Raw genomic sequence first — 283,473 nt, forward strand, 5'->3', positions numbered from 1 at the left:
AGAAATTTGTCCATTTCCCTTAGATTGTCCAATTTGTTGCCACATAAATGTTCATAGTATTTGTTAACGATTCTTTGTATTTCCATGGTGTCAGTTGTGATTTCTCCTCTTTCATTTCTAATTTTGTGTATTTGGGTTCTCTCTCTCTGTTTCTTGGTGGGTCTAGCTAAGGGTCCATCAATCTTGTTTATCTTTTCAAAGAACCAGCTCTTTGTTTCATTGATTTTTTAACTGTTTTTTGGGGTCTCTATATCATTTATTTCTGTTCTTATCTTTACTATTTCTTTCCTTCTACTTGCTCCGAGGTTTTCTTATTGTTTGCTTTCTAGTTCTTTAAGTTGTGAGCTTAGATAATCAATTAGAAATGTTTTTTGTTTCTCTTTTTTTATCCTCACCTGAGGACATTTTTCCATTTTTTGTTCAGATAGAGTGGGAGGGAGAGAGAGGGAGAGAGAGAGAGAGAGAGAGAGAGAGAGAGAGAGAGAGAGAGAAGCATCGGTGTGAAAGGGACACATCGAGTGGCCGCCACCCACACAACCCAACCAGGGCCGGGGAGAAACTGCAACCGAGTTACGGTGCCCTTAACAGGAACCGACCCCGGTCTCTCTGGACTGCAGGCCAACGCTCTAACCACTGAGCCAAACTGGCCAGGGCTGTTTCTTGTTTCTTGGTGTAGGCCTGTAGTGCTATGAAGGTCCCTCTCAGAACTGCTTTCACTGCATCACATAGATTTTGTGTTGTTCTGTGTTCATTTTCATTGGTTTCCACGAGGTTTTTAATTTCTTCCTTGATCTCCTTGGTAACACATTCATTGCTTAATAACATGCTATTTAGCCTTCATGTGTTCAAATGTCTTTGCATGTTTTTGTTGCAATTGATTTCTAGTTTCATGCCATTGTGATCTGAGAAGATGCTTGATATGATTTTAATCTTCTTGAACTTGTAGAGACTTAGTTTGTGTCCTAACATGTGGTCTGTCTTTGAGAATGTCCCATGTGCACTTGAGAAGAATGTGAATTCTGCAGTTTTGGGGTATACTTCTCTGTAGATATCTATTAAATTCATTTGATCTAGTGCTTCATTTAGTCTCTGTTTCCTTGCTAATTTTTTGTCTAGAGGATCTATCCAGTGATGTCAGCGGGGTGTTGAAGTCCCCTGCTATGATTGTATTGCTGTCGATTTCTCCTTTGAACTCCTACAGAAGATGTTTAATGTATTTTGGTGTGCCTATATTGGGTGCATATATGTTTACAAAGGTTACATCTTCCTGTTGGATAGATCCTTTCAGTATTATGTAGTGGCCTTCTTTGTCTCTAGTTATGGCCTTTATTTTGAAATCTATTTTATCAGATATGAGTCTTGTTACCCCAGCTTTTTTTCCCTTTCCATTTGCTTGGAAGGTTTTTTTTCATCCCTTCACTTTCAACCTATGTGAGTCTTTTGTTGTGAGATGGGTCTTTTGTTGTGAGGTGGGTCTCTTGTAAACAACATATAGCTAGGTCATGCTTTCTTATCCAGTGAGCTACTCTGTGTCTTTTGATTGGAGTGTTCAGTGAGTTTACATTTAAGGTGATAATTGATATGTACTTATTTATTGCCATTTTTGTTTAGTGTGGTTCTATTTTTCTTCCTATTTCTTCTGCTAATTACAGCAGTCCTTTAAACATTTCTTGCAGTGCTGGTTTGGTGCTAATATATTCCCTTAGCCTGTTTTTGCCTGGGAAGCTCTTTATTTGACCTTGTATTTTGAATCATAGCCTTGCTGGGTAGAGTAGTCTTGGATTCAGATCCTTGTTTTTCATTACCTTGATTACTTCATACCATTCCCTTCTGGCCTTTAGTGTTTCTGTTGAGAAGTCAACTCAGAGCCTTATAGGGGTTCCTTTGTAGGTAACCTGTTGCTTATCTCTTGCTGCCTTTAGGACACTCTTTGTTTTTAATTTTGGGCATTTTAATTATTATGTGTCTTGGTGTGGGCCTGTTTTGGTTCTTCTTATTCAGGGCTCTCTGTGCTTCTTGAACTTGAATGCCTTCTTCCTTCACCAAATTAGGGAAGTTTTCTGTCACTGTTTCTTCAAATATATTCTCTAACCCTTGCTCATTTTCTTTTTCTTCTGGAACTCCTGCGATGTGAATGTTGTTATGTTTCCAGTTGTCCCACAGTTCTCTTAAGCTGTCTTCCTGTTTTTTAATCGTTTTATCCTTTTGGTTTTCTGATTGGTTGATTTTTTTCTACCCTGTCTTCTAATTCACTGATCCAGTCCTCAGCTTCCTCTATTTTGCTAGTTATTCCTTCCAATGTGTTCTTTATTTCTGCTATGTCATTCTTCATTTCCACTTGGTTGGTTTTCAATGTTTCTATATCTTTACTCATGCTGTTGAGCTTCCTAAAGATCATGGCTCTGAACTCTACCTCTGATAACTTGCTTAACTGCATTTCATTTATCTCATCTTCAGTAGAGTTTTCTTGTTCTTTCATTTGGGATTTGTATCTTTGTTTCATCATTTGGTTATCTCAGTGGGTTTGGGAGCCTGCCAAATTTTTCCTGTGGGTGTTGGTGTTCTGCTGTTTGTGGCTCCCTCTACTGGGTTTGGATGAGTGTGGGAGGACCCACATTAAACACCACTGTCAAGTCTTACTTTTCTAGGTAGATTTGCAAGCCCAGGAAAGGTTCAGTTATTCTCTACCTTTTTGCTTGGAGGCTATTAGTCTCAGTTTCTTGATGAGCCGGGTTGTAGCCCTCAGTTGAATGAAAAACTCCCTCAGGTTTTCAGGGTAAGAGGATTTACAGAGGGATGCTGGTTGTTAATTAGCCTCAATTTGCATATCTCTGGCCCAGCTTGGTGTGGTTAAATCTTCAAGGGAGGGGCTGCCACTTCTCCCCAGGGCTCCGGGAAGGGGCTTCCAGACCAAGATGGCCCCTGTCCTGTGAGGGCACAACTCAGCAAAAACTCTTAGCTCCCTCCAAATCCCGAGTCTCCCCGCACAGTTCCAGTTCAGTGTGCCCTCCCTCTCCCAGAGCCCAAGGTGAGTGGGTGTAGCTAATTTAGTGCTCTGTCTTGGCCTCTCTGCACTGTGAAGCTGGCTTGGGATTTTAACCCTGAGGGAGCTGCTCACAGCTAAAACAGCTGCTGTTCGTGGGCTCCCAACCCACCCTCTTGCATCTCCCCAGACCTACCAGGCTCGATTCAGTCTCCTTTTTTCCTATCCCTGGTAGTACGGCTCCTCTACAGCTGCTTTTCTGTTGCGTTTTCCCAGTGATTGGTCTTTATTTTAGTTGTATTTCCCCTTTGGTCCTGGGAGATGGTCTGTGTAGCTTCCATTCACTCTGCCGCCATTTTTGAATCCTCTGTTTTTATTGCTTTTTAGAGAGAGAGCAAGGGAAGGTGAGAAAGAGAGAGAGAAACACTGATGTGAGGGAGATACATCGATTGGTTGCCTCAAGTATGCATCCTGACTGGAGACCGAATGTGAAACCGGGATATGTGCCCTGACAGGGAATCGAACTGGTGCCCTTTCATTGCATGGGAGGACTCCCAAGCAACTGAGCCATACCTGCCAGGGCTATGCTGTGACTTTTAATTAGTGAGTTTAGTTTATTTACATGCAGGGTGATTACTAATTTATTAGGAAACCCTATAGCTATTTTTTGTTTGTGTTCTGGTAGCTCTGTGTCTACATTATTTTCTTTCCCTTTTTTTCTGTTTCTTATTTTGGTTTGGTGGTAATCTATATTTTTTTTCTCTATTTCCTCTGTGTGCGTATGTGTGTATAGTTAAAGTGAGTTTATTAGTGAAGCAGTGAGACAGAGAGTGGCTAATCTACAGGAAGAACAGCTGTTTTCTTTTTCTTTATGTTATGTATGTCAGTTCTATATTTTTGTTTTGTAGTTACCATTGTGTTTATGCAAAAAAAAAAATTTATGTAGAATAGTCGTTTTTCTTCTGACTATATCCTATCTCCATTACCTGTGCAAGTTTAATCTTTTATCCCTTTCTATTAATGTTTTTGTTTCAACAAATTATTTCTTTTTATGCTGTGTATTCATTTCCAAATTGAAGTAAATGTCTTCTTTTTTATTTTTTAAAATATGTTTTTATTGATTTTTTTAGAAAGAGAGAGGAAGGGAGAGAGAGATAGAAACATCCATGTGAGAGAGAGACATGGATCGGCTGCCTCCACGCCCCCTGCTGGGGATCGAACCTGCAACCCCAACATGTCCCCTGACCTGGAATTGAACTGCGACCTCTCAGTCCATGGGATAACGCTTAATCCACTGAGCCACACTGGCCAGGCTGTTCTTTTTAAAAATGCTTTTAATTTTTTTAACCTTTATGTTACATAACCTTTAGTATTCTATTGTGAACAATAGTTGAAATTTTCTGCTTCTGAATATTAGTAATCTTACTCTTAGTTTTGTATCCTTTTGTTGTTGTTTTTTGTTTGTTTACAGTAGAGGAGCACCTTTCCATAATTCTTATATTCAGGTCTTGTGGTGGTGAATTCCCTCACCTTATGTATATGTGGAAAAGCTTTTATTTTTTTTCCTTCATATCTAAAGGATAACTTTGTTGGATGTATTATTTTTGGCTGGTGATTTCTCTCAATACCATGAATATATGATTTCACTCATTACTAGCTTGCAGGATTTCTGTTGAAAAATCCAATGATAATCTAATGGGGTTTCCTTTATAAGTTACCATCTTCGTTTTTCTAGGTACTTTGAGGAATTTCTTTGTCATTAATTCTTTTTTTTTAATCCTCACCCAAGGACATTTTTCCATTTTTTGTTGAGATGGAGTGGGAAGGAGAGAGAGAGAGAGAAACATCGATGTGAAAGGGACACATCAAGTGGCTGCCACCCGCACGACCCTATCAGGGCCGGGAACAAACTGCAACTGAGGTACATGCCCTTAGCAGGAACCGAACCCGGATCTCTCTGGACCGCAGGTCGACGCTCTAACCGCTGAGCCAAACCGGCCAGGGTTGTCATTAATTTTTTATTCTTTTAATGTAATGTGCCTCGAAAAAGGTGTTTTGGAATTTTTTTTATTAGTTGATTTTAGAGAAAGAGGAAAGGAGAGAGACAGAGACAGAGAAACATCGATTTGTTGTTCCACTTATTTTATGTATTCATTTGTTGATTCTTGTATGTGCCCTTACCTGGGATCAAACTTGCAACCTTGGAATATTGGAACAATTCTCTAACCAACCAAGCTACTTGGCCAGGACCAAGAAGTTTTTTTTGTTTTGTTTTCTTTTGTTTTGTTTTAATTGAGATAATTGGGTGTTCTGTTAGCTTCTGGATTTGAGTGTCTAGAAATGGAAAGAAATGGATTCAAGTATCCATTTCTTTCCATAAATTTGTAAAGTTTTCAGTATTTACTTGTAGAGGCTCTCTATTCCTTTCTCTTTCTTTTCTCCTTCTGGTATAACCATTTTATTATATTACTCTTTATAAAAGAATCAGATAATTCTCCTAGAGTTCTTTTTTTAAAAAAACTCTTGGTTGTCTCTTTTCTTTCACCTAAGTCATTTATAGATTTCTGTCCTTGATATCACTATTTTTTTCTCCATCTGTTCTGTTAATATTCCTAAGCTGGCTAGTTCATTCTCATCTCATTTATTGAGTTCTTACCTCCAGAATTTTGTCTGAGACATTTAAGAATATTGTTTTGTTGATTGATTGTGGAAGGAGAGAGAGAGAGAGAGAAAGTTTTATTTTTCCACTTACTTATACATCCATTGGTTGACTCTTGTATATGCCCTCTCTGGGGATCAAACCCACAACCTTGGTGTATTGGGATGACCCTCTAACCAACTGAGCTACTTGACCAGGGCTTGTTAGAGTCTTTTTTATGGTTTCAATCTTTTTGGTTAAGTATTTCTTTTCTTCATTGATTTTATTTCTGAGCTTGCTAAATGATTCTTCTGAGAGTGCTTGTATCTTATTCAGTATTATTCAGAACTGCAATTTTGAATTCTCTGTAATTATAACTCGTAGTCTTCCATGTCTTTTAAGTTTATGTGGTGCTTTGTTATTTTCTTTTTGAGCTCCTTTATTACCTTGCATATTCATTGTGTTGGATTAATTATTTCTCTGCTTTGGCACTTAAGAGAATTAAATGTTCATTTTCAAAAAGTATTTGAAAAAGACACAATGAAATGAAAAAATAATCCATGTTCATGTATTGAAAGAATAACATAGTTAAAATGGCCATATTACCAAAAGCAATATACACATTTAATATAATCCCCATCAAAATCCCAATGTCATTTTTTACAGAAGTAGAACAAAAAATTATAAGATTAGTATGGGACCACAAAAGACCCTGAATAACCAAAGCAATCCTGAGAAAAAAGAACAAAGCTGTAGGTATCACACTACCTGACTTCAAATTATACTTAATATCTACGATTATAAAAACAGCATGGTATTGGCAGAAAAACAGCCACACAGAACAATGGAATACGATTGAGAGACAGAAATAAAGCCACATATATATGGGCTAATTTTTTACAAAGGACCTAAAAATACACAATGGAGAAAAACAAGTCTCTTCAGTTAATGATGCTAGAAAAATTGGAAGGCCACATGTAAAACAATGAAAATAGATTACAGTTTGTTCTTTGCACAAAATTTATTGTAAAATTGGTCAAGAATCCCGGCCAGTGTGGCTCAGTGGATTGAGCCATCGTTCCATGGAGTGAGAGGTCCCAGTTCGACTCCTGATCACCACACATGCCCAGGTTTCAGGTTTGGTCCTCAGTAGGGGGTATGCAGGAGGCAGCTGATTGATGTTTCTCTCTCACATCGACATTTCTATCTCTTTTTCCCTTCCTCTCTCTCTAAAAAAAATCAGTAAGAACATAAAAAAAGTAAATACTCTGACATTCCAAAGGTATGTTATTGTACCTGCAAAAAGACAATGAACAGGCTCAGTTAAGGTAAAGACTGACATTTGTCAAGGAAGAAACCAGCCTGGGGCATGGCTATTTACATGCCTCACTTTTAGTTTTTAATTTTTTTAAATTTATCTTTATGAATTTGTTTTTGTTACAGATTTAAAAAATTTTTCTTTCTTTATTGATTTTAGAGAGAGAGAAAGGGAGAGGGAGAAAGATAGAAACATCCATGAGAGAGAACATCAATTTGGCTGCCTCCTGCATGTCCCCCACTGGGGATTGGGCCCACAACCTGAGCACGATTCCTGACAGGCAATTGAACCCATGACCTCCTGGTGCATGGGTCGACGCTCAACCACTGAGCCACACCAGCCGGGCTATTTTTTAATATTTTTAAATTACTTTTTTGTGATTCCTCACCTGAGGACATTTTTTCCATTTATTTTTAGAGATAGTGGAAAGGAGAGGAGAGAGAGAGAGAGAGGATACATCGATGTGAGAGAGACACATCAATTGGTTTCCTCCTGCATGTGCAGCAACCAGGCCAGGGATCAGGATTGAACCTGCAACCCAGGTACGTGCCTTTGACCTGGAATTGAACCTTTGACCCTCCAGTTTGTGAGCTGATGCTCTATATTTTGAGCCACACTGGCCAGGGTGCCACAACTCATTTTTAGTTAGAAAGTTTTATTTGTTTATTTATTTAATATATTGGGTGACCTTGGTTAATAAAATTACATAGGTTTCAGGTGTACAATTATGTAATACATCATCTGTGTATTTGATTGTGTATTCACCACCCCACCCCCAAGTTAAGTCTCCTTATGTTACTGGAAAGGTGACCTGGCCCTAAGTGGGTCTGCCTAGGGCCAGCTAGTAGTGTGTGGGTTCTTGACTTCATGCAAGAAAAATTTCACAACACGAGTCCAGGTGAATTTTAGGGGACTTTTATTTAAGTGAGGGACAATGATACCTAGGCTGGTCTGCTTTGGCTCACTAAGAGTCCAGAGAAAAGGGGGCCTTGGGGACAGGTTCAAGGGGTTTGTCTGGTACGAACTGCTCCTGCCCACTGATGCACTGGCTGCAAGCCTTGTGGGGTCCCTTAGAATTCAGGAGATAAATATGCCTGTGGGGGAAGAAGGGGGTGGGGGAGGCACAGGTGTGCTCCTGGCAAGGGAAGTGAGGGCTGGGTACTTTGTCTTTTCTTTTTTTAATTTATATTTATTGTTGAAATTATTACAGATGTCCCCCCCTTCTCCCCCATTGTCCACCTCCATCATGCTCCCCCCAGCCCCCAGGCCTTCACTGCTGAAATACAGCTGAGGCCTACATGTTATTTCTAGGGAGGTGGCCTTCTGTATCTGCTGTAAATTACTTTGCCAGTTTGTTCAGCTCTGTCTCAGTTTCCCTACTCCACTTGTCCTTGTTTACTGGCCTGTTTCAGTTACATTACCATTTATCTTCTGTATACCTTCTTCTTCCTCCCCCACCCACCTTTTTCTATGGTTATCACCATAATGTTGTCTATGTAGTTAGAAAATTTCAATTTCAGACCATCCCATGAGGTTACTTTGGTTTTGAGCTTGTAGAGCCTGCCTCCTTCCCCTGAACTTGTCAGCTTTAGTATGTGGCTCCTTTTTCGTCCACAATGGCAACCAGAATCTATGGTCAATTAAGCCCTAACTGACTCATTAGGCACTTAAGCTGTCCAGAATATTGGATGTAGGAGAGGCTGACAAGAAAAAAAACAAAACATTTATTTCTTAAATTTTTTTGTTTAAATTCTCAATCAAGGATATGTTTTTATTGATTTTTAGAGAGAGGAATGGGGTGGGGGGAGTCATCAACCAGTTGCTTCTGCAAGAGCCCTGACGACCGGGGATCAAACCTGCAACCCAGGTATGTGACCTGACTGGGAATCGAACCCTTCAGTGCATGGAATAACACTCTAACCAGCTGAGCCACACTGGCCAGGGCAACAAAATATTTCTTATCTGATGAGAATTAGACAGCTGAGCTGCTGAGGGCTGAAAACCATTCCCCACTTCAAGTCCTTGGGAATCACAGACCCGAGTGTGGACAACATGGCATGTGCCCTCAACCACTATGTGAGAAAGAGGGACAACTAGGTCCCTTCTCCACCCCCAAGAAAGTAATTATTTATACCTCCTTGCCAATATGCCCCAAATACAGGGATGTGGATCTGGTTTTTAAAATAAAATTCATAGTAATGTGCAGAGTTAATTAGTGAGTCACCTTGAGTTCTAATCTTGTGCTTTCTTTTTTTGTTGTTGTTTTAGTTTTTTTTTAGAGAGGAAGGGGGGGAGAGAGAAATAGAAACATCAGTGTGAGAGAGAAACATCAATTGGCTGCCTCCTGCATGCCCCCCACTGGGGATTGAGCCAGCAACCTGGGCATGTGCCCTGGCCAGGAATCAAACCAGAAGCTCTCAGTCCAAGGGACGAGGACGCTCACTCCACTGAACCATACTGGCCGGGCTTGTGGTGCATTCTTTATCCTTCAAATACTCTGTGGAAGTTTCTCTAATAGAAAAGGCCTCTTTCTTCCTGTTTGAGGCTTTGTTTTGTCAATCAGGCCCCCTGGTGTCCTCACTTCCTTTTAAGGACTTTTGGTTAAAAAGGCCCACAAGAGGCTATCAATTAGTGTAATTGGGATATTTAAATTACAATTTTTCTTGCCTCCTCCACGAGCCTGGCCAACCCCCTTTCCAGCATCCTTTTTATTTCCCTCAGTAAGGAAAGTTCTTGGCAGAATTGTCATAGCAACCAACCTACCAGGCCGATTCAGCCACTGAAGATCTGGACACAGACACTCAAAGCTGATTCTGGACCTTGAAAATTAAAGGCAGAGCAAGACTGCTGGAATTAAAACAAAGAGGCTCTTAGCTACAGAGAAGAGGCAGCTGAGCTCCTCAGGGCTTCAGCTAACTCTCCACCCATAACTTCCTTTTCATCCCCTTTCTTCTTTAGTGAAGGAGAAAGAGAAAGGCAGGAATGAGAGGGAACTAACCCTATTAAAAATGAAAGTCTAGATTTCGACATAAGAACTTAGGCTAACGTCTGCATGTCCCCACACCCACACTTTCTAATAGGTTACCTGGCACATAGTAGGTACTTGTAGTACTTGCAGCCCCTCAGTCGCACTAGAAAGAGCACTATAAGATAGGGCACAAGCCCTGTCTGGCTCGGCTCAGCAGTTAAAGCGTTGGTCCACCGATGCTCTGGTTTGATTCCTATTCAATGGCATGTACCTGCTTTGCAGGTTTGATTCCCCAACCCCCATGCAGGAGGCAACCAATCAATGTGCCTTTCTCACATCAATGTTTCTCTTCCTCCCTCCCTCCCACTCTATCTAAAAATCAATAGAAAAATATCATCTGGTGAGTATTAACAGCAACAAAAAAGATAGGACACAATGAGAACACCTTGAAATGTGGGCAAGTGATAACTTCCAAATCCAGTAGATCTTTCTGGAAAATGGCACTAATTAAAAGCCTGTGTCACTTGTTTAAGGCTCCCTGTTGACAGTCTGGCTTCTTTGCTTTCTGGTGATGGTGGTGGTACAGCTTGGTTGGGAAAAGGGGGTGAGGATGGCAATTAGGCTGTTAATAACCAAAGGCCCCAAGAGCATTAGGTTATTCTCACCTAGAAGAAATTCCTCCTTCATTTCAATACCCCCTCTGCATTCACAGGTTCCCCACTCATTTTCACTGAGAGAGCAGAGTTCCTGTCCGCATCACTATAGCAACCAGAAGCCAGACAGAGAAGGAGGGTAATGAAGTCATTTGACCCAAAGCTTAGTGTAATGTGTACTGGAAGGGAGTTGACTTTGGGGAGGAAAATAGATTACCCATTAGCTGGAAAGAAGTAGGCCGCTAGACTCTTCATCTTTCATCCCTATGCCTCCAGGTGAGGCAAGGTAGTCAGAGCCAGCTTGGTTCCTAGTGGGGGCAAAGGCCTGTGTTTTGGCCTTAATATGTGCCCTCTGCCCTGGCCCCTGTCAAGGGTACCAGGTACCAGACACTTCCCTACCTCGTCTTGTTACCACACAAAGACATGAGTGAACGTTTGTTCCACCTGTACATTCCCAGGACTGCATTTACTTTCCCTAAAACAGCGTCAAACATGGTAGTGATCCTTGAGGTAAATTCATACACTTCCCTAGTCCACTCACTTCATCTTAGACATTAGAATTCACATCTTCTCAAACTTCCATTTACTATTCAAACAGCCACAATCTCGGTTATAACACTGAAAATGTGGAAGGAAAGAGCTTACAAATCTTCCCACCTACCTGCCTTCTCTTGTCGCTATGGATGAACTGTCCATACTCCTATCAAAATCCAGCTCTTCAGCTGGGTACTAAATTCCACCCCTTCTTGATGAGCAAATGAATGACCCAAGCAATGCTCCCAGTGCTCTCTCCCACATCAGCAATTTACCATTTTTTACTGTGTCATTCCTATCAGTACACAAACATACTACAAAGTCCCCCATCTTAAAAACAAAACAAGGAAGAGAGAAACAAACAAAAAACCCTACCTTAACTGTACAGTCCCTTCCATCTACTGCACCTCTCTCTCTATTTGCTCTTTATGGCAAAGCACTCCAAAAATCATTGTCTATTTTTGATATCTCCACTTGCTCTATTCCCATTTCTCTTGAGCCCACCCCAATCAAGCTTTTTCTCCCACCATTCTAGCAAAATAGTTCTTCTCAAGGCTTGCTAAATCTAGTGGTTATTTCTCAGTGCTGGTATTACTTTACTAATCAGTAGCATTTGGCACTGTTGATCACTGCCTCCTCCCTGCAATACTTACTTCACTTGGTTTACAGGACATTTCTGTCTCTTGGTTCTCTTTCTGCCTCAGGGTTTGCTACTTTTCAGTGCCCTGGCTAGTTAGTTATTCCGTATCTCCTCTCTGCATTGCAGGACTCTAAGTTTAGACTCTCAATTCCTTCTCTTCCCTACTTATGTTCACTTTCTACAGAATCATACACAGTTTCATAACTTTAATCACATCTACACATAGAAGAATAACAATTCGATTAAATAACTTTGAATAAAAAATAGGCACAGAGCCCAAATAGACACTTCAAAGAAGATGCACAGATGGGCAGCAGATACATGAAAAGGTGCTCAACATCACTAGGTATAAGGGAAATGCACATTGAAATCACAGTGATATACCACTTCACATCTGTTAGAGTGGCTATTATCGCCCAGCCGGTGTGGCTCAGTGATTGAGCGTTGACCCCTGCACCAAGAGGTCAGCAGTTCAATTCCCGGTCAGGGCACATGCCCAGGTTGTGGGCCCGATTCGCAGTGGGGGGACATGCAGGAGGCAGCCAATTGATGTTCTCATCAATGTTTCTCTCTCCCCCTTCCTTCTTCTCTCTAAAATCAATAAAAAAAATTTTTTTAATTAAAAAAATGTTTTTAATTTAAAAAAAAAAAGGCTATTATCTAAGAAATAACAAGTGTTGGAGAGGATGTGGAGAAGAGGGAACTCTCATACACTATTGGCAGAAATGTAAACTAGTAAAGCCAGTACGGAAAACAGTGTAGAGGTGCCTCAAAAAAATTAAGAATAGAGCTACCTTTAATCCCTCTTCTGGGTGTCTACATGAAAAATTTGATAACATTTATCTAGAAAGATAATGTACCCTATGTTTATTGCAGCATTATTCACCATAGGTAAAATGTAGAAATAACCTAAGTGTCCTTTGACTAATGTTTACATAAAGAAGAGGTGGCACGTGTATACAATGAACACTACTCAGCCATAAAAAAGACAAAATATTGCCTGGTCAGTGTGGCTCAGTGGATTGACGGTCATCCCATGGACTGAGAGGTTCTGGTTCGACTCCCAGTCAAGGCTGCTGCCCAGATTGCTTGTGGGCTTGATCCCCAGTTGGGGGCATGCAGGAGGCAACCGATTGATGTTTCTTACACTGATGTTTCTATCTCTCCCTTCCTCTTTCTCTAAAGAAGCAATAAAAACATTTTTTTTTAAAAAGATTAAATATTGCCATTTTCATCAACATGGAAGAATCTTGAGAGCATTATACTACAGTAAGTCAGATAGAAAAGGACAAGAACTATATGATTTTACTCTTACATGGGATATAAAACAAAAAGCAACAAAAGAACAAGCAAAACAAACAATACACAAATGAATGGATACAGATAACATAATGGTAGTTACCAGAAGGGAATGGGTATGGGGGGAGGGTGAAGAAGGTAAAGTAGTCAAATACATGGTGACAGAAGGAGACTAGAATTCTGGTTGTGAGTGCACAATAGAATGAAATTATGCCATTTGAAAAAACATATGTAACTTGATCACACAATGCTAAGGTTGATAAGTCAGAACAGAGAAAGACAAATAATATATGATATCTCTTATATGTGGAATCTAAAAGCAATCACAATATTTTGTAAACATTTTATTAAACATATTGGGGTGAGATTGGTTAATAAAATTATATACAATTCAATTGTATAATTCTATATCATCTGTATATTGTATTGTGTGTTCATCACCAAAAATCAAGTCTTTTTTTTTACCATTTATACTTGCTTTACCCTCTTTCACCTCCCTCACCTCCCCCACCCCCTTTTCTTTAAAAAAAAAAAGATATTTTTATTGATTTTTAGGGAGAGAGAAAGGGAGATGGAGAGAGAGAGAAACATCTGTCGGCTGCCTTCTGCATGCAGCCTGGACCAGGAATGGAACCGGCAACCTTTCAGTGCACGGGATGACACTCAACCAACTGAATCACACTGGCCAGGGCCCCTCTTCCTTTTGGTAATTACCATCCTGTTCTTTGTATCTATAAGTGTTTGGTTCTTGGTTTTTTTGTTTTGGCAACTGCCTTTATTTATTTATTTATTTAGGTTAATCCTTAAGTATATTTTTGAATTATTTTTAGAAAGAGTAGAAGGAAGGGACAGGGAGACAGAGAGAGAGAGAAATAGCGATGTGAGAGAGACACATTGATTGGTTGCCTCCCACATGGCCCAGACCAGGGCCAAGGATCAAATCTGCAACCCATTTATGTGCCGTTGACTGGGAATCGAACCTGAGACCCTTTGGTCCATAGGCAAACGCTCTTAACTGCTGAGACAAACTAGCCAGGGCTCTATGAGTTTGATTTTTTGTGCTTTTTTTGGCTTAATCTCTTCATCGACCTGGAGAGTATTTTGATAACTGAAATAAGCCTGTCTGTGCTCTGGTGGGTATGCTGGTGTGGCTCAGTTGGTTGGTTGTTGTCCAGTGCAACAGTTCAGGGAAAGGTTGTCAGTTCAGTTCCTGGTTAGGGCACATGCCTGGGTTGCAGGCTCGATCCCTGGTAGGGGGCATGCAGGAGGCAACCGGTTGTTTTTTCACTCTCACATCAATGTTTCTCCCTCCCTTCCTCTCTCTAAGAAATAAAAAAATAAAATAAATAAGCTAGTCAAAGACATACCATATGATTTCACTTATATGTGAAATCTAATGAAAAAAATAAACACAAACAGACTCATAGATTCAGAAAACAGACTGAAAACTGTTAGAGGGGAAAAAAACCCTGAAATCTTTTTTGTTTTGTTTTGTTAATCCTCACTGGAGTATATTTTTCCACTGATATTTTTAGATAGAGTGGGAGGGAGAGAGAAACATCAATGTGAGACAAACACATCGATTGGTTGCCTCCTGCATGACCCCAACCAGGACCAGGGACAAAAGTGCAACCCAGGTACGTGCCCTTGACTTGGAATTGAACCCAAGACCCTTCAGTCTGCAGGCTGATGCTCTAACTGCGGAGCCAAACTGGCCAGGGCATAACCCTGACATCTTACTTTTTTGTTTTGTTTTGTTTTTATTTATTTATTATTATTATTTTACTTATTTTATGAGCCCACCCCCAGTCCCTCCAACCCCCACCCCTCTCCGCCCCTTCCCCAGCCCACTAACCCTGACATCTTAAGAGCAGAGAGTAAGATGGTGGTTACTAGGGGTTAGGGATTGACAGAATGAGAAAGAAAGATGTTGTTTAAGGGTGCATACTTGCGCCCTGGCTGGTTTGGCTCAGCAGTTAGAGCGTCAGCCTGTGGACTAGAGAGTTCCGGGTTTGGTTCCCGCTAGGGGCATGTACCTCAGTTGCAGTTTGTCCCTGGCCCCCCGTTGGGGTTGTGTAGGTGGCAACCAGTCGATGTGTCTCTCTCACATCGATGTCTCTCTTCCTCCCTCTCTCCCTCCTGCTCTATCTGAAGATAAATGCAAAAATGTCCTCGGATGAGGATAAAAAAAAAAATAATAAGGGTACATACTTGCAACTAGTAGATAAATAAGTCCTGGAAATCTAATACACAGTACAGTGATTATAAACAACAAAACTGTACTATAAATATTACACTTGCTAAGAGGCTAGATCTTTTTTAAAATACATTTTTATTGATTTTTTTCCTTTACTGATTTGAGAGAGAGAGGAAGTGAGGAGCAGAGAGATAGAAACATCAATGAGAGAGAACATGGATTGGCCGCCTCCTGCATTCTCCACACCAGGGATTTGGCCCACAACCTGGGCATGTGTCCTGACTGGGAATAGAACTGGTGACCTGTTGGTGCAGGGTCGACATTCAACCACTGAACCACACCAGCTGGACTGTTTTTATTGATTTTTAGACAGAGAGAAAGGGAGAGAGAGAGAGAAACATCAATAAGAGAGAAACTTCAATTGGCTGCCTCCTGCATGCCCCGCACTAGGGATCGAGCTTGCAACATGGGCATGTGCCCTGACTAGGAATTGAATCCCAACCTCTTGGTGCATAGGTCAACACTCAACCACAGAGCCACACCAGCTGGGCTAGATCTTAATTGTTTCTAACTCTTAAAACAAATTATAATTACATGATATAAGAGAGGTTTTACTTACTGCTACAACAACAATTACAATTATAAGTGTCTCAAATCAACATGTCCTAATGTTAAAATTACACAATGTTGCATGTCAAATATATCTGAATAAAAATTGTCAAAAATGGTAACTATGTGAGGTGATGGATGTGTTAACTAGCTTGATTGTGGTAATCATTTCAAATATACAATGTATATGTATAGCAAACCATCATGCTATGCACCTTAAATACATACAGTTTTTATTTTATTATTTAAAATATGTTTTTATTGACTTTTTTAGAGAGAGAGGGAGAGAGAAACATTGGTGTAAGAGAGCTACATCAATTGGCTGCCTCTTGCATGCCCCCTACTGGGGATGGAGCCTGTGACCCCCAGCATGTGCCCTGAGGGAGAATCAAACCAAGACCTCTCAGTTCATGGGACAACACTCAATCCACTGAACCACACCAGCCTGGCAATATACCATTTTTAATTGTCAATTATATCTTGATAAAGCTGAATATAACATCATATTTAATTATCCATGTGAGAACTTTAGGATGCAAATAATTAATTGAGCTATTAAAACTACAGTTAGTCTACATTTCATTATATTATTATTTTAGTACTACAACCATTAAGTAATTTAATATTAAAAAAAAAAAAAAACACAACAAAGCTCTTCTCCTTTCCACACATTTACTGCATATATAACCATGAATAAAGAACAGAGAGCAACCTTCTTGAAATTCTTGCTCCCACATTGCAGTCATATAGAATGTGAATCGATCATGGGTCTCATCAGCAAAATCACACATGTCTTCATGTCATAGACCTTTGAAAATCATTAAACAGTGAGTATCAAATCCATAAATGTCAAAAGTTTGCTATACTTCTATTATAGCACTTAGACTTGTGTTATTGAACACATATTGCACTGATAAGAACATGAGCTTCTTGGGGATAGGGCCTATTTTTTCATTCTTTTATTCTAAATTTGGCCTAATACAAAACAACCAGTCCAAAACCATTTGTTGAATTAAATTGCTTCCCTAATTGGTCTCTCTACTCCCAGGCCATCCTTCTCTCCGAAATTCCGCCAGTTCTTTTACAAAGATACATCAGTGATAATGTAATTCTATTGTCCTAAAAACTTCAATGGCTGTTCATAATCTGTTTCATAGGACAATGTCCACACACCCTGTCTGGGCATATAATGACCTTCAAACCCTGCCCTTAGACTATATTCTCAGTCTCACAGTCAGCCTCTCCTCTTCACACACCCTCTTCTCAAGCCTTATCACCTGTTCCTAGAACACTGGGTTTTCATTACTCTGTGCCTTTGCAAATGCTGTTTCCTCTGACTAAAGCTCAGCTTAAAACTACCTTTGTAGCTTTTCTTGACCCCTCACAGATTTAATGTCTCCCCGCCTCCCCTTTGCTTTTCCTATATCAGTATGTTTACTTATTCTTCAAATTGACTACGTTAACTCAGGAGGAAGGGAAGAAGAGTTGGAAGGAGGAAGTGTCCAGCCAACGGACTTACCCAAGCAGCGACTGCAGCATTACGTACTAAGCATATTGTTCAAGAAGCAGTGGGAGGATGAAGCTGAGTGACCTTTAAGTCATGAGATGCTAAGGTGCATCTTTCACACTGCGTTTATGCGTGCTCATGTATGCGGGAGGGGGTCGTGTGCAAAGAGAAACAGACTGAGAAACAGAGGGGATAAGCGTGGACGCAGTGCAGCAAGAGCAGATGGGCAGACCCATATTTCTTCTGCTCTACAGTTTCTAGCCTCAACTAGCGCTGAGCAAGTGGGTGGGAGAGGAGGAAGGGGAGGGCCTGTGCTCGCTCTGAGCTGCCCAGCCTCGACTGCCCTAGGGATCACTTCCACTCCCCGGCCAGTGCTGTTCGCCATGACTCATGCCTATTGTGCCAGCCGGGGCGAACTCTGCCCCACAGCCCCACAGGTGGTAACGGCTCCGTGAGAAGGTTCCCGCCAGGGTAGGCAGTGGAGCGCCGCACAACGCGCCTTCCTGCCTCCCAGCTGCGGCCCCAGCAGTTCCGACCCAGCGCCATCAGGCCTGCTCGGTCGATCTTCGAGCTGAAGATGCGGCGGGGCTGGAAGATGGCTCTGTCCGAGGGGCTGCGGTGCTGCCGCCGGGTACTTTCCTGGGTGCCAGTGCTCGTTATCGTCCTCGTCGTGCTTTGGTCTTACTATGCCTACGTCTTTGAGCTCTGCCTGGGTAAGTGGAGCTGGGCACCTAAGGTAGGGAATTATGCTCCAGCATAATCGCCTGCCCTACCCTTCACTGGTGTTCCCTGTGCTCTCAGCCCTCACACTGCGGGGTTTTTTTTCTTTATCTGCCTGAAGAGCTCCCCACCTCCGACCTCTTGCCACAATATTTCTTCCCCTACCCCGCCCCCCAAAGATCCCACCTTGTCTCCATAGCTTCTCACCTAGGGTTTCTTACATTTCCTGGCCTTACCCACAAGGAATTCCATGTTCTCCCCACTAGGGCTCCCTTTTCTATTACAGAACAAACACTTGTGCCTTGTATTCTCATTCTGGGGGCTCCCGCCCTACCACAATGAGGAAACAGCATATCCTGTATCCTTAAACTGTCCACTTACATTACAAAACCCACCAATGCTTTCAACTAGGAACCCCACATTTCCCCACACTCTCTAACTAGGAATTTCAAAATATTTTCTGTGTTCTCTTACTAGGCTCTTCTTTTTCCAACATGAGGCTTAATCCTTTTTTCATATTATCTCACTAACTGAAGAGCTTCATATCTTCTCCAACTTGGGACCCCCCCCCCAGCATACCTTGTTCTATCCCACAAAGTGGTAAGCCTTCCATTCTCTCCCTGTGAGCTTCACCATATTTCATCTTCTCCAATGGAATGGGAGTCCTATAATGTATCTTGCCGTGTCCCCTCACACTAGAGCCTCTGACTTTATCACACTGGGGTTCCCTTTAGTCTCTTGCCTTTCTGCTTTGAGGAGCATTTAGTACTTCCCATGGAGGCTCCACATTATTTTCAACATCTCATACTAGTCACCCTGCGTTTTATCACACTAGGGTCCTGCCTTGCGCATTGTCTTCTCACACTACAGTGTCCTCTTTACTCTCCCACAGGGTTCCAACAATACTTCTCATACCCCTTCCAAGGGCCACTACTTTTCTAATGATGATCCCCCTTTTATCTTTTTTAACATCTACTCCCACCCCCTGCAGTCTTCTTCTACTGTTAGCCCCACGTTTTGCCACTCTTTCTCTGAGTTTTTTTCTTCTTATTTCTCTTGCTTCCCACTAGTATTGCACTTGTACCCTGTCTTCTCAAATAAGAAAAACACCACCTGTTCCCTCTGGAGTTTCTAATATTTCCTGCCCCTTTCAGTGGGAGCCTAATTTCTTGCCTCTTCTTCATTAGACCACACATTTTATAAATTTGAGGACTCTTCTTGTACTCTGTCTTTTCAGACTAGGGAGCATTCCGTCTCCTCCTTATCTATAAAATGTTCCCACAGTATATTCTATTCTTATAAACTCAGAATGCCACAATATTTCTAGACATAAATTCCAAGATCTTATCCTGTGTTTTCCCTACTTAGTTAACACCAAGTCCCCTATCTTTATCACAGGTGTCCTTATCAATTCACAGTGGACTTTTCATATTATATCATGTCTCCTCACAACACAACTGCTTTCCTCACATTGAAATTTCCTCTTACCCCTATTCTCTCTTATTGAAGAATTTCCACATCTTCTCAGAGATTGCACTAATTATTATTGTCACTTAAATACTAGAATCCCAATTCACGGACCCTTAAACTTATGTCCTATAATGTTCCTTATTCATTCAGTGTGAGCTCCCAGTATATTTCCAGTACCCTCACATTAAGACTCCTACTTGTTATGTTGGACGTCATCTCCCAAGTCCCTCCAAGACTGTTTTATTTCTTCATACCAGATTCTTATCACATTAAAAATTATAGTTAGGGTCCTGCTTTTTCCAACCCAGGACTGACTCTACTTGTAACTTTCTTCTCTTACATAGTCTATTTCAAGTACACTAGGATTAACTTAGGAGGCAGAAAAATAACCCCCTTTTTCAATATAGAATTTTCTTGTACTCAGTTCTGTGCGTCAGAGTTTGAACTTTCCTCACCTTTTTAGACTTATTGTGGAAAATGCAGAAAGACTTATTAAAATTAAATTCAGTTAGTTGCCTCCATAGATGCAGATTTTGGCTTTGGTTTTCTTTTGATCTAAATCTGGTATTGAGGTATATTAAGTGGGCCATACAGTGACTGGAAATTTTTCTATTCCTAGACCTTACCACCTTGCTTTTTTGAAGGATTGACTGAAGGGCTAAGAGTTCAGCCCATCATTATAGTATGGACTTTACATCTAAGTTCAATGCCATATTGTAAATACTATTAAACATATTTTGGAGTTTTTCAATACTGAACTATGTGAGCTTTGCCAAGCAACATTTAAAAAATTTATAATGATTATGACTAACACTTAGATAGGGCTTAATCTGTGCTAGACAATCTTCTAGGTGCTGTAGATATATTAACTCTATATTGATTCCTTTAGTTCTCACAATAACCATACAAAGCAGATACCATTACTATCCCCATTGTATACATGTGCAAACTGAGGCACAGATGAGGAAAATGAGGTAAAGACCAAGTTAGAATCAGTGCAAATAACCACCTTTCCAAAAGTTCTTATTAAAGCATACAATATTGAAATCTGAAAGAAAATGTAGAGCTTATTTATTTTGTTTTCTTAAACATATTTGCAAAGCACTTGTTACATGTCAGACACTGTTTTTAAATGACCAAATACACCTCTCTCTCCCTCCCTCCATCTCACTCTCTCTTAATCCTCATACTAACCTTATGAGGTACATACTATCATTATTCCCATGTTAAAGAAAAGCCAACAGAGACACATACAGTAAGAAGCTTGCCTAAGGTTACAGAGCTAGTAAATAGCCAGGCTTGGACGGCAACCCAGGCAGTAGGCTCCACAGTCCATGTTTTAACCACCACAGTATCTTAACTCTTTGCCTCCTCTCAACTAATACAGAGGTCAAAACTATGACTCACAGGCTAAATGTATGTTATTTGGCCTGAACAATGTTTTCTTAACATTTTGCGCCAGTTACTATTATTTCAAAATCAGAAGAGTAAGTTAGCCTTTACTTCCAATTCTGGCTCTACCAATCCATCCTTTCATCTTCATTTTACAATCTTTAACAAATTAGAGACCTGGCTTTCAGAAATGTTAAATCAAATTTTGCTCAAGTCACATGTTTAGTAAATTAATGGAGAATTGGATGTCAAGGCTGCTTGATATCTAAGCAATACAACTAAAAAGTATCCAGTTTTTAGGTAAAATTCACATATCCTAAAATTATTTTTATTTATTTAGTTACACGTTCTCTCTCTCTCTCTCTCTTTTTTTGTCATTGTTGTTAATCCTCACCCGAGAATATTTCTCAATTAATTCTTAGATAGAGTGGAAGGGAGGGAAGGGAAGAGAGAGAAACATTGATGTGAGAGAGACACATCGATTGGCTGCCTCCCGCACAACCTCACCTAGGGTCAGGGATTGAACCTGCAACCCAGGTATGTGCTCTTGACTGGGAATTGAATCAGAGACCATTTGGTCGGCCAGCCGATACTCTAACCACTGAGCAACCCAGCCAGGACAAAGTTAACTATTTTTAAAGTGTTCAATTCAGTGACCTTTAGTACATTCACAGTACTGTACACCGTAATTAATATCTAGTTCTAAGACATTTCATCACTCCAAAAGGAAACCTCATTGTCACTAAATAGGCATTCCCCATTTTCTCCTTTCCCCAGTCTCTACCAGTCACTAATCTGTGTTTCGTCACTATGGATTTACCTATTCTACATGTTTCACATAAATGGCATAATACAATACAAGGTGTGTCAAAAGTAGGTTTACAGGCATTCATGTGAAAAATAATACAATAATTAATAGATAAAAATACAAGAATAAACTCTGTTTCACATACTCACAACTGTATGTGTTCATTTGTGTCTGGATTATTTCAATTAGCATAGTATTTTTGAGGTCCATTCTCATTGCAGTATATAACAGTACTTCATTCATTTTTATGGCTAATAACCCATTTTATGTACATACCACACTTAATCCATCTATTACTTAATGGACATTTGGATTGTTTCCACCTTTTGTCTATTCTGAAGAGTGCTGCTATAAACAAGTATTTGTACAAGTATTTGTTTGAATACTTGTTTTCAATTTTTTGGAATAAATACCAAGGAGACAGGTGGAAATTGCTAGGCTGTATTCTATATTTAACTTCTTAAGGAACCTAAAAAATAACTTCCACTATAGTTGCACAATTTGATATTCCTACCTGTAATGCAGGAGGGTTCTAATTTCTCCATATCCTCACCAATACTTTTTGTTTTCCATTTTTATTACAGACATCATAGAGGTTATGAATTTTAAGATCAGCTTTTCCACTTCTGCAAAATGGTTGGTGGAATTTTGATTGCACTTACTTTGCATATTCTTTTGGAGAGAATGATCATCTTAACAATATCAAGTTTTCATAACCCATAAACATGAGATATCTTTCCATTTATTTAGGTCTTTAATTGCTTTCAGCAATATTTTAGAATTTTAATTGTGTAAGTCTTGAGCCTCTTTGGTTACATTTATTCCTAAGTATTTTACTTTTCTTGATGCTATTACAAATGGAATAGTTTTTTTAATTTCTTGTTATGCTTTTTCTATGCTTGTGCATAGAAATAAAACTTATATGGGTTGTTGATCCTGTGTTCTCCAAATTTGATTAATTTATTCATTAGGTCTAACAGGTTATTTCGTAGATTCTTTTTATAAAATATTTTTTCTTTATTGATTTTAGAGGGAGAGAAAGATAGAAACATCAATGAGAGAGAACATCGACTGGCCGCCTCCTGCATGCCCCCCACTGGGGATCGGGCCCACAACCTGGCATGTGCCCTGACTGGGAATCGAACCAGCAACCTCTTGGTGCATGGGTCGACCCTCAACCATGGAGCGACACCGGCCAGGCTTTTTTGTGGATTCTTTTGAATTATTTGTACATGGATCACATCATCTGAAAATAAAGATAATTTTATTTATTTCTAATTTTTCCATTAATGCCCTTTATTAAGTTGTGGAACTTTTCTTCTATTTCTAATTTTTTGATAATTTTCTATGAAAGTGTGTGTATAATATTGTCAAATGCTTTGCTAACATCAATTGAGATGACTGTGTAGGTTTTCCTTTATTCTATTAATGTAGTGCATTACATTATTGGTTTTCATATGTTGAACCACTCTTACATTTCTTGGATTCATCTCCCTTCATCATGATATGTAATACTTTAATATGGTGCTGAATTTTGTTTGCTAGTAATTGAATAGTTTTTGCACTTATATTCATAACAGATATTTGTATGTCATTTTCATTTATTGTGATGTCTTTATTGAGCTTGAGTGTCAGGATAATGCAGGCTTCATATAATGAGTTAGAAAGTATTCTTTTTTAAAAAATTTGTCTTTATTGTTGAAAGTATTACAGATGCCCCCCCTTTTCCCACCTTGACCCCCTGCACCCCACTTCTACCCCCACCAGGCCTTCACTGCACTGTTGTCTGTATCCATGGGTTAGGCATATATGCATATAAGTTCTTTGGTTAATCTCTTCCTGCCACCCCCCTTCTGAGATTCATCAGTCTGTTCCCTGTTTCTGTGTTTCTGGATCTATTTTGTTCACCAGTTTATTTTGTTCATTGCATTCCACATATAAGTGAGATCATATGACACTTGTCTTTCTCTGACTGGCTTATTTCGCTTAAGAAGGTATTCTTTCATCTTCAAATTTTTGTAAGAGATTTAAAAGGATTAGTGTCATTCTATTTCAATATTTGGTACAACTCACCAGTGAATCCATTTGGTCTTAGCTTTACTTTGTTGGGAGGTTTTTGATTATTCATTCAATCTTTTTACTTAAAAGTCTGCTCAAATTTTTTCTTCTTGAGTCAGTAATGGTGGCTTCTGTTTTTCTAAGAATTTGTCCATTTCATCTAGATTATCTGAATGTTAGCGTACACTTGTTCCTAGTTTATCCTTTCTCTTTATGCAAGATTTCTATTAATATCTCCACTTACATTTCTGATATTAGTAATTTTATTATTTCTCTTTCTTTTTGTTCAGTCTAGTTAATCTTTTCAAGGTTCCAGATTTCAATTTTGTTGATCCTATTGTTTATGTGTTATTTTTTTCCCATGCTCTTCTTTGTTATATCATTCTCTTTGGCTCGCTTTGAGTTCATTTTGCTCTTTTGTTTTACTTCCTAAGGTATAAAGTAACATCATTGATTTGAGATATGTAATCTTAAATAATGCTGGCATTTACAGATATAAATTTTCCTTTGAGTTCTGTTTTCATGGTGTAGTATAGGATGTGGTATATTGTGTTTTTGTTTTTAATTCATCTATAAGTATTTTCTAATTTCACTTGTAATTTATTCTTCAATCCACTGATTGCCTAAGAATATGTTGTTTAATTTCCCCATAATTCTGAATTTTGTAGTTTTCATTGTTATTCATTTCTAGTTTAATTACATTGGCTTAATGGAAAAGAAGATACTTTGCATGATTTCAGTCTTTTATTTTAATTATTTATTATTATTCAATTTATTTTTCTTTATTTATTTTAGAGAGAGAGGAAGGGAGAAAGAGAGATAGAAACATCGATGAGAGAGAACATTGATTGGCTGCCCCCGCACGCCCCCAACTGGGTTTTGAGCCTGCAACATGGCATGTGCCCTGACCGGGAACTGAACCCGGTCCTCTCAGTCCATGCAACGATGCTCAGTCCACTGAGCCACACCAGCCAGGCTGATTTCAGTCATTTAAATATATTGAGATTTGTTTTGTGGTCTAACATTGGCCTATACTGGATAATGTTACATGTGTATTTGAGAAAAATATGTATTCTTCTGTTATTGGGTTCAGCGTTCTACATATGTATGTTAGGTCTAAATGGTTGATTGTGTTGTTCAAGTCCTCTCTCTCTATATTTTTTCTATCCACATCTGAGGACATTTTTGCATTTATCTACAGATAGAGCAGGAGGGAGAGAGGGAGGAAGAGAGAAAGAGAAATATGGATGTGAGAGAGACACATCGACTGGTTGCCACCCACACGACCCCAACCAGGGCCCAGGACAAATTGCAACCGAGGTACATGCCCTTAGTGGGAACCGAACCCGGGACTCTCTGGTCCACAGGCCGATGCTCTAACGGCTGAGCCAAACCATCCAGGGCCAAGTCCTCTATTTTCTTATTGATCTTCTGTCTAGTAGTTATATCCATTGTTGTGAGTGAGTATTGAAGTCTCCAGCTAATATTTTAATATTGTTTACATCCCCCTTCAGTAATGTCAAAGTTCTCTTCCTGTATTTTAGGACTTTGTTGTTAGGCATATATATATTTATAATTGTTATGTCATCTTGATGAATTAGCCCCTTTATCAATATATCATATCTTCCATTATCTCTTCTATCAAGTTTTAACTTTAAGTCTATTATGTCTTATCATAGCCACCCTAGCTCTCTTTTGGTTACTATTTACACGGATTTCTTTGAAAACTTGTCTTTCAAAGTGGCTATACCATGTTGCATTCCTATCAGAAGTGAATGAGACTTTCTATTACTCCATATACTTGTCATCACTTGGTATTTTCAGTATTTTGGAGTTTTGACATTCTATTATGTGTGTAGTGATATCTCATTATTTTATTGAAATTTTATTTGATTATTTTATTTTTAGTGTATCTATTTTGCTTTCCTTTCCTTTTTAATATACATTTTTAGGTTGTTGTGGTTTTTTTTTGGATTGCACTTCTTATTCTTTTTTTAAAATTTTGTTTTCTTTATTGATTCTAGTGAGAGAGAGGGAGAGAGAGATAGAAACATCGATGAGAGAGGACATTGATCGGCCGCCTCCTGCATGCCCCCCACTAGGGCTTTGGCCCACAACCTGGGCATGTCACACTGACTGGGCTATTTTTTAGATTTTTTGTATTGCTTATCCTATGTATTACAATTAACATGTTAACTTTATAGTAATAAAATTTGAATTAATAGTGCCTTAGTTTAATAGTATACAAAACCTTGCTTTTTTACAGCTCCATTTCCCACTTTATGTTGTTATTGTCATGAATTACATGTTTATACATTGTGTGCCTGTTAACATAGACTTATCATTACTGTTTTATAAATCATATGGTGAACAAAAGAAGAGTAGAAAACCAAATATACACTACTACTGGCTTGTATATTTACCTATGTAAATAGAAATCAGATTTTCCCTCTCCCCGGGGGGTGTTTGTGCTACCTGTTGTGAGTTGTTGTTGTTTGCTTGTTTAGTGATTTTTCTATATTAAAGACTATTCTCTGTTATGTGTGGTCTCAAAGTCTCTGTTCCTTAAACTTCTGTTCAGTTACTCATTTGATAAAGATTTAACAAATGTCTGTAGCACTGGCCAGTTTGGCTCAGCAATTGGAGCATCAGCCCACGGACTGGAGAGACCCGGATTCGGTTCCCACTGAGGGCGTGTACCTTAGTTGCAGTTTGTCCCCAGCCAGGTTGGGGTCGTGTGGGTGGCAACCGCTCTATGTTTCTCTCTCACATCAATGTTCCTCTCTCTCTCTTCCTCCCTCTTTCCCTCCTGTTCTGTCTGAAGATAAATGCAAAAATGTCCTTGGGTGAGGATTAAAAAAGTAAAAACAATAAAAAAAATAAATGTCTGTAGCAAGAGAGTCAAGCTACAAGAATCATTTTGTGAGAGTTTAGTATGACCATGACTTTTCATTTTAAATATAAGAAATAGAAAGAAAGAAAAAGTATACTCTCTCAGACTTTGCAGATTAGCTCTGTGTTGAGGGTACTCCTTCAACTTCTTGCAGGCTGTTTAAGACTGCCTTTGTGTTCATCCCCTGCTTGCAGTGCCTGCAAGCCAGTTAGAGGTGAAAGCTTAGAGTGCTCTCAGGCCTTTTCTGACCATGCATCCCACCCTTTCTGTGGGTGCACCCTTCTCACACATGGTAGCTTTTAAACACTTATTCCCCTACCAACCTTATACTCAATGTCTTACTTCCCAAATGTTCTGTGCTTCATGAGGGCCACTGTGGTCAATAACTCTGCTTATAAATGCTTTCAGCAAAAGCTAACCAAGAAGGTACCCCAAGCCTGAGAATTATCTGATAGACAAAACACAGGGAAGCCTTTGTGTTGGTCTTTGAGGGAACCACCAGGGAGTCCAGACTCACAACCACAATTTGATCATTGTATTCCATATTGCTTCCTCTGGCATTGGTCACCTGCATGAGGCCATTCTCACAGACTCTCCAGATTGTAGGTGTGGAGGATAGTAGACAAGCAATTTAAAATACTGTAGCATTCTCTTATAAAAAGGCAGCAGCTCCTTTCTTCACCAAGTCTTCCCTCCTGAATATTGTACATTTTTTACTAGATTCCACAGTTCTTCAAAAGTTGATTCTCACAGTTGTTGCCCCTTCAATCATAGCTTTGGGGAATGGACGAAAACGTGGATTTTCCTATTCTGATATTTTTTGGTGACTAACAGTATCCATTTTGAGAATAAAAAACAATGTCCAAGAGAGTCATGCTACAAGATTCATTTTGTGAGAGTTTAGTATGACTATGATTTTTCATTTTAAATATAACTGAAGTGTTCTTCATCTCTTACCTTAATAACACAAAGGGCAATATTAGAAAAAATAAAGGACAGGAGAAACTACTGAGTGCCACAATGTTTTAGAATAAAGGCCCTCTTTTTTTTTCTAACAAGTATATAACTTACAACAGATAATTTTTCAAGAACATATTTTCCCTTGGACTTATTGACTCCTTACAGATTTTAGGAATGAGAAGGACTTTAAAGTCAAATTCCCTGCCTAAGCAATGTCCACATATCCTCTACAACATTTCCAGATGTTTGCCATGGGAAGCTCACTCTGTTCCAATGCTGCCAGTCTGGTTGGTCATCATTGCCTTCCTGTGGGACCCAGTGGAATAGTCCCCTTGATCTTCTGAGCTGGGTGTTCTAAGAATGACCCTTGTATGGGTTATGTGGGCTGTACTATTGAATTTGGGTCTTGATTGCTGTTGTCTGTTTGTGGGTGTGCTCATCCCTCAGGATTGTTCACTGTCAGTCTCAATACCGACCCTGTCTTGCCAACTGTTATATAGGTGCTGATGGAACAAAACAAGGCAAAACCAGATGAGACCAAAAAGAACCTGAAAAAAATAGCAACAATAATAAAAGCAACAGCTTCAACAAAAATATTAAAAGACAACACACACACACACACACATGAAAATAATAATAGAAGGTGCAAGACCTAAATAATTAGAAGAAGGGGGGAAGGAATATGAAAGCAAACAATGCAAGGCAAAACCAGACCAAACCAAAAAGAACCTGAAAAAAATATCAGCAATAGGAATAATAAAAGCAGTAGCCTCAATAAAAACATTAAAAGATAAACAAACAGAAAACACACATACACAATGAAAGCAAAGAAGACAGAGACTAGAGATAGGGTAAGTATAACAAAAGGTACAAAATAATGAATGAAATAATTTCAGAAAATAATAATGCTAAAGAAAATATAGAATAGGAAAGTAAAAATTGGGAAAAGAAAACAAGAAAAAAATAATTTTAAAATAAAAAAGTACCCACCACCACAACAAAAACCTTGGATCTCACTGGATTTTGCTCTGATGTTTTTGGATCTGACCCTTTGGTGTGTAAGTACCTGCCCTCTTGGGCAGTTCTCTGGTACAGGTAATGTGCATCCCTTTCCCCGCCTGGCCCTGGGCCTCTTGCCTGAAGCCCTGCAGGGTGGGATCCTAGACAGCCTGGTGGGCAGGGTTTCCCTAGCCTAGAGTCTGGGTCTGCTTCATGCTCTCCCTTTAATGTACTTGTTCTGGGCTGCTTTCTCTTCACTCAAGGCACTGGGCTCTGCAGGGTATCACGTCTGATCATGGTGGTTTAAACAGATTTGCATTGGGGGTGGTGCCTGTAGCTTGTAGGAGGAGTAGGCAGTCACTTTCTCTCCTTCCAACACCTCAGCTTTGCCTGGGTTCCTGGCACCCCCTGGTCACCACCACCCCAACCAGGGCAAGATAGAAAAAAAGAGGAGACAAAAAAACCCCACTCTGCTTGGCTGTCTAATTTTTCACCAAGGCTGGCTCTCGCTGGGCAGGGCTTCTGGCCAGTCTCCCATCTGTTCAGAAGTCCTGATCCCCAGTGCTGCCGGGACCAGCTGCTGGTGTGCCGATTTCCAGCCCAGAGGTGAGGAGAGGGGCACCTCCTTGCTGGAGGTGGGGAGGATCATGCCTCTTTCTCCAGGCACTCTGCCTAGCCTCTGTCCAAGTTCTTTCAGTGAACAATTGGCCCCTCAGATTCAGAGGGGGGTGATCCTCTCAGATCCCTTCTCTGGTCCGCAATTCTGCTTTGTAGCCCTTCCTAGCTACCACAGTCGGCAATCTTCCCAGGCTGGTGTTGGCACCAACCACTCACCTTCAATCTGGGATAGTGCTGTCTGAGTCCCCCTGGTGGGCTGAATCACCTCTCATTCTCACTCTCCGATGCTATGTGGGCTCCCCTTCCGTTTTCTGTTGCTCTCCTTTGGGGATCTCTTGTGTGGGGCTGAATGTTCCCCCCAGCCCCACCACAGGGGGCAGGAGCTGCAACGCTGTACCTTCCCAGCCGCAGTATTTCCAATCAGCTATTTTCAGGTGGTTTTTGAAGTCCAATGTTCTGCAGTTTAGCCTCAAGTCCAGTCCTGGCTAGGAGCAAGCAGACAGAACTTCCTTAGGCTTCAGCCATCTTCAGCCCTCCTCTGAAACAGGCTCTACTGGGAGTTTTTTTTAATTACTGCTTCGATTTCATTTGTGGTAATCTATCTATTCAGATTCTTTGATTCTTCATGATTCAGTGTTGGAAGACTGTTTCTAGGAATTTATCCATTTCTTTTAGTGTGTCCAATTTGTTGCCATATAGTTGTTCATCAGTTTATTCTTGTATATGGTTGTATACAGTTTCATTTTTTTTGCATGTTGCTGTCTTATTTTTTGAACACCATTTATTGACTAGCCTGTCTTTACCCCATTATATGTTCTTGCTTCATTTGTTATAGATTAATTGACCATACAAGCATGGGTATTTTTCTGGGCTCTCTGTTTTGTTCCATGGATCTATGTGTTTGTTTTTATGTCAGTGCCAGGATGTTTTGGTTACTATAATCTTGTAGTATAATTTGATAACAGGTCGTGAGATACCTCCAACTTTATTGTTTTTCAAGATCACTGCTGCTATTCAGGGTCTTTTCTGTTTTCATACAAATTTTTGGATTATTTCCTCCAATTCTCTGAAAACCACCATTGGTATTTTTATGGCAATTACGTTCAATCTATAGATTGATTGCTTTGGGTATTTTAGTGATATTAATACTTTCTATACATGACTGTGGTGTATCCCTACATTTATTTGTATCGTAATTAATTTCTTTCTTTAGTGTCTTGTAATTTTCCAAATACAGGTTTTTTTATCTGCTTGGTTAAATATATTACCCAGGTTGGTTTTTATGTGTTTGTTTTTTGATGCAGTTGTTAATGAGATTGTGTTCTTAGTTTCTTTTTCTGATAGTTCATTATTGATTGGTGTATAAAAATGCAACATATTTCTGATTATTTACTTTGTCAGCCTGAACCCTACTTCTTTCTATGTCTCTGGGTCTATTTTATTCATCAGCTTATATTGTCCATTATATTCCACAAATAAGTGAGATTATATGGTATTTGTCTTTCTCTAATTGGCTTATTTCGCTTAGAATAACACTCTCCAGGTCCCTCCATGTTGTCTCAAAGGATAAGAGATCTTTCTTTCTTACAGCTGCATAGTACTCCACTGTGTACATGTACCACAGCTTTTTTATCCACTCATCTATTGATGGACACTTGGGCTGTTTCCAGATCTTAGCGATTATAAATAGTGCTGCTATGAACATAGGGGTACATATATTCTTTCTGATTGGTGTTTCAGGCTTCTTAGGATATATTCCTAGAAGTGGGATCACTGGGTCAAATGGCAGTTCAATTTTTAATTTTTTGAGGAAACAACATATTGTTTTCCATAGTGGCTGCACCAGTCTGCATTCCCACCAGCAGTGTACTAGAGTAGTTCTGGTAGTTTTTTGGTGGAATGTTTCGGGTTCTCTCTATATAATATCATGCCATCTGCAAATAATGAGAGTTTTACCTCTTTTTTTTTTTTTAAATGTAAGCAATTTTATTTATTTATTTTTTTAATCCTCACCTGAGGACATTTTTCCATTTTTTGTTCAGATAGAGTGGGAGGGAGAGAAAGAGAGAGAAACATTGGTGTGAAAGGGATACATCAAGTGGTTGCCTCCCTCACCTACACAACCCAACCAGGGCCGGGGACAAACTGCAACTGAGGTACATGCCCTTAGCAGGAACTGAACCTGGGTATCTCTGGACTGCAGGCCAATGCTCTAACTGCTGAGCCAAACCGGCCAGGGCTACCTCTTTCTTTTCAATTTTGATGCTTTTTATTTCTTCCTTTTGTCTGATTGCTGTAGCTAAGACTTTTAGTACTATGTTGAATAAAAGAAATGAAAGTGGACATCCCTGTCTTTTTCCTGATCTTAAGGGAGATGCTTTTGGTTTTTTTTTTTCACTGAGGATGATGTTAGCTGTGGGTTTATGCCCTTTATTTTGTTTAGGTACATTTCCTTTATCCAACTTTGCTAAGAGCTTTTATCATAAATGGGTGCTGGAGCCCTGGCCGGTTTTGCTCAGGTTAGGGCATTGGCTCATGGACCAATGAGTCTGGGTTCAATTCTGGTCAAGGGCACGTGTCTCGTATCTCGGTTGAGGTTCATCCCGGCCCTGGTCAGGGTCGTGCGGGAGGCAGCCAGTCAATGTGTCTCTTGCACATCGATGTTTCTGTCTCTCTCCCTCCCTCCCACTCTATCTGAAGATAAACAGAAAAATATCCTCAGGTGAGGATTAAAAAAAATAAAAAACATAAATGGGTACTGGATTTCACAAAATGCCTTTTCTACATCTATTGATATGATTATATGATTTTATGCTTCATTTTGTTTATGTGGTGTATCATGTTTATTGATTTGCATGTATTCTACCATCTATGCATCCCAGGAATAAATCCCACTTGATCATGTATAATCATTTTAATCTATTGCTGAATTCAGTTTGCTAATATTTTGCTGAGGATGTTTGCATCTATTTTTATTGTATGAGTAGTATATATGTTTCTTTTCATCATTTTTAAATAGGATTTTTCAACTTAAGAAAGTAGTAATTGCTGTCAATCTTCAGGTACATATATTGAAAAAAAGGACATTATGTTGTCAGATTTTTAGCACGTACAAAATGGAATAGGTTTGACAGAGTCCATACAAATAATCATTTAAGAAATTTTAAAGGCTCAACAAAAATAGACTTGCAAATGAAGAGAAAGTATGACTAATGAAGAACCTAAGGAAATAACCCCTAGAATATAGTTAAATTTTGTGTTTGTTTGTTTGTTTGTTACCCCATTATTTTCTGGTCCTTAAGTGTTTATGACTGTGTACAAAAACTATCTTAATTTAATAGTTTCTCATGATTGATAATCATGCTTTGTAATTTCACCTTACCTTAGCATCTAGTACAAGCACACACAGAGGTTGTTGGTGAGTCTTTAGGTAGGCCTCACATTATACCAATGACATTCTGAACAAAAGATATGTATACATCACAGTTTGCCAGCAAGGAATGATTGGGAAAGGTAGACACAACACATAGAAAAAGCCCTGAAGACTGGAACCTAGTCACTATTCTACTACTAACTTGCTCTATGATCTTGAGCAAATCATTTCATATTACTCTAGTTCGTTTTTTCCCATCTTTATTTATTTATTTATTTTTATTTTTTTTATTCCTCACCTGAGGACATTTTTCCATTTTTTGTTCAGATAGAGTGGGGAGGGAGAGAGAGAGAGAGAAACATCGAGGTGAAAGGGACACATAGAGTGGTTGACACCCACACGACCCAACCAGGGCCAGGGACAAACCGCAACCGAGGTACATACCTTTAGCGGGAACCGAACCCGGGCCTCCCTGGACCGCAGGCTGACGCTCCACCGCTGAGCCAAACCGGCCAGGGCTGTTTTTTTCCCATCTTTAAAATAACACAGATAAATGAGATAATCCCTAAATTCCCTTTCAGTTCTGATATTCTGTGAAATCTTAGTTCAAATATTATAATAATTAATATTCATTAAGCATCATCTCATTTAAATATCAAGCAACCTTGTGAGGTAGGTGCTGTTAGGGAAGTTAAGGATCTTGTGCAGGGCTGAAAAATAGTGTGACTGGGTTTCTCACCCAGACAGTTTTACTTCAGAGCTTGCATGCAACCTCCACACTATGTTACCTCTGAAGATACAAGAGGTGCTTGGTATTTAAAGATGTTCTACAGTGAATACTTTCTGAAAAAGAATAATCATCTCCTCATTTATCAGCTTTTAAGTTCTTCGGTTTTTGGTGTTTCCATTTGCTATTTTATTTTATATCAGGTTATACCTATATTTGTTGAATGAATAGAAATTCTTTATTACTCATGGTTTAAAATGAAAGAAGATAGCAAAGAATGAAATTCCATCCTTCCCTTCCCTTATCTCAGTAGGTCAATGATTTTCTAAAGTACCATTGACAAACTTGCTTAAAAATAATTCTATGGAAAACTGATTAGAAATAAAATGTTTTCAAATATCATTAATGTTTACATTTTTCTCTCTTTTCAGTCACTGTTTTGAGCCCAGCAGAAAAAGGTAAGAGGTGGTTGTGAATTGTATTGGTCAGCACTGTATATCCAGAGTGAATTAATTACATGCAAGCTTATATTTTGAGCATCTTTCCCAGGAATACACTGAGGTGAGTGGAAAATAAAGGATGATAGTTTCCAGGAGGCTTACCAAGAGGTAGAACACAACATATTTTGAGTTGCATTTTTGATTATATCACAAAAATTGAAACTTATCAAGATTTATGATAGAGAAAAAGCACAGATAACTCTGTTGGCCAAAGTGACCCTAGGCTCTCTCTTGGTTCATCAGTTTTCCTACGTACCTTGCCTTTTTACCCAACTCACCCCTTCTTTAAGGCATTGAGTAAGGGCTCCACAGAGGGCTTCTAAGTCTTTCATCATCACAGTTCCTATATACTTACTATACGCTTCTCCATTTCTCATCCCCTTCTTTTCTTGATCTGCAATTTATACTACCATTCCAATGAAATTGAGGTATTTTCCATTAAAAATCTGTAAGCTAGGCATGAGTTTCAACAAACCCTTAAGCTTTACATTATTTTTTCAGGTATAACTATAAGTATTTATGTAGCCACTTTATATAGCCTCTTTTAATTCTCAATTCATGGGAATTAATTGTTGCAATTCATCATTAACTACACAGAATTTATATTGTGCTGTTTAAAACTCCAGTTTGCTATTACTAATTTGACAGAGGTGATAGCTATAGAAGCTACAGAGCATAATGGTGGGAAGATAGTAGATCTAATAGTAGTTTAAAGTATGAGTTCTGGAGCTGAACTGTCTAAATTCAAATCCTGGCTGTACTACTTCCTAGTAAATTATTTTATTCTCCTTGTGCTCATTTTATTAATGTATAGAATAGAAATATTAATTCTACTTATTTTGTAAAGTTGTGAAAATCTAATGAGTTAATGAATTTAAACTGCGGCAGTGGTAAGCAAGCACATTGTGATGACTCAAAAAATTATTATTAGAGCAAATCTTGAGTTGCCTTTTATTCTTATGCGTGGTTCTTAAGGTCAGAGGTTATTTTCTGCATACACACACACATACACACATATATCTAATTAAAATAAATATTTTCACAATAAACTTTTTAAACAACTTAGGTGGGGGTTTAGATGATGTTCTACCATAATAGGAATAATGACAATAATATTGTTATTATTTTTTTTTCTTTATTAATTTTAGAGAGAAAGAAAGGGAGAGGGAGAGATGGAAACATCAATGAGAGAGAACACTGATTGGCCGCCTCCTGCATGCCCCCTCTGGGGATTTGGCCCACAACTTGGGCATGTGCCCTGACCGGGAATTGAACCAGGAACTTCTTGATGCATGGGTCAAAGTTCAACACTGAGCCACACTGGCCGGGCTTGTTATTATTATTAGAAATTATAATTTATTGTGCCAGGTACCCAGCTAAATATTATGTATACATTGCTTCCTTTAATATTTACATCAACACAATCATGCAGACATGCTTATGTCCATTTTATTGAGAAGGAAACTGAAGTTTAGAGAGGTTAAATAACATCCCAGGTCATCTAACTAGTAAGTAGTAGGATTCTCTGAACTCTCTGACTTCAAATTCCACAGTCTTAAGAAAACCTACACTTCTCTTTTACTTTTCAATGTACAATTCCCTCATTTGCTTACTTAAGTTTCTTCATCAGAGACTTGATGCTCAGTTACTCTTTTTTCTAGTGTTTAAAGTTCAATATCTTCATTTTTTGTGTCTTATCAGTGAACTCAACCATACCAGTGTAGATTGTCATTTGTAAGCCCAACTCAGTTCAAAACCTTCCTCATAGCATCACTTTAGTTACCAGGATTTGAGCTTTTCAGATTATGTTACTACAGTGCATGATTTAAAGGTCCCTTTTGACTCTAGAGTTCTATGATTCCAAAGCACTTTTCTCCTGATAGCTCTTAAATTTATCAATACAGTGAAAAATAAGATTAAATTTTACTTCATTTTTCTGCAGTGGGGCATAATGGGATAAAGCACAAGATTTAGGGACAGGAGATCTGGGTTGGAGTTCCAACCCAGATTTAATAACTCTATAATATATACATATATATATAATTTAATAACTCTGTTACCTTTGGTAAGTAACTCAACTTCTATGAATGTCTAATTTTATAAAATGAGGCTAGTGTAATAACATCTTACAGATTTATTTTGAGCTAGCTGAAGTAAAAGTATACAGCAGTAAATTGCTTTGTAAATGTTAAGTATTAATCTCACTTGTAATATTTTTTTTATATCTCAGGATTCTCAAAGACAGTGGAATCCATAAATTAACATTAGATTTTATTGTAACCAGAAGGTTGAAAGTTAGACCTGTAAAGAACTTCTGAACACTAGGGCAGAAATGAGCCTTGCCTAGAAACACACTAGTAGGCCTAATGACTATCTGAAGTCCCTGCTAACCCTGTAACTCTCTTGTGACTTTTTTCAAATTACACTGCACTATTTTTATTGATTGATTTTTTTTTTTTTTTTTTTTTTTTTTTTTTTTTTGGAGAGAGAGAGAAAGGGAGAGACACACAGAAACGTCAATGTGAGACAGAAACATCTATTGGCCACCTCCCGCATGCCCCCCACTGAGGATCAAGCTGCAACCCTGGCATGTGGCCTGACCAGGAATCAAACCAGGACCTCTCAGTCCATGGGCTGACACTTAATCCACTGAGCCACACCAGCTGGGAGCCACAATTTTTTTTTTATCCTCTAATCTACTGAAGGGCACTTGGGTTGTTTCCAAATCTTGGCTATTTTAAATAATACTGCAATGAACATAGAGGTACCTATATTATTTTAAATTAGTTTTGGGTTTCTTTGCATATATTCCCACAAATGGAATCACTGGGTCATAAGTAGTTCTATTTTTATTTTTTTGAGGTAACTCCATAATGCTTTCTACAGTGGCTGCACCAATCTGCTTTCTGCCAACATTGTATGGGGATTCCCTTTTCTCCACATCCTTGCCAACACTTGTTTCTTGATTTGTTGATGATAGCCATTCTGACAGACTTGAGGTGATATCTCACTGTGGGTTTTATTTGCATTTCTCAAATTCTTTGACCACTTTTTATTTGGATAGTTTGTTTTTTTGGTTTTTACTTAAAAATTTTTTTTTCTTTATTGATTTTAGAGAGAGAGGAAGAGAGGGGGAAAGAGAGATAGAAACATCGATGAGAGAGAACATTGGTTGCCTGCTTCCTGCACGCACCCCCCCCACACACTGGGTATTTGGCCCACAACCTGGGCATGTGCCCTGACCAGTGACCTATTGGTGCATGGATCGACATTCAACCACTGAGCCACACCAGCCGAGCATAGGTTTTTACTTGTAAAACTTTCTTGTAAATTTTGGCTATTAACCCCTTATCAGATATATCATTGGAAAATATGTTCATTCAGTGGGTTGTCTTTTCATTTACTGTAGTTGATGGGTTTCCTTTGCTGTGCAAAAACTTTTTAGTGTGGTGTCATCCCACTTATTTACTTTTTCTTTTCTTTTCTTTGCCCGAGGAGATATATCAACAAAAATATTGCTACAAGAAATGTCCGAGATTTTACTGCCTATGTTTTCTTCTACATTTTTTATGGTTTTGAGTCTTACATTTAAGCCTTTAATCCATTTTTAGTTCATTCATGGGCATGGTGTAAGAAGGTAGTCTGCTTTCAATTTTTTATTGCATGTATCTGTCATATTTTTCTGACACTATTTATTGAATAGAATCTCTTTATACCTATTCTTGCTTTTTTTGGTAAAATATTAATTGATCTTAAAGGTGCGAGTTTATTTTTTAGCTCTCTGTTCTGTTCCATTTATCTATATGTCTGTTTTTATGCTAGTACCGTGCTGTTTTGATTACTGTGGCATTGTAGTATAGTTTTATGTCAGGTAGTATGATTTTTTCACCTTTGTCCTTCTCAAGATTGCTGTGGCTATTCACGGTATTCATTGGTGTCATATAAATTTCTGGAATATTTTATCTAGTTTTGAGAAATATGCCATTGATATTTTGATAGGAATTGCATTAAATATATAGATTGCTTTGGGTAGTATGGGCATTTCAAAGATGTTAATTCTTTCTGTTCATAAACACAATATATGCCTCCAATTATTAGTATCTCCAATTTCTTTCTTCAGTATCTTATAATTTTTTGAAAACAAGTCTTTTACATTTTTGGTTACATTATTTCTAGGTATTTTTAAATGCAATTGTAAATGGGATTGTTTTTTAGTTTCCCATTCTGATAATCATTATTGGTGTATAAAAATGCAACTGATTTCTGGATCTTTTTTTTATTTTTTATCCTGCTACTTTGTTGACCTCATTTATAAATTTTGGTAGTTTTTTGGTGGAATCTTTAAGGTTCTCTATATACAGTATTATATCATCTGCAAATATTACAATTTTTTTAACTTTGAAAATTTTTATTTATTTATTTATTTATATTTTTATTGTTGAAATTATTTACAGATGTTCCCCCCTTTGCCCCTCCAATCCGCTCCCATCCCCGCCCAGGCATTCACTGCATTGCTCTCTGTGTCCATCAATTATACATATACCCATATGAATTATTTGCTTAATCTCTTCCCCAAATATGACAGTTTTACATCTTCCTTTCCAATTTAGATGCCTTTTATTTCACTTTCTTATGTGATTGCTGTGGATAGGAAATCCAGTATTATATTTTAAAAGTGGTGAAATTGGACATCCCTGGCTTGTTCCTGATCTTAAGGGAAATGCTTTTAGTTTTTGCCTGTTGAGTATGATGGCTGTGGATTTGCCTTATATGGCCTCCCATTCCAGTTTGCTGAGAGTTTTTTTAAATCATAAATTGGTACTGTATTTTATCAAATGCCTTTTCTGCATCTTTCATATGATCATGTGATTTTTATCCTTTATTTTGTTTATATGGTGTTATAACATCTTCACATCCCCAGAAAAAAATCCATTCACTCATTGGTATGCGATCTTTTTAATATATTGCTGAATCCAGTTTGTTAATTTTTTGTTGAGGGTTTTAAAGTCTATGTTAATTTGGGATATTGGCCTGTAATTTTCTTTCTTTGTTGTGCCTTTATTTGATTTAGGATTTAGGGTAATGTTGGCCTCGTAAAATGAGCTTGGGAGTCTTTCTTCCTCTTGAATTTTTTGCGAGAGTTTGAGAAGCATAGGTGTTAGATTTTCTTGAATGTTTGGCAAAATTTGCCTGTGAAGCCATCCAGTCCAGGACTTTTGTTTGCTGGGAGCTTTTAAAAAATATATGTTTTATTGATTTTTTTTAGAAAGAGAGGAAGAGGGAGAGAGATAGAAATATCAGTGTGAGAAACATAGATTGGCTGCCTCCTGCACGCCCACTACTGGGGATCAAGCCCGCAACCTGGGCATGTACCCTGACTGGAAACTGAACCAGGAAATCTCAGTTCATGGGGTGACACTCAATCCACTGAGCCACACTGGCCGGGCTGTTGGGAGTTTTTTTATTACTGCTTCAATTTCGTGAGTTGTAATCAGTCTATTCAAATTTTGTCATTCTTCTTAAGCCTTGGAAGACTGTATGTTTCTAGGAATCTATTCAGTTTGTCCAGATTGGTCAATATATTGATGTATAGTTGTTCATAATATTTTTATACAATCCTTTGTATTTCTGTGGTATCAGTTGTTACTGCTCCTCTTTAATTTCTTACATTATTTATTTGGTTTTTCTTTCTTTTTTTCTTGATGAGCCTTGTTAAAGTTTGTCAAACTTTTTTATCTTTTCAAAGAACCAGCTTTTTAAATAGTTTTTTAAATACTCTATTTTGTTTAATTTTGCTCTGATTCTTATTGTTTCCTTTCTTCTACTCAGGGCTTTATTTGTCCTTCCTTCCTTCCTAATTTAAAAAAATTATCTTTATTGTTGAATGTATTAAAGATGTCCCCCCTTTTACCCCCTTTGACCCCTCCTCCCCAATCTCACCCCCCACCTGCCTTCCCCACAGTATTGTCTGTGTCCATTGGTTATGCATATATGCATACAAGTTCTTTGGTTTATCTCTTCCCACCCTCCCTCCCTCCTTCGTTTTGAGGTTCATCAGTCTAACAACCAATTTGTACTTCTTAATTCCTTCATCTTTTTCACACATCCTGCCAGCCCCCTCCCATCTGGCAAGCAAACAAAAAGTTCTCTGTATCTAGGAGTCTATTTCTGTTCTGTTTGCTCATTTTGTTTGTAGATTCAATTGTTGATAGATATGTATGTATTGCCATTTTATTGTTTATATTTTGTTCTTCCCCTCCTTCAAGAAAACCCTTCAACATTTCTCATAATACTGGTCTGGTGGTGATGAACTCCTTTAGCTTTTTCTTGTCTGGGAAACTCTATATGTCGATCGATTCTAAATGATAACTTTGTAGGATAGAGTAGTCTCGGTTGTAGGTCATTGCTTTTCATCACTTTGAATATCTCTAGCCACTCCTTTCTGGCCTGCAAAGTTTCTTTTGAGAAATCAGCTGACAGTCTTATGGGGGCTCCTTTGTAGGTAATGAACTGCTTTTCTCTTGCTGCTTTTAAGATTCTCTCTTTGTCTTTAACCTTTGGCATTTTGATGATGATGTGTCTTGGTATGGGCCTCTTTGGGTTCATCTTGTTTGGGACTCTCTGTGTTTCCTGGACTTGTATGTCTGTTTCCTTCACCAAGTTAGGGAAGTTTTCTGTCATTATTTTTCCAAATAGGTTTTCAATTTCTTGTTCTCTCTCTTCTCCTTCTGGTACCCCCATAATGTGAATGCTGGTACACTCCAAGTTGTCCCAGAGGCTCCTAACACTGTCCTCATTCTTTTGGATTCCTTTTTCTTTTTGCTGTTCTGATTGGGTGTTCTTTGCTTCCTTATAATCCAAATCGATGGTTTGTTTCTTGGCTTCACCTACTGTACTATTGATTCCCTGTAAATTATTCTTTATTTCAGTTAGTGCATCCTTCATTTCTGACTGGTCCTTTTTTATGTTGTTGATATTCTCACTAAGTTCCTTGGAGTTCTCCTTAAGTTCCTTGAAGTTCTCACTAACTTCCTTGAGCATCCTTATAACCAGTGTTTTGAACTCTGCATCTGACTGATTGCTTATCTCCATTTTGTTTAGTTATTTTCCTGGAATTTTGTTCTCTTCTTTCATTTGGGACGTTTCTTTGTCTCTTCCTTTGGCTGCTTCCTTGTTTGTCTCTATGTATTAGGTAGAGTTGCTATGTCTCCTTAGCTTCATAGGGTGGCCGATTGTTGTAGGTGTCCTGTAGGATCCAGTGGCACAGCCTCCCTAGTCACCCCAGCTGGGCCCTTGAGGTACACCCCTAGTGTTGACTATACACCCTGTGTTGTAACTAAGTCTTGATTGCTGTTGGAACATCAATGGGAGGGATTTACTCAAGCTGATCAGCTGCAAGGACTGGCTGTGCCCACTGACCACTGGCCTCTGGCTACCTTGGAGGATCAGCTGTGTAGGGCCCACCACACAGAACAAGACTTACTTCAGCAGGGCTCTGGTACCCACTGAGTCCACTCCTTGAGTGCGTCACTTGTGGAGGGGTTGGGTGGTGGTGTTTCGATGTGGTCTAAAGCTGTCCACTGGGTGTGCTGGCTCTGGGGCAAGGTCAGCCACTGCCTGTGTCCTACTCGGGGCCACCTGGCGTAAGCTACAAAGTGATCGGCAGATTGCTGCTTCTTGTGCTGGGCTTGGAGATGCCCAGGAAAAGCCACATTGTGAACCAAGGCTGGCTGCTTCTAGGGCCGGGCCTGGGGCCACTTAATGAGAGGTATGGGGCTCGCTGAGACCAGATGCTGCTTGTTTGAGAGATTTCAGGAAAATCTGAAGCACAGTCCAAGACAAGCCAATCCTATGGTAAAGCCGTTTGAAACAGCTTGGGTGGGCCCAGAAGTTGGGTGGGGAGGGGACTCAGGGAATCAGCAGAGTGGGGCAAACAGTGTGAGCCAGGTTGCTGGAGTCCCAGATATGGCTGCTGTCTGCCACCCCAGGGAAGGGCTCACCAAAGGAACAAAGGCCTCTGCCAGCACGTCTGTACAGGAGAAAGTTGCCTCTCCAATTTTTGCACCAATGCCAAACAACTCAGTTCTTCCTGGTATGTCTCTGGTGCCTTTCAAGCTGCCCCCCAACACTAGGGCCCCAAAGGAGTGAGTCCAAGTAAGTCCATGCATGGGCCCTTTAAGAGGAACTGCCTAGGACTCCAGAAGCTTCAGCCTCCCTCAGCTTCAACTCCCACTGGTTTTACTGCCGGAAGTGATGGGGATTCGCTTCCTGGCACTGGAACCCTGAGCTGGGAGCCTGGTGTGGTATCAGGTCCCCTCAGCCCTCAAGGAGGACCTTCACAGCAGAGATATCCTCCTGATTTTTATCCACCACATGTGGGTGTGGGACCAACCCGTCCGCCTCCACCCTTCCTACCAGTCTCCATGTGACTTCTTCATTAATTTCGTAGTTGTAGGGCTTCCATTCAGCTCGGTGTCAGGTGGTTCTGAAGGATGGTTGTGTTGTAGTTTAGTTGTAATTTTGATGTGGTTGTGGGAAGAGGCAAGTACCATGTTTAGCTACACCACCATCTTGACCAGAAGTCTATTTTTAAATTTTTAAAAAATATGTTTTTATTGATTTTAGAGAGAGAGGGAGATGGAGAGAGATAGAAACATCAATGAGAAATAAACACCAACATTGACTGGCTGCCTCCTGCATGCTCCTTGATGGGGATCAAGCCCGAAACCTGGGCAGGTGTCCTGACCAGGAATCAAACCAGCAACCTATTACTCCATGGGTTGATGCTAAGCCACTGATCCATACTAGCTGGGCTGCTGTTCTTTTTTTTTAAGTTACTTGAAGTGTAAAGTTTGACTGTTTATTTGAGATTCTTCTAGTTTTTTGAGATAGGCCTCTAATGCTATGAATTTCCCTCTTAGGACAGATTTTTGCTGTGTCCTATAGGTTTGGGGATTTTTTTTCTCTTTTTCAATTGTTTCAATGTATTTTCAGATTTCTTTCTTGATCTCATTGTCAACACATTTTTTATTTAGTAACATGTTATTTAGCCTTCATGTCTTTGTGTGTCTATCAGGTTTTTTTTTCCTTTTGATCATGGTCAGGTAAGATGCTTGTTATTATTTCAGTTTTCTTAAATTGATTGATACTTATTTTGTGTCCTAGAAATTCTTCCATGTGCACTTGAAAATAATGTATACTGTGCTGCTTTATGGTTAAACACTCTGAGGATAGCAATTAAATTAATCTGATCCTGTGTGTCATTTATTACCTCTATTTCCTCCATGATTTTATTGTCTGGAAAATTTATTGATGAGGTCAGTGAGTGCTATAATCCTCTACTATGATGGTATTACTTCAAACTCTCCCTTTACATCCTTCTTAGTCTCTTATTGTATCCTTTGTGTTAGAATCTATTTTGTGTGATATAAGTATTGCTACCCCAGGTTTCTAATTTTTATTGTCATTTGCATGAATATTTTTTTATCCATTTACTTTTAGTGTCTATCTTCCATTCTGATGTTTGTTTTATCCATTCAGTTATCCAATATCTTTTCATTGGACTATTTAAGATATTTACATTTAAAGTGACTATTGATGGGCTTTTATTTAACGTTATTTTAATCTTTATAACTATTTTCCTTTTTTTAAAAAAATATTATTATTCTTTAGGAAGACCCATTAACATTTCTTATAATACTGGTTTGGTGGTAATGAACTCATTTAACCTTTTCTTGTCTGTAAAGCTTTTTGTTCTTCATTCAATTTTTTTAAAGCAAAAATAAACATTTATTCTCTTATAGAGTTTCTAAGGGTCAGGAATTCAGGAGTGGCTTAGCCAAGTAGTTGTGGCTTGGGGTGTCTCAGGAGTTAGTAGTCAAAAAGTTGGCTGAGGGCAGTCTTATGAAAACTTGTTGGGGATGAAGAGTCTGCTTCCAAGGTGATGTGCCCATATGACTGTTGGCTAGAGGCTTCAGTTGCTCATCACATGGACCTCCCTGTAGGGCTGCTTGCCTGGTCTTACACATGGTAGGTGGCTTCACCTACAAACAGTGATGTTTTCTCATGCATCTGGAAGGTGGTGCTCTCAAGCTTCCAGCTTCTTTGTTTCATTTTCCCCATCAGAATTACTTTGTTGATGATGACAAGTATGGCTGCTGTCCAAGAAGAAAGGGTGTGAGTGTTTGTGTGTGGGGAAGAGGAGTGCTTCTCTCCAATTCACAGTATGAATTGCTTCGTCTAGTTAGTAGTTGTCTTTTTGTTCCTCATTCAATTTTAAATGATAGTATTGCTGGGTAAATTAGTCTTGTCTGTAGGCTCTTGCTTTTCCTCACTGAATATTTCATGCCAATCTCTTCTGGCCTGAAATGTTTCTGTTGAGAAATCAGATGAAAGTCTAATGGGAACTCACTTGTAGGTAACTAACTCTTTTTCTCTTGCTGCTTTTAAGGTTATCTCTTTGTCTTTGCATTCCTCATTTTAATTATAATGTGTCTTTTTTTTTTTTTATCCTCACCCGAGGACATTTTTTCTATTTTTTTTTTTTGTTGTTCAGATAGAGTGTGGGAGGGAGAGAGAGAGAGAGAGAGAAACATCGATGTGAAAGGGACACATCGAGTGGCTGCCACCCGCACGACCAACCAGGGCCGGGGACAAACTGCAACCGAGGTACATGCCCTTAGCGGGAACCGAACCCGGGTCTCTCAGGACCGCAGGCCGACGCTCTAACCGCTGAGCCAAACCGGCCAGGGCTAATGTGTCTTGATATGGGCCTCTTTCGGGTCATCTTGTTTGGGTCTCTCCGCACTTCCTGGGCTTGAATGTCTTTTTCCTTCAACAGGTTATGAAAGTTTTCAGTCATTATTTCTTCTTTTTATTGTTCTGATTGCATGTTTTCTGCTACCTTGTCTTTCAATTCAGTGATTTGATTCTGTTTCATCCAACCTACTGTTTATTTTTACTGTTAGGCCGGCAGAGTCTGCCAGGCACAAAGAGACGAGTATTTGGCTGTATTTTTCATTTCAGATATTGTATTCTTTATTTCTGACTGGTTATTTTCTACATCTTTTTTATGCTGTTGTAGTTTTCAGTAACTTTTTGCAGTTCTCACTGTTTGTTGAGTAACCTTATAAACATTTTTTTGAGCTCTGTATCTGGTAAATTGCTTGCCTCCATTTCATTTAGCTCTTTTTAAAACTTTTTTTTAATTTTATACATATAAAAGCGGGAGGGAGAGAGGGAGGAAGAGAGAGAGAGAGAAACATCAATGTGAGAGAGACACATGGACTGGTTGCCACACACACAATCCCAACCGGGGCCAGGGACAAACTGAAACTGAGGTATATGCCCTTAGCGGGAACTTAACCCGGGACTCTCTGGTCCATGGGCCGATGCTCTAACTGCTGAGCCAAACTTGCCAGGGCTTTTTTTTTTTTTTTTTTTTTTAAAGACTTCTCTTGTTCTTTTATTTTGGGAATGTTTCTTTGTTTTCCCATTTTGACTGCCTCTTTATGTTTGTTTCTATGTATTAGGTAGATCTTCTATGTCTCCCAGTCTTGATAGGGATTCTGGTGCAAGTCAATATCAGATGCTGCCTGTGATTAGTTCTGGGCAACCTGTTTCTAGCTATTAAGCAATCTACAGTTTGAGGCTGCCTCTACTGGTCTTGGGTGTGCATAGATAGGATTAAGCTGTGCACCAAGGCCAATTTCCATCATCACAAAGTCCAGGGGTAGGTCAGCAAAAGGCCCTCGGCACCCTGTGATTAGCCTCCACCTGCCTTTGTCTGCCAGCTGACTGTTAGGTTCAGTTACAGAAAGAGCCTCTGGCAGTACTCATGTTACATGAAAAAGATTCTCACTGAGTCACCAGGTACTTGCAAATGATGTTCACAGGAGGATTACAGGCTAAATCTCAGCAAGAGTGTTAGGACTGAGGTCCCTCAACATTTTTCACAGGGTATGCCAAATCTAGCTGCCACCCACTGGTTGCCTGCAGACCTTTGTGATGGGACAGAGTCTCAGGAAAACTTCAGGGTTAGGCCGGCAGAGTCTGCCAGGCACAAAGAGACCAGTATTTGGCTGTATGAAAGAAGGGCTTTCACCCCTCGGACCTGTAAGGACAAAATGGCTCCGTTTTATTTTATTTCTTCTCCTTTTTTAAAAAAAATTTTTCTTTATTGATTTTTAGAGAGGGAGAGAGAGATAGAGACATTGATGAGAAAAAACATCGATTGGCCACCTCCTGCGTGCCCCCCACTGGGGATTAGGCCCACAACCTGGGCATGTGCCTTGACTGGGAATTGAACTGGTGACCTCTTGGTGCATGGGTTAATGTTTAACCACTGAGCCACACCAGCTGGGCCAAAATAGCTCCTTTTAAAAAAAATACAACTTAGTCTGTTGGAGTCTACCAGCAGCTGTATCTCAGCAGGGCAGGACTACCAGGAGTTGGGAGGATGGGACTAGCAGATCTCTCGTGAGAGGGAGTGCCTGTCAGGCTTGTGAGAAAGAAGAAGGAGTGGCCCCCACCCCAGAGCCACAAAACTCAGTCACTGACACCCCTTAAGTTTTCTCAGACCTCTACACCCCTGCTAGGCAGCTGATTCTTCAGCAGAGTGTGAGATCTGCAGGGTGGGGTGACAGGCAGTGCAGAAGGTGAAGGTATTGCATTCTCCCAGGCTGATCCCATAAGGAGAGGACTTCTCCATCCAAGAAAGATAGCTTCTGCTGTTGTGAGAGGAACTCATTCACAAAATTCTTGGTACCTATCCCTTCAACTCTATCCCCAGAACCACAAACCTCAATCTCTCCTCACAGAACTCTAGTCCACTCTGCCCTACTTCTGAAAGAATCCAGGGTGAGTGGCTGTGAGTGAGATTTTGTGTGTTTGCCTTTTGAGAGGAAGCCTGTGTCTCTAGCAGAGTCCTCCTGTGTCTCCTCGGCAGACAAAATTCCCATTGATTTTCTCAGCCAGATGTTATGTGGACACCTCTTCATGGCTCTGATGCTCTGGGCTGGGAAGCCCAGCATGGCTTTGGGACCCTTAATTCCTCAGGGGGAACCTTTGCAGCTATCCTCCAGGATCTCAGCTGCTGCCCAAGGGAGTGGTGCCACCCCTTTTTTATGTCTCTGCTCTTCCTATCAGTCTAAATGTGGCTTCTTATGTAAATCCTTGGTTATAAAACTTCTGTTCAGCTAGTCTTCAGTTGGTTACTCAGGTTGATTGTTCTATAATTTAGTTGTAATTCCAGTTTAGTCCTGGGATGAGGTGAGTGTAACTCCTACTTACTCTGCTGACATCTTGGATCCTCATACAACTGTTAAAAATGAGAATGAAGGAACCGAAAAATGGCGGCGGAGTGAACGGAGCTACACAGACCGTCTCCCAGAACCAAACTGGAATTACAACTATAACACAGACAAATCGACGGGAAAAACCAACAGAAAAGCAGCTTGCGAGGACCATACAACGAGGGACACGGACTCCATCCCGGTAGGCTTGCGAAGGCGCGAGACGGGGGCTGGGAACCCACGGTCAGCAGCTCCGCAGCGGCCTTAGCTGGGAGCGGCGCCCTCGGGTCACACTCCCAGGCGGCTCCACAGGGCAGCCGGGACAGAGTCTGAAACTGCCACAGCCACTCACCTTGGGCTCCAGCAGAGGGAGGGCGGACTGGACTGGAGCTGTGACGGGACACTCGGGGTTTGGAGGGTGCTCAGAGCTTTGGCTGAGTGCAGCCACTCAGGATGGCGGCCACATTGCTCCTTCCCAGGGCTCTGAGGAGAGGCAGCAGCCCCTCCCTCGGAGATCCAACCCCACCCTGTGGGCCATTGAAGTGCTAATTGAGGCTCATTAACAACCAGCATCTGCCCCACCCTTGTGAAAGCCCCTTGGCTGAGCACCAGAGGGAGTTTTTCAATCAACTGACAACCCAAAACTCATCAACTAACCTAGACTGCTAGCCTCCAGGCAAAAAGCTAGAGGATAACAGTACGTTTCCTGGGCTGGCAACATTAACCAGGAAAGTAAGACTTGACAGTGGTGTTCAACGTGGGTCCTCCCTCGCTCATCTACACACAGGAGAGGGAGCCACAAACAGCAGAACACCAACACCCACAGGGAGAACTTGACAGGCTCCAAAGCCCACAGTGATAGCCAAAACGGTGAAACACAGAAACAGAAGCCAAATGAAAGAGCAAGACACCTCCACCGAAGATGAGATCAATGTGGAGCAATTAGGCATGTTAACAGAGCTAGAATTCAGAGCCATGATCTTGAGGAAGCTGAACAGCATGAGTAAGGACATAGAGACACTGAAAATAAGCCAATTGGAAATTAAAAACCAACAAGAAGAGATAAAAAATGACATATCAGAAATGAAAAACACATTGGAAGGTTTAAAAAGCAGAGTAGGGGAAGCTGAGGACCGGATCACTGAATTAGAAGACAAGGTAGAAAAAATCAACCAATCAGAAAAACAAAAGGAAAAAACTATTAAAAAACAGGAAGACAGCTTAAGAGAACTATGGGGCAACTGGAAACGTAACAATATTCGCATCATAGGAGTCCCCGAAGAAGAAGAAAATGAGCAAGGGATAGAGAATATATTCAAAAAAATAGTGAGAGAAAACTTCCCTAATTTGGTGAAGGAAGAAGGCATTCAAGTTCAAGAAGCACAGAGAGTCCCAAGTAAGAAGAACCCAAACAGGCCCACACCAAGACACATAGTAATTAAAATGCCACAAACTAAAGACAAAGAGAGAATCCTAAAAGCAGCAAGAGATAAGCAACAGGTTACCTACAAAGGGAACCCCATAAGGCTCTCAGCTGACTTCTCACAAGAAATACTACAGGCCAGAAGAGAATGGCATGAAGTAATCAAAGTCATGAAAAACAAGAATCTGAATCCAAGACTACTCTACCAAGCAAGGCTATCATTCAAAATAGAAGATCAAATAAAGAGCTTCCCAGACAAAAAAAGGCTAAGGGAATACATTAGCACCAAACCAGCACTGCAAGAAATGTTAAAAGGACTGCTGTAATTAGCAGTAGAAATGGGAAGAAAAATAGAACCACACTAAACAAAAATGGCAATAAATAAGTACATATCAATAATCACCTTAAACGTAAATGGATTGAATGCTCCCATAAAGAGACACAGAGTAGCTGATTGGATAAGAAAGCATGACTCATCTATATGTTGTTTACAAGAGACCCACCTCTCAACAAAAGACTCACATAGGTTGAAAGTGAAGGGATGGAAAAAAATTTTCCAAGCAAATGGAAAGCAAAAAAAAGCTGGGGTAGCAATTCTCATATCTGATAAAATAGATTTCAAAATGAAGACCATAACTAGAGACAAAGACGGCCACTACATAATATTGAAAGGATCTATCCAACGGGAAGATATAACCTTGATAAACATATATGCACCCAATATAGGAGCACCAAAATATATTAAAAATCTTCTGGAGGACTTCCAAGGAGAAATCGACAACAATACAATCATAGCAGGGGACTTCAACACCCCGTTGACAGCACTGGATAGATCCTCTAGGCAAAAAATTAGCAAGGAAACAGAGACTCTAAATGAAGCACTAGACCAAATGGATTTAATAGATATCTACAGAGAATTACACCCCAAAACTACAGAATACACATTCTTCTCAAGTGCACATGGGACATTCTCAAAGATAGACCACATGATAGGACACAAACTAAATCTCTACAAGTTCAAGAAGATTGAAATCATATCAAGCATCTTCTCAGATCACAATGGCATGAAACTAGAAATCAATTGCAACAAGAACATGCAAAGACATTTCAACACATGGAGGCTAAATAGCATGTTGTTAAACAATGAATGGGTCATCGAGGAGATCAAGGAAGAAATCAAAAACTTCCTGGAAACCAATGAAAATGAACACACAACAACACAAAATCTATGGGATGCAGCGAAAGCAGTTCTGAGAGGGAAGTTCATAGCACTACAGGCCTACCTCAAAAAACAAGAAAAATTTCTAATTGACTGTCTAACCTCACAACTTAAAGAAATAGAAAGCAAACAAAAAGAAAACCCCAGAGCAAGTAGAAGGAAGGAAATAGTAAAGATCAGAGCAGAAATAAATGACATAGAGACCAAAAAAACAATTCAAAGGATCAATGAAACAAAGAGCTGGTTTTTCGAAAAGATAAACAAGACTGATGGACCCTTACCTAGACTCACCAAGAAACAAAGAGAGAGAACCCAAATACACAAAATCAGAAATGAAAGAGGAGAAGTAACAACCAACACCACGGAAATACAAAAGATCGTTAACAACTACTACGAACAACTATATGGCAACAAATTCGACAATCTAAGTGAAATGGACACATTTCTAGAAACACACAGTCTCCCAAAACTATTCCCGGAAGAGATAGAAAACTTGAACAGACCAATAACAACTAAGGAAATTGAAGAGGTAATCAAGACTCTCCCAGCAAACAAGAGCCCAGGCCCAGATGGTTTCACGGGGGAGTTTTACCGAACATTCAAAAAAGAACTAACACCCATTCTCCTCAAACTATTTCAAATAATTCAAGAAGAAGGAAGACTTCCAAACACGTTCTATGAGGCCAGCATAATTCTAATTCCAAAACCAGAAAAAGACACTACGAAGAAAGAAAACTACAGGCCAATATCCCTGATGAACATAGACGCCAAAATCCTGAACAAAATATTAGCAAATCGGATCCAGAAATACATCAAAAAAATTATTCACCATGACCAAGTGGGATTCATTCCAGGGATGCAAGGCTGGTACAATATTCGCAAATCAATAAACGTGATACACCACATAAACAAAATGAAGAATAAAAACCACATGATCATATCAATAGAGGCTGAAAAAGCATTCGACAAAATCCAGCATCCATTTCTGATAAAAACGCTCAGCAATGTAGGAATAGAGGGATCATATCTCGACATAATAAAGGCCATATATGAAAGACCTACAGCCAACATCATACTCAATGGACAGAAACTAAAAACATTTCCATTAAGAACAGGAACAAGCCCTGGCCGGTTTGGTTCAGCGGTTAGAGCATCGGCCTGCGGTCCTGAGAGACCCGGGTTCGGTTCCCGCTAAGGGCACGTACCTCGGTTGCAGTTTGTCCCCGGCCCTGGTTGGTTGTGCGGGTGGCAGCCATTCGATGTGTTCCTTTCACATCGATGTTTCTCTCTCTCTCTCTGTTCCTCTCTCTCCCTCCCAGTCTACCTGAACAAAAAATGGAAAAATGTCCTCAGGTGAGGATAAAAAAAAAAAAAAGAAGAACAGGAACAAGACAGGGATGTCCACTTTCGCCACTCTTATTTAACATTGTACTGGAAGTCTTAGCCACAGCAATCAGACATGAAGAAAAAATAAAAGGGATCCAAATTGGAAAGGAGGAAGTGAAACTGTCATTATTTGCAGATGACATGATATTGTACATAGAAAACCCTAAAGACTCCATCAAAAATCTATTAGACTTAATAAATGAATTTGGCAAAGTAGCAGGATACAAAATTAACGTCAAGAAATCGACGGCATTCTTGTACGTCAATGATGAACTCACAGAAAGAGAAACTGAAAAAACAATCTCATTTACCATCACTCCAAAAAAATTACGATACCTAGGAATAAACTTAACCAAAGAAGTAAAGGACCTATTTGCAGAAAACTACAGGTCATTGAAAAAAGAAATAGAGGAAGATATAAAAAAGTGGAAGCACATACCCTGTTCATGGATTGGAAGAATTAACATAATTAAAATGTCCATACTACCCAAAGCAATCTATAGATTCAATGCAATCCCCATCAAAATACCAACGACATATTTCATATAACTAGAACAAATACTTCAAAAGTTCATATGGAACCAAAAAAGACCCCGAATAGCCACAGCAATCTTGAAAAAGAAGAACAAAGTAGGTGGGATCACAACACCAGATATCAGGTTATACTACAAAGCGACTGTAACCAAAACAGCCTGGTACTGGCACAAGAACAGGCATATAGACCAGTGGAACAGAACTGAAAACCCAGAAATGGACCCAAGGCAATACGCTCAATTAATATTTGACAAATGTGGCAAGAGCATACCGTGGAGTAAAGACAACCTCTTTAATAAATGGTGTTGGGAAAACTGGACAGCTACATGCAAAATAATGAAACTAGACCATCAACTTACACCATACACAAAAATAAACTCAAAATGGATAAAAGACTTAAATGTGACCCATGAATCCATAAAAATTCTAGAAGAAAATGTAGGCAACAAAATTTCGGACATCATATGGAGCAGAATTTTCACTGATACATCACCTAAGGCAACAGAAATAAAGGAGAAAATGAACACATGGGACTACATCAAACTCAAAAGCTTCTGCACAGCAAAAGAAACAATCATCAAAATGGAAAGGCAACCCACTGTATGGGAAAACATCATTGCCAATGATGTATCAGATAAGGGGTTAATTTCCAATATATATAGAGTGCTCATACAACTCCACAAAAGGAAGACAAAGAACCCAATTAAAAAATGGGCAGAGGAGCTGAATAGACACCTCTCCAAACAGGACATACAAATGGCCAAGAGACATATGAAGAAATGTTCAACATCACTAATCATCAGAGAGATGCAAATTAAAACGACAATGAGGTATCACCTCACACCTGTCAGAATGGCCGCCATCAACAAATCATCAAACAACAAGTGTTGGCGAGGGTGTGGAGAAAAGGGGACTCTAATACACTGCTGGTGGGAATGCAGACTGGTGCAGCCACTATGGAAAACAATATGGTGCTACCTCAAAAAATTAAAAATTGAACTTCCATTTGACCCAGTGATCCCACTGCTGGGAATATACCCTAAGAAGCCTGAAACACCAATCAGGAAGAATCTATGTACCCCCATGTTCATAGCAGCACTATTTACAATAGCTAAGATCTGGAAACAGCCCAAGTGTCCACCAGTAGACGAATGGATAAAAAAGCTGTGGTACATATACACAATGGAGTACTATGCAGCGGTAAGAAAGAAAGATCTCTTATCCTTTGAGATGACATGGAGGGACCTGGAAAGTATTATCCTAAGTGAAAGAAGCCAAGCAGAAAAAGACAAATACCACATGATCTCACTTATATATGGAATATAATGAACATAACAGTCTGAGGAATACAGTAGACCCAGACACATGGAAGTAGGGCACAGATTGACATCCCTCAGAAGAGGGGATGGGGGGTGGGGGGGTGGGAAGAGATAAACCACAGAACTTATATGCATGTATGCATGACCAATGGACATGGACAACTAAGCCAGGGACAGGGTGGAGGGGGGGTGGGGTGGGGGGGTGCCAATGGGGTAAAAAGGTAAAATATCTGTAACAAAAAAATAAATAAAAATTCATAAAAAAAAATGAGAATGAACAAGCTCACTCTCTCTAAGTTATATTGAACAAATGATATACAACTTATAGTAAATGAAAGAGAAGTAAGGTGAAAATAGTGTGTATAGAATACTGCTATTTGTGTGGAAAAAAAAGCATACTATTTTGGTGCTTTTATATGTATAAATTCTGAAATGATACAGAATAAAATCATGACAGTGTGACATTTCTTTTAGGGAGGGAAACCATATTGCTGAGGGGCAGGGATAGAAGGGAGACTTTTCACTGTGTACAATTTAATACCTTCAAACTTTGAACCTTGTGTTTGTATTATTTTTCAAAAGAAATACAATAGAAAAAATTTAAATATATTAAAAATTCAATGTGTATTATGTTCATATACATTTATATAAACATATAAGAAAAAGAAGATTTGGAATAATATACATCAAACACCAAACCAAACAGTTATTATGCCTTAGGAAGGGGAGGTGGAAAGTTAGATTTTTGTGTTTGGTGGATATTTACTTTTTACTTTATGTCGTTTAAATTTGAAAATCAGATTTTCTAATTATATGAATCAACCACATAAAATGAAATCCTATACTATAGGGCTGGGGGCACTGGACCAAGAGAGTACAGCTCTTTTTTTAAAAAAAATTCAGCCTTAAATGTATAAAAGTCTCAGTCCTTTTAACATGTTTGTAACATCATTCTTCCTTGAGTCTGATGGATTGAAGTAATAAGAGCTTGTTTCAATACTCAAGTCAAGGAAATATACAATGCAATATGCAAAAAATGTATCACAGAATTGAACACTTGAAGGATATAATTTTATTGACTGATGTCACCCCAATAAATTTTACAATTTTTTAAAAAAGGAAACAATAAACCATGGCTGATATGATTCACTTGGTTGGAGCATTGTCTGGTACACCAAAAGGTTGCGAGTTCAATTTCCTGTCAAGGCATATACCCAGGTTGTGGGTTTTATCCCCGGTCAGGGTGTGTGCCTCTGCCTCTCTCTCTCTCTTCCTCTCTCTCTTTAAAATCAATAAAAGGCTTGCAAAAAGGAAGTAATAAGACCTTACCATTGAAGAACTCAAAATGAAGCAGTAAACTAACTTTTAGTCCTATAATGAACTCTGTGGAGAATATGGAAATTTCACATATTAGAAGAGCTATCTAGGAGGCACAGGGGATACAAAGAAAAGCAGTGGTGAACCACTTTTACAATTGTCTTAAATGTACAACTCATTTCAATAGTGTGTATTCTTTGGAGCTATTAAAAAGAACTTGTGATTTAGAGTCAGAATATTCCTTCTAAAACCTGGCTACATTATACAGTAGCTGTGTGAATTTGCATAATCAACTACCCCTATAGTTAATCAACTATTCCTATTTTATTACTGAGCTCTGAAATTTATTTAAAAAATTAAATAAAGTATTATGAAAGCATATTGAAAACTCTATAGTGCTGTGAAAGTAGTATTGTCATTTTTCATCACTCACAGTGGTAGAGTTAATAACAATTGGCTATATTGTCATAAAGGACATTTTCTCTTTATTCTCAGAATTGCATGGAAACTTTTCAAACATGCAACTTCCAGAAAGTCGCTGGTTCCATATTTGGCATTATAAATTGTTTCTATCACTGCATGGGGTAAAATAAGAATTAAAGTTCAATAGTAATACTAAAAAGTATTTGGTAATAAGAAAACAAAATAGAAATTTGATTTAGAGCTTTATGTCTCTTTGAACTCTTAGAAATGGGCAAAATGTTAGTGTAAACACTTTTTCTTTTTTCTTAAATTTCAGTTATCTACCTCATATTCTACCATGCCATCTTTGTGTTCTTCACGTGGACCTACTGGAAGTCTATTTTTACACTCCCACAACAGCCAAACCAGAAGGTAAGAAAACTGATTACTTCATAAAGGAAAGTGAAAGTGCAAGAAGGCAAGACAAGGGCAAAAAGAGAAGCAAAACGCTTTCTGCTACAAAACAGATATTCAGGGTATTCTTTAAATTTTTTTTCTTTATTGATTTGAGAGAGAGAGGAAGGGAGAGGGGGGGAGATAGAGATGTTGATGAGATAGAACGACTGGCCGCCTCCTGCACGCCCCCACTGGGGACCGGACCCACAACCTGGGCATGTGCCCTGACCAGAAATCAAACCAGTGACCTCTTGGTGCATAGGTCGATGCTCAACCACTGAGCCACACCGGCTGGGCTCAGGGTATTCTTTAAAAAGAGCTCTTAGTGATAAAGATAAATTAAGGTAGTATTGCCTGTCGAAGGAGGTTGTGAAATCACGAGCTATGGATATATTTAAAATTAGGATATAATTAGTACATTGGTGATATAATTAGAGAAACAAAAACCAATTTGGATTTTGAAAACTCATCTAGTTCCATTCTATGAAACCATTGTTTTAGAACTCAGTAAGACTCTGGAAGACAACTTTTAGGAAAAAGTTAAATTGATCATTTTCAAATTGTGCTCCATTGAATCAAAGAGTTTCCTGCAGTATTTGATAAGGTTTTATCAAATAATTTATAATTACATCACGTACTTATAATATGTGACTACTATAAAACAGATTGATTTCCAAAATAAAACATTACAAAAAAGTGGAAGAGATTTAAACAGCCTACAAACATTAGGGAGAATACTGGTTTAAATTTTACCATTTATGGAATCAAGTTGGTGCACAAGAAAAATAAAATTAAACACAAAGGAAAGCAGTAATGCAAGAATTGATTAACATAAAAGATATGTTTATAAAAAATAAACAGCAAAAATTTACAAGTCTTTTCTATGAGTAATTATTTTAAATGTAAATGAATTAAGCTATACAATTGAAAGGCAGATGTTTACATAATTGATAAACATCATCTATCTTTATGCTGTCCACTTTATTTATTTTTTTTTATTTTTTTATCCTCACCAGAGGATATTTTTCCATTTTTTGTACAGATAGCGTGGGAGGGAGAGAGAGGAAGGGAGAGAGAGAGAGAAACATCGATGTGTAAGGGACACATCGAGTGGCTGCCACCCGCACGACCAACCAGGGCCGGGGACAAACTGCAACCGAAGTACATGCCCTTAGCGGGAACCGAACCCGTGTCTCTCCGGACCGCAGGCCGTATGCTGTCCACTTTAAACCAAAGACATAAATAGGTCAAAAGTGAAGAATGGAAAATGTTCTTCCAAGGAAATAGTAACCAAAAGAGAACAACAAGGTACCTATACTAAAGTCACATTAAAGAACTTTTAAGCCAAAAACTATTACAAGATACAAAGAGAGAAAGATCTGTGGTGTCAGAAAGATGGCAGAGTAGAAGATACCAGCCTTTGTTTCCCACCCACAAAAAAAAAAAAAAAAAAAAAAAATGACAGCTGTGCATGACTGAAAATAGCCATGGGAGGGGTAAAGAGTCTAATTAAGAACCTACAGCAACACAGTGGAACAAAAAATGTGGAATAATCACACAGGAAAGATTGCTGGTGAGGTCAGTATGATGGAGACATATTGAGAAGGCTAAGAACAAAGAAACAGGGCAGGTGCTAACAGTCTCAGTCACAAGGTGTGCTTTGTGGAGGACCCTGGCAGCTTTTGCCACTGAACACCACGAGAGGCCCCAGGACAGCCATCCTACTACTAAGCCTGCTGCCACCAACCCTGTGCTTGCCCTCAACCCCAGAGCCATGGCTGCTCTATGTGCACCTGCCACAGACCCCAGTTCCACAGCGATGCCACCCATGCCTATACTTCAAACCCTGGCTCCATGGCCACTGCACATACCAGTACCTCAGACACCAGAGCCACTGACAACACAGGATGTTCCGTGCCACACGTCCCAGAGACACCATCACTCCATGCAAACCTGTGCTGTGCTCCCTGGAGCTGTGGCCACTCTGCAAGTGCTCACAGTATAGAACACGGAAAACTGCTGCCGTGGACCCACCTGTCCTCTCGTGAGCATTTGTGAGGAGTACACAGTAGGAGCTGCGCCTGAGTCCAGTGAACTGGGCAGGGACGAAGCACAAAGGTGCTGCCACAGTTGTCTGGCAGTTGGCATTCCAGACAGAGAAACGAAGCCCTGGAACCTGGCCACCTTCCCTTAACCACCCAGAGCGCACCTTTCCTCACCCTTCTGTTGGGTTGTGGAGCACATTATCTGTAAACCCAAGAACTGGTGCTAAAGAAACACTTTTTCCCTGCATGAAGGACACACTCTGAGACTAATCCCAGGATCGAGTGGAGGTGCAGGGGGGATACTGGGGATGTCCACTGGACCTTTGCCCATTTTAAATTGGATTATCTTCCTTTAGTTAAGTTGTACCAGTTCTTTTTTTTTTTTTTAATTGACATTAGAGAGAGAGGAAGGGAGAGGGAGAGAGAGATGGAAACATCAATGAGAAAACATCAATTGGCTGCCTCCTGCTTGCTCCCCACTGGGCATTTGGCCCACAACCTGGGCATGTGCCCTGACGGGGAATCGAACCCACAACCTTTTGGTGTATGAAATGATGCTCCAACCAACTGAGCCACATTGGCCAAAGCAGTACCTCATTTTGTTGTTGTTGCAATAGTAAAAGGGATTGTTTCTTAGTTTCTCTTTCTGATCATTCATTGTTGATGTTTTAAAATGCCACCAATTTATAAATATTAATTTTTTTCCTGCTACTTTGCCAAATTCATTTATAAGATCTGATAGTTTTTTGGTGGAGACTTTAGGATTTTCTATGTACAATAAATATCATATCATCAGTAAATAATGACAGCTTTACTTCCTTTCCAATTTTAATGCATTTTATTTCTTCTTGTATGATTGCTGTGGCTACGACTTTCATTACTATGGTGAACAAGAGTGGTGAAAGTGGATATTCCTGTTTTGTTGTTGATCTTAAGGGAAACACTTTTAGTTTTTGCCCATTGTGTATGATGTTGGCTGTGTGTTTGTCATATGTGACTTTGATTATGTTGAGGTATGTTTCCAGTTTTCTTAGACTTTTTATCATAAATGGGTGCTGGATTGTATCAGATGCTTTTTCTGCATCTGTGTATTGATATAATCGTTTGGCTTTTATTTTTCATTTTGTTTATGTGTTGTATCATGTTTATTGATTTGTGGATATTGTACCAACCTTGCATTAAATCCCACTTGATCATGGTATATGATCTTTTTCATGTATTGCTGGATCTGGTTTGCTAATATTTTCTTGTGGATTAGCATCTATGTTCATTGGGGATTTTAGCCTACAATTTTCTTTCTTTGTAGTGTCTTTATCTGGTTTTAGAATTAGGATAATGCTGACCTTGTCATATGAGCTTGAGCATTTTTGTGATCCAGTTTTGTAAGATTGTGTGTTTCCAGGAATTTATATATTTTATCCAGATTGTTTTTTTTTTTTTACCATATAGCAGTTTGTAATATTTTCTTACAATATTTTGCATTTCTTTGGTGTCAATTGTTACTTCTCTTTGTTTCTGATTTTATTTATGTGGGTCCTCTCTTTTTTTTTTCTTGATGAGTGATGTTAAAAGTTTTTCTATCTTTTTTATTTTTTTAAAGAACCAGCTCGTGAAATGTTGTATTATTTTAGACTCTATTTTGTTTATTCTCTGATCTTTATTTCCTTTCTTGTACTCTCTTTTTACTTAAAAAAATTTTTTTTTCTTTATCGATTTTAGAGAGAGAGGAAGGGAGAGGGCGAGAGAGATAGAAACATTGATGAGAGAGAACATCAATTGGCCGCCTCCTGCATGCCCCCCACTGGGGATCGGGCCCACAAGCTGGACATGTGCCCTGACCGGGAATCGAACTGGCGACCTCCTGGTGCATGGGTTGACGCTTAGCCACTGAGTCACACCAGCTGGGCCACTTTTTACATTTTACTTTTTTTCCAGTTTCTTAAAGTGTAAGGTTAGATTTCCTTATTTGAGTGTTTTTTTTTGTTTCCTGATGCAGGCCTGCAATGCTTTGAATTTCCCTGTTAGAACTATCTTTGCTGTATCCCATAGGTTTCGGTTTGTTTTGTTCTCATTTACAGTTTTTTCAAGGTAATTTCTTTTCTTCCTTGATCTCATTGTTAACCCATTCATTGTTTATTAACATTATTTAGACTTTGTTTTTCAGGTGTTGTTATTTTTTGTGGTTGATTTCTAGTTTCATAGCATTATGGTCAGAGGAGATGATTGATACGATTTTAATGTTCTTAAATTTATTGAGATTTGTTTTTTGTCCTAACATGTGGTTTATTGTAGAAAATGTTCCATGTGCGATTGAAAAGAATTTTCAATGCTATTTTATTCTATATAACTATATTCATCTGTGTTTTTTTTTTCTTCTTTTCATAGAAGACCCTTTAAAATTTCTTCTGATACTGGTTTGATGGTACTTTTTGTTTGGGTAGCTCTTTATTTCTCCTACAATTTTAAATGATAACCTTCCTGGGTAAAGTAGTCTTTGTGGTCCTTGCTTTTCATCTCTTTGAATATTTCATGCCAATCCTCTGGCACAAAATGTTTCTGTTGAGAAGTCAAGGAGTTCTTTTGTAGGTAACTAACTGTCTTTCTTTTGCTGTATTTTTTTTAAAATAAGTTTTTATTGTTTTTTAGAGAGAGAGGAAGGGAGATAGATATAGAAACATCAATGTGGGAAATATAGATCGGCTGCCTCCTGCACGCCCCCTGCTGGGGATTGAGCCTGCAACCCCAGCATGTTCCCTGACTGGGAATCCAACTGGGACCTCTCAGTTCATGGGAGGATGCTCAGTCCACTGAGCAACACTGACCAGGCTTTCTTTTGCTGCTTTCAAGACTCTGTCTTAGTCTCTAACCTTTTTCATTTTAATTATGATGTATTTTGGTGTGGACCTCTTTTGTTTCATCTTCTTTGGGTCTCTCTGTGCTTTCTATACTGTGTGACTTTTTCTTTCACCAGGTAACAGAAGTTTTCAGTCATTTTTCTTCAAATAGATTCCCATTTCTTTCTCTCTTCTGCTTCTGGTATCTCTATGATACAGATGTTTTTACTCTTCATGTTTTTTCAAATATCCCTTAAACAATCCTTATTTTATTTTATTTTATTTTATTTTATTTTATTTTATTTTATTTTATTTGGTGCTTTGATTGGCTGTTGTCTTCTACCTTGTCTTTCAAATCACTGATTAGATCCTCTGCTCCATCCAACCGACTGCTTATTTCTTTTAGTGTTTTCTTCATTCAGGTATTGTATTCTTTATTTCTTACTGGTTCTTTTTTATGGTTTTAATATTTTATTTCATGCTGTTGTAGTTTCTGTTAAGTTCCTTGTAATTCTTACTAAGTTCCTTGTGCATCCTTATAACCATTGCTTTGAACTCTGTGTCTGATAAATTGCTCTGAATTTTATTTAGCTCTTTTTTTCTGGAGATTTCTCCTGTTCTTTCATTTGGAGCATGTTTCTTTGTCTCCCCATTTTGGCTGCTGGTTTTTGTTTGTTTCTATGTATTAGGTAGATCTTCTCTGTCTCCTAGTTTTGGTTGGTTGGCTTATGTTGTATGTATCTTGACGGATCCAGTCTCCTTGATCACCTGAGCTGAGTGCTGCAGTAATATCTCTTGTGTGGTTTATGTAAACCCTCCCTGCTGTAGTTGAGTCTTGATTGCTATTGGTCTGTTCATGTGTGGGCTGGCTGACTGTGAGGAGCAACCCTGAACACTGTGTACCAACTGCTATGCAGGTGCTGCACACATGAAGAAGAATTCTCCTCAGCAGGGTCTGGTGTCTGCTGATATCTCCCTTTGGATGTGCTGTTTATGAAGTTTATTCAGTACTGCTCTGATGTTGTGTGAAGGTGTCTACTTGGTGTGTTGGTTTCGGGGCCTCCTGGGAGGAACTATTATGCAGGTCAATATCAAATGCTGCCTGTGACTGACCTTGCGTGTCCTCTTTGGAACAGTCTTGATGTGGATTCTTCGGTAAATCCATGGTTATACAATGTCTGTTTACCTAGTCTTTGGTTAGTTATTCAGGTTGATTGTTGTATATTTCAGTTGTAATTCCAGTTTGGTCTGGAAGGAAGTGATTTTAAATATCATGAAACAGACTTTTAATAACGTATTATGATCTAGCACTTTTACACCTTGTCAAATAAGTATTATTGACTATTTTACAGATGAAAACACTTAGATCAGCAGTTTATGATTTTCAAAGTAATTTTTAAAAGCTATTAAGTCACAGAGATGAGGTTTAAACCTAGAAAATCTAAACACAGATTATTCTTTTTTCACTTTTGCCTAGACTTTGGCCCAGACAAAAGAAAGCTTTAAGGTCCGTTTGGAAAATTGTTATCATATCTTTTGTAAGATCAGCAAGGTATGTCACAAACATGGCAAAAAGCGTCATACCAAAGTACAAATTTGTGAAATAGTAAGAATACCCAAATTTCTACTCATTTTCTTTCTTTTTTTTCCCCTCACCTGAGGACATTGTTCCATTTTTTTTGTTCAGATAGAATGGAAGGGGGAGAGAGAGAGACAGAAACATCGACGTGCAAGGGACACATTGAGTGGCTGCCACCCACAAGACCCAACCTGGGCCGGGGACAAACTGCAACCAAGGTACATGCCCCTAGTGGGAACCGAACCCGGGTCTCTCTGGACTACAGGCCGACACTCTTACCGCTGAGCCAAACTGGCCAGGGCTCTAATCATTTTCAAAATTAGAATATTCAGATAATATCACAAGCAGTCTCATCCTGATTCAACAAAAGTGTCACTTATGAAAAATACTCACAACTTAATAATAAACATAGTTGATCATTAGTAGGGTCCTGTCAGCAAGATGTCACACATCTGAATGCAACATCATATGGTAATATAATGGAGTGTAAAGGGCACAAGTCTTGGAGTAAGGTGAACCAGGTTTGTGGCTTAGTTTTGCTATTTACTGGTTGAGTGAGTGTAACAATGCTCAAGTTACTTAATCCAAGTTGTATTTTATTTATAAAACAATACCACCTATCACACAGAGCTATGAAGATTGACATAAAAGCCAGATAAGATCATTGAGATAATTATCTAGAGAAAGTTATATGGCAAATAGGTACCTGAGCTTCAGGGTAGGTAACAAATATTTCCTTCTAAATAATTATCGTTGTATTTGTAATTGTTTGTGTGAACCTTGGAAATAAATTCTTGCTTCTCACTTCTGCTTTCAGTTTCACTTATCCTATACAGACAAGGAGCGTTATGAAAATGAAGAGAGACCTGAGGTCCAAAAGCAGATGCTCGTTGATATTGCCAAGAAGCTACCTGTTTACACAAGAACCGGGAGTGGAGGTCAGTTCATCCAAAGTCAGCTAGAGAGGAAGATCAGCAAGTATCTTAGAAACTCTAACTCATGTATATCCTCAGAATAGCCCCCTTTTCTCCTCTCTTCTGAAAAACACTATGCAGTCTTTCACAATATTTTTATAAATACTTACTGTATAATTCTTCCATCTTGGATGGATGTTTAAAATTTTTTATAAAAAACGTTTAACTATATTTCTTTATCACACATCTGTTCACAAACTCATTCCTCTGTCCATCATTCATAAAGCCAACTTATTTTTGGTGCATTTTAATGTAAGTAGCAGATATCACTACATATCTACCTAAATATTTTCTCATTCTTTTGAGGCTGAAATATATATATATATACATATATATATATGCACAAATCATAAGTGTACCATTCAGTGTTTTCACAAATATACACACTGTGTAACCAAAACCTCTATAAACATTACCACACCCCAGAATGTTCTCTCATGCTCCTTCCCAGTAAATACTATTAAACACAAACAGTATTCTGATATTTTTCCACCATATATTAGTTTTACCTGCTCTATAATTTTTTTAAATATGTTTTTTTTATTGATTTTTTTAGAGAGAGAGGAAGGGAGAGAGAGATACAAACATCGATGAGAGAGAAACATTGATTGGCTGCCTCCTGCATGCCTCCTACTGGGGGTCGAACTGCAACCCAGGCATGTGCCCTGACTGGGAATCGAACCAGGACCCCTCAGTCCATGAGACGACGCTCAATCCACTGAGCCACACCGGCTGGGCTAATTTTATATAAATAAATTTATACAGAATTTACTCTTTTGTCTGCCTTATTGTATTCAGCATAATGCTTTTGAGACTTATTCACATTGTTGTGTGTTTTGTTCCCTTTACTGATGAGTAGTATTTCATTGTATGAATATATTGCAGTTTTTTTATCCATTCACTCACTGGTACACATTTAAGTTATTTCTTATACTTAGATATTATGAGTTAATCTGTTAAGAACATTCTTTTTTTTTATCAAAAAAATATGCTTTTATTGATCTTTCAGAGAGAGAGGAAGGAAGAGAGAGATAGAAACATCAATGTGAGAAAGAAATATCGATCGGCTGCCTCCTGCACACCCCCTCTGGGGATTGAGCTGGTAAACCAGGCATGTGCGCTGACCAGGAATCGAACTGGGTCCTCTCAGTCCATGGGACAGTGCTCAACCCACTGAGCCACACAGGCCAGGAGTTAAGAACATTCTTATACAAGTATTTGTAGAGAGATATGCCTTAATTTTTCTTGGGTAAATACCCTCTGTGGAATTTCACTGTTAGTTTTTATCTGCATTACCAGAACAATACTAGCTGAACTAATTATTTGCTTCTTAAAATTTGAAAACTAAGGCTCTTTTGACAAATCACCCTAATGTTTCTGTAAAAAATTGTGTTTCAGAACTTTAGGAAGTATGCATACAGTTATTTATGTTCATTTATCACTTATTCAATAAATATTAATTAAGATCCCATATGACAATGGGGGAAATTTTAACATGGTCTGGGTAATAGTTGATATTAAGGATTTGTTAATTTTGTTAGAGCATTGATGTCATATGGTGATTATGATTTTTAAAAACATCTTCAGTCATACGATATATGGTGAAAAGGAGACAGACATGAAATTATATAATTTCTGACAGTAGAAATCAGAATGATGTGATAAAGCATTGTTTACAAAGTAGAGACATATTGGATATACTGCATTCAGAGTTACATTTGTCTCATCTCTGTACATTTTAAAACATTGCATTTGTTACTAATTTTTTTTTATTGATTAATTTTTGTTACAGATGATTCTCCTTTTTTCCCCCACTGATTCCCCCCTCCCTCTCCCCTCCCTGCCCCTTCCCCAGATTGTTGTCCATGTCCACTGTTCATGCATACATGCGTATAAGTTCTGTGGTTCATCCCTCCCCCACCTTCCCACTCCTTAGGGGATTGTCAGTCTGTACCCCGCTTCCGCGTCTCTGGGACTACCCCATTCCTCAAATTGTTATGTTCATTATATTCCACAAATCAGTGAGATCATATGAAATTTGTCTTTCTCTGTTTGGCTTGTTTCACTTAGGATGATACTTTCCAGGTCCCTCCATGTAATCTCAAAGGATAAGAGATCTTTCTTTCTTACCGCTGCGTAGTACTCCATTGTGTATATGTACCACAGCTTTTTGATCCATTCGTCTACTGATGGGCACTTGGGCTGTTTCCAGATCTTAGCGATTGTAAATAGTGCTGCTACAAAGATGGGGGTACATATATTCTTTCTTATTGGTGTTTTATGCTTCTTAGGGTATATTCCTAGAAGTGGGATCACTGGGTCAAATGGAAGATCAATTTTTAATTTTTTGAGGTGACACCATATTGTTTTCCATAGTGGCTGCACCAGTCTGCATTCCCACCAGCAGCGTACTAGAGTCCCCTTTTCTCCACACCGTCGCCAACACTTGTTGTTTCATGATTTGTTGATGGCGGCCATTCTGACAGGTGTGAGGTGATACCTCAAGGTTGTTTTGATTTGCATCTCTCTGATGATTAGTGATGATGAGCATTTCTTCATATGTCTCTTAGCCATTTGTATGTCCTGTTTGGAGAGGTGTCTATTTAGTTCCTCTGCCCATTTTTTAATTGGATTCTTTCTCTTCCTTTTGTGGAGTTGTATGAGCACTCTATATGTATTGGAAATTAACCCCTTATCTGATATATCATTGGCAATTATGCTCTCCCATACAGTGGGTAGCCTTTCCGTTTTGATGATTGTATCTTTTGCGGTGCAGAAGCTTTTGAGTTTGATGTAGTCCCATGTGTTCATTTTCTCCTTTGTTTCTATTGCCTTAGGTGATGTGTCAGTAAAAATTCTACAGCGTATGATGTCTGAGATTTTGTTGCCCACAGTCTCCTCTAGGATTTTTATGGATTCATGAGTTACATTTAAGTCTTTTATCCATTTTCAGTTTATTTTGGTGTAGGGTGTAAGTTGATGGTCTAGTTTCATTTTTCGGCAAGTAGCTGTCCAATTTTCCCAGCACCATTTATTAAAGAGGCTGTCCTTACTCCACTGTATGCTCTTGCCACCTTTGTCAAATATTAATTGAGCAAATTGCCTTGGGTCCATTTCAGGGTTCTCTATTCTGTTCCACTGGTCTATATACCTGTTCTTGTGCCAGTACCAGGCTGTTTTGATTATGGTGGCTTTGTAGTATAACCTGAAATCTGGTATTGTGATCCCTCCAACTTTGTTCTTTCTTTTCAAGATTGCTGTGGCTATTCGAGGCCTTTTTTGGTTCCATATGAACTTTTGAAGTAATTGTTCTAATTCTGTGAAGTATGCCATTGGTATTTTGATGGGGATTGCGTTGAATCTATATATTGCTTTGGGTAATATGGACATTTTAATGATGTTAATTCTCCCAATCCATGAACAGGGTATGTGCTTCCACTTTTTTATATCTTGCTCTATTTCTTTTTTCAAAGACCTGTAGTTTTCTGCGAATAGGTCCTTTATTTCTTTGGTTAAGTTTATTCCTAGGTATCTTAATATTTTTGCCGCAATGGTAAATGGGATTGTTTGCTTAGTTTCTCTTTCTGTGAGTTCATCATTGGTGTATAAGAATGCCATCAATTTCTTGACGTTAATTTTGTATCCTGCTACTTTGCCAAATTCATTTATTAAGTCTAGTAAGCTTTTGGTGGAGTCTTTGGGGTTTTCTATGTACAGTATCATGTCATCTGCAAATAATGACAATTTCACTTCCTCCTTTCCAATTTGGATCCCTTTTATTTTTTCTTCCTGTCTGATTGCTGTGGCTAAGACTTCCAGTACTATGTTAAATAGGAGTGGCGAAAGTGGGCATCCTTGACTTGTTCCTGTTCTTAAGGGAAATGCTTTTAGTTTTTGCCCGTTGAGTATGATGTTGGCTGTAGGTCTTTCATATATGGCTTTTATTATGTCTAGATATGATCCCTCTATTCCCACACTGCTGAGCGTTTTTATCAGAAATGGATGCTGGATTTTGTCGAAGGCTTTTTCAGCATCTATTGATATTATCATGTGGTTTTTATTCTTCAGTTTATTTATGTGGTGTATCACATTTATGGATTTGAGAATATTGTACCAGCCTTGCATCCCTGGGATGAATCCCACTTGATCATGGTGGATAATTTTTCTGGTGTATTGCTGGATTCGATTTGCTAGTATTTTGTTCAGGATTTTGGCATCTATGTTCATCAGGGATATTGGCCTGTAGTTTTCTTTCTTTGTTGTGTCTTTTTCTGGTTTTGGAATTAGAATTATGCTGGCTTCATAAAACGAGTTTGGAAGTCTTCCTTCTTCTTGAATTTTTTGAAATAGTTTGAGGAGAATGGGTATTAGTTCTTCTTTGAATGTTCGGTAAAACTCCCCCGTGAAGCCATCCGGGCCTGGGCTTTTGTTTGCTGGAAGAGTCTTGATTACATCTTCAATTTCTTCTGTTGTTATTGTTCTGTTCAAGTTTTCTATCTCTTCCTGATCCAGTTTTGGGAGACTATGTGTTTCTAGAAATTTGTCCATTTCGCTTAGATTTTCGAATTTGTTGCCGTATAATTGTTCGTAATAGTTGTTAAGGATCTTTTGTATTTCTGTGGTGTCAGTTGTTATCTCTCCTCTTTCATTTCTGATTTTATGTATTTGGGTTCTCTCTCTTTGTTTCTTGGTGAGTCTAGCTAAGGGTCCATCAATCTTGTTTATCTTTTCGAAAAACCAGCTCTTTGTTTTATTGATCCTCTGAATTGTTTTTTTGGTCTCTATGTCGCTTATTTCTGCTCTGATCCTTACTATTTGTTACTAATTTTTAACAATTTGAATGTTACCAAATAAAAATCCAGATTTCTGGCTTCTCTTGAAAACTCAAACAATCTGCATTTCTTCATGGCAAAAATTAGCTAGAGCTGAGTAGTACCTACTCTCTTTAAACAGGGCATGAATTCTTAGGTTCTCCCATGGTCTAAAATTTCATTGTTAGTATATAGGAATGCAGTGGATTTTTGTACACTGATTTTTGTATCCTGCTATTTTACTGTATTTATTTATTGTTTCTAATAGTTTTTTGGTGGAGTCTTTAGAGTTTTCTATATAAAGAATCATATCATGGGCCAAAAGCGACACTTTACTTCTTTTTTCCAAATTTGGATGCTTTTTCTTTCTTTCTCCAGCAGGATACAAAAATCAATGTACAAAAATCCACTGCATTCCTATATATTAACAATGAAATTTCAGAAAAAGAAATGAAGAAAAAAAAAAACAGTTCCTTTTGCAATTGCAAAAAAATAATAAAATACCTAGGAATCAACTTAACAAAGGAGGTGAAGGATCTATATACTGAAAATTGCAAAGCATTATTAAAAGAGGTGGAGAAGACAAAATGAAATGGAAAGATATTCCGTGTTCATGGATTAGAAGAATAAACATAGTTAAAATGTGCCTATTACCCAAAGCAATGTAAAAATTTGATTCAATCTCCTTTAAAATCTCAAGGACATTTTTTAAAGAACTAGAACAAACAAAATCAGATTTATATGAAACCATAAAAGACATTGAATAATCAAAGCAATCCTCAGAAAAAAGAACAAAGCCAGAAGTATCACACTATCTAACTTCAAATTATACTACAGAGTAACAATAATTTTAAAAAGCATGGTAAGGCAGAAAAACAGACACACAGATCAATGGAACAGAATTGAGAGCCAAGAAATAAAACCACATGTATATGGGCAAATAAATTTTTAACAAAGGAGGCATAAACCTACAATGAAGAAAAGGAAGCCTCTTCAATAAATAGTGCCGGGAAAATTGAAAAGCCACTTGTAGAATAATGAAACTATATATTTTGGAAATTAATCCCTTATCAGATGTATCATTGGCAAATATGTTCTCCCAAACAGTGGGTTCCCTATTTATTTTGATACTGGTTTCGTTTGTTCTGCAGAATCTTTTTTTTTTTTTTAATTTAATTTTTTTTCTTTATTGATTTTAGAGAAAGAGGAAGGGAGAGGGAGAGGGAGATAGAAACATCAATGAGAGAAAATAATATTAATCGGCCTCCTTCTGTACGCCCCCATTGGGAATAGGCCCACAACCTAGGCATGTGCCCTGACTGGGAATTGAACCAGTGACCTCCTGGTGCATGGGTTGATGCTCAACAACTGAGCCACACCTGGCTGGGCTGCAGAATCTTTTTAGTTTGATTTACTCCCATTTGTTTATTTTTGTCTTTGTTCCTCTTGATCTAGGTGATGTATCGGTGAAAATTCTGCTATGTGTGATGTATGATATTTTTCTTCATATGTTTTCTTATAGGATTTTTATTGTTTCACGACTTACATTTCAATCTTTTATCCATTTTGAGTTCATTCTTGTGTATGGTGTAAATTGATGGTCTAGTTTCATTTTTTTGCATGTAGCTGTTCAATTTGGGATACAGATAATCGAATGGTGAAGGCCTGGGGTGGGATGGGAACTGGGAAGATGGGCACAATGGGAAAACAATGGGGGACATCTGTAATACTCTCAACAATAAATTTTTTTTAAGAGAAGGGGGATGAAAGCAAAAAAAAATGATATTAGAGTTTGTCCCCATTTACAAAAATCAATTCAAAATGGATCAAATACCTAAATATAAGATCAGAAACCATAAATAACATAGAAGAAAACATAGGTACTAAAATTATGAATCTAGGTCTTACAAAAGATTTTATGAATTTGACTCCAAAGGCAAGGAAAGTAAAGGCAAAAATAAATAAACGGGACTATATCAAACTAAAAGGCTTCTGCACATCAAAAGAAACCACCAACAAAACAAAAATACCAATCAACCAAGTGGGAGAAGATATTCGCAAACATAATCTCTGATAAGGGTTTGCTATCCAAAATATAAAAGGAACTCATGCAACTCAATACCAAATAAACAATCCTATTTTAAAAATGGGCAGAGAACCTGAACAGACACTTATCCCAAGAAGACATACATACAAACGGCCAACAGATATATGAAAAGATGCTCAACTTTGTAGCTATTAGGGAAATGCAAATCAAAACTACAATGAGATTCCCCCTCACACCTGGTAGAATGGCTGTTATCAACAAGACAAGTAATAACAGGTGTTGGAGAGGTTGTGGAAGAAAAGGAACCCTCATTCCCTGCTGGTGGGAATGCAAACTAGGAAAGCCACTATGGAAAACAGTATGGAGCTTCCTCAAATGATAAGAATGAAGTTACCATATGACCCAGCAAACCTGTCCTAGATATCTACCCCAAAATTTTGAAAACATTTATTCATTAATATATATGCCCCCCTCCCATGTTCATTACTGCATTATTCACAGTGGCTCAGACATGGAGACAACAAAAGTGTCCTGTGACAGAGGACTGGATGAAGAAGACGTGTTACATGTACACAATGGAATACTACTCAGCCATAAGAAAAGATGAAATACTGCCATTGTGACAACATGGGTGGACCTTGAGAATATTATGCTAAGCAAAATAAGTCAGTTGGAATAAACTAAGACCCTTATGATTTCACTCACTTGTGGGATAATACTGAAACTCATAGACAACAGTATGATGGTTATCAGAGGGAAGGGTGTAGGGTGTAGTAAAGGGTAAAGAGTTCCAAATACATGGTGACAGAAAATGATTGACTTTGGGTGGTAGGCACACAATGCAATATAAGAGTCTGTATCATTGAAAAGTACACTTGAAACCTCTATAACCTTATTAACCAATGTCATCCTAATAAATTTAATTAAAAAATAAAATAAAACATGCTGAAAGACCCAAACAAGCAAGTACCCTTTATCTTTCCTCAATTATACCAGATTTGGTTACTCCCCACTGTTGGAAATGAACACAAACTGTACTGAATTAGCAATCGTATTATGTTGAATCAGTTATGTGTGCTTAATGTAAATTTTGGATGGGTTTCTATATTAGATGAAATTATTCATAATTTTAGTTGTTACACTTAATGTCATTAAACATAGTTATACTCTATCAATGAACACAGAGAAAATGAGAAGGAAAGGAAAAAGCTTTTTTGAAAAGACATATGCATCCTTATGTCTTATCGCAGCATTATTTACAATAGCCAAGATATGGAAGCAACCTACATGTCCATTGATGGACGAATGGGTAAAGAAGATGTGGTTCATTTGTATAATGGAATATAACTCATCCGTAAAAATTGAAATCTTACCATTTGTGACAACATGGACGTATGTACAGGGTATTATGAGTCAGTCAGAATAAGTCAGTCGGAAAGACAAATACTGTCCAGCCGGTGTGGCTCAGTGGTTGAGCGTCAACCCCTGCACCAAGAGGTTGCCAGTATGATTCCTGGTCAGGGCACATGCCCAGGTTGTGGGCCTGCTCCCCAGTTGGGAGTGTGCAGGAGGTGACCAGTTGATGTTGTCTCTCATCAGTATCTCTATCTCTTTCCCTCTCCCTTTCTTTCTCTCTCAAATCAATAAAAGAAAAATTATTTTTTAAAAAACAGAAAAACCTTAAGATTTCACTTGTATGTGGAATTTAAAAACAAAATAAACAAACAAAACAGAAACAAACTTATAGATCCAGAGTACATTTTGATGGTTGCCAGATCGGAGGAGGGTTTGGGGCAATGGAAGAAGGGGAAGGGGTTAAGATGTAGTCATGGGTTTTAAAGTACAGCATAGGGGGATATAATGAATTATGTTGTAATAACTATGTATGGTTTCATTTGGGTACTAGAATTATCAAAGTATTCTCTTTGTGAGGTATATAAATATCTGATCACCATATTGTATACTTGAAACTAATATAATATTGTATGTCAAATGTAGTTGAAGCCCTGGTCAGTTTGGCTCAGTGGTTGGAGCATCAGCCTGCAGACCAATGAGTCCCAGGTTTGATTCCGGTCAAAGGCACTCACTTTGTACCTCCTTTGTGATTCGTCCGTGGCCCTGGTTGGGGTTGTGTTCAAGGCAGCCACACACGATGTGTCCCTTTCATGTTGATGTTTCTCTCTCTCTCTCTCTCCCTCTCCCTCTCCCTCCCTCCCTCTCTCCCTCCCACTCTATCTGAACAAAAATGGAAAAGTGTCCTCTGGTGAGGATTTAAAAAAAAGGAATTGAAAAACTTTTTTAATTGAAAAAAAAGGAATGCCTCTCATCTAAGGTAAATAAAGTAAGAAAGGATAGAAGGAGGGAGAAATTACTTTTTTTACATGAGACTTACAGAGTGAAGAGAACCGTGAACTTGTGGTCACAGCCCTGCCACTCTCTCATTGTGTGACATTGTAGAATTCACTTAGATTTTTTACTTCCTTTCTGTGAAGTGGTCACTTGAACTTTCTCTAGAATGTTTCTTCCATTCTTCAATTATTATAAAAGCCACTATACTTACCATGCTTTGGTAATTTTTATCTACCTCATAGAATAAAACCTCTGAAAACAGAAGATAAAATACGGATCTTAGTTTTCAGATACGAGACTTGAAGTAAACACAGGCTAAATGATTTTCCCAAGGTCACTCAGGCATTTGACAGTACAGTTTGTTTTATTATGCAAAATTTTATGATTAGGTATCATATCAAATGCTAAGATATGAAAAATTTCCCCCTTACCTTCATTCCCCAAATGGTACTTTCAAGATTGATACAACAGGGTGCACTCTTTCTCTCTCCTTTGAGTATGCCTGAACCTTTCCCACCACCTACTTTTCCCAGAGCCAGCTTAGACGGTCTCTCTGTCTATCTCTGTCTCTCTGTCTCTTTCTCTCTCTCTGGAGGATGCTGGCCCCTTCCCCCATCTTCTTCCCTCAAGTCACATACCTTTGGGTGCTCTCTCTTCCCTAAGCTCCAAGGGACCTTCTTTCGCCTGAGCCCTCGTAGCCCAGCTGGCTCACTTTTTCTACTTCTGTGACTTTCGAAATGAACTCTTGCTTGAATCTGAAAAAAAAAATTGATACGACAGGAAAAACATACATTCCACAGTTCTCTTATGCAATCTGCCTTTTGCTTGATAACTTGAAATGATTTTGACTACCTATAATCAATGTATAGCAAGCCATTCAGATAGACTAGGAAGATATATGATATCATATTGAGCCCTGATCGGTGCTAACCACCTTATTTTTCCTGTAGCTGTAAGATTCTGTGACCGGTGCCATTTGATCAAGCCAGATCGCTGCCATCACTGCTCTGTCTGTGCTATGTAAGTGACAGTCATATTTCCCCTGGATTAGCTTGGCCACTGATGGTTGCCAAGACAACAATGTGACTGATCATGACATATAATCATTCCTAGATATGAGCATTTCCTTTCAATGATAATGAACACATGCCAAACATACTCACCGGGATGATGATTCGAACTATTCTAAGGATAGGAAAGAAAAATAAAACCCCATTTTAAAAATAAACATTTTATTTTACAACAGTTTTAGATCAATAGAATTATTGTAAAGATCTCATGTCACCCACACCCAGTTCCTGATTATTAACATCTTATATTAATATGGTTAACTTGTTACCATGAAAGAACAAATACATCATTTTGGACTGAAATCTATACTCAACTTACATTTCCTCAGTTTTCCCCTAATGTTCTTTTTTGTTCCAAGATTCCATTCAAGACAGCACATTACATTTTTGTCATGTCTTTTTAAGCTCTTCCTAGATGTGATAGTTTCTCATACTTTACTTTTTAAAATATAACCTTAATAGCTTTTAGAATTGTCAGGTATTTTGTAGAATATATTTCAGCTGGGATTTTTCTGATATTTTTCTCAAGATTAGACTGGGGTAATGTGTTTGGGGAGGAAGACCATAGAGATAAAGTGCCTTTCTCGTTCCATCATATCAACATGACTTATCACTGCGATGTTACTATTGATCATCTGGCTGAGGTAGTGTTTGTCAGATTTCTCAACTATCAAGTTGCTCTCTCCCCATTTCTACACTGCGCCCTTTGGAAGGAAGTTATTATGTGTAGCCAACACTAAAGAATCGAGGTGTTGTACTCACCTTCCTTGAAAGCAGAATAATATTTATATAAGTTATTTTGAATTCTTCTGCATGGGATATTTATCTATTCTTATTTATTTATTTATATCAGTATTTAGGTATATATGAAAAATAATTTTATATTTTGTGTTATAACTCAGTACTACTTTGTTTTGTTACTCTAATTGTTCAGCTTTGTAAAATCCCATTTTTATGTTAATAAGTATAATCTTTATACTTTCTTTTTGGGTGCTTGTTCCACCTGTCTTTATCTTACCCTCGATTCAAACACAAACTGTAGCCATATGTTTTCTTCTGTACTTTTAGTAAATTGAGTATTAAGCAAAATGAAGGGTGATGTCTTAGACCTTTTCTCGGTTTCAGATTCCTAGAATCCCCAATCCCTTTTAAAGATTGAACTTTCAGGCAGGTAATTTGTTGCCAACATGATCCTAAAAATTGTTGTGATTGGCTAATACTTAGGATAACTGAGAACACAATAGTTTTAGAGTAGCTATTGTGGAAATCTAGGAATGAATGTACTGGTACCATGTAAAGTACTGGTGAGACTTGGGTTCAATTACGAGGTGTTGCTTCATTTCCATAGCCCTACTTATCACAGTGTATTTTGCTCCTTTTTCAGGTGTGTTTTAAAAATGGACCATCACTGCCCTTGGTAAGTCCCTTTTATTTTAATCTTTCCTACAAAAAGGGTAGAAATTGCTCAATATGTCTACTTTACTAAGTATAGTTGTAACATGCCTGTTTCTGCTATTCACTGGGCTTTTTATTTGTCTGAGGGAAAGGGGGCTTACCATTTTAAAGCGAGAATAAATATACCACCAAAGGCAGTAGTGAATTCTTGGCATCACAAAGCTAATGATCTCTTGTCTATTAGCTTTAGCTATTTATTCACAGATATGAAATAGAGCACAAATAGTTCTTCTCTTTGACATTATACTATCAGTTATTTTTCCTTATTTTTTTTTTTACTGCCTTGATGGTTGAATACTCTAGATTGTTAACTTCATCAATTCTCCAAATTTTCTATGTCTGATCTAGAGAACCAGTTTGAAATCATCTAACTACAAAGAGAACATGCCACACTGTACTAAATGTAGTTGCTGAGGTTTTAATAGGTTTTAAGCATCCAGGATCTATGTTTGCTTAGGTGTGTCAGGAATAAGTTCAGAACAATTAGATTGGCCAGGTGTCTCTGTGCCTGTGAATGAAAGGAGGAACAAGTGAGACAAGAACTTGTTTTTCCAGTCTATTCCTCTTATGGGTCTTTTATTTCTATTGAGTTCCTACACAACATATAATGAAACAGCAGGAGCAACATACTTCCATTGCTTAATTCACTTATGTATCAGTGTGTTTTCAATACATGGGTCCTGATTTCAAATTAGTTTTTCTTTTTTTTTAGGGTTAATAATTGCATTGGATTTTCCAACTATAAATTCTTCCTTCAGTTCTTAGGTTATTCTGTTCTATACTGCCTGTACATTGCTACAACGGTCTTCAGCTATTTCATCAAATATTGGAGAGTAAGTTAAAAACTCCTGAATTCCCCACCCCGCAAGGAAAAAAAAAAAGACTGGCTACTTCAGTCTGTGACATTGTTAACTTTATCTTTGTTTTATGTTTGTTTGTTTGTTTGTTTTTTACATTTTGAAATAGCTAATATGGAAATAACCAGAAGGGAAGGCACCAAAGGCAAGTTTCCCATGTTGAATATTCTGAGATTCGGGAGGCTGTTATTTAAAGATTCCCATTAAACAAGTTTCTGTCATATATGAGAATCTTTTTAAGGTCTTCAGGAACCTAACTTCTTGACTCTTACTGATTCTTTATAATGTACTTCTCTAGTCAAGTTTTAAAAATTTACATTTTGCCAATTATAACTTGACAAATGTTGAAACAAATTTTACATCCTTAGTTTCTTAAGAAAAAGGGTAACAAAGTACTCCCTCTTTGTTAGAGAATACTTTGTAGTTCCTATTCAAAGGAGAGTTGCAAAATTACTACAGGGAAAGAAAGATATGTTGACTCATCTTCACATGTGACCAGAATGAAATGAGGATTCTTATTTGAACTTTGTATAACCAATGCTGGTTTCTAATACTGGCTCTATTACTTGCTTTACTGGCTCATTGCCAAAATCAACTTCAAAGTACTCCAGCTTTCAAAATATGATTCCAATAATTATAATGCAATCTAAAGAAATCCTACCTCCATCTTTTTTCTACTTGAAGATATCAAGCATAACCCATCTATTTCCTAAAGAATTGAAGGTAGATTTTCAGTTTACATATGTGTACAGGGTCTGGCAGCAATATCATGAAATATGTTGTTTTTCATGCTAATGATGTCCAGAAGACATTCCCTCCACACAGCTCTAGAATAATTACTAAAACATCATAACCTTCCATGAAAAAGATTGCCCAACCTGAACCTGAATAGCAAAAGACAGATGTTGGCAGAGCTCATAGTTATTGTTTCAGGAATTACACAAGAGCCTGTACAACAGGAATATCTCACCTTAGGTAGAGAGGTAAAACAGTAGGGAAAGAACATGAATCCTGTGACCAGACTATGGATTATAATAAACTGGAGAATAAAAGGAGAAAGGTAAGGCAATGAGCACCTAAGTAGCTGAGAATATTGACATTGTTAAATAGTGATTCATCCCTAGTAGTATAGAAAATATAGTGTAGAAAATTATAGTGATATGTGCTTTCCATTCTCCCTTCCACTTGCTTAATCAATTCAGATAATTAATAACTTTAAGAGCCAGGAATTATATAATAAATATCAAAATCTTCAACTCAGAGACACAAAAGTATAAGCAGAAATGAAGTTTTGTCATCGATGTATTTTCCCCAAATAAAAAATACTTCACCTACTTGGTGCTTCTTTGTTGGCCTCTTTCCACAGTTTAGCTATTGCTCAGGTTTCTATATGTTTGGCATTTTATTCATATACTGAGCTACTACCCTGAAAGTTAAGAAAATCTACTGCATCCAATTCATTAAGCAAAGTGTCAGCCTTGACTTCACTACAGACTTTACTTGGCCCTTAACACAGGAGGTTACTGTTTAAGAAATATTCGTTACTCTCGTAACTGAGTAAACAATATTACTTTGTACACATTCTACCATTTGCCCTCCTAGTCAACCAATAATCAAATGCCAAAGTGCCAGCCAGGTGCCATGTTTTTTTTTTAACTCTTGAAAGATAATATTTGGACATGAATCAATCACCAGAAATGTGTCAGTATTCACAAGCACTATCAGGGGTGAACCTTTCTTATACCCTCATTTATTCTCCACAATACATTGGCTCATGCCAGACAGATGAGCAAAAGACAAAGAGACCTGTCGCGGCTTGCCCTCATAAGGAAACAGGCACTGACAGTTCAGAGAAATGCTTCTTTGCAGTTTCTCCAGCCAGAGAGCACTTCGGTGCGGTTTAGAGATGGCTTTCTCAGTGTAAATTGAGTCTGCCTTAAAATGAAATGTAAACATTGCCATTTTTTTCTTTATTCCATTTAAATGTTTTTCATCATCATTTATCCCCCCTTATACCCTCTTCCACCTGGTTAGAGTGTTGACCCGCAGACCAAAGAATCGTGGGTTCAATTCCGATCAAGGGCACGTACCTTGGTTGCGGTTCAGTCCCCGGCCTTGGTCAAGGTCTTCTCCTATCGATGTTTCTCTGTTTCTCTCTCTGTCCCTCTCTCTCTCTCTCTTTCCCACTCTAGCTGAAGATAAATGGGGAAAAAAATGTCTTCCACTGAGGATTTAAAAAATAAATAAAAGCTACATATCAAGGAAACTAGCTGTGCTCCTAAAAACAGCAACATCCATTTATATGTACTTTACTATTTTTCAAAGCACTTCTATATCTATTATCTTATTTTATCCTCACCACATCCTTGGAAGTAGATAAAGCACAAATTGTTAGTCTCATTTAAAGATGATAAAACAGCCCTGGCTGGTTTGGCTCAGCAGTTAGAGCGTCAACCTGCTGTCCAGAGACCAGGTTCGGTTCCCGCTAAGGACATGTACCTCGGTTGCAGTTTGTCCCCGGCCCTGGTCGGTCGTGCGGGTGGCAGCCACTCGATGTGTCCCTTTCACATCGATGTTTCTCTCTCTCTCTGTTCCTCTCTCTCCCTCCCACTCTACCTGAACAATAAATGGAAAAATGTCCTTGGGTGAGGATAAAAAAAAAATAATTTTTAAAAAGATGATAAAACTGAGGCTCATAGTAAAGTGACATGCTCAAGATCACCCAGCTTGTAAGTTTCAAAGTCAAGATTGGACTCTGACTCAAAGCCCATTGATCTTTTTTTTTTTTCCTTTTATCCTCACCAGAGGACATTTTTCAATATTTTGTTCAGATAGAGTGGGAGGAAGAGAGAGAGAGAGAGAGAGACATCAACTTGAAAGGGACACACCGAGTGGCTGCCACCCGCACGACCCAACCAGGGCCGGGGACAAACTGCAACCGAGGTACGTGCCCTCAGCGGGAACCGAACCCGGGTCTCTCTGGACCACAGGCCGACGCTTTAACTGCTGAGCCAAACCAGCCAGGGCAACGCCCATTGATCTTAAACATGGTATCATGTCTTACTGTCCATCACTGTCCTACTATGGAGAAGCTCTAGCTCCTATAGAATAAAGAATTCAGAAGACCATCAGGTTGTGTATCTCCCATCAATATTAACTTAAAGATGAGCTACTTTGATAGGAAATTGATCTTCACCTTATGAAACATTAGTAATATACATCTCCCATTCAGGGCCATGAATCTCTGCACAGCGGCTATGAATTATTTTAGAACCAAGATAATAGGTATTATTCCAACCATATTCCCCTGAACTGTTTCTAGTGGTTATTGCTTTGAGTAATTTAGCTTGGTTATCTCCTAAGAAGGTAATTTTGAACCTAGGGCCATCATCCTCTTCTAAAAAAAAAGTTAAATGTTAAGTACTTTATCAGGAGACAACACAGTAGATATGATTTGGCACATGGAAGAGTCCTGTAAGAGTAGTTAGACAAGGGAAAGACTTCCAGCTCAGCTACCCAGGATGTGAACTAACTTTATATTAGTCCCTCTTGCACAGTCATTTTTTATTTCCCATTAAACATAAAAGGTAAGAATTAAAATAAATATGAATTTTAAAAGGTTTAAAAACACATTTAAAAAGTACAGATGTGAAATAAAAACCCAGCCAAGCAAAACCCACTACAAACCGATATATGGAATCTTTCCTATAAATTCAAAACAAAACAAACAAAAAACAATCAAATTCAGTTTGGGTGCTAAGGCCAAGAGGGATCATTTCAAATGGAGCAAATTTCACCCACACCACCCCTCATATGAAAGCATCTCACTGGCTTCCTTCTCCATATCTTCCTCCTTCAAATACATATGGGAAGATTCCCAATATTTCCTTACATCGAAATGAATAAAATTACCCTCCAAGAGGAAAGAGGTAAACCACAGAACTTATATGCACATATTCGTAAACAAGGGCCTAGACAATAATGCTGGGAGGGGGGATTGGAAGGAGGGTGTCATTGGGGGAGGGGAGAAATGTCTGTAACAAGACTAAATTAAAAAAATAAAATAAAATAAAATAAAATAAAAATATCCTCCAAGAGAAGGAAAAAATCTGCACTACCTGAATTTGCCAAGTGTTTCCCAGGTTTAACTGTCTCCTTCCAAACTAGAGTAGAACTAGGTCCTAATGTAAGGTCCACTTCAAGAATCACCTTTAGGGACTTCCGGTCAAGACGGCGGGTAGGTAAATGCGGTACCGCGTCCTCCCACAACCACATCAAAGTTACAACTAAACTACAGAACAACCATCCTTCAGAACCGCCTGACATTGAGCTGAATGGAAGCCCTACAACTGTGGAATTAAAGAAGCAGCCACATGGAGACTGGTACGAGGGCGGAGGCCGACAGGCTGGTCCCACACCCACGTGTGGCAGATAAAAATCAGGAGGGTACCTTGGCTGGGAAAATCCTCCCTGAGGACTGAGGGGTCCCCGTCCCACACCAGGCCTCCAGCTCAGGGTTCCAGTGCCAGGAAGGGAATCCCCATAATTTCTGACTGGAAAAACCAACGGGAACTGAGGCTCAGGGAGGCTGAGGCGGCTGGAGCCCCAGGCAGCTCCTTAAAGGGCCCGCACACGGACTTATCGGACTCTCTCCCTCTAAGCTCAGAGGGGAAGCAGCTCGAGGGGCACCAGAGACATACAGGGAAGAACTGAGCTGTTTGGCACTGGAGCGAGGGCTGGAGAGGGGGCTTCCTCAGGGACAAACGTGCTGTCAGAGGCCTTTGCTCCTTTGGTGAGCCCTTCCCTGGGGCGGCAGACAGCCCCCATATCTGGGACTCCAGCAACCTGGCTCACACTGGTAGCCCCGCCCTGGTGATTCCCTGAGGCCCCGCCCCACCCAACTATCAGGCCCACCCAAGCTGTTGCCAGTTGTTTAATCATAGGATTGGCCGATCTGGGATCCTGCTTCAGGTTTTCCTAAATTCTTTCAAACAAGCAGCATCTGGTCTCAGATAGCCCCATACCTCTCATTAAGTAATACACAGAAACAAACACAGGGAGGCAGCCAAAATGAGGAGACAAAGAAACAGGTCCCAAATGAAAGAACAGAACAAAACCCCAAGAAAAGAACTAAGCAAAATGGAGATAAGCAACCTAACAGATGCTGAGTTCAAAATACTGCTTATAAGGATGCTCAATGAACTAAGTGAGAACCTCAGTGAACTTAGTGAGGGCCTCAAGAGCATAAAAAAGGACCAGTCAGAAATGAAGGATGCACAGTCAGAAATGAATGAGGCATTAACTGAAATAAAGAATAATTTACACAGATTCAATAGTAGAGTACGTAAATCCAAGAGGCAAACCATTGATTTGGAATATAAGGAAGCAAAAAACGCCCAATCAGAACAGCAAAAAGAAAAAAGAAGCCAAAAAAAATGAGGATAGTGTAAGGAGCCTTTGGGACAACTTCAAGTGCACCAACATTCGCATCTTGGGGGTGCCAGAAGGAAAAGAGAACAAGAAATCGAAAACCTGTTTGAAACAATAATGGCAGAAAACTGTCCTAACTTGGTGAAGGAAACAGACATACAAGTCCAGGAAGCACAGAGAGTCCCAAACAAGATGAACCCCAAGAGGCCCACACCAAGACACATCATCAGTAAAATGCAAAAGGTTCAAGACAAAGAAAGAATCTTAAAAGCAGCAAGAGAAAAGCAGTTAGTTACGTACAAGGTAGCTCCCATAAGGCTGTCAGCTGATTTCTGAAAATAAACTTTGCAGGCCAGAAGGGAGTGGCAAGAAATATTCAGAGTGATGAAAAGCAAGAACCTACAACCAAGATTACTCTATCCTGCAAAGCTGTCATTTAGAATCGATGGCCATATAAAGACTTTCCCAGACAAGAAAAAGTTAAAGGAGTTCATCACCACCAAACCGTTATTATATGAAATAATGAATACTCTTTTTGAAGAAAAAGATAAAATGTATGAACAAACAAAATGGCAATGAATACATATGTATCGACAATGGAATCTACAAACAAAATGAACAGGCAGAACAGAAACATTCTCATAGATACAGAGAACATTTTGTTGGCTGCTAGATGGGAGGGGGGTTGGGGGAATGGGTGAAAAAGGTGAAGGGATTAAGAAGTACAAATTCATTGCTAGACTGACAAACCTCAAAGGGAAAGGGGTTGTGGGGGGGGGAAATAAACCAAAGAACTTATATGTATAACTAACGGACACAGACAATAGTGTGCGAAAAGGCGGGAGGGGGGCAGGAGTGGGGAGGAGGGGGTCAATGGGGAAAAAATGAGGAACATCTGTAATACATTCTACAATAAAGATTTAAAAATATATATATATACAAAAATAAAAAAAAAACCACCTTTAACTTTATCACTAGAGATCATTTGTAATTACTTCAAAACAATGATCAGTGGAGGAAAGGAGGGAATAAAGAAATGTCATTCCCACAGCTGCTCATTCCAAAATTGAATTTTTTTCTAAGATTCTATTTAGAAGGCAAATTGTTACATGCTGTGTATGCTATAGAACTTAAGAAAATTTGTTTTGGTCTAGGGATAAATTTTTTTTTTCTGTTAATCCTCACTCAAGGATCTTTTGCCATTGATTTTTTTTTTTTATCCTCACCCGAGGACATTTTTCCGTTTTTTTTTTTGTTGTTGTTGTTCAGATAGAGCGGGAGGGAGAGAGAGAGAGAGAGAAACATCGACGTGAAGGGACACATCGAGTGGCCACCACCCGCACGACCAACCAGGGCCGGGGACAAACTGCAACCGAGGTACGTGCCCTTAGCGGGAACCAAACCCAGGCCTCTCTGTACCGCAGGCCGACGCTCCAACCGCTGAGCCAAACCAGCCAGGGCGCCATTGATTTTTATGGAGAGTAGAGAGTGAGAGAGAGAGAAACATTGATGTGAGAGAGACACACCGACTGGCTGCCTCCCAAATGACCCTGACTGGGGCCAGGGATCAAACCTGCAACCCAGGTACATGCCCCTGACTGGACTCAAACCCATGACCCTTCAGTCCTCAGGCTGTTGCTCTAACTGCTAAGCAAAACCAGCCAGGGCTAGGGCTGCATATTTTTTTTAAAAACTGGTGCCACATGGAAAATAAGATGCCCTAACTAACTATAAAAATCTTTACCAACCTGCTTTTAAATTAACCTGTCAAATACTGCTTGATTTTTACTGTCTAAACAATAATTTTATGGGATGTAGTATATCAGCATATTGTACTTCAGCTATAAAAAAATATCAACCACACAAAATTTGCAGTAGCTTTAAAATCAGTCTGTGGCCCAGCCAGTATGGCTCTGTGGGTTGAGGGTTATCCCATGAACTGAGAGGTCCTGGTTTGATTCCCATCAGGGCACATGCCCAGGTTGCAGGCTCGATCCCCAGTAGAGGGCATGCAGGAGGTGGCCCACTGATGTATCTCTCTCACACTGATGTTTCTACCTCTCTCTCTCTTCCTCTCTCGCTCTTAAAAAAAAATCAATAGAAACGTATTTTTTTAAAAATCATTTCATGGCTCATGGGCAGAACATTTTAAAATTCTATCTATGTGTTTTAACTTCCTATATATATCATTATGACATTTTCAATACACTTATTTGTCCAAGGAAACATGACATATAAAGTATGCCAGAATTGCCCAGCTGGTGTGGCTCAGTGGTTGAGCATCGACCCATGCATTCAGGGGTCACTGGTTCGATTCCTGGTCAGGGCACATGTCCAGGTTGTGGGCCTGATCCCCAGTGGAGGGGCATGTAGAAGGTGGTCAATTAGTGTTCTCTCTCATCGATGTTTTTCTCTCTCTCTCCCTCTCCCTTCCTCTCTGTCTAAAAATCAATAAAGAAAAACAAATTTTTTTAAGTATTCCAGCATAACATATCTTGAGATAAAAGGATAAACCATATGATCTCAAAATTTCCTCTAGTCAATGATTCATAATGTTGAAACTAATTTTATTTTATTTTTTTCATTTCATTTATTTATTTATTTAAATTAATTAATTTATTTTTGTTACAGATGTTTTGAAACTAATTTTAAAACTAAGACATTACATCCCAATTATGGACTGACCATACCCTTTTCACATTACCTTTTTCTGGTTGAAACAGTACATACTGTGTTTTACACTGACCTATACTTAAGCTTGAATCCATGGTTATCAAAAGAAAGAACTGTATTTTTTAAAAATTTTACAAAACTTATTTTTTTTTTTTTTTTTTTAATCCTCACACGAGGACATTTTTTCATTTTTTATTCAGATAGAGTGGGGAGGGAAAGAGAGAGAAAGAAACATCGATGTGAAAGGGACACATCGAGTGGCTGCCACCTGCACAACCCAACCAGGGCCGGGGACAAATGCAACCAAGGTACATGCCCTTAGCGGGAACCGAACCCGGGCCTCTCCGGACCACAGGCCCACGCCCCAACCGCTGAGCCAAACCGGCCAGGGCGACAAAACTTATTTTTTAAATTACACCTAGACATTTTAAATATTTTAAAAAATTATTAACCTATATAGAAAAACTATTCAAGCCTTGCCACTTTAATCTTGTTTCTGTTTATTATTTCTTTTCTAGGGGGAATTGCCCAGTGTTCGCTCTAAGTTCCATGTCCTTTTTCTCCTCTTTGTGGCCTGCATGTTTTTTGTCAGCCTTGTGATTCTCTTTGGTTACCATTGTTGGCTTGTCAGCAGAAACAAAACCACCTTAGGTAAGACTGGATATTAAGACTAGGAAAAAAATATTAATGTATGTCACAGTAACCTGTGGATTGTTCCCAAGAAAGAGAAAACCTTTCAGTGAAGCATTTTAGCTGCAGTGACATTCCTTTGCCTTTAAACTGAGACAAATGTAAACCAGTTTCACCAAACTAGAGAGCCATGTGACTGAAGCTCACACGGGGAAGAGAGCACTAGTGAATGAAACCTCATGCAAAGCCAACATGACCATTGTTCCTTACAGTTCAGTTTCGGGGATAGCTCTCCAGATTTACAGCTTGAAAATTTTGAAAAAAGTGTTCACATGCAGAAGTGAAGGAAAGAATCAGTGCAGAAGGGAATGCTAGAAGTTTGAAGTAAGGGTCTATAAACAGGAAAAAAGTTTCATTCCTCTATACTCTGGGCTGTTATTTGGAGAACTATATTTGTGATGAATTTCAGTGCAACAATGTTGTCTTCTATGGTAAAAGAAATATTTATATTGTATACAAATAATTCATGATGAGTGAGGAGAAAGGGTCAAAATGTTGAATATTTAGGTAAAATAAAATTGAGGAAAGTTTAGTACAAAGCCACTCAACTCATAGTCATTAAGGTAATTATAGTTCACCCATTTGCATTATTTTCTGGAATAAAATTCAGTTTCTTACAGTGCAGGCTTCAGCATGAACATCTTCATTTCTGAAATGTCTCAAAAACAAATCAATGTTCTTACTATCTCTTTATGAGTAATTTTTGGTCCAGCTTTAAAGATGGACACTATTTGGCTGTTGTTGCCAAGTAGATTCAAATTAAGTGCTATTAAATTTATTATTTTACTCCTTACATGCAGCAGTACAAAATATATACTATGCCCATGGCTGCTTAATTATTTCCACCATCATGTGTTTCTTTCTGCCCCCCCCTTTTATAAAGAGAGTACCAATTTTTTGTATTTAATAACAAACTTATTTTATATTAAGAGGTTAAAATGGTTTTTACTAAGTAATTAAGAACGAAGGGCCTATGCTACCATAGCAGAAATGTATCATAGAACCCAGTTGCATTCATGGAGAACTGTAAAATCATGAAAGTCCTGAAAAGTATTCCTTTGTTGCTTTCTTCCTCTTTTATTCAACTCCCCCACCCTGCCCCAGAGGCCTTCTGTACTCCAGTGTTTACAAGTGGTCCAAAGAAAAATGGATTCAACCTTGGCTTCATCAAAAATATCCAGCAGGTGTTTGGAGACAACAAGAAGTTCTGGTTAATACCTATCGGGTCCAGGTAGGTAAAATCAAAGAAGTTGATTTTAGAGAGCGAGGAAGGGAGAGGGAGAGAGAAACATTGATGAGAGAGAACATCGATTGGCTGCCTCCTGCATGCCCCCCACTGGGAATCGGGCCCACAACCTGGGCATGTGCCCTGACGGGGAATTGAACCAGCGACCTCTTGGTGCGTGGGTCAATGCTCAACCACTGAGCCACATCAGCCAGGCCCTAAGTTTTTCATTTCTAAGTTAGCAAAGACAAATCAGGATGTAAGGGTATGATAAAATAGGCATTCTCATACTTTTTTGGTAGCAGTGTAAACTGGTACAACTCTTTTATAAATGAATTTGGCAATATGTACCTAAAAATCGTAAAAATGTACAGATCCCTTGTCCCAATAATTTCATTTCTGAGAATCTGTTATAAGAACAGAGACAAACTGGACACAAAAATGTTTATCACTACATTATTTCCAGCCAATAATTAGGATACAACCTAAAGTCACAATATGGAAATGTATATATCTATATAAATTATACAGTCAAAAGTAATGGTGATAAAGACTGTGTCACAATAAGGGGAAATGCTTACTATATTTTAAGTGACAAAAAGGTAGAATTCAAAATGGTATGTACACTGTAATATCATTTCAGTGAGATGTGGTTCACTTGTGTTAGTTTTTAAGCAACCTGGATAGTGACGAATACATTTTTACTTTTTGATTTATTAGAGAGCACTCTGATATTTATTTAAAGCTAATATATATATATATATTTTTTTTTTCTTTATTGATTTCTTTTTTAGAGAAAGAGGAAGGGAGAGGGAGAGAGAGATAGAAACATCAAGGAGAAAGAACATCCACTGTCTGCCTCCTGCACGCCCCCCACCGGGAATCTGGCACACAACCTGGGCATGTGCCCTGATTGGGAACCGAACCCATGACCTTTTGGTGTATGGGTCGATACTCAACCACTGAGCCACACCTGCCAGGCTAAATCTGATATATTTAAAAAATAAATCTGTAAGATAAAAAATTAAAAATATTCACAAATAGGACTTCCAGTTAAGATAGAACCATAAGTAAATGCTGTGGTCTTTTGCTCCCATGACTACATTAAAATTACAACTACATTATAGAACAATCATCCTGGAGAATCATCTGATGACTAGCTGAATAGAACTCTATAAATAAGGATATAAAGAAGAAGCCATATCAAGACTGGTAGGAGGTGTGGAGACTGGAAATGGGCAGGTCCCACACCCATGAGTCATGGTAAAGAACTGGGAGGGAGCCCTGGCCAGTTTGGCTCAGCGGTTAGAGCGTCGGCCTGCGGTCCGGAGAGACCCGGGTTCGGTTCCCGCTAAGGGCACGTACTTCGGTTACAGTTTGTCCCCGGCCCGGGTTGGTCGTGCGGGTGGCAGCCACTGGATGTGTCCCTTCACGTCGATGTTTCTCTCTCTCTCCCTTCCTCAATCTTCCTCCCACTCTATCTGTACAAAAAATGGAAAAATATCCTCGGGTGAGGATAAAAAAAAAAAAAAAAAGAACTGGGAGGGATAGCTCCCCTGTGGAGGTTCCCCCTGAGGAGCAGTAGGTCTCAGCCCCACACTGCACACCCCAGATCAGAACACTAGCACTGGGAAGTGGAGTACCTACATCATCTGGCTGTGAAAATCAGTGTGGATTCCATCTGAGTGAGATGGAGGGTTGCTGTAGACCCAGGCATCTTCTTAAAGGGCCCAAGCACAGACTCACTCAATTACGAAAACTTACTCTGAGCCTGAGTGAAGAGACAGTAGCTCAAAAGGCATCAGGGACATACCTGGGAGAAACTTAGTTGTGTGGCTTCAGGGCAAGAGCTGTAGGGGCAGCCACTGTTTTTCCTATGCTGAGTCCTACTCCCATACAACCTGTATTCACAGTCAGGCACCAAATCAGAGTCTGCATTAACCTGGTAAATATACCTGACCTCACCCTGGTGACTCCCTATGACCCCCACCCTACCCACCCATCTAACTCCAGCATAGCGCAAGTCTCCTTCAGTGTTGTTTCTTACAGGCAGAGGGCCATAGTCCATGCTGGAGACTTTCCTAGAAACTCTCAAAGGTCCACAGGCCCCAGGCAGGCAACAGCTCGCCTCTGTGTTACCTGTGCCTCTTGCTGAATGCTCCAAGGCCTAGAACTGGTGGCAGCTGGCTTAGTTAAGCAGCATGGCATCTCGCATGTGACTCTGGGCACACAACAGGCAGCTAGCAATCACGCATCACTTTGTGATTCCTAACAGTTCACCCCAGGTGGAACACAGATAAAGGCTGAACTGGGCCTGCACCAGAGCCCCTTTCAAGAGGCCACAGAACCAACACACCCAGTGACCAGGTTCAGACCACAAAAGAATACCACCCTATTAGCTTCACAAACAGCATGCCCAAGGGGTGGTCTCACTAGACACTAGAGCACCAATGGGGGAAATCCTACTCCGTGAGGTCAACCCCCACACAACAGCTCTTACCCTGTGGTCCTGACCAGCTCTCACAACTAGTCATCCTGAGAGTCAGCCACACCCACTGACATGCTAACAACAATCAATATCATCCAGCAGAAAATCAATAAGAAACAGAGGCCTTAAATGACACATTTAACTAGATAGATTTAATTGATATTTTTAGAGCATTATACTCCAATGCAACAGAATATACATTTTTTTCAAGTATCCATGAAACATTTTCCAGGATAGACAACACGTAAGGCATTAAAACAAGTCTCAATAAATTTGAGAAGATTGAAATTGTAACAAACATCTTCTCTGATCACAATGGTATAAAACTACAAATTAATTACATAAAGAACACTGGAAAACAATTACATGGAGGCTAAATAACATGTTACTAAACAGTGAATAGGTTAACAATGACATCAAGGAAGAAATCAAAAGACACCTTGAGAAAAATGAAAATGAGAACACAACCCAAAACCTATGGGACACAGTGAAAGCTGTCCTAAGAGGGAAATTCATAGCATTACAGGCCTACTTCAAGAAGCAATAAAAATCTCAATAAACAATATAATCTTATACCTAAGTCACAAAACCATAAAAATCCTAGAAGAATATATCAGCAGTAAAATTTCTGATATATATCATAGCATAATTTTTTCTAATATATCTCTTCAAGCAAGGGAAACAAAGGAAAAGATTAACAAATGGGATTGCATCATACAAAAATGTTTTTGCACAACAAGGGAAACCATCAACAAAACTAAAAGGCAACTTACTGGATGGGAGAAGATATTCACTAATGATACATCTGATAAGGAGTTCATATCCAAAATTCACAAAACAATCTGCCCAGCCAGTGTGGCTCAGTGGCTGAGTGTAGACCCATGAACCAAAGGGTCACCAGTTTGATTCCCAGTCAGGGCACATGCCCAGGTTGTGGGCCAAATCACCATTGGGAGGCATGCAGGAAGTGGCCAGTCGATGTTCTATCTCATTGATGTTTGTATCTCTCTCCCTCTCCCTTCCTCTTTCTCAAAAATCAATAAAGAAAAAAAATTTTTTAAGCCAATTAGAAAGCGAATAGAGGATCAAGAAGTCTGTTAAGTTTCAGTAAAACACATTTTTGAACAGGATAAAATGCATAGATAATATCAAATGAATAATGCAAAAGTCACTCCTACAAATTTGGAATACATTCAGATATATAAAATCAAATGTTCAAATTGTACCCTACTTTAGCCAGAGCCAGCTCAGTTTCTTCCAATGCATTCCATCTGTTGGTGGCCAGAAATTAACCTGGGAGGTGGTCCTAGGTTAACATAAATATTCATAAAGTGGATTCCACATGCAGATATTGCACCCAGAATCTACACTCTTAGGAATGCCTCACTCAGGCTCTCTTTTCCAATTTCTGATAACCTTTCTGTCATACAAACCAAACAGTGAGACATTCAGACATTATTATCTATCACCAATTCACAGCAATTTATCTCCACTGTATTCAATGATTCTGAATCTGCTAATCCTGTTTGAAAATTTAGAAGCAATAAAATAGTGGGATATAAATTGGGATCATCAGCATTAAATGATATTTATGAAGCATTTTATTTTTATTTATTTATTTATTTTTTAATCCTCACCCGAGGATATTTTTCCATTTTTTGTACAGATAGAATGGGAGGGAGAGAGAGGAAGGGAGAGAGAGAGAGAAATATCGACGTGAAGGGACACATCGAGTGGCTGCCACCCGCACGACCAACCAGGGCCGGGGACAAACTACAACTGAAGTACGTGCCCTTAGCGGGAACCGAACCCGGGTCTCTCTGGACCGCAGGCCGACACTCTTAACCGCTGAGCCAAACTGGCCAGGGCTGAAGCATTTTATGCACACATAAGATGTTTTTGTTTGTAAGCAACTCTTTAACTTGTTTCTCACAATGCTCAGTCAACATTGATGCAAAAAAAAAAAATGAACAAGACACAGAAATTGAAAGCAATAGAGCAACTAAATGATGCTGTTGTAAGATTCTGTTCTATTGTGGCTCTAACCAATAATCTAAATGGTTTAAATCTTGCTGAGAATTTCCTTCTTATTTCTAATACAGTTATTTATTACCTTACAAAAACATCTATGTTAGCTGTAAGAGCTCACTGCCTTCCTTTCCCCACTAGCCCTGGTGATGGACACTCGTTCCCTATGAGGTCTATGAATGAATCACAGAATCCACTGCTAGCAAATGAAGATCCCTGGGAAGACAATGATGATGACAGCCGAGGTAAGCTCAAAAGAAAGGAATTCTCTTCTCCACCCTGCAGACCAAGCACTAATAAAGACCATGTTCACACAACCAATGTAGTGTAGTGAGAAAATTATGTCCAGAGAGATTATATAACATGTCAACCTCGTAAGTGCCATTTGAATGGAGAAGGACAGGTATTTGTTTAGCAAACATGAGTGGTTTAGGTAGGATTAGATGGTAGCTTGGGAGGTTCATTACCAGCTTTGTGATCCCATAATTAATAACCAGTCAGGTAAATCAGAAAATATAATCAAGAGTGTTGTGAATTTTTGTAAACAAGTTTGCCAGTTGGTCACTCATTGTCCTTTGCTTGAGTTCATTCAATCTGCTGCAGCAGTGTACCTTTCTCTACCCTGATTCATTCACAGTGGTTACATTTTCTCTAAAATGTCATTCGCATTCTCTTTTATAATGGTTTAAATACATGAAAAACTAAAAGCATTGCAGGCAAGGCTACACAGCATGCAGCCTACCTTTCTAAAAAGCAGAGGAGCAAAGTAAAAATAAGGAAGCAGAACTTTGCCCTTTCACTCTTTTCCCACCAGATTATTGGGTAATTCTGAGATATTTTTGTGAAGAGCCGAAAGAAAGTTAAGCTCTCATGCCATGCAACCCCCATTTGCCACCTATTCTTTGTCTTCGCGTAATGCTGTGCTTACTAGTGTGTCTCCAACATTTGTTTATGTTACTAATAACAGGCTTCAGAGAGTAACTTTTAGTGGCTGGTCCCAATCATACAGTAGCTGACAGAAATGTTCAGTAATAACTTGAGGCTCATTAAGGTGGGGAGCAGAGTTGGGAAACAAGCCTTTCTAAATGTTCACCCAGATTCTGTACCTGGAAGTCCAGTTTTAGAGTGAGTCATGTTGGTAAGTCTCAGGAAGGCAAAACAGTCCAAAATCCATATTTACAGGAGGGAAGAGTTCTTGCCCAGCCCAAAGAACTTGTAACATAAGAAACTCCTTTACCTTCTGACTGTATTTTGCCTTACCTTCCTTCAGCTATCAGTCATTTTATAACAGACTTTTACTTATATCAGTTACTAGTAAAGGTAATAATTTTTATTTTGGTACTAAAAAACCCAAACTAGCCCTGGCTGGCTTGGCTCAGTGGTTAGAGCGTCGGCCTGTGGACCAGAGAGACCCGGGTTCGGTTTCCGCTAAGGGCACGCACCTCAGTTGCAGTTTGTCCCCGGCCCTGGTTGGGTTGTGCAGGTGTTAACCAGTCGATGTGTCTCTCTCACATTGATGTTTCTCTCTCACGCTTCCTCCCTCTCTCCCTCCCGCTCTATCTGAAGATAAATGCAAAAATGTCCTCGGGTGAGGATTAAAAAAATAATAAAATAAAAAACCCTAACTAATAGAAATCAGTCTTCAGGTCACTACATTATGAAGTTATTTTCTTGAGTTAGTTTTCAATCCCAGACTTGATCAAAGATATTCAATCATAAAAAGGTATACAATTTTATAATTTACAAAGTACTTTCATGTATTTTTTTCATATTTTGGTCTCCCACAACGGTCAGGTTCTGTAGGCATCATTATTAATACCATTCCCATTTTATAATTGAGGAAACCGAGACTTTAAAATGTTAAATAACTTATCCAACATTACATAGCAAGAGACAGAACTTGAATTTAAAGTAAGGTATTCTGATTCCAAATTCAGGATTCTGTCCAATATAATGCTATGTCTGACCTTTGGACAAATACATCTGAGAACTGTGTTGCAATTAGATGCCATCTTGTTATCCGATAAATTCAACAGCTTCCTAACATAAATTGTGAAATCATAGACTATAAACTGCCTTTAGTTTTAGCAAGACCACTGTGCTATCCCAGATATATGAGGGTTTTTAAAACTCCATTGAAACAGATTCCACAACCTTCCTTTATTATCCATTCTACTAACAAATTCAGCTATTAGAAAACTGTGCTTTTCTCTAACACAAGTTCTTATGGTTCACAATTTGTACAGCAGATTCTTTGTTGTTGTTGTTTTTTTATTTAATTGAATTTATTGAGGCAACACTAATTAATAAAATTATACAGATTTCAGGTGTACAATTCTATAATACATTATCTGTATATGGTATTGTGAGTTCACCACTCCAAGTCCAGTCTCCTTCCATCACCATTTATTCCCCCTTTATCCTCTTCTACCTTCCCCCACCCCCTTTACCTCTGGTAATTATCATGCTATTGTCTGAATTTTTTTTTGCTTAATGTCTTCACCATTTTCAACCAGGCCCACAATCACCCTCCCCTCTGACATATGTCAGCCTGTACTATGTGTGCATGCCTCTGGTTCTATTTTGTTCATCAGTTTATTTTGTTCATTAGATTCCACATATAAGGGACATCATATGGTACTTGTCTTCCTCTGACTGGCTTATATCACTTAACATAATAATCTCCAGGTTCTTCTATGCTGTCTCAAATGGTAAGAGATCCTTCGTTTTACGGCCACATACTATTTCATTGTGTAAATGTACCACAGCTTTTTTATCCACTCATCTACTGACGGGCCCTTGGGCTGTTTCTAGATCTTGGCTATTGTAAACAGTGCTGCTATGAACATAGGGGTGCATATACTCTTTTGGACCAGTGTTTCATGATTCTTAAGGTATATTCCCAGAAGTATCTTTTTTTTTCTTGTAATGGTAAATGGGATTTTTTTTTATCCTCACCCGAGGACATTTTTCCATTTTTTTGTACAGATAGAGTGGGAGGGAGAGAGAGGAAGAGAGAGCGAGAGGGAAACATCGATGTGAAAGGGACACATCGAGTGGCTGCCACCCGCACGACCAACCAGGGCCGGGGACAAACTGCAACCGAGGTACGTGCCCTTAGCGGGAACCGAACCTGAGTCTCTCTGGACCTCAGGCGGACGCTCTAACCGCTGAGCCAAACCGGCCAGGGCTAAATGGGATTTTTTTGAATGTTCATTATTGGTGTATAGAAATTCCACTGATACGTGGATCTTATTTTTGTATTCTGCTACTTTGCCAAATTCATTTATTAAATCTAACAATTTTTTTCATGGAGTCTTTCAGGTGTTCTGTGTACAATATCGTGCCATCTGCGAATAATGATAGTTTTACTTCCTCCTTTCCAATTTGGGTACCTTTTATTTTTTCTTCTTGTCTGATCACTGTGGCTAGGGTTTCCAATACTATGTTGAATAAGAGTGGTGAAAGTGGACAACCTTGTCTCTTTCCTATTCCAAATCATTGAGTATGATGTTGGCTGTGGACTTGTCATATATGGTCTTTATTATGTTGAGGTATGTTCCTTCTATTCCCACTTTGGTGAGAGTTTTTATAAAAAAAATGGGTGCTGGGCCCTGGCCAGTTTGGCTCAGCGGTTGAATGTTGGCCTGCGAACCAGAGAGTCCCAGGTTTGATTCCTGCTAGGGGCATGTACCACAAAAAAAAAAAAAGAAAAAGAAAAAGAAAAAAGAAATGGGTGCTGGATTTTGTCAAATGCTTTTTCTGTCTATTGATATAATCATGTGATTTTTATACTTCATTTTGTTTATATGATGTATCACATTTATTGATTTGTGAATAATATACCAGCCATGTATCCCAGAAGTAAATCACCCTTGGTCAAGGTGTATGATCTTTTTTTTTTTTTTTTTTTTTTGGTGCATGCCCTTAGCGGGAACCGAACCCCAGACTCTCTGGTCCACAGGCTGACGCTCAAACCACTGAGCCAAACCAGCCAGGGCTATGATCTTTTCAATGTATTACTGGATCCAATTTGCTAATATTTTCCTGAGGATTTTAGCATCTATGTTCATCAGGGCTATTGACCTATAATTTTCCTTCTTTGTAGTGTTTTTATGTGGTATTGGAAATAGGATAATGCTGGCCTCATAAAAAGGACTTGGAAGCCTTCCCTTTTCTTGAATTTTTTTTGAATAGTTTGAGGATGAAAGATTAGTCCTTCTTTGAATGTTTAGTAAAACTTGCCTGTAAATCCACATTGTCCAAGACTTTTATTTTCCTGGAGTTTTTTTTTTTTTTAACTGCTTCAATTTCATTAGTTGTTATCAGCTTACAGGTTTTTTGATTCCTCCTGATCAAAGCAATAAAAAATAAAATTTTGAGGAAAAAAGAAGAAATCCCCCCAAAAACAACCAAGTAAAGTTTGGTTCAGCAGATTTTAGTGCCTGCTAGGATTTCACTTTGGATCCTCCTGCTCTTATGTTGTGTGAGGCTGTTTTAGGGCCTCCAGGAGGTACTTTTGTACCAGCCAATGTCAAAAGCTGTCCAACTTTGGCTCTCGGAGGCCTGTTAGAAGCTTTAAGTGATTCACAGCTTGTGGCTGCTTTCACTGGCCTTGTCTTCCCAAGGTAGGGGCCAAGTTGAGCTCTTAGGTTGGCTTTTTAGCAGCACGGACCCCAAGGCAGGTGGAGGATATGTAACCAGACTATTTCTCTGTCCTCAGCTAACCAGAATCCCTCTTAGGCAGTCCTGTTGGGTCTGCTGGAAGCCAGGAGTTTCTGTCAGCTCTCCTATGAGAGAGTAATACCAGCCAGGTTCCAGGAAATGTGGGGGATGTGTGCACCCCACAGCCAGACTGACACTCACTGAGACTGCTGCTTCCTGGGGCTGCCTCCTCAGCTAGGTTTATGGTGCGGGGTGGCGCAAGCGGGATTCCGTAGGGTGAGGGGGAGCTGTATCCCAGGGTTAGGGTATTTGCCTTTGCACAGGTTCCAGACGTTAGGAGGGTTTGTGCCTCTCAGGAGGAATGGCCACTGCGATATCAGGGGCATGACTCAGCACAGGTCCCCGCAGCCTTCTCTGCCGTTCTCCCCAACTCCTTCCACCACTGTCTCTCCTTAGGAGACTCCAGTCCGTACCTCCCTCCCTCCACCTAAACCTAGTGTAAGTGTCTGGGAACAAAAATGCTTTGCGCCAGCCTTTTATAAGAAGTAGCTTTGCCTCCAGGCAGCTCAGCTCTGGCTGCTGGAAGCCTGTTGCTAACTCTGGCTGGCCAGGCTGGAGTGTCTTAGCTCCGGTCCTGGCTTCTCTCCCCTCGGGAAACCCTCTTCAACCTTGGCCCATGCCTCCAGAGAGGTTGGCTAGTGCCTTTCACGACACCACCCTACCTACCAGTCTCAGGGTTGTTTCTCTCATTCTTTGTTTAAAAGTCTCTTCAGCCAGTCTTCAGCTGTTATTTCAGGGCAAATATTCCCCAATTTAGTTCTAATTCCAGTTAGAGGGTATTAGAGGGTAATTCTGGAAGAGATGGGAGAAAGATCCATTTACTCTGCCACCGTCTTCTGCCCTCCTCTGTTCTTTCTTTTTTTTTCTTTCTTCTTTCTTTCTTTCTTTCTTTCTTTCTTCTTTCTTTCTTCTTTCTTTCTTTCTTTCTTTCGTTTCTTCTTTCTTCTCTTGTCTTCTTCGTTCTTTCATTCTTTCTTCCTTCTTTCCTTTCTTCTTTTCTTCTTCCTTCCCTTTCTTTTCGTTCTTTTTTTCTTTCCTTCGTCTTGTCTTCATTTCTTTCGCTATATCCTTCTCCTTCTCTTCCTTTCTTCTTTCTTCTTTCCTCTGTCTTCCTTTCTTCCTTTCTTCCTTTCATGTTTTTATTGATTTTTTGAAGAGACTTTCTTTCCTCCATTGTATGTTTTTGGATTCTTTGTCAAAAATTATTTGTCCATATACATGTGGGTTTATTTATGGGCTCTCAATTCTGTTCCACTGTTATGTGTGCCTGTTTTTATGCCAATCCTATGCTGTTTTTATTATCTTTGCTCTATAGTATAATTTGAAGTCAGGAAGTCTGATACCTCTGGCTTAGTTCCTTTTTCTCAGAATTGCTTTGGCTATTCAAGGTCTTTTGTGGTTCCATACAGATGGGATAAGGTTTTTTTTTTCTTCTGTTTATTAAAAAATGTCATTGGGATTTTTATTTGCTTTGGATAATATGGATATTTTAACTACGTTGCTTCTTCTAATCCATGACCACAGAACATCTTTCCATTTTATTGTATTCTTTTCAATCTCTTTTAATAACACTTTGTAGATTTTAGTAGGTCCTTCACATACTTCATTAAGTTTGTTGCTAGCTATTTTTTTTGTTGGAATTGCAAAAGGAATTGGTTTTTTTCTTATTTCTTTTTCTGAAATTTTATTGTTAGTATATAAGAATGCAGTGCATTTTTGTACATTTATTTTATATCCTACCACTTTATTATATTTGTTGATTGTTTCTAATAATTTTTGGTGGAGTCTTTAGGGTTTTCTATATAAACAATCATGTCATCTGCCAAAAGTGACTCTTTTACTTCTTCATTCCCAATTTGGGTGCCCTTTGTTTTCTCTCTTGCCCGATTGCTCTGGCTATGACTTCCAGTGCTGTGCTGAATTACAGTGGTGAGAGTGGACATCCTTTTCTTGCTCCTTATCTTGGAAGAAAAGCTTTCTGTTTTTCACCACTGAATATGATATTAGCTCAGGGTTTGTCATAAATGGCCTTTATTATGTTGAGTTACTTTACTTCTATACTCATTTTATTGAGTGTTTTAATCATAAATGGATGTTGTGTCTTATCCAATGCTTTTTCTGCATCCATTGATAAGATCATATGATTTTTATCCCTGCTTTTGTTAATGTGTCGTATTACATTGATTAATTTGCATATGTTGAACCATCCTTGTGCCCCTGGAATGAACCTCACTTGATCATGATGCATTATTTTTTTAATGTATTGTATTCAATTTGCTAGTATTCTGTTTAGGATTTTTGAATCTGTACTCATCAGGGATATTGTTCTGAAGTTTTCTTTTTTGTGCTATCCTTGCCAGATTTTGGTATCAGGGTTGCGTTGGCCTGATAAAATGTGTTTGGAAGTATTACCTCTTTTTCAATTTTCTGAGAGAGTTTGAGATTAATAGGTATCAAATCTTCTTTGAATGTTTTGTAGAATTCACTAATGAAGCCATCTGATCCAAGACTTTTTGAGCTTTTTGGGGTTTTTACGGTTGTTTCAATGTCCTCATTGTTGACCATTCTATTTAGATTTTTTAGTTCTTCATAATTCAGTCTAGGAAAGTTATATATTTCTAGGAACTTATCCATTTCTTCTAGGTTATTGAATTTGGTGGCATATAGTCTTTCACAGTAATCTAGTATGACTTTGTATTTCTGTAACATCTGTGGTAACTTACTTCTTATTTTGTTTATTTGAGTCTGTTTTTCCTTTTTCCATAGTGAGTCTAGGCAGAGTTTTTTCAATTTTATTAATCTTTTCAAAGAACCAGCTCTTTGTTGCATTAATTTTTTATATAGTTTTATTGTTCTCTATTTCATTCAATGCTGCTCTAATTTTCATTATTTTCTTTCTTCTGCTGACTTTGGTTTGCTTTTGTTTTTCTTATTTCTAGTTCTTGAAGATAAAATGTCAGATTGTTTACTTGGGATTTCTCTTGTTTCTAGAGATAGGCCTGTAATGATATAAACTTCCCTCTTACTACTGCTCTTTTTTTTTTACTTTAAAATTTAATTAATTTTTATTATAGGTGTTTTTCCTTTTCCCCCCATTTACACCCTCTTTCCATTTCCACCCCACCCCCAGCATTGTTGTCTATGTCCATTGGTTATGCTTATATGTATAAGTCCTGTGGTTTCTTTCTTTCCTCGTTTACTACTGCTTTTTCTGCTTTCCAAGAGTTTTGATATGTCGTACTGTCATCCTCATTTGTCTCTATATATCTTTTAATCTCTACTTTTATTTCTTCTTTGACTGAGTCATTTTTTAGTACCATGTTGCTCAATCTCCACATATTTTGGGCAGTTTTTACTCCTTTTTGCAGTTGATTTGTAATTTCAAAGCCTTGTGATTGAAGAAGTTCTTTGGTATGATTTCAATCTTCTTAAAAACTTATTTAGGCTACTTTTGTGTCCCAACATATAGCCAATATTTGAGAAAGTTCTATGTGCACTGGAGAAGATTGTATAATCTGACGTTCTGTGATGAAAGGCTCTGTACATGTCAATTATGTCCATTTGGTCTAATGTGTCATTTAAGGCTGCTATTTCTTTATTGATTTTCTGTTTGGATGATCTATTTATAGCTGTCACGGGAGTATTTAGGTGCTCAACTATCATTGCATTTTTGTCAGTTTTTTCCTTTATTTCTGTTAGTAATTGTCTTATATAGGGTGTCCCAAAAATGCATACACAAAACAATGTAATTATAAAACCAGTGTTTATTAAAATACATTTCATTTTCAAAATGTAATAGAATCTACAGACACCTTGTATACATCTTTTGGGACATTCTGTATATTTTGATGCTTCCTGATTTGAGAAGTGTTATGTCTTCTTGATGTAATATCTCCTTTATTTTTATAAAATGTCCATTTTAGTCTCTTATTACTTTTGTTATCTTAAAATCTATTTTTTAAAATCTTGAAATCTTAAAATACATTTTTTCAGCTATAAATATGGCTACACCTACTTATCTATGGATGGTACTTGCTTGGAGAATCATTTCCACCCTTTCACTTTGAATATACCTTGGTCTTTGTAGCTCAGATGTGTCTCCTGAAGGCAGCATATGGTTGGGTTTTCTTTTTTGATCCAATCTGCTACCCTGTGCCTTTTTATTGGTGAATTCAGTCCATTTACATTTAGAGTGATTTTTTTTTTTCTTTATTGACTTTAGAGAGAGAGGAAGGGAGAGGAAGGGAGAGATAGAAACATTGATGAGAGAGAAAATCGACTGGCCGCCTCCTGCATGCCCCCCACTGGGGATTTGGCCCACAACCTGGGCATGTGCCCTGACCGGGAATCAAACCAGTGACCTCTTGGTGCAACCACTGAGCCACACCAATCAGGCCTAGGGTGATTATTGATGTATGAGGATTGTCTATAGCCATTTTATCTTTTGTTTCTGGTAGCTCTATGCCTCCATTGGTTCTTTTCCTTTGTGTTTGTTGTTTTTGTTTGGTGGAATTCCATAATCGTTTTTCTGTTTGTTCTTTTTTAAGTTATGTGTCTCAGTTGTGGGGGTTTTTTTTTGTTTTGTTTTGTTTTGTTTTTGCATGTGGTTACCACTAGATTTATGAAAAAGGAAGTTTCATATATACAGTAGTCTTTTTTTTTTAATGCATCTGATCTCCATCCTCCTTTGCAAATTCAGATCTTTACCCTCTCCCCTTCTATATTTTGGTTGCCTCAAATTATCCCCATTTATACTGTGATTTTGTTGGTGATCTTACTCATAGTTTTGTGACCTTTTGTTCTTTGTTTCAGGCATAATTGCCTGCTTGATTATTTCCTGCAGTCGAGGTTTTCTGGTGGTAAATTCCCTCAGCTTCCATATGTCTGCAAAAGTCTTGATTTCTCCTTCATATCTAAAAGATAACTTTCCTCACCCTGGTCAGTTACTCAGTGGTTAGAGCATCAATCTGTGGACCAAAGAGTCGTGGGTTCAATTCCAGTCAAGTGCATGTACCCGGCTTGCAGCTCGGTCCCTGGCCCTGGTTGTGTTCATGTGGGAGGCAGCCAATCAGTGTGTCTCTCTCACAATGATGTTTCTCTCTCTCTCTCCCTCTCTGTCCCTCCCTCCTTCCTTCCCTTTTTTTTTATCCTTACCCAAGGACATTTTTTTTGCATTTATCTTCAGATAGAGCGGGAGGGACAGGCAGAGGAAGAGAGAGAGAAACATTAGTGTGAGAGAGACACATCGACTGATTGCCACCCACATGACCCCAGCTGGAGCCAGGGACAAACTGCAACCGAGGTACGTTCCCTTAGCAGGAACTGAACCTGGGAGTCTCTGGTCTTCAGGCCGATGCTCTAACCGCTGAGCCAAACTGGCCAGGGCCCTCCCACTTTATATGAAGATAAATGGAAAAATGTCCTCAGGTGAAGATTTAAAAAGATAAAAAATAAAAGATAACTTTCCTTGATATACTACTCTTGGCTGGTAATTTTTCTCTTTCAGTAGTTTGAATATTTGCTTCCTCTCTCTTCTAGCTAGTTGAGATTTGACTGAAAAGTTAGATGATAATCTGATGGACTTTCTTTTATAGGTTACTTTCTTTTTTACCTGGCTGCCTTGAGAATTCTTTCTTTGTCTTTAATTTTTGATAGTTTTAATGCAATGTGTCTTGGAGGGGTTCTCTAAGTGTTCTGTTTGCTTCTTGGATTGAGGATCTAGTTCTTTCCATAGGTTTAAGAAGTTATCATCAACTGTTTATTTAAATAGACTCTGTTCCTTTCTCCTCTTGCTTCTTTTTGGCCTATATTCTTATATTGCTCATTTTTATGGATTCAGATAGTTTTTATAGAGTTATTACATTTTTTATGCTCAAGTCTCCTCTTTTTCCCTCTGCATCATTTCTACATTTCTATCTTTGATATTGCCAATTGTTTTCTCCTTCTGGTCAGCTCTACTTCCTATGCTTACTAGTTCATTCTTTTTCTCATTGAGTTCTTCATCTTCAGAATTTCTATTTGGTTCTGTTTTAAAGTTTCAGTCTCTTTGGTAAAGTACTCCTTTTGTTTGTTGATTTAGTTTCTGAGTTTATTTAACTACCTATCTGTTTTCTTGTATCTCGTTGAGTTTTTTTCAGAACTACAATCTTGAATTCTCTTTCACTTAAATCATATATTTCTATGTCTTTAAATTTATTTTCTAGATATTTTTCATGTTCTTTCTGAGCCGCCTTGTTACCTTGGTTATTCATAGTATTTGATGGATTCCTTCTCTGTCTAGGCATCTATGTGTGAATGACACTTCTCTAGTAGGTTGATAACAAGGAATCCTATTGTTTTCCAGTAGGTGGCACTGAATCACAAGGTTTTTTTTGTTTGTTTGTTTGTTTGTTTGTTTGTTTTAGCTCTCTTGCACTTCTCTGGCTTTTCAGATCTCTGTGGGATGGTGGAAAATGGCTTGTGTTCCCTGGGAAGATGTACACCTCCCTGTTATTCAGTTTCCCAGATCCCAGGGTACCAACCATGCAGTGGATTACAGTGGGTTTTGGGTCTCCAAGTCTGATAATCCCAGTGCTGTCACCACAGCCAGATGCTGTTGGCAGCATGGCATGAAGCATGGCGGTGCGGTGTGCTGGGAGAACCTGGCCATCTCCTTTGTTGCTTTGCCCTTCCAGCAATGGTGACTGGCCAATCTCCAGGATCTCCCTGATAGGCCTCCACCTGACACTACAATTAGTTGCAGAATGTGTCCGTCACTCAGGGAAAAAAGTGTTTCTCTAGTACCGGGTCTCATGTTTGCAGATAATGTGCTCTGCAACTAGACAGGAAGGATGAGGGGAGGCGAGCTCTGAAAGGGTGAGGAAGGCCACCAGACTTTTGGGCTTTGTTTCTCTGTCTGAAATGCTGATTACCAGACAACCGTGGCCACACCTCTGTGCTTCATTTCTGCCCAGGTCACTGGGCTCAGCTGCAGCTCATACTGTCCACTCCTGAAGAAATGCTTATGGAATATCTTTGCTCCTCTCGGCCATAATCTGATTCCTACCCTTTCCATGCTAGCCTTGCAGAGAGCTCCAGATTGCAGGGTTGCATCCATGGCTGGTATCAGCTCTCCTCCCGTCCCACCTCTCCTGTTTGCTCCCACTTGCCCATCTTTTTATTTATTTATTTATTTATTTATTATCCTCACCCGAGGGCGTTTTCCCATTTTTTGGTTCACATGGAGTGGGAGGGAGAGAGAGGAAGAGAGAGACAGAGAGAGAGAGAGAGAGAGAGAGAGAGAGAGAGAGAGAAACATCGACGTGAAAGGGACACATCGAGTGGCTGCCACCTGCACGACCCATCCAGGGCCGGGGACAAACTGCAACCGAGGTACGTGCCCTTAGCGGACACCGAACCCGGGTCTCTCTGGACCGCAGGCCGACGCTCTAACTGCTGAACCAGATTGGCCAAGGCACCACTTGTCCATCTTTAGATGTTTCGGTGCATGGCTCTTTCAGACATATTTGTATATTGAGCTGCGAAGTCTTTGTTGAATTGTAGATGTTCAAATTGTTTTAAGTTTAAGGGAAGAGACCAAGGAGGTCTGTCATGCCTCCATTCCTCTTAAGAGATTTAAATAGGCTTCTGTGATGAGATTTTTACAAATAGTCTTTAATCAATGTATTAATGCATGAAAATTTGCAAATCAAAAGTGACAGATTGATATATTCTGAGGAGATTTTAACAGACATCTTTTAAAAGTTCTTTGAGAGACTTAGGGCTACATTTAAGTTTTTGTTTGTTTTTAATAACACTGGAGGATATGTTTATTGATTTTATAGAGAAGAAGGGAAACAGAGAGAGAGAGATGGAAAGAAACATTGATGTGAGAGAGAAATATTGATCAGTTACCTCTCGTACACACCCCAACCAGGGCTCAAACCTTCAATCTAGGTATGTGCCTGGATCAGGAATTGACCACAGCCTTTTGGTGTATGGGTGTATGATGCTCCAACGACTGAGCCACCTGGCCAGTGCCATTTAAGTTTTTGAGGAAATTATGCACACGTATGTTACTCATTACAAAATATCGTGTCATTCATTTTAAAAACTTTAAAGATTACAATATGTATTTCTTCTCTATTCAAAATTGGAATCCATCTCTTCCAAATTTGATGGATAGCATTTACCGCCCTGCCTTCCATAAATGTCATGAATAATAATGTGGGTGTGATTGTCATGGTGGTTCTTAAATGCAAACTGCTGTATGTTAAAGTCTGCCTTTATGTGAAACTCATACAGAGGCCCCTATCCTTCTAGAGGGTGATTCTAGTTACTTAATATTTTCTTATAGAGGTGATTTCTCAATAGCCTTTTTATCTACATTTATTTTTTATTTCTTTTTTTATCCTCACCCGAGGACATTTTTGCATTTATCTTCAGATAGAGTGGGACGGAGAGAGGGAGAAAGAGAGAGAGAGAGAAACATTGATGTGAGACAGACACTTGGACTGGCTGCCACCCACACAACCCCAATTGGACCGGGGACAAACCACAACAGAGGTACGTGCCCTTAGTGGGAACTGAACCCGGGACTCTCTGGTCCACAGGCTGATACTCTAACCACTGAGGCAAACTGGCCAGGGCTCTTTCCTAGTCTTTAGCTACTCTTCCCCTCCAAGGGTCTACATTTCTCTGGTGTCTTCTAAATGCTCTCTGTCTTTTTATTATTTTAGTAGGTAACAAAGGCTATAACATTTTTCAACCATTATACCTTTCATATTAGTTGCTGAACTATTTGATCATGGGCATTTATTTAAGATACAGCATCTCATGAGTCTAGACTTAACCCTGATGGAGAAGGTGAGAGCTTCCCAGAGAACAGTTGTCCCAGAATTTATTGGGAACTTCCCAGATCCCCATTATCTAGAATGAACCTAAACTCATATGAATCTATTTTTAAATATTCCTCAGCCTGGTCCCAGGTTGGAGTCTTCAGAAGATATTGTCAACCACATCTATTTTTTGGTTATCTGACAGGAACTAAACTCAGTTTTGACTTTTATATAAACACCAAGGTTAGCATCTGTCCATTGTAACGTAAGACTTCTATCCATTAGGCTTAGTGCCTTTATTTCCAAGTAATGTAGGTAGAACCAGTTTCTTTTCCCTTATTACCTTGCTCTTCCATCAAGCTCTTATCTTAAACTAGCTTCCTGTTTTAAGAATGGAGCAAGCAGGTCAGGATCAAGTGTAAGGTGCAGAATAATTATGCATAAGCTTATAACCAGTGAGGGGAAAAAAGTTTCAAATATCTTTTTTTTATTAACTAATTCATTTTTGTTACAGATGAGGGGGGGGGATTAGTGAGGGAAAAAGGAGAAACATCTGTAAAATATTTTTTTATTGATTTTTTTTTAGAGGGAGAGAGACATAGAAACATGGATTGGCTGCCTCCTGCATGCCCCCTGCTGGGGATCAAGCCCACAACCTGGGCATGTGCCCTGACTGGGAATCAAACTGGGACCTCTCAGTCCATGGGACGCCGCTCAATCCACTGAGCCACACTGGCCGGGCAAGAACATTTTTAAAGAATTCAGCAGGGGGAAAAAAACAAGTTTTCCTTAACTAAACAAAATTGCTTTCTAGCTCCAGGTAATGAGAATGAAAATTGACTCTTGATTATATTTTTTAATTTAATGAAATATATCCCCAAAGAGGTATTTTTATCAAGTAAAAAATCTCTATAATACAAAAACAAAATTTTGCTTACATTTGCTAATACAAGTTTTAGTGTTAATGACAACCAGGGTTTGGAAGAATTCATCTCATTCTTGTCAAATGCTTGGACACTTATCCAAAAAAATATTGACTTCAGACTCTAGCATAGTATGGGGTCTTAAATATGCCCTAATTTCCTGCTACTTTGCTTGGGTAAATGCAAAACTTTTGTTTGTTTGTTTGAGACCATTAGTAACTGCTCATGGTAGAAGAGGTTTCTAATTTATTTTCAGTTTGGTATTTTCTACTGCCATAATAAATAGTCTATTAGGAAAAATAACAAGAAATAAACTAGTGTTTGTTGAGAGCATATCTATGAAAGGTATGACATTGGACCCATAAGGGGAGTTATGCATTATTTTCTCTGAATTCAAGGCTCTTTCATTTATTTAGGGAGATAAGACATATATATGAAAAGTTGCCTAACAAAACATAGTACAAAGTATGATATTGACCAAATAAATAGAAACATAAAGTTTGTGCTATAAGAATTCAAAGGAGAGTGTGATTCCTATGGGCTGGGCTAGTCAGGAAAGGCATTACAGAGGAAGTAGAATTGGGGCCTTCAGTATTAGATAGGATTTGGATTGGTAGCAAAAATGAAGAGGCAGAAAGTACAAGTCACAGATTGCAATGCATAAAACTCCAAGCTAAATAAGAAGGATCTGAAGAATGTAGCCCAGAGTTTAAATGGCAGAGGATGGACGAGAACTCCTTAAAGTCAGAGACCTTCTCACCTTTATTTCAGTATTCTCTGCAACCCTTGTCAAATAGGCTTGCATTATAGATGATTGCTAGATTAATTCAGCAGGTAAATTGGTGTCATATCAGGTAAGTCCTTAGATATAACACTAAGAACTCTATTTTATGGATGATAAAGAACTACTAATGGTTTTTGAGAAGGAGCATGATGTGAGGAAAATGTTATTTTAAGTAGATAATGAAGTAATACTCCTACCAAAGCACACTTCCATCCTATGAAGAGATTGCTTTAATCCCTAGACTTTTTAGATGATTGATAAGAGCCTGTCTCTTCATCAGAACTCAAACTTTCTAAATACACACTATATAGAGCAGCACTGGTTCTGAGATAAGAGGCCTTTCACATCAAGAGCTTTGTTGTTTAAAGTGTCTCTGGGTGACCTTCTGTGCAATCACTTTCCTGTCAGACAGCCATTGAATCTTGCTGGAAGAAAACCTTATCACTTAGGTTTTGGGCCTAACCAGACGCCTACAATTATGCCTGAGGAAACTTAAGATACTACCACAGGATTTGGTCAAGGTTCTAAGTTAAATTCATGCTTTCGCCCTGGCCAGTTTTGCTCAGTGGTTGGAGCATCGGCCCACAGACCAAAGAGTCGCGGGTTCGATTCAGGCCAAGAGCACATACCTCAGTTGCAGTTTGTCCCAGGCCTTGATGGGGTTGTGCGAGAGGCAACCAGTCGATGTGTCTCTGTTACATCGATGTTTCTCCACCCCCACACTGTATCTGAAGATAAATGGGAAAATATCCTCGGGTGAAGGTTAAAAAAAATTCATGCTTTCTACCTCAAAGAATATATTTCTTCAAGGACACCAAATGCACCTTAATTATTCTTATACACAGTGGCAATAAGTAGAGCCAACTATGGAAGAGTCCTTAGTCTCAGTCAGTTCTTTACCAACTTTCTACATAGGAAGTCAAGATACATAGGCCTATACTAACATCTTACCAACCTCACCTTCTCATGAGTGATATACTTATGATTACACATGTGGGATGATTAGGTACATGGTTCTTTTTCACAAGGTTATTTTCTCTCATTCCTACACAGAGGAGGCAGTACCATTCTGGGGGAGCATGTCTGGCTGCTCAACCAAAAATATATAAAACAGGAGAGGTGAGAGGGAGAGATTAACATTTGTTAAATGTATTTGGGGAGATAAGACATATACATGAAAAGTTGTCTGACAAAACACAGTACAGGATATGATGTTTGAATGAATGAGTAGAACCATGAAGTTTGTGTTACAGGAATTCAAAGGAGACTGATTCCTGTAGGCTGGGCTGGTAGGAAAGGCTTTACAGAGCAAGTAAAGTTTGGGTCTTAAAGATTATATAGTATTTGGATTTGTGGAAAGAAATGAAGAGGGAGAAGGTACAAGGAAAATCACAAATAATGCACAAGACCCTAATCTAAGTGATGAAAAAAGTAATTGGTTCCAATAAAAAGTTTGGATGGTAAGGAACTAGATGGGAATTCCTTGAAGTCAGAGATTTTATCACCTGCATTTTATTATTGTCTTTATCCCTAGCGAAATAAGATTGCATATAGATGATTGTTTGATTCCAAGAATACAACTAACATTTGGTTCAGTGGTTAGAAATTCGGCCTGGGGACCAAAGAGCCGTGGATTTGATTCCGGTCAACGGCATGTACCTCAGTTGTAGTTCATTCCTGGCCCTTGCCAGGGTCACGTGGGAGGCAACCAATTGGTATGTCTCTCTCACATTGATGCCCGCCCCACACCACTCTATCTAAAGACAAATGGAAAAATATCCTCGGGTGAGGATTACAAAAAAAAAAAAAAAGACAAGATGCTGTACCCACAATGGAGCCATGATTCCAAAGACATTCAGAGCCATTTTTACTTTTCTACTCTTCCTGGAAGAAAACAGCCTTGTCTCTGAAATCTACCTGGCTAACTGTGGCAAGGGTAATCTACCCTGATTGACCTCTATCTTCTGGAATCCACACCTTACACTTACAGGAGCACTCTGAATGGCACATTTATTTCATAAAGTAGAATGTACTAAGCAAAAACTGGAAGGTCAACACCTAAGGCAAGAGAAACAAAGAAAAAATGAATACGTGGGACTACATCAAACTAAAAAGCTTCTGCACAGCAAAAGATACAATCATCAAAATGGAAAGGGATCCCACTATACGGGAGACCATAATCACCAATGATGCATCAGATAGGGGTTAATTTCCAATATATATAGAGTACTCATACAACTCAACAAAAGGAAGAGAAAGAACCCAATTAAAAAATGGGCAGAGGAACTATATAGACACCTCTCCAAAAAGGACATACAAATGGACAAGAGACATATGAAGAAATGCTCAACATCACTAATCATCAGAGAGATACAAATTAAAACAACTATGAGGTAGCACCTCACACCTGTCAGAATGGCCGCCATCAACAAATCATCAAACAACAAGTGTTGGCGAGGGTGTGGAGAGAAGGGGACTCTAGTGCACTGCTGGTGGGAATGCAGACTGGTGCAGCCACTATGGAAAACACTATGGTGTTACCTCAAGAAGTTAAAAATGGAACTGCCATTTGACCCAGTGATCCCACTTCTAGGAATATACCCTAAGAAGCCTGAAACACCAATCAGAAAGAATATATGTACCCTCATGTTCATAGCAGCAGTATTTACAATAGCTAAGATCTGGAAAGAGCCCAAGTGTACATCAGTAGATGAATGGATAAAAAAGCAGTGGTACAGATACACAATGGAGTACTACGCAGCTGTAAGAAAGGAAGATCTCTTATCCTTTGAGACAACATGGAGGGATCTGGAGAGTATTATGCTAAGCGAAACAAACCAAGCAGAGAAAGACAATGTCACATGATCTCACTTATTTGTGGAATATAATGAACTAAACAAACTGCTGAACAAAACTGACCCAGAGACATGGAGGTGGGGTACAGGCTGACAAGCCTCAGAGGAGGGGGTGGTTCTGGGGGAAGAGATAAACCACAGAGCTTACGTGCATGTACGCATGACCAATGAACATAGATAACAAAGCTGGGGATGGGGCGGGGGGGAGGGGAGGAGGGTGTCAATGGGGGAAAAATGAGAAACATCTATAACAAAAACAAATTAATAAATAAAAAAATTTTTAAAAAAGAATACTACACCAAGGCACATTATAATCAAATTCATTAAAATAGGTGATAAAAAAAAAAAAAAAAAAAAACCTTTAAAAGAACCAGAGTGAAAACACAAATTACCTGCAGAGGAACAAAGACAAGAATGACAGCAGACTTCTTGTTGGAAGCTATGCAAGTTAAAAACAAACAAACAACACCCTGTCAATTTATAATTCTATGCATACCCAACAAGAAAATGTTTAAAAAATGAAAGCAACATGAAGATTTTTTCTCAGTCATATGAAAGCTGTAATAATTCATCACCAGCAGGCTAGCACTACCAGAAATCTCTAAAGAAGTCTTTAAGTTAGAAGAAAATTAAATCAGATAGAAATGTGAATATACACAAAGGAGTGAAAAACACCTGACATAATAAATATGTGAACTAATAAAAAAAAAAACTGGAAAGGTCAAGAATTGTCAACTTTTTAATTTATTTTTAAATATGGTTTTATTGATTTTTTTGTATCCTCACCTGAGGATATTATTTTTCTATTTATATTAAGATAGAGTGGGAGGGAGAGAGAGAAACATCGATGTCAGAGGGACACATCGACTGGTTACCTCCTGCACAACCCCAACCAGGGCCAGGGACGAACCACAACTGTGGTATGTGCCCTTGGCCTGAATCGAACCTGTGACTCATTGTTCCGCACGCCAACACTGTACCACTGAGCCAAACTGGCCAGGGCTGTCAACTTTTTTAAATCTCAAAGTGCCAAGTACATTTTTATGCAGGGAGTATAAAGAAAATGACCATCTGCGCATTAAGTAAGCTGATTCAGGGTGCACTTTGCTCCCCTAAAATGCTGTGTGTTAGAAACAAAAACACTTGTATGTACTATACATTATGTTGCTTGTTAAATTCAAAGCCTCTTATTTTCTAGATAGTTCCTTCCTTTTTAGAAACACACCAACACCTAAAGTACTATAATAGCTATCTCAATTATGTCCAGTAAAATAACAGCAAGACAGGGTAATTTTGTTAGTAGCAAGACCCAAAACTTTCCATTAATGCTATCTCATGTTGAGCTGTCATTATAGGTATTTAAGTCAAATGCCAGCCAGTATCATAGACCAGATAATGCTAATAAATAAAATAATCTCAGTTCATAGTACAGCAGGCAGACTACTCTCGAAGTGTGAATATCTGGGCTGGTTCCAAATGCTTCAGTATAGCTGCAGGTCTTTAGAGATTTGCAGATGTCTGCTGCCTCTAAGAATTGAAAAAGAAAGAAACATTCCAGTGAATACCCACGTGTACAACGGAAAGAGACATTTGATCACGTTTACTTTTCAACCTTACAGATTATCCAGAAGGCTCATCATCTCTTGCAGTGGAAACAGAAACGTAGCAGTTTTCACATTTCCTGCACCTCTGACAGGTGAGTATTCGGCGGGAGGCACACAGAGCGCAGCATGGATGGCTCAGAGGCAGGCTTGGGCGGTACCTGCCAAAGGAGTCAGTTTTCACCCTGGTGAACAAGATGTTAAATTCTTCACCCTTGTATTATTCACATAAGTAGAAGTTCTAGACGTAGTTTCCCTGTGTAATGTACTGAAAGGATGCCCTTATTCCCTGTAAACTCGTATTATTCACTTGAGCTAAAAGACCCCCAAGGTATCCAGAAACAGCCAAACATACCATTCAGGTTATGTGCTTTCATACTATGTATTACACATGATGCATTTCAGGCCTCTAAAATGATATGAACAGGTGGTTTTTTTTTTGCTGTTTTTTGTTTTCTGGTTGTTGTTTTTTTTTTTTTTTTTTTGCTTAACTCCATTATGTCAGTTAACAACCTACTCTTATCCATTCACAGGCAAAAAGCACCATCCCTACACTCCACTTCTCCCCAAATGCTACTAATTTGTTCACCAGTGGCAGGCAGCCTTACACATGGAGTTCTATTAGGTCTAATGAAAAGCTAAACAGCCTTCTCTTTGCAACATTCATAGGTAAATAACCTAATGTAATTTGGCATTAAATGGAGAATTTCAGTGATACAAATACCATGGAATTCAAAGCTCTGATCTGATAAGCCTTCCAATTTCATTCCCATGAAAAAGCTAGCAATTATTCAGAAGCTTATCGATCTGTCTATGGACTCTTGGGTCTTCACTGTTTTCCTTCATAAAACCCTGCTGAGTACCAGTATAGATGCTGTATAAGACTTGGTATATGCCAGCCACTTCACTGTGTACTTGATGTATGTTATCTCATTCAATCCTCACAGCAGCTCTCTGAAGTAAACATATTATTCCCATCTTACAAGAAAACTCAAGTCCAGAGAGGTTAAATCACCTGTCTGGCCAGTAAGTGGATAAACTAAGATTGCAATCCAGGTCTGTCTGACCTCAAACCATGCTTTTAACCACTATGACACTACATTTAAAAACCTGACCTGGACTGTTTTCTGTGTACCTTCACTTTAATAATCAAAAGTTAAAAAGAGGGAAGAATCAAATGTCTTTTTCTCCAAAAAACGAATGGAATGTTTGATGTTTCAGTGAGATAACTTGTATGCTAGTATTTGGATTTCAGTTATCTATGCTGTTTGCATTTTTCTATGGATAACCTATGAAGCACTTTGACAGATGTTAAGAGATGTTAACAGATGTTAAGGTGGAATAAATTTCTCTGGTGAAATAAATTTAGGGAACCCTGTATAAGCAAAATTAGAGAGCTGTCTTTACCATAGGGATTCTTGACTTACTGTACAAATAAATGAGTTTGTCACTCTACAAGAGGAGGATGTACCCCAGCCACTGTGGCTCAATGGACTGAGCGTTGTCCCATGGACTGAGAGGTCCTGGTTTGATTCCCAGTCAGGGCACATGCCCAGGTTGCAGCTCCATCCCCAGTAGGGGGCGTGCAGGAGGCAGCCAATCTGTGTTTCTCTCTCACATCGATGTCTCTCTCTCTCTCTCTCTCTCTCTCTCTCTCTCTCTCTCTCTCTCTCCCTCCCTCCCTCTCTCTCTAAAAAATTCAATAAAAACATATTTTTTAAAAAGAGGAGGATGTAGCAGCCTTCTGAAACTACTTGACTGGACTTATTTTATTATGTGCAGATCATAGAACATTGTCTTTAGTGCAGTACTTGTCAGGCCTTATAATATGGTAAAGAACTTTGTCAATCTTGAAAAGTGGAATAAGTCTACCCAAACTTGTATTACTATGTAACTCTTTGTTTCAGAACATCTTGAGTGAATGTTAAGTCATAAAATATATTTTTGATATGATGTCCTTTATATGCAAAATTGCTTTTAAACAATGCTTTCCCAGGGCATTCTGTAACATAAATTAACTGATTGATTTTGTGGGAATAACAGTCTTGTTTTAATAATAACAGAAAAGTGTTTGAGAACATAGGAAGAGTGGAGAATCATTTCACAATTTATCATGATATGAAGAATTTTTTATGTAGATAATTACTACAGTGATGTTTATCGAAGCTCCAAATAGAAAAGAACCTGAATGTCCATCAATAAGGGGATGGTTGAATAAGTCATGTGTGTCCAAACTAATAGATACTTTATACATGTTTTCCTTTGTTTTATTATTAAAAGTTTTTAAAATTCAAGTATGAAAGATAAAGTGAATACCCAAATGTTTACAATGTAGAATTAACAAATGCTAACATTTTTATTTTGTCTCAAATTTTTGTATTTAAAAATTATTGCCATCATTTTTACACAAAAAGCACTGATTCTACAGGATATTTTCTTAAAAATGAAAGGACAAACTTGGACAAATATTTGCAAAATATATAAAACAAAATTTAACTTTCTTAATTTACAAAGGTCTTAGAAATCACTGGGAAAAAAAATAAGATAAACAGGATAGTTAGAAAAAGGGCAAAGGTACAATTCACAAAATAAAATGTAAATTAGAAATACACAGCCCTGGCTGTTTGACTCAGCGATTAGAGTGTCGGCCTGTGGACCAAAGAATCTTGGGTTTGACTCTGGCCATGGGCATGTACCTCAGTTGCGGTTCCTCCCCAGCCCTTGTCGGGTTGTGTGGGAGGCAACCAATCAATATGTCTCTCTCACATCAATGTTTCTCTCCCTCTCTCTCTCTCTCCCTTTCCCCCCTCCCGCTCTATCTGAATATAAGTGGAAAAATATCCTCAGGTGAGGATTTAAGAATAAAAAAATAAACATAAAATTGTTCAATTTCACTAGAAAGAAATACAAATAAAAATAACCCAAAATATAAAATTTGTCTACTGAAACAGCCAATTTGTATAAATTAGAGCACCTAGTGTTGGCAAGGATAAATGGAACCACGTGTACCTTTTTATTGTCATTGAATTTATTGGAGTTACATTGGTTAATAAAATTATGTCTAGAATCTCAGACTTAGGGTATTCTTGTCCTTAAGTCTGAACAGGAAAGCAGCTATATTGGACTAGCTCTTCAGTGAAGGACAGAAAATAACTCATGTTTGTCAAATAACTCTGTAAATCACCTGGCATATAATAGGTTTCAGGTGTACAATTCTATAATACATCATCTGTATATTGCACTACGTGTTCACCACCCCAAGTCAAGTCTCCTTCCATCACCATATATCCCCCCTTTCCCCTCTCCTACCTCCCCCCCCCAGTCTGTTCTCTGTATTGGTGAGTCTGTTTCTATTTTGTTTATTTTGTTCATTAGATTCCACATATAAGTGAAACCATATGGTATTTGTCTTTCTCTGACTGACATATTTCACTTAACATAATACCCACTAGGTCCATCCGTATTGTCAAAAATATTCAAATTCAAAATTGCCCAATTTCAAAGCTCATGTTATTTCCATCTGAATTTTAAAAAAAAATTTGTTTCCCATTATGAAATTATTATTTATGTACTGGGGGAAATACAAGTAGACAGTAAAGAAAATAAATTACCTGTGAATTCATCACTTACAACAATTTAGTGTAGTTCCTCTGGCTTTTGTTCCAGATAAAGTTTCTGGGGTAAAAATAATCATATTGCATATATATTTTTGTATCCTGATTTTATTACTTAATATTTTAGTGCTGACTCATATTCTTTATAAACATAATTGTAATAGTTGCACGTTATTTTCAGTGGATGTTACTATGTATATATTTAAGTTGTTCAGCTCACCTATGTGTTTCTTCTTTTCATTCCCAGGACCCTCTATCTCCCATGAAGCTTACAGAGTTCAGTGTTGGGAACTATTCTAATCTTCAAAATAAGTCACCATGGTGGATTGAAAGCTTCAGGATATAAAAGCGTTTTATCAAACACTTGCTGTGCAGATAGATGTTTCAGGAGTTTACAAGTCATTTAATTTACTGACTGACTTCATCAATCTGGTAGCAGTTAATTCAATCCAGTCTTCCTCTCTTTCTTTCTTCCTGTTCCCTCCCCCAATCTGTGAAAGCGTAAATGCATATATATATATATATATATATATATATATATATATATATATATATAATCTTTCCAGAGGCTGTTTTCTTGGAACCTTTAACTCCCTTAGTTCTATCTATAGGGTCTTTGTGGTATTGAGTGTAATCAGACTACAGACTACATTTGCTACTTGCATGCATGTGCATGTACAAGCGTGCATATGTGCAGTACATTCACACACAATTCTCCTGTGCTCTTGTGCAATCAAGTTTTAAAAAAATCTGAGGTTTTTATTTAATCAGGGTTTTTTTTTTTATTGGAGTTTAAACATATGCTGAGCTGTGAACAACACCCCTGTATCAGGTATCTACAATTCAAGAGAGAGATGCAACAGACTGTAATCAGGGCCCTCAAACTGGGAATTGAACAGCAATGTAAATGTAAAACCTGTTTTCTGTCATAGATGTGTGGTGTTTCTGAAGTTACTACAGCTAATAGGAAAGGTCAGATCAGATTTCCACTTTATTAAATATAACAATTAGTGTTTTACACACCTTTAATGCCAGACTGTGGTAAAATTCTCTAATTACTTCTACTTCTCTGCTACCTAGTTTTATTTTAGCTTTTATGAGTTATTGTTATGATGAAAGAAAAACTATAAGGCTGACTTATGGACCATAGATTTTGTTAAGGGTTTTAATGGTGATTTTCAGGTTTAATTACAATAATATTCATCAGGATAAAATTTCACAGTTGAAATTGGCCTAAGGATTAGCACTAAAAATCTGTGTTTTCACAGCAAGAGTTAATGTACAGATAGTGATAATCCAATAGTAATATGACGATCTTTTTTTTCTTTGTTTCTTTTTTTTAGTTTCAATGGTAGCTCAGTAAAGATAATTTACATCTAGTTCTCCATTTATTTATCATCATCTTTTCTTTTAGTCCTAGTGCCTGAATCAATGAGTATGAATACTAATGCTGCTTTTTTATAATAATAATAATACTTAAGAGTATTGATTATTTTTATTTCTCAAGCTGTGCTCTAGTGCCCAGCTGCTGACAAAGAAGTCCCAACTCTTACAAAGATCAGTGGGTGTTACAGGTATCTTACAGACATCCAGGAGTTAAAGTCCTAGAGGGATGTTAGGTTTACTAAATTATTTTTCCTAAAACCTTATTGAATAGAAAGAGTTGCCTGCCACATACAATTCAGTGTTCAGACGCCAGTGAAGCTGAGAAAGTGATCTATCCAGCTACCTAAAGCAACAAAAGGCCTGTTTATTTTGATCCTCTAGGTAATTTTGGTCAGGATAGGACTTTTATCATAAATTAAGTGGACTGTGGCCAGCATATCATTTGAGAGAATACTAGACATGACTAAATCTATCAGGGCTAAGGACTGCTTCTCAAACTCAGACACCGAGAAGCAGCCTAGAAAACTATGCATACTGGATTGCACAATGAAATTGTATATGTTCAGATGGGAAGTTTCCCCCTTCCTCTCTCCCTTCAAGACACTCTCTTGTTTAGGTTTCTCTTGAAAGCTTATTTGGCCATCCAAATGGCCTTGTGACAGACAAGACTTGCCTTCTATTCATAGAGAAATGCACCTTTCTCTAAAGGTAGGCCTATTACTCCACAACCAGATGGCCTCAAGGCAATTCCTTCCCTTTCCTATCTATCATCCTCTGCCGAGGGTTTAGGCAGAGTAGCTGCTATCATTCAAAGTCGGAAAGGAATCAAGAAATTGTCTGATGCATGGAGTGCACCAGCACTCACAGCAGTCAGGTCATAAAGCTCAGGAAACTATAATGCAAAGCTGACAGATTTACACTGTCTTCAGAAGGCCAAATGAATCAGTGTCTTAGCTGGGGCTTAGCAAAATAAAGAAATCATATTTCTATCTCAGTACCTTGATCTTACTAGTTTATAGACTGATAATATCCATAGATTATTGAATATTGACTACTGTATGTAAACATCCCCCCAATTGGTTTACTATTGATAAGACAGAGAGGATTTTTTTTGATAATGAACATATCCTGATCTGGCTCCTTTGCCTGTTTTTCCTTGGGGGTCCTGTCCAGTAACCTCTGTGGCATCTCATTCCCCAATCTTTGGTACCACACTTCAACATTTGTAAAACAAAGACACTCATTAGGTTCCCACGGCTAAAAGGTGCTATGTAATCTTTAGTGCTCTTATATGTGTTATTGCAGGACTAGAATGAAGAGTTTGACCATAACAGTATTTCCAAGTAAACCAGTGTTCTCCATTTTTCCATGTTCTCATTGCTCATTTGTTCTTGCAGAGCTTAGAGTACTTATTAATGTTTTTCCATTAACTCCAACAATGTCCTTGGAAATAGACAGATTGGAAATTATTTACCCACAGTACAGCTGGAAAAATTAAGGGCAAAATGAATGAAGTGCTCTCCAAAAGCACATAGCTGTCTGCAGCAAAGCCCATGGTTCCCATGTCCACTGCACTGTTAGAGTAACTTGCCTTCTCAGTACTGCAATTACCAGGGAACAGCTTAGAACATTGAGAGTAATAATGGTGAGATCACATTTCAGAAGAGTCCCACTTTATCGAAAATCTGAAAATATGCATTTTATACACGCTTATTTTCTATGTGATAGAAATGTAATATGTGCCTCTTTACCCCCACTGGTCCCACGTGACACACATTTCCCACTATGTGGCCAGTGTCATTACCGCACCTGGAAACCCATAGAGCCCAGTCTCAGGGCTGACTTTGCCGTGTTGATGCCACATTGCACAAAACGTACACATTGCAGTGAATGGAGACTTAAGCACAATCCTAGCAGGTATATTTTAACACTATAGACTACACATTATTTTTAAATGCACCTGAAATTTAACACGGCCCAAGTTCATAGAAATGAAATGGTCATGCAAAACTCATCCCTTTCTCTCTCACACATATATCCACATACATGAGTGCACTGGCGCAGGCACGCACCCTGCCCCCGAGACTGGCTGCCTGGTCATCAGGAGCAAATACCTTAAAGGAATAATTCTCTGTCCTCTCCTTCGAGAAAGAAGTCCAACAGTCACAGCAAGTAAAAAACACTCCATTTATAGAGCAGTGGTTCTCAGCCTTCCTAATGCGGCGACCCTTTAATACGGTTCCTCATGTTGTGGTGACCCCCAACCATAAAGTTATTTTTGTTGCTACTTCATCACTGTAATTTTGCTACCGTTATGTCTTAGACGACCCGTGAAAGGGTCGTTCGACCCTCAAAGGGGTCATGACCCACAGGTTGAGAACCGCTGTTCTAGAACCTCTGCTCCCAGAGTACCTAACATACTCAGTTGGTTCAAAAGATGTTTCTGTGTTTCTATCAGTCATGAAGGCATCATCGAGATTGTTCGACCCTCCCACAAGTTCCATGTTATTAGAAAAATTCATGAGCTCCATCCAATCAGAAAATGTTTTCTTAAATATGACACATCTGCATTTTTTTAACCACAGCTGTAATATGCCATATTAAATTGTAGTCTTTTGCATGCAGGTGTTTGTTATGTAATATAATAATGAATGGGTGGCTCCTAATAGCATGCAACCCATGACTGTTTGCGTCCCCAAAATGGCTAGGGTTGTGTCCCACACAGTGTTAAAAACTATTAGATGTGTTCTTTGTAGACATCTGGTATATGGCCATCAACAGAATGAGTTATAACAGACAATGAATGTAATGTATCAGGAAATATATTCTAGGTAGGAAATGGTGTTAAAGGAAAGGGAAAAAATAAAAAGATGCATTCAAGGAATAATTGCTGTCTCTCTGCTGGCTAACTCAGCAGACAGCAGAGAAGCTGGTACTGCATCTTGGTAACATGAAATGTGTTGGAGCACCAGAGAAAGCAAGGCACGGGGGACCTCAGCAATTAAGCTCAAGTTGCCAATTTGCTAAGTCCTTTTTCCTTCCAATCTGCTCAAAGTGATTATATATAATATTCTTAAAACATTGTCTTGCTACAGAAATACCCACAAGTACTGACTATCTTCCTATGTTCTTTATTAAAAGTATATGCATAAAATTGTTGTTTCTTTTATGTATTATGCTTTTGTTAAACAATGTTGCCAAAGCCTAAAATTTCAGACCACTTTGATGGAAGTTTCTATACATCTCATTTCATGGGAGTGTAGCAGAATTTATTCACTCCCAGGTTGATTGGTATGTAGACTCTTTCGTAACCTCTCCTCTTCCGAACAAGACCCGCACCCTCCCCGTCCTTTGCTCAGCATTTCTCTTATGATCCAGCATGGGTATGAGTTGGTAAATTAGCAGCAATGTCTTTTAGACAGAAAACTGACTAGTCTAATGACACAATTATGTTCAGTCTCTGCTCAGCCTCACACACCTTTTGATGTTACCTCTGCTATGGTGATAAGTTAAAAATAAAAGAAACAACTTATCATGTACCTAAGGGTGATATGAACTCTGGTTCACTTTTTTGTACAATTGAAACCATGTTTATTCTCCAGATGCCTGTCACCTGAGAAAAGAGTATAATGATTCTGAGAAAAGAACACAGTGGTCCACTTGTTCCTAAATTATACATTGTCTTTAGAGAATTATTTGAAAAGACCCTCATTAAGTAAACCCCAAATAGATGCACTATTTGCACAAAAATTGATTATCAGACAGAATGCGTAAAATCCCACTTGATTAGCCAACAAGAAGGCAGAAATCAATGGAAAATACAGAGCATTGAAAACTGATATTTGGAATAGTCATTGTTGATCATGAATAAATAATTATGGAGAATTTGAATCGCTTCAGAGGGTGCAACCCATAAAGTTAAGGCTTAACACAAAACCAGAAAGAAGTATTTTACTGCAGTTTCGCTTATTTTTAAAAAGCACTCATTTTGTCCTAGGTGAAGACCTCAAACATTTCTGCTGAAAATACCATTTTGTTTATTCCAATGCATCAGTCACAAACAGCTTGACTTTGCATTACAAACACAATGTAAGACCTTCAAATACTGGAAACTAATTTTTTTCTAGATAAAAAAAAGGCATAAAAGAAGAGAGACATCTTTATACACGAATTTTATTTGAGTAGAGGTTCCTAAGGAAATTCAAGATATAGATGTTTAAAAAGAAATTTTATACATATGGATATAAACTATGTGTAATGGTTTATACAGGAATGTGTAAACATATTAACATGCATTTCTTCTTGTCATAAACAATAAAATTTTTGCCCAGCTGGTGTGGCTAAGTGGTTGAGCGTTGATCCATGCACCAGAGGTCACCCGTTCGATTCCCGGTCAGGGCGCACGCCCAGGTTGTGGGCCCGATCCCCAGTGGGGGGCGTGCGGGAGGCGGCCGATCCATGTTCTCGCTCATTGATGACTCGATCCCTTCCTCTCTTTCTTGAACATCAATAAAGAAAAAAACAATAAAATTTTCAAATTAATTTTCTCACCACATACAGGAACATTGAAAAACTACTCAGTTTTTGTTTGAGTATTAAAATATTCATTCTTACACAGTAGCATAATGTTTTAATGTTTAGGCTTCCAACTCTATAGGGGCGGATAGTTTATGATAGTAAAAAACACATTTTAAACAAACTTTTAAAAAAGTATTTGAATACATTTATGATTTTGAAAGAAATTTTCCTCATAAAAACCTTAACTGAAATATTCAAACTAATTCTGCAAATTAGAACAGTATCAAACCCAGATTCTGTCAATGTTGGTAAACTCTGATATAAATCTGGCTGCTGCACATAAAAATGTCAATGCCATTCGCGAAAACATGGATGGACTCAGAAGGTTTTATGCTATGCAAAATAAGTTAGAGAAAGACATGATTTCACTTATATATGGAATTTTTAAAAATCAAAACAAAGCAAAAATGGACTCACAGAAAGAAAGAAAAAGCTGATGGTTGCCGGAAGGGAGGAGGTGGGTGAAAAAGGTGAAGGGGACCGTAGTCGACAACAGTGTGATAACTTTGCGTGGTGACAGATGGCTCCTAGACTTAGTGTGCTGAATACATCGTAAGATATAGAAATGTTGAATCACTATATTGTACACCTGCAACAAATACAATATTGTATATCAATTATACTTAAGCAAATGACAACTACAAAAAAAATTTCAATAAAAATAAATTACAATTCACTGTACAGACGAAATGTAACGGGAAACAATACCCTGATTTAACACGTGTGTCCTGGTAAATATGATTTTTGTAGCTTTTTTGTAAATTATTTAAAGTGCTTAAAAACTATTTTTGGAAAATATAGCTGTTTGATTTTGTTTTTCTTTTTGTTTGCTTTCTAGTTCTTTACTTTGTGAGGTTAGTCACTTAGAAATTTTTCTTGTTCTTGAGGTAGGCCTGTAGTGCTATGAAGGTCCCTCTCAGTACTGCTTTTCGCTGCATCCTATAGATTTTGTGTTGTTGTGCATTCATTGTCCTTGGTTTCGAGGAACTTTCTAATTTCTTCCTTGATCTCCTCGGTACCCATTCATTGTTTAATAAGATGCTATTTAGCCTCCATGTGTTCAAATGTCTTTGCATGTTCTTGTTGCAGTTGATTTCTAGTTTCATGCCGTTGTGATCTGAGAAGATGCTTGATATGATATTAATCTTCTTAAACTTGTAGAGATTTAGTTTGTGCCCCAACATGTGGTCTATCACTTAAAATGTCCCATGTGCACTTGAGAAGAATGTGAATTCTGCAGTTTTGGGGTGTAAGTTTCTGTGGATATCTATTAAATCCATTTGATCTAGTGCATCACTTAGAGTCTCTCTTTCCTTGTTAATATTTTGTCTAGAGGCTCTATCCAGTGATGTTCAGCGGGGTGTTGAAGTCCCCTGCTATGATTGCATTGCTGTCGATTTCTCCTTTGAAGTCTTCCAGAGGTGTTTTAACATATTTTTGTGCTCCTATATTGGATGTATATATATTTACCAAGGTTATATCCTCCTGTTGGATAAATCCTTTCAATATTATGTAGTGGCCTTCTGTCCCTTGTTATGGCCTTCATTTTGAAGTGTATTTTATCAGATGTGAGTATTGCTACCCTAGGTTTTTTTCCATTTTCATTTGCTTGGAAAACTTTTTCCTTTGAGTCATGCTTTCTTATCCATTCAGCTACTCTGTGTCTTTGGAGCATTTAATCCATTTACATTTAAGGTTATTATTGATATGTATTATTTATTACCATTTTTATTTATTATGGCTGTTTCTCTCTCTGTTTCTTCTGCTTATTACAGCAGTCCTTTTAACATTTCTTGGAGTTCTCGTTTGGTGCTAATATATTCCCTTAGCTTTTTTGGTTTGGGAAGTTCTTTATTTTACCTTCTATTTTGAATGATAGCCTTGCTGGACAGAGTAATCTTGGATTCATATCCTTGTTTTTTATTACCTTGAATATTTCATGCCATTCCCTTCTGGCCTATAGTATTTCTGTTGAGAAATCAGCTGATAGTCTTATGGGGCTATTTTGTAGGTAATCTGTTGCTTTTCTCTTGCTGCCTTTAGGAGCCTCTCTTTGTCTTTAATTTTTTGGCATTTTAATTATTATGTGTCTTGGTGTGGGCCTGTTTGGGTTCTTCTTACTTGGGGTTCTCTGTGTTTCCTGAACTTGTATGCTTTTTTCCTTCACCAAGTTAGGTAAGTTTTCTGCCACTATTTCTTCAAACATGTTCTCTAACCCTTGCTTATTTTCTTCTTCTGGAACTCCTATGATGCAGATATACATTTTGTATTTTCCCACAACTCTCTAACTGTCCTTCTGTTTTATAATTGTTTTTTCTTTTTGATTCTCTGATTGGATGAGTTTTTCTACCCTGTCTTCTAACTCACTGATCTGAGCCTCAGCTTCCTCTAATCTGCTGGTTATTCCTTCCAATATGTTCTTTATTTCTGCTATGTCATTCTTCATTTCCATATGGTGGTTTTTCATTTCTAATTGGTTGATTTTTGTTTCGATATCTTTACTCATGCTGTTGTGCTTCCTTATAATCATTATTCTGAACTCTACTTCTGATAACTTTCTTAATTCCATTTCACGTATCCCTTCTGTACAATTCTCTTGTTCTTTCATTTGGGATTGGTTTCTGTATCACCATTTTGGCTGTTTCAGCAGGTTTTGAAGCCTTCCAAATTTTCCCAATGATTATGGCTCCCTCTACTGGGTTTCGATGAGTATGAAAGGGACCTCATTAAACACCAATGGCCAAGCAAAGATTCAATTATCCTAGAGCTTCTGCCTGCAGGTTATTAGTCTCAGTTACTTAATGAGCCTCGGGTTGTAGCCCTCACCTGAAGGAAAAATTCCTCAGGTGAACATGGTAAGAGGATTTCCAGTGGGAGGGGCAATTCCTTTCCCCTGGGTTAAAGTTGCTTTGAGAAGAAACTGGTTTCTGCAGTGCGGGGATCCAGGCCTCAGCCTTCACAGCTCAGTCCTCAGAGCCATGATCCCCACCACTGAGAGCCAGGACCAAATCTCAAAGCTTTCAGAGGCTTTTCTCTGCCTACGGACTGGCAGGTAGTTTCTAGCTATTAATGAGCCTCAGGTTGCCCTTTTCTGGGTCAGGTGGTGTTAAATTTCTGAGGAAGGGGCAGTTGCTTCTCCCCAAGGCTTTGGCACTCTGGTGGGGGGCTCTTTGGGGAAAATGGCTACTGTCCTGTGGGGGAGTCACTCAGCATAGAGCTCCTGATGGCCTTCCCAACTCTCTCCCCAGTGCCATGAACCCCCGACTGTCCTCATACAGATCCAGTCCAGCCCACCCTCCCTCTGCTGGAGCCTAAGGTGTAGCTGTAATTTAGTTCATTGGCCCTTCAGGGAAGTGCCAGTGTTCCCTGCACCTCTCCCTGGCGCACAAAACCCCTGCTCCGGTGATTTTCTCAGCCAGGTGTTATGTGGGCACCTTTCCCTGCTCTGCCCCTCTGTGCTGGGGAGCTGGCAGGGCTTTCAACCCCCCACTTCTCAGAGGGAACTGCTCACAGCTGAGACAGCCCTCTCACGCCTCCACAGCCCCTACCAGTCTCGGTGTGAGGTCCTCTTGATGTCCCTGCTTATAAGGGCTCTTTCCAGCTGCTCTTCAGTTGGTTTTCCAGATGACGTGTCTTTCTTTTAGTTGAAACTCCAGTTTGGTCCTGGGAGACCGTCTGCATAGCTTCCATTCACTCTACTGGCATTTCATATCCTTGTCTAAAGTATAATTTAATAACATGAAAGCAACATTTGCCATGGAAGAATTATAATATGGGTAATCTATCAATTAATCTTTTTATGACAGTATCTTCAAACATAAAAGAAAAAATATAGTGAAGACTTTCTAGCCTCCAAAGGAAATACAGCCCATTCCATTCTACCAGCTTTCCTTCTTTACCTCAATCTCTGCTGACTTTTATCAGCTTTGGTTCTTTCTAACATACTGCCTTCTGCTGTTTTATGTGTGTGTGTTTTTGAACATAGGTCTACAAAAGTGGCCTATGGGGCTATGAGAGAATATAGTTAATAAAATAGCCAGCAACCACTGTTAAAATGTTTTAATATCAATGTAAAATGAAATCAGGGTTTCATAAGCAAGTTTCAGACCAGAAACGCCGATTTGTAGAAAGGTTATCCCCCTTTCAGAAGCCTAAATATGAATCATAAAGTTTAGAGATTTTTAAAAATATCATGGTATCATTCCCATTTTATCTACAGTTGACACACATGCAAAAATAAATAATTTCCAAATCAAAAGCCTCTAGTAGAAACATTCAAATTAAAAATCAAGCATTTAATTTATTTATTGGCCATAAAACTCAGCATGAATCGTACTTAGCCCTTCCTTGTCAGCATCCAGACATCCCTGGTTCGCTCTATGTAACTTAATGCTACAGTTACAGATGCAGGACATGCCCCACCATTTTCTTCACTGCATTACACTTGGCAAGTCACCTATCAGCACTACACTGGGTAAGAAATGAGTCAGGAACAATATAATTGCTTGACTGAAAAGCTGACCACATGTCCGGGGTCTGCCAATTGAGTGAGAATATTAGGGAAATGTGAAATTCAAGGAGGATTTTTTTTCATCCTCTCCAAGTTACATGTTTAGTACGTGGAAATAAATAGTAGAGGAAGGTGAAAACAGCCACGTAAATGAAAACTCCATAGAACTAAAAGCAAACGAAACAAAATACAAATTACAGTGGGCCTAAGAACTTAGTCCCATTTGGGTTTATTTGTGACTGCAAGAGAAAGTTCATAAATTTGGGAACAGTTTCAATGTACTGAGGAACCAGCAATTTGTATAAAAATAGTATTTAAATATTTTCTAAGAGTTTTGTGTGATTCATTGACAAATTTGGTGCCGACAGTCAAAAAATAACCAAACAAAATAAAATAAACCTCAAAGATCTTCTTTTTATTATATTCATTTCCAAAAGTTATAAAGCATCTTTAACACAATTTTCTCTGCCATTCCTCAAGTGAATCAGTAAAATAGGTAAAATCTCAAAATATAACTGTAATATTACACAAGACAATTATTTTTCCTTCAATAACTTAGTCTGTTCCAAAGTATTTCTGTCCAAAATGTGTAGGTGCAACAGGATGAACTTCAGTAGTTAAAATTGTTATCTCTGGAAACTCTTGAATGATTGATTTGGCACCTTCAAAAAATGAAAGGAAGAAAATTATTATTATTGTAGGATTTTTGGTAACATAGTAGGAATTCTGTGGTCAGTCACTACACCTCATATTGATAGATGACAGAGAACAATGACCTTTGGATACCTAGTGAGACTTGGTTAATCTCTTAGTTTTAGGTGGGTTTTTTTTTTCTCTCATTTTCTTTATTGATTTTTTTAGAGAGAGAGGAAAGGAGAAGGAGACTGAAACATCAACGAGAGAGAACATCAATTGGCCGCCTCCTGCATGCTCCCCACTGCGGATTGGCCCCACAACCTACATGTGTCCTGACTGGGAATCGAACCAGTGACCTCTTGGTGCATGGGTCGATGCTCAACCCCTGAGCCACACCAGCCGGGCTAATAATCTCTTAGTTTTTTAATGTATGATACCTGAAAAGCAACTTTCCCTTGAAGAGTCTTTGTCTTGTTCTATTTTAAAGGCAGCTAGAATAAAGAGAATATAGTTCTTTCTGAAAACGGGATCATACGTAAGATGATGGTTTCTCAACTGGAACATTGGGAAAGAAGTGCAAACATTTCTTTATGTCAGAGCAATCCAGCTGTTAAGAAATTAGTACTCTAGCTTTTGCAGGGGAGGGAGGGAAGGAGGAAAGAGCAGGGAAAGGAACTAGCTAGTCCCCCACTCAAACTAAAACGCCATAGATAGCAAGGCTGCCAAAGAACACCATTTTTTTTTCCATCTATAATGTCAAAGAATAGTATAGTATTGTAATGTACACTATTAAAACTAACTTATTTTTCTACCCTAAAGGCAGATAACTCAATACTTATTTGTTTATCTCAATGTTTACAGTGCTACCTGTTATATATAAATGGATGACCAAGCAAATCACCCTTTGTCACTATCAACATTTGAACTGCAGGTATTTTCTTTATTATGAAACAGCAAAATAGCCCTGGCCAGTTTGGCTCAGCGGTTAGAGCATCAGCCCACGGACCAAAGAGACCTGTGTTCAATTCCAGCCAAGGGCACGTACCTCGGTTGCAGTTCGTCCCCGGCCCCAGTTGGGGTCGTGCGGGTGGCAACCAGTCGATGTGTCTCTCTCACATCAGTGTTTTTCTCTCTCTCTTTTTCTGTCCCTCCCACTCTGTCTGAAAATAAATATAAAAATATCCTTGGGTGAGGATTTTGAAAAAAAAAAAGCAAAATAATCAATTGCCTACTGAACACAGCCCTCCCAAAATGGATACTCTGTAGCCAGTTCAGGGTTGGCTGAGACTTGGAACCTTTGCAAATGAGGAAATGCCCAACCTAGAAGTCATATTTCATTTTTAAAATTATTTTATTTATTTTTGTTACAGATGCTTCTCCTTTTTCCCCCATTGACACCGTCTTGCTGAGGAAAGATATATTAGGTTCCATGTTAAATCCAAGTCTGATTTTGGTAGTCATAATAGTGATAACAGTCATAGTTATAATTTGTATTCATCATCTCTAAACTTGGTAATAACATTTAACACTATTCTAATGCTGTTATTTTTTTATCCTGTTCTTTTACATTTACCACATAGATTTTTTTGATGTCATTATTTTTCAAAAATATGGTTTAACAGTTACATAACATTACATCCTTTGAATGTATATTTGTTTAACCATTTCCTTATTGTAAGTCTTTTACATACTTTCAAATTTCTTCTTACACTAAATATTTCTATATGCATCTATAATTATTTTATTAGGATACTTTCACAATTGTCCTAGATTCCGTGGCAAAAAAAGCAGGGTCTTAAATTAGGCTTACCTCCCTCAGGAAATAGAGAACACACAGTTTTCTCACAAGGCTCTGAGCAGAAATCTAAGTTTAAAAACTTCTGCTCTTTGCTTCACACTGCGATGCTTATTTAAGGAAGACCACAGGGCTAGCTAGAACCTCTAATTTCTTGCTGTTTGGGAGCAGCTCTCTGGCTCATATGAGGAACCAGGAGAAATAGAGCCATTTACAGGTGTACCCAAACAGGGCCACCAAGAAAACAGTAGCAATCCCCTTCTATGGGGTTATTTCATACTTTTTCATTTGAATTTAAGCAACATTAGAACGGTATAAAATATTATCACTAGGCTTACAGATAAAAAATATAAATTTTGCCCTGGCCGGTTTCGCTCAGGAGTTAGAGTGTTGGCCTGTGGACCAGAAAGTCCCGGGTTTGGTTCCTGCTAAGGGCATGTACCTCGGTTGCGGTTTGTCCCCGGACCCAGTTGGGGTCATGTGGGTGGTAGCCACACAATGTATCTCTCTCACATTGATGTTTCTCTCTCTTCCTCCTCTCCCTCCCACTCTATCTGAAGATAAATGCAATAATGTCCTTGGGTGAGGATTATATATATATATAAATTTTAACTACCAATATTAGATTTAGATTTAATGTGGAAGCAAATAAACTTTTCATGAGATGCACACTTACCCACCCAATGACTATCCAGAGCCTGTCACTGCCTCTTGCTGAACTTACCATGAGGGGTGGAGAACAGACTTAGTAGGATGATGACACTGGGTTGAACTCCATGTTCTATAAGAACCTTTACAGCTTCAATTACAGTATTTCCAGTGCCTGGAATCAAATGACAACCAAATGAATTGCCAACTTTAACATTTATCTAAAAATGGCCCTGGCCGGTTTAGCTCAGCAGTTAGAGCGTCAGCCCACGGACCAATGAGTCGCGGGTTCGCTTCTGGTCAAGGGCACGTACCTCGGTTGTTGTTCATCCCTGACCCTGGTTGGGTTGTGCGGGAGGCAGCCACTTGATGTGTCCCTTTCACATTCATGTTTCTATCTTTCTCTCTCTCCCTCCCACTCTATCTGAACAAAAATGGGAAAATGTCCTTGGGTGAGGATAAAAAACAACAACAAAAAAACCCCACAAGAAAACATTTATCTACAAATGTATTTGATGCTTTTTTGCAGGAAAGGCAGTTTAGTAATGTAACATAAGACACCACTAAACAAAGCTTCATTATTTTCAATAATGGACATGAAACATCACTGCTCTAACTCTCTGGGCCAGAGAAGGGACATAGTTCACCATATTTTCTGTGCTTTATATATTTTGCCTCACTAGACCCATTGCTTCAATGTGTTAATTTTAAGAAAGAAACTCTTTGGAACTAATAAAGTTTGATGAATGTATATTCTCTTATTACTCAATAAAAATTCTCCAATGAACTGCCCAGGGCAACTCCAAAGCCAAGTGAGATAAAAACATTTAGAAACAGTTTTTGCATTATGAGGGGTAGCCAGAAGGTAGGCACTAAGTTGAATTTAAACTCTAACCAAAGGTTAAAATTAAATTCAAGCCACTCACTGAGAATTGGGTACATCAGCAGGACTTTTCTCTTATAAATGTCTGGAGGGAACTTGGCATAATATACTTTGGCTCTTTGTGTCTCCTCATCACTCTGAATGAGGATCTTTCCAATGCGTATGGATCGACAGCAATCTCGTAAACCTTGTTCCATTGCCTCACCTTGAAGAAGATAATGAAAAAGAAGGGAAAAAAGGGTTAGGGGAGACAGAGTGCAAGTCCAAGAATAGTCCAAAGCTGTGTCTATGACTATTATTAATAGAAAAAGGACATTGTCAAGATGGGAGCAATTCTTCTTAAGCTAATAGCATTACTTCTGATGTGTTTATATTTTATACTTAGTGCACGTCAATGAAACTAGGTTATGGGCTAGTCAGTGAAAGGAGAATAAGCTAGTTTTGTTGCTGGCTTAGAAATTTTAGAGCTGTCATGCTTCCACAATTACAGGAAATAAAGTGCTTTGTTAAGCTGTTCCCTGACCTTTTCCAACATGAACATTTTACTCTTATCACTTAAGGAAGACTTTAAAACACCTAAACTTGTTCCTGCCATCTGAAAAAGTATAAAAGGTTTATGGAAGAATGAAGGCTACAGACGAAAGGATCTCCTTTGAGATCAAGGTGGCATCAGAAAACATCACTTAGCTCCAGCAATGACTTCAGTAGTAACAGTTTTGCTGGCAAATGGTGACAAAATAGTACATTATTCCCTCTCCCCACAAAGAACCACAATCAACAGTACCACCACCCTCTCAGTTTCTAAACATGGCAACCTCAGCTATTCTGAGTCTGAAATCTTTTAAGGAAGTGTTTGCCAAAAGTCAATCATTCTCATACCACCTTCAAGATTTTAGCCTACATCAGAATTCTACTTGTATTATTATTTACTTAATATTTTTCCTTAAATTAATCATTTTTGTTTACATATATTTTGAGAAGAAACTTTATAATCACTACTGTGGACATAGAAACAGTTTCTAATATACATGAAAACTGACCAATAGCTCTTCAGGTTAAAAACAACCCTGTCTATGCATCACCCCCTGGTCCTCTGGTGCACACTAGGCTCCTTTTAGGGCAGGAGCTGGACTGAAACAGAGGAAATTGTAACATAAAAGCCCATTTCCATTGACTTTGCCAGGTTGTTTCAAAAGGTTGTAAAATATGGTCCTGAAAATCCTCACATTGTTTAAGAGCTACCTTCTAATACAAAGGGAGTTGAAAGCTCCTATTTTACTTCAGGTATTCAGTTGTTCACAAACAGAACTTTACAGAAAGAGGAGAAAAGGGAACGCTTAAATGTTTGTAAAAAATAAATCCGTCTGTTTCCAGTGGAAACAAGTGGGGCTTCCACTGTTCCCTGGATCTTGTGCAAAAAATAATTAAGTTGCTGAACAGAAATAACCATCCCCATGTAACACATATAGGTGCTACTTATACATACATGATTTTGCTGCACAAAGGTTAGTTTAGAAGGGTGATCAGTTGGACTCAAACAGAAATACAGTATTTATGAGACCAGAAACCTGAAATACCTACAGTTAATGGTAGTTAAGTGCTTCTGCCTATATGGTCACATACTCATCATAAATAAACTAAAATTACCAAACAGGTCATTCAGTTCAGCTCAAAAAAAAAACAATAGAAAAAATGTTTTCTCCAGCCAGGTATGCAAAGTTCTGCAGGCTTGAAATTGTGGCACATTCCATAAATCTCCAAACTGCCCTCCTCTCCCCAAAACAGCATTATCGCACCCTCCTATCCTCCCACCGTCCCCTGAATCTTTTGGAAGCTGGCTTGCCCATGGGGGCAGGCCACCAGGGAAGATGTTCTGCAGTTAAAATTAGCCAAACTTACCACTTAGTCTGAAGATACATCTGGAAAAAAAAATTAGCCAAACTCAGCAACACATAGGCCACAATTCCAATGCACCATGAGGACAAAACAACACAGGCGGTGAGATTTAAGGTCAAGTAGGCTGCAAGTGTGACAGAGAAGCTCCCTTCTGTCCTGGGAAGCAGCGACTGTGTCTTTGTGTGCAGAGAGACAAGATCACACACATGCGAACCTACCGCTTCTCATTATGCTGACGCCACAATTTCCCTTCTCGAATTTCACTCCTTCATACTTGTACCCTGTTGAAAAATAAATCCAAAGAATTTATCTTTCATCACTGGAACAACTTACTTATTTTATAAAGTGACTATACTTTAAAGCAGATGGGTACTGTGCAAGCTTTGTCCAGACACATTATATAATGTCTTAAGTTCCCTGTGAAAGTAACGAGAAGAGCCAAGACTTTCCATAGTTCTTTTTTTTTTTTATCCTCACCCGAGGACATTCTTGCACCTATCTTCAGATAGAGCAGGAGGGAGAGAGGGACACAGAGAGAGAGAGAAACATCGATGCGAGAGAGACGTACTGACTGGCTGCCTCCTGCATGACCCCAACCAGGGCCAGGATGAACCACCGAGGTACATGCCCTTGACCAGAATCAAACCCGCAACTCTTCGGTCCGCGGGCCGACGCTCTAACCACTGAGCAAGACCGGTGAGGGCAATTTCTTAATTCTTCATAAGAAACCCATATGGATAATTGGGAAAGGTGGACTTTATCAAGTGGGAATAGGACATATGATAGCATGATATTCACATAGTCCTCAAATTGAGTTCAGAGAATCACTGCACCCTAAGGATGCTATAAACACCATCGATTCAAACAGGCACCCACTGCGAGCCACAGCAAAGAGCTTCCTCATTCTGTCCCTTTTTACGAGCCTCCATTCTGCCTTAAAAAGCAAAAGAAAGAGACTGAGTTACCAAGACATGTTCAGCTCTTGGTTCCATCCTAAATGTGTTTCAATTATGCAGCGCAGCCCCCAATTTAAAGAGTTGAACTTTGAACAGAACAGCTTCCCTTATTTACTGAGAAAACAAATCAAAATGTCAAGTTCCTGAAACAGGGATCTTTGGCTGCTTTTTATTTGAGAAGCACAAAGCACCTTCTCGAATTCTCATCATTTTGAGTTTTCTGTGTATTTTTTACTTCTCCTGCTTTTCCTTGGAGTTTAAATGCCAAACCAGCCCACCCATTTGCTTCCAGCAATTCTCAACTCTGGTCCCAATGGGCTGTCATCAAAGGCATCACCCGCATGCTGAAGAGTATTTATTAACCTTTAACTTGGATTGAAAGCAGGCCATTAACAAAAAGTCATCCACATAAATGTCTTTCCTAAATGTCTCTAGGTTTATTAAGTTGTTTAAAAGAACAGCTCCACCTAGACTCCACATTCTGCATACTAATTTATAAAAATTGTTTTCTTTCCCTTTCCCCCCAATTCTAACTCAGAATTTTTTAAAAAAATATGTTTTTATTGATTTTTTAGAGAGACAGGAAGGGGGAGAGAGAGAGAGAGAAACATCCACGTAAGCAGGACATCGATCGGCTGCCTCCACGGAGCCCACGACCCAGGCACATGCCCTGAGGGGGAATCGAACCGAGACCTCTCAGTCCACGGGACGATGCTCAGTCCACTGAGCCACACCAGCCGAGCGTAACTCAGAATTTTTATGAGAAAAATATGACAGAAACAGCTCTGGTTACCTGTTGGAGTGGTTACCATGCATTCTTTATATGGTAGCTGATTCAATCCCTCTTCCACAACAAGTCTGATCTAGAAAGTAAAAGAAAGAATAAGTTGAAAATCTGCTAAGAATCTCCTGTTACCTGTTTGCCTCTGGAGCTGAACACTTGGCAAAATTCAGAAACACATCAGGTAAATAAAGATTTAGCTCATGTGTCAGAGACAGAGATAGATCCAAGTGCCAGGCTGCTTGCTGTAAGGTATCCAAGCTTGGTTAGACACAAAAAAAGGCTCAAGCAGGCTATATTAAAAGAGATGCAAAATTATAGCAAGTGCCAAGAGTCATGGCAGACAGCCTTGGAAGGAATAAACTTCTGGTTACTCTGGAAATAGTCCCCAGAGGGAACTTCTTTGCCTTGTTCAATACTTTGAAATTGTTCAGTTAGGTTGTTTTTAACAAGACCCACCATAATCCAAATGCAGCCTGAAACTTCTTACTACAAAATAAACGAGTGGATAGGGTTAAACCAATGAGTAGGAGGAAGCAGTTGGACGCATTGGGGCTTCTCAGTTAAAACACAAAGGTTCCTCATGATCTTAATGTGTGGTATGGAGGAAAGAATCCACCAGAAGTACAAAAAACAGCTTCCAACAACCAGACATGATATTCCTTCTTCTGAGCACCTGGAGTCAACCAGAGTGTTGTTGAGTCTTGCAACACACATTTTCTGCAATCAATATTTCACTATTGATTGAGAATCAGGAACAGCAGGTAGAAATGCCAGGCCCCATGCTCTGTTATGACAACACAACACCCTGTTGTTGTCAATAAAATGATCAATGCTAAATGGGCCCGCACTTAGATCTCCTCTGGGTAACACTCCTCTAAAGTGTCTTACCTCTCCTGAAACCTTGGGACAGAAACTTGTGTGTCCAGGCCTTATACAAGGACATAATACAAGGGTGAATAAAAGATCTGAGTGCCAGGGAAGCAAATCCTGATAAATTCAGGATAGAATTAATGTCGATTATAATGGGATCCGTGTCCTAGAAGAGACAGTATACTAAAATTCCTCAACACTAGAAACCTACATAGCTTCAGTCCCTACCACAACCACACAGAACCTCCACCGCCACCTCCCAACATCAGGACCTACTGCAGAGAACAGAGAGGCCACGATGATCATCCTCTCAGGTGAGTACTGGCCTTGATCCTTAGTATCTCAGTTGATTAAAATATAATGCCTGCTCTTTCAGGCAAGCATTTTACAATAACCACAAACGTAACCCCTACTTTCTGTAGAAAAGGGGCATAAGGAAAGCAAAAATAAATAAATAAAAGAATGAGAAACCATTTTCTACCAATGAACAGAGAGAAAGGAAGGGAGAGATAGAAACATCAGTGAGAGAGAACATCGATTGGCCGCCTCCTGCACGCCCCCCCACTGGGAATTGGACCCACAACCTGGGCATGTGCCCTGACCAGGAATCGAACCAGCGACCTCTTAGTGCAGGGGTCCACGCTCATCCACTGAGCCACACCAGCCAGACAATTACATTTATCTTGATGAAAGCCAAGGGTTATTATTGCCTTTACAAACTTAAATAATTGTAAATACAAGTTGCCTCTGAAGCCAAAAGTAGAATAGTTTTCTACACTCTTTTGAAATATTTTCCCCAGGAATAATCTAAATGAAAATTAATAAACCACTTTTCTCTCTTTCCCAAATTAAATACTGACAATAGTGTTTAGATTGCAAACTCCATGAGTGCAGGGACCATGTGTCTGTATTCTTTACTGCTGTATCTCCTCCCCCTACAACACAGCCTAGCACAGTGCCTGACTTACAGGAATTCAATATATATTTCATGAATGGATGAATGTTAATAACCACAGCAGAAAGTGTGTCAACCTCATTCTAAGCACTGAGCATACTTAGATATAAACACAAGAAGGAAACAACACAGTGTTTATCCTGAAGACAAAACAGTCTGCTCTGAGATCCTCTCAGACCACACTAGCTAAACAGAATTGAGCTTGGTCAGTCTTAAACAAAAGTCCATGAGTAAATCATAGGTAGTTCAACTTAATATTTCACATGTGAGGATAGTACAGAAGAGAAGAGGCAAAATAAATACCTCCCGTGTAAGCTACAAGAGAGTTTCTTTTTGTGCATTACATGGGTATCACAGGGTAACTACTAGGTCTCCTTACATCTTTGGCATTCTTTTAATGTACTTCATTTGACTGCTCTAAGATGAGGCATTTAAGGGTTACTTATGACCACGTTACTAAGATCCATTTGAGAGGTAGCTGTATCTGAGAGCCACAGAAAATGAATTTATGGGCAATGCTTTGAGGTGAAAGGGATTGAGACAGAGCGTTAATGCAACAGTAGAAACAGTACTTCAGAAGTCTAGCAAGATGATGGTTACTTGGTACAATCTCTCTCACCCCCAGAATGTTCTAAATTAAAATAATAAAAAACCCTTGGCCTACTATGTTTCTATTACTAGGAACAACAATGAAATGAATATGGAAAGCCTTCACCTACCAAACGATCCGCAGAAAACATGAAGTCTCCTCTACTGGCTGTCCTAAAAAAAAAAGTAGTACAAGTTTTACTCTACATTAGAGCTTTAAGGTAAGATATTACTCATTATGTAATGTAACAATGATATCACAACCTATTATATACTAAGAGCGTAAAAGTTCACATGTGCGCCCTGCTGGTTTGGCTCAGCGGTTAGAGCGTCGGCCTGTGGACCAGAGAGACCCGGGTTCGGTTCCCACTAAGGGCAGGTACCTCGGTTGCAGTTTGTCCCCGGCCCTGGTTGGGTCATGCGGGTGGCAGCCACTCGATGCATCTCTCTCACATCGATGTTTCTCTCTCTCTCTTCCTCCCTCTCTTGTTCCTGCTCTATCTGAAGATAAATGTAAAAAACAAAATGTCCTCGGGTGAGGATAAAAGAAAAAGAATGCGTAACCTAATTTCTAAGATCTCTTTCTGAAAGTATGGATTAACAATTTGTTCCTTTTGCCTATTTTTCAGTCAAATATTTTGTTCCCTAGATCTTTCTGCCATTTCCCTGTACATTTCTTTCTGCTCAATCCTTTCATATCCTGAGGTACCCAAGTAATAATAATCTGAGACTGTACTTATCCACAACCTGTTAACCAGTCAAAAAGGGAATATTAAAAGGTTGACAATTTTTTTCCTGTACATAAAAAATTGAGTATTGTTCCTCCTCCTTCTCCCATACAAGTTAAATGATTTGACTAAACAGACTGAGCTACAGTTCATGGATTTAAAAATCCCCATCTGGCCCTGGCTGGTTTGGCTCAGTGGTTACAGCGTCGGCCTGTGGACCACAGAGTCCTGGGTTCGGTTCCCACTAGTGGCACGTACCTCGGTTGCAGTTTGTCCCCGGCCCATGTGGGTGGCAGCCACTCAATGTATCTCTCTCACATCGATGTTTCTCTCTGTCTCCCTCCCGCTCTATCTGAGGAAAAATGCAAAACTGTCCTCGAATGAGGATTAAAAAAAAACCATCTGCCTATACGTAGCATACCTCACACGTTCCCTAACACAGCATCAAAATGGCATATGCAAACACATATTATATCAGTATACCATCAATCATGACTAACTTTTCAAACTGCATTTACTTTCGCTGATAGGAAAAAGCAATAGATTTCTTAGAGCAGCCAGGGTTCTATCATATTATGGATATTAATGAAACAAACAGGAAATCATAACAGACTAAATATATTAGAATATAGCTTTTAGTTAAAATGATTAAATTCATCTTCAAAAGTCATAGTTGTACTTGGAATGTAGTCAGGTCTTGGGTTCTGCAGGCCTGCCTGTAAAGCAAGTTTAAAATTTTTTTTCTTTATTGATTTTAGAGAGAAAGGAAGGGGGAGGGGGAGCAAGAAACATCGACTGGCCGCCTCCTGCACGCCCCCCACTCGGGATCTGGCCCACAACCTGAGCGTGTGCCCTGACCGGGAATCAAATCGGCAACCTCTTGGTGCATGGGTCAACGCTCAACCACCGAGCCACTCTGGCTGGGCTAAAGCAAGTTTTAGAAGTTGTTCTCTTAAGATAACAGAAGATGTAGCCTGGTAGGCATGAAATATATAGCCCCATTCTTTTCTTAGTGCTCTTAAGATAATGTACTGACACTCAATCCCAAGATGCCTTAGAAAATTCTCTTTCTGTTGAGACTAGGAGCAGAACAAACCACACTGCTGAAGTTTGCAAAAGAATTCACCAATCAACATAGCTCAGGACCCTGAACTCCTTACTCATAACTTTTGCCCTTAAAAGGCCCGAATGAGAAGGCATTGGAGAGTTCAGGCTTTAAAGCAATACAGCTTCCCATTCTCCTTGCTTAGCATTCTGCAAAAGAAGTGACTACACTTTCTCCACTGCAAAACTGGGTGTTTGGTATTTGGCTCTGCCGTGTGCCAACAGGGATGAATTCTTGTCCTGTTCAGTTACATCAGCTCTCTAAAATATGGACCATAATTGAGCAATGGCAAGAATATAGGCCTATATTCTTTATATATAAATATTCCCTAAACTCAGAAAACTCTATTCACACACAACTACTGCATACACAGAGAGACCACTTAAAACAGGCTCTGTGTTATGTACTGTGATTTTCAAATGAAACCATACTACTACACTAGCACCTTTCATTTCTTTAACTAATCTTCACAACATGCTTGCCAAGGAAGAAAAAGTCAGTGAACTACAAAAGAAATACTGAAGCCTACTGCCCTGTTAGCTAGATCTGTACAAAGTTGTCTAGGCAGCCAGAACACAGTTTGTCAATAGGGAAGAAAAGTCTGGATTGGTCTTAAAGAAATATTCAGAAACATATCTTGGGAACACATTTGAAATAATTATTTTTACTTTCTGCACAGTTACACACAAATTCATTACATAGAAAAGTTATATTAGGTTAAGTGATCAGAGTTGACCAAATCTGTTACTTTATTTTGGAATCAGACATTTCGATACCTTTCACACTCTCCCCCAAAATATCAGCCTCAGTTGTTAACTTTCACATAATTACCTTCTCTACATTCCTAGAAAGGTACACACTACGAACTAATATGAACTGTCATCTCTTTATAGCTATTTGACTTCCAATTAAAGTATTCACGGCTCGAAATCATATATGACAAACAGCCAGAATACACTAAGTTGGTTGCATTTTTTTTAAAAAAACCCACAGTGGGTTTCAACATCCACATTTAAATCCTTAACACTGTTTAACACTGGTGTCATAAAGCAGGTATTTATTTGTTAGATCAATGAAGTTACACATTTTCTCTGAGCCCCTACTTTAGGCCCAACACTGGACTAAAGTATATGTTAAAAAGGTGTTTTACTGTAAACTAGACCCCAGGTTTTATTAATCCCATGCAATTTGTTTCAAATTATAACTCTTAACTTTTATCTTAAAACCATTTCTTAAAAATCTCTCATATTACAAACAAAGCTTTGAGAAACATTTTATTTATTTATTTATTTTTAATGACATTTCTTTTATTTATTTTTATTTTTAATTTTTTTGGTATGTACCCCTAGTGGGAACCGAACCCGGGACTCTCTGGTCCACAGGCCATCGCTCCAACCGCTGAGCCAAACCAGCCAGGGCTGAGAGACATTTTAACCACCTCTATCTAATAACAGTCCCGAATAAGATCGAATGCAAAATCATTACAAAGCAACAGACACACTAACACACATGCCTGGAATATTCTAAAATATATCCAAGTGACCAAATATCAGATATTTAGTGATATCCAGACACTCATAGTTCACAGCATGGAAATCTAATTAATGTTAAGCTGAGCATCTTTTAAATTGTACAAACTCCAAACAGGATTAACAATGCAGACCTAACCATGTCTGAGAACACACTTTTCTTGACATTTCCCCCAAACAACTATGTCACACATCTGTAGCAACAAAATGAACGCCACCGGCAGCCATTTTTTAAAAATGATCTTCACTGAAACCAGAAAGAATGAGAATCATACTGGAATTTAAATCATCATTTTAATGTGGGCTTGGTAAACCTAAGTTTGCACATGTCTAGCGAACAGGGCAGGAGGCTTCAGCATTGGTTTGAATTCACTGACTTTTTCCTTCCCTGAGAATGTCTATAAAGCAACTTCAAATTTCCCAGAGAGGCTCCAGCAGAATTTAACAACATGTACATGTCATAGCAAACCCAAACCAAGAAGAAAAACCTGGAATCTCACTGACCTTTCTTTCAAGTGGTTAATAGGTATTTACTTATCATCCATAAGACATAGAAATATGAAAGGAGAGGCCCTGGCCCAGTTTGGCTCAGCAGTTAGAGCGTCGGCCTGCAGTTCAGAGAGACCCGGGTTTGGTTCCCGCTAAGGGCACGTACCTCGGTTGCAGTTTGTCCCCGGCCCTGGTTGGGCTCTAGTTGGGCCGTGCGGGTGGCAGCCATTTGATGTGTCCCTTTCACGTCGATGTTTCTCTCTCTCTCTCTCCCCCCCCCCCTCACTGTCCCTCCCACTCTGTCCTCAAGTGAGGATAAAAAATAAAAATACCGATGTGAGAGAGACACATGGATTGGCTTCTTCCCACATGACTCCAACCCCAATGGGGGCTGGGGATTGAACTTGCAACCCAGGTACATGTCCTTAACCAGGAATCAAAGCCTTGACCCTTCGGTCAGGGGGCCAACAGTCTCACTGCTGAGCCAAACCAGCCAGGGCTGTAGTGACTTTCTAATGGCTGAGTCTTTCATTGGCTGAGTGGGTGGCAGGGAGAAGATCCTCCTTCTTCCTAACGGAGTAGTAGAGTAGAAAAACATCTTCCTGCTGGAGATGGAAAGTGCATCTCTGCCAGTCTGGGGTAATTGACACTGAGTGGTAGGGCATAAGTGCTCTGCCTACAGGCCCTCCCAATTCAAATTTAAAAGACACTTCTCTTTACTAATCTTCACAACATCCTCCCCTGGGACAATTAGAACTTCAGTTTCTAGAGCAGAAATTCCCACTTGATCACTCTCTGCTACTTCTCTCTACTCAGAATGACCTTGACAATCCCTCCTGTTTTCCTACAAAAAGGATTTTAACAACTCTCCCTCTCTCTATTTATCCTTACATATATGCCAAGTGTACAAAGATTTATGTATAAAGCTTTCCTAAAGAGGTCCAAAAGTTATAGCAGGTACCTAATATTACACATATATTACTCCCTTCTTTCCCACAGGTCATCATTTATTAAAAGCATCCTTGGTGCTAAGTAATAAAGACTTTTGGTGCATTATCTCATCTAATCCTTACACAACTTTAAGAGGTAGATTCTATTATTACCACCATTAAAGTGATGAAAATATGAAGACTTACATAGGTGAAGTATTTCAAGGTTCTTCTCAGCCTGAAACTCTCTGATTCCAAGTCCTTGAGCAAAGCAATTACTTTTTTTTCTTTATTGATTTTAAAGAGAGAGGAAGGGAAAGGGAGAGAGCTAGAAACATCATTTGGCCTCCTCCTGTGTGCCTCCCACTGGGGATTGGGCCCACAACCTTGGCATGTGCCCTGACCAGGAATCAAACTGGTGACCTCCTGGTACATGGGTCGATGCTCAACCCCTGAGCCACACCGGCCAGGCCATAAAGCAATTATTTATATTTTGCTCTAATAAGGGAATGTTTACTAAAAGTAACCAATTATTAGATGTATTTTAATGATATTTTTCTCACTGTAACTCAAACTGGCATGTACATACAGTGCAAACAATAAAATAAAGAGTCTGGGAGGCAAATAAAACATGAAATATTCCTTTTGAAGAGGGAGTAGCTGCTATTATAATACAGCTTGTAAATCCTATGTACTAAGATAAATGCATGTAGGACTACACGCTTTCCAAAGATGATAACATCAAAGCCTCTGTCCCATTACTTAAAACAATTTAATTTAAATAAAATCCAAGTAGCACTGAATTAGATGTCATTTCAAAAATGAAGACTATTATTCAAGGACTGTTTTCAGTATTTGGTGTGGGAGAAGTTAGGGCTGGGCATAGGGTAGCCAGATTTAGCAAACAAAACTTCAGGTTACCTAGTTAAATTTGTATTTCAGAAATATGTCCTGTGCAATGTTTAGGATATACTTATATGAGACAAGTATTCACTGTTGATCTGAATTCACATTTAACTGGGTGTTTTGTATTTTACTTGGCAACTTTAGTAAAGAAGGAAGAAGTAGACAGACTCAAGTTCATCTCTAGTATGTTTTTGTAATGTTTCTTGGGGTTTTGTTTTTTTTTTGGTAGATTTTTAAAAACCTTTATACACATACAAATGCAGACAGAGGAGAATAATGATTTACCTTTCATTTATTTTCCACAATGATCAAACATTGTTTCATAAATCTACCTACTCAATATCACCCCACTGCCAGTTTACTTTTTAAGTCAAGTTTATTTAAGTACAATTTGCTTATAATAAAACCCATCACTTTACTACACTACTATCAAGACATAGAATTTTCTTATTTTTCAATTATAGTTGACATACAATATCATATTTGTGTCAGGCGAACAACAGAGTGATTAGATATTTATATAATTTGCAGTGATCACTCCAGTAAGTCTAGTACCCATCTGACTCCACATATAGATATTACAATATTATGGACTATATTTCGTACTTTGAACTTTACATCCCCATGACTATTTTTTTTATCCTCACCCGAAGACATTTTTCCATTTTTTGTTCAGATAGAGCTGGAGGGAGAGAGAGACATCGACGTGAAAGGGACACATCGAGTGGTTGCCACCCACACAACCCAACCAGGGCCGGGGGCAAACTGCAACCGAGGTACGTGCCCTTAGTGGGAACTGAACCCGGGTCTCTCTGGACCGCAGGCTGACACTCTAACCACTGAACCAAGCTGGCCAGGGCCCCATGACTATTTTTATAACTGCTAATTTGTACCTCTTAGTCCTTTCACCCTTACACCCACCCTCTCAACTCCCCTCACATCTGGCAACCATCAATTTGTTTTCTGTATCTATGAGCTTGTTTCTGTTCTGTTTGTTCATTTATTTGGTTTAGATTCCTCATATAAATAAAATCATACGGTATTTGTCTTTCTCTGTCTGACCTATTTCACTTGGCATAATGCACTCTGGATCCACCCCTGCTGATGTAAATGGTAGTATTCCATTGTGTATTATGTACCTCATCTTTTTTTTTTATCCTCACCAGAGGACATTTTTGCACTCATCTTCAGATAGAGCAGGAGGGAGAGAGGGAGAAACATCGATGCAAAAAAGACACATCAAGTGATTGCCACCCATACAAACCCAACCGGGGCAGGGACAAATTGCAAAAGAGGTACGTGCCCTTAGTGGGCACCAAACGCGGGTCTCTCTGGTCCACGGGCTGATGCTCCAACCGCTGAGCCAAACCGGCCAGGGCTGTACCACATCTTCTTTATCCACTCATCTATCGATGGACACTTATGTTGCTTCCATATCTTGGTTATTGTAAATAATGCTGCAAGAAACATAGGGATGCATATATCTTTTTGAATCAGCACTTTGGATTTTTTCAGATAAATACCCAGAAGTGGCATTGCTGGGTCATATGTAATTCATTTGTTAACTTTGTGATGAACCTCCACACTGTTTTCCACAGTGGCTGCACCATATGAATTCCCACCAACAGTGCATGAGGGTTCCCTTTTCTCCACATCCTTGCCAACACTTGTTGTTTGTGGGTTCACTGATGGTAGCCATTCTGACAGTTGTGGGGTAAGATCTCACTGTGGTTTTAATGTGCATCTTTCTGATGATGAGCGATGTTGAGCATCTTTTCATATATCTACTGGCCATCTGTATGTCCTCTTTGGAGAAATGTCTATTCAGGTCCTCTGCCCACTTTTTAAATTGGATTGGGTTAGGGTTTTTTTTTTTTTGGTGTTAAGATGTATGAGTACCTTATATATTTTGAATATTAACTCCTTATCAGATGTATTCTTAGCAAATATCTACTCCCATTCATTAGGTTGTGTTTTAAGAAGTTTGAATTTTATTCCAAATATAATGAAAGACAGCACAGGGTTTTAAGTAGGGGAGTGTCATTTTTGTTTTCGAATCAACATGTTAAAGGGAAGTGTAACGTAAAAATCGCCCTGGCCAGTTTGGGCCCGTGGACCAATGAGTTGCAGGTTCGATTCCGGCCAAGGGCACATACCTTCGTTGTGATTTGTCCCCGGCCCTGGTTGGGGTCAGGCAGAAGCCACTCGATATATCTCTTTCACGTCGATGTTTCTCTCTCTCTCTCTCTCTCTCCCCCCCACACACTCTATCCTTAGGTGAGGGGGAAAAAAAAGGGGAAGAAAAAAATTTTTAAAATAAAAGTTATTTTGGCAGGTTTAAACCAAAGGAATGTTTCATTTAACGTTAATGTTTAATGAAAGCTCTAAACAAATAAACTCTATTTCCATAGTTACTTTGCTATTATGTGATCACTAAAATAATGAATAGCACCAAGGTTGGTCATGGTATGCAGAAGATTTAGAAATGATTTTCCTTCTCCTTACTTCAACCTCATAAAAACATACCCCCAGTGAAGTACTTGGAGCTAATCTAATCTGACTTAAAAAGTTTAAAAAAAAATAACTTTTACTACCTGCCAGATGCAAGTCATCAAGCCTACAGCTCTTTAGTACCTTCTTTAAAAGCTCTCAAAATAGTATCATTAATTATTTACTTGCACCTCAGAGCAAAGTTCAATGTAAACATTCAAAATCAGGTAAAAAATAAAAAGAATCTATAATTTTCCCTTTGAACCCAGGACTCAGTCATTCAGAAGTTTATTTGTTTTAATGATTGCAACATCAACGCCCCTATGTATCAGGTACTGTAACCGGCAGACCTTCTTTCTGCCTCCTCGGGGTCCAGACTAGCTCCCAAGATATTACTAAGATATGCCCAATAAATATTATAACAGAAGTATGTATAGTGAGAGAGGTGACTTCCTCACTCCTAGCTTAAAAGCCAGTAGAAAAATCCACATGAAATACTCAGGGAAACCAAAAATATGTCCATGTTTTAAACAACTTGCAGGTGACAGTTTTTTTTTTTTTCTGTGGTAGATATTTCAGTTTTGTACAGGTTGAAGGGAAAAGTTCTGAGATTCCTCTGGTCTCAGAGTGATGCCCGGCCAGGGTCTCTAGGCTAGTTCTGTTTAGTGTGCGGAATCCCTGGCTCAGCCTATATCCTGAATCTGAAGCCAGGCAAATCACTATGCAAAGGGCAGTGGCCCAGCCTAAACACAGCACAATCACCCAAGGTGTTTGTAAAGCTACATGTGCTCAGTTCCACCTAAGACTGCTCTAAAAATGGGAAGTAAATTTTGAGAAAAAAAGACTCCCCAGGCAATTCAGATGCACAGCTCCTGAAACAGCTTTACTTTAATGTTTCAGAAGACAAAAGAAAACACCAACAAAAAATGGGGAGGGAAGATGATCTTTTAAATACACTGCATCGCCTTCAATATGAGATCATGAACTATAAGGGGAAAGTACACTACACTCAGATTTTGCAACCATCGAAACTGGAAATGAAGGAGTCATTTCTCTTATGTGACCCATGTGTGACTAAATAAATGATCTGACCGATGTTTTTAGACTACTACATTCTTACTGAGAAAACTGTCACCTGCAAGTTGTGGATTTTTCTACTGGCTTTTAAGCTAGGAGTGAGGAAGTCACCTCTCACTATACATACTTCTGTTATAATATTTATTGGGCATATCTTAGTAATATCTTGGGAGCTAGTCTGGACCCCGAGGAGGCAGAAAGAAGGTCTGCCTGTTACAGTACCTGATACATAGGGGCGTTGATGTTGCAATCATTAAAACAAATAAACTTCTGAATGACTGAGTCCTGAGGAAGACAGGATAGATTAAGTGGTGGCACTTTCCATAACTAGACCTACATAAATACAGATCCTCTTACCACAGGCACCCTACACAAGCCCCCTAAAGGGGATGGAACTCGTCTTTTCTGTGGGGAGGGGGAATGCCAGTTTTTGAAGATAAAAGCAAAAGAGGCCCCTGTTAACAGATTTGATTAACAAAAACAAAACTAAAACACTGTCTCCAGCCTCAAAAACTAAGCATCAATTACTTATCAAAAATCATAGTGAGTCTTTCCATACTGTATGATAGCACGATAAAAATTATCTGAGATCTCTCAGTGTTCTTTTACAAATAGCAATGTGAGTTGTATGTACAATTTAATGCCCTTTGCTATCTCCTGGAAGCTCAAGAAACCAGCACTTATAGATGCAACAAGAACCATGCACAAATCAAAACATGAAGGCTTGAAATGCCTTAAATGTGCACAGCTTTTCAATGTTCATAACAAATATTCAGACAGTATCTTGTTTTAGCCTCCCAGAAGATCCATGAGATACGGCAAACATCGTCATTTTATAAATAATAAAGTTGAAGCACAGAGATGCTAAACATCTTGCCTAAGATCATTATGGACCCTGATGTCTCCTTCCAAACTCAGGAAAAAAAAAAGAAGATTTCACTTACATCCAGGTTTCTAAGTAATGCTATACAACCAGGTATTGATATTGCCATATATGAATGCTGAATGTCATGCCCTCTCCAAGTTCTACAGCAATGCTTTAGTCTTATCACGTAAAATCTAATGAAATCTAAGGAACAGTTTCCACATAAAAAAAGGCACATATGCAAATGTTCATAGCAGCGTTATTTATAATAACCAGAGTAGAAACCACCCAAATATCCATTACTTGATAAATGGATAAAAAATGTGGTATATCTGCCCTGGCTGATTTGGCTCAGTGGTTAGAGCATTGGACTGCAGACCAAAGAGTCACATGTTCGATTCCGGTCAAAGGCACATACCTCGGTTGTGGTTCATCTCCGGCCCTGTTCGGGGTCATACGTGAGGCAGACAGTCGGTGTGTCTCTCTCACATAGATGTTTTTTTTTCTCTCGCTCTCCCCCTCCCTCCCTTTCACTCTGTCTGAAAATAAATGGAAAAATATCCTTGGGTAAGGATTTAAAAAAAAAAAAAGTGGTATATCCATGCCCGGCCGGTGTGGCTCAGTGGACTGATCATTGTCCAATGGACCAAGAGGTCCTGGTTTAACTATCGGTCAGGGCACTTGCCCGGGTTTCATGCTCAATCCCTAGTAGGGGGTGTGCAGGAGGCAGCCAATGGATTTCTCTTTCACATTGATGTTTATATCTCTCCCTCCCTCTCTCTAAAAAAAAAAAAAAATCAATAAAAACATATATTTTTTAAATTTCCTTTAAAAAAAGGTGGTATATCCATAAAGTAGAATATCATTCAAACAAAAAAGGAATGGGGTACTGATACAACATGAATAAATCTTGAAAACATTATGCTAAATAAAAACTAGTCACCAAACACCACATGTTGTATGATTCCACTTGTATGAAATGTCCAGTATAGGCAAATCAGTAGAGACAGAAAGTAGACTAGGGCTCTAGGTAGGTTGGGGGGAAATGGGGACTGACTGCTCATGAGTATGGGGTTTCTGCTGGAGTGATGAAAATGTTCTACAATATATTGTGTGTCCGGCCGGTGTGGCTCAGTGGTTGAGTGTCGACCCCTGCACCAAGAGGTCGCCAGTTCGATTCCTGGTCAGGACACATGCCCAGGTTGTGGGCCCCATCCCCAGTGCGGGTCATGCAGGAGGTGGCCAGACGACGTTCTCTCTCATCAATGTTTCTATCTGTCTCCCTCTCCCTTCCTCTCTCTCTAAAATCAATAAAGAAAAAAAATATTTAAAAATAAATAAAAACAACCATTAAAAATGCACATACAAATAACATTTCCCAGATAATGTCTGAAGGTTTGCTAGAGCCCCTAAGCCCATCTATAGGTACAGAGGGAGTCAAGACTCAAGGTCAGCAACTTTTGCTCTATAGAAACAAGAATCATCATCCTATTTTCTTCATTTTATAGTTAATTTTATTTCTGTTTCCCCCACCACAACTACCAAGCCTATGCTTCGCATTTTGAGATCACTACTTCATCTATTAGATCACATGACCAGTGGTTTTCAATATGGATTCATTAAAAATAGTTAAATAGTATAGTCTCATAGTATAATTTTTAAAAAATATTTTTTTATTCATTTCAGAGAGAAGAAGGGAGAGGGTGAGAGGGATAGAAACCTCAATAAGAGAGAGAACATCGATTGGGCCTTCTGTTGCCTCCTAAATGGCCCACCACTGGGGACTGGGCTCACAGCCTAGTGCATAGGTCAACGCTCAACCACTGAGCCACACTGGCCAGGCCACACTATAATTTTTAAGAGCTTTACAAAGAACCTTTAGTAATTGAGTATCTTTTCTTTATAAGGTATGGTTGGAATTAAAAAATGTAAAAGATATAATTTTTTAACCTCAAGGAACTTAAAATATATTAGGTGAGATAAGAGTGATACACAAATAACAACATACAAAACAAAAGGTGACTCATGCATGAAAAAGGACAGGGAAGATTGGCAGAGGAAGAATGACTGAAGGAAAGTTCTTGTCAGCAGTGAACATTTAATGCTGGGTTTGACCTTGAAGAAAACCTATGATTTGAATATGCAGAGGAGTAAAAAAGAATTTCAGATGAGGGTAGAAGCAGGACTTTATACTGTAGGCCCTGAGAAGCCAAAGAGAGCTGCTGAGTAGGGTAGCTACGTACTCAAAGCGGGATGTTAACAAGATTGATTGTTCAGTAATGTGTGGCTGTATGTGGAAGAGAGAAAAACTGCATCAGGGAAACAAAGTAGGGGCTTATTACAACTGTATGAAGAAAAAGTCAGTAGTCTGATTTAGGGGGTGGCATCCTGACTCAGTAGTCATTTTAAAAGATCAAAACAGCCCTGGCTAGTTTGGTCAGCGGTCGAGCTTTGGCCTGTGAGTTCCGAGTTCCATCCGGGTCAAGGGCACGTACCTCAGTTTCCATTAAGTCCCCAGCCCTGTTCGGGGCTGTGTGGGAGGCAACTGATTGACCTGTCTCTCTCACACTGATGTTTCTCTCTCTCCCCTACTCTGTCTGGAGATAAATGGAAAAATATCCTCAAGTGAGGATTAAAAAAAATCAAAACATCCACCAAAAAGTTAGTTTTTATACATGCAGCAGCTACTCATTTAAAGTGGTGCCAATATAAAAGTCAGCTATAGTTCCATCATGGTACATATATCCCTTGAGAAACCCCATCTACAACATAAGTTTTGAGATCTCAAAATAGCATTTCAGATGAAGTTTTTGCTACCTTATCTTGTGGGACCAGGAAGGGCACCGAAGGCTCCATTAACTATACATGAAACAGCCAAGGTTCTATAAGTTTATAATAAAACAATCCTGATAAGACTTGAATGATAAGCTTGCGCATGACCAAGTAAACTTCAACTCAAAGACTAAAAGATATTAGACAAAACAATATCTGCAATAGCAAACACCAAAGGGACAGATGGCCAGTTGAGCACAACAGAATTTCCTTGAAATCGCTTTACTTCTGTTTGTGAGCCAGATGTGATTGGAGATGGAATATAACCTTGAGTAGAATCCCAGATTTAGCAGGTAGACAGCCACCGGCGCGTTTACCTGCCTGGACTGTCTTAGGGTCCCTCATGGCTCAGAAGAGACAAAGAGGAAGCAGGAAGCTACCTACAAGGTTTCATTTGTCCCCAACACAAAGGATATTAAACACGGACTAGGAAAAAGTCAGTGGGAGGTCTGAGTCAGGGGACACTCCCCTTCAAAGAAAAAGCCCTGCCGAGATCTCCCCAAGCCAGTTTCCCCAGGCCAAGAAAACTACCCCTTAGCCCTTTTAACTTCTAATTCCCGCCCACCTCCAGAGAGACCCTCCGATTCCCTCTCCCCTTCAGTTCTTGGCTCACTTGTCCCGGATAATGGTCTGCAGCTCCCGGATCTGCTCATTCATGGGTAGCAACTTAAGCTGAGCCCCAATCTGCCAGGAGACTTGGTCGTCCCTTGGGAAGGAGTCACTGGCCGATGCGTCATAATTCCCGTTGCCACCGCTGCTCTCCGAGTTGAGGCTGTCGCCATCGCAGGCCTGAGGGCTCCCCTCCCCTGGCTCGCTGGAATGGGCGTGACTGCTGGGGAGAGTCGGCTGGGCCTTGGAGGCGCTGCTTCCCCGCACGTGATCCGGGACCAGGTCGTGATCTGGGACCAGGTCGCCAGGTGGCGGCGGCTCGGGACTTGGAGTAGAGGCAGAGTTCACTTGTTGGTTGTGACAGGGCATTGGGTCCGGACACCGTAACTCCGTGGCCATACACCGACCCTGGTCTGTCCCCGCAGCTACCAGCCCCTGAGGATAAAGACCAGCAGGAAGAAGCCGTGGATGCTCACGTGCTCCCGAATGCCCCGCCTCCTCGGAATCTCTAGCCTCTCTTGCCCTCTCACCCCGTAGGCTTCCTTTGGTTCCCTTTGGCCACGCCCCCTCCCAGCCCTGTTCACCAGAGGTACAGACTGCCTGGACACTCCATTGGATCCTCTCCCTGCCAATCTGCACCGCACTGTTTGTTAACTCTTTGAGTCACTCCAGTGGTGTGGGTTCCCACACCTAAGCTGTCAGATCGGTACAGGCGAGGGATGCTTAGTTGCAGGGTCTTCCAGGAGACCCCAGGGATTCGGCATGCAGAACTTTGGGTGAGCGGTAGAGTCAGAAAAAACTAGCGGTGGGGGTTATAGAATTATGACACACGCAAGGCCCATGTTTTCAGACTTTGTTTCCTGGCAGAGAGATTATACTTCAGTAACTGCATCTTCGATTAGCTTGTCTATGTACCCAAAGGAACCAAAATTCTGTCACCCTGAAGCTTCTTTTCAGGATAATGATTTAAAACTGTTTATTAGAAAAAATAAAAGACTCAGAAAGAACCTTTAACACCTCCCCTCCTTTCTTGCCCAAGAGATTCAGACCAAGAACCTGCTTCAGGGAGTAGAATTTAGGATGTTCCCCTTAGCCTAATTTGAAATAAGTATGATAAACAAGAGGGCTTCAGGAAGGGGTCTGTTAGATAACCCTGTGTCCCAAAGTTTCTGAGTCACCTAGCAAGGACGTTCCATTCTTTCTCAACTACCTGTAAATCCCCCACTCTCACTTCTGAAATCTAATGCCCTGTTCCCCTCCCTTTTCTCCTTTGTCCAAAATGTCTCATATACCCAATGTTGCCTCACTGTATTTTTGGAATTTTTATGGAATGATCATGTCTATGTGAATTCCCCATATGCAATAACATTTGATTTTCTTCTGTCAATCTGTCTCTGTTAATTTGGTTATTAGCCGAACCAGAAGAATTTAGAAGGTGGGAGGAAAAGTATTAATATATTTTAGCCCCCACATAACCAAAAGAGGAAGTAAAATATGCCAAGCAGGTTTCCCAAAAACCTGCCCTATACCAGACTGCTCAACAAGTTGCAGCTTCCCAAGTGTGCTTGACTGCTAGTTTTCCTTATCTGTATTGGTTGGAACCTACACTCTACAGTTACCATGGGGATTCTGAAAGCATTTTAGGTCCACTACTGAAGCAGGATAGTAAGAAACCAGGAAAATCCCTTTATAAGTGGAATAGACAAACTGAGACAGCTGATTCAAACTGGACTCATCCAGCACCCTGACTCACCTGCACCTTCCCCCTTGCATGTCCACTCCCTTAAGCCTTAAGCCCTAGCCCTCAGGACAGTGAGGTTCTGATCAGCATCGAATAATCTTAGGAACAAAGCTTCGGGCCTGTTGACAAGAGAGACAGAGTTTCGGTCCAACTAGAGATAACATCTAGTCCTCAGTTATGTTTCATTTCAGGGCCCAGAAAAGCAGCAAAACCAGGTGAAGCAACAACGTAACATGGCTGACAGCAGGACCAGATGCTTAAGTTCCTGGAAATATATAACCTTCTTAGACTAAATTTTAAAGAATTGGAAAATCTAAGCTGATCAGCAGTGAGGAAATTGAAACAACCCTCAAAAAACTCCCCAAAAATAAAAGTCCAGGACCAGATGGCTTCACCAGTGAGTTCTACCAAACATTCAAAGAAGATTTGATACCTATCCTTCTCAAACTCTTCAAAAAAAATGAAGAACAGGTGATACTTGCCAGTATATTTTATGAGAGAAAAATAACCCTGACACCAAAACCTGGCAAGGATAACACAGAAAGAAAACTACAGTCCAATATTTCTGATGCAAAAATCCTAAAGAAAATACTAGCAAATAGAATACAATACATTAAAAAGTTAAAACATCAGTCGGGTTCATTCTGGGGGCCCAAGGATGGTTCAACATATGAAAGTCAATCAATATAATACACCACACTAACAAAATAGGTGATAAAAATCAGCCCTGGCTGGTTTGGCTCAGCGGTTAGAGCATCAGCCTGAGGACCAAAGAGTTGTGGGTTCGATTCCAGTCAAGGGCACATACTTGAGTTGCAGTTCGTCCCCGCCCTGGTCAGGTCGCACAGGAGGCAACCAGTCGATGTGTCTCTCTCACATAGATGTTTGTCCCTCTCCTCTCTCTCTCTCTCTTTCTCTCCTTCCCTCCCTCCTTCCCACTCTATCTGAAGATAAATAGAAAAGTATCCTCGTGTGAGGATTAAAAAAAAAAAAGAAAGAATAAAAATCATATGATCTTATCAATAGATGCAAAAAAAGCACTTGATAAGATTCAACATTTATATATGATTAAAACACTCAATAAAATAGAAATAGAAGGAAAGTACATAACCATAATAAAGGCCATATATGATAAACCCTCAGCCAATATTATACTCAATGGCAAAAACCTGAAAGTTTTCCTATAAAATTAGGATCAAGACAAGGATGCCCACTCTCACCACTCTGATTCAACATAGTTCTGGAAGTCCTAGCCAGAGCAATAAGACAAATGTGAGAGAGACAAATCAACTGGCTGCCTCCCCCACAACCCTGACCAGGGCCAGGGAGGAACAACAACCAAGGTACATGCCCTTGACCAGAATCAAACCTGTGAGTCTTTGGTCCACAGGCTGAAGCTCTAACCACTGAGCAAAACCAGCCAGGGCTGTCAATTATAATTTTAAAATAAAAAATATTTTTAAAAATTTATCTTTTACTTCTCATTTTTTGATGGAAAGTCAAAGCCAGATAAAGCAAAATGCTGAAATTCTTCTATAATATGTAACTGAGGTGACTGTAAAATTCATTTTAGGTTTTGAGCTCCAAAAATAATTGAAAGCATCAAACCAATTGCAGGTTTAATAGAAATCTTTCACATGCATCTTTATAGTCCCTTTACAAAACACATTTTTATAGGTTGTCTCATTCAAAGCTGTGCAGTAGTGAGGCTCAGTATTACAATTCCTGTTTTACAGGTGAAAAGATTGTGACTTATGAGACTCATTTAGAGTTACATAATAAGTAGTGGAAGTTGGAAAAGGCAAAAGACAAATATTATTAATATTGAACTCTATTTTTCTTGCACTATGTTTTAGTTAGCTCATTTAAACCTTACAATGTAGTGCAGGAGCAGGGATTTGAAAGTATGGTTAGAATAATTTGATTTTCTGTAACCAGGTCCTCAGATTAGTCCAGGTTATATTCTTTTACTATATACCAAACTTCATGCTTGTACTAGATAATATCTCACCTGCAGTACCAAAATTAACCTATGAACCCAAAATTGTACTATATGATTGAGCTGGGAAATCCTGATATAATTTTCTGTTAATACTTAGTTATCTGATGAACTCCTTGACAATCCCTTTGTGCCCTAAGCTCCAAGAATTCATTAATTTAAGTTGACTTTGGTGATGCTTAAACCATTGCATTGTGATTTTAAATTCCGTATGAACAAAAATTGCCCTGGCCACCCAGCCGATGTGGCTCAGTGGTTGAGCATCGACCCATGTACCAAGAAGTCGCTGGTTCAATTCCCAGTCAGGGCACATGCCCAGGTGGTGGGCCTGATCCCCAGTGAGGGGCGTGCAGGAGGCGGCCAATCGATCTTCTCTCTCATGGGTGTTTCTATCTCTCTCCCTGTCCCTTCTTCTCTTTCTAAAAATCAATAAAGAAAAATTATTTTAAAAATAAAACACAAAATTGCCCTGGCCGGTTTGGCTCAGCGGTTAGAGTGTTAGCCCACGGACCAAAGAGTTGTGGGTTCAATTCCGGTCGAGGGCGTATCTCGGTTGCGATTCCTCCCTGGCCCAGGTCAGGGTCGTGTGGAAGGCAACCAGTTGATGTGTCCCTCTCGTGTCGATGTTTCTCTCTCTCTCCCTCCCACTCTATCTGAAGATTAATTAAAAAAAAAGAAAAAAATTTCTTATGAACAAAAATCTATTAATTAAAAGTTAGCCAATGTTCTGAAAAAATACTGGGGATCCTAAGCATCTAAAAATGTCCATGTGTATATCTGTTCAAATGTATATCTTATATCCTTTACCACTTATTCTTCTGCTTTCAATTTTTTTATTTCACAATTTTTATTTTGTAAAATTACAGTTTATATTCAATATTATTTTGTATTGGTTTCAGGTGAACAGCATGGTGGTTAGACAATTATATACTTTACAAAGTGTTCTCTCCAATATTTCCAGTACCCTCCTTGCACCATACATAGTCATTGCAATATTATTGATATATCCCCTATACTGTCCTTTACATCCCTGTGACTATTTTGTAACTGCCAATTTCTACTTCCTAATCCCTTCACCGTTTTCACCCAATACCCCAACCACCCTCACCTCTGGCAACCACCAATCCACTCTCTGTATATATGAGTCTGTTTCAATTTTATTTCACTCTTTAGATTGTACATATAAGTGAAATTATATGGTATTTATCTTTCTCTGACTGGCTTATTTCACTGAGCACAATACCTTCTAGGTCCATCCATGTTGTCACAAATGGGAAGATTTCATTTTTTATTGCTGAATGATATTTCATTTTTTAATTGAAGTGTTTGGTTTCTTGGTGTTTAGTATCTGTTCTTTGTAAATTTTGGATATTAACCCCTTATCACCTTCTTCCATTCAGTAGGTTCTTTTCATTTTGTTTATGGTTTTCTTTGCTGTGCAAAACTTGTGGGTTTTCTTTGCTGTGCAAAACTTGTGAGTTCCATTTATTTTTTCTTTTGCTTTCCTTGGCCAAGAAAAAAATACTGCTATGAGAAATGTCCAAGATTTACTGCCTATGTTTGCTTCTAAAAGTTTTATGGCCTTGAGTTTTACTTTTAAGTCTTTAATCCATTTTGAATTTATTCTTCTGTGTGGTGTAAAAAGATAGCCTAGCTTTTTCTTTTTTCTTTGCATGTATCTGTCCAATTTTCCCAGCACCATTTATTAAAGACTGTATTTACCCCATTGTATGTTTCCTGCCTTCTTTGTGAAATATTAATTGACCATATAGGTGTGGGTTTATTTCTCTCTATTCTGTTTTATGGATCTATATGTCTGTTTTTATGCCAGTACCATGCTCTTTAGATTACTTTCATCTTGTAGTATAGTTTGACATTAGGTAGCATGACACCTCCCACTTTGTTCTTCTTTGTCAAGATTGCTGAGGCTATTCAGAGTCTTTTGTGGTTCTGTATAAAATTTTGTATTATTGGTTCTAGTTCTGTGAAATATGCCATTGGTATTTTGATAGGAATTGTATTGAATCTATAGATATCTCTGGGTGGAATGGACATTTTAATGATGTTAATTTTTCCAAACCATGAGTATGCATATGCTTTCATTTATTTGTTTCTTCTTGGATTTCTTTCTTCAGTATCCCATAATCTTCTGAGTACAGGTCTTTTACCTTCTTAGTTAAATTTATTCCCAGGAATTATTTAATGCAATTGTAAATAAGATTGCTTTTATAGGTTCCCTTTCTGATAGTTCATTATTGAACTATAAAAATGCAACTGATTGCTCTGGTCAGTGTGGCTCAGTTGGTCAGAGTGTTATCCTGTGCACCAAAGGGTCGCAAGTTCCATTATTGGTCAAGACACATATCCAGGTTGTCGATTCAGTCCCCGGTTGGGGCGTGTAGGAGGCAACTGATTGATGTTTCTCTCTCATATTGATGTTTCTCTCTCTCTCTCTTTCCCTTCCTCTTCTCTAAAATCAATAAAAACATATCCTTGGGTGACGCTTAAAAAAATACAACTGATTTCTGAATATTAATTTTGCATCCAGCTACTTTACTAAATTCATTGATCAGTTCTAGTAGTTTTGGGGTTTTTTTGGTGGAATCTTTAGGGTTCACTATATACAGTACCATATCATTTGCAAATACTGACACTTTTACTTCTTCCTTTCCAATTGGATGCCTTTTGAAGTTATTTGTGAACACAAAGCCTCCCTGGAGATCTTAAACAATTCCTAGTCAGGTGTTTGGGGAAAGACAGTCAGATCTTATACATTCTCACCCTGGCCGGTTTGGCTCAGCAGTTGGAGAGTCGGCCTGCGGTCCAGAGAGACCCAAGTTCGGTTCCCGCTAAGGGCACGTTACCTCGGTTGCAGTTTGTCCCTGGCCCTGGTTGGGTTGTGCGGGTGGCAACCATTCAATGTGTCCCTCTCACGTCAATGTTTCTCTCTCTCTCTCCCCCTCCCACTCTATCTGAACAAAAAAATGGAAAAATGTCCTCAGGTGAGGATAAAAAAAAAAGATGACACATTCTCATATACATGAGTGAGTATACTTTGTATGGAAGGTGTAAAAGATAACCTACTAAAATATATATTAAGAACTGCAGTGTTTTCTTTTGTGTTTTGTTGAGTTCTTGTATTGCTTTGTATGCTTTGATTTCTTTATATTTTTCTTTTGTGTAAATTCTAAAAGTATATGTTTTGTAATTATGTTGGGACTTATGTTAAATATCTTCTAACAGTCTAATTTAATTTGATAACAACTTTAGTTTAATTATATACAAAAACTATACAATTTAAATTCTACTCGCCTAACTTTAAGTTATAATTGTCACAATTTACATATTTTCCTATTTTGTATCTTTAAATATAATTTTATTTATGGTCATTTTTAATACTTTTCTCTTTTAACTATTTAAACAATTTTTTCTTTATTGATTTTAGAGAGAGAGGAAGGGAGAGGGAGAGAGAGATGAAAACATCGATGAGAGAGAACATCGACTGGCCACCTCCTGCATGCCTTCCACTGGGGATTTGGCCCACAACCTGGGCAAGTGCCCTGACGGGGAATCGAACCGGCATCCTCCTGGTGCATGGGTCAACGCTCAACCACTGTGCCACACCGGCTGGGCTCTTTTAACTTTTATATTTGAATTAAAATTTATTTACTCACCACCATTATAATAATACAGTGATTTTTTAATATTTCAACTTAAATAATAAAAATCCTTTTATTTCAACTTCAAAAACTCCCTTTTACATTTAAGACAGATCTAGTAGTGATGAACTCCCTTAGCTTTTGTTTGGCAAAAATCTTCATCTCTTCTTCATCTTTAAAAAAACAGTCTTGCTGGGTATGGTATTCCTCTGTGGCAGTATTTTTTCTTTCATCAGTTTGAGTATATCATCTTACTCCCTTCTGGTCTGCAAAACATCTGATGAAAATTCCACTGATAGTTTTATGGGGATTCCTTGTATGTTACTAGTCATTTTGCTCTTGCTTCTTTTTTTAAATTGAGTTTATTGGCATGTCATTGCAAAACCATGCATGTTTCAAGTGTACAACTCAATAAAACAACATCTGCATACTGCATCAGGCTCCCAACAGCCCAAGCAAAGTCTCTTTCATCCCCTTTTCTCCTCCTTTGCCCACATCCACCTAACCTGCAACCCTCTTTCCCTCTGGCAATCACCATACAGTTGTCTGTGTTGATGTGTCATATATATATGTTTTTTTGTTGTTGTTAATCCCTTCACCTTCTTTCATCCAGTTTCCCAACCCACCTCCCCTCTGACAGCTGTCAGTCTGTTCCATGTGTCAAAGCTTCTGTTTCTATTTTGTTTGTCAGTTTATTTTGTTCATTAGATTTCTCATATAAGTGAAATCATATGGTATTTGTCTTTTCATGACTGGCTTATTTCACTTAGCATAATAATTTCCAGATTAATCCATACTGTTACAAAACATGAGTTCCTTTTTATGGCCATGTAGTATTCCATTGTGCAAATGTACCACAGCTTTTTTGTCCACTCTTCTACTGATGGGCACTTGGGCTGTTTCCAGATTTTGGCTATTGTAAATAATGCTTCAATGAACATAGGGGTGTACATATTCTTTTAAATCAGTGTTTTGGGTTTTCTATGATATATTCCCAGAAGTGGGATCACTGGGTTAAATGGAATTTCCATTTTTAATTTTTTTTGAAAACTTCATACCGTTTTCCACAGTAGCTGCACCAGTCTGCATTCCCACCAGCAGTGCATGAGAGTTCCCTCTTCTCCATACCCTCACCAGCACTTGTTGTTTGTTGATTTATTGATGATAGCCATTCTGGCAGATGAGAGGTGGTAGTTTATTGTGGATTTAATTTGCAGGTCTCCGATGATAAGTGATGTTGAGCATTTTTTCATATATCTCTTGACCATCTATATGTTCTCTTTGGTGAAGGTGACAATTTGGGTCATTTGCCCATTTGTTTCTTTTTTTTATTTTTTTTAATTTATTTTTGTTCCAGATGTTTCTCTTTTTTTTCCCCAATGACGCCTTGCTTCCCATCCCCCCATCCCATCCCCAGCTTTGTTGTCCGTGTCCATTGGTTATGCATACATGCATATAAGTTCTGTGGTTTATCTCGTCCCTCCCCTCCCCAACCTTCTTCTGAGGGTTGTCAGTCTGTACCCTACGTCCACGTCTCTGAGTCTACCCTGTTCCTCAGACTGTTATATTCATTATATTCCACAAATAAGTGAGATCATGTGATGTTTGTCTTTCTCTGCTTGGCTTGTTTAGCTTAGGATAATACTCTCCAGGTCCCTCCATGTCGTCTCAAAGGATAAGAGGTCTTTCTTTCTTACAGCTGCATAGTACTCCATTGTGTATATGCACCACAACCTTTTTATCCATTTGTCTACTGATGGACACTTGCATTTGCCCATTTTTTAACTGGGTTGTTTGTCCTTCTGGTGTTGAGTTGTAGAATTCTTAATACATTCTTAAAATTAAACTCTTGTCAGATGTACTATTGGAAAATATCTTCTCCCATTAAATGGGCTTCCTTTTCATTTAGTTGATAGTTTCTTTTGCTGTCCAAAAGCTTCTCAGTTTGGTGTAGTCCCTTTTGTTTCTTTTTTCCTTTGTTTTCCTTGCCCAAGGAGATATATCAGCAAAAATACTGCTAGGAGAGATGTTTGAGATTTTATTGCCTATTTCTTCTAGGATTTTTATGGTTTTGTGACTTAAGTCTTTTATAAATGTTGAATTTATTCTTACTTCCTCCTTTCAAATTTGAATGCCTTTTATTAGTTAAAAGAATTGTTTTTATGTCTGATTGCTTAGCTAATACTCCCAGTACTATGTTGAAAAAGAGTGGTGAAAATAGACATCCCTGTCTTGTTCCTGATGTTAAGGAAAACACTTTTAGTTTTTTCACTATTGAGTATGATGTTGGCTGTGAGTTTGTCATATATGGCCTTTATTATGTCAAGGTATGATTCTTTTATTCACACTTTACTGAGAGCTTTTATCATAGATGGGTGTTGGATTTTCTCAAATGATTTTCCTGCATCTGTTGATATGAACATGTGATTTTTATCTTTCATTTTGTTTATGTGATGAATCACATTTATTGATTAGAAAATAGTGTACCAATTTTGCATCCCTGGAATAAATCCCACTTGATCATAGTGTATGATCATTTAAATGTATTGCTGGTTCTGGTTTGCTAATATTTTTTTGAGGATTTTAGCATCCATGTTCATCAGGAATATTGGCCTATAATTTCTTTTTTTGTAGTATCTTTATCTGGTTTTGGAATTAAGATAATGCTGACCTCATGAAAAGAGCTTGGCAGTCTTCCCTCCTCTTGAATGCTTTGGAATAATTTGAGAAGAATAGGTTTTATTTCTTCTTTGAATGTTTGGTGAAATACGCCTGTAAAGCCATCGGGTTCAGGACTTTTGTTTGTTGGGGTTTTAAAAAATTATTATTATTTCTTCAATTTCATCCATTGTGATCAGTCTATTCAGGTTTTCTGGTTTGTCCTAATTAAGTTTTTGAAGATTGTATGTTTCTAGGAAACTATCCATTTCACCTAAGTTGTCCAATTTGCTGACACATAGTTGTTAATTGTATTTTCTTACAATCCTTTGAATTTCTATGATGTTTGAAACATATAATCCATTTACACTTAAGGTTATTATTTTTTAAATTTTTTCCTTTATTTATTTTAGAGAGAGAGGAAGTGAGAAAGAGAGAGAGATAGAAACATCGATGAGAGAGATCATCAACTGGCCGCCTCCTGCATGCTCCCCACTGGGGATTTGGCCCATAACCTGGGCATGTGTCCTGACCCGGAATCGAACTGGTGACCTCTTGGTGCATGGGTCGATGCTCAACCACGGAGCCACACTAGCTGGACTAGGGTTATTTTTGATAGGTACCTGTTTACTGCCATTTTATTCTTTTTTAAAAAATATTTTTTCTTTATTGATTTGAGAGAGAGAAGAAGGGAGAGGGAGAGAGAGATAGAAACATTGATTGGTCACCTCCTGCATGCCCCCCACTGGGGATTGGGCCCACAACCTGGGCCTGTGCCCTGACAGGGAATGAAACCGGTGACCTCTTGGTGCATGGGTCTATTCACCCCAACCAGAGAGCCACACCAGCCAGGCCCATTTTATTCTTTATACCTATGTTCCTCTCTCTCCATATCTCTTTTCTTTCTTCTTAAAGCAGGCCTTTGCAATACTGGTTGGATGGTAATGAACTCCTTTAGTTTTTTTTTTGTCTTGGAAGCTCTTTATTTTGTCTTCAATTCTTAGTGATAGCCTTGCTGGATGGACTAGTCTCATTGTAGGTCCTTGCTTTTCATCACTTTGAATATTTCTTGCCAATCCCTTCTGGCCTGAATATATCTGTTGATAAATTAGCTGACAGACTTATGGGAGCTCCTTTGTAGATAACTAATTGCTTTTCTCTTGCTGCTTTTAACATTCTCTCTTTGGCTTTCATCTTTGACATTTCAATTATGATGTGCCTTGGTGTGGGCCTCTTTGAGTTCATCTTGATTGGGACTCTATGTTTCCTTAACTTGTGTGACTTTTTCCTTCACCAGATTAGAGAATTTTTCAATGATTATTTCTTCAAACAGGTTCTCTATCCCTTGCTTACTCTTTTCTATTTCTGGAACTCTTATAATGCAGATGTTGTTACAATTGATGTTGTCCTAGAAGTCCCTGAGATTTTCTTCATTTTTTAAAATTCTCTTTTCTTTGATTCTATATGGCTTCTAGAGACTTTCAATTAAATCTTATGTTTGAATGTAGGCAACATCTTTAGTGTAAAGAACAGTGCAAGAGCAGCCAGAATACCATGGTTCTCTTTCTGACTCTATCACCACATGGCCCTGGTCTTCTTTATCTACTAGAAATGAGAAATGCCCCCCCCCCAAAACCTGTTGTTAAGATCCTTCAAGATAACGTGTATGAGAGTTTCTGAAAGTATAAAAATTAAATATTTCATTTTGTCACATTATATCTGGAAATTTAGCACAAAATACATATGGTATAGGTTCCTACATTTTAAAAAAGTTAGAGAATTACTGGAAAATGCCTTACCCAGGTAGAAAGGTTCAGTGGTAATATTCAGCCCTAACAGAAATCACTGGAAGAATCTAGGGTTTCTCTAGTGTAGAGTGTTGCTCTCTAACAGAACAGATGCTGAATATATTGATGATATAGGTATTAATAAAAGAGGCCATTACTGATCTATTAACAAGACAATAAGCCAGAAAAATCCAGTCACTAAACCTTTTCAATTCCAGATCCATAGTATCTTAGGAATTTATCTACTGCTACTGTTACTGTCAGGTTAAAATCTTTATTTTATGACTGAATTTAACATCATGACTCCAATCTGAACTCTCTCCAGTCCAACCTTCCCACTTAAGCCTGAGTGGTTTAATGGACATGCGAATTTGATCTTGTTACTCTCCTTATTAAAACCTTTCACTGGCTGCAGGATCAAATATTAACTTATTAGAGGCCTTTTCATCATCAGGCCACTGCTCACTCAGGCTCATCTCCTACTACCCTGCCACACACTCCATAAATTTCTTTTGCCTTCTTGTTTTTAATCCTCACTGAGGATATTTTTCCCCCATTGATTTTTTTTTTTTTTTTTTTTTTTTTTTTTTTTTTAGCTAGAGTGGGAGTGAGAGAGAGAAAGAGAAATATTACAGCCATTAGTTGCCTCCCAAAGGACCCAGACCAGGGCCAGAGTTGGGAATCCTTAACCCTGCCCTTGGCTGGGACTAGAACCCCTGACTGTGGTTCTCCAGCGGTGGCTATAACTGCTGAGCAAAACCGGCCTGGGCATATACCTTCTTGTTTTTAGCATGCCATTTCATGCATATGGGATTCCGTTCCATTGGAAAATTTATTCTTATTTAAATAACTGCTCAAACATCTTGTTACCTGGAAACCTGAAGTGTAATATGAATCTTGAAACAAAGTAAAGCTAACTTCCTGGGCCAGGAATATTCTTTGTCTTTATCAGATTTCTTTTTAAAAATCCTCACCTGAGGATATATTTTCCATTTATCTTCAGATAGAGTGGAAGGGAGGGAGAGAGAGACAGAGAGAGGGAGAGATAGCGATAGCGAGAAACATCAATGTGAGAGACACATTGATTGGTTGCCTCTAGCAAGACTGGGACTGAACCACAACCGAGGTTTGTGCCCTTGATCGGAATCCAACCGGGGAGTCTTTGGTCTGCTGGCTGACGCTCTAACTGCTGAGCCAAACCGGCCAGGGCATGTCAGATTTATCATCAGTCTGGGGTGCTTCTATAGAAGGAGTTCATAATGATTTGCCTGTGTTGTTGGACAGGTTTGAGAACACAGTAATGAATATAAAATTTCAATTGCATTACTGTCTACAGGGTTTCAAGCAACGTTTACACTTGAAAGTGCAGTTTCCCAGACAACTGTAGACATATTTCAACATCATTTTGTTTGATGACAGTAGTGTCAAAAGAATATAACCCTATCGTAAAATATGGATTTCACATACATTTACAATTTACTATCCCTCAGCCAATCTAGCTGTTTTGAAATTATTAAGGTCGCTGCAGAAAACAAAGGGAAGAGCTAGAGAAGCCAATTAGCAGAGTCAAACTGTGTGTGTGTGAGTGTCCTCAAAGCAAGAGACGGGAGGGAAACCACCACCAAATTTGCGCAATCAGCAAGATAAAGTGCTTACAATGCCGAGAGGCACTGACTCTCTCTGATGGAGAGAAATTCGTATTTGTAGTTTAATCTACTTCAAGAGTCACTGAACAAGACAGTGAAGATAAGGACATGCAAAGGGAACATGCAGAGTGTAGTGTGGCACTGAGTTGAAGGTGGTTAAGAGAAGAGTGAAATGATGGACAAGATAAGGTTGCCATATTTAGCAAAGTCGATATTTGAGACATACCTATACTAAAAAATGACACATTATGTGACATTCTAATTTAACTGCGCATCCTGTATTTTATTTGGCAAATCTAGGAAAAGAGAAAAAGACACTATCACTCTGACGTTCCAAGTTGTGTGAGAAAAAACTCTCAAAGGTCCGCCCTAGAAGGCATATAGCGGTTGCATCAAAGTACCTGAATCCTGGGAGAAGCTATTTCCAGGCTTGGGCGTTGGGAACGCGAGGGGGAGGGGAGCGAGGCCTAAGGTAGCCCAGTTCGGGCCGCCAATGTCCCACAATCCTCCGCTCTCGGTTCCTCTTTCCTCGCTCAAGATGGCGCTGCTCGCGATACCTTCCTGGCGCTGGGCTGCCGCGGCGGCTGCTTTCGAAAAGCGCCTGCACCTCGCCATCCTGATCCGGCCTCTAGTCACTGTGCGCGGACCGAGTCCGCAGTGGGGGGCACGTCAGCTCGGCGTCCTAGGAACCGCTCGCGTGTCCCAGGTGAGAGGCGTTCACAGGGACCGGAGGGTGAAGGACAAGGGGACCGGGGAACGTAGTCTTCAGCCGAGTCTGAGGAAGGACCAGGAAGGAAGGGGTCGGGGCTAACTCGGGGTGGCAGTAAGTGAAGGACATTAGGGCGGGTACTTTGAGAAGGGAGTGCAGGACACCTTCGGGGGTAGAGCAGCTGGGGCTGGACGGGAGGTTCGGTCCAGAGGTCACCCGGAACGCCAGCGACTGGCAGGATTTCCACCGTTCCCTCAGTGGAAGGGATGGGGTAGTCACTACTCCCGTCCTGCTTACTTTGTAAACGTAAGCAGCGCCGGGCTACTTTCCAGTTAGCAACGGAATTTGGGACCGGTTTGCCAGCGGTTCCGGGTCTGTCGGAATTCGCATTTGGAGAGTCCTGGAGGGACAGCAAGCGGCGAATGGAGTTGGCGCCAGTTATCCCGCTCGCTGACAGGGCTCCTTGATAAGCCCAGACCGTAATTATCTTCCTCGCCAAAACATAGACCGTCCGAAATTTATATGTAAACACGATTGTCCTTTGATCCGAAAATCGTGTTCCGTGTACACAGGTCGCTTTGGAAAACATAAGGCTACTTATCTTTAATTAATGTAGCAATGGTTATAGTGCTTCTTAATATTTGTATACATGGTTATCCCTCAAGAACAATTGGATTTTAAAAATTGTATCTGCTCTACTTCAGTGTATCTTTTTATCTCTTACATATCGACAAAACACTTAATTGCCACCACTTGTTCATCAGTGTTACTAAAGTATTGTCAGCTTTGTATGAGAAACAGCCTCTTACATTTTTTATTCTTCAACAAATATTTAATATCTACCATGTAAAAGCACTATGCTACATAATGGGGTACCAAGAGAAACATACATTAATGCCTTCAAGATTGGTCAATTTCATTGAGGACATAAGATCTATGCATTGTAAGAGTAACTAAAATCAAGGTAGTAGGTTAAATTTCAGATGAATAGTGTAAGCACTAAGGGCTGTAGGCATCCAGAGTAAATAGTGATAATGAACGGCCAGATTATAGAGTGAATCACATACTGGTGAGAAAACTGGGAGAACATTTCAAGCAGGGAGAATTGGCGATGATGCCAGGCATGTGGAATTAATTTATTCATTCAATAATTAATGAACACCTTTGTAGCTGTGAATGGAACAAAATACAGGCCCTGTCCTTAAAAGCGTTTAAAATTCAGTAGGGCAAAGAGATTAAGTAAACAGGCAATTATAATACATTAGTGCAATGATGGGGAAGGCCCAGAGTACTGGAAGATATACATGAGGGGCATCGAGTCTAATCTTGAGGTGGGGAAAATTGCCTTCAGTGACTGATATTTAACAAAAAACTGAAACATTAGAAGAAGTTAGTTAAAGAGAGAATAGCATGTGCAAAGGCCCAAGAAGTTAGCTAAAGAGGAAATAGCATGTGCAAAGGCCCAGAGGTAAGAGAAAATGTGGACCTTTTGTAGAACTGCATATGGTTTACACTAGTGAGGAGTTCAAGATAGGAAGTGGCAGATTAGGCTGGAGAAGCAAATTCAGAAACATTTGCTTGGTAAATTAATAGTGCAAACGAGAAAAGAAGAAAGCTTAAATTATATATGCCAACTGTTTAATATATTTTAATATGGCAAATTTAAATTAAAAACATTTATACTTGAGTTGCCAACCACTTGTTTCACTGTTCCATAATTCTGGAAGCTTCCCACCCATACCCACAAAAAATATTAGTTTGAGTTAATATTTAACTGTATCAAGATTATTCAAATTAAATTATTCCAGTGCTCAGTTTATTGCTTCATAACATTTGGTGGTTATTGTGATCAACTCCAAATAAACCACTGATAACACAATGTGCACATTCACACACATACATGTCAAAACTGATTCTGGTTTTTAGTTGACTTTTAATCTTATATAGCCCTATACCTGAGACTGACTTTGTTTTTGTTTGCTTATTTTGTTTTTATTTTCCCAGTCTTACACTGTATATAATTGACGTAATATTACTGTGTTAGTTTAAGGTGTACAACATAATGATTTTGGTATATGTAGGTATATGTGAAATGATCACCACAATATGTTTAGTTAATATGCATCACCTCACATTTGCATTTTTTTTGTGATAATAATTTAAGATTTACTCTCTTATCAACATTCAAATATACAATACAGAATTGTTAACTATAGTGACTATGCCACATACTACATTCCGAGGAACTTATTCTATAACTGGAAGTTTGCACCTTATGATCATCATCACCCTACTCCCCCACCTCCCACCACCAACCACCACCACAAATCTGTTCTGTTTCTGAGTTTGGTTTTTTAGATTTCACATATAAGTGAGATTATGTATTATTTATTTTACTCGGTCTGACTCTTTTCACTTAGTATTATGCCCTCAAGTTCCATCCATGTTGTTGCAAATAGCACAATTTCCTTTTTTATGGCTGAATAATATTCCCTGTTGTATATACAGTACATCATATTTTCTTTATCCAGTTATCTGTCAATGGACATACAGGTTGTTCTCATGCCTTGGCTATTGTAAATAATTCTGTGGTGACTTCAGGATGCAGATATCTCTTGAGACAGTGATTTTGTTTTCTTTGGATAAATACCTAGAAGTGGAATTGCTGAATCTTACTGTAGTTCTATTTTTAATTTTTTAGGAACCTCCATACTGTTTTCCATACTGGCTGAATTAGTTTACATTCCTGCCAACAGTGCACAGGGGTTCCTTTTTCTCCACATCATTGCCAACATCTCTTGTCTTTTTGATGATAGCCATTCTCACAGGTCACAGGTGATATCTCATTGTGGTTTTGATTTGCATTTCCTTGATAATTAATGATGTTGAGCCCTTTTTCATGTACCTGTTGGCTATTTGCATCTTTGGAGAAATATCTATTCATTTCTTCCTTTTTTAAATTGGATTTTTATTTTTTGCTAATGAGTTGTATGATTTACCTGTATATATTTTAGACATTAACCCCTTATCAGATATATGGTTTGCAAATATTTTTTCCCACTCAGTTTGTTGCATTTTCACCCTGTTGATTGTTTTATTTGATGTGTAGAGTTTTAAAGTTTAATGTACTTTCACTAGTCTATTTTTGCTTTTGTTGCCTGTGTTTTTGATGTCGTATCCAAGAACAATGCCAAAACCAACGTCATGACATTTTCCCTCTGTTTTGTTCTTGAAGTTTTATAGTTTTGTACTCATTTTTAGATCTTTAATCCATTTTGAGTTGATTTTTGTGTGGTATAAAGTAAGTACTCAGCTTCCTTCTTTTGCATATGAATATCCAGTGTACCCTTGCCATTTGTTTAAGAAACTGTGCTCCATTGTGTGGTTTTGGCACTCTTGTAAAAGACCATTATGCCATATGGGCAGGAATGTATTTCTGGGCTGTCTAAGTTCTATTGATCTATATGTCTGTCATTATGTTAGTCCCATACTGTTTTTATTACTGTTGTGTTGTGATATGTTTTGAAATCTGGAAATGTGAGGCCTCCAATTTTTTATTTTCAAGATTGTTGTGGCTCTTCTTGGACCCTTGAGTTTCCATATGAATTTTAGGGTTTGTTTGTTTTTCATTTCTGCAAAGAAATGCTACTGGGATTTTGATTGGTATTGCATTGAATCTGTAGATTGCTATGGGTACTATAGATTTTTTTTAAATTGTTTTTTAGGAAGAGAGGAAGGGAGAAGGAGAGAGAAATAGAAACATTGACCTAAGAGTGAAACATCAATTGGCTGCCTCCTGCAGCCCCCTACTGGGAATCAATCTCACAATCCAAGCATGTGCCCTGAGTGGTAATTGAACCCACAACCTTTCAGTGCACAGGGTGAGAGCCAACCAGCCAGGTGAGCAACACCAACCAGGACTATTCCTAAGTATTTTTTCTGATGCAATTTTCTTAATTTCTCTTTTATTATTGGTGTATAAAAATGCATCTAATTTCTGAATATTAACTTTGTATCCTTCTACTTTACTGAATTCATTTATCAGTCCTGATAGTTTTTTGATGGAATCTTTAGGGTTCTCTACATATAGTATCATACATCTGCAAATAATAACAGTTTTACTTCTTTCTTTCCAATTTGGATCCCATTTACTTGATTTTATTGTCTGATTGCTCTGGCTAGGACTTCTGATACTATGTTGAATAAAAGTGGTAAAAGTGGACATCTTTATCTTTTTCCTCATCATTTCTTTTATCATTTTCCTCAAAGGAAAATACTTTTAGTTTCTTCCCATTGACTATGATGTTAGCTGTGGGTTCGTCACATATGGCCTCCTTCTGTTCCCATGTTGCTTAGAGTTTTAATCATAAATGGATGCTAGATATTTTAATGCTTTTTCTGCACCTAGTGATATGATCATATGGTTTTTATCCTTCATTTTGTTTATGTGGTGCATGACCTGAATTGATTTGTGGATATTGTACCAAACTTGTATCCCAGGAATAAATCCCCGTTGATCATAGTGTATGATCTTTTCAGTCTATTGCTGAATTTGGTTTACTAATATTTTCTTAAGGATTTTTGCAACTATGTTTATCAGGGATATTGACTTAATAGTTTCTATTTTTGTAAAATCTTTGTCTGGTTTTGGAATCAGTGTAGTGCTGGACTTAAAATCAGTGTGGTAACTTTTCCTTTTTTTGAAGTTTTGGAAATAGCTTGAGAAGAATTGGTGTTAGTTCTTTGAACGTTTGGTAAAATTCACATTTGAAGCCATCCAGTCTAGGACTTTGTTGGGAGTTTTTTGAATACTGATTCGATTTTGTTGGTAGTAATCGGTCTGTTCAGATTTTCTGTTTCTTCCTGATGCAGCCTTTGAACATTAATGTTTCTAGGAATTTATTCATTTATTTCAGATTGTCTTTTGTTTGGCATATAATTAATTGTTCATAGTATTTTCTTATAATCCTTTGTATTCTTGTGGTGCCTGTTGTCCTTTATCCTCTTTCATTTCTGATTATATTTACTGAAATCCTGTCTTTTTTTTTCTTGATTAAAGATGTGTCCATCTTGTTTATCTTTTCAAAGATCCAGCTCTTGCTTTCTTTGATCTTTTTTTATTGTTTTTTTTTTTTAGACTCTATTTTGTTTAGTTCCACTCTTTGTTGTTTTTCTAGTTTCATTAGGTGATTGGTTAGATTTTTTTTAAATTTTTTTTAAATTGATTTTAGATGAAGGGAGAGGGAGAGAGATAGAAACGTCAATGAGACAGGACATCGATCGGCCACCTCCTGCATGCCTCCCACTGGGGATCAGGCCCACAACCTGGGCATGTGCCCTGACTGGGAATCAGAATGGAGACCTCTTGATGCATGGGTCAACACTCAAACACTGAGCCACACCGGCCAGGCTGGTTAGATTTTTTAATTTGAGATTCTTCTGGTTTCTTGAGGTTGCCTGTATTGCTATAAATGTCCCTCTTAGGACGGCTTTCTCTGTGTCCCACAGATTTGGGGGTCATTGTGTTTTCATTTTCTTTTAATTTTATCCTTGAATTCATTGTTAACCCATTCACTGTTTAATAGCATGTTATTTATATTCCATGTGTTTGTGTGTTTTTTAGTTTTCTCCCTGTAATAGATTTTCTTAGTGTTTTGGTTGGAGAAGTTGTTTGAGATAATGTCAATCTTGCTAAATTTATTGAGACTTGTGTTTTGTCCTTATATATGGTCTGTCCTAGAAAATGTTCTATGTGCAGTTGAAAATAATGTATATGCTTTGTGTTTATATGCTCTAAAAATATCAAATCTATTTGATTTAATATGTCACCTAAGGCTGTTGTTTCCTTATTTTTCTGTCTCAAAGACCTATCCATTGATGTCAGTAGAGTGTTAAAGTCCCCTGCTATGACTGTATTACTGTGGATCTCTCTTTTTATGACCATCAGTAGTTGCTTTATATATTTAGGTACTCCTACATTGGATGCATAAATATTTACAAGAATTATAGCCTCTTGTTGGATTGATCTCTTTATCATTATTTGATGTCTTGTTTTGTCTTTCATAATAGCCTTGTTTTGTTTCAAAGTATTTTGTCTAGCCCTGGCTGGTTTGGCTCAGCAGTTAGAGCGTCAGCCTGCAGACCAGAGAATCCCGAGTTCAGTTCCTGGTAAGGGCACGTACTTCGGTTGCAGTCTGTCCCCGGCTCCAGTTGGGGTCATGTGGGTAGCAACCAGTCGATGTGTCTCTCTCACATCGATGTTTCACTCTCTCTCTCTTTCTACCTCTCTCCCTCCCACTCTATCTGAAGATAAATGCAAAAATGTCCTCGGGTAAGGATAAAAAAAAGTATTTTGTCTGATACAAGTATTGCTACTCCAGTTTTTTTTTGTTACCATTTGTATGAAATATGTCTTTTTCATTTTTTTAGTTTCCGTCCATATGTCTATGAATCTAAAGTGGATTTCCCATAGATAGCATATGTATGGGTCTTGCTTTTTCATCCATTCAGCCACCCTATGTCTTTTTATTGGAGCATTTAATCTATTTACAGTTAAAATGATGATTGATAGGTCAATAGTTATTGCCATTTTATAATTCATGTATATGTTCTTTTTTCCCTTTCTTCTTATGGAAGTTTCTTTAACATTTCTTGTAATACTGGTTTGGTGGTGAGGAACTCCTTTAGCTTTTACTTGTCTAGGAAACTCTTTATTTTTTTCACTTTTAAATGATAGCCTTGTTTGGTAATCTTGGTTGTAGGTTTTTATTATTATTATAATTACTTTGAATATTTGATTCTAATTCCTTTTGGCCTAAAAAGATTGTGTTGAGAAATATACTGATAGTCTTAGGGGAGCCTTCTTGTAGAAAACTAAGAGTCTTTCTTTTACTGCTTTTAAGTTTCTCTCTCTTGCTTTACCCTTCACCATTTTAAGTATGATGTGTCTTGGTTTGGGCCTCTTTGGGTTCATCTTGTTTTGGAATCTCTGTTCTTCCAGACATTACCCAATAATGTTCAGTCATTATTTCTTCAAATAGTTTTGCAGTCTTTTGTTCCCCCTCCTCTTTCCAGTAACCCTGTGATGTGAATGTTGTTACACTTGATGTTATACCAGAGGTCCCTTAAACTATCCTTATTTTTTAAAACTTTTTAATTTTTATTTTTGCTGTTCCAATTGGGTGTTTTCTGGTACTTTACATTCCAAATTGCTAATTCGATCCTCTTCATCTTTTCTGTCCTTGATTCCTTCTAGAGTAGTCTTTCTTTCATTTATTCTATTCTTCATTTTTGACTGGTTCTTTTTATGGATTCCATGTTCTTTTTATGCTTACTATTCCAGCTAGAGATTTTGGGGGCTCATGGATGTATTTTTATGGACTTGTATTTATAGATTTGTAATTAGAGGGATTTGTTGGTTTCTTTTTTTCAGGGCTCATAATCTCTTGCTCTTTCTCGTGACTATCTTTTATACTACTGGTTCTCTGAAGTAGTAGTGCATTACTAAGGTATCTCTTGTTTTCAGCTGCCCCAGGCATCTATAATATGCCATGTCTAATCTGTGCTATGAGTTGGGCAAGACAGAAACTGGTCCCTTGGACAGCCTCCTGAAAAGTGTTGGATGCGTGCTTCACTTCTTTTTTTCCCTTCCATGGTATAAGCCTTGAGTTGTGCACCTTCTCCTGATCATGCTGAGTATGCAAGCCATTCATTACTTTCCATTGTTCTCAGTATCTCCCAGGCATCAAACTATGCTTGTTTTGTCAGAGTTTCAAGTGAGGTGAGACAGAAACTAACCCCTCAGGCAGGTCTCCAATAGTCTGGGATGTTGGATGCATTTTCCACTGCTCTCCCTCCACAACTTAAGGGAAGCCCAAGTCTTCTCCCAATTGTGCAAAGCCATGTTAACTGTAGCAACACACCAGATGCTTTGTCTTTATTCTTAGCTGTCCCCAGGCATCCAAACTTTTCTGGTTCCATCAGTACTAATTAGTGAGCTGAGACAGAAACCAGTACCATGGGTAGCTCTTAATTCTAGGATGTTGGATACATGTTTCATTCTCTTTTGTCACCTGGTGAAGTTTCAGGATGGGATGATCTTTCTTGGTGCTAAGCTCTGCCATCTTATAGGAGGGGTTTATGTAGATAAAGTGAAATTGGTCTTTATCTTTTTCAGTGCAACTGTTCTTGACTTTGTCATTGTCTAGGGCACAGTGGAATTCTCTTAAAGGTATTTTTGTCCATATGTCATTATTAACTTAGTATTTCCTTGGGAGAATAAGTGCTAGGACTTCCTTTTCTGATATCTTGTGACGTCACTCTTCTAACTCTTTATGTATGATATATATGCAGAAAAAGGCAAATGGCATATGTATACAGCTTGATTTTTTACAAAATGACCAGACTCATGTAAATTTGAGTCCATAATGCCATCATATTCAAAAGACAGTTCAGTTGTATATAAAACTCTAGGTTAGACATTCTTTTCTTTCAAGGCTTTGAAAATCTTACTCCATTATCTTTTTGCATCCAATCTAACTTGTTGAAAAGTCTAATGTCAATCTGATTCTTTTTATTTTATGTTATTTATTCTTTCTAGCCTCTTGTAGAATGTTGTATTTTACTTTGATATTTCTAAGTGAATATGTCTAGATGATAGGTTGTTTTGTTGTTGTTGTTTCTCCTCTTGGCATTCTGTTTGTTCTTTTATCTTTAATTTTGGTATATTTAATATCTCATTTTTGTAAATGTTTCTTTACATTTTAAATTTTTCTTGGCATCATAATAGATAATGTTAATACTTACACTTTCTGTTTCTTCCTTTTTTTTTTTAATCCTCACCCATGGACATTTTTCCATTTTTTGTTCAGGTAGAGTGGGAGGGAGAGAGAGAGAGAGAAACATTGCCGTGAAAGGGACACATCGAGTGGCTGCCTCCTGCATGACCCAACCAGGGCCGGGGACAAACCACGACCGAGGTACACGCCCTTAGTGGGAACCGAACCCAGGTCTCTAAGGACCGCAGGCTGACGCTCTAACTGCTGAGCCAAACCGGCCAGGGCTACACTTTCTGTTTCTTTATTAAACTTTGTTACTTTTATAATCTTATATTGCAGTGTCTTTTCAAAGCTCTATTCTCCCAGGGATCTCCTCAGACTGTTCATTCCTAGGCTTTTTATTCTGTCTCCTGCTTGCCCCCTGTTATCCCCTTGCCCCAAATGCATTAATATTTAAAAGCTAGTATATGCCTTTGTATTCTTCCAACAAACAACATTGAAGGTTGTTCCAACCCCAAGGTAGTTCTGATGGGTGCAAAACAAGGTAAGCCAGGTGTTCAGGGAGGTGCCATGCAAGTCAGAACACACAATCACAATTCTTTGAGAATGAAGCCCATATTTCCCAGCCTCTGGTACCAGGAAGCCATACCAGGAATGAGAGATGCCATCCATCCCCATGGCTGCCTCTGGAACTGGAGAATGGAGTATGCACAAATATACTAATGCTCTCTACTGAAATTTAGCAACTTCTTTCTTCATATGTACTCCCTAGTTGAATTACCTTCCATAGTTCTAAAAGAGTTGTTTCTGTCAGTTTTTGACAACTTAATCATTGCTTTGGTGGAGTACACATTTCTGAAATTCCTTAATCTGCCACTTTTGGTGGTATCACTCTTTATTTTTATCATTACAATTACTTTGATGATTTTGCTGAAAATTAAACAACATCAAGTGTGCCATGTAAACAATAGCAAAATTAACCAGATATTCAAGGTTATCAATCAGGAAGATGACAATTAGTAAGCTTACTAGTTCCAGTAGTGTTACTGATATTGTTAATATTGATAATGTTAGGAATGTACATTTCCATTCTACCACTTCCTGGCTGTGTGAGCCTCTCTGAGCCTCAGTATCTAGTCTGTAAAATGGGAATGATAATAATAACAATAATAAATACCTTGTATGCCCAGCCGGTGTAGCTCAGTGGTTGAGCGTCGACCCATGCACCAAGAGGTCACCGGTTTGATTCCCGGTCAGGGCACATGCCCAGGTTGTGGGCCTGATCCCCAGTGGGAGGCATGTAGAAGGTGGCCGATCGATGTTCTGTCTCATTGACGTTTCTGTCTCTCCCCCTCTCCCTTCCTGTCTCTAAAATCAATAAAGACAAATATTTTTTAAAAAACATAAGAGAAGCCCTGGCCGGTTTGGCTCAGCGGTTAGAGCGTCCGCCTGCGGTCCGGAGAGACCCGGGTTCGGTTCCCGCTAAGGGCATGTACCTCGGTTGCAGTTTGTCCCCGGCCCTGGTTGGTCGTGCGGGTGGCAGCCACTCGATGTGTCCCTTCACATCGATGTTTCCCTCTCTCTCTCTCTCTCCCTCCCACTCTATCTGTACAAAAAAATAAAATAAAATAAAATAAAATAAAATAAAATCCTCACCCGAGGATATTTTAAAAAAAAAAAAAAAAAACATAAGAGAAAACAAACAGTTTTTAAAATGCTTCTAAGAGAGCTGCCAGTTTTCTTCCTGGCATTATGTGAAAATAAGTGTTCTAGCCATTGTATAAGTTATGGTCACCCTTTTGAATTTTCAAAGTGCTATTGAAAAGAAGATTGATATTTTCAGGAAAAAAATTGACAGATTTTCAGGGCTCAGATACATAAATGACATAAGTGAGAGGCAGCAAAATTAAGACATTTTTATGTATGTTTGAGAGGGTACAATATCTTTTGAAAAGGTCGCTTTTTTTTTTTTTTTCATTTGAAAAGCTAATGCAATTATTTTGGGCAATAATTATGTTACCAGAAATACACTTGTATTCTATATCATGTCTCTGTTTAATTAGACCTTGGGGAGATAATGGAATAGAGGTTAACAACCTTCTCAAGTTTGAGTGCCATTAACCAGTACTAAACTGACAATTAAAAAATAGGCAGATACATACAGATGGCCAATGGACACGTGAAAAAAATGTTCAACATCACTGTTAAAAAATGTTAATCATCAGAGAGATGCACATGAAAACCACAGTGAGTTATCACCTCACACCTGCTAGAATGGCTAAACTCAATAAATCAACAAACAAGTATTGGTGAGGATGTGGAGAAAATGGAACCCTAGTACACTGGTGGTAGGAATGCAGACTGGTGCAGCCACTATGGAAAACAGTATGGAGTTTCCTCAAAAAATTAAAAATGGAACTGCCTTTTGACCCAGTGATCTCACTTCTGGGAAGATATCATAAAGGTCCTGAAACACCAAACAGAAGGAATATATGCACCACTGTGTTCATAGCAGCATTCCTTGCAATAGCTAAGATCTGGAAACAGCCCAAGTGTCCTTCAGTAGATGAGTGGGGGGAAAAAAATCAGTAGTATACATTTATACAATGGAATACTATGCAGCTATAAACAAAAAAAAAGAAGGAACTCTTACCTTTTCCAACAGCATTGATGGACCTATAGATTATTTTGCTAAATGAAATGAGCCAGTCAGAGAAAGACAAATACCATATGATCTCACTAATAAGTGGAATCTAATGAACAGAATAAACTCTGACAAACAACATAGAAATAGGCATGGATACATGGAATAGACTGACAGCTGTTAGTGGGGAGAAGGGGGTACTGCATGAAAGAATGTGAAGGGACTAGCCAAAGACTATATATGCCTAACCCACAGACACAGATAACAGTGTGGTGATGGCCAGAGGGAAGAGGTGTCAGGGGCTGGGTGGAGGTGAGTAAAGGGGGTGGGGAGATGGGGACATCTTTAATAATGTCAACAATAAAAATAAAGTTAAAAATGAAAATAAAAAATAGACAGATAGAAAAGAAATCTATCAATACTTGAAAAGATCATTATTTTTTTAAACCTGAGCAATAATCTTAAGGCCTTTAAAAAAATAATAGACAAGATGTATGAGTATTTTCAGGGCTAGTTGGAATATTTGTAGATAGCTCTTCTTTTATAAGCTAATCCAACAAGCATTGAAATCTATCCTATGCATGTGTAAAACGTTGTGGTATGTTCCATGGGAGATAGATAAAAGAGACTGTCCCTAATCTTAAGACATTTAACATGTAACAGGAGAGAAAAAACATGTGCAAGTTGCTATAGCATAAGATAGACTGTGAAGTGTTAAAAAAAAAAACTTTGTTTCTAAGTGTATATATGTGAGGCAAAATAATCAGTTGTGCAAAATCTATATTAAATTGTAAAGTAAAACTGTATACACATGGAAAGCAAATGAGATATCATTAATTAAGTGTGTGATATACTTTGCTTGACAATGATAGAGTAACATATTACACAGTATCATAGTAGCAAATGACAGTAAGAAAGCTAATATACTGGATCATCTTTTTAACGATCTGATATTCTGTAATGGCTAATGTTTGGCTTGCTATCATTTTCAACTAGGCACTCCAGGCATGGCCGCTGATAGAAAAGAGAACATGTTGGCATGGTCATGCAGGAGGAGGACTCCACACAGACCCAAAAGAAGGGGTAAGAGCCAATAACAAGTAACTGGAAATTCTTACAGATGACTGTGTTTGCATAGAAGGTATATCAAAGATGATCATATTCCAAAATATTTTGACTAACTCATGTAACTGCAGGTTTTCTAATACAAAACCATTGGAATTGACCATTGTTATATAGAAGAAATTTTGCCAGGCTGAAAATAACAACAACAAAAAATATTCATGATTGAGTAAAAAAAGACAAAAAGTTATGAACCTAAACATTTTAGTACTTTATTAAAAGAACATTGGCTGAGGAGGTTATTTGTTATGTAATCTAGCCTTATAAATAAATAAGTAAACTAGATATAACACAGCTAATTTGTGTGCATATGTATATGTGTGTATGTGTCTGTGTATATGTGTATATTTTAAGGTTAACATTTTCCCTTATGTATAGTTATTTTAGAAGGATTCTAGAATGTACCCTAGCTTCATGGTAAATCCCCCTCTACCTTGTCCATTTATTTAATTATCCATATTCTTTATCATTATTATTATCATCAAATAGACAAGTTAAACAAACTTCAGTATTTGCTTTTCTTTAATTCTATGTTATAATATTTTGCTGCTTCTAAAGACAGCCATAAAGAGTATATTAAAAAATGGGATAGAAATATGAAAGCGATGTGTTTTGAGTTCTGTGAGAGGAGCTGTTTTGGAGATCAAACAGGGAGAAAAGCGTTGGAAACGTTTTTTTCCTGCAAATAAAATAACTAATATTTATCTCTACAGTTTAGAGAGCACCTTTACATAAAATTTGTCAATTGCCAAACTAGATTTAAATGAGTTAGATCCTCACACCATGTAAAGCTCTTAAATAATGTCTGGTACATAGTAAGTATTCAATAAACATTAGCTGCTGATACTATAATGTGATACTGTAAATCCTATCCTCTACCATTATCCATTCATTTAAAAAGTATGTATTGAATACATGTTTTGTGCATAACTCTGTGTTAAGTACTGTAGAAACAATAATGAACATGACACAATCTCTGCTGTCCAATACTTAACAGTTTAGATGGCAGAACATGTAAATTACCATGGAGAAATTTTATCACTCCAACAAATTATAAATTTTACCTTATAACCAACTGAAATCTCTACTGCTTTATTTATTTATTTATTTATTTATTTATTTATTTAAAATCCTCACCCGAGTATTTTATTTCCCATTTATCTTCAGATAGAGTGGGAGGGATGGAAGGAGGGGGGAGAGAGAGACAGAGACAGAGACAGACACATTGATTGGTTGCCTCTGGCAAGACGGGGACTGAACCACAAGTGAGGTACGTGCCCTTGACTGGAATCAAACCCTTGACTCTTTGGTCTGTGAGCCAATGCTCTAACTGCTGTGCCAAACTGGCCAGGACACTACTGCTTTATTTTTTTATCCATTTCCTCTTGTGTGTTCTTAACAACCATTAATCAGCATTAATAATGCTGCTCAGAAAGTCTTTAAAGAGTGGTAGTTTCAATAGTTGGAAGTTTCTGCTTTTAAAATAGGTAAATTAAGGAATTATTTGTCTTATAATAGAATCTTCAGATTTTTAAAGGCTTTTGGAGCTTTTCTCCTACATTTAAACTTTTTTAATATGCCTCTTGACAAAGCATCAGTTAGTAAATTTACTTAATCCTGTGCTCAAAATAAGAGCAATGTAGAACTTAACATGAGGGCTACTTCTAAGATTTTGCTTGATATACTGTTTTTTAATGTTGGAAACACATCCTCATTGACTGGATATAGTCAGAAGCTAGTAGAATTAAACAAGAGATCAGCAGTCAGATCTGGTATAAATCTTGATATAATAATAAGTGAAACTTGGATTATTTAAAATTGGAGGGTTGGGGAGATGATAGACTGGTAAGTCTTCAGGCTTCTTAAAATGAATGGACATGCAGACCAGTGGGCAAGAATACCTGGATGACATGGAAAGACTATTTTCTAGCTTTGATTTTGTCCGTCATCAAGCAGCCTTAACCTTTCTTTTATTTAAAAAAAAAGGAGTGACTTGTTTTAATCCTTACCTGAGGATGTTTTTCTTTTCTTTTCTTTTTTTTTTTTTATCCTCACCCGAGGACATTTTTCCATTTTTTGTTCAGGTAGAGTGGGAGGGAGAGAGAGGAACAGAGAGAGAGAGAGAAACATCGACGTGAAAGGAGCACATCGAGTGGCTGCCACCCGCACAACCGACCAGGGCCGGGGACAAACTGCAACCGAGGCACGTACCCTTAGCGGGAACCGAACCTGGGTCTCTCAGGACCGCAGGCCGACGCTATAACCGCTGAACCAAACCGGCCAGGGCTGAGGATGTTTTTCTTAATTTGAGAGAGAAAAACAGTGATGTGAGAGAGAAACATCGACCCATTCATTGTCCCCCATACGTGCCCCCACCGGGCATCCAACTTGAAACCTAGGTATGTGCCCTGACCAGAAATTGAACCTGCAACCATTTTTGGTGAATGGCATGACACTCCAACCAACTGAGCCGCCCAGTCATAGGAGTGACTTTTTATACCGGCTACAACATGGATGAGTCTCAGATACTTTTTCCTCAGCAAAAGCAGCCAGAATCAAAATGCTACATACTGTCTATCCCATTGATTAAACTTTCTGGAAAAGGAAAAACTGTAGGGATAAAGAGGAGATCAGTGGTGACCAGGAGGTGGGAGGCCAGTTGGCAGCAAAAGGTAGAAGGGACGCTGAGGAGTGACATGATTGTTTTACAGCCTGATTGCCATGGATCTGTTGAAACCTCTAGAACCTGACGCTAAAAAGAGTGAATTATACTGCATGTCAACTGTAGATAAAGAAATAATTAAATTTTATATAGTCCACTGGCCAGCCAACTAGTACTTGGTACTATAATGGTCAGAGAGAGGCGGCTGGAGGCCAGTGAACCGGTTGGAGTTTTGAGGGTTCTCCCTACTTCAGTTTCCTTCACCTTGGATGTCTCCTTGCCCTGATTACTGCTCAGGCTGCCCACAGGATGAACACCAGAGCTGGGCTCAACCTCGCCTCCAGGTGAGGGATAAGCAGAACTCCAAAATGCCAGTGCATACAGTGGGCTGGAAACCACAAAACCCTCCAATCCTAGAGAACCCAAGCCAGGAGCCAGTGTCATCTCCTGGTTAGTTCCAGTGTTCAGACCTTATCCCTGGCGATGTTTTTAAAAATTCACACTCTCAGAGCCCATGCAAGAAGGAGGCGGTCCAGGCTTTTCTCGCCAGGTCCCCTGGAGGCCTTATCCACCCTGTGAGACCAGCACGTAAAAGGGTGCCCCGAAGACAATTGCCCATGGCACCTTGCTGTGATTTCCCTCCCAGTGGCACACTACCCAGTCCAGCATGAACATGGCTCCACACTCCCATGCATGAGAGAAGAGGCCTGGGCACCCACCCCATGCCCTGCATGTTTACAACCACCCAGAGTATACCTTTCTAAGAGCGACCTTATGATCTTTATATGATTTCTCAAATTGACTTCTCTTTGGGTTAGAAAATTCTCTGACTGGCTCATGTGAATAATAGTCAGTTTGGCAGTTGTTGGTTTTTTCATCATAAATTATTAAATTAACTGTTCAATACAAATCCATCTCATGTAGCATAAGCCATTTTTCCCCCTCTGGACTTTTCACTGCTAGGTAAGATCCTCATTGTGGTTTCAGACCAACAGAGCTTGGAAAACAAACCTTGAGATATAGAAAAAGCAACAATAATTGTAAAACTTTTCCTTACAATATATCTTTCCTCTCCTATCCATAAATTCACTATACCCAATAATGTGGGGAAAATTTTCCAGTTACCCTTTGGGTTTTCCATTACACATCTACTCAGTGTACATGTCTTTTAACCTAGCTTTCATCAAGACACTGTTATTGAAGTAGCTAAAAGTATTCCCTTAATTGCAGTTACTTATCTTTAGCTTGCACTGAAAAGAATTCTATTCTCTGGACAGTATGCTTATGCCTCAAATTGTGAGCACTTCCAGATTCTCTGCTAAATGAATTCTTTAGGGAGTGTTGCTTCAGCAGCACATATACTAAAATTCATTAGGGAAAAAATATTCAGCCTATAGACCACATCCTTAAATTTTTAAAAATTAATTAATTTTTCTTATAGATATTCCTCCTTTTTGCATCTGTAAATTCTTTTTCCTTATCACAAGTTTCACCCCCCAAGTAGTTTTCTTTCTAAACTAATTCCTTCATTCTGTGAGTTAGAACTTTTCATGCTATTGGTTTCAGGTGTACAACATAGTTGTTAGACAGTCATATACTTTACAAAGTATTTTCCCTGATATTTCAAGTACCTATCAATTTGTACTTCTTAATCCCTTCACCTTTTTAACCAGTCCCCACCCATCAGTCTGTTCTGCATATCAGTCAGTCTGGTTTTTATTTTGTTTATTCGTTTATTTTGTTATATAGTTTTCATATATAAGTGAAATCATATGGTATTTCTTTTTCCCGGACTGACTCATTTCATTTGGCATAATATCATCCAAGTACATTCATCCTGGTGTGAATGGTAAGATTTCATTCTCTTTTTAGCAGTCATATTCCACTGTATATTTGTACCACCACTTTTTTATCCACTTGACCATTGGTGATCTCTTGGGTTGCTTTCATATCTTGGCTACTGTAAATAATGCTGCAATGAACATATGATTGCATATATTGTTATGAATTAGTGTTTTGGGGTTCTTTGCATATATACCTACAGGTGGAATCACTGGTTCAGAAGGAAGTTCCATTTTTAATTTTTTCAGGATTCTCTACACTGTTTTCCATAGTGGCTACACCAGTTCTGCATTCCCACCAACAGCACACGAGGTGCACTTTTCTCCACATCTTCACCAAAGCTTGTGTGTCGATTTATTGATAGCCATTCTGAGAAGCTTTAGATGATATCTCATTGTGGTTTTAACTTGCATCTCTCTGATGATTAGTGACATTGAGCATCTTTTTATATGTATATTGGCCATCTGTATGTCCTCTTTGGGTAAGTGTTAAGGTCTTTGCCCATTTTTAATTGGATTGTTTGTGTTTTTGGTGTTGAGTTTTATAAGTTCTTTCTTTCTTTATTTTTTGTTTTATAACTATATGTATTTTATTTATTTTTTTATTAATTTATTTATTTTTGTTACAGATGTTTCTCCTTTTTCCCCCATTGATTCCCCTCTCCCTCTCCCTCCCCGCCCTGTCCCCAGCTTTGTTGTCCATGTCCATTGTTCATGCACACATGCATATAAGTTCTGTGGTTTATCTCTCCCCCCCACCCCCTCTTCTGGGGGTTGTCAGTCTGTACCCCACTTCCACGTTATAAGTTCTTTATAAATTTTAGATATTAATCTCTTATCAGATGTATCATTGGTGAATATGTTTTTCTGTTTAGTGGGTTATCTTTTCACTTTGTTGATGGTTTCCTTTGCTATGCAAAAACTTTTTAGTTTGATGTAGTCTCATTTATTTATTTTTTCTTTTGTTTCTCTTGCTCAAGGAGATATATTAGAAAAAAATTGCTAAGACAAATGTCAGAGATTTTACTGCCTATGTTTTCTTCTGGGAGTTTTACAGTTTTGACTCTTAATTTTAAGTGCATGTCCCCAGATTAACATGGCATTGGTGGGAGCATTTGACCCAAGAAAGATGACGTTTGTGGGTGGTGTGGGATAGGGACTTAGCACAGGGACCCTGGTGGCTGTCCCTTTAGCTCTCTCCCCAGAGACTCACAACCCAGTCTCTCCATGCAGGACTCCAGTTTGCTCTGAGCTGACCTCCCTCTGCTGCAGCCCAGGGTGAGTGACTGTGGGGGAGATTTGTGCCCTGACCCTTTAAGGGAGCACCTAGGTTTCTAGCAGGTTCCAGTCTCTCCCTGGCATGCAGAATTCCTGCTGATTTTCACAGCTGGGTGTTACATGGCGCCTCTTCCAGGCTCTGTGGCTCTGGGCTGGAGTGCCCAGCATGGGCTGGAGACCACTTTCTTCACGAGGGGGACCCTTGCAGCTGAGACCTTTCTCTGGATTCTCAGTGGCTGCCTGTGGGAGCAGGACCAGTCCTTTTCATGTCTCTGCCCTTCCTACCGGTCTCCACGTGGCTTTTTCTGTAAATCCTTGATTGTGAGACATCTGTTTTGCTACTTTTAAGTTGGTTATTCAGGTTGATTGTTCTGTAATTTAACTGTAATTCCAGTGTGATCTTGGGAGGAGGTGAGTGTAACGTCCATGTACTCTGCTACCATCTTGGATCCTCCAATAACCTTTCTCACAAGAGCTAGGAAGTTACAGTCGTGAGAAGCAAAATATGTATTCAGTGTATCAGTATCTAGTTATCTTTAATATCTGAAAATTCTACCAAGTAAGGAGCTGCTCCAGAAGTGTTTTGATTTTTTAAATTGTTCTTTTTGTGTGTGTCCGGACTAAATAGTTATTAGCTATAGGTTTTCACTTATAGCACTAATAGTTGTGAGTGACTGCATGGATCCAGGTCATGCTGTTTAATTGAGCCCTGCTGCATATAAGCAGTACAGTATGTGGCTTTCCACTCCTACCCTATGGCGTCAGGTGCTCCCAGTTTTATTTAAGTGTTTGTTTTTGGCCTACCAAAAGTGCTATGATTGTGCTGTTTCAACTTCTTGTATACAAGTAGATATTCTTTTCATTATTTTTATTCAGCCTCATAAGGCTTATGAAGCTATATATTAATACTAAATAAGTAAATATTTAAAATCTGTCACAAGTTGCAATGACTTAATAAATCAAGTATTATATACATCTCCTAGATACTGATAAGAGTTTGTCCTCATGTGTTTAAGAATAGATACACTCATTAATTGAATAAATATTTATTGAACATTGTTTCTGGTATCAGTCAAGTTTCTTTCTCAGGCATCTGCTTTTTATCTTTTGGTACACTTTGTTTTCAGTCACTTTCATCTCCTGTTTGATAACTCTCTGATATGTCCAAACCTTTTCTCCCAAACTAATTTCTAATGGAAAGTAATACAATAGTTAACAAATACTATAAGAATAAACTCTGTTTCACTTACAGGTGTAATCCTACTTCTGCCCACCCCTGTATATAGTTAAAACCTATATAGAAATGTTTATTTCACATACTAACACAGTACTAGGTTTATATTGTAATGGGGCTTAAAATAGTAGTTCCATGTTTTAAATTTGAGTCTATTAGCTACAACAAAAAGACCACATTCTATATATTGTTAACAGAAAAGGAAGGTAGAACCACTCCTACTTTTACAGGCCTTTTAATGAAATTTCTATAGTGTTCAATTTTAAAGAGCTTTAATTGTCATGATATAATGATCAGTTATGTTTTGAAAATAACAAATTTTATTTACTATAAAAATGATAAGCAGAAAAGTTAAAGAATTTCATGCTTATGTGTAAGCAAGGCTTAAAGAAAAACTATTATGATATTAACTGTTGGTTACTTCCGAAATTTTGACCCTTGAGAAAGACTTTCCTTTTCTTTTTTTTTTTAAATCTTTTTTCCTTTTTTGATTTGAAAGAGAGAGGAAGTGAGAGGAAGAGAGAGATAGGAACAATGATGAGAGATACGTGCCCTTAACGGGAACCAAACCCCGGTCTCTCTGGACCGCAGGCCGATGCTCCAACCACTGAGCCAAACTGGCCAGGGTGACTTTCCTTTTCTTAAACTATTGTTTTTTTTCTATACTATACTATAATTACTCCTCACATTGTGAGTTTTCAAAGAATCTAATTTCTTGTCATCCTACTTGACATTTTCTACATTTTCCATCCTTTCTTTAAGAATTCCATCTTAAAGGGGTGTTATGCTATTTGTGTTGGTTAGTCTGAAATATAAAGATTACTTGACATGAAGATTATGTCTGATTCAGTCTCAAGTTTGTATCTAGGCTGTCTTCAGCTTTAGATGACCCTTTTGTCTTTCAGGCTTACCAGTGGGTGGCCAGTATGAATTAACTGTGATGATTTAGAAAGATGGTAGATTGTCTTTTAGGATTTGAATTGAGGCCTTCAATTTTATTTTACTGTTGTGCAGCAAGAATACGTTGGTTTAAAATTCTCTAAAAATGTGCCTCAGCCTCTGAAATGCCCCTTTGATTTGGCTGTATTTTTTATTTATTTATGTAAAAAAATTTTTTTTCTCCATTGATTTTTAGAGAGAGAGGAACAGAGAGGGAGAGAGAGATAGAAACCTTGATGAGACAGAACATCGATTGGCTGCCTCCTGCATGACCCCCACTGGGGATCGGGCCCACAACCTGGGCATGTGCCCTGACTGGGAATCAAACCAGAGACTTCTTGGTGCATGGGTCGACGCTCAACCACTGAGCCATACCGGCCAGGCTGATTTGGCTGTATTTTTTTAAAAAGACATTATTTTTCATTTTTATAATTTATCTAAACTATAACTGAAGACATGTACTTTAACAATTTAATGGAATCATAATGCATGATTACACAACTTCAGAACCCATTTCGTTATATGAAGTGGTGACATTTTATGCTCTATTAAGCCAACTAGAATAATTTTATTGCTCTTAGCGGTAACTTCTCTGTGTCCTTATTGGGATGTGTTGTAGAAGGTTTTGACATTAGTGTTTCTAACGGTATGTGGAAACTGGGCCTTTTTGCCATTATTCCATCAAGAAAAATAATACTAAACTTGTGAAATGGAAAAGTGGTTGAAGTGCCCCTGTTTGTTTTATAATATAGTAAAGTATATTTATTTAGTTATAGTTTGATTGGAAAAGTGAATTTTAAAATTGCGGCCTCATTCCCTTTTAAAAACACCTTACCAGTTAGGAATGCATGTGTGAGTATATGCTAGTCGTTTTCATACAACACGAACACTTTTATTTCTGTTATACTTTACTCAGTAAACTGACTAAAATGTGTTGGAAAAATAGTTTGCTGAGTCTTGGGGGTAATAACCATAATATAAAACTACCCTGTATTATATAATGTGCTGTCCTAGGGTTCTTGTATGTTGACAGTTTCCCCCTTCCTTTCAAGCTAATCTACTTGAAATTATGTAACTTTCCTCCCTCAAAATAAATTATGTATTTTTCTTATATGTGAGATACAGAAAATACAAGCAAGCAAAAAAAGAATATAAAAAATCATCAATTATTCCTCTTACAGCTACCGACATTAACACTTTTTGGGAGTACTTTGTAGAGACATTTGTATGCATGTGTAAATTCTTACACACATATTTAAATTCTAGCAGGAGAACAGACATTAATCAAATAACCCACAAAAAATAACTTTAACTCTGCTTTTTTTTACTTAACATGTGTCTGTTTCACTACATATATTTCTGAATGGCTGTATTTTGTTGTATGCATTCACTTAATTTCTTTACAAGGTTCTGCATTGTTGATCATTTAGGCTGTTTTCAATTTTTTCCTATTAAAACAGCATGGGAATAAAGTATTCTTATAGCTAAATGTTTTATTCTTTTATTCAATAAATATTTGTTGAGTACCTAATGTATGTCAGCCACTGTGTTTGGTATTGAGTTATAACACATTGCTGTATATGTAGTTTATAACTGAAATGAATACTCTGAAGCAAAGAAATACTGTTCTGCGAGAAAATACAGCCAGGGATCCTGGATGACTGGAGTTAGGGAAGACCTCATTGAGAAAGTGCTGCTTGATCTGGCAATTAACTAGTTGTGTAAGAGGTTGTGGGTGGTGTGGGTTGGCACTGTGGAGAGAAACATTATTCCTGACAGAGGGAATGGTATTGTGCAAAGGCCTAGTGGCAGAGGGATTATAACATATTTAAGAAATTTAAAGAAAGCCAGTGTGATATAAACACTGAAAGTAGTGGTATAAGATACAGCTAGAGAGGTGGTCAGGTCTGGCCAAGCAGAGACTCATAAACCATGTTATGGACTTTATTTTAAGAGTTATAGGATGCCTTCGAAGGGTTTTAAGCTGGGAGTAATATCTGATTGCAGGATGGACTACTTGTACAGGGTACAGAGTGGAATTGGTTGGTGGAGGAAATAGAAAGAAGTAGACAGATTCAAGAGATTTTTTAGGAAATAAAGTTGATTAAACTTGGAACATATTCTGAAGTATTTTTTTAAGCCTAAGTTTCCAGAAATGGAATTCTCAAGACAAAGGGTAGACTAACTTTAAAAGCTTTTGGCAGATAGCAAATTACTTTCTAGAAAGATTGTTCCAGTGTACTCTCTCATTAACAGTGTATTAGAGTGCTCATTTCCATACATCCCCTCATTAACATTTTTGTGGTTTTTTTAATACCTTTTCCAGAAATTAAGCAATTACTTGAATTTTTGAAAATGGGGGTTATTTTGCCAACTATAATAATATAGTAGTTTTGGAATACAGTAGCCCCCCCCCATCTACAGTTTTGCCTTCTCTGGTTTCAGTTACCCAAGCTCAACCATAGTGCAAAAATATTCAATGGAAAATTCCGGAGATAAATAATTCATAAATTTTAAATCATTGCACCATTCTGGGTAGTGTGATGAAGTCTCACACCTTTCCACCCAAGATGTGAATCATCCCTTTGTCCATCGTATCCATGCTGTATATGCTACCTTCCTAAACACTGTATTGTAACTGCTGTATCATGAGTTTGGACTTAGAGCTTCAAACCATTTTAAATAAGCATACTGATAGTCCTGGCCAGTTTTCTCAGTGGTTAGAGCATCGGCCTGAGGACCAGAGAGGTCCCGGGTTTGGTTTCTGCTAAGGGCACGTACCTCGGTTGCAGTTTGTCCCCGGCCCTGGTTGGAGTCGTGTGGGTGGCAGCCAGTCGATGTGTCTCTCTCACATCGATGTTTCTCTCTTTTCCTCCCTCTCTCCCTCCTACTCTATTTGAAGATAAATGTAAAAAAGAAATGTCCTTGGGTGAGGATAAAAAATAATAATAAATAAATAAATAAATAAATGAATAAATAAATAAGCATACGATAAAGACCCCAAAAGTATATAAAGATTTTTATCACAAAGATGGAAATATGGAAATGTTTAAATTTTATGTAATATTTTAATAGTTTAATGGGTAAGAAATAAATATATAGTATATGTCCCCTCACCCCCACTTAATAACATTTTGGCAATATGGATAATTATGGCTGAAAATAAGAAATAATAGAAATGGGCAGCTTTTTCAAAGCAATTGAAAGTTTCTTTTTCTCTAAAATAGTTTGAGTTTGAAAGATATTGACCTTAGATTCAGAATACAAGTTATGTTGTAATGTTTTTATATTTTTCTCAGATATGTACATAGTTATACATTATTGAAATATAGTTATGTTTGAAATAAGGTGTTACTCACTGCTTTGTTTTCTCTTAACAGTTAAAAGATGTTGATACTCGGAAAATCATAAAAGCAATGCTTTCTTATGTGTGGCCCAGAGACAGGCCAGATCTCCGAGCTAGGGTTGCCATTTCCCTAGGATTTTTGGGTTGTGCAAAGGTAAGAATAAGAAATTATGTGTTGTTTGTTGCTATAAGAAATGCTATGATATTTTCTAGTAATGAAACTTGGGCTGGTATAAGCCACTTTGGGGGGAGCATTGTCAACTTTTAGGACCGTTGTTTGTACAGTCAGCAGAAATTGTATGATAATGCCTGATTTATCTCAACCTAATGAAATTCATTCCTGATACCAGTGTAAGACACAAGATCATTTTGGGGGGGATATTTTTTTTTCTTTATTGATTTTAGAGAGAGAGGGAGAGAGAGGACATCGATTGGCTGCCTCCTGCATGCCCCCCACTAGGGATTTGGCCCACAACCTGGTCGTGTGCCCTGACCAGGAATCGAACCAGGACCTCTCAGTCCATGGGACGATGCTCAACCACTGAGCCACACCAGCCGGGCAATTTATGCACATTTTTAAGTCAGTGATGCACATATCTTTAGGTACAGTTCATATTAATGATACATATATAGACTCTGGAGTCAGACTTCCTGGGGTCTGCCCCTTGCTAACCGTGTAACCTTGGGCAAGTTGCTTAGTCTCTCTGCCTCAGTTTCTTAATTTGCAAAATGGGGTTGTTATAAGGATTAAATAAATTAATATATAAAAGGCCTAGAACTGTGCCTGGCACATAGTGAAGCATAGTGTACATGTTAAAATCAAAATAAATTTAGATCTCCATCAGAAATATGGTAGAAAAAAGTCTGCTCAGAAATATAAATGAGGTTTGGCCATAATTTGGTTAGCACTGTTACATATGTGTTAATATTTTGTTTTAGGACCTAGGTCTTATCATTTACTTCTTCTCTAGATCATGTATGTTCCCATTTAGTTACTCATTCTTTTCCCTACCCCAGAAATATTTATTGAGAACTTGTCATACAAAGTACTGTTCTTGGCCCTGCAGGGTATTCAAATGTAAATAAAGCACATTTCTTCTCTCAAATTTTACAGGATAAGATAAGTTTTATTTTAGTGCCATAATACAAAGTAGGTCATAAATGGTTTAAAAGAAGTGTTGGGAATGTTTCAGAGGAAATAACCATAATGATTGGGAGTCAGAAAAGGTTTCACAGAAGAGATGATATCTGAGATGGGCCTGGATTAATGAATAGGATTGTTACAGATGTAGGAATAACAAGAAGAGGAGAGGGAATATATAGTATGTGTAAAGAAGTGAGTAGTACAACTTTCCTCTAGTGAGGTGACAATGTTTCCAAGGTATTTGAAGTAATCCTGAGAAGATAAATAGAGCTCCTAATGTGAAATACTTCAACTTAAAACAAATTTTAATTGTGTGGGAAATAGGAAACTCTGTTTTGAGTATTAGAGCTTTAGCTTAGGAAATTAACTGACCCTGTTATGTAAAATGGATCAGGGTGATGAGAGACCTAAAGTAGGGATACCATTCATTTTCAATTCATGCATTCATTCAGCAAATATTTTTTTTTAATCTTTATTGTTGAATGTATTACAGATGTTCCTCATTTCCCCCCCATTGACCCCCCCCCCCGCCTTTTCCCACACTATTGTCTATGTCCATTGGTTATGCATATAAGTTCTTTGGTTTATTTCTTCCCACCCCCCAACCCCTTTCCCTTTGAGGTTTGTCAGTCTAGCAATGAATTTGTACTTCTTAATCTCTTCACCTTTTTCACCCATTCCCCCAACCCCCCTCCCATCTGGCAGCCAACAAAGTGTTCTCTGTATCTATGAGAATGTTTCTGTTCTGCCTGTTCATTTTGTTTGTAGATTCCATTGTCGATAGCTATGTATTCATTGCCATTTTGTTTGTTCATATAATTTATCTTTTTCTTCAAAAAGACCCTTCATCATTTCATATAATAATGGTTTGATGGTGATGAACTCCTTTAACTTTTTCTTGTCTGGGAAACTCTTTATATGGCCATAGATTCTAAATCATTCAGCAAATATTTACCAACCAGTTATGATACTAATTTAACAGTCTAGATGAGAAGTAATAGTTTGTACTGGAATAGTGGTATAAATGGTAATATGGAGGGAAAAGATGCCAGAGGTATTATGAGGTAAGGGAGATAGAATCAGTAAGACTTAGCAACAGATAAAAAAGAGGAATAGGATTCAAAGATTTTGTCAAGAATTAGAGAATGGCCCTGGTTGGTTTGGCTCAGCGGTTAGAGTGTCGGCCTGCAGTCTGGAGAGACCCGGGTTCGGTTCCTGCTAAGGGCATGTACCTCGGTTGCAGTTTGTCCCCGGCCCTGGTTGGGTCGTGTGGGTGGCAACCACTCGATGTGTCCCTTTCACGTTGATGTTTCTCTCTCTCTCTCTCTCTCTCTCTCTCTCTCCCTCCCTCCCTCCCTCCCTCCCTCCCTCCCACTCTATCTGAACAAAATATCGAAAAATGTCCTCAGGTGAGGATAAAAAAATAAAAAATAAATAAAACATGTTTTAAGAATTAGAGAATGGTAATGCCTTTATAATAGAAGTATGTAGTATGTCGGGAGATCTTTGGGAAGATGATTAAAATTTTGTGCATGTTAAGTTTGAGGTACTAGTGGAACATAGAGATGATCAGCTGTTAATACAAAATGCAAGACAAGCTGAAGGAGCCCAGGGTTAGAGAGATTAAGAGGCAGCAGTTGAAATAATGCAAATTAATGAATTCACCAAGGAAAAGGAACAGAAATAGAAGACAACTACAGACAGAACCTGTGATAAATATGTTCCTATAGGAAACTAAAGTAAATAGTAGTGGATGCATGGAAAGAGTGATTGGAAAGGTAAGAGTAAAACCAAAATAATTTAGTTAGACTTCTTTTTTGTAGTCTCCTTTCTCATCTATGGATTCTGTTGCGTGCTCTCTCAATGGAATAGACCCTTCTCTGGGAAAGGACTTAAATCAAGATGCTGAACAACAGACCAAGAATTTATACTTTATTTCTTTAAGCTGAAGAGAGAGAATAACATTACAAGTCAAATGTTGAGATTTTTAAAACTCATATTCATTTTTTTTTATCCTCACCCAAGGACATTTTTTTTTTCATTTTTTTGTTCAGATAGAGCGGGAGGGAGAGAGAGGAAGAGAGAGAGAGAGAAACATCACTGTGAAAGGGACACATCGAGTGGCTGCCACCCGCACAACCCAACCAAGGCTAGGGACAAACCGAGGTACATGCCCTTAGCGGGAACTGAACCCGAGTCTCTCCGGACCGCAGGCCAACGCTCTAACCGCTGAGCCAAACTGGCCAGGGCCATATTCCTTTTTTAGCATAGTTCTGGTTGCTAAATTGTCTTCTACTCACAAAGTACTTAAAGGTAAAGCTTATTCTAAGCTCTTGTGCAAGGCAGATTTAGCAAATTGGCCTTTATTCCTTCATTAGCTGAATGTATGTACCTTGCTGACAAGTTAAAGGTAGACTGTTTTATGCGCTTACTTTTGAGTTGAAGAGAACAGGTTAGAACATTACTAATTTATCTAGTCAGAGGGAGAAGTCTTAAATAATGACATTTGTATGGACTATTTTTAGAGTGAATTCCAGTCTTTCTTGAAACACAATTTAATTTCCTTAAGGACTGAAATATACTTTACAAAGCTAATATTTGATTTTCTGTCAACAGATACTTAGTACATATAGAATGTAAAGTGGTGTACAAACCTCACGTAAACTAATTACAAGTAAATAGAAATGAATGTAGAAAAACCAATCCTCAGAGGGATCCAAGATGGAATCGGTGAAAGTTGCATTCACCTCCTCCTATGACTATATCAAAATTACAACTAAATTACCTGGAGAACCATCTGAAGACTAGCTGAACAGAAGTTTTCTAGCTGAGAATATAAAGAAGATACCACATTTAGACATGTAGGAGGGGCGGAGATGTGAAATGCCCCTGGATTCATGTGGAGCGGTTGAGAATCCAGAGGGCTATTTCGGCTGTAGAGGTCCCCCAACTTGGAGCACCACAAAACATCTGGCTGTGAAAATCATCCGGGATTCAGTCCACTGGGCTGAGACAGGAAGCTGAAGGAACCCAGGCATGCTGTTAAAGGGCCAGCACACAAAATCTCACTGACAAGCACTCACCATGGGCTCCCAAGGAGGGACAACGGCATGGAGAGAACTAGAATTATACAGGGAGAGACTGAGTTGTATGGCTTTAGAGCGTACATAAGAAAAAACTCAAAATGGATTAAAGACTCTCACATAAGACTCAAACCATAAAACTTATAGAAGAAAACATAGTAAAATCCCTGAGAGACTGAGTTGTGTGGCTTCCTGCACACAGGACAGTAATAAAAAAAAAAAATTGCCAGCAAACAAAAGTCCACACACAGGCAAATTTTACCAGACATTCATAGAAGAATTAATACCTATTCTGCCCAAAAATTCAAGAAGAGGGAAGACTCCAAAGCTTTTTTTGGAGGCCAGCTTTATCCTAATTCCAAAACCAGATAAAGACATGACAAAGAAAGAAAAGTACATGCCACTATCCCAGATGAACATAGGTACAAAAACCTTGAACAAAATATTAGCAAACCGAATCCAGCAATACATTAAGAAATTCATACACCATGATCAAGTGGGATTTAATTCTGGGATGCAAGATAGGTACAGTATTCACAAATCACTTAATGTGATACACCACATAAATGAAAGAAAAAAAATCATATGGTCATATTAATAGGTGCAGAACAAACATTTGATAAAATCTAGAACCCATTCATGATAAACACTCTCAGCCAAGTGGAAATAAAAGGAAGTTGTCAACATAAAGGCCATATATAACAAACCCACAGCTAACATAGGGAAAAGCTGTAAGTCATTTCCCTTAAGATGAGGAACAAGACAGGGATGTCCACTGTCACCACTCTTATTCAACATAGAACTGGAAGTCGTAGCCACAGCAATCAGACAAGAAGCAGAAATAAAAGGCAACCAAATAGGAAAGGAAGAAGTAAAACTATTGCTATGTGCAGATGACATGATAGTATATATAGAAAACCCTAAAGAGTCCACCAAAAAATTACTGAAACTGGTAAGTGAATTTAGTAATATAGCAGATAAGATAGAAATAAAATTCAGAAATTGATTGCATGTTTATACACCAATAATGAACTATCAGAAAGAGAAATTAAGAAAACTCATTTACAATTGCATCAAAAAAAATCTAGTAATAAATTTAACCAAGGAGATGGAACACCTGTACTCAAAATTATAAGACATTGAAGAAAAAATAGAAAAAGATTAAGATGAATGGAAGTATATATTCTGCTCACGGATAGGAAGAATTAGCATCATTAAAATGTCCCTAGTAACCAAATTAATCTGTAGATTCAATACACTTCATGTCAAAATACCAATGGCATATTTCACAAAACTACAACAAATAATCCAAAGATGTAAACGGAGCCTCCAAAGACACCGAAGAGCCACAGCAATCTTGAGAAAGAACTAAGTTGGAGGAATCATGCTACCTGCTATCACATGATCCTACAAGGCCATAGTAATCAAAACTGTGGTACTGGCATAAAAACAGACATAGATCATTGAAATAGACTAGAAAGCCCAGAAATAAACCCACACCTTTATAGTCAATTAATATGTCAAATAGGAGGCGAAAACATACAATGAACTAAAAAGAGTCTATTCAATAAACAGTGCTAGAAAAATAGGACAGATGCATGCAAAAAACTAAAACTGGATCACTTTCTTACTTCATATGTAAGAAAAAACTCAAAATGGTTTAAAGACTTATGTATAAGATTCAAACCATAAAACTTAGAAGAAAACAGTAAAATCCATGACATTGCTCTTTGTAATATTTTTTCTGATATATCTCCTAGGGCAAGGGAAACGAAAGAAAAATAAATGGTACTACATCCAACTAAAAAGATTTGAACAGCAAAATAAATCAGCAAAATGGAAAGACAGCCTACTGAATGGGAGAATGTATTCTCCAATATATCTGATAAGGGGTTAATATCCAAAATCTATAACTGGTAATAGTCAAGACAAAAAAAAAAATCAAACAATCCAACTAAAAATTGAGCAGAAGAAATTAACCCCTTATCTGATGTATCATTGGCTATGATGCTTTCCCATACAGTGGGTTGCCTTTCCATTTTGATGGTTGTATCTTTTGCTGTGCAGAAGCTTTTGAGTTTGATGTAGTCCCATGTGTTCATTTTTTCTTTTGTTTCTGTTGCCTTAGATGATGTATCAGTGAAAATTCTGCTGCGTATGATGTCCAAAATTTTGCTGCCAAGGAGGGGATGGGGAGATGGGTGTCAATGGGGTAAAAAAGGAGAAACATCTGTAACAAAAATAAAATAAAATAAAAAAATGTTTAAAAAAATTGAGCAGAAGATCTGAATAGACACTTCTAAGAGGACATACAGATAGCCAATATGTAAAGATGATCAATATCGCTAATCATTAGAGAAATACACATTAAAACCACAATGAAGTATCACCTCACAGGTGTCAGAATGGCTATCATCAATAGATCAACAAAGAACAAGTGTTGGCCAGGATGTGGAAAAAAGGGAACCCTCATACACTGCTGGTGGGAATGCAGACAGGTGCAGCCACAATGGGAAACACTATGCAGTTTCCTCGAAAAATTAAAAATGGAACTGCCTTATGAACCAGTGATTCCACTTCTGAGTATACATTTGAAGAAACCCAAAACACTAATTCGAAAGTATACATCCATATGTTTATTGCAGCTTTGTTTACAATAGCCAAGACATGGAAACAGCCCAAGTACCCATCAATAGTTGAGTGGATAAAAAAGTTCTGGTAGCTATATTCTATGGAATATTACTCAGCTATAAAAAGGGATGAAATATTACCATTTGTGACAGCATGGTTTTCCCTAGAAGTTATGCTCAGTGAAATAAGTCAGTCAGAGAAAGACAAATACCATATGATTTCACTCATACGTGGAATCTAGAGAACAAAATAAATGAACAAACAAAAGAGAAACAGACTCATAGATACAGAGAACAAACAGACTGATGGTTGCCAGAGTGGAAGGTGGTTGGAGGACTGGTTGAAAAGGTGAAGGAATTAAGAAGTACAAATTGGTAGTTACAGTCACAGGGATGTAAAGTACAGTATAGGGAACATAGTCAATAATATTGTAATAACTATGATTGGTGCCAGGTGGATACTGGAAATATCAAGGGGGATCACTTTGTAAATATATGATTGTTTAAAACATTGTGCTGTACACCTGAAAATGATACAAAATAATATTGAATGTAAACTGTAATTGAAAAATAAAATTTAAAAATAAGGAGAAAAAATAATTCTCAAAACGTATGTTTGATTCCTTCTGGTTCAAGAATAGGAAGAAATTGCCAGATGTTATTATGTGTGCTTGTTCAGTACTTTCAGAACATAGAGAAAAACAGTTTTCTTTTTACTAGACAGGAACTAGACCATAGTAACTTGAGGAATATAGAGCATACTAGCATTTAACCATTCCTAACATTGTTTTTCCATCTTCTGTACTGTCTTCACTTTAAAAGTGATCACTCTCCCTGATCTTAAAACCTGCTCATTGTTTATTTTTGAGTAGTATCACAGTTCTTATTTATGATTGGTGTGCAAAGATGGGTTATCCTTTTTCATTCCTTGGCTTCCTTTTTTTATTTTCCTGAACCTGATTACGTGCATTGGCATATGAGCACTTTGGACCAGTCTGTGCTCCTTTATGCTCTGGTCTTCTTTATCTACTCTACATACTTCTGAGAACTTTAGGACAGGGTTCAGGATCCTTCTTAGCTCTAAATGAATGCTACCCTGCCATCTGAACAGTGGGTGGTGATTTCATAATAAGGCCTGAGGCATCCATGAGAGAGATGGAAGACAGAAAGTGAGAAATGTCAAGTGAGAAGGAAAAGGGAGGAGGATTTCATGCTTAACATATGGGGCTACAGCATACCATCTGCTTGCTTATTTGCCTTTTAATGCTCTTTTTATTCTGAGGGTCTTAATGCTATCATTGTCTCCAGCAAAGAATTTTAAGATGAACTGTATTATGTAGAGAGACCTTGTGGCCCAGAGGAAGACATGAGGATGTGTTGATAATCTATCCAAGTTGTAGCAATTCTATTATAATACATTAGAGTTCTGTATGACATATATTTCAAGGGTTCTGCTGCCAAGAGAGAGACAGAGAGAGAAAATGCTGTTTGACTTCATTTCTTAAATTCCTACAAATAATATGCAATGACTTTTCTTACCATCTACACATATGTTATAGGAGCATCACATCATCTTTAATCTGGGGATTTTGAGATCTTTTAAGGATTTTTTAAATTCAACCTTTCCGTAGTATATTACGTACAACTGTGCCCAGATTTAAAGAAAAATATAAAACATATTTTCTGAAATCTGATGTCATAAAATGTTTATTTTAATATTATAAAAATTTACTCATTACTCATATTCTCTAATGACCACCACCTTGGGAAACACTTAGTTTACAGAGAAATTGGGGGCACATTAAGTTAAAGTATTAAGTACAAAAAGATATTCTCAATGAATAATCTGTTGGGAATGAAATTAAACCATATTTAAAATTAGAAAATAATTTTAGAAGAGGGTATGATTTATAAAAATATAATCAATACCCCTTTCCTCCTAGAATGCATTGTATAAAATAAGGGGTAATATATGTATCTTAGTCCATTTTGGCCGCTATAACAAAATACCATAAACTCGGTGGTTTATCTACAACTTTTTTTTTGTTCTAACCTCACATGATGTAAGGGGCAAGAAGGGTCTCTGGGGACTCTTTTATAAGGGAATTAATCCCATTTGTAAGGGCTCTGCAGTTATGACCTAATCACCTCCTAATGGCCCCACCTCCTAATACCATCACCCTGAGGGTTAGAATTCAACCTATGAATTGAATGGGGCTCGGGGCAGGGCACAAACATTCATACCATAGCGATATGTGTTGAGAAAATGTTTGTTAAGTGACTGTAAATACAAGGTACTATGCTTTGCATCTGGGAATATGAAAATGAATAAAATGTGGTCTTTGCTCTTCTGGAATTATAGTATATTGAAGGATTAAAAAATATATAAGTAATGATATATTTTTAATATATTAAAAATACCCAAAGGAAGTCACAAAAGAAACTGTATGGGAAGCCTAACAGTCAGGCATTTGGGAAACGCTTCATGCAAGAGCTAGAGTCTTTCAGTAACTACGAACTTGACATTAGTAACTTCAAATGATTCATGTACTTGCTTAACTGTGGTTCTTTAAAATGTTATGAAAAATACTTTTTAACATGGACAATGCTACCTGAATCCTTTAAGTTGATAAGTATGATTTATACCCTGGATGCTTTTTAAAATTAAAATACTAGACCTTAGGTTTATAGGAAAATTAAGCACTAAGTACAAAAATTTCCATATATTCTTCCTACTAAAAAAACATTCAGTTTCCTGTGTTACTAATATTTTCATTAGTGTAGTATATACCAGTGATTTAAAAAATACACTATTTTTATTAACTAAGTTCATAGTTTACATTAGGATTCACTGTTTCTGTTACAGTTTATATAGGTTTGTGGAAATGTGTAATATTATGTATCCACCATAAAAGTATTGTACAGAATAATTTTCACTGCCCTAAGAATTCCATGTGTTCTACCTATTCATCTTTTTTTTCTCCTCCCATGTCCCTGAATACCAGTGATAATTTTAAAGTCTCTGACATTATACCTTTTTCAGACTGTCCTATAATTGGAATCATATAAAATATATAGCCCTTTCAGATTGGCTGATTTCACTTAGCAATATGCATTTCAGAATCATTCGTGTCTTTTTGTGACTTGAGAGTTTGTTTCTTTTTATTGCTGAAAATATTCCATTGTATGGATGTACCATGATGTGTTTATCCACTCACCTTTTAAAAGACATCTTGGTTGCTTCTGGATATGGGCAATTATAAATAAACTGCAGTAAACATTTTGTTCAGGTTTTTGTGTGATACAAATTTTCAATACAAAAATTACCAAGGAGTACAATTGCTAGACTGTATGGTAAGACTATGGTTAGTTTTGTGAGAAACTGCCATACTGTCTTCCACAGTGACTGTACCATGTTGCATTACCTCCAGCAATGAATGAGAGTTCCTGTTGCTCTACATCCTTGTCAGCATTGGGTGGTATCAGTGTTCTGGACTTTAGCCATTCTAATAGGTGTGTAATGTTATCTCATTTTTGTTCTAATTTGAAATTTCTTACTGTGGCCTATAACTTTTCTTATGCTTTTTGGCCATCTGTATATATTTTTAAATTTTTTATTTTGGTTAATCCTCACCCGAGGATATTTTTCCATTGATTTTTAGAGTGGAAGGGAGGGAAGGAGAGAGACACAGAGAGAGAAACATCGATGTGAGAGAGACACATTGATTGGCTGCCTCCTGCACGACCCTGACCAGGAATCAAACCTGCATCTCAGGTACACGCCCTTGACCTGAAATCAAACCTGTGGCCTTTTGGTCCATGGGCTGACATTCTAACCGCTGAGCCAAACCAGCCAGGGCTATATATATTCTTTAGGAAGATGTGTGTCAGGTCTTTCACCCATTTTTTATTTAATATGTTTTTATTGATTTCTTAGAAGAAGGGAGAGAGAGATAGAAACACTGATGAGAGAGAAACATCAGTCGGCTGCCTCCTGCATGTGCCCTATTGGGGACGGAGCCCACAACCCAGGCATGTGCCCTGACCGGGAATCAAACTGGACCTCTCAGTCCGTGGACAACATTCAATCCACTGAGCTACACCAGCGGCAGGTCTTGACCCATTTTTTAATTGGGTTGTTCATTTTCTGTTGTTGAATTGTAGGAGTTCTTTGTATTACATTTTGGATACCAATCCTTTATCAGATGTTTTGAAAATATTTTACTCAATTTGTGGCTATATTTTCCTTCTCTTAGCAGTATCTTTCACAGAACAGAAATTTTAAATTTTGATGAAGTCCGCCCGGCTCGATCCCCAGTGTAGGGTGTGTAGGCAGCAGCTGATCGATGTATCTCTCTCACATCAATGTTTTCTATCTCTCTCTCCCTTCCCCTCTCTCTAAAAAATCAATGAAAACATATTTTAAATTTTGATGAAGTCCCATTTATCAATGTTTTGTGGATTGTGCCTTGAGTGTTGCATCTAAAGTCATTGCCAAACAAAAGGTCACCTAGATTTTCTTTTATGTTATCTTTTAGAATTTTTATAGATTTGTGCTTTACATTTAGGTTTGTGATCCATTTGGAGTTAATTTTTAGAAAAGGTATAAGATCACTGTCTAGAATCTTTCTTTTTTTTCATTTGTTCGAGAACCATTGTTTGAAATTTTCCCACTGGGCTGCCTTTGCTTTATTGCCAAAGATCAGTTAACGGTTTTTGTGTATATTTGTCTATTTCTGGACTCTATTCTGTTCCATTAATGTATTTGTCTATTCCTTTGCCCTTATCACACTGCCTTAATTAGTGTAGTTTTATGGTAAGTCTTGAAGTCAAGTAGTGGCAGCTACTATAGCCTGAAGCATAAGAGGAGCAGCAGTAGTGACCCCCCCCCCCACCAAGAAGTCAAGGACAGCCTAGTGGTTGCCCAAGGTCATTGTTGGTGAGGTTGGGTGACGGGCAGTGGAACTGCAGAAAGCAAATTTGCCTACCTAGCTACACCCATCGCAGTAGAGCCCACGAAGGAGATCTTTTAGTCACAGACAGCACAGTTGGTGCCCAATTCTCTTGTTGGCAGAGTGGCAGAACCTAAGCAGCACAAACTTGCCTTTCTTTCCTCACCCATCCTGACAGAGTCTAGTAGAGGCAGTGGAGACACCTTCAAACACATAGTAGGGCCGACAACACTAGTAAAAGAAAGTAGCACTGGGGACTTGCAACATTTCCACAACACAGGTATAGTGTCCTGTAACGAAAGCAAGCCAGTCACAGAAGGGACACCACAATCCCAGTAGGTACGTGGCATATTCATTATCTTAGTGACACTGTTTCACCTCGATCCCAGAAGCAAAAATAGTGCCTGTAAGAGAAAATAAAAACTTGCACTATGCACAGCAGGTGTGGCTTAGTTGGTTGAGTGTCATGCCATGCACCAAGAGGTCACTGGTTTGATTCCCAGTCAGGGCACATGCCTGGGTTGTGGGCTCCATCCCAAGTACAGGGCATGCAGGAGGCAGCTGAGTGATGTTTCTCTCTCATCTATGTTTCTTTCTCCCTCCCTCTCTCTAAAAGTCAATAAAAACATTCTTTTAAAAGCTTGCACCATAATACCATCCACTAGTAAATAAAAGCAAGTACCCTACGTATCAACAAATGTTCAAAATTGTTGATAGCAAAATCTTATCTAAACAAGAAAAGAGTTCACTGCTTCAAATGTGCAGACAGACACACTAAAAGAAAATCAAAAGTCTCTAGAAACCAAACTCAAAATTATGGAAGAGTATGTCTTAAATGAAAGAATTTAAGATTGTTGACACTATCACAGATGTGCCCCCCCACACACACACACCCCATTTTCCCCCTTCTACCTATCCCCTGACCCCCTTCCCTCTGGCCTTCACCACACTGTTGTCTGTGTCCATGAGCTATGCATATATGTTCTTTGGCTAATCTCTTCACCTTCTTTCATCCACCTTCCCTCTGACAGCTGTCAGTCTATTCCATGTATCTATGCCTCTGGTCCCATTTTGTTCCTAAATTAATTTTGGAAACTTACTTTGTTATTCAGTGGATTTTATTTTGTATAGTATTGGAACAAAGGAATCTTTTTGGGGCAAATAGATCTAACAGTGCTATTTGTTTTTCCAATGGTGAATCAGCCTCGGCTAGTGGTAATTCATTTGCTTTTGAGATCCCTTTTGCTATGTAATCTCAGTTTTACCATTATTTTGGCGAGTGAATAAATTTATATGCATTTATCGAATACCTATTATATAAAAAGCATTGTATTCAACATGGGTAGGACAGAAAGAGGAATATGATACAGACTATCAAGAATGTAGTAGAAAAGAAAAATGTATGCACAAATAACTATAAGGCAGATTGCCATAAGTGCCATGAGCTCTGTAGAATATCAGATAATGGAGAGAGCTGTTTTGAATGGATGATCAGGGATGATTTCATGGAGGCATATGACTAACGCACATAGCTTGTAAGTGAATGTTAACATGGCGGTCAGTGTGAGGTAGGAATCCTGAAATGACAGTTCTCCTAATGCCAAAGATTTTATCTTTATAAACTGGGAAAATAATTCCAGTACCAGAAATGGTTAATATCTAAACATTCCCATAAGTATTAATTTAAGGTAAATATTTATACTTTTATAAATAAATATTTTGCATATGATGGGTAATTGCCGCTTTTATGTTTTTAGGCCATGAATATTATGGTTCCCTTCATGTTTAAATATGCCGTAGACAGCCTCAACCAGATGTCGGGAGACATGCTGAACCTGACTGATGCACCAAATACAGTTGCAACCATGGCAACGGCAGTTCTGATTGGCTGTATGTGTGATTCTTTAATCTGTCTACAGGTGTTGACTTTCTTCAAAAGGATTTAATCATATTTGAACAGATGACCTTTTCACTATAAACACAGTTTAGCATTTTGGATATTTATTGTTTTATGAGATTTATTTTGATATGTGGTTTTAAAAATTATTTGTATGATATATTTCCCAGAAATTCTGTTAATAATAGTCTCATTCTCCAGGTTCTAGAAAACAACAACATGAAATAAGACATTGAATTTATAGCAACCACTTCTAATAGTTAGGCTTCTTATAAGATGCCTTTTCAGTAATGCAAGTTATTTTCTTGATGTTGTTTTTATTAGGTGTTAAATAGGAAATAGGTAAATAATGATTAATTAATCAGTTAATGTGTATTAATGCCTTATTAAATTATATCCAATAAACATGACATAAATCCACAATTTGTAAAGAAGAGAATATGATGCTTTGTGTCCCCATGCATTAGAAAGGACACTTTATGAGACTCAGGAGACTTGAATGGGGCCATGCTTTAGTCAATGCACTTGATTTTTCAGGATCTCAATTTTATCATTTGTTGTTTGGGGGAATTGAATTTGATTTAAAAAAACTCAACAGACATTGTGTATTTATGCACAATAAGGCCATATGGACTGTTGTGTATTAAAAGTATCTAGTTGGGAAAAATATTTCAACACCTGGAACCTATAGGGGAAATAACAATGAAAGGGATCCCTGGTGGTGGAAAGATTGGTACTCACTAAGCTAGATGCTTTCCAGGTTTCTTTTAGTGTATAAGTATTCAATGACATATTCATTCATCGTACACTTTCTGATCCTTTATCATTTTTACACTTCTATGATTCGAATGTTTTTCCACCTCATTTTTTTCTTTTGAATGTATTGTTAGATGGTGTATCAAGAGCTGGAGCTGCCTTTTTTAATGAAGTTCGAAATGCAGTATTTGGCAAAGTAGCCCAAAATTCAATACGAAGAATAGCCAAAAATGTCTTTCTCCATCTTCACAACCTGGATCTGGCTTTCCACCTCAGCAGACAGACAGGAGCTTTATCGAAGGCTATTGACAGAGGGACAAGGGGTATCAGTTTTGTTCTGAGTGCTTTAGTATTTAATCTTCTTCCCATTATGTTTGAAGTCACCCTTGTCAGTGGTGTTTTGGTAAGTAAAACAGTTTTCATAACAAGCTTTTACATTCTCATTAGGAGTTATTTAGCACTTGAAACTATTGTATGTCCATGGTTTGAAAGCACAATTCATGGTGCCAAAGGATTATGCAGTTGTACTTCACTTGATTATTTACTACAAGCTTCAAGGGACTATCCAAAATCTTTATTATGTTATTTTAAAGAGCTGTTCAGTTCTAAACAATAAGTCATTTAGCTAGTACTTGTAATTTTTGTTAGCAAATATTTTTTTAAATACGTTTTTATTAATTTTATTTTTAGAGAGAAAGGAAGGGAGAGAGAGATAGAAACATCAATGGGAGAAAGAAACATCGATCGGCCACCTCCTGCATGCCCCCCACTGGGGATCAGGCCCACAACCCCAGCATGTGCCCTCTCCGGGGATCGAACTGGCCACCCTTGGTGCATGGGTCGATGCTCAACCACTGACCCACACTGTCTGGGCGTTAGCAGAGTTTTTTGTATAGAACTTGAGACTGTTATGCTCAAATTATCTGGGTTTCCTCTTCATTCATTTTAGACAATTTCATATATTTTAATTAAAATGTGTGTGTGTGTGTGTGTGTGTGTGTGTTTTATTTATTTATTTTGTTCCTCTTATGGCTCTTTGCACTATTATCATCAACATTTGACAGTAGCATCAGTGTGGCAAGTGCATTTCGGCTTTCTTCCCTTGTTACTTAAAGTAGATTTTCTTTTCTTTTTTTTTAGGTTTTTTTCCTTTATTGCTTTTAGAGAGAGAGGAAGGGAGAGAGACAGAAAGATAGAAACATCGATGAGAGGGAACATTGATTGCACCTTTTGCATGCCCCCCACTGGGAATTGGGCCCACAACCTGAGCATGTGCCCTGACCGGGAATCAAACTGGCAACTGAGCCACACCAGCCAGGCTTAAAGTAGATTTTCTAAAGTATTTTAATTCTTCCCCAAATAATTATTCATTTATTCACCAACATATTTTTTAAAAATCTTTTGACTGAGATTTACTATTGTATATTATAAACTATATGACAATAACAATGTCTATTTCTCTTTTCTTTTGCCTTCTTCAGTATTACAGATGCGGTGCCCAGTTTGCACTGGTGACTCTTGGGACACTTGGCGCATACACAGCATTCACAGTTGCCATCACACGGTGGAGGTAAGATATTCCCCAGAGGCTGGTCAAGGTTCAGAAATTAGTTATGCTTCTTTAACAAACATTTCATGCCTGTATAAATCTTTCTCTTGCAGAACTAGATTTAGAATAGAAATGAACAAAGCGGATAATGATGCAGGTAACGCTGCCATAGACTCGCTGCTGAATTATGAAACTGTGAAGGTACAACATTTAATTACACTTTCCTCAGCCTTTCAAACTGTGCTAACATTGGTTCTGCCATTTAATTTAATAGGTACTATAAGTTAGAGCTTCAGATTCAGATAGTATCTGAAGGTGTGATAGAAGAATAGTACTTTATTATTTTTCTTTTATTTAGAAATTGTCCTTTATTTCCACCTCAGGTGTTTTTGTGACATCATCAGAAAGTGATAAAAGCGTGGTTAGCATTTTGACTCAGAATGAACACTAGGCTAATCAGTTGAGCATGTAAATTCTTGGCTTTCTATCTTTCAGAGTGCCTAACATATTACCTTCTTTCACTTATTTGTTCATTTTTCCATTTAGCAAATATTATTGAATGCCTCTTATGTGCAAAGCATTATACTAAGCCCTGTGTTGGGGCAGGATGATAAAAAAAAAAGATTCATATCATTTTTGTGTGGAGGCAATGACAACTGTCAGTTCAGAGTTCCAGGGGATATGGGGAAGGTTTGTGAAGGAAGTGCCATTGATAGCTTTTTAAGATAAAGGCTTATTAAGTAGGCATTCAGTAAGTATTTATGGAATGAATTTTATGGACTTTTAAGTACAGTTATTTGTAGAAAACTGCAAGAGTACCCATAGTCCAGTGTATTGAAAGTCAGTCTTTAAATGGAATATGCACTATAAAATTTTTCTATATGAAGTCTGATAAAGGGATAGTAATCACTTAAGAGAATAAATTCTAATTATACTTGTATGTAGTATACTTTTTTTGTATATTTTGTAGTATTTTAATAATGAAAACTATGAAGCACAAAGATATGATGGATTTTTGAAGACATATGAGACTGCTTCATTGAAAAGTACCTCTACTCTGGCTATGCTGAACTTTGGTCAAAGTGCTATTTTCAGTGTTGGTTTAACAGCTATAATGGTGCTTGCCAGTCAGGGAATTGTGGCAGGTAATGGATGTGTGGTTTTAACATTTATGGATGTTTTACATAACCTTTATAAATAAAGATTAATGAAATTAGTGTGTATATTAGTCTTAATTATAAAGCATAGTCAATAGTGCTTTAACATCCTTGGAGTACTTTCCTTTTTGTATCAATTTGTTTTCTTGATTGTATGGTAATGTAGTTGTTTTTTTACATCTATTGGTTTAACACTACAATTTTAGCACTGGCTCTCTTATTGATTGGGATTACTGTTTATACATTTTGTGGGGCTACAATCTGATTGTTTCAGGAATAACATTTTTTAGCACCTAATATTTCTAATTTCTCTTACTGACCTGAAAAGCATTGTTTAGTCCAAAGGACTAAAAACTCAAGCAGTCTTTTCTTTAGTTTTCTAATAGTTTTTCATTTGCAAAACATTCCAAAAATAAATAATGTCTGTACCTCCTTTTTATTACATGCCATTTCGTTAGGATACATTTATTCACTGTGACCTTAATACATGGTTTATCATTTTCTTTTTTTTTCTTTTTTTTATCCTCACCCGAGGACATTTTTCGATATTTTGTTCAGATAGAGTGGGAAGGAGAGAGAGAGAGAAACATTGACGTGAAAGGGACACATCGAGTGGTTGCCACCCACACGACCCAACCAGGGCCAGGGACAAACTGCAACCGAGGTACATGCCCTTAGCGGGAACGGAACCTGGGTCTCTCCAGACTGCAGGCCGACGCTCTAACTGCTGAGCCAAACTGGCCAGGGCATGGTTTATCATTTTCAATCATGACTCGCATTTGCTCTAATCTTTTAATATATACTTTTTTAAATTTCTTTTTTATATTACAAAGAAACTAGCTTAAGGAGAAGTTTTTAACCTTCTGTTTCTATCCTCTCTTAAACCATGTTGTGTGTGTATTATGCATAGTGTGTGGGTGGACTTTTCCTATTGTACTTAGCATAGTCAAGTGCCCTATATTCCTAAATTATGGATTAAAGGGTAATGGTAGTCAAATTTTTGGTGTCAGAAGAAGATTTGACTTTGGGCGTTGGGCACACAATTCAATATACAGATGATATACCATAGAAATGTACACTTGAAACCTACATAATATTATTAACTAATGTCAGCGCAATAAATTTAATTTTTTAAAAAATGCTTTGAAATTTAAGTAGGCCTAAGAGTTGCTGATTTTGTACATTTTTATTTGATTTTGTACGTTTTGAACTGTATTCCAGAGTGTAATAGACTAAACTACTCTCAACTGGAATAGTTCATAACATCTAAAATATCCTTTTTTTCTTCTGCCAACTGCATATTAAGGTACCCTTACCGTTGGAGATCTAGTAATGGTGAATGGACTGCTTTTTCAGCTTTCATTACCTCTGAACTTTCTGGGAACTGTATATAGAGAAACCAGACAAGCACTCATAGATATGAACACCTTGTTTACGCTACTCAAGGTAGACACCCGAATTAAAGTAAGTAATTTATTTAGCACCTTTCTAAATTAAGTAATTTATTTAGCACCATTAATAGTATTATTCTAGGAGAATATTTTTACATGACCATGTTAGGAAACCAATTTTTTTTTTGCAGAAATTGAGACTATCATGTGTATTAAGAAGTCTCGTCATAGCTTTTACTTCCATGTTTAGAAACCTTACAATGTTAGCAAAGAATATTATGCCTACAAGCTAAATTTTGTTAACCTGAATTATTTGTACTTAAACTTGATTTACTTTTGATAATAATGATATACAGTGTGTAATTGCCTCTTGTCACAGCCTTGACTTCCTTACTTCCCTGTCCAGCATCCCTCTACCTCTCCCCCCAAATTACTGAAAAATTAAAGTATCTAGGATATTTTACCTTAGCAGTGAAAAGTGAAAAAATAAATCTTTAAAAGCATGCTTGGCAGTGATCTAACCCTACTTATAAACCTTCTTCCCATTATTTTCCTTTTTCTTTCTGTGAATTAGAAAATTATCTGCATAGTTTTACTCTAGGCAGTATGTAAAGTGGCTGTTTTTTTCTCTTCTCTGCTAGGACAAAGTGATGGCATCTCCCCTTCAGATCACACCACAGACAGCTACGGTGGCCTTTGATAATGTGCATTTTGAATACATTGAGGGGCAGAAAGTTCTTAGTGGAATATCTTTTGAAGTTCCTGCAGGAAAGAAAGTGGCCATTGTAGGAGGTAGTGGGTCAGGGTGGGTAATTTAGTTATTTATAAAATTCTGTATCATTGATTAATGATTCCCAATGTAATATTTTTTTCTTTATCAAAATAGAATGATTACTGTGGTTTAAAACAAGGATTCCCTAATGCTGTTAGGAGGTAAATAACCTTTCCTTGTCTCCAATTTCAGGAAAAGCACAATAGTGAGGCTGTTGTTTCGCTTCTATGAGCCTCAGAACGGTAACATTTACCTTGCTGGTCAAAATATACAAGATGTGAGTCTGGAGAGCCTTCGGCGGGCAGTGGGAGTAGTACCTCAGGTATTTAAATGCAAAAAGAAAGCTTGGGGGAAGATATATTGGGTTGCTGGCTCTTTTACTAGAATAATTTGAATGCAAGGAGTCAATATGTTCTAATTGGGAAACATTAGGCACTACAGGTCAAATTCTGGAACCAAAAGTGAGTGGGAAATCTGCATGATGGAAAGATTTTTTAAACCTTAGAAAGATAGCATAATGTAGAGGAAAGAGCCAACACTGGTATCAAACAGAACTTGATTCTAATCCCAGTTCTAACCCTTATAAATTCTTTGGTCTTGGGCCTCAGTTTCCTCATCTATAAAATAAGGATACTATTTCTCTTACAGGTTAGAATTATTATGGATTAGAGATAAAATATGTAAAGCACCAAGCACAATGTCCAATGCATAATTGTTCAGTAAATGAACACTATTATTGTAATTTTCAACAGTTTTGGATATAGAAAATTTATAAAAATTACAAAGCAGTTTGGCTGCCAACTTCAAGTTTGTATGCCTTGTTCACCTCAGTACCAAGCACAGTTCCTGACCCATAGTAAGCGTTTAACAAGTATTTGCTGAAGGACTTTAGGGGGGAAATAAATTCAGAGTAAGAGTTTAGAAGACAAGAAGGAGATAGCTTTGCTTTATAGGATATGAGTTTTTCTTATGCTGCAAGCCAATAAACAAACCTGGGAATTAGTTGCAGCCTAGAATCAGAATCAGATCCCTGGGAGAACTGTAGAAAAGGGATCAGACAGGAATGTGTAGCTTGTAAAAGGTCCCCAGGTGATCTGACACAACTCATTTTGCTCTGTCCTCGCTTTCCCTGAGAATCCCAAATGTTAGTGTGCATGAATCCCCTAGGAAGATTATTGAAATTCCAACTCTCACACACCTTCTCATTTAGGATGGCAGTGTGGGGCCAAGAAACCTGCATTTTTAAATTTGTCACTAGGTGATTCTGATACAGATGATTCATAGATATGTTGGAAAACACCAACCTAAACTATATATTGAGTGAACCTTATTCTGGGCTGTACCTACTTGGGGCTCAGTGTACTCATCCATATAACTATGTACAACTAGATTCCTGCCATTCTCTTGGGAAAAAAAACCATTTTATTCATTAAGGAAAAATATATGTGGTCAATAAAGGAACGAGATGTTCATCCTCCTTGGAGGTCTTAGCAGTATAAGTTAAATCAACCATGGATGCCATTTTTTACTTACAAGATCGTTAAGGATTTTAAAATTCATGACATCCAGTTTGTACAGGGCTGTGTAAAATGGCCAGTCTGTTGTTTTGCTGGTAGAAGTATACACCTTTCCTGATGAGCGAATTGGCAATATGTATCAAGAGCCTGAAAAATACTCATACCCTTTATTCCAGTAATTCTGCCCCTAGGAAGTTTTAGTAAGGAAATAAACAGATGCGAACAGATTTTTATATGCAAAGATATTCATTACAGCAGTATTTATAATAGCAGAAGTTAGAAACAATATAAATGTCTAACAATAAGTAGATGGTTAAATTATCATAGTATCAAATGTTATACAACCATTTGTAAATCCCATGTTTTGGGTGTTGGCAAAATACTCAGATACAAAGTGTGTTGAAAAGGAGGATACCAAAACAAAACCTATCCCAATTTTTAAAATGAAATGGATACATATCAGTAGAGAAAAAAGACAGGAGAAACATTTCGGTTAATACTAGTTATTGCTGGATGATAGGATTATAGATTGTTTAATTAACTTTTATTTTACCTTTTTTGGGGGTATTTTCAGAGTTTCCAGTTAGCGTTTGTTTGTTAACTTTTTTCTGAATATAAAATATTTTAAAATAAGTATTTTCTCTTTACAGAACTTTAAGCTCATTTAGTTTAAGTACCAACTTAATAAAAGAATATTCTATTAGTGGTAGTAATATAAATTATTAAAATATATTTTGAAATAATATCTGAAACTCTGAGACTGATTATGATGTTAAAGAAGTTTTAATTGAGTATCCTGGTTAATGTGAACTAATGGAGTCATTTTATTTCATTTTACTAACTATTTGGAGACTTGAAAGAGAAGTGGGAGATGGAAGCTCTAATTAAATGAGGTTTAGTTTGCTATGTCAGAGTAAGTTGAAATGGCAAACGAATGTTTGCAGTGAACTTTCTCCAAAAAAATACCTGTAATACATAATTTTTTGTCTTCTGTGTTTTAAGTTCAATTTAAAAGTTTTGAGAAACATATGAAGACATATTCTACCTTACTAGTAATTTGGGAAATGCCAATTTAAACAAAAAGCACAATTTACCCTTAAAGTAGCAACAACTAAAACTTACTAATATCCAGGATTGCTGAGCACATGGAGACTTGGCACCCTCATACACTGTTGGTTGGAATGTATACTTGTCAGAGCATTTTAAGACAGTTGGGTAATACTATCAATGGATAAACATATGATTACCTTTTAAGTCATCAGTGTACTTATAGGAATCCTTCTTAAAGAAATTCATGGGTGCACAAAGTCATATATATAATGATATTTTATTGCAACATTCTTTGTAGTAACAAAAATTTGGCAACTACTTTAATGTCCATCAGTAGAGGAATGGATAAATGATGATGTACTCTTAGTATTATACAGCTGTTAAAAAGAGTGAAGAAGGTTTCTGTTACTGATATATCCAATTTCCAGGATATGTTAAGTGAAAAAAAGCAATTTCAAAATAATACATGTAGTATGGCCCCATTTATGTTTAAAAATGTATGCTTATGTATCTGAATACATTGAAAAAAGTCAGGAATGATACACAACAAATTGTTCATGGTGATTATCTCTGGGAAGGGAAATGGGGTTGCAGGGATGAAGGGGGTGATAAAGGGAGTTATGTTTTACTCCTTATGCCTTTATGTCTTTACTATTGTTTTAATATTCTTTGTGATGAACGTGTGTGTGTGTGTGTGTGTGCGTGCGTGCGTGCGTGTGTGTATCTGCTCCAGGATGCTGTCCTTTTCCATAATACCATTTACTACAACCTGTTATATGGAAACATCAGTGCTTCACCTGAGGATGTATATGCAGTGGCAAAATTAGCTGGACTTCATGATGCAATTCTTCGAATGCCACATGGATATGACACCCAAGTAGGGGAACGAGGACTCAAGCTTTCAGGTAATCCAAGATTTTAGATCTGTCCCCCACCCCTACCACACTTGGATACTCTCTTCAAACTTTAATTTGTTGGAGCTATTTTCTAGAAAATGTAGTGACAGAATTCAAACCTAAAGCTTATCCAAGTGCTTTAGACAAGGTCCCCAGCCTTCTATCCATTAATGTAAACAGTCTAATATACTACAAGTAAGTGTTCTCAAGTCATACAAGTCTTTTTTTTTTGAAGCTGCAGACGCATTCAGTGCTTAATACTAAGTTATGGTGTATGCTCCAATCAGTATTAACTTACTATCCATGTTCTTAATATTAAAGGAAAGCCAAGATCATTACTCTCCTGGGAAATTAAGAATAGAGAAGTAATTTGATAGTTACTGGTGTATCTCTTCATTATTTCCTAGATTGTTATGTGATATTTTCGATATTTTAGACTTCCTTGTACAGAATATACTTAACTGCTATACTTTTTTTGGTAACTTACCTTTCAGTTACAGTTGACATGCAATATATATCAGTTTTATATATACAACATAGTGATTGGACTTTCATATACCTTACAAAATGATCACCCTGATAAGTCTAATACCCATCTGACACCATACTTTTCTTACAGAAATCTTCATTTTTGTGTCCTTGTTGATTCAGTGGTTAAGTAAATTTTTTGGCTTGTACATTTCTATTTAAGTGTTTAATTATGAGATTAATGAGGTTTAATAATGCATTATCCTCTAATGACTGATTTTTTTGGAGGGTACATAAAGATGTTTCTTTGCCCCAAATTATTTGAATTCCAGAGTACAGTGATATCTAATGCCTGAAAGTATTAGTGTAACTTATATAAACATATTAAATCCTTTACATTTATTCTTCATTCTAATTTAGTTTGAGTAGGAAACATATAGATTAGGGATGGGGTAAGGCAAAAAGGGAATAAAGAAGAGTATGCAGGAATTTTAATGAATGCCCGTTCCTCTTTGTTACAAACTGGCTTCAGCTTCATTCATTTACAACACTGATTGGGTAGATACCAGGTGCAATCTACTATGCTAAATGATTTGAGAGTTAAAAAGATGAAGCATAAGCCAGCCTTCTCTCAAGGAATTTGCAGTCTATTAGAAAGTTTTTATCTAGGTTTAGAAAATGTTAAGCAAAGATTATTTTCACGTTAAGTTGGTTTGTAATAGTTACTTGGTCATTTCCCAGTAGTATAAGGTGCCTGTATCATCCCAGTTTACTTTTATACTTTACCATTGCTTTTAATAGAAGTAGTTTCCAATTAACTAGCCCACCTTCAGATTATTTGTCCATTTGGCTAATTCTGGAAATTCTCAATATGTCACATAATGTGGACTAGTTCCTTCAACTTACGACTTTGACTCAGATGGCTATGCCACATTTCATTTTCCAATAATTCTTTTTCCTTTCAGCACGCCTTTGAGAGTAGGAATGGCTAAAGAAATTTTATTCTTATCTAATACCCATCACCTTACAACCTGATATCTCAAAATGAGCAATGTATTAGCATCTATGCTCATAATTCTGGTAGAGATAAACAAATGTTCTTCTTCAAGTTCCAGACTTCTATTCAATAAAATTGGTACTGGGTTGGTTTCCATTTGAAATTTGAGAGTCACATATAAAACTTTTGGTGGTAAACACACAATGTAGTATACAGATGATGTATTATAGAATTGTACACTTGAAACCTATATCATCTTATTAACCAATGTCACCCCAATAAATTTCATTAAAGAGCTCAAATTAATTTAAAAAAAAAACAAACTAGTCCTTCCTCTGAGTGTCTGCTTCTTTTAGGAGCTTTCTGCTGCTGAGGTGCTAGGTGGATAAGCAGTTCTGTCATGGTGCCTGCTTTGACAGGAGAATTTTGATCTTTTGAAATAGAGAAGAGTGTGGATAGTATGAATATAAACTTAGGCATTAATATTAGATATAAGGAGCTCCTTTTACAGGTTGAATATAATAATTGCAGAACAAATAAAAATAAAATAATACTTGGTGTACCTGATAATACAAATGTAGAATTTGTTTCCTGAAGAGGTTACTGAAGTTAAAATATACTTTTTTCAGATATTAATAAATTAATGGATAACAGACAAGAAAAGAAGCCAAAAGGGGCATATCCAGCAAAGCACCACCTTTTAAACAGGCATACCCTGGAGATATTTTGGGTTTGGTTCCAGAATACCACAATAAAACGAAATATCACAATAAAGCAAGTCACATGAATTTTTTGGCTTTCCAGTGTATAAAAAAGTTAAGATTACATTATATTGTAGTCTACTAAGCATACAACAGAATTATGTCTTTAAAATAATATATATACATTAAAAATATTTTATTGCTAAAAAATCTTATTGACCATCTAAGCCTTCAGTGAGTCATACTCTTTTTGCTGGAGGATGGTCTTTTTTTTTTTAGTGTTGACACCATTACACATGTCTCCTATTTTCTCCTCCTTTGTCTACCTCTACCCAGCCTTGGACCCCATGCCCTCTACTCATCACCACACTGTTGTCTATGTCTATGGGTTATGCATATATGTTCTTTGGCTAATCCCTTTACCTTCTTTCATCCATCTCCCCTCCCCCCCAACCTGAGATCTGTCAGTCTGTGTCCTGTATCCATGTCTTTGGTTCTATTTTGTTCATCTGTTTATTTTGTTCATTAGATTCCACATATAAGTGAGATCATGTGATACTTGTCTTTCTCTGACTGGCTTATTTCACTTAGCATAATAATCTCCAAGTCTCTCCATGTCATCTCAAAGAGTACATGATCCTTCTTTTTCACAGCTTCGTAGTATTCCATTGTGTAAATGTACTACAGCTTTTTTATCCACTCATCTACTGATGGGCACTTGGGCTGTTTCCAGATCTTAGCTATTGTAAGTAGCATTGCTATGAACATAGGGGTGCATATATTCTTTCTGATTGGTGTTTCAGGGGTCTTAGGATATCTTCCCAGAAGTAGGATCACTGGGTCAAAAGGCAGTTCCATTTTTAATTTCTTGAGAAAACTCTATGCTGTTTTCCACAGGGTCTGTGCCAGTCTGCACTAGGGTTCTCTTTTCTCCACATCCTTTCTAGCACTTATTTATTGATTTATTGATGGTAGCTATGGTGACAGGTGTGAGGCGATATCTTTTAGTGATTTAATTTGCATCTCTCTAATGATTAATGACATTGAGCATTTTTTTTATATGTCTGTTGGCCATTTGTATGTTCTCTTTGGAGGAATGTCTATTCGGGTTCTTTGCCCATTTCTTAATTGGATTGTTTGTGTTCTTGGTGTTGACTTGTATAAGTTCTTTATGTATTTTGGAAATTAACCCCTTATCATATATATCATTGGCAGATACGTTCTCCCATATAGTGGGTCCCCTTTTCATTTTGTTTCTTTTGCTATACAGAAGCTTTTTAGTTTGTAGTCTCATTTGTTTATTTATTTTTTCTTTTGTTTCCCTTTCCCTTGGAGACATATTTGCTCCAAGAGATGTCTGAGATGTTAGTGGCTATGTTTTCTTCTGGGATTTTTATGGTTTTGCGACTGACATTTAAATCTTTTATCCATTTTAAGTTTATTCTTGTGTATGGTTTAAGCTGGTGTAAGTTGGTGGTCTAGTTTCTTTTTTTCTTTTTGCATGTACCTATTTATTGAATAGACTGTCTTTATTTCATTGGTATGCTTTTGCCTCCTTTGTCAAATATTAATTGAGCATAGAGGCATGGGTTAATTTCTGGGCTCTCTGTTCTGTTCCATTGAGCTATTTGCCTGTTGTTATGCCAGTAGCAGGCTGTTTTTACTATAATGGCCTTGTTACTATAATTTGATATCTGGTGTTGTGATCCCTCCAACTTTGTTCTTCTTGCTCAAGATTGCTGTGGCTATTCGGAGTCCTGTTCGATTCCATATACATTTTTGGAACATTTGTTCTAGATCTGTGAAATATACCTTTGGTATTTTAATAATTATTGCATTGAGTTTGTAGATTGCTTTGGGTAGTATGGACATTTTAATGATGTTAATTCTTCTAATCCATCGACATGATTTATGCTTCCACTTGTTTCTATCTTCCTTTATATTTTTTCAGTGTCCTATAGTTTTCGAAATACAGGTCTTTTACCTCCTTGATTAACTTTATTCCTAGGTACCTTATTTTTGTTTTTGCAATGATAAATGGGATTGTTTAAGTTTCTTTTTCTGAGAGTTCATTTTTAGTGTATAAAAATGTCATTGATTTCTGTATGCTGCTATTTTGCCAGATTCACTTATTACATTTAGTAGTTATTTGGAGGAGTCTTTAGGGTTTTCTATGTACAGTATCATGTCATCTGAGAATAATGACAGTTTTACTTCTTCCATTCCAATTTGGATGCCTTTTATTTTTTCTGCTTGTCTGATCACTGTGGCTAGGACTTCCAGTACTATGCTGAATAAGAATGATGGAAGTGGGCATCCTTGTCTTGTTCCTATTAAGGGAATTGCTTTTAGTTTTTGCCCATTGAGTATGATGTTGGCTGTAGGTTTTTCATATATGGCCTTTATAATGTTGACATATGACCCCTCTATTCCCACTTTGCTGAGCATTTTTATCAGAAATGAGTGCTGGATTTTCATTATAGGGTTATTAATTGGGCTAATTTCAGTGTTGTTGTATCTCAGGGAATAGGAAGGAGAGGGAAAGAGACAGGGAAACAAGATGGTTGGTGCAGCAGTCAGAACATACACAACATTTTTAAAATTCAATTCAGTCTGATATGGGTGTAGTTTGTGGTACCCCCAAACAATTAAAATAGTAACATCAAAGATCACTGATCAGAGATCACCACAACAAATATAATAATTATAATAATAATAATGAAAAAGCTGGAAATACTGTGAAAATTACCAAAATGTGATACAGATACAAAGTGAACAAATGCTGTTGGAAAAATGGTGCCAATGGACTTACTTGATGTATGGTTGCCATAAACCATCAATTTGTTTTTTAAAAAGTATCTGTGAAGCTCAATAAAGCAAAGTGCAATAGAATAAGTGTGCCTGTACTTCCAACCATAGTTCAGTGTAAGACTGGTAGTGACCTTAGACCTACAGGAGCCCCAGTGAAGAAAGAAATACTACTTTATTTTCACTACAGCATATTTAGGAATAAATTTACACTTGCACCTTGTGATAGTAAGAGCATTGGACTATGAGTCAATTAGGTTTACTCTAGGTTCCACTAGTGCTTCCTCTGTGACCGTGAGCAAATCACTTAACCCTCCTGGACCTCTTTATTTTCTTTGTGTTTCTTTTTTTTTCTGGTAAATAAGTCCTTTATTTTTTCATTAAGTTTATTGGGTTGACATTGGTTAGTAAAATTACATAGATTTCAATTGTACATACAACTCTATAATACATCATCTGTATATTGCATGTTTTTACCACTCAAAGGCCTTTCTGTTTTAAAATTCTGATATTTTAGGAGCCCAGTAGCAAATAACTACAGTGAAATAAGATGTATCTAATATATACCTTTAACTTTGAAGAGTGCTTTGAAAATAATAGCTTTATGACAAAAAATCCTTGCAAATACTGGCTGAATGGTGCTTTTAAAAAAAAAAATGTTTTTATTGATTTCAGAGAGAGGAAAGGAGAGGGAGAGAGAGAGAAACATCGATGAGAGAAACATCAATCAGCTGCCTTCTGCATACCCCCTACTGGGGATCGGGCCCACAACCCGGACATGTGCCCTGACCGGAATTCAAACCGGCAACCTCCTGATGCATGGGTCAGCACTCAACCACTGAGCCAAAGTGGCCGGGCTGGCTGAATGATGGTTTTTAATGTCAAGAGAAAAATTTAGATATTCATAGTTTTATGCCTTCAGGTTTCAGATGTTGAATTTTTTTTCTTTTTCAGTTCTCTTATAGTTAAATTTTTCTGAGATTGCTGCTTATTGGGATATAATATAAAGTAACGTGTATTACTTGCTTATACTTAATGCAAATACTAGAAACATAAAATATGTCTTTATGCTATGCTTCCTTAAACTAATATTTTTACCAGGAGGAGAAAAGCAAAGAGTAGCAATTGCAAGAGCCATTTTGAAGGACCCTCCAGTCATTCTCTATGATGAAGCCACTTCATCGTTAGATTCAATTACTGAAGAGGTAAATGATGGTGAAAATATAAAGCTCTTTAATTATCAATGCTTAATTTCTCTTCTTGGAAATTTCAATAAAATGTTTATATTCTTTTGTGTTTTGAGTGAACTCCTGTGATTGGTGCTATAGAGCAAAATACCTAGCTATTTTTCCCTAAATAGCAAATGTTGATAGTAAGAATGCCAGATTGTATTGAAAGATCACATTGTTAAGTTCATTTGCAAATATGTCTGCTTTTGGAACTGTTTGACACCTTTTGCTCTTGTATTACCCTTGCATTTTGCAAAGCTGTAGGAATTCTCTAGTCTGCTGACAAATGAAGAAGGTTTTAGTCTTTTTGCTATTGCCACTTAACACTTTTTGAAATGAGTCATGTAAATGTTTGTGATACAGTATAAACCAGAAAGCCTTTCACTTACCATGGAGCAACTCACTGAGGTACATATTGGGCACACAGAGCCTGTGGTGCTGGTATCAACACCAAGATGCTGTGACACTGATGTCATGGTATTACCATCAACTGCATTAGACTTCATAACATCTTTCTATTAAATACAAAAGTGTTAGCAACAATGATAATTGAATAAATGAATCCCCTTGGGCTATGATTGAAGATAGCTACATGTTATTTGTCGATTGCTTCCATTCACTCATATTTTACTTGAATAGTTAAAACCTAGTGTTGAAGGATGGGCCTAATTTCAGTTTTACAGCGTGTATGACATACTATTTGCTTATGCAGTTAAGATTCAGGGCACATTACTTGATTTGCCAAGTATTTAAAACAGTTTAATTTCTAAGTGAATTATTTCGCATAAGGATTTGTTATATTTAAAGAAAACCTTAAGCAGGACCAGACCCCATTCATAGGCAGAGTAGGAATCTGTTTACAAGAACTTTATACCTAAAAATGTGTCCTCCACATTTACCACAAATTAAGAGTCTCAGCAGTCATTATTTGAGCCACGTAGCTTTATTATCCCACAGAGCATAACCCATTAAGAGGTAGCAGAGACCCCCCCAACCCCTGCCCAAGGGAATCAGTTACCAGCAGATGTGGTAGATTTTAATGGTCCTTTTTAATAGGTCCAGTGAGCACGTCAGAGTTTAATTTCTTGTTTAGGAATTGGAAACCCCACAAACACAACAATTTTTCTCTTTAGTCTGCAGTAGTAAAATATAAGGTGTTCTTTTCCTGGGTAACCATGTACTCTTGATAATTTTATTTCTTTAATAAATACAATATTTAGAAATATCTGTAGGAAGCCATTTGGTATATCCATATTTCCCACGTGGCTGTTTCCATTTAGCTAGCTATACTTAGACCCAGGTTTCCAAATATAGTTGTATATGTAAGTGTGTGTGCGTGTGCACATGTGTGTATAATACTTTACATGCAGTAAACAAAAAATGTATTTTGCAGAAAACATTAAGAAGTCAGAATGGTTTAAAAAAGAAGTTTCAAGTTACAGATGCATAGTTTCTGTGTCCTTCTTTCTGTCCTCTGAGTTTGAACTAAGGAAAAGCAAATGATCATGTACCCTTGGAGTGTCCTATTTTTCTCTTGATCTTTTTTTAAAATTTCTCTGTATCCTACCACTTGAGTCCCTCCTCATTTCATTTTTGCTCTCATTTGCCAAATAAACATCATATCTGGCTCTGCTCCTAATGTCACTGTATTCATCGTTACAGTTTGTTTGTTTTTAAGTATATAAAATATTCACCCTCTCCCAGACTTTAAAATTTACAGAAGTGTTGCCTATCTTAAAGGTAATTTTTTCCATGATAATGTGGTAATATTTGCCTTCCCTTTTTAATTGATTTTCCTTCTCTTCTTACTTATTATTAGATTAGGTCAAATATTTGATAGTGGTATAAAGTTTATATAATATAAAATTAATTGGCATTTTATATGTGCCTTTAAGGAACATATGATTGATTTACATTTACCTGATAGATAGATCTTTTTTCCTCTTACTCTTCTTGTTGTCAAATTTGCAGACTATTCTTGGTGCCATGAGGGATGCAGTCAAACACAGAACTTCTATTTTCATTGCACACAGATTGTCAACAGTAGTTGATGCAGATGAAATTATTGTCTTGGACAAGGTAAGAGATTTAACTTTAAAGTTTAGTATTTGGAAAACTTTGGAAATTTTAACAAACACAAGCAAATTAAGTATTTTTTTCTAACGAAATATATGTTGTGTTCTTTGAATGAGATTGAATTTTGATACGGTTCTCTTTTTACCTCCATGCCACATCCAAAAAAGAATAAATGGTATTAACTCACTCTTTTTTTTTTTTTTAATTCTCATCTGAGGATTTTTTTTCTTTCTGTTTATCTTCAGATAGAGCGGGAGGGAAAGAGAGGGGGAGAGAGAGAGAGAGAAACAGTGACGTGAGAGGGACACATCGACTGGTTGCCTCCTGCAAGACCCCGACCAGGACCGGGGACGAACCACAATCGAAGTACGTGTCCTTGGCCGGATCGAACCTGTGAATCATTGGTCTGCGGGCCGACACTCTACTACTAAGCCAAACTGGCCTGGGCTTAACTCACCCCCCCCCCTTTTTTTTATTGATTTTTAAAGGGAGAGGGAGAGAGATAGAAACATCAATGAGAGAGAACATCGATTGGCTGCCTCCTGCATGACCCCCACTGGGGATCGGGCCCACAACCTGGGCATGTGCCCTAAACGGAAATCGAACCGGCAACCTTTTAGTGCATGGTTGATGCTCAACCACTGAGCCACACTGGCCGGGCTAACTTACTCTTTATTAAAGTATTAAAAGCAGAGTTATATCGGGAAAGCATTAAATCTTCATATGATAGAAGCATGTTTTAAAGGATATATTTATATTATAAAATAATTTTTCTGCATTTTTGCTCTGTACAGTCTTTTTTGTATTTTATATTTTCATTTTTATAATATCTACACATAACCTATGTCTAAAATAAAATTATCATAAAATAAAGTGGTCATTTTCAAACATGGCCATTTTATCTCTTTTCTCATGAGGAAAAAAATAAAATGGACAGCCTGCTTTCTCTCTTCTGAGGGAATTACTATAAAAGTGTCTAAATGTCCTAAACAAATGAGAGTACCGCTATTATGATTGGTGGATTTAAAAATTGTAATGGTTTTTTTTTTCTCCTTTCTGTAAGGATTCCTTCCCACCCCCTAGTACTTGATATGTCTAACATTGTTTGATTTTTCACCTGTCATTCAGTCTTTTCTATGATTATCTTTCCCTTATAATAAATAAACCTTCAATTCATTATCATTTTGAAAGCCTGAGTACTGGGAGTTAAGAAAGAAGAAACATTCTCATATACTTTCAATGTTAAGATATTGAGAGAGAATTTTTCATGCCACTAAATTTTTTATAGGACACTCAGTTTTGTGGTGTATATATTATTCTCTTTCAAAGTTGCCTGTGTACTGGAGACCCTAGGCCTTTTTACTTGTTCATCACTGTTTACATTCATTAGGAAATAAAGTAATTTTTTTCTGGTGTGATTCTACCAGAATCTCTTAAATGGGAAATTTTGTGAATGTGCTTTATTGTCTCACTGATGTTCAAGAATCTGGAATAAAATCTGCTGTTTCATGCTTTTTACTAAACTTTCCAAGCATATGCATTTATGCAAATAGAGACTTTTCTTGTAAATATTAAATTTTAGAAGTATTTTAACAGGTATGTGCTTACCTGCCTCATGCCATGTGGTTCACAGTATCTATACAGTTATATCATAACATTGCCACTTGGAGTTTGGATTATAATTGAAACTAATTTATTAATGATTATAGCACCTGTATCTAAAATCTCGTTGGGTTCATAATTAGATGGTTCTGTACCTGCATGATCATGAAGATCATAGATTTTTATTTTCTATTGAAACTAACATGATCTCATTTGTTCTGTCAGCAGTCTCTTGTAGTATTAATGTTGAGTCTACATAAGAAATAGCATTGTCAAGGCCCTTCCTCACCCTGCACAGCCTGGTGATTACTCCCTCTCAGTCTTGCCAAGAGGCTAAGTTGTTTTGCTTGTCAAGAAATTGAGTCAGAGAGGCTCTGGACACATGGAAATGATCAAGAAAAGTAACAAAGAGAGGCAAGATTAACTGGGAATTACAACATACCAAAAAACAAGACCATAGACCCTTTTGTGCCACTGGCTCCAAGAACCTTGTCAACCAGTTGTTGAAACCCAGCTGTTGAAAAGGCCACTCCCATGCACACAGAGTTTCCAGTCAGCTTTTTAATGCCCAATTCTTAAGTGTCAGTGGATAATGAACAAGCAGGAAAAAAAATCAGTAGAAAAATGTAAACAGTGCAGTGAGCATGAGAAAACTTAAAAATATAATTACTATTAGAGGTCATGGAAAATACAGAATTCTAAAATAAGGAAAGTGCTATTAAGAAAAAAGTAAAGGAGACTTCTCTGGGACTAGTTTTGGAATATGTTATTAATTGAAAGAGGAAAAAGATGCAAAAAAAAAGTATGCTACTTTTTGCAGGGAGGATAGGGGGAAAAGAATAAATGTATATTTCTGCAAAAAGAAACTCATGGAGGATAATCTAGAAACTAAAGAAATTGGCTACCTATAGGGAGGGAACAGAAAGGGGGTAGAAGAGATAGGGGAGAGACTAAGACTTTCCTGATTATACTTTTCATATTATTTTTAACTTTGAACCATGCTAATGTTTTTATATATTCGAAATTTTAAAAATCAACAAGGGTGGGGGGAAAACAAAAATTGTATACAAACAGAAGTGAAAACAATTGCATAAGAAGGAGGCAGGTCCAGGATGGTGGCATAGGAGTACAGTAAGCTTGCCCTTTCCCTTGAACACACTGAATATACACCAATATTTATAGCAGTTTCTCCTGAGACAACTGAGGGTTGATTAAACAACTTCTGCACAACAAACAAGAGAGAGACCACGTAGAGAAGGTTGGGGAACTGTGAGACCTTTCTGGGACCTAAAGAAACTCTCCAGGTTAGGAGGAATCTGTGACTGCCATTGTTTTAGTTTTCCTCCACTTGGATCATGCAGGCAGGAACTCTATCTGTGTACTCTAACTGACCCCATAAGGCCACCTTAGTGCATTCCTGGCCACCCCACCTATAGCTGGTGCCAGTGTTAACAACAGGGCACTTTCATGTGCATACACAGGTCCCTCCACCTGGAGCTTGTTTCAATGGATCCAACATGGTGCTGTGGTACATGCATTAGGCCACTGCTGTGTGTTCCCACAGGGCTGCCCTGCTGTGACTGTTCAGTAGGCAAACAACTAGAACAACAGGTAGCTACAGCACATATATGCACATAAGGCTGTCCTGCCCCTAACCTGCTCTTTCTGGCCAGGCTGCATCCCAGGTACCATATACATCTGTCCCAACTTGAACCAGCCTACATAAAGGCCACTTCTATGCAAAACCACTTTTTCAAGATTGAGAGAGATACCTATCTCATCTATATTACAGGAACAAACAGAAAGTCAAACAAAATAAGACAGAGTAATATGCTCCAAATGAAGGACAAGAATAAAACCCAGAAAAAATTCCTAGTGAAATGTAGATAAGTAATTCCCCTTATAAAGAATTCAAATGGGTATAAGGATGCACAGCAAACTTGAGAGTACAATAGAGAAACTGAGAAAAAAAAATGTCAGAAGAGAGTTACAAAATATAGCAAAGAGCCAATCAAAGATAAATAATACAGTAGCCTGGCCAGTGCACCTCAGTGGATTGAGCATCTTCTCATGGGCTGAGAGGTCCCAGTTCAATTCCTAGTCAGGGCACATACCAGGGCTCAATCCCCAGTGGGGGGCATGCAGGAGGCAGCTGATCAATGTTTCTCTCTCACATCAATATTTCTGTCTCTCTTTAAAAAAATCAATAAAGACATTAAAAAGAATACAATAACTGAAATGGAAAACTCACTAGAAGGAATCGACAGCAGATTTAATACAGAACAGAGTAGTGACCTGGAGACAGAATAGTGAAAATTACCCAATCAGAATAGCAAAAAGAAAAAGGGATTTTCAAAAACAAGGATAATATAAGGGACTTTGGGACAGCATCAAGCACACTAGGCAAACACACATTATAGGAATACCAGAAGGAGAAAAGAGAGAAAGGGCCAGAAAGTATATTTGAAGAAGTAATGGCTGAAAACATTCCTAATCTGGCAAAGGATACAGACACTTAGGTCCCAGAAGCACAGAGTTCCAAACAAGATGAACCCAAAGAGGCCCACATCAAGACATATTGTAATTAAAGTGGCAGAAGTTAAGGATAAAGAGAATCTTGAAGGCAGCAATAGGAAAACAAAGTTACATACAAGAGAAATGCCATAAGTCTATATCAGCTGATTTCTCAGCAGTAACTTTACAGGCCAGAAAGGAATGTCAGGGAATGCTTAAAGTGCTGAAAGTGCTGTAAGTGAACTTACAACCTAGAAATACTGTACCAAGGAAGGTTATTGTTCATAATTGAAGGAGAGGGAGTTTTCCAAGCAAGCAAAACTGAAGGAGTTCATGACCACTTAAGCTGCTTTACAAGTCATCATAAAGCATCTTTATGCAGGAAAGGCTGTAAGCAGAAATAAACTAAAGGAAAGAAAAAATCTGACAGGTAAAAGCAAATAGAGAATTAACGAATAAGCCACTTAAAAAGTTAATATGAAGGTTAAAAGACAAAAGTAGCAAAATTAACCATAACTATAATAAATAGAGGGTACGCAAAACAAAAAGATATACAATATGACATCAAAAACAAATAGTGGAATAGTGAGTAAAATGCTGGTGCTTTTAGAGTGTGTTTGAACTTAAAAGGCCTATTAGTTTAAAATAGACCGCTATAGATATAGTTGGATATCTATGCACCTCATGGTAACCTCAAACCAAAAACCTAGAAAAACGCACACACACACACATAAATAAAGAGAAAGGACCCCCTCCAAAAAAAAAAAAAAAAACCCTAAAGAAAACTAGAAAACTTAATGAAAAGAGTCCAAGAGAAGAGAGGAACAGAGAAGAACTACAAAACAACCAAAACTAAAAAACACACAATTAACAAATGTCAATAAGCACATACATATCAAGAATTACTTTAAATGTAAAGGGACTAAATGGTGCAATAAAAGACATAGGGTAGCTGAGTAGATTAAAAAAAAAAAAAAACCAAGACCCATTTATGTGTTGCCTACAAGAGATTCATTTCAGATAGGAAGACACACAGACTGAAAGTGAAGGGATAGAAAAAGATAATCCATACAAATAGAAATGAAATGAAAGCTGGAGTAACAGTACTCACATTAGACAAAATAGACTTGAAAACAAAGTCTGTAAAAGGAGACAAGGCCATTACGTAATGATAAAGGAGCCAATCCAAGAACATATAGCAGCCATTAGTATCTATGCACCCCAACATAGAAGTACCTACATATATATAATACAAATAATAGACAGAGAAATTAACAGCAATATATTAATCGTAGGGGACTTTAATACCCCACTATCAGCAATAGTGAGATAGAAAATCAATAAAGAAATGGTGTTAAATGTCACATTAGATCATATCGACTTAATAGATATTTAAACAACACTTCATTCAAAAACTGAAGAATACATATTATTCTCAAGTACACATGGAACTTTCTCTGATTGATCACAGTAGGCCACAAAATAAGTCTCAATTCAAGAATACTGAAATCATATCAAGCATTCTATGGCCATACCACTGTGAATGCGCCTGATCTCGTCTGAATCATGTCAAGCATCTTTTCCAATCTAAACTAGAAATCAACTAATAGAAGAAAACTGGAAAAAACATAATCATGTGGAGTCTAAACCACATGCTACCTAACAACCAGTGAATCAAAGAGGAAATAAAAAACTACCTTGAAGCAAATGAAAATGAAAAATACTGCTCTGAAAAAAAAAATTTAATATTGCAAAAGCAGTTCTAAGAGGGAGGTTTATAGCTATAACAGCCTACCTCAGGAAACATGAAAAATCCCATATAAGCAACTTACCTTTATGCTTAAAGGAACTAGAAAAAGAATCAACAAAATCCCAAGTAGAAGGAAGTACATAATACAGATTAGAGTGGAAATAAATGAATTCAATAACTAATAAACAGTAGAAATGATCAATGAAATGGAGTGATGGTTCTTTAAAGGGTAAACAAAAATGACAAGCCTTTAGCCATCCTCATCAAGAAACAACCCAAATACATAAAATCAGAAATGAAAGAGGGCAGGTTACAACCAATACCATAGAAATACAAAGGATTCTTAAAGAATACTATAAATACAATAAATAATATATGCCAGTAAATTGCACAAGCTAGAAGAAATAGGTACATTTCTAGAAACATACAACCTTCCAAAGATTGAACCATGAAGAAACAGAAAATCTGAACAGACTGATGACTAGCAAGGAAATTGATACAATAATGAAAAAACTTCCATCAAACAAAAGTCCCGGATCACCATAGTATTGGAAATCTTAGCCACAGAAATCACACAAGAAAATGAAACAAAAGGCAGCCAAATTGGAAAGTAAGAAGTAAAACTGTCACTATTTGTAGAGTCCATGATAGTATATATAGAAAACCCTAAAGACTCCAGAAAACACTAACGGAATTAATAAATTAATTCAGTAAAGTAACAGAATACAAAATTAATATACAGAAATCTTTTATAATTCTATACACTAATAATAGAATATCAGAAGAAGAAATTAAGAAAACAATCACATTTACAATTACAGCAAAAAGAATAAAATACCTAGGAATAAATTTAAATGAAGTGAAAGATCTGTAGTCTGAAAACTATAAGACATTGATGAAAGAAATTAAAGAGGACACAAATAAATGGAAGGATATACCATGCTCATCAATTGGAAGGATTCATAGCATTAAAATGTATTTACTACCCAAAGCAATCTACCGATTCAATGCAATGCTTATTAAAATACCAATAGCATTCTTTTCAGAACCAGAAAAATTAAATGGAACTACAAAAGACTCCAAATAGTCAATGTAATCTTGAGAAAGGAGAACAAAGTTGGAGGTATCACGCTCACTGGTTTCAAACTATATTATGAAACCATAATAATCAAAACAGCATGGCACTGGCACAAAAGCATACACATCAATGGGACAGAATAGAAAACATGGTCAGTTAATCTTTGATAAATGGACATGAATATACAGTGGAGAAATGACAGTCTCTTCAATAAGTAGTGTTAGGAAAACTAGACAAGTACATGTAAGAAATGAAACTGGATCCCTCTCTTAACACCATATACAAAAATAAACTCAAAAGACTTATTTAAGACCTAAAACTATAAAATGTCTGGAATAAAACAGTAATAAACTATTTGAGATCCTTCATAGTCATATCTTTTTTGATATATCCCCTTGAGCAAGAGAAACGAAAGCAAAGATGAACAAATGGGAGTTCATCTAACTAAAAAGCCTCTGCACAGTAAAGGAAACCATCAACAAGATGAAAAGGTAACCTACTAAATGGGAAAAGATGTTTGCAAATGATACATCCTATTAGATGTTGATATCCAAAATATATAAGGAGCTCATACAGCTCCATAAAAAATCCAATAAAAAATGGTTAGAGGGCACGGAATATTTCTCCAAAGACATACAGATGGCCAACAGACATGAAAACATGCTCAACATCACTAATCATTAGGGAAATGCAAATTAAAACCTCAATAACATGACCTCACACCTGTCAAAATAGATATTACCAGAAAGTCAATAATTAACAAATGTCAGCAAGGATGTAGAAAAAAGGAAACCCTCATGCACTGTTGGTGGGATTATAAATTGTTGCAGCCATTATGGAAAAACAGTATTACAATTTCTCAAAAAAATTTAAAAATAAAACCATACAAATTAGCAATTTAACTTCTGTGTTTTCATCCAAGAAATACAGAAATACTGATTTGAAAAGATAAATGCATCCCTGTGTTCATTTAGCATTGCTTACAGTAGCCAAAATGTGGAAGCAACCTAGGTGCCTATCAGCTGAATATATAAAGAAGATGTGATCTTTAGTTAGAAAATATTATGTATTTTCAGTTATTTTGCTAGTTGTATGACTTTTCTTCGTTTCTCTTGTTTTTGCTTTTTTAGGGTAAAGTGGCTGAACGTGGTACCCACCTTGGTTTGCTTGCTAACCCTGGCAGTATATATTCGGAAATGTGGCATGCACAGAGCAGTCATGTACAGAACCACGATCACCCCAAATGGCATGCGAAGAAAGAAAATGTGTCCAAAGAGGAGGAAAGGAAGAAACTACAAGAAGAAATTGTGAACAGTGTGAAAGGCTGTGGAAACTGTTCCTGCTAAGTCACATGAGACATTTTTCTTTTCTTTTTTTTGGACTACACATTTGCACTGAAGCAAAATTGTTTTATTAAAAAAATTATATATTCCCATTATCATACTCCTTCGTTTAGATAAGATTTATTTGAAAGGGCATTTGAGTTTTATATCTTTCACAATCTTTTAAACTATATTTAGCCCCAAATTATTTTCTTGTTACTTCCTTCATTTTGTTCAAATCATAATTTTTGTTACTATTTGACTTTATCCCATTTCTGTTTTTGAGGCCTAATAGCCATTTGACGATATCCATAACCAGATGAATCGGATTGGTTTCCATAATTTTTGTAGTTTTTAATATCTCCTTTATACTGACAATTTAGGTGGAAGGTATCTGTTTTTTAAAATTAAAATAAAAGACAGTAGGGCTCATTGTTTTTCATCCCTGCCACCCCCATTGAAATACTTAGGTGATAGATATCTATACTTATATCTTTAAAGTATTTTCCACTATAATCTTTTTGAGGAAAAACCTCAATTCTCATGTTACTTACAGAGACTGTTCGTCATCATTAACCAGCATTTAACTATCATCTAGTGGTGAGAATTTTATTTTTTCCACCTAAACAAGGTATCGGTTTTGTTTTGGACCAAAGTTTACATAATTTCTCTTTAAAGACTTAAATGCCCTGATGTAATTTGAGGTTTCCATACTTGGAATGATCAAAAAAGCTTAGGAAGTTAATTGCCTTTTCTGTTTCCATTTAAATATACTGCTTTGGTTATCAGAAGTCATACAAAGAAACAAAATGAGATGTGTGCATGCATGCATGTGTGTATGTACATGCTCACATGTGAATATAGCAACATCCACTTAGAAATTCTTAGAGACCTGTAGATAAATAGGAGAGGGTTAGATGAACAGGACCCTAATCTGTATTGAGACTTCAGAATTACTTTATTTCATGGTCTCCTCTTCCTTTTTTAGTAATTTAATGAATCTCTTTAAGCTTGATATAACAAGGAGGAACCCAAACAAAATATTCAAGTTTTACCTGCTGGAAATAATTAATAAAATGTTGATATATATTCATTGAGAAAGCTCCTCTGTTTTATAATTTGAATTTGCTTTCATTTGGTAGTAATCATTCAGTTTGAAAAACTGTATAGCTCATGATCAACCATGTGACTGTATATAATGAGGCTTTTTTAGAAAAGGTTTTAAAGTAGTTATTTTATTGCCTTATAGCTTCAATGTATTTTAAATGATAACTTGGTATGGGTGAGACTAGTGTGTTTTTGTTTTATATTGTCATTTGTGGGTGGATGAACTTATCTAACTTGAGTGTCCAGTTTTGTTATATAGACAATTTGATAAGTAGCTTGCAACCAGTATCTCATTGTTAATCTTTGACACTAGAGTAAGTGATGCAGAATCTTGCTTTTGAAGTTGTAGTTAACACTGAGATGCATAATCAACTGCAAAATGAAGGGAGGGGTGGACATTTCTTACTCTGAAGCCATAGATATTATTGCTGTTCTTAAGGGATAAAAAAAGCAATTCCTTTGAATAAACCAGCTGTATTATTAGGAATGTGGTTAGTCTAGGTAGAAATTTTGTTTACGTTAATTCCTTGTATACATTTCTAATGATGCTGATGGAAAAGATCTAGCTTAGTTGTATAATCAAGCACATAAGATTGAAGTAAACATTAGAAATATTCATTTTGAGTGTGAATAGTGATATTCAAAGTAAGTGATTCTGCAATATGCAAAACATTTAGCCAAAGAAAGATAGGAATATTTTTAGGGTGGGGATAATTTCCTCAGTGAAAGATTGGAGGTGGTTTCTAGACCATTGTGTCATTGTGGTCATTAACCAGTATTTTTAGCTAATAGAAAGTTACCTGAAACACAGATTTTCTAGGGGTCATAACTAAGTCTTAAATATTTTTCTCTTTGTCATATTAAGGTGATTCCATACAGTGAAACAATAGACAAATTAAAATGAAAGAAAAGCTTTATAAGATGATTCACTCAGAAGAAATGGCAAGAAAAGGGCCTTCATTATAATTACGTTACAGTGTTTCATACACAAAAGGATAGAGTGTATAACTTTCTAAATCAGCACTGCAACATAGTTTTTTATGTATTGGGATAAGCTGCAGTTTTTAAGAGGCTCCTAAAATGGAGCATGATAGAGTTTTATCTCTCATATCCTGTTATTTTAAAGACTGAAAAATTTACTTTCTTCCTAAGGGAATTCCAGTTTGCAAAAATTAAATTGAAACCAAGGTAATTTGGGATCAGAAAAACTGGGCCAGATGTCTTCCTGAAGGTTTTTAACATAGAAATAGCTTGGTGAGCAGATGAGCTCATTTGGAAATTGAGGGTCATTTCTTAGAATCAGAAAGAAATCTTAGCATTTGGACAAACTCAAAATATGTATTTACTTGTCCTCTGCAGGGATTTGTACCTTTTATATACCTTAAAGATAAATATTTTGCCTTTTTCCTTAGATACTGACAGCTCAGTTTGTAAGGATAGCTAGTTCAAAAATGTATTTTGCCTTAAAGGCAAGATATTTAAAGATTATATGATTCCTTGTTTCTGATTACTCTGCCCATCCTGCCATCTTGTTCCTATATTTCATAATTGCTGCATGTGTCAGTGGGTAGCAGCTTTTGCCAGTGTATATTTATAATTCTCTTACCTTGTAGCTTTATCATAGGACTTTTGTTGTGGATTAGTAGTTGCAAGCATTTAAGTATTTGTAATGGCAGCTTTCTTAAATTATAGAAAGGTCCCTTTGCTCCCTGCCTTAAGTATGTAGGTTTTGAATCTGAATGGTATATTAAGTGACAATATGAAGTCAAAGAAGCTGGTTGAAACTGATTAGCTAAAACAATTAGTTAGGAGTTAGAGAGAAAGGCCCTTTACCACAGTTTACTCTTACAGCAACAGGTGTCCCAGTGAAGCAACTTTTTCTGCAATGCATTTTCTCATTCACACACTTACAATAAGTACAGACAGGTAACAGACACTCTAGGAGTATGGCCTTACAGCCTTACGCAGAGGATGAAACTTGGAATTATTTCAGAAAGAAAGTAATTGCTTGAATAGCTTATAATATGGATTAAATGGTAGCAAATTATACATTTGCAAACAACACCTCTGATAATGGTTTAATATCCAAAATACATAAAGAACTCATACAACTCAACACCAAACAAACAATCCAATTTAAAAATGGGCAGAGGGCCCTGGCTGGTTCGGATCAGTGGTTAGAGTGTCGATCTGTGGACCAAAGAGTCGCAGGTTCGATTCTGGTCAAGGCCACATACCTCAGTTGTGGTTCAGTCCCTGGCCCTGGTTGGGGTCCTGTGGGAGGCAACCAGTTGATGTGTCCCTCTCACATTGATGTTTATCTCTATCTTTATCTCTGTCTCTCCCTCCCACTCTATCTGAAAATAGGTGGAAAAATATCCTCGGGTGAGGATTTAAAAAAAATGGTCAAAGGACCTGAACAGATGCTTCTTTCAAGAAGACATACAAATGGCCAAATGATATATTAAAAAATGCTCAAACTTGCTAGCTATTAGGAAAATGCAAATCAAAACTACAATGAGATACCACCTCACGCCTCTTAGAATTGCTATTATTATTATTATGGCAGGTAATAACAGGTGTTGGAGAGGTTGTGGAGAAAAAGGGATCCTAAATTCACTGCTGGTGGGAATGTAAACTGGTACAGACACTGGAAAACAGTATGGCATTTCCTCAGAAAACTAAGAAGAGAGTTACCATATGACTCAGCAACCCATTTTCTGAGTATCTACCTGACAAATTTGAAAACATTTATTTGCAAAAGATAATATGCACCCCTATGTTCATTGCAGCACTATTCACAGTGGCCAAGACATGGACACAACTAAAGTGTCCTTCAACAGTGGATTGGATAAAGAAGATGTATATCTATACTATGGAATACTACTCAGTCACAAGAAAAGATGAAATACTGCCACTTGCTACAACATGGATGGACCGTGAGAATATGCTAAATGAAATAAGTCAGAAAAAGTCAAGAACCATACCACTTAAACATACGGCATTTAAAACAGAAAGCAACAAATGAAAAAACAGCAAAAGCTTCACTCTATCCTGTTTTTTTCATATATATTTGATAAGCCGCGATAGAGTGAAGCCGCGAATGGCGAAGGCGAAGTGGCGAGGGACGACTGTATAAATAAAGAATCCTGCTTTGCAGAAATTCGTTTATCGCGGTAGATTCTGGAACTGATTAACCGTGATAAACGGGGGCCGACTGTACTGGGGAAGTAGTAAAGGATAAAGGAGGTGAAATATATGGTGAAAGAAAAAGATTTGACTTTGGGTGATAAACAAAATACCATACAAAGATGATGTATTATAGAATTGTGCACTTGAAACCTATATAATTTTATTAACTAATGCCACCCCAATAAGTTTAATAATTTTTTTAAATGAAAGGATATTATTACCAATTTTACAGAAGTAGAAAAACACTGTAAAAGACTATAAACAACTGTATGCCAACAAATTAGATAAATAGATGAACTGGAAAAATTCTTACAAAGATACAAACTACTGAATCTAACCAAAAATAGCCAAGCCAAAGAAGTCTATAATAAATAAACAGATTAAGTTACTTATCCAAAAACTACCCTCAAAGAAAAGCCCAGGCCTAGATGGTTTTATCACTTAATTCTACTGCACAGTTAAAGAATCAAAATACTAATACTTCACACACTTTTTGAAAAACTAAAAGAGGGTATTCTTTTTCTTATTAGTCAATTACAGATGACATTCAATATTATATTACTTCGAAGTATAAATCAGTGATTAGACATATAATTTATGAAGTGATTCCCCTAATAAGACAGATCCATCTAACACCATACATACTTATTACAATATTAGTGGTTATATTCCCTATGCTGTACTTTATATTCTCAGGACTATTTTTAAACTGCAAATTTGTACTTCTTAATACCTTCCCCTTTTTCATCCAAACCCCCACCCCATTCCCATCTGGCAACTATCAGTTTTTCTCTGAATCTATGAGTCTGCTTCTATTTTTCTCCCTTTATTTTGTTCTTTAGATATAAGTGAAATTATATGGAATTTGTCTTTCTCTGACTTTTTAAAGTATTTTATAATGCATTTTTATTTTATTAATTTAATTTTGTTACAGAAGTTTTTTGTTTTTTCCCCCATTGACACCCTCCTCCCAATGTTGCCCCTCCACATCATTGTCGTCTTTGTCCATTGGTTACGCACACATGCATATAAGTTCTTTGGTTTATCTCTTCCCTCCCCCTGGCCTCACTCCTCTGAGCTTTGTCAGTTTGAACCCTACTTCTATGTCTCCAGATTTATTTATTTATTTATTTATTCATTTATTTTATTTTATTTTTTATTTATTTATTTTTTTTGTGGTATGTGCCCCTAGCAGGAACTGAACCCGGGACTCTCTGGTCCGCAGGCTGACGCTCAACCACTGAGCCAAACTGGCCAGGGCTATTTATTTATTTTTTTATCCTCACCCAAGGACATGTTTCCATTTTTTGTTCAGATAGAGCGGGAGGGAGAGAGAGGAAGAGAGAGAAAGAGAAACATCAATGTGAAGGGACACATCGAGTGGCTGCCACCAGCATGACCAACCAGGGCCGGGGACACACTGCAACCGAGGTACGTGCCCTTAGCAGGAACCGAACCCGGGTCTCTCTGTACCGCAGGCCGACGCTCCAACCGCTGAGCCAAACCAGCCAGGGCTCTGGGTCTATTTTGTTCATCAGTTTGTTTTGTTCATTATAGTCCACAAATAAGTGAGATCATGGTTTGAGATTAGAATTATGCTGGCCTCATAAAACAAGTTTGGAAGTCTTCCTTCTTGTTGAATTTTTTGGAATATTTTGTGGAGAATGGGTGTAAGTTCTCTGAATGTTTGGTAAAACTCCCCTGTGAAGCCACCTGGCCTGGGCTTTTGTTTGCTGAGACATTCTTGATTACATCTTCAATTTCCATCATTATTGGTCTGTTCAAGTTTTCTATCTCTTCCTGGTTCAGTTTTGGGAGACTGTGTGTTTCTAGAAATGTGTCCATTTTTTCTGGATTGTCCGATTTGTTGGCATATAATTGTTCATAGTATTTGTTAACGATCCATTGTATTTCTGTGATGTCAGTTGTTAACTTCTTTTTCGTTTACGATTTTGTGTATTTGGGTCCTCTCTGTTTCTTTCTTTTCTTTTTTTTAAATTCATTTCTGTTATAGATGTTTCTTCTTTTTCCCCCATTGACACCCTCCTGCTGTTCTCAACTCCCCCCCCCCACACACACACCAAAGCATTTTTGTCTATGTCTATTGGTTATGCTTATATGCATAAGTTCTTTGGTTTATCTTTCCTCCCCACTCCCCTCCTCTGAGGTTTGTCAGTCTGAACCCTACTTATATGTCTCTGGGTCTATTTTGTTCATCTACTTATTTTGTTCATTATATTCCACAAATAAGTGAGATTCTTAGATATTTGTCTTTCTCTGACTGGCTTATTTTGCTTAGCATAATTCTCTCCAAGTCCCTCCATGTCGTCTCAAAGGATAAGAGATCTTACAGCTGCATAGTACTCCACTGTGCAAATGTACCACAGCTCTTTTACCCACTCATCCATTGATGGACACTTGGGCTGTTTCCAGATCTTAGCAATTGTAAATAGTGCTGCTATGAACATGGGGGTACATATATTCCTTCTGATTGGTGTTTCAGGCTTAGGATATATTCCTAGAAGTGGGATCACTGGGTCAAATGGCAGTTCCATTTTTAATTTTTTGAGGTAACACCATATTGTTTTCCATAGTGGCTGCACCAGTCTGCATTCCCACCAGCAGTGTACTAGAGTCCCCTTTTCTCCACACCCTCGCCAGCACTTGTTGTTTGATGATGTGTTGATGGCAGCCATTCTGGCAGGTGTGAGGTGATACCTCCTAGTCGTTTTAATTTGCATCTCTCTGACGATTAGTGGCATTGAGTATTTATTCACATGTCTCTTGGCCATTTGTATGTCCTGTTTGGAGAATTGTCTATTTAGGTCCTCTGCCCAGGTTTAATTGGATTCTCTGTCTCTTGGTGGTCTAGCTAAGGGTCCATCAATCTTGTTTATCTTTTCAAAGAACCAGCTCTTTGTTTCATTGATCTTTTGAATTATTTTCTTAGTCTCTGTGTCATTTATCTCTGCTCTGACCTTTACTGTTTCTTGTCTTCTACTTACTCTGGCACTTTCCTTTTGTTTTGTTTGTTTGTTTAGTTCTTTAAGTTGTACGGTTAGATAGGCAATTAAAAATGTTTCTTGTTTCTTAAGGTAGGCCTGTAGAGCTATGAACTTCCCTCTCAGGACTGCTTTTGCTGCATCCCATAGATTTTGTGTTGTGTACTCATTTTCATTGGTTTCCAGGAAGTTTTTAATTTCTTCCTTGATCTCCTTGGTAACCCATTCATTGTTTAATAACATGCTATTTAGCCTCCATGTGTTTGAATGTTTTTCATGTTTTTGTTGTAATTGATTTCTAGTTTCATGCCATTGTGATCTGAGAAGATGCTTGATATGATTTCAGTCTTCTTGAACTTGTAGAGACTTAGTTTGTGTCCTAACATGTGGTCTATTTTTGAGAATGCCCCATATGCACTTGAGAAAAATGTGAATTCTGCAGTTTTGGGGTGTAATTCTCTGTAAATATCTATTAAATCCATTTGATCTAGTGCATCATTTCAAGTCTCTGTTTCCTTGTTAATTTTTTGTCCTGAAGATCTATCCAGTGATGTCAGTGGGGTGTTGAAGTCCCCTGCTATGATTGTACTGCCGTTGAGTTCTCTTTTGAAGACCTCCAGAAGATGTTTAATGTATTTTGGTGCTCCTATATGAGGTGCATATATGTTTACCAAAGTTATATCCTCCTGTTGGATAGATCCTTTCAATATTATGGTCTTCTTTGTCTCTAGTTATGGCCTTCAGTTTGAAGTCTATTTTATCAAAGATAGTATTGCTACCCCAGCTTTTTTTCCTTTCTGTTTGCTTGGGAAAGTTTTTTTTTCCATTCCTTCACTTGAAACCTATGTGAATCTTTTGTTGTGAGGTGGTTCTCTTGTAAAAACATATATATGAGTCATGCTTTCTTTTTTTTTTTATTGTTTTATTTTATTTCTTTTTTTCTTTATAGATTTTAAAAAAGGAAGGGAGAGGAAAAGAAATATAAACATTGACGAAAGAGAATATTGATTGGCCTCCTCCTGCATGCCCCCCTCCCCCCCTGGATATTTGGCCCACAACCTGGTCATGTGCCCTGACCAGGAATCGAACCAGCAACCTCTTAGTGCATGGATCAATGCTCAATCAGTGAGCTACACCAGTCGGGCAAATCATGCTTTCTTTTTTCTTTATTTTTTTTTAAATAAGTTCTTTGATTTTTATTTTATTTTTTAATTTTTTTCATTTAATAATTTATTTATTTATTTTTATTTGATTAATTAATTTATTTTTGTTACAGATGTTTCTCCTTTTTCCCCCCACTCATTCCTCCCTCCCCAACCCTCCCCGCCCTGTCCTCAGCTTTGTCTATGTCCATTGTTCATGCATATATGCATATAAGTTCTGGTTTATCTCTCCCCCACCACCTCTCTTCTGGGGATTGTCAATCTCTACCCCATTTCCACGTCTCTGGGACTACCCCATTCCACAGACTGTTATGTTCATTATATTCCACAAATAAGTGAGATCATATGATACTTGTCTTTCTCTGTCCTGTTTCGCTTAGGATAATACTTTCCAAGTCCCTCCATGTTGTCTCAAAGAATAAGAGATCTTTCTTTCTTACAGCTGCATAGTACTCCACTATGTATATGTACCACAGCTTTTTTTTTTTTTTTTTAATCCTCACCTGAGGACATTTTTTGTTCAGGTAGAGTGGGAGGGAGAGAGAGAGAGAGAGAGAGAGAGAGAGAGAAAAACATCGATGTGAAAGGGACACATCGAATGGCTGCCACCCACACGACCGACCAGGGCCGGGGACAAACTGCAACCAAGGTACATGCCCTTAGCGGGAACCGAACCTGGGTCTCTCGGGACCGCAGGCTGATGCTCTAACCGCTGAGCCAAACCGGCCAGGGCTACCACAGCTTTTTTATACATTCATCAACTGATGGACATTTGGGCTGTTTCCAGATCTTAGCTATTGTAAATAGTGCTGCTATGAACATGGGGGTACATATATTCTTTCTGATTGGAGTTTCAGGCTTCTTAGGGTATATTCCTAGAAGTGGGATCACTGGGTCAAATGGCAGTTCCATTTTTAATTTTTTGAGATAACACCTTATTGTTTTCCATAGTGGCTGCACCAGTCTGCATTCCCACCAACAGTGTACTAGAGTCCCCTTTTCTCCACACCCTCGCCAGCACTTGTTTGATGATGTGTTGATGGCAGCCATTCTGACAGGTGTGAGGTGGTACCTCATTGTTGTTTTAATTTGCATCTCTCTGATGATTAGTGATGTTGAGCATTTCTTCATATGTCTCTTAGCCATTTGTATGACCTGTTTGGAGATGTGTCTATTTAGGTCCTCTGCCCATTTTTTAATTGGGTTCTTTGTCTTCCTTTTGTTGAGTTGTATGAGCACTCTATATATATGGGAAATTAACCCCTTATCTGACATACCATTGGCAATTATGCTCTCCCATACAGTGGGTTGCCTTTCCATTTTGATGATTCTATCTTTGCTGTACAGAAGCTTTTGAGTTTGATGTAGTCCCATGTGTTCATTTTCTCCTTTGTTTCTGTTGCCTTAGGTGATGTATCAGTGAAAATTCTGCTGCGTATGATGTCTGAAATTTTGTTGCCTACATTTTCTTCTAGGATGTTTATGGATTCATGAGTCACATTTAAGTCTTTTATCCATTTTGAGTTTATTCTTGTATATGGTGTAAGTTGATGGTCTAGTTTCTTTTTTTTTTTTTTTTTTTGCATGGAGCTGTCCATTTTTCCCAACACCATTTATTAAAGAGGCTGTCTCTACTCCACTGTATGCTTTTGCCACCTTTGTCAAATATTAATTGAGCATAGTGTCTTGGGTCCATTTCTGGGTTCTCTATTCTGTTCCATTGATCTATCTGCTTGTTCTTGTGCCAGTACCAGGCTGTTTTGATTACAGTGGCTTTGTAGTATAACCTGCAATCTGGTAATGTGATCCTTCCTACTTTGTTCTTCTTTTTCAAGATTGCTGTGGCTATTCAAGGTCTTTTTTGGTTCCATATGAACTTTTGAAGTATTTGTTCTAGTTCTGTGAAGTATGTCGTTGGTATTTTGATGGGGATTGCATTGAATCTATGGATTACTTTGGGTAGTATGGACATTTTAATGATGTTAATTCTTCCAATCCATGAATAAGGTATGTGCTTCCACTTTTTTATATCTTCCTCTATTTCTTTTTTCAGTGACCTGTAGTTTTCTGTGAATAGGTCCTTTATTTCTTTGGTTAAGTTTATCCTAGGTGTCTTGATTTTTTTTTGCTGTGATGGTAAATGGGATTGTTTTTTTTGTTTCTCTTTCTGTGAGTTCATCATTGGTGTATAAGAATGCCATCGATTTCTTGACATTAATTTTGTATCCTGCTACTTTGCCAAATTTATTAAGTCTAGTAAAGTTTTGATGGAGTCTTTGGGGTTTTCTACATATAGCATCATGTCATCTGCGAATAATGACAATTTCACTTCCTCCTTTCCAATTTGGATCCCTTTTATTTTTTTTCCTGTCTGATTGCTGTGGCTAAGACTTCCAGTACTATGTTAAATAAGAGTGGCAAAAGTGGGCATCCTTGCCTTGTTCCTGTTCTTAAGGAAAATGCTTTTAGTTTTTGCCCATTGAGTATGATGTTGGCTGTAGTCTTTCATATATGGCCTTTATTATGTTGAGATATGATCCCTCTATTCCTAGATTGCTGAGCATTTTTATCAGAAATAAGTCGTGCTTTCTTATCCATTCAGCTACTCTGTGTTTTTTGATCAAGCCTTTAATCCCTTTACATTTAAGGTTATTATTGGTATGTACATATTTATTGCCATTTTTGTTTGTTATGGTTATGTTTCTCTTTCTGTTTTTTCTGCTACTTACAGCTGTCCTTTTAACATTTCTTGCATTGTTGGTTTGGTGCAAATATATTCCCTTAGCCCCCCCCCCCTTTTTTTTTTTGTCTAGAAAGCTCTTTATTTCACATTCTACTTTGAATGATAGCCTTGCTGGATAGAGTAGTCTTGAATTAAAATCCTTGTTTTTTATTACCTTGATTACTTCAGGCCATTCCCTTCTGGCCTGTAATGTTTCTGTTGAGAAGTCAGCTGATAGCTTTATGGGGGTTCATTTGTAGGTAACCTGTTGCTTATCTCTTGCTGCCTTTAGGATACTCTCCTTGTCTTTAATTTCTGGCATTTTAATTATGTGTCTTGATGTGGACCTCTTTGGGTTCTTCTTACTTGGGGCTCTCTGCACTTCTTGAGTTTGTGTGTCTTTTTCCTTCACCAAATTAGCGAAGTGTTCTGTTACTATTTCTTCAGATATATTTTGTAACCTTTGCTCCATCTTCTTTTCTGGATCTCCTGTGATGCGAATGTTGTTACATTTCCAGTTGTCCCACAGTTCTCTTAAGCTATGTTCCTGTTTTTTAATTGGTTTTGCTTTTTGGTTTTCTGATTGAGTGATTTTTTTCTTCCCTGTCTTCTAATTCACTGATCCAATTCTTAGCTTCCTCTACTCTGCTGGTTATTCCTTCCAATGTGTTCTTTATTTCTGCTATGTCATTCTTTTTTATTTATTTTTTCTTTATTGATGTTAGAGAGAGAGGAAGGGGGAGAGAGAGAGAGAGAGAGAGAGAGAGAGCGAGAGAGAGAGACATTGATGAGAGAGAACATCGATTGGCTTTCTCCTGCATGATCCTCACTGGGGATTGGGTCTACAGCCTGGGCATGTGCCCTGACCGAGAATCGAACCAGTGACCTCTTGGTGCATGGGTTGATGCTCAGCCACTGAGCCACACCAGCTGGGTTGCTATTTCATTCTTCATTTCTGCTTGGTCGTTTTTTCATTTCCAATTTGTTGATTTCCAATGTTTCTATATCTTTACTCATGCTCTTGAGCTTCCTCACAATCATTACTCTGAACTCTACCTTTGATAACTTGCTTAATTTTATTTCATTTATCTCTTGTTCTGTAGAATTCTGGTGTTCTTTCATTTGGGATCTGTTTCTTTGTTTCACAGTTTTGACTGTCTCAGTGGGTTTTGGAGCCTGACAAATGTTTCCTGTGCATGTTGGTGTTTCACTGATTGTGGCTCCCTCCACTGGATTTGGATGAGTGTCTGAGGACCCACGTTAAACACCACTGTCAAGTCTTACTTTCCTGGGTAGATTTGCTGGCCAAACAGTGGTTCAGTTACCCTCTAGCTTTTGCCTGCAGGCTGGTAGTCTCAGTTACCTGATGAGTCTCGAATGGAAAATTCCTCAGGTGTACAGGGTAAGAGGATTTCCAATAGATGGGGCAATGGCTCTTTTTTCTTTTTTTCCCTCCATGCTTGTTAGTAGTCTCTAGCTGTTAATGAGCCTCAATTTGCATTTCTCTGGCCTGACCAGGTGGTATTAAATTCCTGAGTGAGAAGCCGTTGCTTCTCCCTGGGGCTCTGGGAAGGGGCTCTTTGAGTAATGTGGCTACTGTCCTATGAGGGAGTGATTCAGCGTAAAACTACTGATGTCCTCCTTCCTAGCTCTCTCCCTTGTGTCATGAACCCCCAACTGTCTTCACACAGTTTCAGTTCAGTCCACCCTTTCTCTGCCAGAGACCAACATGAGTGGCTGTAGCTGATTTAGTGCTCTAACCCTTCAGGGAAGGGCCATTTTCCCCTGCGCCTCAGCTCTGGTGATCTCAGCCAGGTGTTATGGGGGCACCTTTCCCTGTCCCACCACTGTGTGCTGGGAGGCTGCCCCTCTGTTCTGGGGAGCCATCACTCTGTGCTGTGGAGACAGCTTGGGGTTTTAACCCCTGACTTCTCATAGGGAATTGCTCATATCTAAAACAGCCTTCAGTTGCTGTCCGTGGGCTCCCAGCCCGTCCTTTTGCGCCTCTGCAGTTCCTACCAGGATCAATTTGTTTTCCTCTTCCCATCCCTGATTATAAGCGTTCTCTTTAGCTGCTTTTCAGTTGATTTTTACTGATGATTTGTCTTTATTTCAGTTGTAATTCCAGTTTGGTCCTGGGAGATGGTCTGTGTAGCTTCCATTTATTTCACTGCCATTTTTTTCCTCTTCTTATATGCAGCAATTCTTCTTTTGGGAATTTATTCTGAGATCCTTGTTTTAAAGTAAGGTAGTTCTGGTGCTTCTTATCATTTCTCCAAAAGCCTTTCTTTCTTCAGACTCAGTAGGTATTGGCACAGAGGCTAGCAATCTTTAATGTGGAGAGCTATTGATGACTGAATATGGAGAGAAGGGATGGTGGGATGGAGGGATGTTGTTGTTTGGAAGGGGAGTCCCCTTCCATAAAAATATCTGGTAGATGTTCTTCTGGGGTTCTTTCTGTCTTTGCTGCACTAGAACTTGCTTCAGGCTCACTGGACTGTGTCTGACTTATTTTATTTAACACCTTCTAGGTCCATTTATGTTGTTGCACATGGTTAAATTTTACATATTTTATGCCGACTAATATTCCATTGTATATAGGTACCACATTATTTTATCCAATCATCTATTGATACACACTTTTATTTCTTTCATATTTTGGCTATTGTAAATAATGCTGCAATGAACATAGGGTTGCATATGTCTTTTTGAATTAGTGTTTTGGATTTTGTTCAATAAATACCCAGAATTGGAATGGCTGGGTCATAAGGGTGTCCTGTTTTTTGTTTGTTTGTTTGTTTGTTTGTTTGTTTGCTTGCTTTTTCAGGAACCTCCATACTATTTTCCATAGTGACTGCACCAATTTGCAATCTCATCAACAATGTATATGGGTTCTTTTTTCATTATATCCTTACCAACACTTGTTTTTTTACTTATTGTTGATAGCCAGTCTGACAGATGTGAGGTGATATCTCATTTTGGTTTTAATTTGTATTTATCTGATGATTAGTAATGTTGGCCATCTTTTTATACATCTACTGGCCATCTGTATATTCTCTTTGGCTAAAAGTCTGTTAAGATCCTCTGCCAATTTTATAATTGGATTGTTTGTGTTTTTGGTGTTGAGTTCTATGTGTTCTTTTGAAATTTGGGGCATTACCCCATTTTTAGGTGTATCATTGACAGATATCTACTCCCAATCGGTAAGTTGTCTTTTTGTTTTGTTTTGTTTTTTTATGGTTTCCATTGCTGTACAATAAATTTTTAGTTTGATATAGTTTCATTTGTTCATTTTGTCTTTTGTTTCTCCTGCCCCAGAGAATATATCAGAAAAAAAAATATTGCTAAGAGAAATGTCAGAGATTTTACTGTCCATATTTTCTTCTAGGAGTTTTATGGTTTTGAGTCTTTCATTTAAATCTTTAATTTATTTTGAATTTATTCGTCTATATGATATAAGAAGGTGGTCGAGTTTCATTTTTTGCATGTATCTATGCAGTTTTCCCAACACTATTTATTGAGTAGACTGTTTTTACTTCATTATATTTTCTTGCCTACTTTCGTCAAATATTAATTGACCATATAGGCATTGGTTTATTTCTGGCCCTCTATTCTATGCCACTGATCTATGTGATTGCTTTTTATACCAGTGCCATGCTATTTTGATTACTATGGCCTTGTAGTATAATTTGATATCCAGTAACGTGATACCCTCAATTTTGTTCTTCTTTCTCATGATTGCTGAGGCTGTTTGAGGTCTTTTGTGGTTCCATATAAATTTTAAAATTATTTGTCATAGATCTCTGAAAAATGCCATTGCTTTTTTTTATAAGGTTTGCATTAAACTTATAGATGGCTTTGGTTAATATGGACATTTTAATGATGTTACTTATTCCTATTTATGAGCATGATATATATTTCCAGTTATTTGTGTTTTCAATTTCTTTCTTGAATATCTTATAATTTTCCAAATACAAATATTTTACCTCCTTGGTTTAATTTACTTCTTGGTATTTTTTATGCAATTGTATATGGGATTATTTTTAATTTTTTTTTCTTTCTGATAGTTTGTTATTTGTGTATATAAATACAACTGTTTTCTGAGTATAAAATTTGCATCATACTACTTTACTGAATTAATTTATCAGTTCTAATAGTTTTTTGGTGGACTCTTTAGCATTCTCTATATATAGTATCATGTCATCTGCCAATAATGACAGTTTTACTTCTTTCTTTCCAATTTAGTTTTTTTTTTTTTCTTTTCTGATTGCTGTGGCTAGAACTTTCAATACTCTGATGAATAAAAGTGGTGAAGGTGAACATCCTTGTCTTGTTCCAGATTTAAGAAAAGCACTTTATCTTTTCCCCCTGAAAATGATGTTAGTTGTGGGTTTATCATGTATGGCCTTAATTATTTTGAGGTAGGTACTCTCTGTTCCCACTTTGTTGACAGTTTTTATTATAATTTTATTCTGTGTTTTCACAAATGTTTTTCTGTATCGATATAATTCTGTAGTTCTTGTTCTTCGTGTTTTATGGGGTATATCATGGTAATTTATTTGCAGATATTGAACCTACCTTTCATTCCAGGAATAAATCCCACTGGATTGTGGTTTATGATCTTTTTAACGTATTGCTGAATTTCATGTGCTCAAATTTTGTTGCAGATTTTTGCATCTACATCATCGGGGATAGTGGCCTATAATTTCCTTTTTTTGTAATATCTCTCTTTGGTTTGGAATCAGGGTAATGGTGACCTCTTAAAATGAGCTTGGGAGCCTTCCCTTCTCTTTAATTTATTTGAATGCTTTGAGAAGGATAGGTGTTAGTTTTTTGAATGTTGAGTAATACTCCCCTGTGACGCCATCTGGTCTAGGACATTTTTTTTTTTTTTTTGGACTATTTTGATTATCGATTTAACTTTACAAGTACTTACCTGTCTGTTCAGATTATTTGTTTCTTATTGACTCAGTCTTAAAAGTTGTGTGTTTCTAGGAATTTATTCATTTGTCCAAGATTGTCCAATTTGTTGGCATATAATTATTCATAGTATTTTTAAGCCTTTGTTTTACTGTTATTTCAGTTGTCACTCTTCTTTCATTTCTTATTTTATTAATTTTCAATCTTTCTCTTTTTTCTTGATGAGTCTGGTTAAAGGTTTATCAATTTTGTTTATTTTTTTAAAAACCTACTCTTGGGCCCTGGCTGGTTTGGCTCAGCCATTAGAGCACAGACCAATGAATTGCAGGTTCATTTCCAGTCAAGGGCATGTATCTCAGTTGCAATTCACCCCCAGCACTGGTCAGATTCTGTGGGAGGCAGCCAATTGATGTGTCTCTCTACATCAATGTATCTCTCTCTCTCTCTCTCTCTCTCTCTCTCTCTCTCTCTCTCTCTCTCTCCCCTCCTCCTCCTCCTCCTCCTCTTCCTCCTCCTCCTCCACCTCCCCTCTCTCTCTCCCTCTCCTTTTCCCTCTCCCCCTCCCACTCTATCTGAAGATTAATGAAAAAATATCCTCGGGTGAGGATTAAAAATAAATTAAAAGATAAAAACCTACTCTTGGTTTCATTGATGTGTTATACTGTTTTTAGACTTCATACTTTATGCTCTGATTTTTATTATTTTCTTCCTTCTATTCATTTCGGGCTTTAGTTATTCTTTTACTATTTTTTAGGTGTAATGTTAGGTTATTTATTTGAGATTTTTCTTGTTTCTTGAGGTAGGACTGTAGTGCTATGAACTTTGCTCTCACAACTGCTTTTGCTGCATCTCATAGATTTTTGCATCCATTTCCATTGTTTTGAGGAAGATTTTTATTTCTTCCTTGATCTGGGGTTGGGGCCATTTAGAGGGACCTTTAATGTACACTGAGGCCAGCAGCTGTTTATGTGGGTTTGTATACCTTGGAGTCACTGAAAGAGTCTCAGGATGTGCGAGTCAGTTGGATAGGACAAGGTATCAGGGAATCACTAGGGCAGGGCAAGCAGTGTTAGCCAGCTTAGTGGAGAGCTCAGATTTGGTGCCTTCCTGCACCTGGCTGGTGGATTTAAGGAGCTCAACAAAGAAACAGTGGCACCTGACAGCACTACTATCTCCAGGGAGTGGCCCTGACTCCTGCCTCTCTAGTCCTTGCCCTCAAGATAGTAAATATAGTTCCTCCCCATCTGCCCCTGGCACTTTTTGAGCTGCTGCCCCTGTACCTGAGCTTAGAGTGTTAGTGTGTGAGCAAATGAGTTTGTGTGCCAGCCCTTTAAGAGTAAAATGTTCTGGTCTCCTGAAGCCCTTTGTCCCCCTGGGACACAATTCCCACTGGTTTTTACACCCAGATGTTATGAGAAGCCTTATTCCTGGTCTTGGTGCCTTGGGCTGAGAAGCCTGGTATGGGGCTGGGACCCCTCACTCCTCAGGGATTCCTTCATAGCTGAGACATTCATCCCAATTTTTTTTTTAATCCTCATCCGAGGATATTTTTCCATTTATTTTCAGTCAGAGTAGGAGAGAGGGAGAGAGGGAGGAGAGGGAGAGAGAGAAAGGAACATCAGTGTGATGGAAACACATCAATTGGTTGCCTTCTGCACAACCCCAACCAGGGTCAGGGACTGAACTGCACCAGGGTACATGGCCTTGACAGGAATTGAACCCGCAACCCTTTGGTCCTCAGGCCAATGCTCTAACCACTGAGCTAAACTGGCTAGGGCTCATCCCAGTTCTTTTCTTCTTTTTTTAAAAAACTTATCTTTATTGTTGAATGTATTACAGATGTTCCTCCTTTTTTCCCTATTGACCCCCTCCTTCCTGCTCCCGCCCCCTCCTGCCTTTCCCCACTCTGTTGTTTGTGTCCATTGGTTATGCATATATGCATATAAGTTCTTTGGTTTATTTCTTCCCAACCCCCACCCCCCTTCCCTTTGAGGTTTGCCAGTCTAACACTCAATTTGTACTTCTTAATCCCTTCACCTTTTTTACCCATTCCCCCAACCCCTCTCCCATCTGGCAACCAACAAAATGTTCTCTATATCTGTAAGAATGTTTCTGTTCTGCTTGTTCATTTTGTTTGTAGATTCAATTGTTAATAGATGTGTATTTATTGCCATTTTATTGTTCATATTTTTTATCTTCTTTTTGATTCAAGAAGACCCTTCAACATTTCATATAATAATGGTTTGGTGCTGATGAACTCCTTTAGCTTTTTCTTGTCTGGGAAACTCTTTAATGTCCATTGATTTTAAATGATAACTTTGCAGGATAGAGTAATCTTGGTTGTAGGTTCTTGCTTTTCATCACTCTGAATATTTCTTGCCACTCCCTTCTGGCCTGCAAAGTTTCTTTTAAGAAATCAGCTGAAAGTCTTATGGGAGCTCCCTAGTAGGTAACTAACTGCTTTTCTCTTGGTGCTTTTAAGATTCTCTCTTTGTCTTGAACCTTTTGCATTTTGATGATGATGTGTCTTGGTGTGGGCCTCTTGGGGTTTATTTTGTTTTGGACTCTCTGTGCTTCCTGGACTTGTATGTCTGTTTCTTTCACCAAGTTAAGGAAGTTTTCGTGATTATTTTTTCAAATGGGTTTTCAATTTCTTGGTCTCTCTCTTCTCCTTCTGGCACCCCCATGATGTGAATGTTGGTACGCTTGAAGTTGTCCCAGAGGTTCCTTACATTATCCTCATTGTTTTGGATTCTTTTTACTTTTTGCTGTTCTGATTGGGTGTTCTTTGCTTCCTTATATTCCAAATCGATGGTTTCCTTCTTGGGTTTATCTACTCCACTATTGAATCTCTGTAAATTATTCTTTATTTTAGTTAGTGCCTCCTTCATTTCTGACTGGTCCTTTTTTACACTCTTGAGGCCTTCACTAAGTTCATTGAGCATCCTTATAAGCAGTGTTTTGAACTCTGCATCTGTTAGATTGCTTATCTCCATTTCATTTAGTTCTTTTCCTGGAGTTTGTTCTGTGTTTTCATTTGGGACATGTTTCTTTGTCTCCTCGTTTTGGCTGCCTCCCTGTGATTGTTTCTATGTATTAGGTAGAGTTACTATGTCTCCTGTGCTTCCTAGGGTTGCCTGTTATAGTAGGTGTCCTGTAAGGTCCAGTGACACAGCCTCCCTGGTCTCCTAGCTGGGCCCTCAAGGTGCATCTCTCGTGTGAACTTTACACACTTCTGTTGTGATTGAGTCTCGATTGCTTGGATCATTGGCTGTGCAGGAGCCCACCACACAGAGCAAGACTTATTTAAGCAGTGCTCTGGTACCCACTGAGTCTTCTCATTGAGTGAGTCACTTGTGGAGGTGGTTGGGTGGTGGTACTTTGATGTGGTCTGAAGCTGTCCACTGGGTGTGCTGGCTCTGGGGCCAAGTCAGCCACTGCCTGTGTTCTACCCAGGACCACCAGGCATAAGCTACAAAGTGGTCTGCAGATGATGGCTGCTGCTTGTGCTCGGCTTGGAGGTGCCCAGGCAAAGCCAAGTTGTGAACCGAGGCTGGCTGCTTCTAGTGCCAGGCTTGGGGGCACTTAACAAGAGATATGGGGCTCACTGAGGCCAGATGCTGCTTGTTGAGAGAATTTAGTAAAATCTGAAGCAGAATCCAAGACAGGCCAATCCTACGGTAAAGCAACTAGTATCAGCTTGGATGGGCTTGAAAGTTGGGCAGGGCAGGGCCTCAGGGAATCACCAGAGCAGGGCAAATAGTGTGAGCCAGGTTGCTGGAGTCCCAGATGTGGAGGTGGTCTGCCTGCCCAGTGGGGGAAGGGCTCACCAAAGGAGCAAAGGCCTCTGACAGCACATCTGTCCTGGAGAAAGCTGTCTATCGCGCCCTTGCCCCAATGCCAAACAACTCAGTTCTTCCCCGTATGTCTCTGGTGCCTTTCAAGGTGCCTCCCCCATGCTGGAGCTCCGAGGGAGCAAGTCTGAGTAAGTCTGTGCGCAGGCCTTTAAGAGGAACTGCCTGGGGCTTCAGCAGCCTCAGCCTTAGTTCCCGCTGGATTTTCCAGCCAGAAGTTATGGGGATTCTCTTTCTGGCCCTGGGACCCTGAGCTGGGGGCCTGGTGTGGGACAGGGACCCCTCAGTCCTCAGGGAGGACCTTCCCAGCCGAGGTGTTCTCCTGATTTTTATCCATCACACGTGGGTGTGGGACCAGCTTGTCCACACCTCCGCCCTCCTACCAGTCTTGATGTGGCTGCTGCTTTAATTCCGTAGTTGTAGGACTTCCTTTGAGCTCGATGTCAGGTGGCTTGAAAGATGGTTGTTCTGTAGTTTAGTTGTAACTTTGATGTGGTTGTGGGAGGACGCGATGCCACGTTTACCTACACGCCATCATGACTCAAAGTCCTCATCCCAGTTCTTAATCATCACGCCATGGATGTGAGACCTGCCTGGTCCACATTTCTACTCTACCTACCATTCTCCACGTGGCTTATTCTTTATAATATATCCTTAGTTACAGTAATTTTGTTTAGCTAGTCTTCATGTAGTTCTCAGCTATGGTTGTTCTGTAATTTATTTGTAATTCGATGTGATCATGAGAGAGGCGATCTGAGAGTTTACTCCACCATCTTGAGTGGAAGTCCCTGGTGTTCTTTCTGTTACTCATTTTTTTTGTTTTATTCCTTTTTAATTGGAGAACATTTTTGTATAATTTGTTTTTTAAAATTTATTCAGACTTGTTTTTTGAATGTGGTCTCTCTGGGATTATTTCCATGTGCACTTGGGAAGAATGACTATTCTGCTGCTGTTGGTATGGATGGTTCTGTATGTGTCTGTTTCTGTTAGGTCTAGTTGGTTTATAGTGTTACTTGAGTAATCTATTTACTTATTGTCTTATGTCTTGTTCTATCTATTATTGAAAGTGGAGTATTGAAGTTTTCAACCACTATTGCAGAAACTTCTATTTTCCTCTTCAGTTTCATCAATTTTTGCTTCATATATTTGAGGTCTCTGTTGCCAGACATGTGTATGTTTGTAATTTTTATATATTCTGTATTTATTGATTAATGTTTTCATCAACATATAATATCTTTGTCTCTTGTAACAAATTTGCACTTAAAGTTTGTTTTATCTTCTATAAGTATTGCCACCCAGATCTCTTACGCACTCTTTGCATAAGATATCTTTTTCATTTTTTCACTTTCAACGTATTTGTGTCTTGGAATCTAAAGTGAGTTTCTTGTGGGCAGCATATAGTTGGTTCATGCTTTATCAGTTCTGCCAGTGTCTACCTTTTAACTGTAAAGTTTAATTTATTTACATTTAAAGTAGTTACTAATAAGAAAGGACTTATATCAACCACTTTCCTGTTTGTTTTCTGTGTCCTATACCTTTTCTTTAATTTAGACATTACTGACTTCTTTTGTGTTTAATTTACTTTTTGTATTGTAATATTTTGATCCTCTTCTTTTTTCTTTTATGTATTTTTATTTATTTTCTTAATATTTACCCCCACAATTACAATCAATATCTTAAATTATAGCAACCTAGTTTGAATTAATATCAACTTTGCTTCAGTCCTATACAAAATTCTTCTCCTAAATAGATTCTTCCCTCATCTTTTATGTTTTGTCACAAATTAAATTTTTATACATTGTGTGTGTTCATTAACATAGATTTATAACTATCTTATCCATTTTGCCTTTCAATCATGTAGGAAAAAAATTCAGTTTTAACTGAAGTATAATGCTACACACAAATCTTGGATAGCATATCTGTACTCTAAAGAGCACCTTGCACATTCAAGGTACTGTTATCATAGTGTCCCTTGTCTAGAATAGAGATTCATCAGATCTAAGTTCTTAGCGTAGTTCATATTGGTGTATAGGTTGTTTAGACTCTCCAAAGTACTGCAGTTATGCTCCTGACCTTTTTCATGTTGGGTACACATAGAAAAGTCTAATGTTTGCATGGCTTCCTGGGATATGTGACCATATCAGCTCACAGCTTGAGTCCAGTGAGCTTAGGGGCTCATGTCATCCCAGGCTCTATCTCATCTTCCCAAAGGTGAAGGGGTCAGTTTCTGGTCTTCCTTATTACCTATTCTTGGCACATCCATTGAGAAGTTATGCTCTATAACAACATCGATACCTGCCCCGTGGAGATGTGGAGGGTTGAGTAAACAGTCAAAGTGTCTGGGAAGTTGGATTAGCTAGTTCTCTAGGGGCTGAAACACCAGGATCTGAGAAGACAGGATAAGACATGAAATATGGCTTAGGAGTCTCGTAAGCAAGTTTACTAGTATGGAATTAGAAAAAAGGTTCTTTAGGAGATTGATTTTTTGTGTGTATATCTTTTACTTCTTTATTTTCCTTGTGTTTTTCCAAATCTTTAAAAATGTTCAGCCTTCTACAGCTGTGCTAAGAGAGGTCAAGAAATGAAATTGTTCACACTTGTCCCAGAGATGTAATGAGAAAATGCTGTTCCTCTGGAGGCCAGGCAAGGAGGTTTGAACTGGGAGAGCGGTTTCAGGACAGTTTTTGACCTAGGCTCTTTCGGAGAGGTTAAAACTTAGTTAAAATTTAACACTCCTGGTGTGACTGACGATAAAAGATTAGCGCAGAGGAGCTTCATTCTGGTGATGGAAGTTTCATATCTGATTGTGGTGGTAGTTACGTGCAATAAGATTTCATTTTAAAATACCCAAAGAAATGAATGCATGTAAAACTTGATGAAATCTGAATAAGGCCTATAGTTTAGTTAATAGTATTGTACCAATGTCAATTTCCTGGTCTTGATAATGTACCATTGTTATAGAAGATGTTATCAGTAGGCGACGAGTACGTGAGAACTCTCTATTTTTGCAACTTCTTATGAGTGTGAAAATTATTTAAAAATTACAAGTGTTTAATTAAAAAGAACTGAACACCCCTTGATTTCTGGAACCATACCACAAATTGCTAGCCTGATTCAGACTATGAATCAAGTGAAAAGTGTTTTTTGCAATGTTGTAACAACCATGAGACACCTGCCAAACCCTAGCGCTGTGACAGAATCACGAAGCACCTAGATATGAGAGGCTCGGCCTCAGGCTGCTCTGTCAACATTGGGGCTGGAAACACATTTTGAAGAAATACTAACCATGTCTTTCAGTCCTCTGCCTTGCCCTTCACCTTCTATCCCTAAACCAGCCAACTCTCCTATGGGCATTAATACCCAGAAGTGAGGAGCAGAGGGTGTTAAGGAAAGGTCAACAACATCGTTATTGAGTTGATTGTAAGCAGTACCCTCAGGCCTCTCTGACTTATTGTCCTGCTGGTACATGGCTTTGCTTATTGTCATCTCTCTTCTAATCATCTATGTGACTTGATAACATGATGCACTGTCCCCAAGACTAGTGCTTGACATATACAATGAGAGACCCAAGTGGCAGGAGGCTCTGTCCACACTGAGCAGCTGTTCATCAGAGTACCTTTCTCCACTGAGGGCATGCAAGCACCTAACACACTCGCGTCCTGTTTCACCACGCAAGTTTCTGCAGGTGTCTGCATTTCCTTCCTCCCTATTTCCCTTTGTGTCTTTTTTAAAAAATCCATCCTTGTTCTTCAAAATCCCAGCTTGAAAAGCCCCAACAACCATATCATTCATGCCTGGTTTAAAGCAAAGGGAAATGAAAATGCTTCTTAAAGGAATACAGGAATATAATACATAAGACCTTTGCCTAGACTAGTATTAATGTAAGGTATTTTAAAAAATAAAAACAGCTTGAGTTCTAAACTTAACCAGATGGAAATGTGCCTGCTGAGAGTTGGACCTAATTCAGAAGATTTTTAGCCAATAGATGAGCCAGTTTAGACCAGCACATGCCAAAAATGGTCAATCAAGTTGTCCCAAGTGTGAGTCCCCCATAGCAGATGTCACTGTCTCTCTGAAGGCTCTTGAGTGTCATTCTTTAGCATGTTGGTGGGTTTTATACATGCACACATAGACATAAATAAAACCTTGGCCTGTAGCCACCCTATCACTCTATCAGCAAAGAGCATAAGCCTCTCCTAGGGCTTTTAAGTGAATACAGATTTTGCAAATCAAACAAAAACAATGAACATACACAATTAATTCCAAGCAACTATCTTTACTTTTCTCGTTTTCTCATGGTCAGTGTGCAACCAGCAGAAATCTGAGATCTAATTGTCCACATTCTCATTACCTCATAAAAGTCAATATTTTTATTTGACTGTGTTACCTTCTATTGCTTGCCCTTTTGCTTAAGCAATTTTGCAGTTTTCAGGTTTTTAAAGTATGTATCAGAAATGGAAATTTGCCCACCCAGAAGTGGGCACACACTAAAAGGGTTCAGCCTTCCTAGACCTGGACAATATAGCGATATTCAAAATGCAGTGGTGACCTTTATCGCACATAATGGTTCAGAAAGCTCTTTCATATCCCTTGCTGCATTACAGTCTTATGACAAGCTTGTAAGAAAGGCAAAACGGTAGAAAACTAATGTTGAGAGGTTCCCTCTTCATTTATTTTTCTCTTGGCCAAACCAGAATATAAGCCTTTCCTAGGCAGAAGGCCAGTGTAAAGAGCTTCAAAAGCTCAGAGAAGGTTGGATCACTTCTACGTGAACTGAATGGCATTTAAGGTGAAGGGATTAGCCAAAGAACATATGTGCACAACCCACAGACACAGGCACAATGTGGTGATGGCCAGAGGGAAGTGGGGTGGGGGCTGGGTGGGAGGGGGGCACCAGGGGTGAAAATGGGGACATCTGTACTAGTGTCAACAATAAAAATAAAGTTAAAAAATCAAAATAAATGTGGTATTGCAGGATGGGTAACATTTGGACCTGTAGAGATGCCGAGGGAGGGAATAAAAGGTAACAGCCAAAGCAACAAGTTAGGAGACCATGTGACAAATTCAGCAAACTGTTTGCTAGAGTGCAGGATACATGAATATGAGTCATAGCAAACAAGGCTGGAGAGAGAGGCTGCAGCCAGACCATGGAATGTCTTGAATGCCATATTTAAAGTTTTAACTTGTTTTCAGCAGGCAGTATGGTTTTTGAAGGAAAATATGCCAGAGGTCTCTTGCATTCTTTCGGTTCTGTTACTCTCTAATCATGTGACCTTGGGCAAGTTAACCTCTCTGTGATTCAGTTTTCTCATCTGTAAAATGACTGTAAGTGACAATTCCTACTCCAGAGGATTATTGTAGGGATCAAGTGGGATAATGCATGTAAAACACATGGCACAGTGGCGGATACATAGTAAGCAGTCTGTTGTTATTATCAGTTCATCCTCATCACCAGTAAGCTTCATTATCAACTGCAACATGAGAAAGTTGTACTATTTAATTTCTTTTTTTAATTTTTTGTTCTTTATTGATTTTAGAGAGAGAGGAAGGGACAAGTAGGAAGAGATAGAAACATCAATCAGAGAGAACATCGATCGGCCACCTCCTGCATGCCCCCCACTGGGGATCGGGCCCACAACCTGAGCATGTGCCCTGACCGGGAATCGAACTGGTGACCTCTTGGTGCAGGGTTGAAGCTCAACCAGTGAGCCACACCAGCTGGGCAAATTTCTAAAGCCCGTGATATCTTCAACGCTTTTTATCATCATCATCTTATTGCTCCCTCCTGTACTATGCAATCCAAAAACCTCAACTCTGAGATGGTGGGGATTTTGGTTTTTTATCAAGATAGAGAGGCTAGAAGAAGTGATCACCAGGCCCTTACATATTTTATCCAGATGAGTAAACTGAAAATGTTTATCCAAGAACCTGTAAGCTTCTTTAGGATAATGACAATCCCACTATGGCAAAGAATACAATCAGTTTGAATGAGAAATCCCAATAATTTTAGATGTGCTGGGCTATTGAAGACCAACTTGCTCTCAAGAACAACACCCATGAACACAACTGTGTAGATTATAAGGCACTTCTACATTTGAGCCTCGCACCCACTCTGAGATGATTACTATCCCCATTTTTATAGATAAGTAAATGAAGGCATAGATAGGGTAATGACTCTCCCAAGGTCACACAGTTGATTATTAGTAGAGCCAGTACTCAAACCCAGGTCTCTAATATTGTACTTGCCCTTACCATCACAGCTCACCATCTTCACTACATCAATCATCCAGCAAACTGTTCATTTATGCAATTCAAAGAGGCAGACTGAACCAGAGAAATAGTAGCCCATTTGGCTCTCTATAGAAGTACCCATAACAATATGTAGCAACAGAGCTTTGTGGGAACGCAGTTGAAACCATTACCAAAGAAAAAACGAATTAGACCTTTCACCTATGTGAGAACTTTCTACCCTTTCCTATTTGCATGGAAACTGAAGATGGACCTAAGTTCTGTTTTCACTAAGAACAAGTAGATCCAAGATTCTAGATCTTCAGTTAAGATACACAAATTAATGTTTATAATGTATTTTTTTAATCCTCACCTGAGGATATTTTTCCATTTTATCTTCAGATAGAGTGAGAAGGGGAGGGAGAGAGAGAGAGATAACCATCAATGTGAGAGAGACACATCGAGTGGTTGCCTCCTGCACAACCCCGACCAGGGCCGGGGACCAAACTGCAACCGAGGTACGTGCCCTTGACCGGAATGTAAACCGGGACTCTTTGGTCCGCGGGCCAATACTCTAACCGCTGACCCAAACCAGCCAGGGCCAGATTAATGTTTTTAAATTAATAAAGAATCTTTGCTATGTCAGGAGATCATGTTTCAGATATTAGGAGAAATTGACCACATTTTGTGCTAATCTATTTGCATTGACCACATTGGGCCTTGTATTGAAGTTGTGTTTTCTTATCTTACCCACTGAACTGTAAGCTCCCTGAGAACAATGAGGACATCTTTCTCTTTGGTATTCCCTGTAGTAGGAATTTGGCTTCTATTTTTTTTGCCCATTATAGACACTAGATAAATTGCTACTTGTTCAGTGAATCAGTCAGCTCTTTTACTGGTTAAAACTTAAGCCAATGAACGATTCTCACCCTGTTCTCTATTTTTGTGAAGTGAAATGAGAGGGATATCTTGTCATCTCCCACAGTAAAAAATCATACAGTGAAATTAAGTTTGTTAGTCTAAGTGAACAGCTACAATCTCTAACAATATTTCCTGGCTGACATGAGTGATCTTTAAAAGTCCCTGCCCCTTTTATTTCTTTCTTTAAGTAAAAACAAGAAAGCAAAGTTTATGGAAAGCTAAAAAATAATGAAGATGTTTTTAATTGAAATTGTTCTTTATAGTGAAAAATCTCAAGCAGCTCTTGATGCTAATGATTATTTGTGGGCTTCACCCTAATAATAAAAATCATTATTAATTACTTATTATTAGAAGAAAGTTATCTCACTTGATCTTTATTACAACCATTTACATCTGCTGAAACTGAGCTTCAGTTAGTTTAAAGAACTTGCCTAAGGTCACAAAGGACCTGAACTTTCAAGACTGACTGATACCAGAGCCAGTAACCCTGACTAGCTACATTATATCCCTCTCAAACTGAGGTTTTCTATAGCTGAAGGAAAGCTGTCATTTGAGGAAACTGGCCCTAAAAGAAATCATGAGGCTCTTGAAAAAGGACAAAGTAGGAGAGATCACAATACCAGATACAGGTTATACTACAAAGTCGTTGTAATCAAAACAGCCTGGTACTGGCACAAGGACAGGCATATAGATCAATGGAACAGAACAGAGAACTCAGATATTGACCCAAGACATTATGCTCAAGTAATGTTTGACAAAGCAGGCAAGAGCATACAATGGAGTAAAGACAGCCTCTTTAATAAATGGTGTTGGGAATATTGGACAGCTACATGCAAAAAAATGAAACTAGACCACTAACTTACACCATACACAAGAATAAATTCAAAATGGATAAAAGACTTAAATGTGACTCATGAATCTATAAAAATCCTAGAAGAAACTGTAGGCAACAAAATCTCAGACATCATACGCAGCAGAATTTTCACTGATACATCACCTAAGGCAACAGAAACAAAGGAGAAAATGAACACATGGGACTACATCAAACTACAGAGCTTCTGCACAGGAAAAGAAACAACCATCAAAATGGAAAGGCAACCCACTGTATGGGAAAGCGTAATCACCAATGATGCATCAAATAAGGGGTTAGTTTCCAATATATATAGAGTGCTCATACAACTCAACAAAAGGAAGACAAAGAACCCAATTTAAAAATGGGCAGAGGAACTAAATAAGACACCTCTTAAAACAGGACATACAAAAGGCCAAGAGACATATGAAGAAATGCTCAACATCACTAATCATCAGAGAGATGTAAATTAAAATGACAATGAGGTATCACCTCACACCTGTCAGAATGGCTGCCATCAACAAATCATCAAACAACAAGTGCTGGTGAGGGTGTGGCGAAAAGGGGACTCTAGTGCACTGCTGGTGGGAATGCAGACTGGTGCAGCCACTATGGAAAACAATATGGTGTTACCTCAAAAAATTAAAAATAGAACTTCCATTTGACCCAGTGATCCCACTTCTAGGAATATACCCTAAGAAGCCTGAAACTCCAATCAGAAAGAATATATGTACCCCCATGTTCATAGCAGCTCTATTTACAATAGCTAAGATCTGGAAACAGCCCAAGTGTTCATCAGTAGATGAGTGGATTAAATGCTGTGGTACATATACACAATGGAATTCTATGCAGCTGTAAGCAAGAGAGATCTCTTTTCCTTTGAAATGACATGGAGGGAACCTGGAGAGTATTATGCTAAGCAAAAAAAGCCAATCAGAGAAAGACAAATACCACATGATCTCAATTATTTGTGGAATATATTGAACAAAATAAGCTGATGAACAAAACAGACCCAGAGACATAGAAAGGAGTATGGTTCATACTGACAGACCTCAAAGGAGGGTGGGGGTTGGGGGGAATGGGTGAGATAAACCAAAGAAATTATATGCATGTATATGTAACCAATAGACATAGACAACAATGCTGGGGGCAGGGAGCAGGATGGGGAGAGGGTGTCTGGGGGCAAGACAGGAAGGAGAAACATCTGTAACAAAAATAAATTAATAAAAATTGAAAAAAAAGAAATCATGAGAAAATGATCTTGAAAGAAATCTAGATTCTGATTTTATCAAAATAAATTATAACTAAATTGCAAGCAGTTAAAATTATTGATTAAGTAAAAAGATAGCAGTAGTTTGTTATTTTCTAAGGATATTTACTAGAGATAGGTAGTTTCTGACCTTATGCTCATTTTTTCAATGCTGGGTATTATTTGTACTTTTTTATTTGTATTGATAATTGTTATTTATACTTTAATGAGAAAATTATCATTTCCCCCTTTTAACTGTTCTTTTGAAAGAGTTCTTGTATTCTTGAGTGTGTGCTTTCAAATTAATCATTTAGACCTATTTCTTCCTATTATGGTTTTGTAATGAAAGGTACACTGAAAATGTGACTTGATTAGCAAATGTGCTTTGTGGTAAGGCAGATTTTATTTAAAGTAAGTATATTAAAATCACAGATTAGGAAGACTTAATTTCATAGAACCATAAAATATTGCCTTTAGAAGGGAAATTAGAGGTCATTGAGACCAACCCTCCTATCTGACTCATGAATCAGATTATTAACTACAACATCCCTGACATTTTTCTTGGAAAAGTGCTTTCTTGTTGTTTGCTATAGCCTTAATGCAGGCTTTTTAACTCAGCAGTAGATAAAGGCTTCATTTTAGAAGGTACACATTAATACACTTTAAAGAAATGACTTTTTTTTTTTTACTCTTTTCAGATTAATTTTGAATCTACATAAGGAAATTAAATAATGAATTTTTTATTTGCCAAAGCTAATTGAAGTAGATAATTGTGAGGTCATTGGGAACTCAGTCATTTAGTATTCAGCAAGTTAATTATGAATATTGGTGAATTTATATTTTGCCAGACTGTATTTTAAAAGACAGTTAAGGTGTTTTATTTTAACAGAAACAACCAACTTATTCTGGACATTTTTCTTTGCTAAAACATATACAATTATTTTAACAAGATATAAATATGAACTCTCAAATTATTTATCTAGTGTTAAGTGTGTGTGAGTACATGTATGTAGTTAACCATAATTTAAAAATTAAAATCAAGTCCCTTTTCATCCAAACAACTTAAAGTATTTTATATACTCAGTTTTATTTATAACTTCCTATTTGTTTGTACACATGAAAGACAGATTTTTAAAATATTTGTCAGCCCTGGCCGGTTTGGCTCAGCGGTTAGAGCGTCGGCCTGCGGTCCGGAGAGACCCGGGTTCGGTTCCCGCTAAGGGCACGTACCTCGGTTGCAGTTTGTCCCCGGCCCTGGTTGGTCGTGCGGGTGGCAGCCACTCGATGTGTCCCTTCACGTCGATGTTTCTCTCTCTCTCTCCCTCCCACTCTATCTGTACAAAAAATGGAAAAATATCCTCGGTTAAGGATAAAAAAAAAAAAATATATTTGTCAAAGTTCTACTCAAAAATGAATTTATCTAATGGGAGGAAATAACCCCTCTTTATCTGTATAAGAAGCTTTCTGCTATTAAAACCTATATCCATCACTGTAAGCATGTGAATCCAGGTGTTTATGATATTTCTATCCATTTGATAGTGTGACTTTGCTGAAAGCCTCAAATAGCAAGACTATATTGTTGAAGGATTGATGATTGACAAATATTTTCCAAATGCCTGGTTTGTACAAAGTGCTATGCTAGAAGTTGGGGATGTAAAATTGATTCCAACCTAGACCCAGTCCCTACCACTGAATTTAGTGGTGTAGCCAGAGATGTTAAAAAGCCAATGTAATGCAATGCTCTATAAGATTGTGCACAACATAGAAAACCAATTGACTACCTCTGCCTTGGGAGGTCAAGGAAGTCTTCACAAAGGAAATGACTTGTGAAATGGACTGACAGATAAATGGGAGTGCACTAGGCAGAGAAAGTGGGAAGGGCATTCCAAGCAGAGGGAATAAGACATTACAAAGATAAAGAGATTCCAAGATGGGGGCAGTGTAGGTGGAAGCTACACTGACCTTCTTTCAGGATCAAACTGAAATTACAACTAAAATATAGAAAAATCAATCTGAATAACCAACTGAAGACTAGCTGGAGAGAACCCTTATATCGAAGGATGTAAAGAGGAGCCCACATTGAGCCTGGTAGGAAGAGTTTAGATGCAAGCGGGCTGGCCAGGCTCCAACAGACAGCAGCTGAAGTGCTGGAGGGATATATCAACTGAGGGGGGTTCCCTCTGAGAAGTCTGGGGTCTAAATGTCAAGCTGGGCTCCCCAGCCCAGAGTAACAGAACCAGGAAAGGTGCCCGCATAACATCTCTCTGTTAAAAAGCCCTGAAGGTTCTGTCCAGCAGGTAGAGAGAGGGCTAGAAACACAGGGACCCTCTTCAAGGGCCAATGCACTAAATTTCTTTTGGAGCCACTCACCATAGGCTCTAGCAGAAGGAGGGCAGAGTGGACTAGAGCTGTGTGAGAAGAGTCTGGGGTTCATGGCTCTGGGGAGAGAGCTGAGAGAAAAACTACCAAGATCCCTGTACTGAGTCATTCCCCCATGCTGCAGAAGCCATCATTCCTAGGTAGAGTTTTCCCATCAATGCAGCTTTAGCCTTGTGGGAAGCAATAGACCCACCCAGTGGAAACCCTCTTGCTCCACTCTGTGGAGTTTACACCCTGCTAGGGACTACAGCATGAGGTTCAATAACTGACTGAGACTAACTCTCACCCTGCAAGCAGAGGTGGATCTCTGGGTGCTTTGAGTCTTTGTCTGATCTGCTCCTGGGCTCAGGGCTTGTAAAAGCAGACATTTGGTGCTCAGCTTGGTCCTTTCCACACAAACTCAGCCCTAGCAGAGGGAACCAGAAGCTGAGGATTGCTGATAGTTCCAAACAGGGTACTCAGGGCTAGTCACAAACAGTATCTGATATTGGCCTGCCCCAGAGACCCTCTGAAGATGCCCCAATCCAATAAACCCAATGGCCAGCTTCAGACAACAACAGAGCAGGATCCAATAAGCTTCACAAGCAGCATATCCAGAGGGAAATATTGTCAGGCTCCAAACACTACTGAGGTGAATTCTACTTCTTGTGGTCAACACCTGCACAGCAGCCTGAGCATTTAGCCCATGCACAAATGTGCCAATAGCAATCAAGACTCCATTACAATTGGAGGGTTCATACAACACGCACAAGGGACATTATTAGAACACCCAGCTCTAGTGATCTGGGTCCCATAGGTCATCTACTACATAAGACCACCCTACAATCACTGGGAGTCATAGCAGATCTACCTAATACAAAGAAACAAATGCAAACAAGCAGCCAAAATGGGGAGACAAAGAAATAAGCCTCAAATGAAAGAACAAGAGAATTCTTCAGAAAAGTTAATGAAATGGAAATAAGCAATTTATCAGATAAAGAGTTCAGAGTAATTATTATAAGGATGTTCAACAGCATGAAAAAAAGCAATAAAACTGGGGAAAAAAAACAGAAATGAAGAATGACATACCAGAAATAAACAATACACTGGAAGAAATAAACAGCCCGGCTGGTGTGGCTCAGTGGATTGAGCATCATCCCATGGATTGAGAGGTCCTGGGTCGATTCCTAGTCAGGGCACATGCTCAGGTTGTGGTTTCAATCCCCAGTAGGGGGCATGCAGGAGGCAACTGATGGGTGTTTCCCTCTCACATCAATGTTTCTATCACTCTGCCTTCCTCTCTCTAAAAAATCAATAATAATAATAAAAAAAGAAATAAACAGCAGATTAGAGAAAGCCAACGATTGGATCAGTGAAATAGAAGGCAGGGTAAAGTTCTGACTGGTTTGGCTCGGCAGTTGGGGCATCAGCCTGTGGACCAGAGGATCTCAGGTTCAATTCCTAGTCAAGGATATGTACCTGGGTTGTGGGTTCAATCTCCAACCCCGAGGGGTCATGTGGGTGGCAACCAATCAATGTGTTTCTCACATTGATGTTTCTCTCTCTCCCTTCCTCCCTTCCACTCTATCTAAAAATTAATGGAAAAAATATCCTTGGGTCAGGATTAACAAAGAAGGAGGAGGAAGAAGTGGAGAAGGAGAAGACAGGGTAGAAAAAAAATTAATCAGAGAACCAAAAAGAAAAAAACAATTGAAAAACAGGAGGACAGTTTAAGGGAGCTGTGGGACAATATGACATGTAACAATATCTGCATCATAGGAGTACCAGAAGGAGAAGAAAGTGAGCATGAGATGAGAAACTGAAGAAATAATGGCAGAAAACTTACTTAACTAGGTGAAGGAAAAAGTCATACAATTTCAGGAAGCACAGACAGTCCCAAGCAAGAAGAACACAAAGAGGCCCATGCCAAGACACATCATAATTAAAATGCCAAAAATTAAAGACAGAGAATCTTAATGGCATCAAGAGAAAAGCTATGTGTTTCCTACAAAGGCGCTCCCATAAGGCTGTCAGCTGATTTCTCAATAGAAACACTATAGGCCAGAAGGGAATGGCATGAGATATTCAAGATAATGAAAAGCAAGGATATGAAAACCAAGACTACACTGTCCAGCAAGGCTATCATTCAACATAGAAGGTGAAGAAAAGAGCTTCCCGGGGGGGGGGGGGGGGGGGGGGAGGGGAGGCTAAAGGAATTTATTACCACTAAATCAGCATTACAAGAAATTTTAAATGGATTGCTATAATAATAATAATAAATCTATACAGAGAGAACATAAGCATAAAGAATAAAAATGGCAATAAGTGCCTATGAATGATAACCTTAAATGTAAATGTATTAAATGCTCCAATTAAAAGATAGGATAGCTGAATGGATAAGAAAAGATGACACATATGTATGCTGTCTGGAAGAGACCCACCTCAGAACAAAAGACTCACACAAGATGAAAGTGAGGGATGGAAAATTTTCTTCCACGCAAATGAAAAGGAGAGAAATGCAGGAGTAGCAATATTTGTACCTGACAAAATAGACTTCAAAGCAAAGGTCATAACAAGAGACAAAGATAGTCACTACATAATATTAAAAAGATCTCTCCAACAAGAGAATATAACCCTGTTAAACATATTTTCACCCAATATAGGGACACCAAAATACATTATAAAAAACTCTTGAAGGACTTTGAGGGAGAGATCAACAGCAATATAGTCATAGTAGTGTACTTTCACACCCCACTGACTTCACTGGATAGATCTTCCACCAAAAAAATCAACAAGGAAACAGCAGTCTTATATGACACACAAGATCAGATTAATTTAATTGTTATTTAAAGAACATTTCACCCCAAAGCTGCAGAATATACATTCTTCTCAAGTACGCATGGGACATTCTCAAATATAGATCATACGTTAGGACACAAAACAAGTCTCAACAAGTTCAAGAAGATTGAAATGATATCCAGCCTTCTTGGATCACAATAGCATGAAACTAGAAATCAACTACAATAAAAACATTCAAAAATGTTCAAACACATAGAGGCTAAATAGCATGTTATTAAACAAGAAATAGATTACCAATGAGATCACAGGAGAAATTAAAAGCTTCTTGGAAACAAATGAAAATGAACGCACAACAACCCGAAATCTATGGGACACAGCAAAAGCAGTCCTGAGAGGGAAGTTCATAGCACTACAGGCCTACCTCAGGAAATAAGAAAAATCTCTAATAAACTATCTAAGCCTACAAGTAAAAGAATTTGAAAGGGAACAAAAAGAAACACCCGGAGTTAGTACAAGGAAGGAAATAATAAAGGTCAGAGTGGAAATAAAAGACACTAACTAAAAAAAATACATAAGATCAATGAAACCAAACAAGAAAAATAAACAAGATTGATGAACTAGCTAGACTCATCAAAAAACAAAGAGACAAGCCCAAATAAATAAAAACAGAAACAAAAGAGGTGAACCAACAACTGACACCACAAAAATACAAAGGATTGTAAGAAAATATTACAAACAACTATATGCCAACAAATTAGACAATCTGAGAGAACTGGACACATTTCTAGAAACATGCAATTTTCCGAAACTGAATCAGGAAGATTCAGAAAACCTGAATAGACAATAGCAACTAATAAAATTGAAGCAGAATAAAAAAATTTTAAAACTCCCAGCAAACAAAAGTTCTGGTTCAAACAGCTTCACAGGGGAGTTTTACCAAACATTCAAAGAAGTACTAACACTTATCCTCCTCAAACCATTACAAAAAATTCAAGAGGAAGAATGACTTCCAAGCTCTTTTTATGAGACCAGCAATGTCCTAATTCCAAAACCAGATAAAGATACTACAAAGAAAAAAAATTACTGGCCAATATCCCTGATGAATATAGATGCCAAAATCTTTAACAAAATGTTAGAAAATCAGATTGAGCAATATATTACAAAGATTATTCACCATCACTAATAGGATTTATCCCAGGGATGCAGGGCTGGTACAATATTTGCAAATTAATAAATGTGATACATCACATAAACAAAATGAAAGGTAAAAATTATATGATTATATTAATAGGTGCAGAAAAAGCATTTGAAAAAATCCAGCACCCATTTTTTTTAATAAAAACTCTCAGCAAAATGGGAATAAAGTGATCATACCTCAACAAAATAAAGGCCATATATGACAAACCTACAGCCAACATCATACTCAATGGGCAAAAACTAAAAGTGTTTCCCTTAAGAACAGGAACAAGACAGGGATGTCCACTTTCATCACTCTTATTCAACATAGTACTGGAAATCCTAGCCACAGTGATCAGACAAGAAGAAAAAATGAAAGACATCAAAATTGGAAAGGAAGAAGTAAAACTGCCATTATTCACAGATAACATGATAACATTATACATAGAAAACCCTAAAGATTCCACCATAAAACTACTAGATTTAATAAATGAATTTGGCAAAGAGCATGATACAAATTTAACATCCAGAAAGGAATGGCATTTTTATTCACCAATAATGATCTCTTTGAAAGAGAAACAAACAAACAAAAAACTATCCCTCTTACCATTGCAACAACAGAAAAATGAGATGCCTAGGAATAAACTTAACTGAGGAGGTAAAATATCTGTACTCGGAAAACTATAGGACATTGAAAAAAGAAATAGAGGAAGATACAAACAAGTGGAAGCATATTCCGTGTTGATAGACTGGAAGAATTAACATCATTAAAATGTCCATACTACCTAAAACAATATGTAGATTCAATGCAATTTCTATTAAAATACCAATGGCATATTTCACAGATTTAGAACAAATAATCCAAAAATTTATATGGAACCAAAAAAGACTCCAAATAGCTGCAGCAATCATGAGAAAGAAGAACAAAGTTGGGGGGATCACAATACTGAATACCAAATTATACTACAAAACTATTGTAATCAAAACAGCCTGGTACTGGCACATGAACAGACACATGGACCAATGGAACAGAACAGAGACCCCACACCATTGTGGTCAATTAATATTTGACAAAGCAGGCAAGAGTATACAATGGAGTAAAGACAGTCTCTTCAATAAATGGTGTTGGGAAAATTGGACAGGTACATACAAAAAAAAGAAACTAGACCATCAACTTACACCACAAACAATACTAAACTCAAAATGGATAAAAGACTTAAATGTAAGTCATGAAACCATAAATATCCTTGAATAAACCATAGGCAGCAAAATCTCAGACATCTCACGTAGCAGAATTTTCACAGATACATCTCCTAGGGCAAGAGAAACAAAGAAGAAAAAAACAAATGGGACTACATCAAACTAAAAACTTCTGCAGAGCAAAATAAACCGTCTTCAAAATGCAAAGGGTACCCACTGTATGGTAAAACATATTTGTCAATGATACATCAGATAAGGGGTTAATTTCCAAAATACATAAAGAACTCATACAACTCGACAAAAGGAAGACAAACAATCCAATAAAATAATGGGAAAAGGACCTAAACAGACACTTCTCCAAAAAGGACATACCAATGGCCAAGAGACATATGAAAAAGTGCTCAACATCAGTAATTATCAGAGAGATGCAAATTAAAATGACAGTCACCTCACACCTGCCAGACTGGCTACCATCAATAAATCACCAAACAACAAGCATTGGCAAGGATGTGGGGAAGGGGTGACCTTAATACACCGCTGGTGGGAATGTAGACTGGTGCAGTTTGGAGTCTCATCAAAAATTTTAAAGTGGAACTGCCACCTGGCCAGTGTGGCTCAGTGGATTGAGCGTCATCCCATGGACTGAGAGGTCCCAGTTCAATTCCTGATCAGGGCACATGTCCGGGTTGTGGGTTTGCTTGATCCTCAATAGGAGGCGTGCAGGAGGCAGGCAATCAATCTCTCTCACACACATAGATGTTTCTATCTCTCTTTCCCTTCCTCTCTGTCAAAAAAAATCAATAAAGACATATTTTTTTTAAATGGAACTGCTGTTTGACCCAAAAACACCAGTCAGAAAGAATATATATATACCCCTATGTCTGTAGCAGTGCTATTTACAATAGCTAAGATTTGGCAACAGCTCAAGTGTCCATCAGGAGATGAGTCGATAAAAAGCTGTGGTAGATTTACACAGCTGTAAAAAAGAAGGATCTATTACCCGTTGAGACAGCATGGATGGACATGGAGAGTATTACGCTAAGTGAAATAAGCCAGTCAGAGAAAGACAAGTATTACATGGTCTCATGTATGGAATTTAATGAACACAATAAACTGATAAACAAAATAGGAACAGAGGCAAAAGAAGCAGGGGACTGACTGACGAATGTCAGAAGGAAGTGGGGAGGGGAGTAGGTAGAGATTAACCACAGAATTTATATGCATATATGCATAGCCCATGAACACAAACAATAGTTAGGTGAAGGCCTGGGGTGGGGCAGGAACTGGGTGGAGGGGGACAGTGGGGGAAAATGTGTGACATCTGCTCCTACAGCCAACACCTTGATTTCACACTTCTGGCTACCAGAACTGTGGAAGAATAGATTTCTATTGTTTTAAGCTACCAAATTTGTGGTAATTTGTCTTAACAGCTATAGAAAAAAATTATACAGGAGAATTAAAGAAAGACTTCTAGAAGGGATATGACACTTCAACTATAACTGAAGTAGAGGACTTTCATTCCAGGCTGAGGACACAGCATGAGCAAAGACCTGGAAATATAAAATGGAGAATGTCTATGTTGTTGGAGCACCAGCTATGTAGATCTGGAAGGATACTGGGACTGTTTTATAATTATTAGCCTAGGGATTTTGTCATTTTGTTACTCAGACTTTTGAGAACCATTAGAGATATGAAAATTGAAAGTAACAAGAGAGACTGCCCTGTTATTTAGCAATTCTGAGGACACTCATTGAGTGCTCTGAACAAATGGCCACACGGGTTGACTCCACATTTCCTAGATGCCAATGGATTGGTTTGTATGTAGCCAAAGAGGGTGCTCAGGGAGCATTTGTATTGCATAAATGGGAACATCTCTTTTCTTGACTTGTTCTCGGCTTACTCTTTTGAAACACACCATTCATACTAAGCAAGACCTACTTAGGACACATTTGCTACCTGATCCCCAATGCAGTGTCCTTGGGGAACTGGCATGATTGCCTGTGTGAATGAACCTGGGGAGGCTAGTTTAGGGAAGGTCAGGCCTTGACCCCAGCCAGAGCCAGTTATTATTCTTCACATTTTCCTATCACTTGTCACCATCATCAACATCAGCAGCAGGAGGATATCATAGGAACTGCTAGTATAGATATAAGGAAACTCACAACTTCATCAATGACTTATGAAAACCATCCTGCAGAAAGGGAGATTTTAAGAAATTCATACATGCACAAACCGACACATTTATTATAGGCCTGCATATGCCAAGCCTTTTGCCAGGTGTTTTTATACACCTTAACTCATACATTTCTCAAAAGTTCTCTGTGAGATAGAGGTTATTATTCTTATCCCCTTTTAATAGATGAGATGGTGGCTATAAGACGACTCAGTAAACTTCCCAGGATTACATTAGTAAGAGGCATAACCCAAGGTAATTTGATTCCAAGCCTAGTGCTTTTATACTTCAACACAGCTCACCCTGCTCTCCTCTACCTGGATTGGTGGGGTGGCAGAATAAATTACACTCTGACGTATTGGATTTTATATGAAGAAAAATTCTTTTAGATCCTTTCCTTAAAGGAGAAGAGGTAACCATGTCCAAAAAGTCCTCAACCAAATATTTCTAGGGCTAGTTTAGCTCAGTCTAGTTGGGTCTCTTCACTCTGGGATTACTGTTCAAACTAGGAAACTACATTGCAATTTTCAACAGTATACATTTGGCATTACTGATACCTCTCACACTGAATAATGCCTGTAAGTCTGTGTCTGAGAGGGAGCTCATGCTGTGCAGAGTGCTCTGGTGGGGCCCAACTCAGTGAACCCAAAACCCACATCAGACATTCCATATATCATGCACACAACTGCAGTGATACCCAGGTGCACAGTCCTAAGATGGAGAGCTGTATTTCACTGTGGGATCTGGTTAAAGATAGATGCTGATCTCTGTCCATGGTCCTGCCCTGAGTCTGGACACACTTACCACCCACACTCACACTCCTAGTTTGCTCACGCCCTCTTCAGTGCTGCTAGGCCACAAACATTTGACCTGTAGCTTTATCTGGGTCTTTTCCAATGGCCTTTGACAATTGAAGATGGAAATGGTTTTCTCCAGACCTCAATTCCTTAATTTTGAGTCATTCAACCTATTACACCATATTTCAAAGGCTCACCCTCAGAGAGAAAATGCTCAGTGGCAGAAGTTTCTGCCTAGGCTGGCTTGGAACACAGCAGCCAAGGCAAATGAACATGCTAGGCAAACAGAGGCAGGACCATCTCAAATACTATTAATTGAAACCAGCACTTTGCTCATCCGGCTTCAATTTGTGAGCCCAGCTGTTGCAACTCAAATCTACCTCCATAGGACAATAAGCTCAATGAACAGGTTTTGTTTGTTTATTTGTTGTAAGTCTAAGGGAGCAGGTTTCAAGAAGGAGAATGTCTGCAGTGGGGCATTGTTTTTGAATAGATTGTCATGAACAAATGACATGATGTGTGTGAAAATCCACCATAAATGTTCATCATTGCTAGCATCTGAACCCTAAAGTTCAGTATCATCTAGCAACCTATATAATATGTGTCCATTTCCTTTATTTTCCATGCTTGTAAAGTAAAGAGTGAGCATTTAAGGCTAAAATATCACAGAGTTTCAAAGCTTCCCCAGTCTGGCCTCATTTAACCCATCTAAATTTGACTTCATTTCGGGACTAAGTGCTGGTTCCAGCCACTCAAGACATGTCACTGACTCCCAGTACATTGCTCACCATTGCTCCTTGGCACCTCCTCATCTCTTCTCACTGTGGAGCACAACCCTGCCTCTCCCCCAAGGATGCCACACCTGGTGCATGTCCAGGGATCCCCTAACTTCTTTTGCCTCCTGACCAAAGAGGCCCTGACTTATTTTTGCCTCTCATGCAGCCCTCATTCTGCACAGCCTGAGAGTATTGCTTTCCTGGGTTTCCATCCCTAGGCTAATAGACTATAGGCTCCTTTGAGGTAAAGACTATACCTGTAATTTTCTCTTGTTTTCTCCTCCTGAGACCTAATGCAGGGCCTAAGCCAAACACTAGCTGAATAACTCATAGAATGAGCATCCTCTTGCCCATTCTAGGACTGCTGAAAGGAGAAATAAATGAAACATCTGTCTATTGTCAGGAGGGAGAGATCTATAGTTTTCTAATGCTGTTTAGGACAAAGGAGGGAATTATTGAGGCAGCTTGTCAGTTCCATTATATTTAATGGGATCCCTCGATGTGCTGGGTGCTGCCCTTCCAACAAGAGGAACAGCTAGTGCTGGTTTCAATTTACCGACCTCTCAAGTCTGGACCACCTTAGTTCTTTTGAGCCATCCTTCACAATTCACCAGGCAAAGGTGCTATAAATTCACAGCCAGAGGACATTATTACTATTGTTTAATAGTCTCTGGGCACAATAGTGGTACATTATATAGAAAATAATGTTAGTTTTTTACCTTGTATATGCATATGATACTGTGATAATGTTGTCATTAACCTTATTATGTTTTAAAATGTTTTTATTGATTTTTTAGAGAGAGAGGAAGAGAAAGAGGAAGAGAAAGAAACATTGGTGTGAGAAACATCGATTGGCCGCCTCCTGCATGCCCCCTACTGGGGATCAAACCTGCAACCCATGCATGTGCCTTGATTGGGAATCGAACCTGGACCTCTCAGTCTATGGGATGATGCTCAATCCACTGAGCCAGGTTCACCTTATTTTATCCCACTGGGTTAAGGTAGAACATAAATTTGAGCTAAAAACCATCCTGTGTCTGTCCTCAGCATGATGGAAAGAAACTTTCTGAGTCCAGCTGCAGGATGGCAATACCACTTATGTGCCCCCCTCCCCAAATTTCAGATACTATTTTTCCCTCCACTGGGCACAGGCCATTGTGGGACTATTAGGGACTATAACAGGCTGAAAACTACAACACCCTTGGCACTTGGGTGACATCTAAAAGGCTATGAATCACCCAGGAATGTAACATGGAAGTAATGGAGGAGTTAAATGTTTTTCCCCAAAGAGAAACTCCATTAAACTCTCTTTTAATTTTCATCATCAAGCTCTTCAGGCAGCGAGTAAAGAGATTATGCTCTCTATTTCCCACGGGGAGAAAGTAAGAGTCAGAGAGGTTCAGCAATTGTGTGAACATCACACAGATTATTGATGGCAAAGTTATGGTCAAAACTCAAGATTCTAGGTCCTAGTCTTATACTTCTTCATCACCCCACTTTGCCCCAATGGGCATGCTAAAGCTGACTGTAAATAATAGGGGGGGACAATTGTTCCCAAATGTCACCTTCTTGCATTCAAGTCTCACAGTAATTCTCTCCTTTAGATCTACCTTACAGGGAAAATGACTATGTAAGACAGCCTTTGTTACTTTTTGTCAATAAAACCCCAAGGAAAGGGATAATGTGAGCTAAGACAGCTTCCTTGACCTAAGTTTCACCCTAGACAAAGCAAAGAATGTAGTCAAAATCTGATCAATGCCTTTACATTGAGTGTCTCTGTTGTGCTAGGCACTGTGGTCAGACACGGGCACCAAAGTGAACAGTATTTTGGAGAGATATCTAACTCCTCTGTTCGTTGCAACATTACTCACAATAGCCAAGATAATTAAACAAACTGTCTATCGATAGATGAACAGATAAAGAAACTCTCTCTCTCTCTCTCTCTCTCTCTCTCTCTCCACACACACACACACACACACACACATGCACACACACAAAACACTGGATTATTATTTAGTCTAAGCAGGAAATCTTGCCATTTGTGACAACATGCATGGACCTGGGGACATTATGATAAGTGAAATAAGTCAAACATAGAAAAATGAATACTCTCTGATCTGACTTTCATGTAGAATCTAAAGAAGTTGAACTTATAAAAACAGAATAGAATGGTAGTTGCTAGGAGCTGGGGGTGGGGTAAAGAGGAGCTGTTGGTCAAAGGACGTAAAGTTTCAGTTATTCAGGATGAGTAAGTTCTGGAGATCTAATGTACAGCATGGCAACTGTAATTAATAATACTGTATTTTATACTTGAAATTTGCTAAGAAAGTTAATCTTAAGTGTTTTCACCATACCAAAAAAATTTGTAATTATGTGAACAATAAATATGTTAATTACCTTGATTGTGACAATCACTCCTAAATGTATCTGTATATCAAAATATCACACTGTGTACATTAAATATATACAATTTTTATTTGTAAATTTAAAATAATACCTGTTTTCCTCTTTATAAGTAAAGAATCTATAAAAGAAAGAAGACACATAATCAGACAGCATCAGTATCATATGCTAAGAATAATGATTAAGGTAAACACTCAGGCTGGCCTACAGATCTCAGAAGTTTTCTTGGAGAAACTACAGCTAACAGCAGTGCCTGGCCCATTGAAATCACTCGGTAAAACTTAGCTACCATTGCCCTGGCCAGTTTGGTTCAGCAGTTAGAGCATCAGCCCACGGACCAGAGAGTCCTGGGTTCGGTTCCCAGTAAGGGCACGTACCTCGGTTGCAGTTTGTGCCCGGCCCCGGTAGGGGTCATGCAGGAGACAGCCACTTCATGTGTCTCTTTCACATGGATGTTTCTCTCCCTCTCTTCTTCCCTCTCTCCCTCCTGCTCTATCTGAAAATGAAAGCAAAAATGTCCTCGGGTGAGAATAAACAAACAAACAAAACACACACACACACACACACACACACACACACACATCTTAGCTATCATTATTATGGGCATTATCCCTGCCCTCAAAGAGCTCACACTCTAGTAAGGGAGAAAATACAAAGACATAACTATAATAATATCTAATTCATGCAAAATGGTCTGGTGGAGAAGATCGAAATAGATAATAGCTCACATTCAATGAATGCCACCTATTTTTCAAGCACTGTTCTAACATTATATGTATATTTATACTATATGTGTGTGTGTGTGTGTGTGTGTGTGTGTGTGTGTGTGTGTGTGTATACACACTCTTTTGTTTATTTGGAAGCTGGCCTGCAATTCACAGGTGGACCATGTTATTTTCCTATTGGACATTTTAAAAATCTCACAAAATACTGATATCAGACAAGGTTACTCTGATAATATAATAAAGTGAGACAAAACAATGCCACTTCTCAATTTAGTATTAACAAAAACAAAAATAAGGTCACTGTGCCACCCACAAAAACTTTATGCTCATTTCAGTCTGTTCTCCTTATAAATAAGATTTATTAAGATGCCCAATCATAGAAATGTCGTTGTTTCCTGACAGCATTCAATGCAGAATGAACTCCAACTTTCCTAGACTCTCCCCCAAATTACCCGACCAAAGCTCAAATCCTACAAGTTCTTTCTACCACCCTTTTACCAAGACAGCCCACGGTTCCCTGTTGTGTCAGTCTTCAACAACGAAGTGTATTTTCTCAGAGTTCTGGAGGCTAGACGTCCAAGATCAAGGTGCGGGCAGCTGTGGTTTCCCCTGAGAATTTTCTCCTTAGCTTGCAGCTTCTCAGTGTCCATACACGGTGTTTTCTCTGTATGCATGTGTCCCTGATGTCTCTTTATGTGTCCAAATTTTCTCCTGTTTAAAAGGACACAGTCAGATTGTAATTGGGCCTACCCTAACCATCATTTTAACTTAAACATCTCTCTCTCTCTCTTTTTTTTTTTTTTATCCTCACCCTTCTTCTTGCATTTATCTTGAGATAGAGAAACATCAACGTGAAAGGGACACATTGAGTGGTTGCCACCCGCATGACCCCAACCGGGGCCGGGGACAAACGTGCCCTTAGTGGGAACCAAACCCGGGACTCTCTGGTCTGCCGGCCGACGCTCTAACCGCTGAGCAAAACTGGCCAGGGCTAAGTTAATCATCTCTTTAAATGCCCTATCTCCAAATACAGTCACATTCTTAAGTATTGGGGTTAAGGTTTCTACATATGAATTGGGGAGGGGACACCTTCTCAGTGCAACATGTAATAAAATCATCTGATTCAACTACTGATCTGCTCCTGGTACTCTTTGGGTGGAGGGCACTGAAACAAATTATAACTGGTAACTAGCAAGCGAGTAACTTTAAAATAGCATATGCAGTTCATACAGGTGAAAACAATTTGCTCTCCAACAATGGGAAAAGTGGCCACTGAGATTCAGCCAGTAGATGGCTGGCATTTCAATGTTTAACCTTTTTGTTTGTTTTTGTTTTTGAGGACTGAAGGCAAATATTATTTTTCTTCATATTTGCCTCAGTAGTGAGAGATACAAATGTATTTGCACAGTTCCTGACAGGTGCAGGATAAAGGAGATATTATTTCTAGTTTCAATATTTATACATTGAATTTCTTTGTCGCTCAGTTTTCTCACCTGTAAAATGGAAGTAATAAAATTGTGTTTGTTATGAGGATTAAATAAAATAATTCATGTAAATTGCTTAGCACAGTGTCTGGCACATAGAAAGGTCTTATTAACTGTCAATTATTTAAGGATGTGTTTTATTTATGGATGAGTTTCATAGATATAAAATGAGATGGGGGAAAGGACGAGAGTGTTCCAAGCAGGTGAAATGGCAGAAACCACGGTATAGGTGAGGAATGGTAAAAGGGCCCCTGGGCCCAGACAGAGACACTGCAGCTCAGCAAAGAGCCATGGAGATGCCTCAGACTCGATTAGACTTTCCAGACCTTGTTGGCAATGGGATGTGTGGAACACTTGTCTCTTCTACTTTGCCAGGGAAAAGGAAATAGCCTCTCCCCTGCCCACCTGTGCTGTTTCTGGGAAGGGGTTTTGGGACAGGCCACAGAGCCTGTCCCAAAGGGTGGTGGTGAGAACTGACATGCATAAGGTCTCAAAGTCTGAACGTTGGCAGCCACGTGAGCAGCCTGCAGTGGACGCGGCGGAGAAGCCTAAACTGCCTGACTGAACCAGCGACTTGGGCGATGGCTTGCTGGAGCCGGTGCACACGAAGTAGCTGGGTTCACTCCTGCTCTGGCACCAGCCTTACCATCTCTCGCCCTCGCTCCTAGTGGTGGTGGTTCGGGGACCCAGGCCCCAGCGTCACAGCCAGGGCTCCCGGAGTGCTAGATGGTCCCTTCTACGCTGCTCTCGAGCCCCGGGCTGTCTCCTGTGGGCTGTCAGGGATTCGGAAGGGGCCTGGCCACCTAAGGGATTTCTCGGTGACCGCAGTCCAGCAGATCCCCTTTCCTTCCTGGCGCATTTCACTTTCCCCTTCTCTCTCCTTCTGCATTCCACAAATGAAAATGAAAAGAAAGATACAATAGCCCTGTTCGATTATCTGGGAAACGGCCCTTCATCCAACCCTTGCCACGCGACCCACCCTCTGGAGGCCTAGGCTCTGAAGTTCAGGGCAGGCAGGGGCCGAACGCTGAGCCGTTCAGTGAAAGGAGCCATTGAGAGGCTCTTTCCCAAACTTCAGAGCCTGGAGGCCGCGGAGCGTGGGGTCCGGCCGCGTGCTGCGGGGGAAGGCGCTTCCCGGCGGTGGCCAGGGCTGGCTGCAAGAATGAGTTGGGCGTGGGGTGGGGGTGGGTAAGGGGGTGCGCGCCCTTTATGACAGGTGGCTGCGCAGTGCGCGCTCCCGGGAGTCTGAGGGGAGGGAGGGACAGACGGACAGGGTGGGAGGGGGCACACAGGCAAGGGACCTCGGAGAGGGGAGCGAGCCGGAGGGAGAGGGAGGGCGCCGCTGGGAGGGGGCGCGGGGACGCGTCCAGCCAGAACAGCCGCACTGGAGGAAACAATGGCAGGGCAATAGCGACGGTGGCAGCCGAGGCAGTGCCACTCGGGCACCTTTCTGAATGGGCAGCGGCGGCTCGGGGGGAGCGAGGAGCAGGCAGCGCCCGCAGAGGCTCTGAGCACAGCGGCGGAAGGAGGGGGAGGAGGGGGCGGAGGCGGAGGAGGGAGGCGGGGGCCGCGGCAGAGCGAGAGCCCGCGAAGGAAAAGCAGGAGCAGCACAGCTGCGGCCGCCACAGCAGCAGCGAGCCGGGCGCTGCCGGAGTGACAGCGGCGTGTCGTCGCCCCCGCCGGCCGAGGCAGCGCCCCGAGCGGGCCGGCGCCGTGCGCGCAGCCGTGTGGCCGCAGCGGCCGAGGCAGCCGTGCGGGCGGCGGACGCCGGAGCAGGGCCGCCCCCGCCGCGCCGTCCCGGGCCCGAGCCCGGCAGCTGCGCTCCGCCGGCGAGGCGGCGGCGCCCGAGGGCGAGGCGCGTCCACCTGCGGCCCGGCGCATGGGGCTGAGGCGGCGGCGGCGGCGGCAGTAGCGGCGGCCAGAGCGGCTGAGGCGGCGGCGGGGCCTGGGCTGCGGCCGCGCTCGCTCCGCCCGGCGACGTGCGCCCGGAGGCGGCCTGCGAGGTGATGTGCGCGCCGCCCGCCGCCCGGCCTGCTCCCGGCCCCGCGGCTCGCGGGCGGCGGGCGGAGGGCGCCGGGAGGCCGGGGCGGGAGGAGGGCTGCGAGGGCGGCGTGCGTGGCCGTGGGAGGCGGCGAGGCCGCGGGGGCGCGCGGTCCCGCCGCCCTGACAGGCGCCGCAATCGAGGAAAGGCCTGTGCTGGCGCCGGGGGGAGGGGAGGCGGGCGCGGGGACCGGCCGAGCGCCGCCTCCTGTCGGGCTGGCGCCCCGAGATCCGGGCAGGGGGCCGGCGCGGACACCGCACGCCCCGGCGGGAGTGGGACCCGCGCTGCGGCCGGGGCCACGGCCACGGCGGCCGAGGTGCGAAGCGCCGCGGCCCGCACCGCCCGAGCCCCGCGCGGCGCTGCCTGCGGACCCGAGTGCCCGGCACGCGCCGCTCCGCTGCGGCTGCGGGCGGCTCTGCGGGCGGCTCCGGCCCGGGCTGCATCGAGGGGCGCCCGCCGGCCAGCTCTGCGGAAACTGCCCGCGGCCCCTGCCCCCGGCTGGCAGCCCACATGCCCGTCCCGCGTGGCTCCGGGGCTGCGCTCGGCTGTGCGCCGCCACGCACGCCCGCCCGCCCGGCTCCGGCGCGGCCGCCGGGGCGGGGAGGCCACGGGCCGCGCGGGGAGCGGCCCGGCTCCGGGAAAGTGTGCAAACGCGCCGCTGAGTTGGCGCCGTTCTGCTCAGGAATCCAGAGGTTTCATCACGACCGCTTCCCCCGGTCTGGTCCCCAGGGACGGAGTCACCCGCGCGAGGCTTTCTGTCCTCTTCGAACTTAAAAACAGAAAAGCAGCCCGGTTGGCACACCAGCACGCTCCATTTCTGTCCAGTTCCCGTTGCCATTCGAATAGACGCGTCTGCTGCTTTGCCTCTGCGCCTCGGCTCCCAGCATATTGTCGAATCCCGTGCAGTGTACTGAGCTAATGGGGCCTTCGCCTAACATTCCATTTCCTAGACTTTCATCTGAAAACACACGATGTGTGTGTGTGTGTGTGTGTGGGGGGGCTGCTGAGTTGTTTTTTAAACCGCATCCAAAGCACTTTCACCCGGGATTTGAATGCCTCCTCGGTTGCTTTTGGCGGAGGAGCGAGTGTGCTGATAGTTCCTGAGATATTTTGCTGGGTGAGAAAATGTGGTCCAGTGGTCTTCCCTGGACTGTGGAGACCATTTGGGTTCCCAGGGATGGATGGATCTCCCTTACATCTTTTACACATACGGCAACATATGACCAAACGGTTTATTTACAGCAATGACATTCTCATGGCTGAGGAGAATTTACACTTACTTAACAATATTTTTAGAAGGGAACAAAAAAGCCCTAAGTAACTGTCATTTTACATATTAACTGGGAACTCGGCTAATCAAATAAAACTGGCTGAGTGTCTGAAACTCTATCCCAGTGAAGTATGTGGCTGTGAATATAATTAACCATCTGTCTAGTGAGCAATTTAAATTTGGGCTGATACATTTTTATTACAGTGTCTAATTTCTGGAAGACTTGTACATTTTACCCAGTAGTAACAACAAAAACATGTTTGCTTACTAGGTCAAAGATTTACTGGTGTGGTGGAGGGATTTCCCTTTCTCTCCCCCCAACTCATCTTTCCTAATCCCCACACTCCTTGACCTGGGAGTTCAAAATGAGCCTCTTGCTTTTGCAAATGGCATATTTACAATACAGGAATTCAAAGCAGCCGTGGCAGCTCGTGATTAGACATTCTTGTTCCTTGGAAATACCTTCCAATATTTAACCTCCCACAGAACCTAGATAGATTGCATTGGAGTTGAAAAAATATAATTTTGTGGACATGTGTACAGATGGAATAGGGTTATTCAACAAATTTCAGACTTGAAATTTGATTCCATTTACTTTCTCTTATTCTAATTATCCACTTAGCTCTCCCCTAGCTGTTCGAACTGTCCGTTCACACCCCACAGACACACACTTGTGCACACACAAAATCATATCCTTTTATCCTTGTAACCAATTTTTAAGTTAACAGTATTCACATTCATGATTTTTAACAGTATGTTGAGAAGCTGCTTTCTCTTTTTTAAATAAAATATGTAAAATACCGTAACATGAAAGGACACTGTACATATTTAAAATTTTTCCGTCTGATGCAATTTTAACCAAAAATTTATTACTAGGAAAAAAGAATAGATTTTGGGTGTAGATTAAACGGCCCTGGTAACATTAGATTTCAGAAACCTCTACTAAATAGCTGTTGTTAACATGACATGACATAACATAACTAAAATGAACCACAGATTGATTGTGCTGTGGGCTACAGAAAGTCATTTAAAGGAAAATAATTTCAAAACAAATATTTGGCTAAATAATAGCTCTGACAAATGGGTAGCAATTATTGTAAGCACCTGGTAAGATTTGACATGTGTCAACTTTGTTAAATAAATCAACCTGTTCAGTGAATAAATCTTCAATGCATTAATGCTTTTTTAACACACACACACACACGTACATATACACACATGCAAACCTGTAACACCCTGTTGCGAAAGTCAAACAAGTACAGAACACTTCCACTTTCTCTCTGTTTTACTCAGACCTTCTCTCTCTTTCTTTTTTCTACAATCTTCTAATTACCTATAAATTCCCCAGAGCAGAGAGAACTAAAGATGTGGTGGTATTGCCTGTGTTTAGGAGGTGACAGAAAGGGGATGAGAAAAGTGACAAGTGCTGGATTTTAAACATTAAAGATATGCTCACGGATTTCAATCAGTGTGGAGGCCCTAGTCTCACTGGAAGTATTTGCTTTGGAGAGGGACTAGCTTTACCAAAGAAGCATTGATTACAGTTGTTCTGTTCCTAAATTCAGTTCTAGTGAATACTTTTTTCTCTCCAAATCCCTTGATAGAGGGAGAAAGGAGATTCTAATTGGCTTTTGACCCTGTTACATTATCTTTAAATGTATTTATCTGGTGGCACAGACATGGTTTAAGTGTTCGGCCTTGCAGTTAGCAAAAAGAGTAAAGAACCAAAGTAGATAGTAGGGAAGACAAACGACATACTAAGGAGTAGGTTATCTGTTTTCCCTGCTTTACCCATCTCCGTTTTGATGGGGAAAACAGGTTTGGACATTTTAATTCTTTCTTATTTTTCCCCTTTTACTTCTTCCCAAAAGTTGCCCATCAGCTCCCTAATTGAATGTTTCTCCACCAGAAAACACCTTTTCAAAACCTAGGTCACAGGGTTAGACACAAAGGACTCGTCGGGCTCTCCATGCCACTTCTCCAGGGCTCCTTGGAAACAAACAAAGGGCACTGGGCAAGACTGCATCACATGGGGCTACCTTTAACTTCAGAGTTTTCTTTCATGCAGAAAGTTTTGTTTTAGGGAGAGGAGACATTTCTCTCTTCCCAGACAACACTAACCTTGTGCGGCATGAGGCACATCACAACCTTGGAGAAATCTGGTCTGAGGTGGGCTCAGCCAGGAGAGTGGAGGGTGAGGGAAAGATGCCTTTTAGGAAAGGCAGGGTCTTTTCCGTGCCAGCTACAGCTAAGAGGTGAGGCCACTTCATGTCTCTCTTCCATGGGTCCCTCATCAACCACAGTGATGTGCAGGCCTCTGCTCGGGAATGTGCTCTTTTTGGTCTCTTTTTCCATGAAGAAGCACTATGAGCTGATGGCTTTCCCTCCCTTGTTCTCTGGTGGAAAAAAAGGAGTGAGGTCTTCAGGACCAACTAATATGCACATAATTTTTATTTTTCTAAAAGGTACTTCAATAGGTCATCTTTTACATCCCACTAAGGTGATTTTGATGTTAACAATTATCTACTATTTTCTCAAACACCCCCAAACTCCATTTAAAAAGTTACACTTGTCCCTTTCAATAGCCCATTAGTATTACACAACTAACTTAATCAACATGCTGCTCCTAATGTTTAACTTGAGGGGGATTAGAGGTTAGAGACCAAGATTATACTGTGGGCCTCACTGCTTGAGTAGCAGTCTCCCATCCAGAACAGGCATAGATTTTCATTTTGGGGGAAGTTAAAGCATTTCCTCTGTGGAGAACTACAGTGTGGCCATATATTGTGGTTTATACTTATGGTCCCAATGTATTTATTTCACACTTAAAAGTGTCCAGTTTGGACAAAAAGTTCTATGGTCACCTAACTATAGCCACCTTCAAATCAAATTGTGCTTTCTTGATTTGGGGAGATGGTTATATTTGTAAAACTTAGAGGGGGGAGATAATGAGCTTTGAAGATGTCATAGTCCCTTAACTAGCTCAGCCTATCCTTTTCCTAGCTAAGAAGTCTTTCCAGAGGATAAGAACGCCAGAAATGATTCAGACTTTGGGCTTGACACAATTGGACACACACACATACACACAGAGAGGTGCTATCTGCATGCCAGTGAGTGGTATTTAGGGTTAGAAAGATCATCCTGACATCAGTAGTTGTAAAAGAAGAGGATGGTATCAATGGAAGTATGAATTTCTTTTGGAATATGTTTTAAAAGGTGTACAGGTAACTCTCTGTCCAGAATAATGTGCATGTGGTCTTGCCAAATATGTAGATATATACTTGTATATTTATATGACATATACATATTTCCATTTGCCTTTTCTGTAATGGATAAGATAACCTTTTCAACTGTCTTCTAGTTCTAAGTACCCGTGATTGCCTTTCATTGATCTAGGGCAAAGGTAAAAAGAAACTATAGTCCACAGGCCAAATATGGCCTGCTATGGTAAAAGAAATCATGACGACAAGAAAAACATGTGGAGCCCAGTTAGAGTTGCTTTTACAAATGTTTTGAAGCTTTTCCTTTGTAATTGACCTTTACTTAGACCAATGTTAAAATGAGTCCACATTTCCTGAGCATCTACTTATCAGCTGATATCTAGGGTTTGGGAAATTGTCCAGAACCTGGTATAATTGCAGGAGGATGACCCAAAAAGTGAAATGCATGTTTGAATTTGTTTGTTTGAGTCAAAATGTCAATAGTGATCTTTTCTTTCCTGCCTATTGCAGTAACTGAAATTTTATGGTGCTACTAAATTCCTTCTGCCTTCCTCTCCAGTATTTGCCATGTTATTCCTGGCATTTATGATTTATTAACCTGGAGACCAGTTTTCACAACTTGCTTGAACAGAGACCTGCTGTCTCTTTAGTTACTAAATAACTGTAACACATTCTGAAAATGTGCTTTACTGAGTAGGAGAGTAGATAAAGTGAGCGATCACCATCTACTTTAGTGGTTCCTAACCTTTTTTTTTTTTTTTTTTTTTGGCATGAACCCCTATGAAAATTCAATGAATGCCAAGGATACTCTCTTCAGAAAAGTACACATTTACATATATGACACTTGCATAGATTTTCAGGAAATTTAAGCATGTATTGTGAGTTAAAAAAAAAAATAACCTTTACAGTAGCCTTTGCCTAATTGTTACAAGAATTGCTGAAATGGAAGCCATGAAAATGACTCTCTCAAAAAAGCCCATTATTTGTATACTTACAGGCTACAGCTCTCAGCTACTGTTGCAAGCATTTTTCTGATTAGCCTTCACAGGCATTTTTTTTTTTTAATTATGAAAAAGCATCATTTAGCACTCACTTTGACATTTCTATTCTCACCAAGAACAAGTCAAGGCTAGTTTCCTCAAATCCTTGACTTGTCAACTTTCACATGGTTACAAATGTCTGTTCAGCATTCGCCCTCCACAAGTTCATTATTTTTTTATTAAAAAAAATTTTTTTTAATTGATTTTAGAGAGAGAGGAAGAGAGAGGGAGAGAGATGGAAACGTCAATGAGAGAGAACATCGATTGGCTGCCTCCTGCATGCCCCCCACTGGGGATCGGGCCCACAACCTGGGCATGTGCCCTGACCAGGAATCGAACCAGTGACCTCTTGGTGCAGGGTCAATGCTCAACCACTGAGCCAACTGGCCAGGCCACAAGTTCATTTTTAATATATAAAATATATTCCATAAAAGGTCACTTGTGCTCACCCACCCCCATCTCGTCTTCTCTTTTATCTATTTCCCTATCTCTGTATATTTCCCTTAGCAAATGACCTTGACAAAAATTGGGAACTCTTGCCAGCACTAATTGTTAGGTATGGTGATGAAATCAGAGAGGAAGGCAGTGTCCAGATACCTTCATAAGGAACCATGGGACTCATAGGCTTTTTGGAGTATTAGCCATCCGGAGATCTAGCATCATTTATTAAAGGAAAAGTTCCTTAAGCTCTGCAAACATGAATATATGCCATATGTATACTTTGCAGTTTGGGAGGTAGGAATAGGTGATGTTCCTATCCATGATAAATGTTTATTGCCTGTCTCTTTGCTTCTTGTCTTAGCAGTTTGGAGTATGGCACAGTATGGAGGCTAATAGAATCCTGAATGGGAAGGGTCTATTACTGATCATTTCTAATTCAACTCAGCAAACATTTATTGAGCATCTATTATGTACTAAGCACTGGGATACTGGGGACAGAAAAAAAAAACATATTTTCCTCTCTTATAGGAAATTAGCTTTGTTCCCTGGCTGGGTCTTTTTACCATCTATATTAATTTACCCCACCATTTTTCTAGTTCAATGCATTTTTCTATTATTTCTATATTCTCCCCTTTAGAAACTAACTATAGATGTCTTGTTTTCCTAACACAACAGGAAATTCCTTGGCAAACAGGTATTTCTAGCTAGGTTGAGATAATATTTTCAGCCTCCATGGCACAAATACTTCTATTCTTATTTCTGTATTGGCTTAGCAGGTCCCATTTAGTAGGGAGTGATATGTTTCTTTTCCTGCAATTTTGAGGCAAGATTTCTATCATTGGCAATGTGGAATTGCAAATAGGATTAACCGTGTTTATAGTACACAGTTATTGGCTTTTGATTAATGAACTGAATGTACTCTGCAAAAAAGCCAGTTGTCCATCTTTGAGTGGTTTAACCCCTAGTTGGTGGTTGTATTTGTTTTCTATTGCTGATGTAACAAATTACCAAGGCTTAGTGGTTTAAAACAACATAAATTTATGTATTTATTTTTCACCCAAGTATATTTTTCCATTGAGTTTTAGATAGAGTGCAAGGGAGAGAAAGAGAGAGAGGGACATTAGTGTGAGAGACACATTGATTGGTTGCCTTCCACATGACTGCGACCTGGGCCAGGAATCAAACCTGCAACCCAAGTATGTGCCCTTGACCTGGAATTGAACCTGCAACCCTTTGTTCCGTGGGCCGATGCTCTAACCGCTGAGCCAGACCAGCCAGGGTACAACATAAATTTATTATCCTATAATTCTAGAGTTGAGGAATCTCAATTGGTCTCACTGCATTAAAATCAAGGTGTGACCAGGGCTGAATTCTTTTGTGGAAGCTATAGGAGAGACTCCATTTCCTTCCCTTTTCAAAGTTAGCAATGGTAGATTGATTCCTTACATTGTCCCATCTCCTTTTCTTACTCTGACTCTTCTGCCTCCCTCTTCCACTTTGTTTTTTATTCCTCACCTGAGTGTGTTTTTCTACTTATTATCAGATAGAGTGGGAGAGAGGGAGGGAGAGAGAGAGACAGAGAGAAACATTGATGTGATAGAGCCACATCGACTGTCTGCCAACCACATGACCCCACCAAGGCCAGGGACAAACCGCAACCGAGGGTCGTGCCCTTGACTAAAATCAAACCGGAGACTCATTGATCCATGGGCCAACACTCTAACTGCTAAGCCAAACCAGCCAGGGCTCCCTCTTTCTCTCTTAAAACCTCCTGTAATTACATTGGGTCTACCTGGATGAATAATACAGGATAATCTCCCCATTTCAAGGTTAGTTGATTTGCAAACTTAATTCCATCTGTAACCTTAGTTCTTCATGGTCCATAAAACCTAACATATTCACAGGTTCTAGGAGTAGGTTGTGGACTACTTTTTGTAGGGCCATTACTCTGCCTGCCACAGTGACTTGATTTTTAAAATCTTGAAATCATTATAGATTCACAGGAAGTTGAAAGGACAGAGAGGTTCTATGTACACTTCACCTAGTTCCCCAAATGGTTACATCTTACATAACTATTGTATAAGATCAAAACCAGGAACTTGCCCTGGCCGGTTTGGCTCAGCGGTTAGAGCATCGACCTGCGGCCCAGAGAGACCCGGGTTTGGTTCCCGCTAAGGGCGTGTACCTTGGTTGCAGTTTGTCCCCGGCCCTGGTTGGTCGTGCGGGTGGCAGCCACTCGATGTGTCCCTTTCACGTCGATGTTTCTCTCTCTCTCTCTCTTCCTCTCTCTCCCTCCCACTCTATCTGTACAAAAAATGGAAAAATGTCCTCGGGTGAGGATTAAAAAAAAAACACAAAAAACCAGGAACTTGACATTGGAACAATTGGTGCATTTAGTTCTATGCCATTTAATCACATGAGTAGATTTGTGTAACTACTGCCATAATCAAAGATCAAGTATTATTCCATCACTATAACCATCTCTCTTGTGCCAGTCCTTTATTATCTTTATAGTCACACTGACCCCCCCCCCACCATGCCCACTATCTCTAGCCCATGGCAATCACTAATCTTTTTTCTAAATTTATAGTTTCATCATTTCAAAAATGTTATATAAATGGTGTGAATCTATCACAGTTTGTGTAACCATTTACCTTTTGATGACATTTTGGTTGTCTCTAGTTTTTGGCTATTACAAATAAAACTGTACAGCTTAGTGTACAAGTTTTTGTATGAACATAGTTTTCATTTTTCTGGGGGAAATGTCCAGGAGTGTGATTGTTGGGTCATATAGTAAGTGTATGTTTAGTTTTTTAAGGAACCTCAAAACTGTTTTCCAGAATGCTTGTACATAACTTAACACAGTCTACTAATATCAACATTTTACCTGCTTGGGTAATCTTTGCCTCTTCTTAAGTATTTTTATCCTCCCTCATTTATAATATCATTGTCTTAAATATTTTCTCTACATATATTTAGAACTACATCAGACAATGGTGTAAGTTTTGCTTCAACTGTCAAACATAATTGAGAAAACTCAACATGAGCAGCAAAATTAATTGTATTTACTCTTACTTTTACTCTTTCTGTTGTCCTTTTTCCTTCCTGAGGTTCCAAGTTTCCTTCTTTAATATTTTCTTTCTGTTTAGAGAACTTCCTTTAGTCATTCTTTGAATGCAGGTTTGTTAGCAACAAATTCTCTTAGTTTTTCATCTGAAAATTTATTGATTTTTCTTCATTCCTGAAGGATATTTTCTTTGGATATCGGGTTCTGAATTGACAGTTCTTTTCTTTCAGTGCTGGAAAAAGGTATCATTTCTTTCTGACTTGTGTAGGTTCTGATGAGAAATCTGCTGTCATGTAAATTGTTTCTTTTTACCCCTTGTAAGTAAGGCATTATTTCTTTCTTATTGCTTTCCATATCTTTCTTTTTAATGTCTTTAGTTTTCAGAAGCTTGCCTATGATGTACCTTTGCATGGATTTCCTTAGGGTCAGTCCGGTTTGGAATACTCTCAGGTTCTTGAATCTATAAGTTTATTTCTTTTAGCAATTTGGGGCAGATTTCAGCCATTGTTTCCTTGAATACATTTTCTATAAAACCTTCTTTATACTATTGTGCCAGGCCTCTTCTGGTGACAGAAAAGTTAGATTTTCTTTTTTATAGTCCCACTGGTCCCTGAAGCCCTGTTCATTTTTTTTCAGTCTGTTTTTCTCTGTGGTTCAGATTCTTCCCTCAGTCCTCTCCATTCTGCTGTAGAGCTCATCTGTTGATTTGTTTATGTTTTAAAGGATGGTACTTTATTATTTCATCAGCATGGTTGGCACTTTCACCTAGATGTCATCTCAAAGTCAACACGTCCCAGACCCAACTCACCATCTCTGACCCTACCTCTGCAATCTGTGACATAAGCAGCAGCTCCCCTCACCCCACACTTGTCCCCCTTCCTGTCAGCTTCACCTTACCCATGTCCTGTATCCCTACCTGTACCCCTGCCCTACACCAAGCTCCTGACCTCTCTCACCCAGACCACTGTACTGCCCTCCTCATCGGCTTGCTGTGGGCATGTTGATTTTTTAAAATTTAAGTTACTGTATTTTTTATTTCTAAAATTTCCACTTGTTTCTTCTATGTATTTTCTATTTATTTTCTGAGATTTTCTGTTTTTTATTTGCTTCAATAGAGTTTGTAATTGCTTATTGAAGTATTTTTATCATGGCTGCTTTAAAATCTTTGTCAGATAATTCTAATATCTCTGTCATCTTGGCTTTAACTTTTTTTTTTCATTCAGTTTGAGATCTTTGTCATTCTTGGTATGATGAGTGAATTTTTTTTTTTTTTTTTTTTTACAGAAACCTGGATATTTACAGAGACTCTAGGTTTGATTTAAACCTATTTCAGCTAACTTTCCAGGTGAAGGTAGAGGTCCAGGTTTCCCATTCAGCTTCTATTGGACACTTGAAGGGCAGGGCTTCTCATTACTACTGGGTTAAGGGTTGGAATTCAGTCACATTGCAGGAATTTGATAACCATCTGTGGTTAGTGGCTGCCATATTGTACAACATGTACGTGGAACATTTCATCACTCTTGGAAGACTGGGGGTTCAGAAGGGAGCTTTGTCCTATAAGAATTGAAGTTTGGGGTTAAATACTATGGCACAGGTAGAATAAGACTAGGACCTATATTGTATCTGAGGTGTATGGCTGGGGCTTAGTTCCAAAACATGAGGTGCTATGAGTACTAGAGAGAGATGAGCACAGGGAAGTAAGCTGGACAGTATGGACGTAGTACAGTTGGTATAAACAATATATACCACACTATTAACTAATTTTCTTCCCCTCAACCCTTGTAACAGAGGCAGAGTAACATGCTGCAGATTCTGGTACCACTCCATTTTGTTAAAGGGAATGTAGCCCCTATTGGGGAAAAGTTAGTTGGTTTATTCATAGCAACAAACTCCACTTTTGTGACCAAAACAATTATTGATTGAGGAAATATTAACAGAAAAGCATAGCTTATGAAAGGGATATTTGTTCACTTTGTAGCATCTAGGGTTTATTTGGCATCTTGGTGGCCCCAATGCCCTGATCCTCAGCCAGGTGGGGGACATTTTTGAAAGAGCTCCATGTTGACTTGTTGGTACTTTTGTTCAAGGCCCAGAGGATTGGTAGACCTTATTACATAGCTCCTTTGTGCACTGGCATAACTCTTGCCTTCTCAAATCTCTCCTTGCTTAGACTCCTAGTGGGTATCCTCAGTGTAAATACACTGTTTTCAATTTCCCTTACTGGCTGTCTGTATTTGTGTATACATTTCCATGTGCTTCTTTTTGTGGGCTGCCTATGTACTTGTATTGCTTGACAAGGGGAGAGATGTACCCATCGCCTATTGAATGTGTTGTATGTATGGTGTATAAGTCACATTGTTTTTTGTGTGTTTTTTTCCATAACAAATCCTGTATTTGCAAAGCTGTAGCCTTGACATGTTAAGATGTTTCATAACTGACATAGTCATATCCATTTGGCTAGAGCTGAAAGGAAGGGAAATGGTGCCAGTGCTACAGTGAGGTTTCAGATATATGTGGTTTGAATTAAAACTAGACAAAAACACATACTCATCTGAGGAAGAAGCAGTTTGGAAGTTAGGCTGCAAAGAAAGAGATTAGCTTTATAACTCAAGGCCAAGGTATTGGTTGTTAAATCCTAAACCATGAGTCACCTAGATCCTTCCATATGTGTATTTTTGGGGTACAGGTGAATGTGCCCTGGTTTGTTACTCAGAGACATGGAATTTATATAGTGGGAGCAAACAATCTCCCAATTTGTCACTTTATCTCTCAAGGAGGCTCCAA

The 283,473-nt window shown here is 38.5% G+C and overlaps 3 protein-coding genes across 6 annotated transcripts; 2 read left to right on the top strand and 1 right to left on the bottom strand.

Annotated features, from left to right (window-relative positions):
* The first annotated feature begins 17,913 nt into the window (after positions 1 to 17,913).
* On the top strand, positions 17,914 to 113,595 carry ZDHHC15 (zinc finger DHHC-type palmitoyltransferase 15). Of its 3 annotated transcripts, none has more exons than XM_036270745.1 (12): positions 17,914 to 18,059; positions 33,796 to 33,822; positions 55,094 to 55,188; positions 62,488 to 62,608; positions 72,802 to 72,871; positions 74,306 to 74,338; positions 75,089 to 75,209; positions 83,855 to 83,987; positions 85,131 to 85,257; positions 89,909 to 90,012; positions 109,490 to 109,566; positions 113,333 to 113,595. In XM_036270745.1, the coding sequence occupies exons 1-11, from the start codon at positions 17,924 to 17,926 to the stop codon at positions 109,534 to 109,536; spliced, it is 1,014 nt and encodes a 337-aa protein (XP_036126638.1). In that variant the 5' UTR covers positions 17,914 to 17,923; the 3' UTR covers positions 109,537 to 109,566; positions 113,333 to 113,595. The 3 variants fall into 3 exon arrangements, with proteins under 3 accessions (XP_036126638.1, XP_036126641.1, XP_036126639.1); XM_036270746.1 differs by lacking the exon at positions 113,333 to 113,595 and adding an exon at positions 110,005 to 110,104 and having other exon boundaries at positions 17,924 to 18,059; XM_036270748.1 differs by lacking the exon at positions 33,796 to 33,822 and having other exon boundaries at positions 17,917 to 18,059.
* A 10,285-nt stretch (positions 113,596 to 123,880) lies between these two features.
* On the bottom strand, positions 123,881 to 147,570 carry UPRT (uracil phosphoribosyltransferase homolog). The gene is made up of 7 exons (XM_036271161.1): positions 147,134 to 147,570; positions 133,702 to 133,744; positions 131,167 to 131,236; positions 129,636 to 129,698; positions 127,565 to 127,726; positions 126,715 to 126,813; positions 123,881 to 124,221 (listed from the first exon to the last, which is right to left on the bottom strand). The coding sequence occupies exons 1-7, from the start codon at positions 147,526 to 147,528 to the stop codon at positions 124,115 to 124,117; spliced, it is 939 nt and encodes a 312-aa protein (XP_036127054.1). The 5' UTR covers positions 147,529 to 147,570; the 3' UTR covers positions 123,881 to 124,114.
* Positions 147,571 to 161,153: 13,583 nt separating this feature from the next.
* Positions 161,154 to 225,568, top strand: ABCB7 (ATP binding cassette subfamily B member 7). 2 transcript variants are annotated; one of them, XM_036271104.1, is made up of 15 exons: positions 161,154 to 161,325; positions 173,746 to 173,832; positions 185,206 to 185,325; positions 198,738 to 198,870; positions 199,768 to 200,036; positions 201,115 to 201,203; positions 201,296 to 201,383; positions 202,153 to 202,327; positions 203,646 to 203,803; positions 204,372 to 204,535; positions 204,695 to 204,824; positions 207,803 to 207,974; positions 214,041 to 214,144; positions 216,140 to 216,247; positions 224,319 to 225,568. In XM_036271104.1, the coding sequence occupies exons 1-15, from the start codon at positions 161,158 to 161,160 to the stop codon at positions 224,532 to 224,534; spliced, it is 2,181 nt and encodes a 726-aa protein (XP_036126997.1). In that variant the 5' UTR covers positions 161,154 to 161,157; the 3' UTR covers positions 224,535 to 225,568. The 2 variants fall into 2 exon arrangements, with proteins under 2 accessions (XP_036126997.1, XP_036126998.1); XM_036271105.1 differs by having other exon boundaries at positions 161,158 to 161,325; positions 204,695 to 204,779.
* The last annotated feature ends 57,905 nt before the right edge of the window (positions 225,569 to 283,473 follow it).

This window comes from Molossus molossus, unplaced genomic scaffold, assembly GCF_014108415.1.
Source record: "Molossus molossus isolate mMolMol1 unplaced genomic scaffold, mMolMol1.p scaffold_m16_p_2, whole genome shotgun sequence".
In the NCBI taxonomy this organism is placed as follows: domain Eukaryota; kingdom Metazoa; phylum Chordata; class Mammalia; order Chiroptera; family Molossidae; genus Molossus; species Molossus molossus.

Coding starts and splice junctions, on each gene's coding strand:
- ZDHHC15 (XM_036270745.1), top strand. CDS start 17,924: ATGCGGCGGGGCTGGAAGATGGCTCTGTCCGAGGGGCTGCGGTGCTGC. Junction 18,060..33,795: donor CGTCTTTGAGCTCTGCCTGG/GTAAGTGGAGCT, acceptor CTCTCTTTTCAG/TCACTGTTTTGAGCCCAGCA. Junction 75,210..83,854: donor ATTTCATCAAATATTGGAGA/GTAAGTTAAAAA, acceptor TTTCTTTTCTAG/GGGGAATTGCCCAGTGTTCG.
- UPRT (XM_036271161.1), bottom strand. CDS start 147,528: ATGGCCACGGAGTTACGGTGTCCGGACCCAATGCCCTGTCACAACCAA. Junction 133,745..147,133: donor CAGACCATTATCCGGGACAA/GTGAGCCAAGAA, acceptor TTTTTTTTTTAG/GACAGCCAGTAGAGGAGACT. Junction 131,237..133,701: donor TGTTTTCTGCGGATCGTTTG/GTAGGTGAAGGC, acceptor TTTACTTTCTAG/ATCAGACTTGTTGTGGAAGA.
- ABCB7 (XM_036271104.1), top strand. CDS start 161,158: ATGGCGCTGCTCGCGATACCTTCCTGGCGCTGGGCTGCCGCGGCGGCT. Junction 173,833..185,205: donor ACACAGACCCAAAAGAAGGG/GTAAGAGCCAAT, acceptor TTCTCTTAACAG/TTAAAAGATGTTGATACTCG. Junction 207,975..214,040: donor ACGAGGACTCAAGCTTTCAG/GTAATCCAAGAT, acceptor TATTTTTACCAG/GAGGAGAAAAGCAAAGAGTA.